The sequence below is a fragment of the Crocodylus siamensis genome, chromosome 8 (assembly GCF_052110815.1).
Source record: "Crocodylus siamensis isolate JL-2025a chromosome 8, ASM5211081v1, whole genome shotgun sequence".
Lineage (NCBI taxonomy): Eukaryota > Metazoa > Chordata > Crocodylia > Crocodylidae > Crocodylus > Crocodylus siamensis.
The window spans coordinates 17310931-17599288 of NC_143402.1; the positions used below are offsets into that span (position 1 = coordinate 17310931).

The 288358-nt window shown below is 41.9% G+C and overlaps 2 protein-coding genes and 1 long non-coding RNA gene across 9 annotated transcripts; 2 read left to right on the forward strand and 1 right to left on the reverse strand.

Annotated features, from left to right (window-relative positions):
* The first annotated feature begins 12035 nt into the window (after nt 1-12035).
* On the forward strand, nt 12036-159388 carry ATRX (ATRX chromatin remodeler). 5 transcript variants are annotated; one of them, XM_090060998.1, is made up of 36 exons: nt 12036-12200; nt 26833-26945; nt 32352-32407; nt 33484-33504; nt 35316-35368; nt 35807-35931; nt 37687-37806; nt 45298-45407; nt 47625-47692; nt 49154-52314; nt 64989-65061; nt 71873-72003; nt 72502-72681; nt 79436-79529; nt 81856-81955; nt 83292-83471; nt 83873-84014; nt 86929-87038; nt 88874-89020; nt 89692-89869; nt 110845-110982; nt 111313-111488; nt 112918-113035; nt 119347-119477; nt 119822-119910; nt 120088-120260; nt 127738-127891; nt 128214-128314; nt 131134-131242; nt 134952-135129; nt 136276-136470; nt 151292-151441; nt 153660-153785; nt 154401-154496; nt 155034-155162; nt 156396-159388. In XM_090060998.1, exons 1-36 carry the CDS (start codon nt 12181-12183, stop codon nt 156666-156668), a joined length of 7518 nt encoding a protein of 2505 aa, XP_089917124.1. In that variant the 5' UTR covers nt 12036-12180; the 3' UTR covers nt 156669-159388. The 5 variants fall into 5 exon arrangements, with proteins under 5 accessions (XP_089917124.1, XP_089917127.1, XP_089917125.1 ...); XM_090061001.1 differs by lacking the exon at nt 37687-37806; XM_090060999.1 differs by lacking the exon at nt 33484-33504.
* Nucleotides 159389-166224: 6836 nt separating this feature from the next.
* Nucleotides 166225-181871, reverse strand: FGF16 (fibroblast growth factor 16). 2 transcript variants are annotated; one of them, XM_090060251.1, is made up of 3 exons: nt 181224-181871; nt 173603-173706; nt 166225-167167 (listed from the first exon to the last, which is right to left on the reverse strand). In XM_090060251.1, the coding sequence occupies exons 1-3, from the start codon at nt 181495-181497 to the stop codon at nt 166925-166927; spliced, it is 621 nt and encodes a 206-aa protein (XP_089916377.1). In that variant the 5' UTR covers nt 181498-181871; the 3' UTR covers nt 166225-166924. The 2 variants fall into 2 exon arrangements, with proteins under 2 accessions (XP_089916377.1, XP_089916376.1); XM_090060250.1 differs by having other exon boundaries at nt 166227-167170; nt 181224-181869.
* Nucleotides 173715-238279, forward strand: LOC149858139 (uncharacterized). Of its 2 annotated transcripts, none has more exons than XR_016443844.1 (3): nt 173715-180191; nt 230765-230902; nt 232032-238279. It is a non-coding gene; the product is annotated as an uncharacterized LOC149858139 (long non-coding RNA). The 2 variants fall into 2 exon arrangements; XR_016443845.1 differs by lacking the exon at nt 173715-180191 and adding an exon at nt 183166-183372.
* The last annotated feature ends 50079 nt before the right edge of the window (nt 238280-288358 follow it).

A 288358-nucleotide genomic window follows, 5' to 3' on the forward strand; every position in this document is an offset into this window, starting at 1 on the left:
TTGTTAGAAAAAGTTTCTAGACAACAGCCTTTGTTTTGATTTACATAAGGTGTACATCTATTTTATGCCAATGAAATTAATGAATGTTGTAGTAGATGTTTGATTTTTAGAATATAATTTCTTAGTTTTAAGTGGCAGGAGAAGGGCAGTGGTGGCAGATGGGGCGATGGGGAGTGGTGGTGACCAGGAGTACAGAGCCCATGCTGGTGCCCCGGGGCCAAGTGTAGCAGAAGCACGGAGCCTGGGCTTGGAGGAGCGCTGGCAGGGGTTCTGTCTCCTGTGGGGGGGCTGTGGGCAAACCCTCCCCCTCCACACATGCCACAACCTTCCCCAGCCACCCTCCCCCCACACACTTACAGTCTCTCAAAAATCCCATACCCACCCACACCCCCATGCTATTCAACCCCATAATCCCCCCACACCACAGCCTCCCAAAAACTTATATCCACCCACCCATACCCTGCACACCCCACCACAATATACAAGAGTAGGTCTTCATTTTAAGCTATTATACTATCACCTCTCTGTGCGCTGCACAAACGCATCTAAATCAGGACAAAAATATTTTTTGAAATGAAATTAATGAATGTTGTAGTAGGTGTTTGATTTTTAAAATATAATTTGGTATTTTTCTGGTTCCCGTTGCTTAAAGAAGTACTTCTGGGGGGCAAGGGGTGGGACTTCTGGTGGCAAAAGTCAGGGCTTGCGGGCAGGACTTCTAGTTCCAAGATGGTGAGTAAGGGGCAGGGCACCTGGAAAAGGGCAGGGCTACGCTTGCAGCCCTTGACAGCTTGCCAAAACTTACTTGGCAATTGGCCTCCTACACCCAAAATAACTGCCTGCCCCGATTATAATAGTAATCATGCTGTAGAAATTTAAGGAGATTGTAATCTGGAGAGGGTGCATACACTTGCTCAGTTGCTTACTCTCTCGCTCTTGCATGGCCCAGAGTATACTGTTGCTGAGAATCTGTAGAGTAGCGTTTTATTTTTGGGTGGGTTGGATGAGGGAGACTATCTGCCCACTCCTGCCCCTACCCCTACCCCATTCTTATTTTCTTTACCCCATGCTTCTCTTGCAAGGTGTTTGGCGCACACATTGTAAGTGTAGTCTTAAATTTGAATTTTGAGGTTTTAGGACTGTTTTCTTTCTTAAAACATATCCTCAGATTCCTCTTCCTTAAGTATTGATACAGCCTTCACTCCACAATAGACTGTTTTTTATATTGTGAACTTTTTCTTTTCAGTCAGTAGAGTATTAGTCTCTAAAGAATAGTATTCCCCTGGAGAAGGGGATTGATTACAGACAAAGGAAATGTTGTGTTCCTGTTTAATCATGCTGCATACCAATGTGCATATGAGTTTCTTGCTGCTGAATCTATCCATACCTTTTACAAGCTAAACAATGAAAAGATCTGTTTGCAATTTTATTAATGATTCATAACAGAAATGGATTGACATTTGATTTATCTCTTGTGTTGTAATGGGAAAAATGGGATGATGGCATTTTAGTCTTTCAGAGCATTAACAGATGCTAATTGTCAACATTGTTGGCATGGTAAATATCCCTTCTGTTGCTGAGTAAATTTAGTGAGGGGGAAAATTGCATGGACATTCTCTGAAACACAAAACTAATCTACACACAGTTTACTTGTGAACAATTTTTCTATTATATGCAAGGTCTTGGGTGGGTGGTATGCAAATGGGATCAAGATACACAAATGCCATTCATTCCATTTTATCTTAAGTATTTATGTGAAGTAATGGTGTGTATTCTGTTTACCTAACCCTGACAAAGAGGTGCCTTCTATATTCTATACCTGTTTACTCCCCCCACAAATATCCCTATTTGGATTATGATATTCAGAGTGAGTTAATCTAGTAATAGTTAAATGCATGTAAAAGACATTTAATACTCAAAATTTCATAGAATTTTGTAGACATTCGGGCTGGAAGGAACCCTGAAGGATCATTGAGTCCAGCCCCCTACCCCAGGGGCAGGAAGTCAGCAGGGATCATAGGATCCCAGCAAGATTTCATAGATTTCATAGACATTAGGGCTGGAAGGGACCTCGGAAGATCGAGTCCAGCCCCCCACCCAAAGGGCAAAAGACAAACATCCAAATCTGTCTTGAAGGCATTCAAAGTAGGTGCTTGAACCGCCTCTGGCGGCAGTCTATTTCAAACTTTGGGGGCTTGGACAGTAAAGAAGTTCTTCCTTATGTCCAGCCTGAATCAGTGGTGGTGGAGTTTGTGACCATTTGATCTTGCATCCCTTGGGGATGAACAGAAGTTACCCCAGATCCTGGTGAACACACCTGATAAACTTATATGTGGCCACCAGATCACCCCAGAGCCTGTGTTTTTCTAAGCTGAAAAGTCCCGTGGCTCTCAGCCTCTCATCATAAGGTCTGTTTTCCTGACCTCTTATCATGTGCGTGGCTCTCCTCTGTACCCTTTCAAGCTTCTCCACATCCTGTTTGAATTGTGGGGCCCAAAACTGGACGTGATACTCCAGCTGCGGCCTCACGAAGGCTGAGTACAGTAGGAGAATGACGTCCCGGGATCTGCTTGAGAAGGATCTATGGATGCAATCCAGCATTTTGCTCACTTTACTAGCCGCAGCATCACATTGCAGGCTCATGTTCATCTTGTGGTCAATCATAACCCTCAAGTCCCTTTCATCTGTAGTGCTAACCAGCATAGCACTGCCGAGCCTATAAGCATGGTGCAGGTTTTTCTTCCCAAGGTGGAGAACTTTGCATTTTTCGGTGTTGAACACCATCAGGTTCTCATCTGCCCACTTCATGAGCCTGTCAAGAGCTGCTTGGATCACCCTTCTATCTTCAGGTGTGGATGCTTTACCCCAGAGTTTGGTGTCTTCAGCAAACTTGGCCAGTCTGCTTCTGACACCAATGTCCACATCACTGATGAAGATGTTAAACAGTATAGGCTCTAGGACAGAGCCTTGAAGGGACCCCACTGGTGACTGCGCACTAAAATGATTGGCTTTCATTAACCACCACTCTTTAGATCCTGCCGTGGAGCCAATTCCCCAGCCAGCGGACTGTGGTGAGGTTGAGGCCACAGTTAGCCAGTTTTGCCAAGAGGTGGTTATGGGATACCAGATCAAAGGCTTTTTTAAAGTCAAGATATACAACATCAATCTCTTCCCCCTTGTCCAGGTGATAGTTCACCTGGTCGTAAAAGGAAATGAGATTGGTCAAGCAAGACCTACCCACAACAAACCCATACTGGGTATCCCTCAGGATATTGCCATCAGTTAGTCTGTTAAAGATGGCCTCTTTGATAATCTCTTCCAAGACCTTCCCCAGGATAGGTCGGGCTGATGGGCCTGTAGTTTGCCAGATCTACTTTCCTCCCTTTCTTGAAGATAGGCACGACGTTGGCCTTCTTCCAATCATCAGGCACTTCACCAGAGCACCAGGTGAAGTGCCTGATGAAGATCTGTGATCTCAAAGTTCTGTGCCAGGGGCTGAGCTATGATGTTCGACGGCTCCCTGAGTACCCTTGGGTGTAACCCATCAGGGCCGGCTGACTTGAAGGTGTCCAGCCTGTCAAGGTGTTCCTTCACGAGGTCAGCTTTGATGGAGGGCAAGGAATCTCCCTCGCCCAGGCCTCCCTGACCCAAAGTGGGCAGGAGCGTCCCATGGAACTGGTGGAAAAACTGACGGGACATATCCATTAAGTAAGTTTGCTTTTTCCTGAGTGTCAGTTGTCAGTTGCCCTATCTGGTTTAGCAGGGGTCCAGTGTTGCCCTTGCTTTTCCTCCGGCTCCCCACATATCTAAAAAAGGACTTTTTATTGTCCTTGATATTTGTAGCTAGCTGGAGTTCCAGCACAGCCTTGGCTTTCCTGATTTGCTCTCTGCGAGTCCGGACTAAAGCAGAGTATTTCTCCTTGGTGGCAGTTCCAGTCCTCCATCCTTTGTAGGTCTTCCTTTTACGACACGGGAGGTCCGCCAGTTCCCTGGAGAGCCAAGGGGCCGCTGTGCCCTTTTGCTGCCTTTCCTCCAAGATCGGATGGACTTTGCTTGCGCATCCAGGATTGCTTCCTTGAGGAACAACCACTCATCCTGACCCTTTGGGTTGTGGCACTTTAGGGCCTCACTGAGCCTTCTAAGCTTGTCAAACTCAGTTTTTCTGAAGTCAAGGACTTCTGTATTACTGACTGACTTGACAGCTTTACGGCAGATGGTGAAGGTAATCAGCTTATGGTCACTGTCACCCAGCTTCCCATCGATCGTTAGGTCGCTGATTAGGTCATCCCTGGTTGCCAGTACAAGGCTGAACAGCATCTTACCTCTCATCAGCCCATAGACTTCCTGCATCAGACAGAGGTCACCCATGCATGAGAGAAAGTTTTGCAACTGCTTGGATTTTGCTGAGCATTCCTCCCACGAGATGTCTGGGTAGTTAAAATCTCCCATGAAAATCATGCATCGGAAACATGCGGCATCAGCTAATTCCCTGCCAAACTCCTGGTCAAGGTCTTGACCCTGAGCAGGGGGTCTGTAGTAGATTCCTACCTGTGCCATGTTCCCCATGGATTTTAACCCAGAGGGTCTCAAATCTCCCACTGTGGGTGCCAATGTCGGCTTGCAGGGATGCGTAGCTTTCCTTGATGTAGAGAGCTACACCTCTGCCCCTTTTGTCCACTCGATCCCTCCTGTACAGGGTATAGCTGTCTATACCCATGGTCCAGTCATGGGTGGAATCCCACCAGGTTGCCGTTATCCCTATGACATCATAGTTATTTACATTTAGCAGGAGGACAAGTTCCTCCTGTTTATTGCCCAAGCTCCTTGCATTTGTGTATAGGCACACAAGTGTCCCCTTGGGGGCCCTTGCCTTGCCTACAGATTGTTCCAGGGTTGGGCCAGGGGTGGGATCCCTTAAATGCCTTGACCTGCTGGCTTTGCAAGGGTTGCTCAGCAGGCCAGCAGTGGCGGTAGTCCCCCCATCCCCCAGCGGGATTAGTTTTAAAGCCCAGTGGAGCAGGTCAGCCAGTCTGGCTGAGAAGAGGAGAGAGGTGGAGGCCGTCCCTTTCCAGCAGCTCGCTGCCTCTCTCACCAAAGAGTGGACTGTGGTCATGGAAGCCAAAGCCTTCCCGATGACAGGAGTGCCGCAGTCTTCGGTTGACTAAAAATCAGTTATTCTTGTTACAAAAGTAAATAATTTTCTCTATGGTATCAATTTTGAACTCAGTCACATACCATGATTTTTGTCAGCCTTTCAGACTCAGCGGTGGGGAAGACTCAGGTTCATCCCTGAGCAACGGGTGGCAACCTACAGCCCATGTGCTAAATCCAGTGCATGGAGACATTGGATCTGGCCCACAGAGCCTGGGGGCCTCAGCTGTATTTGGTGGTAGGGGAGTTGTCCATGCTATGACCAGGTAGCAAGCAGTGGCCAGGTCCTAGTGCTGGACTGCATCAGATGTCAGCTGCTGCTTGAAAAGGTTGTCATTGCCAACTGCTGCCCTAGCACTCAAGGATTTGTAGCCTTGCTATTTAAGAGGAGCACTCCCTTTCTTCCTCCATTTCAAAGCCCAGTAATAATTTTCTCACCCACTCACCTCGTTCCTGTTGATATAATCATCAACTAATCAGAATATTATTTAAATGTAACAAAGTCCTGTGAAGGGGATACTAGCCTTGGTATCCATCAGCAAGGCCTTCAGCTCGAAAATACACCATTTGGGCTCCTTTTGGTATGCAGCAAGTGAGACATTCTGCCTCTGCTGCATCCATCTCTGCAGTTAAATTAGCTTCTTATGACTGGCAACTGGCATATTCTCACATGTATATAAAAGGAACCCTTGCAGGTGGAAAAGTATTTGATCCCAGCAGTAACTTTTTCTTGATGTCTAAATTGGGACAGTTTATAGAGAAACTCCCTCAAGAACATTGGGAGGGACTGAAATCTCTTGTAAGCGGTAACTCTTTCATCACTACACTACCGTGTAAATGCACTGGATATTGCAGCACATTCCATGGCCAGCTCTGTCACAACTCACAGGACTTTTTCAAGATGATCTTCAGGAACCTCAAAGAAAGTCCAGGTAATTAATTGAGAACTACATATTCAAAGGTTGTGATCTGTTTAATGCACAAATTGCTGAAGGCCTGCATTCTCAGAATAAATTGATTGTCTTTCACTTTTTCCTTAGGAGTGTATGCATGTAGCAGGTTATGAAGCTACTCTAGGCAATGACTTACAGTAATACATGGAAATTCACAATGATTGTCAGTGGTACTGAGGAAAAAGCTGAGGTTTTAACATGGGAAGTGTTTGACCTCTTCCTCCCCTACTATATACCCTACCTTCATCCCAGAAGCAAGTTTAACACCCTCAAGAAGAGCCAGACCTTTGAGCAGTTGATATCCTTTCTCTGCTTTTTTGGAAGTTGCCTTTTATCTTTAAAGTTCTCAGGATCTAATCCCCCTTTGACTGAGCTGTCCTATAATCCCATGTAACAGGCTTATCTTTCAGAGCTTGGGTTGAGTCCCAGGCTTGAGATCTTGCTGTTTTTGATTGGTGGAGCCCATCCACCAATCAGGAGGCAGCAAGGGAAATAAAGTCATGCCCCTTTCTTGAGGGGAGGGGGAGAAGAGCTCCGCCGGACCTGATTGAGGACTGTAAACTGTCAGGTCTGGAAGACTTCAGGGGCAGAGCCCCGAAGCATATAAAAGGAGCTGCGTGGGCACCAGGGAGATGCATCAGGGACAGAGAAGAGGGGGTCTTAGAACAGCTGAGGAGAGCTGCTCAGCAGGGCGAAGCAGTAGCCTAGGAAGAGCCCCTGAAGACTTCTATCAGTGGGAAGCAGCGGACGGCTCCAGCGGTCAGGCTCTCCGTGCACAGCACGGCTGTGTGAAGTGGCTTGGGTCTGCAACTTCTGGCATGTGGCCAGAGCCAGGGTGCACAGGCCAGTGCACAGAGCAGGATTTTTGTAGCCCCTTGGGCAGTTCAGGTCCACAACCCCCAGCATGAGGCTGGGAGCTCGGTGCAGGAGGTGCTGCACAGAGGGTGAGATGTCCCAGGCCACCTTGAGTGGCTTCCAGGGTAGCAGCTCAGTGCAGACGACGCTGCCCAGAAGGTCTGGGAGCAGACCAAGCCCCGGTGCTGCACAAGACTGTCCAGGCCTCCAACGCCTAGCACAAGACAAAGTGCCCACTACACACAGCGGTGCATGTGGCCCTAAGCCAGGCCGGCGGCAGCAGAGTCAGGGGGCAGGAAAGTATGGAAGGGAACAAACCTCAACCTGGAGAATGGGAGGCAACCCTCCGGGACTGTGGAGTAGTAAGGTACCCTGGAGAGAGGGTCCCAACAGGGAAAGGACCCCCACCCCAGGGTTGCAAAGGGGCACCACATGGGCTGTTCCTGGGTGATAGTGGGAGTAGCTTAGGAGTCTTTGGGGGTCTCCTTCTCTTTTTCTTTCCCCCCACCTCCTTTCCTGTAGTGGTACCTTGGGAATGGGGCCCCTGCCCTGGAGGGCACCCAGGTAGTCAAAGGATTGCTGCTTATATTTGTAGACTGTGCTGGAAGGCCCCATTTCTGCGTAGTTACTGGTCCCATGCCTGAAGGTATAGAGTGTTGAGCATACGCCTAAGCACCTAAACTTATAAAAAGCCAGTACTTATAAACATGGGACTAGGCTACCATCTCGGTAAAGAAAGGAAGGGAAAATTCTACTTTGTGAACCTTGGTATAGTAAGGTTGAGAGTACATGTTGTATGGGTAGCTGGCAAAGGGATGGTTTAGGTGGCCTGGTTTTCCTGTTTTGAGGTACAGCTGTTTGTTTCAATAACAAATATATCCCTAAAGAAAGATACTTAAATGGTGATACTGGTGGGATCTTCTCTAATTCATTTGCTGGTAAGTTGGTCTAACAGTTGCAAGAGAGGAGTAAATGGATATAGGGGCAGGCTCCACTTCTGTATTTAGGGAGAAACTCTTTCAAATTTTATATGAAGATGCTACAGAATTGGCATCAGAAAACTCTATAATCTATGGAACTTGCTGTGAAATGTAGGTCCAGTTTTGCTGTGCAATATAACTTGTTTTAAATATAGCAAAATACTAGTGCACTGCACACATGACACAAGTGGCATGAGCGGAGTCTGTGGGGCACATAGCAGAGTAGGGAGGGAGTAGGGAACACAGGGATGAGTAGGGCAAGGAGCAAAACGAACAACAAATCAGACAGGGGAAGGGGATTGGAGTGGTACTTGGGCAGGATGTGGGGTTTACCTTGTGGCACACTTGCCTAAAAAGTTTGTGCTCTGGAATGTGTCTTGCTTTTCCATTATTTCATGCCTGCTTAATATTTCTGATGGTTCTCACTGTCTTACACTGCATGTATCTCAACTTCCCTTTGGTTGGTATTGGAAAAATCATCATCTCTTCAAGATCAAGTTCTTTAGGACTCAGTCCGGGTTTGAGTTATGCAAAGGCTGATCCCAGTATGGATTCAAGGTCTGACTCTCACTTTCATTAAAGGCTGTCAAAACTCACAAATTTACCAAGCTGTAGCTGATTTTTTTGGTGTTAGCCTTGTCTAGGAGCATGGACAAATGCAACATCTAATACTTTAAACAACCTTAAAGCACTATCAAAATTGAGTGGACATATGATGTACAGTGCTACAGGACTACAACTATATAAAAATGACCTAGGGTGAAACTTTGAAGTGCTCTGTAGTGAAGCACTACAAATTAGAACCCTTTAAAAGAAAAAAGATGGAACTTCATGTCTGTCCATGCCTTTAGTGTTGCTGGCTCTCCCAAATGATAGAATTTTAGCTTGGAGCAGAAGCAGCCGGGGGGGCGGGGGGCGATGTCAGAAACTCCTCCAGGTCTCTTGGAATTTTAGACGTGCTTAGGCCAGTCACAATGATTGGCTGCTTACTTTCAGGTAGGGTATGGAGCCACATCATCCAGCCTATGAGTCTCCTTATGAGTCCAAAAATCTGGCAGTGGGGAAGCAGTGGCAGCTGCCAAATTTCCAGACCCCTAGGGAGCTCTGCAAACCAGACGGCATGGCCCAACTAGGGCTGATCTGGGTGGCTCAAGATGGGATGGAGCTCCAGTAATTGGGGTAGTATGGAGCTGACCTGGGAGCCATGGGGCAACTGCTGATTGCGGTGGTGCAGGGCCAATCCAGGCAGCTCAGCGTCAATTGGAGCAGATCAGGGCCACTTGTCCAGTCCACAGGACCCAAGGTTGAGCACCACTGATGTAGGATATTGTCAGAAGGTGTTCAAAGGTAACACTGTGTTTTTGGTTTGTTCTGACAAAAAGAAAAAACACTTTTGCTTATATTGTCTCTAGAAGTTAGTAACATTATTTTGGACAAAGATTTCTTAGGGTGATACCTTTTATTGGACTAACTGCATAGTTGGGATGGCATTTAAGCTTTTAAATGCAAGACATGGGCAAATAATATTGCAAAAATGGGTGAGCTTATATTTTAGTTGTGTTATACATTGCGTCATTGTTTCTTTAAATAAGTAAAATGCTGTTGAAGTACCAAAAGCTATATCTAGTAAGGCTTTCAAAGGAAATAGTAACTATATTTATTTAAAAGTACTTCTTTCCATTATTTTTGACATTTTCTCATTGATTTCTCAAATGACAAGAGAAAACACCAACTCTTCAGACCATGGAACACCAGATGATGATGGATATCCATAGCTTTAGTATCTATAATATAGTGGCACTGAGTTTTCTACCGTAGGATTTACAGGTGCAATGTGTTCTTATAGCCTTTTGAATCAGGCTGAGGGATTTCAGCAGTATATGTGAATCTAAATTGTGCCATTTTAATGGACCCCTTAAAACGCTGCACTCCCAAGAAATGATTTTTGTTAACCGTAAGTACCTAGTAGGGGTGTAAATACCAATGAATTAAATACCTGTTTAAACTCCCCTAATGTTATTGGTTAAACGTTTAGCCAATAAACGTGTATCTACCAGGGATTGACCCCCGCCTGTACTCACTCATTCTCCAGGTGGCAGCAGCAAGCTGGGAAAGTATTTTGCCCGCTACTGGTGCCAGTGGCTTTATGTGGCTGTGGCTGTGGCAAGGCTCGCTGCTGCTGCCTGCAGTCAGCCCCAGTCCCTGGACGGCCACACGCACAGCAGGCTGGGAAAGCCCCTTGCCTGCCGCTACTGCCAGTGCATGGCTGCCTGGGGGCTGGGGCGGCAAGCAGCTGCACTCAGGTATACTGTGCTCCGGTCTGGCTCACTGCTGGCAGAAGGTTTACGTGTACCTTGGGGCTGGTGGGGAAGGGGCCGGGTCTATGCTGCCGCAAGGACCAGGCCCGTCCCAGATCCCCTGTTGCCTACCTGCCATATTAGGTACTACTGCCCGTTCCCTCGTCCTCCTTGCTCCTCCCCTCTCCACCCTCAACTAAATAATAACCGATAAGCTATTACCAGTCATTGATATGTGAACAGTTAAACATTTAAATATTTAACTCTTCACATCCCTAGTACCTAGAGAGACGAAGAGAAATGAGGACTCTGCATTTGGTATACAAGTAAAACAAATAAAAGTCCCTGCTCTGAATAACTTCCAGTGGGAAGTTGGAGGGCCTGCTGTTAAAGTATATGCTTCATTACTATGAGTCAGAGCGAGAGGGCTGGAAGGGATCTCAGGAAGTCATTTATTCCAACTCCTTGCTTAAGGCAAGGTCAAAGCCATTGTGGACAAATGTTTGCCTAGTTCTTTTTTAATTTTGGGAACAAGCCGCACCCCTAACTACCAGCCACACTGCCCAAAACATCAAAACCACCCTTTACCCTGAGCAGATAAACCAGGGGCCATGGGCACGGTTAAAATACACTCAAGAAATCCAGAATATGCTGAAGAAGGGTCTCATTGACGGCAACTGGCTGAACCCAGACATCACATGTGTTTTGTAGGCAAGTGCTTGCCCTAAATCACTCTGCTGGATAAGCTAGGAACTAAGGACAAGACAGTGAATTTGGAGCATTGCTCCAGCACTTTTGTAGATTTGTAGATTGAAGGCTGGAAGGGACCTCAGAAGATCATTGGGTCCAGACCCCTGCACCCAGCAGGAAAGACAACTGGGGTTAGGTGACCCCAGCAAGGTGAGCATCCAGTCTCCTTTTGAAGATTTCCAGGGTAGGTGATCGCACCACCCCTGGAGGAAGCTTATTCCACAGCCTGGACACCCTGACTGCGAAGAAGTTTTTCCTAATGTTGAGCCTGAAACAGTATTCCAAGAGTTTGTGGCCATTACTCCTGGTTTTCCCCTTGGGTGCCCTGGTGAACAGTTGCTCACCGAGCCCTTGATGTACTCCCCTAGTGTAGTGGTAAGCTGCTACCAAGTCCCCTCTCAGCCTTCTTTTCCTCAGGCTGAAGAGTCCCAGATCCCTCAGCCTTTCCTCCTATGGCTTGTCCTGTAAGACTTTGATCATACGGGTGGCTCTTCTCTGGACTCTCTCAAGCTTGGCCGCACACGGTGCCCAGAACTGGATGCAGTACTCCAGCTGTGGTCTCACCAGCACTGAGTACAGCAGAAGAATCACCTCCTTGGCTTTGCTGCAGACGCAGTGGTTGATGCCCGCCCTGCTGGCTTATCCCTCGGGTTTTTAAAACCCTAACTGCTACAGTGCCCAGGGCTGGGGCAAGGGATGCTCAGCACCGCCTACTCTGAGGGCTGCCTCTCCTCTCCTGACAGGTGCCCGCCATGGAGCAGGGCGGGAGGCAGAAGCTCGCCTTTCCCATCTGCTGATATTTACTTGACCGCGGGCTCTGCTGGACCAAATGCACCACAAGCCTTCTACCCTCTGCGCCCATGAAATTACGTCATGCAAGTTCACGCCCTTTCTGGCAATGTCACCACGGCTGCAACCAATGAGAGCCGGGCCGAGCGGGAACGTGACGTCAACAGCCCTAGCAACAGAGCCGGGCGGAACGGGCCAATGAGAAAATCGCCGGGGGCGGCCGACAGCCAATGAGGACACGCGAGCGGGGGGAGGGGGCCGGCGGCAGGAGGCCGCGCTCCCTCATCCTCCCTCCAACAAGATGGCGGCGGCGCTGGCGGCGGCGGCACCAACGGCTTTGTTTCCTTTCGGCGCCTGAGCGCGGTCCCGGCGCGGCCAGCGGCGCCAAGCGGCAGCGGCGGAGACATGACCGCGGAGCTCATGAGGTGCGTCCCGCCGCGCGACCTTCGCAGGCCGCCCCCACCCGGGCGCAGCGCTGGCCTCACCTCGCCCCTCCCCTCCCCACCTCTCCCCTCCCCCTTTGCGCGGGCCCGGGCGGGCGGGCCCCGGGGGCGCCTCTCCGGGCCCGGCGTGCGTCGCTTCGCGCGGTAGGCCGTGCCGGGCCTGAGGACTCGAGTGCCCCATCCCGCGTGGGCGGGGCCCCCCCGTAGCCCGCGAGGCCCTGTCTCACGTGGGTGGGCACGTGCCCTCCCCCCCACCAGTGGAGAATCGCTGGGGGTCCCGACGTGCCCCCCCTTTCAGCAGTTCGGCGCCTGGCAATAGCCGCCTCCCCCCCCAGCTCGTGGATGTGGGCATCCCCCTCCCCTTTTCATTTTGCTGTCCCGAGATGATGCGCTGAGGCCATTTGTGGCGAGTTGGTCCCTGCTTTAGCATTCCCACCTGATGTTACCAGGGAAGCATGACACAGGTGTCCAGAGGTTGGGATGCTGTAGCTACGGACCACTGCCGATTAACCACCAGGAAGGTTTGCCAGCCACTATCCCCAAAAGGCAGAGAAAATTTGAAAGGAAAGGAGGCATTGTACAAATGTATCTAAGAATTCTTGAGCAGCCGTGTAATTGTTTATGTGGATGTCTCCTTCTTGGGCTCAAGGTTTTTAATAATAGCTTTGTGGTGGGTGGTATGTAACAGGCATGGTGTCTGCTTAATGAAGTTTGGCTGGGATGGCATTTATTTATTTATTTATTTATTTCAGTCTTAACAGAAGAAGTACTTGTACTTGGCTTCCCCTCCTCTGAGAAGTTGTTCACCTCATGTAGGGTCTCTGCCAGCGTTTGGAGGGTGGTTGTCTCCTATGCTCAGGGGTTCTGTACTCAGAAAGCATTTGCATTTTTTATGACTGTTAAGCATTAGTAACATTTTTAAAAAAAAAAATCATACAAATACTCTTAACACAGATATCCTTTAGACCAAATCCAGGAGCAGAAAGTAATGAATGAAAACAATTCCAGTACAACTTTCTGTATGTCTTTGGACCAGCTACCATCACTTGTGTTTGTGTTTTCCATCTGTAAATTCGTGATACTACTTATGAATGCTGGTGTTTATAAAATGCTTTGATACTCTAAAGTAGTGTCATCAAACTCAATATTTGAATTCAACCCAATAAGGTAGTTCCATAGACTGAAACACAACTTTTGGACTCTGTATTTGCCTCTATCCTTAGCACTCGGAGATGGAGGCCTCTTTTTGTTAAATACAGTTTTAGCTTTTATTTAATTACTCTGTTATCCCATTTAACATCAGTGGGATAACATGCCTTTCTCTACTAGAGCAATTTGTTTTGCTCCCTACTTAAGCTCTTTTTTCTTCCTTTCTTCATTTCCTTTATTTTTTCCTCTGTTTTTCCTTGAACAAAGTAACTCTTGCACCTGCTTTCCTTTTTGTCAATTCTGTTGTCACCTCTTTATATCTGCTAGAACGACCAGCAGGGCAACAGTTGATGTTCATATTAAAATACTAGTTAAGTTGATACTGTAATGTTATTGATGGATGGGATATGGAATTTCACACCTTCCTGATCTGCTGTCAGGCTGTCTGCAGATGTGAAACAACGATGAGTTTAATGTTGCCTTTCTGCATTTGAATGATTTTCTTCACAAAAAGGGCTACAAATCGACTTGAGACTGAGATTGTCATAGATATGTTGGTTGGGCTGGATCTGGCCCATGGTTCATATGCCTGACAGATATGTGCTAAAATGCAAAAAGCAAGGGAGTAGAACTTCTAGTTCCCCATCACCACTTCTCACCAACATCACCTCAGCCTGTACTTGTCTCATTAAAAATAATAATGTTTATTTTGTGGATGAGTGGTTGTGTATGAAGGGGCTTGAAGCTGTAGTGTATCATGGACAGTGTGCTGGGATATTTGTAGAGGACTTGAGCTGACAGGAATAGGCCTGGATGGAGAAGTCAAGAGGAGTTAAAGTACTGGAGGGAGCCTTTGGCAGAAAGACACTGGATTTCTTCTTTTCCCTAGGAGTCATCCCTGCTGAATACCATTGCCTCTTATAAAACACCATTTTTTTTGTCTTGTGTTTCAGCGATAGTATAGTGTTCAATTCTCTTCCTGTCACTGCTCAGCAAACTTCCCTGTGTGTTAGGGGAATGATAACAACTGGGAACTCAGTGATAGAATTACTTGGAAATTCTTGACAGTTTTGATGTGCAGGCTGCTAGTATGGAAGTACTTGAGCAGTTTTTTCTGAAGTTTCAGGGACTAAAGTTTATGACTAACAAGGAAAATAAGTTGTCTAATTTTTTTTAAATCGAGCACCATGGTCTGTGTTCAAGATTAGCAGAATATGTAAACTCTAAGGCAGGGATTTCAAATTCATCTGACCTGTGAGTTGAATGAGGTAGGGCCAGCTTGTGGGTCACATCAAACCCATGGACCTGACCCCACACTGCAGTCAATGTACAGGGCTATTCTAGTGTGGGCAGTTCATGCAGTGCATGCTCCAGACCAGCCCTGTACACTGCATGGACCACTGGACTGGGTCTTGTGTTTAGATCTTGCATGGGGAGTGTGCTGCATGAGGTTCCCACACAGGGCTAGTCTGGCAAGATCCAGCCTCATGTGCTACATGCAGCATATGGTGCACACGGCTGGTGTGGGGCATGTGTTGCATGTGGCACCTGCACTGCACTGGTCCCGTGCACTGCTTCTGGCCTACAAGAATGGTCTGTGGGGGTGATCTGGAGCCAGCACATGGGGCTGGGCTGGTGCAGGCACTATATGCAGTACGTGACAGATTGGTCAGCATGTTGATCCAAGACCTGTGGGCCAAAACTCTGACACTTCGGCTTTAAGGAACTCTATGAAGAAAATGTGGTGGGTGGGAAAATATAAAAAGTATGTTTTTGAAATACTTTTTTCTTCAAAGTTAGTAAAGGTTTTGTGTAAAGTTTGCATGTGAACTTGGTTGTCTTCTAAAGACTTAAGGAGACCTTTTCCAGTGCTCTTTGCTACCTACGAATAGCATCCCTTGTCCATGTGAAATATGCAGCATGCATGAAAAAGGAAGCCAAATTTTTCTGAGTCTTCCCTGGGGAAATGCTACCAATGAATAGTGCAGGGATCTGCTGCTTGTTTTTAAGAAAGAGATAAAATAAACGATTTGACTTGAGGTTTTAAGCTAACACCTGAAGTATTTCTTCTTTACAGTACGATATATGAGACAACTTTGCCCTAAAATCTCAGTGGTGAGTCTAACTTCTTGCTTTTCTGTGTAACCCATATTAATATATTCTGAATGAGTGATGTTATAGGACAATGTGGGGCATACTATTTAACGCAGTATATAATTTGGAAGAACTTGGCATTGGCCTCAGCAAAGTATCTTCATTATTATTTGACTTCTCCCATAAACAGTTTTGGGACAGCGCAGTCTTTTGCATAATCAACCATGTACTATAATCATAAAACAATTGCGATTAACCTTTTTTCCAAGAACATAATTTCAGGTTTGCTACACTCCCCTTTGCCAGTCTGCTTTTGAGCCAATATGTTGTCAGTTATGAGAGATCCTCTATGAAGGGATTGCGAAGAGTGTCTTCACTCTCTTTAATAGTCTCATATTGATTTGTTTGCACCAATGTTTCCCAAACTTGGAGATCCCAGAGACCCTTCTTGTGATTAAGGAGGTTTCCTCTTCCGTATTACAATAATAAATCAATTTTAAAACAATAAACTTGCATATTCAACAGAGGCACTGTAATGTTGTATCTGTTTGAAGCCACTCCTATTAAAACAAACAAACAACACCCCCCCCACCCCCCAGATCTGGAGCTCTATTGTAGACTAATTCAGGATGAAAAAACATAGCATACCATCTACTGAAATGCAGCATCTACAGATTATGTGTATGCACCTAAATCTACAGTCCATCTTGTTAAGAACGCCGTGTGTGTAAGAGTGTGCAAGTACAGAATCCCACAAAATAGGTACCAAATGTGTCTATATATTGTTCTTAAAGACCTGAGAATATTGCTTTACCTCCCGCGAGCACATCTCATATCATTGCAGTTTACTTCTGGCCAAAGGGTGCTTTGGAAATGTGCATTGTTTCATGGGGAGGTCAGAAGCAAGTTGTTCCAGTGCTGATTTAGGAAAAACAAAGCTGCAGAAATACAAATGACAAATACTATTTGAAATCATGGCATGTGATATACTTTGAAGTTTTATCTGCAGAGTAAGAAGCTTTGCAATGTTTTTGCAGCATGTAAAACCAGACAGCTGTCACTGAATTTTTTTCAGAGAAAATGTGAAAGTTTGAAAAATTAGCAATACTTAATTACTCAGACCAGCCATGTCAACATTAGCGCACTTTAGGCAGTTCACTTAGTAGGTCTGAAAATTGCAGTTGTATAAGGGAGAAAATCTACCTTTTTGGTAGTGAGGTGAGATGTTTGGATTGAAAATAGAGCAATATTTTAAGACTTGATATGTTTTATGGTGGGGACACCCTGCCTTCCCACCCACTCCTTTTGGTGGTTTTGCTGTTTCTACAGAGTTTGGGACCTGGCCCCCTGCTGCAGGCCACAACTCTCACTCCCTAATCCTACCTTCCTTTCCTCTTTCTGGCCCCCCAGCACAAGGTGCTTGGATTTATGAATTTATTGTTGCTGAAGATACCCAGCCCCTTTGCAGCAATAGTAAGTGGGTTATAAGAGGGGAGAGTATGGAGGGGGCAAGCAGCTCATTGCAGTTGCATTCTGCCCAGTCTCTGGTGCTACCCCCATGCCAGAAAGGGCATTTGCTAGCCAAATCCAGCCCACGGGCCATAGGTTGCAAACCCCTACTTTAAATTGAATGAGGACTAGCCTGGATGTCTGTGACAGACTTCATTCACTGTGGCCAGTCTGTAACAAAGAGATTGGACAACACTTTATGAATTCTTTCATTCTGAAGTAGAGGTTATGATGAATGAGAACTGGTTGTAAAGCATTCAGAGAAGGAAAAACATAAATACCTCTGGAATTAAAGCTATAAAATGCTTATCAATCACTTAATATAAAGCTCTGTTCTCCAGTACTGGAACATTTTTTCTTTTTTTCTTAGACTAATATACTGTCATAATCTGAAAGCTGTTAGCATTTTCCATTGCATAAAGGTAACTATAGGCTATCTATTCCTGTAAAATACTTTACCACTCTAAGCTCTCAGTGTCGCTGGTCTTCAGTACCTGTCTTCCTGTGCTCAAGCTTGTTCTGAGTAGTTTTCCTGGTTTCAAGTAGTTTAGTGAAATAACTTTTAGCCTTTCAGTGAGCGGCTTAATTAATGTTCAGCAACACTTTGACTGTCATCAGATAGTTTGGAGAGAATTTCAGTAAAGCTAAATGGTGTCATCTTTCTTGGACAGCATGGAGATTTTCTTAGTTAACTGTATCAGCTGTTCTTCTGTATTTTATTTCTGTTACTCTCAGGAGATTCTTTAATGTTGTTTAATTTCCTGAATCACTTATCCTTTTCTTATACTCTGAGGCATTTCATGCATATCCTCAAATGCTGTAAAGTTTATTCAGTACCTTTTGATTAAACCCCTGTGATTATAAAGTCAATTTTAGCCAAAATAAGAGAGTAATCTCTTGATGGCATAATGAAATTTAAGCATTGCACCTCAGGGCATGATGCAGCACTAGATAATAGCATCATCCTTCTTTTTTTAACATCAGTACTTTAATATCCTAGGATTTTTTGAGACTATCTCTGGTTTTAACGGACAGGTTCCTACCATGATAGCCTTCATCTGAACAACTGTTACAGGCGTAAAGCAAAGTTTGGCACCAAACACCATAGTCCGTCTGTTTCAGTCCAGTTGTTTGACCTGTTGTATAATGTTGTTATCCTAGTTGAAAACTGTTAATGCATTTTGAAACTTTAAACTAAACCCTTACTAAGGCCAGCATTTCAGTATTTTCATATGTTCAGACTATATGAAAATACGTGGTTTTTATGGTAATAGGATGATCTTGTTATTTACAAAGTGTATTTTGGACTGCAGTGGATACCTAATGATGTAAGCAGATTATTTATGGAGGTCTGTAAATTTCTTCTCTGGGGAGCAGTAAATTAATAAAATACTTTATTGTATAAACTACCACTGTAACCACTTTCTGTGTCTGTCTGACTCTTTATGTGCCTGTCATCACAGTCTTATTTTTCTGTTAGTCATTCTGTCATGAGAAATCCTAATCCTGTTTGAAATATGACATGACATAAGTTCATTATTATAGAATTGACATGCAGCTATATTGACTGTTGTTGAAGTGAACTTCTTTAAGCTGTCTAGCTACTGGGCAGATATTGGTGTTTGATATAGAGTAGTGAACTAGAGGTGAGAAAAACCATCTTGTTATGAATCGTCTTAGCCATTCCATGCCCCAGAATATGAAGTAGGAGTTTGAAGTAGAGGGTGGCAGAGTAAAGTGAATGAATACTCCTTTTTAAAACCATGTAGTCAACATCTGTCTGTAATTTTCTAAATATCTGTGTGGGATTTTCTTTTGGTAATTCTTAAAAAAAAAAAAAAATGTCTACTGAAACTGGTTTCTTAATCACTTTGCTGTATGATATCATTTTGCCTTTCAACATGGAAAGTGATTAGGATTAACTTTAGGCTACTGTAAATGGATTGAAAACTCTGTATGCTTTACAGTTTAAATTAATAATTGGTTGTTTCTCAAGCACTTCCAGTTGAAGGATCCTAAAGGACTTTACAAGCAAGCATTTAGAATATATGTAGATTAGGACACATTTAAAAAAATGAGATGATTAATTTGGGTGTCAGTATAAAATAACTATTTGTAAGGCACTTGACCTAATGTGTATTAAGACTCTGAGGAAGGGGTTGGTAACCTGCAGCTAATAACCCTAAATGGCCCATGGAGCCACTTTGATCCAGTCTGCAGACATGTGACTTTGGTGATGAGTGCTAATCTCTGTGCTGCCATGGGACAAAGCAGTAGCAGGCGTTAATGCTCACCTGCTCACCCACCTACCTCTGGCCTGAGCTGGATCATTCCCATCCACAGCCTAAAAAAGTTGCTGGCTGCTACCCTAGGGTATGTTAACTTTATTTGACTACATTGAGGTTGTACTGGTTAGCTCATATTCTACATACCACTGAGAAGACGGGGAAAGAACTAGTGTTTCTATTTAACAGATGAGGAAATGGCAGTGTAACAAATTAGGTTGCTCAAGGTCACAAATCAGGTTCATGGTGGAGCCAGGAATAGTAGAACACGTGTTTCCAGGCTCTAAACTGTTTTAATGAGGCTGTGAGGGAAAAAAAAATGTGATGGCAAAGCAGCTTGTTTTGGAACACTTAATACACAGCTGAAATCTCTAGAAATATACTGTGGGAACAATGCTACATGGCAGAGAAATAAACTGTGAACTAATGATTCTGACTTATTTGTGATTCTTCCTCTCCTCCCCCCCCCCCGATTTATATTGAAAGCAGTTTTGCTTTGTATGATTCTGTTATGAAGACTGACTTTATAGTCTTTTGTGCACAAAACTGAGTTTAAAATCATGTTTTAGAACTTGGCTTCCTTCTTAAAACTACCAGAATGCCATTTTTCTTATTAAAATTATGAATTGTATGATACAAGTGGCTGATTAAATTGATGCTTTGTCTGCAAGTCAAAGTTCCTTTGCGATAGATGCAAGACAAATACAATTCATGTACCTCTGAAATGGTATGTTCCCAATTCAGATATGTGGCTAGAATTAGTAAAAAAAAAATAAAAAAATAAAAATACTTGAAAGAAACTTAGCATCAGTCTAAGTCAAGTGTGTGTTGCCATGAAAATTTCACACTGAAAATTATATTTAAAATACAGCAAATGGTATGCTTGACTGGAAACGAATAGTAGAAGTGACTTGTGCTATGCATTTAATTGCAAAAAAACCAAGTCTGTACACACCAATTATGTTTTTGAATTTTTGTGCCTCCTTACTTTTTAAGAAGCATTTGTACTTGTCTTATTAACAATGTAACTCCTGGGAAACTTTCATTATCTTTTAGAGTTATGAACTTTAATATATTAAAGCTTTTTTTTTTTTTAATGCTAAATGACCAGAATCTTAGTTGCATATTTACAGACTTGCAATTTTGTTGCATTTCTAAGTTAACATTAGTTCATCATACCAACTGCATAGAGGGTATTTATTTCATTATGCAGTTATATCCTCAGATAGCTGCCAAATCTGGGTAATGTTTATAAAATTTTATAAACAAAGCATGCTTAATGAGAACCAAGTATTGATAGAAAACTGCTACATCATCCATTCAAAACTAAAAGTACTTTTCATTATACTTTTAAAAAGTGTGTTTGGTTCTTTTAACCATGCCTTCTATCTATGCAGGCCTGAATTTCAGGGTGGAAGAAAATGCAGCAGTGTGAGTCCAGGGAAAAGGTTTTGTGGTAGTTGGGGACTGCGTCTCAAGATACGTTGAGAGAATGGAATTCTCATCTTTGGAGTTTGGGACTGTAGGCACTGCTTCTTTGAATTGGAAGTGGGCATATGGTACCTCCCTTCACCGAGGCCCCTTGGAGACGGTACATTTATCATGCTATTAATGTGTTAATTGTGTGAGAAATTGTAACATAAAAGCAGTTTATCACGTGATAAAATGGCACACCAGTCACAAAGATGCTGCTGGTTAAATGTGGAGCATTTTTGTGTCTGGTTTGTATTATACGTTCTTTAAACCGGGGTGTCCAACTTTTTTGAATGTGGGGCCGGATCACGGACTTCTTATCACCCAGTGGGCCAGTGAGCCATATTCAGAGACCTCACAGGAAGTGGTATCACATCAGGAAGTGATGTTACGTGACCTTTGACGCCAGTGGAGTTGCAGGAAGTGACAATGAAATGGGTCTGGAAATGTAGTTTAAAATCCAAAATAAAAACAATATAAAAGCAAGACTGAAATAATACTAAACTAAACACTTTAGCTTTTACTCACTTCTCAATGAATGAAAGAAGCATAATGCAAGTTGACAGATCAAATGTGGAAAAGATATCAGCCAGAGTGGAAACTAATCAAAGCAACAAAATATGGGCATTTTTGAAAATGATCTTCAAGAAGATTTATTAGTTTATTAGAATTAATTATTTATTAGAATTAATTTATTAGATTTAATAACTTGTTACTACTTGTTAAAGATGTGTTACTAACAAGTTGAACCCCCAGTCCTGCACAAAGAGAAACAGAAGCAAACACAATCCAAACACTGGACAATATTTTTACAAAGATCTTTACCTGCTCCAAATTTACCTTGGAGCCCAGATTGTTCATGCCCTGTTCTTGAGCATATTGTTCAGTCTTAAAGGACCATACAGCACAGCTGCAGGGGGTTCAATCACAGCTTTCCCTCCCTGGTGCAGCCTGGCCAGCCCATTCCATCCCATCCCCTATCAAGCGGTAGCTTCCCCGCGTGCACTTTTCCCCTACCTGCACCAGCTGGTCCCAAAAGGCAGGAGGCTTCACCGCCACTTCTGTTGGCCAGTACCAACCCAGCCTGGCACGTTGGAAGCCAGCTTCAGCTGCATGCTGTTCTGCCTAGCCGGGTTGGCACCAGCCACGGTAAGCAGCCTGCAGCTGAAGCCGGCTTCCCATGTGCTGCTGGGGATGGGAGGAGGCCGGCCAGGTCGGCCCTAGCCAGCAGAAGCAGCGGTGGCAGAGCCGTGTGCCCGCTAGGGACTGATGGGTGCAGACAGGGGGAAAATGCAGCTGAGCCCCTGCTGCTCTGGCTGGGCTCGTCCTGTCCCAAGTGGCACACAACTGCGCTGCCGCTTCTGCTGGCTGGGCTCCTCCCATCCCCAGCAGCACATGAGAAGCCAGTTTCAGCTGCGTGCTGCTCTGGATGGGACAGACTCGTCTGGGTCTGCACCAGCCAGCGGAGGCGGCAGCAGAGCCATGTGCCACTCGGGACTGGCCAGAGCAGGTAGGGAGAAAGTGCAACGGAGCCCCCTGCTGCTCTGGCTGGGCTCATCCTGTCCTGAGCGGCACATGGCTACTCCTCTTCTCACGCACACCGTGTCGGCAACATCAAGCTGACGCGGTGTGTGTGGGAACCTTGTCCGTTCCCCAGCCCTTCAGCAGCCATTAGGAAGCTGCTGGGGGAGGGACAAGGGGTGGGAACGAAAGTAAACTGTGTTTACTTCTGTTTTCCATTGCAGCACCGCGGGCCACAGAAAATGCCTTGGCGGGCCGTATGTTGGACAAGCCTGCTTTAAACTAACATACTTTCCACACATTCAACTTAAAGTGTGTGCACCCTTTGAACATGCCAGTGTATGGGGAGCCCAAGATCAGAGAGTGGCTCTCTGAGTTTGGGCTCTCCACATGTCGGCTTATTCAAAGGGTGCATGTGTAGCTTGGCTCTCTGCATGCCCTTTAAGAAACATATGTGCTATATAGAGGTGCACTGATACATTGGTCTGATATTGGATCAGCACTGATTATAAAGAAAATTGGCTGTATCGGAAATTGGCCTCACGTGGCTCATGATTTGGCCAATAAACAGCCTGTGCACGTGTGCAGCCTCAGTGCAACACATAGGTGGCAAGGAGCACAGCCCGACAGCTAGAGGTGTTTGAAGCGGGCCGTGTTTAATTCGGATTTGGCCCGATTTGGGGAACAGTGATTCAATGTGTCGATTCAGATCACTGTCCTGATTTGATTCAGCTGAATCCAAATCTGAAAATTTGATACTGATTTGGAGAATCAGCAATTTGGCCATGGATAGAGCTTTTAAATGTTTTTTTCTTCTTCATACCTTGGAGGTACCAGGCACGGCTCGTGGATGCTGTGATGGTGAGGCATATTGGGTGTCCCACAGGAGCCGGGGGGTCCTGCGTGCTTGGTGGCAGACCCAGAAGTGGACCAGAAATGCCTCCAGTCTATTTCCGGGTCCACTGCCGAGTGCACGGGGGACCCCCCTGTGACCTGCGGCTCAGCAGCTGGCTGCAGGGGGCCTCCAGGTGCCCCCCCAGACCCAGGGGGCACCAGTTGCGGGGGGAAGGCTCCACATCTTCTGCAGGCGGACCCAAAAGTGGACCAGAAGTGTTCTGGTCCACTTCTGGGTCCGCCTGCGGAGCGTGCTCAGGAACACCCCCGCACTCCTGTGGGGATGCTCTGTCCACCCCATCCTCTCAGTGTTCATGAGCTGCCTGGTACCTTGAGGTATGTAGAAAAAGCATTTAAAGCTGTGTCTGTCTGAATCATCGATTTGGAGAGATTAAAGGGTCTCCTGACTTGATTCCAATTTAGAGATTTGGCCCAATTCAGTGGGCCTAATCCCAATTAAAAATCAGCTCTTGGTATTGGCTCCAGAAATCTGTTGGTGCACCTCTAGTGCCATATGTTCAAATTAAACTGCTCCCTGTGTGTCAGGGCCTTTAAAAGGTATGTGTACAGCCCAGCTATACATAGCTTCTTTGAACATGCCAGCATGCAGCTCCCTGAACATTCAGCTAGGAACTGTTACCTGGTTCCAAGTTCTCCAAGAGCCAGCAAGTGTGTAGTGGAATCTAAGCAATTTTTACCTTGCATCCCAAAAGTCATGCATTCTGCTATGCCAGATCTTGAAGGTCTGGGAAGGTAGGATGTATGATTTTTGGGATCCGGGATAAAATCCCATCATGCTTTAAATTAAGGATAGGGATAATGGATCAACGGATACTATGTTATTGGAAAGAGAAGTGTCTCAGGGTGAGTAATATAAATGTTCAGATAAGGAACTATCCTTTCCCACTAAATGGTTGCTTCTCTTGGACACCATACTTCAGTAAAAAAAGCAGTGGTTATGTCTGTAGAAACATTTTTCTTTTTCTGTGACATTTTATGTATTATTAGCAGGGATCCAGGTTTTCCGTTTCCCACGGAAAAACGGAGTAAGCCATGGATTTTACCTTTTACCAGAGGCAAATGCAGATTTCTCATTGTACCTGTGGATTTTGTTGTTTTGCAGTAAGCTCCCTGCAGGTTGGCACAGTTCCAGCTTGGAGGGAGCAGGAGAAGGGCAGTCAGTTGGGGGGGCTCCATGTGCAGCCCAGAGAACAACTCCTGCAGGTAAGTAGGTTGGGGGATGGTATTGAGCCCCCATAGGGAGGGAGGAGGGGGCTCCCCAGGCTGCTATTCAATTGGACAGGGCTGGGACTGGGGTTGCTGCCCAGCTGGACAGTGCATAGGGCTTAGGATCTGGGGCTGCAATGTACGGCTGCAGGGCCCAAGTGGGATGGGGCTACGGGCAGCTTGTCAAGTGGGGGCTGGCTCCCCAGTGTTGCACACAATCCCTATGGCCAGGGAGACCTGTACCCTCCAGATCTGTACGCGGGGAAGGGGTGGTGGTGGGTGCAGGCTCAAGCTCATACCCTGGGGTCTCCGCAGCCCAGTGGGTGTGACCCAGAGTGGTAGGGAACAGTGGGGCTATGCAGAGAAGCTGTTTGCCACTGCAAGCTCCATGGTGGTCTGGCAATGTGTCCATTGCATACGGGGCAGCTTTGATTAGTGCAGCCCTGCGCCACTGCCCTCACTGTGGCTGTGTGTACAGAAGGCATGTTGCTAGGGCAGCGTGGAGCTCGCAGCTGCAGGCAGCTTCTCCGCATGGTCCTGCTGTTCCGTACTGCACTGGGTTGTGCCTGGTGGGCTGCAGAGGTCCTGGGCTAGGGCAGCAGGGTGGGAGCCTGCAGCCCTTGCCCACCCCATGCATGGATCTGGGGGGCATGGGTCCTCCCTGCCCCCTGGGAAGTGCATGCAGTGCCAAGAAGCTGGCCCCAAACCACCCCCCCACACCTGAGCATACAGCCCACCCCGTGCTCTGATCTGGGGGGGCGCAGGTGCCCCCTGCTCCCTGAGAAGTGTGTGCAGCAGCAGGGAGCAAGCCTCCCCTGGCCGAGCCCAAAGCAGGCAGTGGGGAGCCAGGCTTAGCAGCCACCACCTCTTCCCAGAGGCAGGGGGCTGTGGACCTGGGGTCAGGACCTCATAGCCCTGGCAGCTGAGGGTGGCAGAGCTGGAGAGGGGAGGCGGCAGGCAGGATGGGAGGCACTGGCAGGGCCACTGGGTTGTGGGGGGTGGGGATGGGAGAGTGAGGGGCACTAGCAGGACCAGGGGCTGTAGGGTGGGGGTTAGGGATACCAGCAGGGTTGTGGATGGCCTTTTATTTTAATAATGGATTTGCAGGGTTTTAACAGAGAATTTGCAACTTTTTTTACCAGGGAATTTGTGGGTTTGTTTGTTTATTTATTTATTTTAATCAGGAAAAACTAGGATTTTTGATCATTAGTTTAGGTGGTGGTTCATTGCATTGGGATGATGATGACATCACTGAGGAGAATTTGTACCATGTTGTTTCTCGGGACCTAAAATGAGTAATTTTTCATTGGCAGCATTGGGGAAATAGGAATTAAAAAGGCACAAGTAGGTTTGATGTAAATAACTTGTGTGTGCAGAAAGAAGGGAATAGATTAGATATGGGATGGGGACTTAAGGTTCTAAACCGTACAAAGTGGAGCAGAAAACTTCTAATTAGAATGTTCCATCAAAATGTCTTGAAAGTAGTTTAAAAAAAAATCAAGTTGACTCAAGTACCAATAGCTAGAAAAAGGCATATTGGCTCAGGAGGCTCTAGAAGGCTGGAACGAGATCTGTATTCTGAGAAGAATGCATATTCTTCAGGTAGTGTAAGGTAGTGTTTGGCAAGGAACGCTGACAGTAATTGTTACTAAATTAGGGCCTGTCTTATAGGTAAGTAAATGGTGTATATGCATGAGGGATGAGATGACCCATGGCTTTTGTTCTGTAAAACTGTCTGATTACAATTCTGATGGCAGTGCTGGTTTGTTAGCTAATTTAAATAAAGACATGAAATAATCTGATCCTAAACCATTGGAGATTTTTTTTTTTTTTGACTAGATGAATGTTGCTGATTACTTTCTGTAGGTTACTCTAAATAACTGGGTGGCTGATTTGGTACGAGCATGTAGATGCGTCTTAAGATTCTGTACATCTGTGTGAAATATTTTTCTTTAGGCAGTGAGATACACTTCTAGTATTTTTTGCTGAGTTCTGTATCCCCAGGCTGCTATTCATATAATCAGATTTCCTCTTCCTATTTTTATATATGATTTAGGACAGGAAGTTTATAGTTGAGCTTAAAGCTTAACCTTTAACTTAATGTTATTTTTTTAAATGAACAGTGTTGTGTTACTCTAATAAAGTTTCTTGTAAATCATATTTTAATTAAATATTTTTGTTTGTTTTATTGTTAACCTAGTCCTAAGTGCCAACCCATTTCACTGCTAAATCTATTTATACACATTTTGGGTTAACTTGAAGCTTTTGCTTAGTTTTGATATTGGAAATCAATGTTTGATTGAAAACATACCTGCTTCAGAAACACTTCAGTTCCTCTTTTTCCCCTATGCATACAAGGTTTTTGAGAACAAACAATATTCATTTCAAACTTTCATTATATCTCACTGAATCTATTACAGCATGATGAGGGTAACTTCAAGGTAAACTTATTATTTTAACAGTGAAAGCAAGCTGGACACCCTGGTACAGAAGCTTCATGACTTCTTGGCTCATTCATCAGAAGAATCAGAGGACGCAAATTCTCCTCCAAGGTTATCTGTGAACAAAAATACAGGTAAATATTGTATTTCCTCCCTTAAACATGTATGGTTCTTGAGTCCTGCCTCTTCTAGGAAAGTGGTGCAATAATGTACCTTTTTAAGGGAGCCAATATATAATAGTGTTCTTTGCCAGCTCATTATCAGATGGCAGTATCCTGTTAAAATGCAGAGGATTATAAATGTAACTTACATTTCTCTTTTTTTAAATACTTGTATGAAAAATAGAGAAAAGATACTAAGTTGTAATAGTATAGTCCATACATATGGTTTACCATGGAATAAAAGAGAGAGTGGGGCTTTACTACGTACTAGTCTTCTCAAAGAAATCATTTAATAGGCAGCTACTGCCTATTAAAATATCTTTACTTTCTCTAGTGGTAAAATAATCTGACTTTTTCTTAGTATTGGAAACATGATACTAAGTACATTCATACTGTATAGTAGAGTATAATTTGTATTTTCTAGTGAACTTTGCAGACAGACTTTGCTAAAACATTTTCCATAGCCTTGAGTTAAGGGTTGGTAAGAAGTGGTTGTGCGTGGGAAAATTTTAGAAGCATGTTGGCTAGGGTATGTGGTTCATTTTCCATTATATTTCCTTAAAAATGATGTTATCAAGAAAAATAATGCTGTTACCATTATCTTTGCATCAGCAGCCCATAACATTGTTAATATGGGGGGGAAAAAAGTCTGGTTTGCCTCTGGTTTTACCTGGGCTTGTGCATTTCAGGTCGTGTAGTAAAACGAGTCTGCTTAGTTTCACTTAAGTTGCCTGAGTCTTATCATATAGAACAGTAGTCACCAACCCAACTGGTTGATTGCAGAGCCTTGTGACAGTTGATCTCAGTCTGGTGTAAATAAGCACACATGCATGCGTGTGCTTAGCCCCCACAGACTGAGATACAGTGCTGCAGCTACTCTGGGAGCAGCACGATGCCATGTGTGTCCCACCACTGGGCTGAGCCATGACCCCCTGCCACCAGGGTTGGGCTGGGTGAGTGGGACGATCCCCTTCCACGCCCTGCCACACCCCTTGCCACCGGGTGAGGGGGGGCCCCGACTGGGCTGGGTGGCGGATGGATCGGAGCCCGGGCAGCTCATCTAGGGGTGCGGGGGCGCTCCCGGCACTGTGCGCACTCTGACAGAGGCCCAGGGGGCATGTGCCCCCCCCCCCCATCTATGCATGGGGTGGTGCTGGGCTTTGCACTCCGAGCCTAACTGTAGCTGTTCTGGGAGCAGCGCAGTGCCACATGCATCCCACCACTGGGGTGAGCTGTGCCCCCTACTCAGCCGGTGGTGGGATGAGCTGCCCAGGCTCTGATCTTCCCACCACCTGGCCTGGCCCGGGCCCCACTCACCACTGCCTCTGCCCCACTCCTTCCCTCACCCTGTGGGGGGGGGGCCTCGATCTGCCCCACTTCCCTCCATCCCTTCCCTCCCCCACAGCCTGACTTGCCTGGGGGAGAGGGGCACGCAGTAGGTTCTGGGTTGCACTTCAGTTCAAAAGTGATCTTATACTTAAAAAGGTCAGAGGCCACTGATATTGAAGAATGACACAGCCATGTTTTGCTTTTCTGATGCTTCTTACAAAGATTGTATAAACTGCTCTGTATGAAAATAATGAAAATGTTCAATGAGTCCTCCAGCCACATATTTTCATAGCCTGTTGTCTTCAGTTTGTCTTGGCTAACAATCTTCTCCATTTATATTTTTGAGTCATCTTAAAGCCTCTGCGAACGATGCATGTTCTGTTGTAGGTGGTAATATCCATTTGAGTTTCACTTTGGTTTCTGCGTTGTATTTCATCTTAAGTATAACAAACAGTTTAAACACTGGTCCCATGTTGCACTGTGAGCATTTGGCTGCAGGGCTTCATTTGTATTTGGGGCTCCAGTCGTTTATTTCCACAGTGCTTTTGCCAAATGCTTACCTAAACTGAGGCACAGAAAAAGAAATGCCTGTTGTGTTCTTGAGAACATACTGTTGGAAGCACCTTTTCCCCTAAGCCTCTTTTTAGTTACTAGTGTGGATCTAGCCCTTTTCCATGAAACCGGGTTTGGCTGGGGAGCAGGAATACATTGTTTTGTGATGAACATATCAGAAATATCAAGGTCAAATTTGTATGATATCATATATACTCTCATTTAGAAAAAACGTGTAGAAAGCAATCTTAACAATGTTCTATCTCAAGCACTCAAAAGTTAGGAAATGCCATAATTATCTGTATAATTTTAATTTGACTTGTGTGTGCATATATGTACTATGGTACAACATTTAATGAAAGCATACTATTTATTTTTCCAAGGGCTTGTTCTGTGCTCCGAATGAGTCTGGTCTAGGGATGAAACAGGTCTATATAGCACAAGAAATTGTAGGACCATAGTTTCATTTGGTGTAATCATTGCACACCTTCCAGCTTCTAAGACTTGCAATGAGAGAGGAAGGAGCACATAATTAAGACAGTTGACTACTGTGGAGAATTGGATCTTACTGGTTTTTGCACAGAGTTCACTTAAAACGATCAGAGGTGCTCATTAATTGTGTGTTCCTTCCTCATTTTTTAGATATCCGACTTGAGCCTGTTGGGTCTGTCATGCAGAAGCATTCACAACTGAAACTGAAGTCACTGGGAGCTGTACTAGAAAATATGAAGTGCTAGATAACATTAAGTGCTGGGAAAAAAATCATGGCTCAAATTAGGGATGTGAAATGTTAAACACTTAATAAGTATATTTATACCGGAGATTCACCCAAAGAACCTTACCTGCCTAAGTCCTTAGACCAAAACTACAGCCTATACCCCTGCTTTACCCAAGAGGCTTTACCTGATGTAATGTTTTCAAAGAAGTCAGATTCTATATTGCTGTAATGTAGCTCTGTACCAAAATCAGCATTTGACTAGCAAACAGTAAGAGACACAGCGCCATACAGGAGACAACTGAAATATGAATGTTTGCTCAGTAATCTAGCACTATATCTTGTGTGCTAAATGAGATGGGGGTCTTGCAGGAAAAACGGTATCCAGTTATGTAATTAGACCAGGCGTGGGCAAAATGTGACCCACGGGCTGGGTGCAGCATGCCAGGCCATTCTATCCAGCCCATGGGGCCCCTAAAAATTTTAGAAAATTAATATTTATCTGCCCTTGGCTGCCTGTCATGCGGCCCTTGATGGCTTGCCAAAACTCAGTAAATGGCCGTCCACCCAAAATAATTGCCTGCATGTGAACCGGGAGGCATGAAGCAGTACTGCACAAGTAACCTTAATTTTGCCTCTTGCTAAATTTTGAGTGCTTGAGTTTGCAACCTCAATGATATTTTTGTTCTTTTTAAAATTTAAATTGCATGGCTTCTTTCTCTTCAGTAGTGATTCATTGCAAACACTAGAAACCAGCTCCTTTCAGTTTCACGGCCTGTCCTCAACCCCAGTAGGAAATGAGGAAAGTTGACATGCTTGATTGTTATCTGGGGATAATGCATGCATATTCTGATCACACACAGTGCCTATGAGTTGATGATGAATGCGTGCCTTGAGATCCTTTCTGGGGTCCTGTGGGGTACACACTGTTAGGTGTGCAAACAGGATTCACAGGAGAAACCCTGAGGTTTCAAATAGGAATCCACAGTATTAAAAGCATTCTGATCTGCTGTGATCTTTCTGAGCTTTTTGTAACAGAAGAATCACTCTATTTTCTGAAGTCCAAAATCAAGTAAAAACTAAAAACTGACATTTTGTGAAGGGAGCTTTGAGTCTATCGAGATTGAGAACTACTTCTCTAGTCAGGACTAGGAACTGAAAGAAAATTGTCTGTGAGCAGTTCAAATAGTCTTTTCAGAGATGTTTAGCTATCAAAGCCTCAGAAGTCTTTACTGGGCATATGCAATTGCAGGGTTTTTTTTTTCAAGAATTCCTTTAATTTGCCAAAACTGGATGGATCATAAATGTGAGGGCATAGGCCGACCTCTGCCATTTTTTGAGTTCCTGCTGAAAACATAGGCATGCTAAAATATTTGAAAGAAAAAGTTTCAAGACTTTCACACGGACAAAACAATGTATTTTTTGCTTGCGTCATTCACAAAAATGCCTGAATCATTTGTTTAAAACTTTCCCAGAGAAATTCAGCCCATGCTAAATTTCCACCATAGAATATTTGAGCTCAGTGATTAAAGTTTTGCCAAGATAAGAACAAAGGAAATGGGTTCTTATACTGGAAAAATAGCAAATTGCCAGTCAAGAATGATGGGAGGGAGGCAGGTGGGGAGGGAGGGACAGAGGCCTGCACCTGCCCCCACTTTGGGCTGGGGCTACTCCCTGCCTGCCTCCCTGCTGCCTTGGGCCAGGGCTGGGGCTGATTTCTTCTCTCTCTTCTCCCTCTTCCTCCTCCCTCCCCCCCCCTTTGGGCCAGGGCCAGAGCCTTGACAGCCCCATTTCCCCCCCAGGGTCCATTGCTGCTGTTGCCTCAAGCTGCTGCTCCATTGCCACAGTTGCTACCTGCTGTCCAAGCACTCGCACTCTGATTGGTTGTTTCAGACAACCAATTAGAGTGCGAATAAAGCATTATGGACAGATGGACTAAGGCTTTTATGATATTAAAGAATGCTGGGAAACATTAATAGACAGTGTATTCAGTCCCACTTAGTTTAAATACATGTAATAATTGTATGAAACACAACATTCCTCTCTATCTTACTACCACTTCAATCTCATATATTCCAATAATCCATTTTTATGAGACCTACTTTTAACATTCTAGACCTTTGGGCAATCTTGAACAAGAATTGGTTTGAGGAAAAAAAAAAAAAAAAAGAAGAAAACACCAAAATTGGAAATGTTTCCTTCCTCTGGCAACAGTACCATAGGATTACTCTCACAATTACACTAGCCAGTAGTTCAGAACAGGTGTTAATCAGTTTTGGAATAATAAAGCATTTAGAGTTTAAGATTCCACGGACTATGGGGACTAAACATGGGAGGCCTGTATAACTGAAAAAAGAATCCCCGATTTCAAATGAGAGAGTATTTATTTCTAGTTGCATCTAGTAAGATTTCCAGATTGCAGGGCCATAAAATCACACTTCTCTCTGTGGGAAATAACTATTTAAAATAATTTAAGAGATTTGAGAAATATAATTATTCCCACTTTTTGAGGCATATATGCATTTAATGTGGCTCCTTTTTTTATTTATTTGTGAATGAAGAAAAGGTGAAACGTATATCCAGCAACTCCTTAAAAATATGTAAAACGTGTGTGTAAAAATTGCTAGTTTACGAGTAACAAATGACAAGTATTCTGCAAAATTTTAGTTACGGAATTCATGCCCATTTTTCAGTTATGCTGATAAAAAAAAATTTCCAAACAATAATGTATAATTGTCAGCGATTTCTGCTACTGAGTGAATTCTACTCTTTCTTCTCTACAGATAAAAGTAGTGAGCCTGAAAACAGTCCAACTCCAATGGAAAATAATAGGGAAGAGGTAGGAATAAAGTGTACACATTTGAATTTTCAGTAATGCATGTAAAGCAAAGTGACTGGCATAAAAAGCACTGGATACACTCATTTGTTTCTTTAAAAATTAGGTGCTCAGAGATTATATCTAGACTAATTTATATCATATTATACTTGGCAAATTACACTACAAAAAAAGAAAAGGGAACTTTACAAATTGACATGAGTGATGAGATGCTTGAGGGGGGAACATAAGGCTTTACAAAATACTAAATGGGGAAGAGAAAGTAAATAGGGATTTATTATTTACTCTCAACACAAGAACTAGGTCTTAAACTAGTAGGTAGTAAGTTTAAAACTATCAAAAGGAAGTTTTTTCACACTGTCATTAAAATGTGGGACCCATTGTCACTAGATGTCACGTAAGGCGATAGTTTATCTAGATTCAGAAAAGGGATGAGAAAAATTATTGGAGGAAAGGGGCGTCAGTAGCTGTTGAGCATGGGAATTAGGGATATAGCCTCGAAAATAAACTTGCTAGACTAGAACTGCTTGAGGCTGCAAGTGAGAGCAGAACAATGGTGAAAAGCCCCCGTGTCAAACCAAGTTCACTCTTCCTTTCAGCATCTGCTTTCTGCCACTGTGTGACACAGGATGCTGGGCAAGATGGACCTATGGTCTCACCCAATAAATGGCTTTTCTTATGTTCTCACTGTGGCTTTTGAAGAAGGAAGGAACTGCACTTTTATAGCAAAAAATAAAAATAGTGCATCACAAAATGTATTTTTTGCACATTTTAGTTTAGGTTTTTTGTTACTCCATAATTTTTTTATGATACATTTTCTAATCTGCTTTAATTTGCAAAGTTTTATTATTAGTACTAAGCTAAAAAAAACTTTACTAAGCTTTTCCTGAGAATTAGGAAGATATATGCTGCAGATTTTTTAATGAAGAATTGCCAGTTTTGCAGTCAAACAGATGGCAAACTGAGGTTCTGCTTGTTTATACTTTTATTCTTAACCTTTCTTTGATATTTGCATGAAAACAGGATATATTTGAGTAAAAGTGAATAATAATTAAACTCTGGCTCCTATTTATGCTTAGATGCAGTTTATCCAAATAACTGTAAGTACTTAAATATACCTGTTTTTAAAAAGAATTTTGAGAGATGTAGGAAATGTTATGCATAAGCAAAATTTTAAATTTTAAAAGTATTTTTATTGAATACGTTAGTATATCTCAGTGTTTCCCAACCAGTGTGCTGTGACGGCACAATGGTGTGCCGTCAGAAATGAACAGGTGTCCTGCGGAATTTTGCCATGACAATGAGCTACAGTAGGTATGAGGATGGGGACTGCCTTAACAGCTGTGCCACGGAAAATTTTTATTAATGCAAGTGTGCCTTGGGTTGGAAAAGGATGGGAAACACTGGTATATCTTCACATGGTATTGTTTATTAGAATCTGTATTCTTTTTAGAAGCAGTTTGATTGACACTTCAACTAAACATATATATATTACTACCAAGCCTAGTGTCTTATTTGAAAAGCTAACTTGGGTTCTTACTTTCATGTGGGCTCTAACCTAATTCTTGTCTGTACCCAAAACCTGTCAGTTGAGAATTGTGGTACTTCATGCCCAAGCTATTTTGCCCAGCCTGAGAGAACTCAAGCCCAAATGCTGTTTACACTTTCTCAGGTACTTCACTGACTCTGCAGCATCAATACAGGCTAAGGGCACTTAATGTGTCGATAGTTTTCCAGAGCCTTTCACAATTCTCCAAAATTCCATATGTCTATTAGGGCAAGACTCAGATTAACTCAGCGGACCATAATGCTAGAAACCAGGAAACGTAACCTCAGAAATTCTCACTTCCCTTCTCTGAGGTACATCACAGCAGGACAAGGCCAGTCAAATAGGCATACTTGACTGTAGCTTTGCTATGTGGCCAGTCACACCTGAGAACCTTGAATGAATTGAGGAGAGGACTCCTTAAAGACTTGGGAAACCCTGAATAGCCCTTTGGTGACCCAGGAGCATTAATAAGCTTTCGCGTGAGCCATGCCAAGTTTGCATGGGCCAGATGAGGGTCCTTGTGCTGGCCTGCAGGCCAGCCTGACGGACGTGCCGCCCCCCTCCCCCCCCCCCCCCCCCCCCCCCCCCCCCCGGCTGCCTGCAGTGCCAGATCCAATACCCCAAGGGGGCAACATGGAGCCCATGCTGCATGTAGTGCTTTGCCAGACTGGCCCTTCACAGTGGTTCTGGCACAGCTAGATTTGGACCAGCCCCCGAACCAGTGCACAGGGCTGTTTTGGGGCATGAAGCACATGCCCTCACCTGACCATCTGTGCTTTGTGCGTGGTGAGTGGTGCTGGGTCGAGTGCATGGTCGACCCAGGAGCTGGATCTGGCCCGTGGACTGTATATTTGACTCCCCTAATATAGAGAATTACAGGAAAAGAAAAACTGATGTAGGGACCCTTTTTTCATGAATAAAATGCCTCAATTTCATGCAAATGCAGTACATTAGAGTGTTTTTGTAGAAGCGTTAAATCACAATAATATTCCTTAGTATATTCTGACACATTGTATGTTTATATTGAGTTTAAAATCTTGTTTTAAATGTTTTAAGTTAAAATGCTATATTAAAATGTGTTTCTCAAAATGCTGTTACACCATTAGTGTGCTAAGGTAATTAAAATTGTATATATTAAGCAAAGGTTATAAAAATTATTTTTCTATGCTTGGTAGTTAAAATGTGGTATAGAATAAGAATGAGACATGATTGGTTTAAATCTAGGCAGAAGATGATTTTAAGTTGCTCTTATTTGTAAACGATACCAACATTTTGTATTTCTATTGACATGTATGACCTGGTCACACAACTAGATATTTGTGACATTTTTTTTAATAATATTTTTTTTCTTCCTGCTTTTAGGGCAATAGTTCTTCAGAAAGATCCAAATCTTTAGGATCATCACGTTCGAAAAGGTCAGTTTGAAAATACGCACACAATACTTCCTGTGACCTTGGGGTCTTCCTAAATTGATCTACAGAAACAGTCTGCATGCTAAGCCAGGCTAGTACAGATTGGCATAGATCCATTTAAGCTAGTGGAGTTGGGTTTGTCTATGTCAGGAGCTGGCAACCTACAGCTTACAAGCCAGATTCAGTTGGTGAGCTGGGGCTTTAGTGGTATGGGGGTTTTGCCTACCTTTCACCACTGACTGGGTAGTGGAGAGCTTGATCTATTTTATTCTTCAAGATTTGTTTACGGTTCAGGGCAAAAAAATCCCAAAATGAAAACAATACAGAATTCCAAAAATCTTGTTCCACACAGCTTGGGTTTGACTGCAGAGTACCATGTACTCCTATATTACTATATATAATATAATATTAATCACAATTTGGGATATTTTTTCTGTACAGGAAGCCTACTGTGGTAACAAAATATGTTGGATCAGATGATGAGCAAACCTTAGATGAAACTGTAAATGAAGATTTTTCAAATGAAAACTCAGAAAATGATGTTGACATGAAAAGCTTGCCAAAAGGTAGTTCATGCTGTTTCGTTATTCTCTCTAAATATCTGTCTAAATTCTACAGATTAGTTCCAAGATAATTATGGACTGCGCCTAAATACTTCAGAAGAACTACTTGTTTTTCATACTTGTTTTTCTTTTTTGTTTTTTTGTTAAGTACCAACTTTAAAAAGACCTTGTACTGAGGATTTACTGTTCAAAAGGTTAAAAGACGTCTGTCATCAATTTTGGGTCCCACATACTTAAACGTATGGATTGACCAGTGTACATTAACTACTTAATATCAAACATCCACTGATACCGGTATTTTTCACAGAAATAGAGACATGACACTTTTTTCTTTTGTAAAGTTTTCAAACCCTACTAAAGTTGCTTTTAAGAACGACATGTAGGGCATGGGCATGCAACCTAGTTATTGCCAGTTATTGGAGCGTGGAGATAGACCAGGGGTGGGCAAAATGCAGCCTGAGGGCCAGATGCGGCCTGCCAGGCAATTCTATTTGTCCTGTGGGGCCCCTAAAAAATTTAGAAAATGAATACTTATCTGCCCCCAGCTGCCTGTCATGTGGCCCTCGATGGCTTCCCAAAACTCAGTAAGCGGCCCTCCGTCCAAAATAATTGCCCATCCCTGGGATAAACATCAAATCATGTCAGCTGCTCCATGGTAAGTGCTTGTGTGCACACTCTTTACTGCTGTGGGACTCTACCTTTCTTTCATGAAGGGCTAAACTGCTATGAGTTGTGTGCTGCAGGTGAAAGTGTGTACCCAAATAGTTTTTGTGGAACAGGTGACGTACTGTAAAATCCCTCTCCTTTATTTTTATTTATTTTTTTTTGCAGTAACATGTTTGTGTTCCTGTACGTTTTGGCTTTTGATTAACTTGCAGACTCTTAAATTTTTCAAATTTTACTCCTTTGTCTTTTAAAATATTTGAGAGCATTAAAAGGAAAGCCCGCTCTTGAACCGTTTAAAAAAAAATTATATTCACTTTAAATTGGCATATTGGATTTTGGTAAGGTATTGTACTTAAAAACAATTAACAAAAAAACCCAAGCAAAACACAACCCCTCCTCCCCCGGTCTTTTATTCTTAACTGTAGTTTGTTTTCTTTTGACTTTTCTTTTTACCTGTAAGATTTTTTTTTAATTGCAAAGAGACTACTACAGTTCCGTGTACAAGAAAGTTATTTTGAGGTTATAGAGTATTTTATTTTCTACAAAGTATCCTGGAGACCCAAGTATTAAAACTCTTTATTTGAAACAACACATTTCTCTTCCTGTAACATTAAGATTGTTCTCTGGTTAAATTCAAACTTTAGGCAATTATCAGAATTTTGTAAAAGGGAAAACGAGTTTTGTTTATATTTTGCTTTTCAAAAAAGTGGTAACTTCTAAAGCTTTTGATACATTCAGAATCAGCTGTCCTAAAGAAAGTCCTTTAGCTGCAACATATCTGCCTATTAGGTTCCACCATTTTGACGTTCTGATTTCATTCTGTTCTGCATGGACCAGTTCTTGGGGTAGAGGGTAGTTAACTCTCCATGGCCCATTCTGCCCTGCAATTGTAATAAGTGCCAGTTTTGAGGTATGTGGTATTGGTGTTTTTTGATATGGACACCTGTATATTAGGAACTGTATTATCAGTTAGTCATCAGACAGTAATTTTGGAAAAAGAAATATGTGCAATGTTGGCTTTTATTTAAACAGGACTCTTGCACTTCACTTGGATGTGTAATGGTTTCCAATTTTTAAATGAAATCATTCTAGGTACAGTGGTTGTACAACCAGAGCCAGTGCTGAATGAAGACAAAGATGATTTTAAAGGGCCTGAATTTAGAAGCAGAAATACCGTTAAAATGAAACCTGAGGCTCCCAAAAAGCGTGGAGGTAAATACTATTTAAAACATGTTTCAAGATGGGTTTAAATTGCTGCTTATGGCCACATTTGGTACATCTAAAAATTGTACATATTTCCTATAAAAATTATCTGAAAAATACCTCCACACTTCTGGCTTTTTGTTCATTAAAAATTCTAGCCTGCTGATATTAGCCTCCATTGCTGCCCTTCCAAAGCAGCAGTGAAAGCTAAGATTAATTCTTGTAAAATATTTTGTTTTGGGTAACTATAGAATACTTCATGAGGTGTTCTGTATAAACCAGTCTCTCTCGTAAAAAATAGAGTTTTGGTTCCACTGAGCTATAATGCAATATTCCTTTCTAGGGAATGATGTTGGAACCCCACTGAACATGTTCAAAGAATCTCCAAGAGATCCCTTCACACTTAAGTAGGGTCATGTTCTCCTCTGGCTTACAGGATGTTAGTTGACAAGGAAGAATTAAACATAAAGTCCCAGATGCATTTAATTGGTGGGCAATTCTCTGGCTATTGGGCCCATTCCTGAGGTCATCCGTGGAAAGATGTTATGCCAGTCAGTTTTCCTCTGCTTCCACTGAATTGATATGAGGGTAGGTAGCTGCTAATGGATAATACAAATATATGTCCCGTATGGATTTTTCAGCAAGAAAAGATTAAGTAAGACATGCACGACCTAAGGGATATGCTGTCATTTAACAAAACAAAAGGTGGGCAGGGAGGGGCAACCATACATTTCTCTTCCCTTATCTTTATCAATAATATTTTATTTCACGTACCAAAAACAGTAGCTAGGATAACTGGGTGAATAGCTCTCACGTCTTCCCATTCCCGTCTCCCCACTGGGTCATGCAACAGACTTGTTCCAGCCTAGTTTTCCTTATTAAATAATTCTTTTGTTCACCGTTTTTTTTTTTTCCTCCACAGTTGTGATTTGGGATTTAAAAGGATTAAAAATGATTTTGGAGAAGCATAATGGTTTTTCTTTCACATGCATATTATGAGACTTATTGCTGTACTTTTTAGTCATTGTTTGCTCTAAATTGTCCACCTGAGGGGTCACATGGTATATTTTTAATTATGCTGTTGAAATTATTATATTAGAAACTATTTAAGTATAGGTATCTCTTTGCTATATGTGATTTAGGAAAGTAGTTCTAGATTGGGTATAACAGACATATTAGTTAAAGAATAGTTTTAGCAATTAAGCATGCAGCTTCTGTCAGTTCTAGAGTCATGGGATGCAGAACATCATGAATATAATCATTATACAGTACCTTAAAAACAGTCTGATACTACATCTGGTATATGTTTTCACACGAATGCCTTCAGATTTTCACTAGGAGCTGCATGCCCTGCTTTTTCAAAAATTAAAAATGTTAGTAGTAATAAAACTATTATATTTTTACTGTTCTAGAATTAGAAGGCTTCTGGCTGCAGCTATAAAAGGCAACATACCCATAATCAGTATCTTGTTTTACACTTGCAGAATGGTCATAAACCCATAATCTTTTCTTGATCTCTTTTGTTCTTGGTTATTAATGTAGAGTTCTAAATTTCTCAATTATTATTGTTAGTATTTAATAATTGGTAACACTGAGATGTTCTGTGTTTTAGCATTAGCATTCAGATCTTTGATTCTATGTAATGGATTTTAAATGGAGGAAAAATGTGAAGACTTTTTTGTGAGGTTTTTACAGCCCAAGTCCTACTGTCTTTCTGAATGTCACTTCAGACGCTAGGAAAGGGAAGTAGTCCTGGCTCCTAACATACAAGGTTTGAAAAATTACAGAGAAAATGTGGCTGACTACTGTTTAGCTGGTTATTCCTTAGACTGATGACACCTGCATTTACATGAGATAACAGCAATTGTATGTCAGGGTTCACAAGAGCCTTCTGTAAAGTTCAATAAAATATGGTCCATCTTCAGCCAGGTGAGGTACTCCTGTGGTATGGCATTGGGAGGTGCCTTTTATTCAGAGTTTAAAATGGGATTGGATATTTCTTGAGATAATAAGATCTAGTTGTAACCAGGAATTCATTTGGGAAATTCCTATGGGTCTGTATGTTGGGGGGGGGACGACAAAATATGGCCTGTGGGTTGTATCCAGCCTACCAGGCCAATCTGTCTGGCCTGCGGGGCCCCTAAAAAATTTAGAAAATTTTCATATTTATCTGTTCCTGGCTGCCTGACAAAGATGAAAGGAAGCTGGGGCAGTAGGATGCGGTCGCCCAGCCCTGCCCCACCCCTAGCCATTTCCCTGCTTCCCTGACCGTGCCCTGCTTCAGCACCGTGCGGCTCCCAGCTGCATTGTCAGACCATGGAGCACAGGGCCCAAACCGGAACCCGGGGTGTGTGGGGACGGGGGGGATGAGGAGGAAGTGTGTGTGGTGGGGAGAGAGGGAAGGTGGGGCATGTGTATTTGTAGAGCGAGTCTCATATCCCCACACTCTGCACACCTCATATACCCCCCCATAATATACAACAGTAAGACTTTATTTTAAGCTATTATATACAATCATGTCTATGTGCACTACACAAATGTATGTAAATCAGGACAGAAATATTTTTTTAAATCAAATAATGAATGTTTTAGATGTTCACTTTTTAAAATATAATTTGCTATTTTTTCTGATTCTGAAATGGCCAAACCCCTTCCTGAAAGGAGTACTTCCGGGGGCAAGGGGATGGACTTTTGTTGGCAAAGGCCAGGGGTTAGAGGGTGGGAATTCCAGTCACAAGATGGCTACCAGGGGGCGGGGCTACACATGCAGCCCTTGACAGCTTGCCAAAACTTGGTAAGTGGCCCTCCAGCCAAAATAATTGCCTGTCCCTGGGTTATATTAAGCAGTAGCTCAGGCTTGGATAATCCTAGTGATATATTTTAAGTTTTATAATTCAAGAGACTTTCTGTTGTTTGGCCCATTTTTTCCCCTGGTCCGGACATTAATAGAATATTTCTAACCCAGCAGAGAGAACCAAATGGAATTTTTTTGTTCCAAGGCAGACAAATGCCAAGATTTAAGCGCATGCCTGACTTCTGTGGTATGGGGGAGAGGATTATTTCTTCACCCACTTCCTTCATAAACTATTCCCTAATCTATTGATAATTTGTTGCAGTTTTTAATTTCTTCAGCCTGGGTCAGCAAAGCTTTCAGATCTGTTACCTCTTCCTCTCCCTTTCTTAAAGGGAGAACAAGAAGTTATTTTTTCCCCTCTAGTGTTTTTAGTATTGCATCTTGGTCTCATAGCATACTGGTTGAACCACTTAATATCTCTCTAAAGGGGTTTCGTGCTATAATTGAGAGAACCTTTCAGAAAGAAAGTACCTCCTTTAAAATTGGAAATGTATTTGCAGATAATTTAACCAAGTTAAACTGAAGTTTTGTTCCAGTTCTCATTTCCCGCCCCCCAGTAGTGATTAATTGATATTTCAAATTTATAAGCTGGTTCTGCCTCTTCAGATTTTTAGAGGGTCTTTTAAAAATTATTTGCTTTTTATGACTGTTATGGCATGCCTGGACTAACGTTTGTAGTCCTAATTTTAATTCGGGAAGGGCTTAGTATAGGTTAATTTAAGTTTTGTCCTATACCAAAGGCACTTGCAGTGTGTCCGGATTGGTTTTGCAAGGGTGTATTTCTTAGCTGATTGCCAGTTAACTTAAGCTACAAGTTCTCCTAACTGGTTGAAGGCTTAAAACATATGCATGAATGATGTGCAGATATTTATAGCTTACATAGACTTACTAAACAATATTATCCTTGTGGATTACAGAAAATGGGGAATGCCATCAAATACCCCCCCGCAACTCTTCTGGTGCCATTCTGTTTAGGTCAGCGTTTCTCAATCTGAGGAGCACAAGAATATATGAAAGGGTCACGAACAAACTTAAAAATGGATCAACAAACTAAAAACGGGTTATTCTTTAAAGGAGAAAAACGTAGGAAACCATGGCTTTTCTCTTGCAGGCTGTTAGAGTTTCAGCCTGCAAGGAGCTGCTTGAGGTTCCCTGTGCTCGACCGTATACCTCAACCTGCCCTATACACCTACCCCCTGTCCCACACACTGGGGGCTAAGGGTTGAGGGCAGTGGGTCAGGACTGGCCATTGATGTTTACAAATCGATCTTGGTACAAAAAGGTTGAGAACCACTGCTTTAGATGGCACCCAGGACATGTCCCCCACTTGCCCATCCCACGTTACACTACTGTTTACAGGTGATGAGCAGTAGAGTTGTAATGCAGGAAATATGTGGCCTCTTACAGCATTATGTTCTAGGATGCTCAGATCCATGTAATCCATTGAACCAGCCATTGCATAGGAGGGTCCTACATTATGGTTCTGTGGGAGGAATACTTTTGAAGATGTCAGTTTTATTAGACATTGGCCTCCTCCATCATAGAGATTCATTTTGTCATTGCATGATCTATTTTGGTGGCCCAAACTTAGCAGGTTAAAAAGAATAAATATGTCTTAAAAATCCTAACACAAGTGGAGGGCTTTGTTGTTTTACAGCAGCCTTAGGCTTTTTTCTTGCGTCTTCCCCATACTTTACTGGCTCCCCTTGCTGGTCCCTCCCTTTCTATTTGGATTCTAGAAGTTACTTATTTCTTCACTTGAAATGAATTCAGATCACGTATTGTGAAGACTGTTTCAGTTAACAAAAGGTATGATACTGATGTAACATAAGTCTGATAGTTAAAACAGTAGATTTATACATGTTGATTGCATCATTATGTTGTCTTCCCTGGTACTTGTCACACTTTTTTATATTACAGCTGATAGGTGAATGTTCACTCCATATTGACAAACTCACTATTGAAAAGACCAAGTCCAAGTTCAGTATTCTGTAACTTTTTACATAATAACTTATAGTACCTTGCAGGTATGATACCATGGGACTTGTATGTGAAATGCCTGCTCAGTTAAACCACATGCAACATGGATACTTTTGGATTGGCTGACTGAGTTTTCTTAGTTTTGGTATTTAATTGGCTTTTGGATATTTTAGAATAGGAATGTAATTGGCTATGGACAGTTGCTAAACACCAACCCTCCCCGCCTAAAATAAACAATGCCCCCAACTGTATTTTTCTCTGCATATGAAGGCTGCCAAGATGGTAGCTCTGGAAATTGGAACCCTCTGACAGTGCAACACGTGTGGGGACAGCAGTGTGGATTTTCTTGCATTGAGCCATGTTTTGGCAGAACTATTTAGAAGTCTGAAGGAAGTTCAGTCAGTGTTCACTGAATCTTTGGCTAGTCTTCTAATAGTACCACTTCTTCTGATTATATTTTTTGTGATATAGATTTCTGGACACTGTGTAAAATCACACACACAGGTAGTCATCGGATGGGAATAACTTTTGGCAAGTATCATTCTGGGACATATTTGGTTTTGTGACCTAGAGATGTAGGGCTCTGTCCCATTACTGATCACCCTATCTGGCTCTTTCCTTACTTACCTACTCTTTCTTCCTCCAATAATATGTTATGGGCACGTCTACATGTGTCCGCATGGCAACCTTGCTACTGTGCCATGCTTTAGTACGTTCTTTTGGATATAGTGTTCGCTGTTCAGTAGTAGCCTGTACTGCGCCGTACACTGGGCACACGGTTATTTTTAGCTGCTACTTTGTTGTAGTGGTGCACTGTAATGAGGGGGCATGCTGCCACAGCGAAGTAGCTGCTGGTCACGTGTAGGTGCACGTAGTCGTTACGCTGCTGTAGCGTGTTGCTGTGGCAATGTAACGTAATGTGTAGATGTGCCCTGTCTTGAATAAATTTAATTGTTTCTTAGCCTCCTGTTTTCCTGCAGACAGAGAAAAATGAAGCTGTTCCTGTCTCAAAATATGGCAATACTAGAAATTCTAAGCAAGACCACTTTTCTTAGTTTTGAAAGTTGAAAATCTGTATTCGTAGATCTAATCTAGATTCCTAGATTAATCTATTGAATAAGGAAATGGTGTAAAAAAGCATAAGAGGATATGAAGCTTTTTGGTAACAAGGCATCAGTTCTGGAATTTTGCTGCCTCAGATTTGTTTCAGTTTAAGATCTGAACTGGAAGGAAAATTTGTAAGATTCCACCTTTACAAGAATCTGCTGACAACTAGCAGTTCCTTCTGTTTCCAAACTTTCTAAGAACCTGTTGAGCTGCCACAGATTGGATAAATCTTTTAAAGATGTGAGAAATTATAAAAATAGCACATTTGGCATGGGAGCAGTCAGGATTTTCCTTTGTACTTTTTATAGATACAATCCCAAGCAGTTTGCGAAGTGGAAAAAATCAGCCAAATGTTCTTCTTTCTGTTCCTGGGAACCTGAGTTGTCAGTGAAGATTTTTTGACATGTTAAAATCCAGTTGATTTGCAATCCATGTATAACCTGCAGTTGTACAGATAAAATGCATATAGTTTATGCCTCTACTAATTGAAAGTCAGAGGGATAGCTTGTTTTTGACCCTAGGACTCACTACAAGCATAGATTTGATTTCATAAAACTTTATTTGGTTGGCAAAACTGTTTCTACACAGGCAGAGATGAAAAGTCTAAATGTATATAGCAGTGGCCAGAAAACTGACTTGCTGAACCGCTGTTCCTTGATCCTCTATCTGCTCCTCTGTTTAATTCCTAACTAAAGTGGTGGTTGAGGGACTGCTTCTGCTAAATGTTATTTCTCAAGTGACTTCCTTTTTCTTGGCAACATCATTGCTCATCATAAGGCTTCTTAAATTGAATAATTAGTGTTGTAAGATTATGCTGCAGATTGCAGTTCCACCTTCCCTCCTGCCCTAACCCCAGCAACAAGACTGCCATACCAAATGGGAGGTGAGAGCAGCCAACAGGATGGTCAAAATGTGTACTTTATCAAAACTTTTCATTCCAAATAAGATAACATTTAGTAATGGTAAGAAGTGACTATTAGCTTATCAGGATGCTGTGTGGAAAAGCATGACCTATTACTTGGGGAAGGGGGGCAACAAAACATATTTTCAGTGATACATTTTGTAGGGGTTGAAACCGTGCATTTTATTTATAATTTATATATTTGTTTCCTTTGTCTCATTCATAAATTCAAGAACGTATTAAAGACATGACTTAATTAAAATATTTATTTAAAAATGAAGTAGTATTTTTATAAAAATGATAAAACACAAGGAAAGTTGGTGTATGGTTCAGGGTCACGATGAAAATTATTTGTGACAAGGCTTTAGTAAATTAAGGTATGTGTTCATGAAATAACCAGTTAATACAAGTATGCAAATTCATAAAGGAGGGAAAAATTTTCCTGTCCCAGAGGGAGTAAATAAATTGCCCCACAAATAACATTAAAGAGGTGAATGGTTATAGATAGCTTTTGCTAAAGCCAGGTGGCAAAGCAGTGAAATGGGCTTTGCGGTGTACGGGTAATTTGAACCAGAAATGTTTTAAGAAAATCCAATATGTAATTATACCTTTCTTTAAAAAATGAAAACTAATGTGTGGTTTATAATCCTCTTTATAGAGGAAGGACTGCATGGAATTGTAAGCTGTACAGCTTGTGGGCAACAGGTGAACCATTTTCAAAAGGATTCAATCTACAGACACCCTACACTGAAAGTTCTTATTTGTAAGGTATGTGATGAGTAGGTTTTTTTCCTACTTCATGTCTCTTTCTTGTTTTTGTTTTGGTGGTTTTTTTCCTTCAATAAAAACGTGTCATTGTGTTTAATTTTCGTGTGGATAGTTTTCATTTATTACAGTTATAATGTACAAACAAGGAAACTGATAGAGAAGTGAAAATAAAATAACATGAAAATGCACTGCATTCAGTTTATTGTAGCTTCTTTTGAATCTAATTTTTAGAATTTATTCTTACAAAATTACTGTTGCTTACTGTTTATGGTTCTTTGTGTTCATACTGTGGAGTTTTGTATCTCCTTAGAAGTTTCTATACAAAAGGCTCAGCACCAAAGAAGGGATGGAAAGTTGGCTTTAAAGACCTATTTTTGGTCACTTGGATGTTATTGCTAGGGCTGAAATGTTTTCACTGATAAAAGTCAGAACTATCCTGTGGGCTGTTATCTTGTACAGAATCTTTTCCAGTGGCTGCTTGTGGGCAGTATCTCAGTTCAGAGCTCTCGCAGCTTTGAGCAGTATAGGACACCACCTGCACCATCCATTCCAGCACACCTGTACATCAAGTCTTTGTGTAAGGTGGATCTTGTTGGGAAACTTCCAACAGACTACCTGAAGGTGACCACTTCAAGTTTTCAGAATGGTTTTTAGGATCTCTTGGCCACAAATGTTCCCGTGGTATTTTAGTTGGTCTAATAACTTGCTAAAAGATTGAATGTTGCATTAGATCATATAGGCCAGTATTCTGGCCTGTTTTTGTTAACCTCTTACCTTCAGTTATACTTTGTAACATTTACTTTCCTTGACTATTGTATCCTATTTTGTTTACTTTTTATCCCTATTTAGTGTGGGAAAAGGGAATGGTCATTTCTGTTCAACATTATTTTATAGGCCCACATTATTTCCATTTTTTATCCCCTAAGTGAAACAGGCCTAGACTTTTTGATTTTTTTTTTTTTCTTCATGGTAAGTTTACTTACTATTCTTGTTGAGCATCTTTTGTGTTCTTGCTATACCTTATTTGAGATTGGCTGACCAGGTATTATATGCTTTATTTTGAGTGAGACTACATAATTATTTTACAACGCACATGCATGCATGTGCATGTACATATACACATACATGCACAAACACTGCTGATGCCCTTCAGAATTCTGGAGTGAGTGGGCAGAAGAATACAGCAGGGTATCATCTACAGTTTTTATTTAATCTGTATTCAAGCAAAACTTTGATTTGGCACTTGATGCTTTGATTGAGTAAGGGCTGGATAAGGACATCAGACTTTGTCCTTTATAAATTCATGGACGTCAGTCATTAGTAGCATTTGAGTGGTACAGTCTTATTTGTTACTCCTCAATTCCTCTGGTCAGAGCTGACCCGAGCAGGATGTGGGGCCCAAGGTAAATCAGCCTGTGTAGGGCCTCGCCCCCACCCCGATTCCAAGCCCCCTGGATGCAAAGGGGTGGGGTGGGAGGGTGAGGGTTGTGAGCGGCCAGATGCAAAGCCAGTGGTGGTGGTGCAGAGCCACCACGGCCACTCCATCCAGCTTCATGGGGCCACCCAAAGCATGGGGCCCCGGGCAGTCGCCTTGATTCTCACCCCCTGGGGATTGCCCTGCCTCTGGCAAAGTGTAGTTGCTACGCACGACCAAGTAAGTGATCCATGTATTACAGTTTTTAGAGTTCATTTACTAGTAAGTTACTTTTAAGCAGCCTTTGGTGCAGACAAAAAGTTTAGAGAGATACTTTAATTGCTAACATAAAGAAAAACATAAAGTTGAAAGGAGAATCTCAGTAGGAATTTGTGTGGGTGAAAGTGTGTGGGTGGGGTTTTTTTTGTTTATTTCCTTCTTTCTTTGGTATTGATTTTTTTTCTCATAACTTGGAAAGAATTTTTCTGGATAATGAAGAACAAGTATATTTGGATGTTTTGGAAGGTCTGTGGCCCTCCAAAGAAGGTACACATACTTAGTTTTCAAATGCATGTTCTGCCATTCATATCCAAAAAGTCACAATCTAGATGTTGCTGTACCTTTTGGAGGTGATGAAGATTGCAGTTTTGTAAAGTTAGCCAGAGCTTGAAGAAAGAACACTTTGCACAGATTTCTTGTGTTCCTTTTTATGTCTGATTTTAATACACCAGACTAAATGTATAGTGTTGTTAAATTCCATCTGTCAATTTTAATGGAAATTTCCTTGTTCTATTTCCTTAAAGACTTGCTACAAATATTATATGAGTGATGATATTAGTCGTGATTCAGATGGAATGGATGAACAATGTAGGTAAGTACATAAACACCATTTATAATTCACGTGTTCAAGCAATAATGAATAATTTAAGAATAGTTGTGAAAAGTTAAAGACTAGCACTAGAGCATTTAAGCATTCACTTATAACCAAGAAATGCCTAACCCAAGGCTGGTGGCCCATGGCCATATCTGGTTCTTCTCAGCCACTCAGTGGCAGGACAGACCAGCATGATACAGCCTGTAGTGCTGGGGGAACCCATGGAGTATGGCACAGTGCAGCAGAAGAGCCCATTCCCAGGGAGCTAAAGGTGGGGCTGCAACATGCACACCTGTGCACATGATGCAGTGGGGGGAAGAAGGTGGAAGGAGAGGGTTAACATACCTGGTGCAGCAGAATGGAGGGAGCACCCACATGCCCAGTCCAGGGCATGGGTGGAGGGAAGGGAATGTGCCTGGTACAGTGTGGAGTGTCTGCCTGGTATAGGGAGGACTGGGGAACACCCAGGGGTCCCATGGCTTGCACTGGTGTGGACCCTGCTGGTGTGATCTATGAAGTTTGTAGCTTGTAGTTTTGAAGGAGTTGGATAACCCATGATTACCGTCCATAGCTTGTTTTTAATACTAACTTAGCAAACAAAATGCAAGGAAATGCATCATTTCAGATGATGCACTAAAGGTGAATGTCATGCGACTAAAATTAGTCAGTTTGAAGATATTCAGTTAAGTTTTTCCCCACTAGCTTTAAATCTATTCTCTCTTCCTGTCCTAAAAGTAGTTTTCATTATGGTACATAGGGGCTCACTATCTCTGACAGAACTTCCTGGTTTCTGTGGCTGGAAGCCTGCCATGCTCTTTCCACCTTTTGATTCAACCAAAAATGCTGCTTTTTTTTCCACCCCCACTGCTTAACTCTAGGTTGGCTGAACTTCCTTTGTTTCATTCACTTTTTCCAGTCTTTACCATAGACATCACACACTAGATGCACTTAAAAGCCGCCCCCCACAAAAGCCTGTTTTCAGCACACATTTAAATGTATGCAGTACACATACCATATCAGGTACTGTAGCCCTGTATCTGATATAGGTTAGAAAGGCCTATCCTTTTGTTCTTAGGAACAACAGGAAGGCTTGAGTGCTTTTCACATGATGACAAATTTTGTTTCCTACTTATATGGAGATTAGGCCAGAGTATTTAGAGTATAGCTGAGGTGGGTGTTTAAAAGCTCTATTTAAATATTCCTGGCTTTTCTCATTTTCTGAGCATTTTAAACTGCAACATTTTAATCTGCCTTTGAGGTTTTAATTGTAGCACTTCAGTATTTTTTAAAAAATGTCTAGATATCTGCTTGCCATATTAACTTTCTAAACAAAACTTCTTGATTTTTATTGCTGTCCATTTTTTAATATTGAAACCGTGGGAGACTATATTTATGTATAACAAGCTATAAAATTTGTTTTTTAGGTAGCATTTTAATATTTTCCTAATCTTATTTCAGATGGTGTGCTGAAGGTGGGAACTTAATTTGCTGTGACTTTTGCCATAATGCCTTCTGCAAAAAGTGCATTCTGCGCAACCTTGGTCGAAAAGAGCTATCAACTATAATGGATGAAAATAATCAATGGCACTGCTACATTTGCCAGCCAGAACCTTTGTTGGACTTGGTCACTGCATGTGACAGTGTCTTTGAAAATTTAGAACAGTTATTACAACAAAACAAAAAAAAGATAAAAGTTGAGAGTGAAAAAAGTAAAATATATGACCATGCAATCAAATTTTCTCCAAAGAGAAACAGTTCAAATTGTAATGGAGAAGAAAAAAAAATAGATGATTCATATTCTGGTTCATTAACCTATTCCTACAAAGCACTTATGGTGCCAAAAGACTTGCTTAAAAAGGCTAAAAAACTGGTTGAGACTACAACAAATATGAATGCTAGTTTTGTAAATTTTTTGAAAAAGGCAACAGAAAATTCAGAAATAAATCCCACTGTACAGGTTCGTCAACTAAAAGCTTTTAAATCTGTGCTGAGTGACATCAAAAAAGCTCATCAGGTATTAGAAGAAGGTCTGAATTTGGAGATTCAAGCTTTGGATGCTAAAATCAAAGAAAAAAATACCAAAGAGAAAAAAAATGAAACTAAACCAGAAAAAATGGAGAGTAAAAAAGAGGAAGTAAAGGAACACGCAGTCTTAAAAGAGAAGGACATTGTAAACCCTGAGGAAAAAATTGAGTCAGCACAGTCTGACAATGAGCCCATGGATCAAAGTGTTCCAACAACAGAACAAACGGAAAACAAGAATGCTAGCAGCGAAGATAAAAGGTCTGATACAAATGCAGAACCTCAGTACGAGCCTAATAGTACGGAGGCTTTAGACATGGATATTGTGTCTGTTCCTTCATCAGTCCCAGAAGATATTTTTGAGACTCTAGAATCTGCTATGGAAATTCAAACTGCCTCTGAAGAACAGGGCAGTAGAAGTGCAGCAACAGAGCAGGAAACACTAAATGCAAATATAAAATCTAATACTCCTCTGAAAGACACTAAAGGAGGTCCAAAGTTAAAAACATCAGCTAAAGTAACTAAAGAATTGTTTGTAAAATTGACTCCTGTTTCCCTTTCTGATTCCCCAGTAAAAACTGAAGATCAAGAGAATAGTCTGGAAAAGGAAGCTAAGAATGTTGATGCAATATCTAAAGCAGAAAACTGTGATTCTGGAAAAGAAAACCATGATGCTGGCAATGACTGCTTGCCACAAAATGATGCTGTTTTATTGGTAGAAGAATCTGATCTCAGGCGGTCCCCACGTGTAAAGACCACTCCTTTGAGGCGTCAAACAGATGTTAATCCCTTAACATCTAATTCAGAAGAGGACAGCAATGATACTGGCAATGAAAAGCGTAAGCAAAAGTCATCATCCCAATCAAAGAGGAAGCAAGATAAAAGAAATTCTTTCGACAAGACTATCGATAGCCCTAAACCTAATAAACTTTCTAAATCCAAAAAACCAAAAGTGCTGGACCAAAGTTCAGATTCTGATGAGATGCCAGCAGTCCTTAAAGAAGTAGCTATGATAAGTCAGAGTTCTTCAGAGATTGATAGCAATACTGAAACACCCAAAAATGTTCAGAAGATTACAAATGATCTTAAGAAACAATCAAAGAAAGATGAAAATGGAAAACGAAAAAGGAGGAGTTCCAGTTCTGGTTCAGATTTAGATTCCAAAAGAGGCAAATCAACTAAAGACTCTACTTCTGCAAAAAAGAAACGACAAAACTATTCAGATTCTTCAAATTATGACTCTGAGTTAGAAAGAGAAATAAAAAGTTTGAGTAAAATTGAATCTGCAAAAAAAGCCAAGAAGAAATACTCCAGGAAAGAAGACAGTTATGATTCCTCTGAAGAAGAGCAGAGTAAAAAAGGAACCTCTAGTAAGAAAAAGAAGAAAATACATTTGAAGAAACAGCGAGATGAATCTTCTAATGATGAATCTGAGAATTCATCCCCAGAGAAAGAGGACACTAATAACTTTTCTGAAGATAAAAAAAGTAAAAGAATAGCTATTAAGGAAAAGAAAAATAGAGACCTAAAACAGGGAACGTCAACAGAGAAGCAGGATGATTCCTCTGAAGAAGAGCAGAGTAAAAAAGGAAGTAAGAAAAAGAAGAAAATAAATGTGAAGAAACAGCAAGATGAATCTTCTAATGATGAATCTGAGAATTCATCCCCAGATAAAGAGGACACTAGTAACTTTTCTGAAGATAAAAAAAGTAAGAGAACAGCTATTAAGGAAAAGAAAAATAGAGATTTAAATCAGGGAACTTCAACAGAGAAGCAGGATGAGTTGTTGGATTTTAGGAAGTCAAACCTGGAGAAAACAAAAAGCTGCCCTTCTGAAGGTAAAAATAGAACACAAGCTAGAGAAAAGAAAAACAGAGAGCGGAAGAAAAAAAAGGCACAAGATGATTCTTCGTCAGATGGTGCTGAGAAGACTGTAAAAAAGCAGAATTGTGATTCTTCAGAGGACAAAGTCAAGAATGAAAAAGCAACAGAAGGTGAAGAGAAGAAAAGTGAAAACTTGAAAAAGAAAAGACACAAAAAAGAACAAAATGACTCTTCTTCTGATGTTGAGAAGTCATCTCCAGAGAAAGATGGCTACAATTCCTCTGAAAACAATAAAAGTAAAAATGAAATGATGGTTAAGAAAAGAAGAAATCTACGAGAGAGAACAACTAAGAGAGTGCAGATTGATTCATCTTCAGATGCTGAGCAGCCCCCGAAGAAAGGAGAGAGTTCTTCTGATGATGATAAATGCAATAAACGTATAGAAGCTAAAGAAAAGAAAAAGATAAGCCACAAAAAGACAGCATCTAAGAAAGAACAGAATGATTCTTTGTCCTCTTCTGATGAAGGATCTTATGAAGATAATAAAAAAAAGAGTAGAAGAGGATCCACTAAGGAAAGCAAGAAGGGTAACTTAAAAGAGAAAAAGAGAATTTCTAAAAAGCAGAAGGATGATCTTACATCGTCTTCATCAGATGAAGAAGAGAATGATGACCAGAAGTCAACAGGGGATGGGAGCAGTGATGAGCAGAAGATTGTGCCAGTGACAGAAGATTTAATGATGTCCTTCAACACAGGATTTTGTCAGTCCTCAGGTGTGCAAATGATTTAAGTCTTACCTTTTGATTATCATGTTGATAGAGGAAAATAGCACGAATGGGATCAGGGCTGCCCCTCTGGGTGGTGGGGGACCATCAGATCTCCAGGCCACACACTACATGGGCTGCTCACCACACGGGTGGCCCTCCTGGGTTTCCCCTTGCTGCACAGCAGCTCTCCCTACCATGTGCAGCCCAGGAAGCCCGGTTCCCTACAGAGTGCAGGCAGCACAGACCCATTCCTGACTGTCCTGCCCCTAGGAGCAGGGCAGGAACCAGGTGTTGCAAGAGAGTGGGACCATAGAGCTCATGGCCACCACAGAAGCAGAAGCAATGGGAGGAGCGGTGGTCAGGAGAGAGCCTGTGGGCTATTAAACAGCCCTTATTTGGTTGATTTATATTGATTTAATCCATGCAAATGCTTTTAAGTGAAGGTATCCAGAAGCATGTATAACTACGTATTCTAAAACTTGAGACATATTTTAAACCCTACTTTTTTTTAATATCAAATGTTCATAAATTCCATAATGTCACTTGTTATCATTTGGCTAGTGTTGGCCTACACTGTCACTTCAGCTTAATTTACAAGTGAACTGTGGTATTTCCAGAAGGGCCCTCAAAGCTGGAGCCACAGCATGTAACACCAAATGTATTCTTGTTTTTCTTATCCTTGTTGGCATTTGTTTTTTGTCAAGGCAGTGAATATTTGGTAGAAATCAGGACCCCTATTAGATCCCTTGCTGCTAGTCGTGTAATGGAGCTGAATATCAAGCCCTGTAGCTTGGGTTACAGTAAGGTTCTTTGGGTAAATCTGATATCTTTTATTAGACCAACTCAGTCAGAAAAAATCTTCTTAGTAAGCTTTTGGGCACAAATGTCCTTTGTCAGGCTGAGGAAGTGTTTGCAGATGGCCTGTGCTCTTCCTAGATGGAGCGGTAAAGCATCAAGAGGCCAGTACCAATGCAAGAAAGATAGTTAAAATGTAAATTGAGGTGGTCGCTAGGTGAGAGTCAGGTTGCGGGGGACGGGGGAATGAAAGTAGCTATAGTCAAAGAATGAGACAGGAGAGTGGGGGGAAGGGGAGTCAGATGTTAGACAGGTTATGTGTCATAAATCCAATGCCTATATTTAGTCCACGCTTTTTTGTATCTAGCAGGTTTCATAGTTAGTAGGGTCGGAAAGGACCTGAGCATATCATCAAGTCCGACACCCTGCCATGGCGGGAAAAAGTGCTGGGGTCGTAGCGCCTCCTGATGTCTAAAAAGTTGATGAAGTTAAGTTCATGGGCTCATGTGTGGAAGGTATTTTATAAAATTCCCTTTAAGAATTAAAACTGAGAGTGGAAATGTTGTCCCAGGTACCTGGGGGGGCACATTTCTCACAAGAAAACCACTCTTTCGCCAGTCTCTCAGCTTTAATCCTCAAAGGGAATTTACAAAATACCTCTCATAGATGAGCCCATGAACTTGACTTATTTTTGTATCCCGAAGTTTGGTTATCATGGACTAAATATAGACATTGGATTTATGACACATTATAATCTGCCACATTTTCTTTGGCCTTCCACAGCACTTTGTGTAGTTGGTTTCACTGCTTATGTTGATGTGACCCTTTGCCATGATTTGTGACGTTGTAACTGAAACAAAGTTGTAGGAGATGGGAATATGTATGTGTGTGAATGTATGGGTATGTATATGTTGAGAACTCATGAGTGAGAAACATTCTTGCTTTTAGGCCTTTCTAAAAGACTCTTAAAAATATCAAAACAGGAGAAAAGGCCTTACATTTTTAAAAGTGTAAAATAAAATTAAAGCAATGTTACTTTGTCAGTTTAAAAAACCTTTAATGCAGAAAACTTAAAGCTGCTGATGCTTCTTCTTATGTGTTGATTCAGGAGTTTCCAAGCTCTTTTCCAAGTTCTTCTTCAGACTCTTTGACCTTGGGGCAAGAGGGTGAGGCAGGGCATTGTGTCTGTTTCTCTATACGTAAAATGGAGATAATACTTGTTTCACAAGGATATTGCAGGACTTCCTTCAGGAATGTTTGTTAATTGCTTTTGAGCTTCTTGGATAGAAGTTACTGTGGGAGAACAAGTTTATAGTGTTATGTTGAGCCACCATTTTCAGAGTGACTAGGTACATCTTATTCATGTATTACTATTCAGATTAGTACGCAAGTTTCAAACTCCGAAAATGTTGTAAGAGAGTTGACTCTTGTGTAAATAGAATGGAAAAAGAACTTGCCTATTTGCCTAACAAGAAGTGGCATAGTAGATGTTGATACATTCTCAAGGTTTAGCCATTTCTTTTCTTTTTTTAATCATCCTTTTGCTTGGGAAAAATTAATCTACTCTATAATGAAGCATCTTATAATTCGTCTGCTATGAATGAATGGGTTGAATTCATCATTCTTATAAAATTCTTTTGAAAATGCCCTCTTATAAAGAGAGCTAGCTTAGAGTTCAGAAAACAGTGAATTGTGATGTGTTCTGTTTCTATAATCAGTCTGAACTTGCTTTGAATCAGCACTAATGCTGTTATATCGGCACCAAATGTCCAGTAAGCACAAGCTTAAACGCAAACTTTTCTATGCATGTGTTTTTGTGTTCTACCTAAAGATAAGCTTGAAGAAGATTTGGTATGGAATAGTAGCTATTAAGCATCAAACTATTGTCCAGATTAAGCAGATCATAAAGTAATGAATATTTCTCCTTTTTTTTTAGTGTTGGTATGCATTCTGCTGTAGGTACATGTACATCTCAGATATACAAGATTGAAATCTTTTGTGTAACAGTCCCTGTTGGATTTATGCATTGGCCCAAAGTCTTCTCCTGTGCTGTAGTTCAAGCATAAGAAGTGGAGTCATTCAGTTTCATCTTGCTATCTCTTGGACAGAACAGAGGCTTTTCTCCTGCTTACTAATTCTTGTACCCAACACTTTTACCAGTCATCTTTCTGTTTTGTAGGGAATCATCTTAGCAGCCAATGTTCAAAGAATGTGCAGCAGTGCTTTCAAAACATAGCAGTGTCCCCCAAACTGACAGTGTTCAAATTATGTTTGGCATAGAGTGATCTGATCCCACTTTAATCATGCAGGGACTGTAAAAATTAGCAGGTATTGGGTTCTTTCTGTGGGGTGACCTTAAGTATTTGACTGAAGAGCATACACAAGTAGTTTCTGTTCAGTTCAAAGGCAAAGTCACTGTGTGTGATCCCCAAAGAGGAGCCACAGGAGGAGGCAGGACTGGGTGAGAGCCCCAGGCCCCAGTGGAAGCTGTCATGGATTCCCAAAAGGAGCTGCAGGAGGAGGCAGGCTTAGGTGCCTGTACACAAATGCCAGAAGCATGGGGAACAAGCAGGAAGAACTGACCTTCCTGCTAGCCAACAAGCAATACGAACTTATAGGGATTACAGAGATCTGGTGGGACTCTACCTGTGATTGGACCACAGGTATAGATGGCTACACCCTGTATGGGAGGGATCGTGTTGGGAAGAAAGGTGGAGGAGTTGCGCTCTATGTGGAGGAACGTTACATCTCTCTGGAAGTGGAGCTTAGCAACGAAGAGTGAGTTGAGACCCTCTGGGTCAAGATACAGGGAGAGCATGGGGAAGGGGATTTGACTGTAGGAATTTACTATAGATCTCCAAGTCAAGAGGAAGAGCTTGGCCAGGAATTCTCTAGGAAGTGGTAGAGGCTGCGCACTCTCAGAGCATGGTTGTCTGGATAGTTCAAGTCACCCACAACGTCTCGTGGGATGAGCACACAGCAAGATTTGATCACTTGCATGGAAGAGCTTCCTTGCTTGTATGGAAGAGCTCTCTATCTGACTCGAGTCTATGGGCTGATTAGGAGTAAGGGAGTTTTAGACTTGTTTCTGGCCACAGGGGATGATACAGTGAGCAATCTGAGGATTGAAGGGAAATTGGGCGACAGTGACCATGAGATGATCACTTTCTCCATCCACTGTAAGTCTTGGAAATCAGTCACTAGGGTAGACTTCCACAAGTGTAGTAGATTGGTTGGCAAGGCCCTGCGGCACCATGGCCCAGTGAGGAACGGAGTACAAAATGAGTGGCTTAATAGGGAAGTCATGGACCTGCTGAATTTTTAAAAGAGAAGCTTACAAGGGATGGAAGTCAGAAATAACCACCAAAGAGGAGTTCTCAGCTATAGCCAGCATGTGTAGGGAGCAGATTAGGAAAGCAAAGGCACAAATCGAATACAAATTGGCAACCAGAATCAAGGACAACACAAAGTCCTTCTTTAGATATGTAGGATGTTGGAGAAAAAATAAGGGAAGCATATTGGATGTTGGAGAAAAAATAAGGGAAGCTGCCCTGATGAGCGAAATAGGGCAGCTGATAGCCTGGTCCTTTGGGCTGAACAAAACCAGATGAGGTTCAACAGGGACAAAAGTCGGGTCCTTCATCTGGGTAGGAAGAACGCGCACTATATCTATATGATGGGTGGTTGTCCACTGGCTGGATGAATACGAGACACCAGCGTGACGAAGTCGCCAACAGAGCAACTAGAACTCTGGTGTGCATCAGCAGATAAATAGACATGCTCTGTTCCCTCTATTCAGCGTTGGTGAGGCCACAGCTGGAGTACTGCATTCCAGTTTTGGGCACACCACTTCAAGAAGAATGTGGACAAGCTTGAAATGGTGCAGAGAAGAGCCACTTGCATGATCAAGGGCCTGCCAGACAGGCCCTATGAGGAGAGAGTTTGGGATCCGGAACTGTTCAGCCTAAGCAAAAGAAGGCTGAGAGGCGACTCAATAGCTGCCTACAAATATGTCAAGGGGGAATGCTGTAGGACCTAGATGAACAACTTTTCACTTCCTGGTCCACTGGGGACTGCACAGGGTCCCCCTCCACCCCCCCCCCCCCCCCCCCCGCACCCTCCCAGCTCAGTGACTGGTGTCTCCTGGGTCTGGAGGGGCACCCAGGGTCCTCCTGTGGCTGATCGCCAAGCTGGGGACACATGAGCGGGTGGGGAGCTCTTCCTGCATGCTCCCCCAGCACGCTCCCTGGCAGACTGGAAGCGGACCAAAAGTATTTCTGGTCCACTTCTGGGTTTTCTTCCCAGCACGCTGGAGAGGCTCCTGTGGGATGCTCCATCTGCCCCAGCACCACAGTGATCACGAGCTGCACTGGTACCTCAAGGCGTGTAGAAAAAAATTTTAAAGCTGTGTCTGTGTCCATATCGCTGATTCTCTGAATCGGCATCGAATCTTCAGATCTGGATTCAGCCGAATTGAACTGGGGACAGTGATCCAAATCAACGAATCAAATTGCTATTCCCGATTCAGGCCAAATCCGAATCAAACGAGGCATGCAGATGGACTGGTGGCCAAGGATGTACAGCCGTGGCGGAGCAACAGGCTAAGTGGCTGAAGGATAACAGAGACTGCTAGCTCCCTCTCATCCACTGGTTTTCAATTGCCATGTCCGCCCTGGCCCCAGGACCCCAGGTTCTGCTGTAGACCGCTCCCTGCCCAGCTGCTGCCCTCCCCTGTGGTCTATCAGTAGCTGGATTGAGTGGCTCTGCAGGCCATGTTTGACACATGTGCCCTAAAAGATTCAGTCCATGATGGGAGGCCCCACCCTTCTGAAGGAGTAGAGCATTTAAATTAAAGCTGACAGTGGTGTCCTTCTCCACTCCTTTAAATTCACAGGCTATCTGGGAAATCTGCATTTTGGCCCCAGACTGTGTTTAACTGCAGATGAGGCAGAAAATTCTATTGCACCCATGCAAGCCACTTGGCTGTTCTTCCCCCAAGGAAGAAACCATGGTTTCCTCAGAAGACACCAGTACTTTTTCATCAGTGACTATGGCTTGCTCTTTAAAAGAAATTGGATGTAACATCTTGTCACTTATGACAGGATAGCATCTTTCCAGCTGAGACATGATCAGGTGAGGCAGCAGGTAATCCAAGTGGACAGGGAGGTGTCTAGGAACAAAAAATTCTGGTAAGATGCTGCTAGGTCATGTGGAGAGTGTGCTGCCAAGAAGAGGGAAGCTCTGGGAGGAAGCTTCTGGGTTAAGTGGGGAAGCTACAGGAGCAGGGATGGTTCTTGTTGCAGGCTCTGAAACTGGGGGATGCCAGGTCTGACAAAATAGAAACCTGAAGAGAATTCTTAGGCCGAGGCAGAAGGCCTTCAGTTAGAGGAGAAGCATTGGTTCAATTTACTGAGTTTACGTTAATTTGAAGAAACCAAAGTGAAGGAAAAACTTTCCCTGAGGAAAAACGACCTGAATCAGCCCCTCACTATGGCAGTTTTCCTTTCCTTGGCTGAAGGGAAATGTCAACAGTATATACCAGGGTATCAACCAGGGTGCTGTAAAGTCACTTCAAGGGTGCTCCAGAGTGCCATGGAGTAATAGCTCTGTTAGGTGTACAAACGCCTACGTGGGATTCACAGGATAAACTCAAAGGTTTCAAAAACGTTCTCACTTGCTGTAGTCTTTCTGAGTTGTTTGTAACAGAAGAATTGCTTGTTTATATTTTTGTAGGAAAAGAACTAAGTGAAAGAGGTGGTGTTTTCTGAGAAGTCCTTTGAGCCTAACAAAGGCTTCCTTGAGCCAAAAAAGTTGAAAACCTCTGGTCCCCACTGAAACGCTCTACACCCAATGCAAGCCAACAGATTGGATAGGATTGTTGAAAGCCGGATGAGCCATTCCAAAACTGTAATCTGCTGAAGCTTCTTTGAGCCAGGCTTAGTCTGTTGTCACAGGTGACATGAGTTTCTCACCTGTATTGATCCATTCCAGTTCCAGGCCCTATCCTTTACAAATTCCTTTGTCTTCTTTATCTTCAGAGACCTTTCTTACAAGAGCATTTTGGAGATGTCATAATGGAGGTACCATATGAGTACAGAGGAGGAAGAGTTCCTATTTCCTATTTTATATTCAAGACTAAGTACATGAGCAGTCTCGTATTTGGAATAGTGGTACTAACCTCCATTATTCTATTACATCATGCTTAAGACTGATTGGTGGCTCTCATTTTACATGTAGCTGTATCTGCGTGGCTCACCAGAAATAACTTAAGTGTCATAGTACAGTCAAACCATTATACGTACAAAATATTGACATTCAGAATCCCCATTGCATAAAAAGTCTTGAGAGATATGCAGCAGTAGTCCGTAGCGCTTCTGAGGAGGTAGGTCATCCACATCTACCGTGTCAAAGGTAGGTTTCAGTGGTGACTGCTACTGAAATAAGTCATTTTATTTGTTCGGTGAGGTCCTCTGGTGAACTAAAAGAACATGAGCCTCCTGTTGTGTATTCAGGTCAGGTATGTATTTTGAATTGGAGAACATCTACTGCTCCAAGAACGTATCCTATTGCTGCACTAGATGTTGAACAGAATAAGATCAAACAGATTATAGTGGCATAGACTTGCCTCAGTCTGGTCAGTTTCATGTCAGCATACAACTGAATGAAGCCTCTTACCAGACTTTTCCGGTCTCCATCAGGGCTGGCTGAGATCAGCCTGTATGCTGAAATACCAGGTGAAACAGGTTGTAGTTCTACAGCATGCTGCCTCATAGCTGAATTGATGGGTAGATTCAAAACATATGAACGGGGATGCTGTTTTCTGGAATTGCTGTTAATTCCAAACATATGAGAGGCAGAAATGGGTCCTCTTTTGAAACGCCTGCAGGTGCAAAAGACCTGGTCCCTGGGTAATACAGAACTTGTATCCTATAATTTAGGAGACATAAATTACATTTTAAACCATAACTGTGAAACTCCATAGCATAGATTCTAACAGATGGAATTTCTGCCATATGTTTTGTAAATAAAAAAGTAAATTAATAAATGATGTGCTAGGAATTGATCAAGTTAGGAGCAGAATGTCAGTGACGTGATCCAGTGGCCTTTCACCTTCCACAAGTTGTCAGCAACCTATCAGACCTCTGAAGTAGACGGGTCTGTCACCAAACAGCTTACTGTAGAGATCTGTAACAGTGACAGTATTCAAATGATGTAGCCTATAACAGACATGTATATGCCACCAATACACAACCAGTTATTTGCCTTGTTTTTTACTCTCGAGATGTTGAATCTAGGCTTGTTATGGAATGCCTTCCTCCTGCTGAGACATCGCCCTCTCTTCTTTCCTCCTCCCAAGACCAGGTGGAACAAAACCATTCTCTTTTTTTTATAGTTCCATAACTGCAAAAGATGGTTCTAGCTGACAGACATGCTGCACCCCAGATATACCTCCCAGACTGCTCAGACCATATTGTTGCAGAGTTGCCATCAGGAACTATTTCCACTGAATTCCCTGCATCTGAGGATCTAGATGTTGGCTGATTAGTGTGCCATAAACAGAGACTACTTCCTGCTAAGCTCTACTGAATTAGTTTCTGACCAGGAAGCCATTTACTAGGCTGACCTCTTTGAATGGTTATTTCTTCACGTGAGGAGTCCAGTGCAACCTAGTACAGTCCAGAATAGCGAAGATTCTCTAGTACATGCTGAATTTAAAATATTCTGTCTTTTATTCAGCTCTCTTACAGTGGTAATTTCAGGTGGTTATCTGTTAGCAGAGTTTTCTCACACCCAACAATATCTGAATTTAGCAAAGCAAAAACTTGAGGCACACATGGGAGGACCTCAAAATCTTCCTCTCAGATCCCACTTCAGAACTGCTTTCAAACTGTTCCTTGTAGCATCAAAGTGTAGAAAGGTTATTACCTTTGTTAAGAGATCAGTGAGCTCAAAGCTCATTTGTTGAATATCTCTATACAACATTTTGCAGGCAAAAAGTACTGGGTCTTCATACTCAATTTTTCCTCAAGTGGTTTTGGAATTCTGCCTGGATTAGACAGTTTTATTTACCTTGTGTTCTTCCTGATGCTCCATTTTGCAACGTGAGGAAAGAATACGAGTACTGTGGATCTTACAATATACCCTCTTTTCTTCCTTTTCTGGAGTCCTCAGCATTCTGGCTTCTGAACTGGTGATTTTAGGATGGATGGATTTAGCTTTTTTTATGTCCTGATATTGGAACGTGGGGAGAGACATCTGACACTGCGTGGTTCCAGCTGACGGTGCTGTCTGTGAGAGACCTTGTATGTCTGAACACTAAGTACATGCAATGTCAGTTCTGCCCCAGTCCTATGAAAATCTATCTGATGGCATGGAGTAACATGAAAAAGCAGTTATGCTACATCCAACTATGGCTGTGATTTATTAATCCTTTCTTCAGTATGTCATTACATTTATGCAACTTTGTGCCATTCAGTATAAATACATAACAAGAGTGGCACTAAAATAAAAAAACCCAGCTTTTTAAAATGGCTGTAATGTTTTCAGGAAATCATCCAAAGATAACCAATGAAAACGTAAAGCTTATCTCAATGATTGTCAGCATTTAGGGCTTTAAATTAGTCTGCTCAATGAGAGGCAGATAGTACAAATCGTAATGATACCGTACAAAACAACATTTATTTTGACAGCACCAGAAAAGAACCAGAGTGTACAATTTTATGTAAAGAACAGGATATGTCTGTAGCCCAAGTATTTTTAAATATTGTAGCATCCTTTAAACACTACTGGGATATTTTATTTTTATAGTTTAGTAAGAAGAATTACTAGAATAATTTCTTAAAAAAAAAAAAAAAAAAGAAATAAACCAGCAGTAGGAATAATTAAGGTTCTGTTAAAGGTAAAACAGGTAATGAGGGGAAAATAAGGATTTGTAAATTGTGATTGTCCTCAAACAGTTGAGGTTAACTGGGTCAGATGCCTCATGGCATGATGTTAAAAAGACTGGCTACTGAAGAACTTACCATTTGGATATCAGGAGGAATCTTTTTTTACCTTGGACTTGCATGGAGATTGAATTGTGCCTTCAGCTTTCTCTTTTGCTTAAAATATATTTTGAAGTCCCACAAAGCTAAAGGAAGAACGGAAGTCTTAACTGTGAGCATATTAAAGATGTAACCTACAAGTGTAATGGAAAAGAAAGCCATTCTTATACTTGCACTATCTGCTTGGTGTCCCTACTGACTAGGTGTTAGATACAAGGATTACTCACATTTTATCCTTTTTTAGTAGGTCCCCTGATATCGGGTTCTGCTGCTGGTAGCTGGCTGGCCATCAATGTGTAATAATACACTGAGAACCTTGAAAGCTACAGGAAATAGTTATAACAAACTCTTTATGAGCAAGTTCCTTTTCTTACTGGTGTTCTGTACAATGTCTGATCTAGTTTCCAAGTGGGAACAATCCACCAGTAGCAGTGCTAAATATCACTGAACTATGAGACAAATACCGTGTCTTTTTACATACATCACAGATTTCTCTTGAAAATCTGTTCTCCAAAATTGGGGTGCATGTATCAAACAGGGAAATTAGTTTTATGCCTAGAATAGGAAACTCCCTGCTTTGATTCTTGCTTCACAGTTCAGCAGTTGTGGTACCACTCCAGTTGAGGGAGTTAGTTGACTTAATGGCTCATTCTGCACTCCACACGTGTTAATGACAGTTTCTCTTTTTCAATGGTCTGGATGTTCCACCAATCAAGCTAATTTTTCATAGGACAGTATTGCTATCTGCTAACTGTTCCTGCAGGAAAAATGGAGAGTAAGTCAGCCTCTGTCCCTGCTCTATGTAATCATACTTATAACTATGGAAAATACATTTTTCTTCATTCTGCCTATCAAGAAAGTGGTGTTTACATCCTAAGGCATTTTAAATGCAAGAAAATATGGTATATAACACTAAAATAACTTTAAAAAGATACATATTAAAATTACATTTTCAGTTTGGCTAAATGTCCACAAGCTAGTTACTAGGGTGTAATTTTAATACATTTTGTCTGATACACTGTTGGCATTTTGAAAGATTCAGTATGAAAGTTTTAAAACAGTTGGAGCGAAAAGTAAACCTATATATCAACTAAAACAGTTGGTAGTAATGTCTGAATAAGAATATCATCTCTTCTCCTGTGTAACTACAAGACATTTTGCCTCCTTCCCCTTTTAGGTTGACTTCTGGCATCAGCATATAAGGCCTGTTGACTCCTGGGTTTAAGTAGGCCATGTAAGAAAAAAATGTCAGATAGTTGGGATGGATGCAAAACAATAATCTGTAATTTCATTAATTTCAGTACTGGGGAAAAATTTTATATGCCTTCCTCGTTCTGGTTCAAATCAGGTGTTCGCTTAAAATGAGGTTGAAGTGTGATTTAAAAGGCCTTGCACCATATCATCATGTACTTTATGTGCCCCCCACCTCTTTTTATGCTATGTAAAAGGGCAGGTAGCAGTAGCTGTGATGGGGTGGCTAAGGAAACCTGTTTATAGAGACTTTGAGGGCCAGAACTTACTTCATGTGTAAGGCACTGAAGTGTGATTCAATACCAGGCTGCTGAAGTCTCTGAAAAGCTTTTAAAACAAAAGGTGAATGGATTCTCTTCCTCCTTGCTGATTTATTTATTTATTTATTTATTGTGATAGATTTAAGGCTGAGGATGACACTGTGATGCATTAGTGGATTTTCAGGAGTTTAAACAGGGTGGAATAGCATTGGACCTAAGCCTGTAATAGGTAGACTAGAATTTGGTCCTACATCTCCCTTTTGCTAAAGGTAGATGGTCTTTCAGCAAATTTCTTTTTAATACCAGTTATATCTTGGAGCTGGTCCTTTTTAGACTTTCCTGGGCTGGGTTAGCACTTTCAGCTTCATAGTACATATTACTAAAACCTTACTGTTAATTCACCTGTGCCTCCCTAAGACTGAGGAAGGTGAAGAAGCCTGCCAGGCCTTGCTGGCTTGAGCCAGCAGAAAAGGTTCTCTGATCCCAAGGAGGTGATTGGTCAAACCTGAAGAAGGACCCGCCCTGCACGCCCCCCCGCAACACGCACACCCATTGTTACCATTAAGGGGGTGGAGAGGAGGCAGTGCACCTAAACCTTTTGAGAAGACTGAGTAACTATCCCACATGCTTGCTATTCTTGTTGCCCTATTTAAGTTCCTCATCAGTGGAACAGTAATGTGAAGCAATTTATACCTGAAGTCACTGAGTGTAGTTCTCAAAATACAAGTCTCTGTGTAAGAGTGCATGTTTCAACATAAAAATATCTTTGTGGCTTTTCCCCTGCTATTTTAAAGGGGAAAGTAGAGTCAACAGGAGCCAGCTACTCTAGAAATATTTTGTGTTAAGACAGGACAGTGCTATGGCTCATCTGTTTGGAGGTGGATAGTATTGCTTTATATTTGTTTGGTCCTGTTTTCAACCCACATGAATTTGGTGAAAGAGCTTCAATTTGTGGCATGAATATTAATGTCTTACTGCTGAATTCTTAAAATTTTGGAAGAGCAGAATATTCAACTCTGGCATACTTTGAAGTAAAGACTATCAAATTACAGTTTAATTGTATATAGTACTAAAAATGTGTTACTTGGATAGAAATAATGTATGCAGGTCTGCTGCTTCAAAAGCTTGGTATTGCTAAATCTATTAATAGCTTTGTAGGGGGAGGCAGCATTTATTCTGCAACTCGAGATGGATTATTTATCAAGTTACCATTAAATCAGTGTACTTTATTGAGGAACAGGTGACCAGACACTAGAACCTTTAATTATATATTGCTGGTTTTACACTTGACATAGACTGTACCCTTTTTTTTTTCTTCCTCCCCCACTAGGAGATGAAGGAGAGACTAAATCTGGGGCTGTTCCAATGGAGGAGGAGGAAGATGATGACGATCCTGAGAATAGGTATGATTCCATCCATAAGGACTTAAAAAAGATTATAACACACCCTAGGCGTGGGCGCAAACCGGCGCAACGGAACAGCAAGCAGGTTGTAAAAACCAGGACTGCCTGCCTTGTAACGACTCGCTCACAGGCTTCCCGCAAGTTTGAACGAGAGGCCAGAAAACAGAGGCCAAAATCCAGAAATGCAAAGAAAATATTTAGAAGTGTTAACTAACACACCTTGCATAGGGTGTGTTATAAATGCACTGCAGCACTGTCCGTTTTATGTTCCCATTGAAAATGTGGGTTTTGTTACAAGTTCTTAATTTAGGCAGGTAAAAGCCTATTTTGACAAATGTGAATTTCTGCTAGTTACATGAATAGATGATAAATATTACCATCTGTGCAATATGCAGTGATAAAATCTTTACAGACTGATTGATCTTCAGTATTTTTTTTTTTTTTACTCCTATATTTTTTGTTCTCTCTCTGTCTCGCTCTGTCTCTCTGTCAAACACCTTTTCTCATGAGAAAGAGAAAACATTTTCTTGTTTTCATGGATTTCTTCAACTGCTAAGTTGAATTTTAATTTGTTAAGGAATACCTGAAATCATTGATGGGATTGTTAAGGTCCTGATGCTGCAAGTGCTTAAGCATAGGCTTAACTGATATCAAGTATCAAATGATACTTGTGTGTGTAAAATTAAGCCTGTGCATAGTGTCTTCAGTATCTGGGCCTGAATAAGTTCTGGGTTTTAAAGTTTTTTAAATTAATTTAAAAAAGACACAAACCTATATAAGAATTTTAGCTTTTTAAAGCCGTCATATTTTACTAATACCATGTAGTCAAAAAAAAAAAAAAAAAAAAAAGCTTTCATAGATAATAAAACAAAATTTAACAGTTTGGTTTTTCTAATTCATAAATACACAGCACAAACAAAGTATTATTTGAACAAGACCGGGCTAAATACTATGTTACAAGCAGGAGAAGTTATTGTAGACTTAAAGAAAAAAAAGGGTTTCACAAAATTTTATATAGTATTTCAGAAACTCGGGTTGTTGGGGTTTTTTGCCATATAATATATGTGGGACCAGCTTAATTGGCTTGCTGCACAGTTGCTGATGGCACCTGCTTTTTCTGCTTCTGAGCCTCATTAGCATCTTCGTTCCACAAGTCTGATCTTTGATACATAACTGAAGTAATTTTTAAAAACACTTTATATCCAATATGGACCTCAGTTGGGCATAGAGATATTGCTGCTAATCAAGTTCTTGCCTATTTTTCAGTTCTGTAAATAAGCAAAAAAATAAAAATGTCACTCTTCAGGGACTGACAGCACAGGGTCATAAACAGAACACTTAAACATTTGTAATTCAAGTTGTGTGTTTTTTTTGTTTGTTTTTTTTAAATGATGCTTTAATATCACTCCTATTTTCCCACATTTTCTTAGGTGTTTCCTGGTGATAATTTAACCAATTTAAAGGGCAGGCATTTGTCCAAAAGTTGTATTTTTACAGTAAAAACATTAACGGATAGATCTAAGCTTTTAGCTTGGAAGATGAGCTCTTTTCCCAGTTGATCTTAAACAAAATTAATCAGAAAATATAACATTAGCTTGTGGAAAAATCAGTTTCTATAATTTCTTTTAAGATTAACAGTTGTTTAATTTTTTTTATTTAGGAAATATTTTGAATATACTTTTCTTAGGGTGGGGAGGTATCTGTCAACAAATAATTTTGTCAACCTTCAGAAAAATGTGTAATTCATAACTGCCGTCTTACTGCATTCAACATGCATTGTATTTGGCACCGTAATCATTGAGTGATACAACATTGTAAAAAGGTGGAACACATTTCAATAGTTAAGGTTTGTTTTTCTCTATACTTAACACTAAAAGTGTTAAACATTTTACCTACTACTCTGACAAGTTGCCTATTTTCTACCAGGCCAAAGAAGGTACTTTAGTACCTATGGTATATTTATAGTGTGGGCACTCTTGTGTTTGCAAGTCTCTAGTTTAGAAATTCTGTTGTTTGCATTCATTTGGATGTGCATGACATAAATATTGAAAATCTTGAAATCATTTTTGCCAAAGTGCAATATCTGAGTGGGTCATAATATGACAGACAGTGCTGTATGCTTTCATTTCATGTTGTGTATTTGTTTATTATTGGTCCTTCCAGTCTTTTAAATGGTACTGTTTAATATGTTTGCAGTAGTCTTGTTTATTAAGAGGTAAATAGTGTATTAATGCAGAATGCCTTTAAGTATTTGATGGATGCAATAAATTTTTGTAAAACATTTTCTTGTCCAAGCATTTAATTTAATACAACATCTGAAAGTTTGAAAATCAGATTGTTTCTACAAAGACGTAATACAGCATATAGAACAAAGTACTTGACAGTTTGGGCTAATTAACGTGGAAAAAAGTGATTTATGATGTGTGGCATTTCAGCCTATATTAAACTATATTACTAAACTATATTCAACCCTATATTAAACTCTTTTCTCAGTAGAATTACTTTTTTAAATATGCCACAGGATGAAATTAATTCAGTTATTCTTTAGTAATAAAATGATGCAGCTTCTTGAAGCAATAAATTCTGTCTAATGTCTTGATTTGGACAACTTAAACATTAAGTGTTTATGGACATCTCTGATGAGTTCGAATTAGGAATGTTAACACACTAATTCTTAGTTGAATTCGGATACTTTTAGTTAATTTTACAGCAATATCAGTGTATCCTCAAGATATAACTCAAGCAGAAAGCAAGTCCGTCATTTCAGCTCTCAAATTCATGAAGAAGAATGAGACTGTGTAATGTGGGCTTAAATCCACAGAATGAGGATCCCATGTACATCCCTTTATTTCTGGAATATGAAGGATAAATTTAAGGTAGCTCTATCTTGTGCATAAGACAGCAAAATGATCACGAGTTATCTAATTTGGAAAATATTTTTTGCTAGCACAAATTAGAAGATATCTGGTACCTGTTTAGTTTACAAATGAATATTTTAAGATAACACATATAACCAAATAATTTAAATTTAAAATTACTTAACTATAGTGCTAATTTAGTTTATAATGGTGTCTGGCAGTCCTGACTTGACAATGGGGCATCACTATGGAAGGCATGGTCCAAGCATATCTGGAGAAGCTCTCCTTGACTCAAAGCTTGCAGACTATTCAGACAGGATCAAGAGGGGGAATGGAAGCCCAGAGAAGTCAAATGATTTACACGTGATCTGCAAGTCAGGGGCGAAGATGAGTGGAGGAGAGATTTCCTCACCTGTAGTGGATAATCTAGTCCTGTCCACTAGATCATATGGCTTCCCATGTTTTTAACTTGTATATTAAAACATTTGACTGATGTTGACTAAGGAACTGCTTCAGGTCTTTGATTCCAGAAAAATATGCAGTGTTTTAATTATCACAGTTCTTTGGGGTGAGAGATTTTCATAAGATCATAACTTGTGTTGTCCTGGTACTTGGACAATTTATTGATGCAGGTACTGAAAAGGATGAAGGTTAATCAGTTTAAGTAACTGTTCATCTTGAAACGTCTTATTTGAACTATTCCAAAATAGGATTCTGCCTATATTTGGAAGTAGAAATAGATGTTATAGAGACTAAATATAATTTTACTTTAATTTCAAGAGCCAAATGCTAGCTTATCCTGATTATATGATTGCTGTTATGCAAGACCTTTAACAAAAGTATTGAGAAGGCTTTATCTGTTTAGTTCTCTCCTTAATTTTGCTCGTGTACTTTGGTATATTTTTGCCATGTTGTTGTACCAAAGGTAGAAAAAATGTCATAAAATCTAAATGCACTTTTCATTGTTAGTTTACAACACCGGGACAGCAAAACATAGGGCAGGGAATAGTTTTAAATGACTAAAATTTGAATGTCATTTCTGTTAAAGAAATAGCTGTGCTGTACTCTACTGTACTATGCTGTAGTTTTTAATAAGAAGCATTTAGACCCTTTTAATCACTAGCTAAAAATTGAATGTTTAATTTAGGTCTCCTAAAATAGAAGCAGTCATTTATAAATCCAGTCATCTTAGACATGTGTATTTAGTAGCCATTACAGGTGTCCAGCCTAAGGAAGTTCAGCTATTAAGGCCAATGACCTTGAGCAGAGAAGTAGCAACGTTCTTCTGTAACTTTTTTTGTATATACAGAAATATTGGCAAATACATCTTTTAGGTCTCTATTAGCAGGATATATTCTGTTCTTATTTTAAAAGAAAATTAATATTCGTTAGTTTAAGAATCAAAACCATCTTTATAGATGTATTATAAATGTATATTATACATTAATAGAGAGATCTATATCTAGATCTATAGATGCACATGCACACACAGTAGCTTGCAATACCAGGTAAGTATCATTCATTCTAAGGGTTTAACTGTCTTCTGCTGTTATTGAGGATGACCTGAAATCAAAATCAATCAGGTGCACTGCTGCTGGATAGTGCTTGGGGACTTTGACTTTAAAATATATTTGCAGAATTAAATATACTTTCAGAAAGTTTTTTTGTGATATATTTTAGTGGACCAACTTCTAGTTGGAGGGGAAATTGAACAAGGTTTTGGGCACAAAGTGCCTTCCTTCAGATCTATAGCCATTACAGCTACAGCACTTTTAGCCCTTTCAGATTTACCATCTTTTTCCCTTTCCCACTTAACAGCTAAGCAGCCTGTTGATGTTGCTTATGATTTATTTGATCTCTGCATATGCCGTATCATATAATTTTAAGATTAATACTTATGCATGTGTTTATCAAAAAAGTAAGAAAAGAATAAGTCATTTACCGTTTTAAGTAATCCAGTTAATGTTATTTTCAAGAAAACTAGAAGTTAGTTATACAAATAAGATTTAAAACCCACAAGAAATGGTGTTCACCTAATATGAGTTACCATTTAATCCTCCTGTCGGCTGTTATATATATTTATTAATACTTTACATTGATTCTTGCAAAGCCCATTAAAGTTAATGGGACTTTGTCTACAGACTTCACTAAGCTTGAGGTCAGATCCACAAAGTGAAATCTGTTCTTATAAATAATTAAAACAGCATTCTAGGTACGGTCTTTCTTTTTAAGCATAGATTTAAATCATGTTCAAGTCCATTGTATAAATATGGGGAGCCTTTTCTCTTCAAATGGTTTTCTAATGTCTTGGCATACTTAATTCTGTAGATCTGTTTGACCATAACCATCTTCATACTTTTAAAAAAAAATTACTTTTTAAAAATTCACCAATTTCCCTTTTTACTTTTAAATTGGTCATTGCACATTTATTACTCCTTATGCTCTGATTTGAACTTATAGTTGCATATTAAAAGGTGGAAAATACTGTATAGCTAAAGTACAATTTAAAAATGGGATGATACAACGATGCAGAGATTGCAAAAGCTGGCAGTGTTTTGGGGATGCTGCCTGCTGGAAAATAAAATATTTGATTTGTATTTTTATTTAATGTTTCAGTCGAATAACTTGAACCAGTTCATTTGAATTGCACAGTATAGAGAGTAATACATTAGGGACTACTTTTTCTTTACCTGTTTTAAATGAAGCGTTGATTACTTTTCAGTTTAATGGATTTTTTATTATGTATAACTACTTTCCCCTTTGGTATTAATATATGTATTTCTACATAGAAAAAAGATACATTGGTTATAGTTCCTTCTTAGTTCTTTTTAGTATCATTTCTAAAGACTGGTTTCATTCAGGAATTTTTTGTTATTATTTAAAATGTAGGTTTCTGATCAAGTTCATGATATTTTTTGTTGTCCCTTTTGGTACATCATGTTATATTCCCCTGTATGTATTTTCATATTAGCTCTTTCTTTGTTGCAAGTACTACAGCACTTTTCCATACTTTGAATTATGTTATTTCTAACTGAAAAGATTTTTGTAGTAAGACTAGAGGAAGCTGAGCAAACATTATTTTGGGTAGGAAGTGAAATGATAGATTACCTCTTCAGAAGTTATCAAATCTATACGACTTTGTTCTGTCACTCATGAGTCACTGCCTAGGAGGTGCTGGTAAATATCTCAGGGTAATAAGTCTCCTCCAATATTATGTCCATAGTTTTACTAGCCATTGACCACCAGGAGACAGCATCCACGTACTGTAATTCAGTATCTTGCTTGCTGCACCGTTTCTTTAAGGTAGAATGGGCATAACCAAAAATAATCATATTATCTGAGTAGGACAAAATTGGCATCAATAGTATAGAAAATTGTTGAATATTTGTTGCATTTTTATAACTTGCTTCTGGCAAATCACCCAGCATTTTACAGTTGCTAAAGCTTTTGCTGTCCATAATCATTTAGGGACTGATTCTCAAAGGAGTTAAGATTCCTTAAGTATCTTTGATGATCTGTGCCTTAGGGATATGATACACAGCATCTTCATGTTCTTGAAACCAATAGAACTAATAAGATGAATGGGTTCAGCCTCATTGCAGCACAACTGACTAGAGAAAATGAGGCCTGAAAAAAGTACAAGAGGTTGGGGCGGGGAGAGAATGAAAAGGTTCAAATTACTAAAAGTTACTTAAATTTTTAAAACATCTCCAAATGTAAGGGTTTTTTTTAAAGAGCATTATAGAGACTTTCATAAAACAGATTAACACCTTAATGTAAACATGAGAAATTAGGATAACCTGTCATTACTGCCATTATTTTTCTCCATGCACATTTTTGTGCAGCTCTCAGTGATCTTTTTCTGAAGTTCTGAATTGTGTAGGCCTAGCTTTGTCATTCACCAATTTGTTTAAGCAATGGCATACTTAGGTGTGTTTTGTTTTACTTCAAAGAATTGCCAAGAAAATGCTTTTAGAAGAAATCAAAGCCAATCTTTCCTCTGATGAGGATGCATCTTCAGATGAAGAGCCAGACGAAGGAAAAAAGAAAACTGGAAAGCAAAATGAAAACACAGGAGATGACGGTGAGCACCAACAAGTGACAAAAACTGGTGCTTTAGTAGCTGTCAAAATTTCAAAAAGTTTCCAGTGGAAAATTAGAATAAAGTCAGTAAATTCTGGCCAACTTAAACCTAACAAATCAATAGTCACTTGTAATCTTACTGAGATCAGTTCAGCAGGTTTGCATGGTTCTGTGATTATTCTTTGTTTGACTTGTTCAAGATCTTTTTATTTTTTTGTGCCAGATTTTGTAACCAGTTCATAAAACCTCTGAGTATATTGAGTAACGTGCAATTCATTAAAAAAAGATGAACCATTAAAATACATGACATACGTATTACTGGTAAGCATAGCTGCTAATTCATGTGTTGTCTTATGCAAAATTAGAATATTTGTAATACCAACATACAGCTATGTGTTTGTTTATAGTTTCCTGATGATGCATAACATTTGCCCACAATTAATTTAAATGGGAAAGCCATTACCAATATGAGTTCTATGCTGAATTTTCTCTTTGACAGAGGAAAATGAAAAGGAAGAGAATTCTGAATCAGATTCAGATGATGAAGAATCAAAGAAACCTAGATATAGACACAGGCTGCTGAGACATAAGCTAACTGTGAGTGACGGAGAATCGGGGGAAGAAAAGAAGGGAAAATCTAAAGACCCTAAAGAAGGCAAACACAGAAATAGAAGGAAAGGTAAAAAAAAAATTATGTTTGTGTGACAAGTATGTGCATTTATGTTGCAATGAAACCATGTCCAAAGTAGGGTAGCATGGAGATTTTCTGTAGAGAAAAGAATTTTCTGAATTCTAGACTTGGGACTTCCACACATCTCCTTTCATCCCTTGGCACCATCAGTTACTCCTCCTTTTTTTTGTAGTCACTCAGAGACACAGGAGACCAGTGTCCTTAAATGTCTCATGTCCATATTTTCTTTTCTTATATCTACTGGAAGAGATGAGCCAACAGTATTTTATCACTAACTTTTAAAATTACTTTTAACTGCCCCATGAAAAAGGGTTTTCAGTAACTTTTTTATTGAATGTATTTGGTAAATTTTTGATCAGCTGAATAATTTTGTTTTGAAACATGTCGGGGCAGCAGAAGTTAGCAAATCTAAATGGTGATATTAACTCAAATTTCCTTTATTGAAGAACAAAAAAGTTTTAAGGTTTTCAGCATTTCTAAAAGCAGAACATTTTAAATAGAATTCAACTTTTGAACAAAAATGTTTGATTATATCCACAACCCTCCTTAAGCTTGTCCCAAGCTCAGTTTCATGTCCATTGCCCCAAAGCTCAGTTTTATGGTCACTTGTTAGTTTTATTATTTATAACACTAGCAGTGAATGTAACTGGATAGTAAAACTTCTCTCTCTACTTAATGCCTCCCCAAATTGGATTAGTGTGGTTGAGTCATGAAATCTTAATCCCAAGTAACAGAAGCCAAATCTAAAATGTATTATTCATGAAAACTTAATTTCCTCTCCTGTCTTTTCTGGAATTTCTCTTTCACACTTTATGTAGCTCTTATGTCAATAGAAATTTCCTCTGTAGTGGTGGATTAATCTTTGCAACATTGCGAGCTTTCTAATATGGTTCACACTTGGACAGCAGGTGGCGCTGTTAAATGACACCTAGGGTTTTTTTATTTTACTTGACTTAAGGAGCTAAGGAAACGGATGTTATAATTTTTTTCTTGGTACATGTGCCGGGAATTTATATTAATAGTGCATACTTGGTACTTTCTATTAAGTATGCTATTTTGGTCAGTGTGGGGATGATTTTATTGACATTGGAAGAAAAGCAATTAGAGCTGTTTATCACTAGTGCACAAATTGAATGTATGAATTACATTTTTAGTGTTGAATTAAAGCTAGCATATCATCCTCATTTGCATCCTTCCATATACCTGAAGGTGAATTGCCTTGCATTGCAGTGTGTTTATCAGTATTCCCTCATATTTTTTTAATTGAAATTTAATAGATGGTCAGTTAACAAATTCAGCTAAAATTTCTGTATTAAATCCAAAGGCCAAAAGCAGTTGTAATATTATTTCAAACAAACACTTTAAAATGCTATAACAAAATATGAACTCTGTTAGAAAACAGTTTTACAGTACATAGCTATAATGCTGCCCTCACGGTTATTAGTTGCAAGGAGCCTTTGTAAATGCTGTTTGCACCAGTGGGCTTTCCGGAAACTTTAAAAGTCCTTCTGGCTCATTTAAACTAAAACTCCTTGGACCTAGTTTAGTTTGGTTCATTGGGAACATGTCCATGGATTTGTTGTGTGCAAACACAAAGGCATTCAAAGACGTGCAATGAGCCTCTTTGTCCACCAGATAACATTGTAACTTCATTGTAGTTCACCCCTTCAGATTGCTTTCACTTTTGAATTGCTTCCACTTTTTTCTTTTCCTATGTGGTTTGCCAGCTACAGCTGCATGGTAAAGCAAAGGCATGGAGTGGGTGGGGGGCTCCAGGCTGTAGGAGGCAGCACTAGACCATTCCACTGTCCTGTGGCACTGCCAGGGACCAGACTTAAATGGTTTGAAAACCTGGTGCGTACAAACACTGATGTGACGCTCCAGAATAAACAAGTTTACGTTTTATAAACCTATTTAATTTTTAATGAGGATTAAAACCCATAGTATGTACAGGTGCCGAAGCATTTTATTGGAATACTTTCAACTGGATGAGGAAGAGTCTAGCTGTTCTATGCTTGCTGATTCCAGCACTAGTATAGAACCCCTGTCTCTTGCTCCATTTTATCCTTCTTGACTTGTTACTGCATCATTACCTTCTGTGTTCCAGGAACTGATCAGATCTAGCTGGAAGCTTCACTGCCTCCCTGTCTTGTTTTTCCCTGTGAACACTGAAAGCTCTTATTTCCCTGATCCATTCCTGTTGGATATCTTCCTAGGCCTTCTGGAGTTGACATTTGGCATACCAATCCCCCAACTTTTCTCTTCCCTTAGTATCTGTATGGCCCACTGCACTCCATCCTGCCAACATTAGCATTTTCACTGTCTGTCTGTCTCTGCCTAAACCATGGTTTGCCAGTTGTCATGCTTGTTCCTAATACAATAAAACATCCTCCTATTGCATCAGTACATTTCATAATACCTCCTATACCTATATTTATTCTCTGTCTCTGCAGTTTTATAGTTGTTTATCATATATTATATATAGTTTAAATATAGTTTATATATTTAAATATATATCTATATATTTAAGATCACAATACATATATTGTCAAACAAATGCTAAACTAAGCATGGTCAGGCCACTTACTGGGGCCCTTTGCCTTGTTAATTACCTGATTCCTGTCTTGATTCTATTTTTTATTTTTATTAAGGGTTTGAGACTATATGAGTAAATGAGGCTATGAGAGTTGATAGTCACCTAATATAGAAAGTATTTAGCTCATGTGGCTTTGAGGGAAAGCTTGTAAATGTGTAAGTCTGCCCCATATATACATAGAAAGCAAATAAAAAGAAGCCAGCATTTATTGCTTATGATTTTGAAAGGCTTGATTCATGATTTTTTTTTTTTTTTTTTTTTAATTTGGACACATTAACCAGGTTGACTAGCAGCCATGGAAGGGAGATACCAAAGAGGGGTAGTTAACCATATTAATCTAAAGGTAGGAAAAGGGCAGGGGAGACTTACACTTCTTTAGATTAGGAACAGATGTTGTAGTTGTTCCTGTGTTATTTTTGTTCCAGGACATCTCGGGATTTGTGTGAACACACAGCTACCTTCTAACTGGGGTTTAGTTGAATGGCTGAATGCAATGCTGCTTTTCTGTCATTGATTTAGTAATGCAGTCCTAGGATAACTGTGTAGACATAGTTTATAATATCTCTACATAAATTGTTTCAACCTCATCTGAAAAATGTTTCTAGGATTTATCCAGAACAATAGACGCTGACATCCTTAAAATGGCACTTTTTTTCCCCCAGGATTAAATGGTTTGTTCTAAGATAAATGTGAAACCTATTTATAGCCATGCACTAACTAAATCAGATGTTGTTTAAGCTTACGTAAGTAGCAGCTTACTTAATTAGATGCTATGGAGGAACTGTAGGAAGCAGTGATTAGAATACTAAGGGTAGGGAAAAGGAAGGATAATGGAGGAGGCACTGCTGGGAGAGACTAGGTGGGCAGAAGCTGTTTACCCCACTGAGGGACATGGAGGTTATCAAAACTAATCCAGGTAATGGGATAAGAATCCATAGTCTTGAGATAAGAATCAATAGGCCACAATTAATACAGTCCAGTCCGTAGATGATTGCTAGTTTTGTAGTTTCCATTTCAGGTTGGCTTTTAAAATTTCTTTATCTAAGAACAGCCACTCTGAGGTCAGTGACGGAATGTCTAGGGAGGTTAAAATGTTCTGCCCCCGACATGTGTGTCTTTCTGGAATTGATCTGAAAACAGTGGTCATTCATTCTCTTGTAGGAATTGCCCCATCTGTGCAACGTAAATAGCCAAGGGGCACTGTAAGCAGGTGATGGCATGTGATGTTTGTAGAGTGCAAATGACTTTCCGATGTTTGTTCACTGGGGAGGCCCCAGGACAAGCCTTGAAGTTCCTACAAGGAACTCTTGTGAGGTGGTACAGTGCAAGGGAAGATGTGATGGCGGCATGAGCAGGCTTATGAGGGGAAAAAGGATCAATGAAGATGCATGCTACTCTCCTGAAGTCTCTTGTTACCTAATACATCCCTTAAATTCGTTGGTCTTCTGGGGAAAGTAGAATCCAAATTGTTGTGAAAAGCTAAAACCATGAAGTCTGACTTTGTCAAGTCACATTATAGTGAAATTTGATTTTTTACTTTGAACATAGCTGAGAGGCAGTTTTTTAAATTACTTTTGCGTGTGTGTTGGTTGTCTGAAATGGTTGAAGATATAAAACCTTCTTTCTCTTTTTACTTTGAAAGAAATAGAATCATAGAAAGTTACGGTTGGAAGGGAACTGAGGAGGTCATCTAGTCCAACCCTCTTCTCAAACCAGAACCATCACCAGCTGGCTCATCCCAGTCAAACCTTTGTCTTGCCAAGTTTTAAAAACCTCCAAGGTTGGAACATATACCTCTCTCTGGGTAACCTGTTCCAGTGTTTTTAGTACCCTCCTAGTAAGAAAATTTATTCCTAATATCTAACCTAAACTTCCCTTACTGAAACTTGAGACCATTGCTCCTTGTTTTGTCATCTGCCACCAAGAACAACCTAGCTTCGTCTTCTTTCAATCCCTCCTTCAGGTAGTTGAAAGCTGCTACTAAAGTCCCCTCTTGGTCTCTTCTCTATACTAAATAAGCCCAGTTCCCTCAGTACTTCCTCTTAAGTCATGTTTCCCAGCCCCCCCCCCCCAATAGTCCATTCATCCGACCCATACTTCCTTAGCTTGTCTGCGAGAATGTTGTGGGAGACTGTATCAAAAGCCTCGCTAAAATCAAGGTACACCACATCCACTGGTCTCCCTGCACCCACAGAGCCGGCCATCTCATCATAGAAGGCAATCAGTATGGTCAGGAATGATTAGCCCCTGGTGAATCCATACTGACTGTTCCTAACCACCTTGTCTTCCAAATGTTTAGAAATGGATTTTTTTGAGGCTCTGCTCCATGATTTTTCTAGGGACTGAGGTGAGGCTGACCGGTCTGTAGTTCCGTGGATCCTCCTTTTTCCCTTTAGGTATGGGTATCATGTTTGCCCTTTTCCAGTCATCTGGGTCCTCTCCTGATTACCCTGAGTTTGCAAAGATGATGGTCAGTGGCTCTAATCTCATCAGCCAACTTCCTCAGCACCCTCGGGTGCATCCCATCGGCCCCATGGACTTTTACTAGAGGTGCACCATTAGAGATTTTTTGGGGGCTGGTGTTTAAGGAAGCCTGTCAGCCGCTACCAATTTGATTTCCAATACCGCTGCCTCCAGCTGGTAAGTCCGGTGTTGGGGGAGGGAAAGGGCATGTGGGGAGCAGATCAAACTACTGCCCAGTACAGTAGTTGGGGAACTGACCTTGCTTGTGAAGACTGAGGCAAAGAAGGCATTGAGCACTTTGTCCTTTTCTGCATCCTCTATCACAAGGTTGCCTCCCCCATTCAGTAAGGGGACCCACACTTTCCCGATCCTTCTCTTGCTATTGACATACTTATAGAAGCCCTTCTTGTTACCCTTCACATCCCCTGCTAGCTGCAGCTCCAATTGGTCTTTGGCCTTCCTGACTTCATCCCTGCATGCCTGAGCAATGCTCTTATATTCTTCCCTAGTTATTTGTCCAAGTTTCCACTTCTTAGAAGCTTCCTTTTTGTGATTTTAGCTTACTGAAGTTCCCTGCTAAGCCATGTTATAATTGTAGGGGCAGTGTTGGAGTAAAAAAACCTATGGACATGTTTGTGTAATGCATTCAGTTTGTGTTAATTGCCATATAGAATAGGAGTGGCGAACTTGTGGCATGACGGCCTTTGTGTGTGGCATGTGGCAGATGGGAAAGGGATGGGTAGCACAGCGGCAGGTGGAGCAGGAAATAGGAAACGGAACAGGCAGGGAGCACAGACTAGGAAACGGAAAGCCTAGCAACAGATAAGTCAGGGAGTCGCAGGTTGGGGAGCAGAAAGCAGAGCAGTAGATCAAGCAGGGGAAGAGGAATAGAGTGGCACCTGGAGAGAGTACATGGTTAATTTGTGGTATGCCTACCAAAAAGGTTAGTCCTTGCTAATATAGATTATTTAGACTTCCATCTAATTTACCTTTTAGCGTACAGAATGGGAATTTGTTTCCTCCTTGGGTTTTCATATACTAGGCCAATAGGGGAAAATTAAATCCAAGAAGAACCATTTGCAGTAAATTAAAAACAATCATGAAAATATTTGTATTAAGACAAAGGTCTTTAACAAAATCAGGCTACCTGACAAAGTTTCTTTAAAATAAGTATTTATTGCTTTTTTTGAGTGTTTTTTCCTAACTTGCATTGGATAATTACTATGTTTATGAAGTCCATCGATCTTCTGTGCCAACCGTCTACTTCAGGGTTTAATTTATGGTGTGGTAGGGGCCAATGTGTCAGGCATGCCACAAATTAGCCGTGTACCCTTCCTGTGTGTCACTCTGTTCCCCTTCCCCTGCTTTATTGTGCTGCCTGTCCCCTCCCCAGTCTGTCATGTGAGGCATGCGGAGGTTGCCTGTGTCACTTGTGCCTGCTACATTAGGTTGTCTACCCCTGCTCCACATAGTCACTTCTTTCTCATAGTCTCATATTGTTATTCCTTACATGACGCATTTTATTAGCAGCATATTGAATTCTGCTTGGTATTGGCCGAAATAAGTTTGTGCAGCTTGCAGCATATATAATAAACATATTTTTTTTAAATTAGAAAAGCTACATTGATGTTGCTTTAGTTTATAACAATGGTTGGTAGTCTATATATTTTTTTCTTTTTCAAGTGAGCAGCGATGACTCAAATGACTCAGAGTTTCATGAATCTGAAGTTAGTGAAGAAGTTAGTGAGTCTGAAGATGACCAGCGTCGTAGAACAAGGTATGAGTAAGTTTTAGTCACCTTAAATAACCTTTTCTTAAGCAATCTTGCCTTCTCAATGACTTTTTTAATCACAGCATTTCAGACAGAGGGTATGTTTTCAAAGAATATAATCCAGATACTCCTGTTGACTTATATGGCCTGTGTAGTACCTTAGAGTCCCAGCGATGGCCGTGATGCTCCCTGGTGGCTCAGTAACCCATGCCCTGCTCTGCCTCTAGGCCCTCACCTCCTTCTCTCCTGCCGTGCCTTGATGTACCTTTTTCATAGAAAGGGAAGCTGACTAGAAAGTCCTAGAGCAAGACTTATTCTAACCACTAGCCAGCAGGTCCCTCCTGCACTGCTGGCCCTGACCCAGCTCCTAAGCTGCATGGGGTGCTCTCTACCTGGGTGCCCCAGGGCACCTACAAGCCTTAAGGGCTAATTACATGGCTCCCTCTGCTCTTACACTATGTCCCATGCCTCAGGTGTTTCTGTACTGTCACTCTCTGGGGTTTGGCCTCCTCAGCCTCCACCCCCTTTCTCTGGTTGTGCCTTCTCGCCTGGGCCCGGCTTTGAGGCACCAGCTTTAGTCTTGCTCTCTCGGATGTGGGGCCCCTGTCTCTGCCCCTGTTGGGCTGCTGGGCTCCTACCCCCAGTTTGCTGCCCCTCTTGGGTGCCGGGCTCCTTGGCCCTGCCTTGGGCTTTGCAGCTCCATGCTCTGCCCTGCTCCAGGCTCAACCCTCTCTGCTCTGAGTTTGCCCCTGGCAGGGCTCAAGGCAATCATGTGCCCCTAGGGCACCCATGGGACTTCCAAATACCTCCCCTCACAGTCCTGACCCAAACAACCAGCATGAACTGGAACCAAAAGATAAGCCCGCTGGCTATAACAATCTTCCCTCTGGGCCCAGCAACTGCTCCTTCAAAACTTTCCCTCACCTCTGGTATCCGCATAACCTTTCAACTCTGGGTTATATCCCTGTGAGCTCCCAGAGCCTCACTGCTCTCCCAAGGTAGCACAGCAGTTCATTTAGCATTCCCTGGTAGCAGTAGCTTTCCTGGCCAGGAGCTCCTAACCCTGTGGCTTGCAGGGCTCAACTGACTTGAGGCCCCGGGCTTATGTTTCCCAGGACATTGCCCCCTTCCAGTCAAGAGAGTACCCTGGGCTGTCTGCAGGTCCCTGCTAATTGATCTCGTTGCCCAGTAATTATGGCAACCCAATTGTAGCTGTGCCCTGCCTAGCACACTGTGCTCCCTCTCTGGGCTGATTTCCACCTTGAGGTAACAGAGAGTCCCAGGTTCTCTGTTTACACTGTGTATATGAGCCTAAAATTAGAATTATGGTATTGGAATGATTTTCATTTCTGCAAATTGACTGACCAGCAATAGCCAGGAAGTTCAGTTGAATTAGAGTTTCAGTATGTGCTGGCAGAGAATTTTAAGCCTTGGTTAGCAAGAGGATAAGACTGTCAAAGTACTAAGTATTTTTTGTACAAAATGTGCTGCAGTCTAAGAACAGTGGATTCTTATTAACAGTTAAGTATTTTTTTTTTAATCCTGAGCTGCTTGGCAGTTATCTAAGATGGATCCTTATTATTTGTGTCTTGTGAGAGATTATTTGAAAATAATCAATTACCTTGTTTCTGTTGTCCCACAAAAGTGACATCCATTCAGACAGTTCACATTTTGTGTTCAACTACTACAAAATTTGTGTGGAATTGCTTCTTCACCACTATAGAAACTGTGGAATCACTTAGGTAAAACTGCTACAATTTACCTTGATAAGGTCTGTAACTTGGTGTTACTGCATATCTGGCAATGGCAGTCCATGCGTGGGAAAATATAATTTTTTATGTCTATTAAAGGCAGAAACAAACCAGAAAACTGATATGATGTACTTGTTGTAAAAGGATAGGAAAAAGCTAGTAGAGTAGCTTCATTCTAGGCCAGGAGTTGGCAACGTTTTTGGGTAGAGTGCCTAAAACACCTGCAGCCTCGACTTGTAAGATGCTGGGGTGGATGGTGGAGGAGCAATGAGGGACCTAATCCTTGATGTGGCTGCGCAGCCCTGGCCCCTTCCCTGAGGTGCAAGTGCCAAGCAAAATGCCTTTGCGTGCCAGGCTCTGGCATGCATACTTGGGGTTGCCTACCCTGTTCTAGGCGAATGCTTAGTTTGCTTTTATGGCATTAGTGAAGTATTTATAAATATAAGTAACTTCATTTTAGCGAGGGATGGAAATATCCTGTATTAAATGGAAGAATATTTCATAAAAAGAAAATCAACGTTTTTATCCGTTCTTGGCAAAGCATGAGTGGGGGTTTTTTGTTTTTGTTTTAATATTTTTAGATCTTCTAAGAAAGCCGAGGCAGAAGAAAACCGCAGTTACAAGCAAAAAAAGAAAAGGCGACGCATTAAAGTTCAGGAGGATTCCTCCAGTGAAAACAAGGTACTGGTCAGAATGTTTGTTCTGAATGAACTGGTGAAACAGCATAATGACCTCTGTGATTTTTGATAACAGCTGTCAGGGTAGTTTGGTCTCTAGATCATGCATTTCCAAAGGGTTGGATGGGACATTTGTCTTTTTCAGTATATTTTGCAACATTTTGAATCTATTAAAATTCAGCAAATAATTGTAGTAATGAAACTTCAAATGTGCAGATAACCTTTTGCTAACTCTTCTCAAATAATAGTGCATGCCCTTTGGCACATGTTCTGCAATACAAGACTTAAATGCAGAGCTGGATGAAATCACACTGAAATATGTTTTGATTCGTTATGAAAGAAAGAAAGAATATTCATATCAGTGCTTCAGTCTGCTCAACTATTTTCAATTTACAACATACTGTAGGTGTCTAAGTGGAAGAGTTTTCAATCAAGGATCCAAAGCTGGCCACAGTATCAACTAAACTTATTTCAGCATGATTTCATCTAGACTTGTATTGGTCGCGCACACGTGTGTAGGTTGTCTTATAATCAAGTCTTATTTGATACAGCTTGCAGTGAATTGAACATTCCAGCAAAGGCTTGAGATTTATATTTATTTTTTTTGTTAGCATATAAATTCAAGATATCCCGGTCCATTCAGAGAATTTTTTTAGTCAAAATACTTTTTTCCTCCTTGTTTAAAACAGTACACAAAATTTAAATATTTAAGCTGAACAGTAGAAGAAAAAAAAATCCCTTGCCCTTAGGTTCCCAATGGGAGATTTTTTCTGTTCCTGATGGCAGAAAATTTCCAAAATTGCTTTATAGCCAAGCCCAATTTCAAATCTAAATTTGAAATTTAAATGCTTGATGTGTCTTTATTAGCAGTAGCAGCAGGTAGTGGTAGAGAGATCAGCTATCTTTTGGTATTCAGGAGAAACAGGGAAGAAGAACTTGTAGATTTTCGTGATGCCTTTCATACCTGGAATTGCTGGCGATGTTAAATTTGGGAATATCAATGCATGTGCTGAGTTAAAGGGAAGGACATTTTCTAAAATCGTGTTACCTAACATTTATTTGAAAGTACCACTAATGTAGCAAACATTCATAATTGCATAAAAATGCAGTTAGCACACATTCATGATTACAAAATCATATAAAGAACGATAAACTGTCTTTGAGTTTGTAATAATTGTTTTAGATTGTGCTGGTTGTTAACTGGTTTAAAAATCAGACATATTCCCCAGTGCCTAAAGGAACCCTGTTTGTCAGGAATTTGACCACTAGTTCAGAAGTCAGGATTATAATATTTTGTCTTATTTTTCATATTAACAATCAATTCTTTTGAATTCTAATAGAGCAACTCTGAGGAGGAAGAGAATGATGATTCAAAATCTCCTGGAAAAGGCAGGAAGAAAATCAGAAAGATTATTAAAGATGATAAGCTTAGAACAGAGACACAAAATGCATTGAAAGAGGAGGAAGAAAGAAGAAAACGTATTGCAGAAAGAGAGCGAGAGAGAGAGAAACTGAGAGAGGTATGTTTTATATACTGTATGTGGAATATTGCTAGGTAATTGAAATGCTGGTGCTATTTTAAAGGCATAAATTTAGCTAAGGTAAAAAATATAGTGTGTTTTTAAAAAAATGTAGGTTTATATAAGCATACAAATCATTCATGAAAATGAAACTTATAACTTTGCAAATTCTCCATCCTTCAGTAAGTAGTTTTTCATGGAAACAAATCCTGTAAATCAGCATGGGAAAAGATAAAAGAACTAGGTTTTTGGTTTGTTTTTTTTTTATAATCTTTTTGAATTTAGCAAACAAGGGTTTTGCTATTCTGAATTTGTCTGTCTCTAGAAGGACTCAAATTAGTCATGGGCAGTGGATTCCTATTATGCAGTATGCTTTTTTTTTTTTTTTTTTTTGCTTTCAGGTGATAGAAATAGAAGATGCTTCACCTCTGAAGTGTCCTATTACAACCAAACTGGTTTTAGATGAAGATGAAGAAACCAAAGAACCATTGGTGCAGGTTAACAGACATATAGTTACTAAACTGAAACCACATCAAGTAGATGGTAAGAAATTATGAAGAGAACTGTTTAATTGTTTTGGGTTTTTTTCTTTTTAATACTTTTGCTGGGGACTGTGGAAGATGTTTGAAAGATCAATTCAAGATAACAAAATTTGTAGAATTTGACAGGTTTCTTAATTTTTCTTTTGTTGGGAACACATTAATCTGAAGAAAATGAATGCAGACTTAGCATTGTTGATTTTCTGTAGAAACGTAAAATCAGTGAAATGTAGGGCTGGGAAAGACCTTCCTTCTTTTTCTTTCCTTTCCTCTATCCCACCCTTTTCCTCCTGCCTGCTTTAAGGGAGAATGAATCATACCTGATATTACTTTATTTTACCACCCTAATAGATAGTATTTTGTTTTAATACTTTAGCCTCACATTTCTTGGGGTTTTTAGCCTGTCCCCAGTAGACGTAGAAAACTGATCACATTCTTCTCTGTAACATGCTTTTTATATAATAAAAAATGGTTATCATGATTTTAGCAAGGCTTTTGACAAGAGCTCCCATGACGTACTCATTAGAAAACTAAGGAAATAAAGACTAGATAAAGTACTGTAAGGTGGATATGTGATTGTTTAACTACAGTACTTATGTTCATCAAGTAATCATCAGTGGCTCAGTGTCTAGTTGGGAAGAGGTCTGTGTTGTTTAATATTTTCATTAATGCTTTGGGCCAGGAACAGACATTGCACATAAACTGGTATAAGTAATTGGAAATGGGTTGAAATCTGTAACGTAACAGAAGTTCAGTGTGTGTAAACTGCTTTCAAAGTGGCTGAAACTAGGGGTGCCCTGACAAAGTTCTCTTTGTCCCTACCCGATGATTCACCAGCCACATCGGCTGATCTGATAACCTATATTTAGTAATAGTGCAAGGCATTTTAAGCTACTGACATAAATTAACCTGCCTGGTCCAGCCTTCAAGGAGGAAGGCGGTAACTGCCTTATTCTCACGCACATTGTCCCCTCGCCCATCGCTACTGTCCGCAGCCCTGCTGCCTGTGCAACCTGTGCTGCTGTCTTAGGCAGATGGGGTTGACCCTCACATGGACAGCAGTGCCAGGTGCATTTGGAGCCCTGTAGCATGCTGGTGCTTCAGTGCTGGTGGGCTCCACACAGCCAAGCTCCCACAGACGCTGGGGAGAAGCCATTTTTGCCTGGTGCCTGGGAGAGCAAAATGTCCCTCATGTGGCACCTTACCTCACCCTTGCACAGCCCAACATATCTGCAGCAGTCCCAGTGTTTAGGCCCCTGCTGTGCTTGGAGCATTGCCATGGCAGCAGCAGGAGTTGGTAACAGTCCCTTTGTTGTTGAGTATGGTGCCCTGTGACTGCTCCCTGGTGCCTCCTCCCCCTTCCACTGGTTGCCAGGACCTGTAGTTTACCATGGTGCAGGGACCGAACTGTGCTTGCCAGGGTGCTCTGGAAACGCAGCTGTAATTATTGGCCACAATGACCAAAACCAGCCAATAGTCATTAACATCGTTTCTCCTTTTATTAGTGCCTATCTGATAGCCAGCCAATTATATCAGTGCTCTCCTACCTGGGACTAGTTTAAGATAAACCTGGATGAATGCAGTATCAGACTTAATTGATTTAGGTTAAATTGGTTTATTGAAATTCTGTCCCAAATCCCCTCCAGATTCAAGTTAACTCGCACTCCCCCAGCATCTCAGGATGCTTTGCACCTCCCTGCAAACTGTCCCTGGCAAGATGGGCATGCTAGCCTTGGCCCAAGCTGTATGCTCCAGTTGAGTAGCAAAGTGTGCTGTAGTGCCCCCCCAAGCTTCTGGCCTGAGCCACTGCAGGCATGTGGCTGTATTTCTGGAATCAAAAGTGAATGTTTGTTCACTTATGTATCAGCTCAGTCTACGTAGTTTAGACTAAACTGCAAAGATTAAATCAATTCAGCCTCTGGCTTTTTGACTGTATACTTAGGGTGGGATTAAGTGCCCACTTAACAAATTTGCAGATGGTGTCTGTTTGGATGGAGCTGCAGACACCCTGGTGGAGTGGCCTTAGGATTCAAAGTGATAAATTGCAGAAATGGTCAAAAATCAAAGTTAATTGAATGCAGTTCACTAAGGACAAGTGCAAAGATCTGCACTTTTGGACAGAAAAATCACATGTGCAAATACTGACTGGGGAATGACTGGTTATGCCACAGTACTTCAGAAAAGGGCTTGGGAGTTGCAGTGGACGATAAACTGAGTGTGCTCTTGTTACAAAAAGGTCAATGGCATTCTAGGCTGTATTAATAGGAGTGTTACTTACAAACTAGTGAAGTGATTCGCTTTCTTCTTGGCACTGCTGAGACTTCACCTGTGTCCAGTTTTGGTCACTTCATTTCAGGAAAGATGTGGGCAAATAAGGAGTCCAGTGGAGTGCATTAACAGTGATTAGAAGCCTTGTAAACTTGACTCTAGGAGGAAAGGCTAAAAGAACTGAGATTTATTTTGTTAGAGACTTATTGAGACTCTTCTGCAGTGCTGCTGCCTAGCCAGCTCTTCCCATAGAGTGAGCGTGTAATTTCTTTCTAAGTACACCATCCTTCACCACATTTTCAGCATGTCAGTTTCAGACCATTTCTCCAATCTATCAAGATTATTTTGAATTCTGGTCTCATCTACCTGGCTTGGTGCTATCTACATATTATATAAGTATATCCTTTAGTCCAGTTTTTCAGGTCATTAATGCAAATATTGACTAGAATGAGGCCCAGGACACACCTGTGCAGGACATCAAATACCTTTACAGTTTGATAGCAGAGTGTTGACAACTATTTTTAGAGTGTGATCTCAAACAGTTGTGCATCCACTTCATGGTAATTTCACCTATATCTTTTTAGAAAAGACCCTGAAGTTAATGTTTATAATACTTTTTTTTTAAAAGATGTCTTCAACATTTTCTCCAGGTGTTCAGTTCATGTGGGACTGTTGTTGTGAATCTGTGAAAAAAACAAAGACATCTCCAGGCTCTGGATGCATTCTTGCTCACTGTATGGGTCTAGGGAAAACTTTACAGGTAAGGTTCAAATACTTCTGACATAGTACATCTTTTAGTACAGACTTAATTCTCCTGATCATCCAAGTTTTAATGGGTTTTGTGGTTTTGTAGACATAGCTCATCCTGTCTTCCAGGCTGTGGCCTTCCTCAAAAAGAGGAAGTAGATTTTTGTAATGTTCTGAGAGAGTTGGTGTTTATGTATTTATGAGTTATAAAATGTGTCCACGCACTCTGAAGTTACTGGGTGTTTACATTGTGCTAATTTAAAATATCTAGAATGAGATGTTAAATGTATACTGGAATGGTAGTGTGTGATGTAAACTATAAGTAATATGTATTGTTTCCTCATGATTCAAAATTATAAAACATGGTTCCTTTCTGATTTTGTAATAATAGTATTCTTTTTCAAGTACCTTATGCTCTTTAATGCATTATTATTATTATTATTATTATTATTATGTTTGCTGTTTAAATTGCATCCTTCTTTCTGTGGCCCCTGGAATATAAATTTTGCCTGGCACGTTTGAAAGACCTGTTTGCTCATAAATTGATTATTTTTGTTGTGCTGCTTAAGCTGAAGGCAGGTTGAAAAAGAGAACTTTTCTATAGAAGTGGAATCTTCTGAGGTGCTGTGCTCATCTTAACAGTTCAGTCATTCTCAGTATTAATAGTGCACGTTTGTCCTGCCGACTACAAGTCCTAAGGAAGTGCTCTCTTTCACATATATTTGCAACTTAATCTTTTAGCATTAATACTTAATACATCCAATACTGAATTGGATATAATCTGATTCCTAGAACTTTAATGTTGTGTATTGAAATTTGTGATGTGAATTAGGTTGGATGATCTGATATTAATATCTGAATGGATTATAAATTTAAGTGAGGACATTTTTCACAGAAGAGGGTTTCACAGAAGTCAAAATTGATTTTATTTGTGTATGCAACTATTTTTCAGTGCTTATCTCTATCCTTTAAATGCCTTTGTGTTCTTTGAAACAAATAGGTCTAATACAGAGTTTAACTGGCTTTGTCAAATGAAAAGAGTAGTCATGAACTTACTGGATATCAGATGCACAAGAAAAGCCCAAATGACCTATTTCCTTGTGCAGTCTTTTTTTTCCTCTGTATTTAAACATCTTTAGCTTAAAACGTTCAACACAAAAGTAGTTCTGTTTGCAAAAGCAGTGATGCCATTCATCCTCGGTGGTGTGGCCTGATGCAGGCTAAAAAATGTTTGGTGTCTAATGAATGTTGCATATTTGAAGCTCAGAATGAAATTTAATATGGTGTACAAAATGGGTCACCATACTGATGGAATTAACAACTTTGGAAATCTGCTGCCAAGTTTCAAGGAACTTTACTCTTTCTTCATAAGAAATTTAAGGATTTGAGCATATTCTCTCTGGGGAGAAAGGGAGGGTCAAACGTGACTTAGAAACTTGGTAAATTGTTAAAATGATTTAGTAAACCTGGAGGGAAAGACAAGTTTTATTCTCAGCTACTTGGAAACAATATCCCAAATTAGAAAGCTGAGTAAATGAGGAACTTGAGCAAAGCTTCTAGCAACACAGCAATAAATCTGCCATGTTAAGCAGGGAAGGAAATTTGGCTCGGAGAGAGAATTCAAGACACAGATTTTATTTTGGAAATCTGTGAATTGAAGCATATTGTGTAAAGTGGAAAATGAGTTGTTTAAATAACACTCCCCCCAAAAGAAACTGTTTAGAGAAGATGTATGGTGTTTGTAAAATTTGGATGTACATTTAAGTGGACGAAATGAGGGTTGCTAATGTGTACTTTTTGCAATCAGGTATTCTAGTACTAATTTATTTGTTGGCTTTCTGTTTGCAGGTAGTGAGTTTTCTCCATACCGTTCTGTTATGTGACAAGCTGGATTTCAGCACTGCTCTTGTAGTATGTCCATTGAACACAGCTTTGAACTGGCTCAATGAGTTTGAAAAATGGCAAGATGGTTTAGAAGATGATGAGAAATTAGAGGTATTTCATTCTTAAACTTTTCTTTAGTCTCATACTGAACAGTTTGGTGCAATTTATTACATTTACTCACTCAAAGTACTTTATTGATTGGGTTTTAAATATATGGAAAATGTACTTTCATTAGGGTTGAGTGTTTTAATAAGTTACCTTGAAGTAGGCTAGGACCTTTTTATTTATAGTACATCAACTGCTCTGCAATAATTGCCTGTGTGCATTCCCTACCCTCATGTTTTTCTAGAGAATAGAATAAAGGAAAAGCTACCTTGCATTTACCCCAGGTTAAGGGCATGCATATAAACATTTACCACAAAGTAGCTGGTGGGCTATAAATTCACACCCTAGCTTACCTTGTGGTAATTTGTTGCAGTGTCTAAATTGTTAGTGTAGCACAGAGGTGGACAAAATGTGGCCCAGGAGCCAGATGTGGCCCGTTAGGCCATTCTATCCGACCTGGGGGGCCCCTAAAAAAATTTAAAAAATTAATATTGATCTGCCCTGGGCTGCCTGTCATACGGCTCTCAATGGCTTGCCAAAACTCAGTAAGCGGCCCTCTGCCCAAAATAATTGCCCGCCCCTGTTGTAGCAGGTGTGATCTAGAAATATAAAAGTTTTGTGATATATTGTTGAAATCTTTAAAGCAGATACCATGGTTTAGCTTTCTCCCTCTTAAGGTCTGTGAATTAGCAACTGTGAAACGCCCTCAAGAGAGAGGCTACATGCTGCAACGATGGCAGGAAGAAGGAGGTGTTATGATCATAGGCTACGAAATGTATCGTAATCTTGCACAAGGCAGGAATGTGAAGAGTAGAAAACTTAAAGAAATATTTAACAAGGCTCTGGTTGATCCAGGTAAGCAAAATTTATTTACACAAGTACTCGTAGGTATCCATCAAAGGATATGAGCTGAATTCAGAACTTTTGCAAGTGGAAAATGTTTTTCGCATCTTTTAAAAATGTTTAGGAAAATAATTTTAATGGTCATGTTTTAATGAACATTTTAAGCTGTTTTTGTTCACAGTTAACTTGAACTCTAAACAGGTGATCTCTAAAACAATCTTGCGTATTTCATATGCTATGATTTAGTGTGTTAAGACTAATAGGCTTGCAGGTTAGAATGAAGTGAACCATTTATGAACAAGATGCAGCTACAGAAATTAGATTTGTGGCCAAAAATAGCTCTCTGAAAGTAGCACCTTATCTAGGGGTCTGCTCAATCACAATTGTCTGAAAAATCAACTTAAATCAAATTGATTTAAATTGCTGGTCAGAAAGCCTCTATTTAATCATTATTTTCTACAAGAAGTGAATTTTTGTCATTTGATATCCTTTATTCCTTTAGCTTCTTGAAATTAATATAGTCCATAGCCTGTTGTGACCTACTTACAAAATTTTTTCTAAAAAGGTTACATGAATATATTTAGTCTCAGTAGTATATAATTAGATGTTATAATCCCTATTCCATAATCATATCTTTTGAGCTTTAACATATCTTAAATTAAAAATATGTGTGTGTAGATTTTTTTTAAATGCATCTTAATAAGAAAAAAGATTAAATTAAAAAAAAAAGTCTGAGTAAAACAAAAGTCACTGATTTTTTTTTTTTTGTCCACCCTGATGCTGGCTTCCCTCTGGGAGCCAGCGGTCATTGCTGCTGCTGTGGCCCAGCCTCACAGCCCATCTTGGGAGGAGAAGGTGCTGCACAAAGGGAAGCCAGTAGACAAGATGGCAGCCACCCTTTCGTTTCTCCTCTCCCACCAGGGCCTGTCCACCAATCAGCACTGCAGGGCAGGATCAGCGGCGCATATCTGGGAAATATCTGTGGAATATGCCCTTTATGCCATGACCAACCTGTGAAAATTTGTTTAGTCTCACCATGATTTAAGTAGGTCCCTACCTGTATCTTACTATAATTTAAAACATTGCAGTATTCTGGAGCATGAAGTTGAAATGAAAGTGTTGATATGAATTTACTGGCATTAAGGAGCATTTAAATTTGATCTGGCATTTTGCATTTTAGATAATGCTGAAACGTGGGGGGGCGGTTCACTCTAGAGTCTAAATGAGGTTAACAACAAATGCCAAAATGAATGGTCAAAATGTGATTCTCTCTCCCTGTTTCAGATCCTATAACCAAGAAAAATCTCTCCGTTATGCAGTACTATTTAATACAGTACAGAAGCTATTCTTAAATTGGCTGGTTAAATTCTTAATTTGTATTATGCTTTGAATATAGTCACTAAATTTAAAAATCAAAAATCTTGTGGTTAGTTTAGTGTTGACATGTTTTTTGAACTCTTAGCCAATAAATCGTTGTTGTAGTAGTTCTGTGTCTTGCTTTTTTTCTTTTTAAAGGCACCCAGTTGGTTTTGTACTGTAAATATTGCAGTTCTGAAACGATCTGTATAGGTGTTCTTAATATGCTCACTAGCAGTTGAAGGTATTTATATACAGTGTAATGTTGAGAATACAGGCTGAATACTGTAACTTAATACACTAGTGTGTTTGCTGAAAATTTGTATATCCTGCTTCAGCCATAAGCGAAAAGGACCTGGCTGGCAGTTTTCATTTGAGTTGTTTATGGGTGTTTGGTCCACAGGATGATAAAATTAACAAAACTTAAACCTATTCAATGTATTTGATAAATAGATTGTAGATTTGCTTCTGCTCCAGTGAGTTTCCAAGAGCTGATGAAAACTTTGAATGAATGGCTAAACTTAAGAGACGCAATACTCTTTCCACCCTGATTTTAGGTTTTATAAAACAATACCCCAACCCTCTGGGCAATGTTGAGTATCCCTACTGGGGAAATTAATGAGCTTTTCTACTAATTGTGAAGCTGAGATTCCTGGATGGGTTTTGTATGAATCAGGAAGCTAACAATTGAGGGAGAATTTATACTCATGGGCAGGAAAAAAATCTGTAGTGAAAAAGACCTGTCGCAAGAGGGTTGAAAAAAAATGTTTATAAAAAAAATTGCAGCTGCTTGAGTTGAGGAGCCAGGGTCATGCTGTGTGCTTGACCCATGACCTCTCTCTGCCTGTGAATATGTTGGCATTTGAAGTACAGTCGGAGCACTTTACAGTGGAACATTCTGTAATTACTTTTACAAAGTCATGGGAGACTGATGGGGGGGTACCAGAGGTCTATAAAAGGGCCAATGTAGTGCTGCTTTAAAAACAGTAGGAGGACCTGTTAGCCTTACATCAGTTCCCAGGAAGTTGCTGGACCACATTATAAGGAAGTCTACTTGCAAGCATCTGGAGATAGATGGCATGATCACAAGTAGCCAGCATGGATTTATCAACAAATCATGACAAACAACCTTGATCTCCTTTGACAAGATAACTAGTTGGGTGGGTGAAGGGAACGCAGTAGAGTATGTATGGACTTCAGCAAGGCTTTTGATGCAGTCTCAAATGCCCCTTTCTTTAACAAATTGGATAAACGTATGCTAGAAAAAAACACTATATGGTGGATAAATAACTGCTTTCTAGCTGCAAGCCAAAGGGTATTTATAAAAGCAACCATGTCAGAATGGCAGGAGGTTTTGACTGGAGTCATACAGGGGTCTGTCTTGGGCCCAGTGCAGTTGATGCCCACTACTGGGTAGTGGAATAGAGAGCTTCTAGAGCACATTTGCAGATGAGACAAAACTGGGAAAGATTGTGAACACACTGGAGGACTGGAGAACAATTTAGAATGATCTTGACAGCTCCAGCCCAGCTTTCCAATCTAATAGGATCATGATCATAGCTGAGAAATGCAGGGTGTGGCACGTTGGGGTGATTAATCAAAAATACACAAAATGGGTGACAGTTGACTGGATGGCAGCACTGTGGAGAAGGATCTAGGAGTCTTGGTGGATTGCAGAATTGCCAGCTACACAAAGGGCATGTCGCAAGTTAAGCCTCACCTCCTCCCTGAGTTCTTCTCTGAACCCTCCCTCGTCCCTCCCACCCCAGAGGTCTGCTTTATAGTTTATATCCTGAGGTTCTGGAATAGAGGCAGCAGGGCCCTTCAACCAAGCAGAACTGGGGCAGGTTACTGCTGCCGGGGGAAGGGGATGGTGTAACACTATGAAGAACCAAGTGAACCCTTCTCTGGCCCATAACTGCTGCAGTTATATAGGGTGCATAAGGATCCAAAGCCCTGAACTTGGCATGGCTGCAGGGCCAGGGAAGGGTTCACCTGGCTCTTGGCAATGATGCCAGACAGCTTCTCTTGCAGGATCCTACCCCTGCTGTGCTTCATGCAGCTGGAGGCCTCCTTCTCCCCCTCCCCATCCTAATGCCTCCAGGACTGCGCCACACACAACAGCTACCCATGCTGCTTAGCAAGCTTCCATCCAAGCTGCATGCGTGCACAGCTGCACACGCTTTAAAACCGTGCCATGCGTAACCTTATTAATGCCTGCCCGGAGAGGAGCTGGGCAATGAGCTGGGTGCAGAGCATGGCAGAGGCACCAGAGCTGGTGTGGGACACTTACCAGAGGTAAGCTCAGGCAGCAGCTCCTCCCCAAGGCCACATGCTCCCAGAGGTGAGGCGGGGATGGGGGTTGGGGCTGGTGCTGGGGAACTGCTCCGCTTCCCAGCCCTAACACCATATGTCTTCTCGCTCCCAGAGGAATGGCAAGGCGGGGCTGGGAGTCGGCGGCTGGCACAGGCTCCACTGGCTCTGGGGAACTGCTCCGTGCCCCCGTATCACCTCGCGGAGTGAGGAGGCATATGGCGTCAGGGCTGGGGAGCAGAGCAGTTCCCCAGAGCCTGCACCAGCCCCCGCCCTCGCCTCACCTCACCTCTGGGAATTGCCGCTGCCTGCCCCGCGTGAGGACTGAGGAGCTTACCTTCGGTCAGTGTTCCACACCAGCCCCGGTGCCTCCCTTCCAGTTCTCAGTCAGCTGCGTCTGGCCCATAGCTGGGCCACAGCATAAATTCTACTAACTGATTGTGTCTGGCCCATGGCTGCCCCACAGCACTCCACTGTGCTGCTCTGGGCAGCAGTTAGCATGGAGAAGGGTGGTGCGTGGGATCCACAGTGCTCCACATAGGGCCAAACCCTGCCCGCATCCACCTGGACACTTACTGCGGGACACTTACTGGCGGACTGCGTTGAAATAGGGAGGCGGGACCGAAGCAGTGCACTCATGGACCTCTACACCTTAGAGGGAACATTGCTGCTTACAGTCATAGAGTCAATGGACTGGAAGGGACCTGTAAGATCATCTAGTGCTTGAGGCACTTATGAGATAGAGTAAAGAATTCGTACGGACTTGTATGAATTCCTTACCTTTGCCTTCTGCATGCTTCTTTGATGAGTGCACTTATTGTAGCATTGTTGGACCTAATCATCAGGACATTTCATAGACCTGTTTCAAACACGTCAGCTGGCAGATCGTGTCAGATTCAGAAACTTCAGTGTACTTACCCTTGCACACTGAACAGGCTGTGAATACTTTTTTCTGAACCTGGAGAAGTTCATTTTGGCAGTCTCTATTAAGAGGCAGTGTTTGGTAAAACTCAGTTCCATAGTTCAGACTGTTCAGAATGCTAACATTTAAATAACTTGGTATTGGATTTAAGCTGAATACAAAAAAGCAGAAATGTCTTTTTCTTGTCCAGTAGTTTCTGGACATGTTTGGCTTGGCTAAATTGCTTCACGACTATCCCATTACTTGGATCTTGCTGTCTTCATGAGTCACAATGCTGTCAGTATAGCTGGCTGCCAGTAAAAGAGGCAGTTATGCAGTTATGGAGATAGTGCTTGCCTACTGCTGTGATGGTAAATGGGAAAACCTTTGCCCCTGGGAGCTGTTTTAATTTAAAAAGTGGCAAAATTAGAATTTGAACAATAATTTAATTGGATATGGATGGTTGTATTAAGTACTGCTAGGCTAAATTTGTAGTGTAGATAATGCAGTATAAGCTTCTATGTAGTTGGGGAACCAGAAGGGAGAAGTTTAGCCAAAGTTTATGGGAGGGAAATTGTGCAAGGAATGATTTCATTAATTAATTAGCTCTGCTATGTGAAGTAATAACAGACTTACAAATTAGTTCAAGGCAACAGATGACATCCCATAATGCCTTGTCTTAATAAAATACTGTTTAGCTTATTGATGGCCATTGTGCCACATGAAGTATTTCACTTGCTTTGAATTTTTTTCTCGGTAATGCTAATTAAAATTCCATTTATGATACAACTTGGAAACAGCTGTATAATTGACATTAATGTCATTCAGATCTATTTGATGTTTGTGGACTTGGAATAGAAAGAGGAGCTACAATCTACAGAATATACTGTCTGAATATACAGCTAAATGGCACTTCAAAATCTTTTTAATTTCTCAATTGCTGGTGAGACATAAAAACAAGTAACCTTTCTAGTGCTTTATTAATGAAATCATGTTGAAGATTTCAAAGTGCTATGCAAACATAGTAGCATATTTGTTTTGCAAGTGCCAAAATTCTAGTAGGTAGAAAAATACATGTATGAAATTAGCTATTTTAAGTCATGTTTTCATTAGTGGATGAATTTTATATCAGTATTTAATTAAATTAATTGTACATACTTTTATTCCCTAATATTACTGTGATTCAGCTGACCATGATATATGTTTGTAAGCTAAAATTTTAACTGATGTGTAACTATGGCTCATAGTAAACTTGTACCGATAATATCTTTGATTGATCTTCCATGCATCTTTTTCTGTATTCTAACAGTACTTAAGTCTTGATTAGGATTGTCAGTCCAGTTGTATTTTTTGCATAGCATCCAAAAAACACAGTCTTAACGAGGGGAAGCTGCATGGCATACAACAAAAGCAAAGTGGAGTGAGTAGTGGGTGGAGAAAGAGGGTCTCAGTAGTGGGAACACAAAAGTATTAGCAGATGTAGGTGGAAGAACCTAAGAGCTGTGTAATTTTTGCCATTTTTAATTAATGAGATGAAAGAACGATAGATTCGAGTTTACTAAAAGGCCACCTATGCTAAGAGCATCATAGTAACAAATGATGGCTCTCTAATATTTGTGAAATTACTGCCTGTGCTCTAACAGTCCATTTGTAAATAACAAGAGATTCTCTGAAGTAAGTGGTGATACTTGGTTATTTTTGTGTTTTCTCATAATTTGTTTATGTTGGAAGACAATTCACTGAGTGCTTTTTGAGTGGATGAATTGAGCAAATATACAAGTACAAACAAATTTTCTCTCCAGTCCTGTGTGTCATTTGAGTGTAGTTCATCTTTGCCAGTAGATGAGAAAAAGAGCACAAAATCGTTCCAGTAACATAACTAAGGTCATGCTGCTCTGGTCCACAGATTAATACTGCCCTTAAAATTTATTGCAAGGGAACTTGGGATTTCGGGCAACTGGAGAGGGTTTTTTTACTTTCTGTAAAAGACCCAGGGAAGCACAGGTGGCAGCCAGATCTGTCTCATCTAATTTGCTGAAAACTTGTCAAGGGGGGTTGTTTCATGACAAGAAAGGAGAGCTAAGAGAACAGCTTGACAAGGTTGGCTTCCTCACAGGTAGAAATCATGACTGAAGTTTTGCTAGCAATATTTAAAGCCAGCACTGGGACATTTTTTTTTTGGTAACATTATAAAATTGCTGTCCGTGGCTTGGCAAGTGCAGGTTCAAAAAGATAAGCCTGTATGCTGTTGTGGGGTGCTAATCCTACTTTGGGGTGACTGCTATACTGCTCTAAGAAGTTCCTTGTATTTGAACTAGTGTTGAGATGAAGTTCTCAACCAGTGAGGCTTGACTGAAACCTGAAGTGCCAAAGAGCATGTGCAAGCTTGTACCACACTTGCTGAGTGAGCAATAGAAATCTGTGATTTCCATCTCCTTCCCTGTTTCTTCTCTATGTGCTTCCATTTCCTCAAGCCAGTTTAACCCACAGGACTGCAACACCCTTGTTGGAGCCATATCATCCAAAGAGCACTGGGGGAAGAGGAAGAAGTAGCAAGTCCCACTTTCACCCTAGTATCACAAGCAGTCCCTTAACTCCCTAAGAACAACTGGCAACCCCCCACCAGAAGGGACAGGTTAACGAATAGCTGAAAAACAGTTCCCACTACATCTCCTGTCTACTTCTAAATGGTGGTAGAACATAGTAGATTATGAAGCAACTTCTTGTCTTTTTTATGGCTCAGACAAGGAAGACTGAGAATTGCAAGTGCAGAATGGGTGCTTAATCCCCTGTTTGGTAGTCCAAAGCCACTTGATAAGCACCCTGCCTCCTGTTGCCATCTTGGGAACGGAAGTCTCCTCTCTCCTCCCTCCCCCAAGAGTACTCCCTATGGGAAGGGGGTTTGCCATCTTGGAACTGGAAAACAAAAGTTGTATACTAAAAATCAAACATCCATAATAACATTTTCATTTTATTTAAAAAAAAAAAAAATTATCCTGAGTTGTGTGTTTGCATTGTATATACAGAAGTGATTCCATAATAGCTCAATGACATCCTACTCTTGTATATGGGGGGGGAGGTGGGTTGGATGTGAGTGGGTGGGTATGGGGTTTGTGTGTGTGTGTGTGTGTGTGTGTGTGTAGCAGTAAGCAGGGCTCCCCAGAGAGGCATGTGGGGGAGGGTGTGGGTAGTATGTGGGCTTTGTGATTGTGTGGGGTGGGTGGAGTTTGTGGGTATGATGGGGGGTGTGCACAGGAGCCCCCCTGTGTGTACCCTCCTGAGCTGATCAGCACCTGCCCCTACCCCCCAACAGCCTGGAGCCCATGTGCCCTGTGGTGCCTCCCTACCACTGCCAACAATGTGCAGCCCCAGCATGCAGCAGGAATGGGGCAGCTCCTTCCACCTGCCGCTGCTGCTGCCCCAGCTCCATGGTAGTAGCAGGGACCTGCACGCGCAGCCCCAACTGTGTACCTGCTCCCAACTTGCCTGGCTGGATTGGACAGTAGCAGTGCCAGGCAGAAATTATTGCTCAGCTCAGAGGGAAAGCAGCCCCTTCCCCTTCTTTTCCACTGGGCAGCTGCTCAGAGCCCACACCAGGCTGCCCTGCATCTCTGTCATAGTCACCTCTGGGCTGCCCTGCATCTGCTCTGCACTGCCACTGCTGTCATGTTGGGCAACTCGGAGGCAGTGGTGATGGAGACATAAGGCAGCCTGGTGCAGTGCAGGCTCTGCTGGCTGTACCAAGCACTGTCCAGCAGCAGCGAAGAGGAGGGGCTGCTTTCCCCCTGCAGCAAGCAACAGTTTCTGCCTGGTGTTGCTGCTCAACCTGGACAAGTGAGTCGGGAGCAGGCATGGGGCGTGTCAGGTCAGGGCTGTGCACACTGGTCCCCACCACTACCATGGAGCTGGGGCCAGTGGTGACAGCAGTCAGAAAGCCCAGGCGGCTGTAGCTCTGCCTAGAAAGGCAGTTTAGCCCTACTGGGCCAGCTGGACGCACCATGATAGAGTGGTACCTTGGCCAGGCAGGCTGGACAAAGCCTCCAGCCTGCAGGCCATATTTTGCCCACCTCTGATATAAAGTAATGTCATATTTGATACCTACCTGGTCATGATTAGTGCTCTTCAACTTGAAGAACTTAAAATTGGGAAAGGCATGAACACTTTCTACTCTCTAAAATAAAATAAAACAAAACAGACAAGTAACATTTCTAAAGTCACACCTGTGTGAGTTAATGGTAGCCTTGAGAGAGAAACTCATTCATTTCAAGTCATGGGGCCCTGTCTCTTGAATGGTGTTACTGCTTAATTCTGTGGATGCTGGATCCATTCTTGTTCCAGTAAACATCTGTCCATTGTGTCATTTTTAGCATAGCTATCAGTTGAACTGTCTAGTCATTTAAAGCTTAAAGAAATGTTCCCCTTGAGGCATGTATATATATGCTCTGAATATTTTTATGTTTAAAACTAATCTCAACAAGAACATCCATGTTTAGTAACCACCTCTGGTAATCCCGATTAAACAAAATCTTTGCAAGTCTGGTGACTAAGTGAGTGATTTGCATAGCCACACTCGGCTACAATTTTGTTTGCCAGAAGTCATTAAGATTTTGTTAACCTGCTTAACTTGTAGGCTAAATACAGACAGTCAGAAAGCCTGAGGCTGGATCAATTCAGTCTTTGCAGGTTAGTGTAAGCTACAGAGATTGAACTGGCAAGCAAGTGAGCCAGTCTCTTTTGATTCAGGAAATGCAGGCATATGCCTTCAGGGGCTCAAGCCAAAAGCTGGGGGACACTAAAGCACACCTCCCAGCTGCTAGTTCCAAGGCTTTTCCCCCCCTCCGTGCTCAAGTGGAGGGGGCATGGCCAAGCTGTAGCTCAGTTAGCTGGAGGGTCTGCCTGGGCAGCGGGGGGGAGGGGAAGGGGTAGCACCTGCCAGGCTGAAGAGGGGGTGGGTGGGGGAAAAAGGTAGTGGCACTGAATTCATAAAAGCTTGAACAATAAAAGTCCTTTCTCTGAAGCGAGCATGTATTGAACAGAAGGGAACAACACTGCAGAGTCCTGCTAGTTGTGATCATGGCCTACAAATCCCAGAGGCACCTGGAAGCAGGAAGAGGAAGTGATGAGCAACCCTGCAGAGTCCTGCTGATGTGGGTATGGACTGCAAATCCCAGGGACCTTGGGGGCAGCAGGAGGAAGCAACACACAGCTGATTTAGCTTGAACCCAGGAAGGGGTCTGGGACAGAAGTTTCATAAAACGGTTTGACGTAAATCACTGAAGTCTGATACTATATTCAACTAGTTTTATCTTAAACCAGTTTCAACCATTTTAAAACTGATTTGTGCCCTGAGCTTATGTTCCGTTACAGGTTTAAAGCAGTTTCTGAAGACTTAAACCAGTTTATGTGCAACTTCTGTCCCTAGCTGTAATAATCTGATCTGGTTACTGATCATTATGTTCTAGGTCAAATCAGCTACCCAGGGCAGGTATGGTTCGCCTGTCAAATCAGCTGGGAGACTTAACAAATTCTTGACACTCAGTGGAGTCGGAACAGAGAATATTACACCGTAACAAAGAGAGAATAATAGGCCTGTGTGAAGTGGCTAGTATTCACTTCAGATTCGGCTGATATGGAGGACAGCGATTTGAATTGCTGTCCCGAATCAAATTCGGCCACTGCCAAATCTCTGAATCAAACAAGCCCCATCCCTTGCCCACACTCCCAGCCTCGTCAATGGCTGCCCAGCCCAGCCCCAGTCTCCTGGCTCTTTTTTTTTAAAGCCCCCACACCGGTTGCTGCCAGGCTGGGGGCCAATCCCCACTGCACCCCACTGCCTTGTGCTGCATAGGGGGGCTTAGCCACAAGCCCCCAGAAGCCCTATAAGCAGCTGCAGCAGCCAGTGAGTGCGGGACTTTTTTTTTTTTTTTTTTTAAAAAAAGAACCCCAGGAGCTGCAGGTAGGCAGGGCAGCTATCAATCGGCCTGGGAGAGCGGGTGGGGGATGGGGGCTCATGACAGCTCAGCATGCAGTGCAGGGCAGTGGGTGGCAGTGGGGATCACCCTCCTCCTGCCTGGTAGGAGCTGGTCAGTGGGGGCTTTATTTATTTATTTTTTTAAAGAACCAGGAGCTGGAGCCAGGTGGGGCAGCCATGTGGGGGCTGGGAGAGTGGGCAGGGGTCTGAAGGTGTTATGGAGGGGCTGGTGGAGCAGGCAGGAGATGGGGCCCCCTATGGTCTCCTCCTCCAGCCCCCTGCCCCCTATTTACCGGCACGGAGTCCAGGTCCAGCTCCCTGTGGTGGTGAGCAGAGATTGCCCAAATCTCCAAAGTTCTTTGAATCTTTTTCAGAATTGATTCTGAGAGCTTTGCATCAATTCGGACCTTTTTATTGGTCTCCTGATCCAATTCTGATTCGGAGATTTGGCCACTGAATTGAATTGGCACCCGAAGCTTCGATAGGCCTGCAGAATAGCTCTTGGTGCTGAAAGGGCAGTTTGTTTGAGATACTACAGGAAACAATAACCTAGTGTGATTCAAAGGAAAAGGACTGATAAACATTGTAAAGGAATCTGGGCAGAACTAGAGACAGTTGCCTGAGACTAAAGAAAGTATTTTTACTTTTAGGCAAGAAGCAGAAAGTCCTGGAACCAAAAAAGATATTTTGATATGCTTTTGAAAATAAACTAGAAAGGTTTATTACTATTTTAGATGGCAAATTACCTTATGTCAGTTTGCCCTCCCCAGCGCCATCTTTTTTTTTGGCCTGTTACCCGTGACCTGTGAGGGGCACCCTTGAAGTCCCTTTAATGTTTCTCATGTCCTGCTTTCTACTCGCCTGCCATGCCTTGATGAAAATATTATACAGATGTTCTTGTAAGCGGGACACTGCCTATTGTATTTTGTATGTTGGGGTTCTCAGCCACACGGGCCTTGACCCTGTCTTTCTCTAGCTAGGCTTCCCCGTCTAAACCCACCAGAGAGGGTTTGACTTCAAGGCTCTAGCTCCTCGGCCTTGGGGCTCATGGCCCTCCTTCTTGCCCCTAATCTGGAGCCCGGGCGCTCTGGCCCAGAGGCCCATCCACTGGCCCCACGGCTTAGGAGCCGCAAGTTCAAGGCTGGGTAGTAGTCCCAAACCCCACTGGCCCAGCCCAAAAGCACACAACTGCACCCCCCGATGCACCTGGCCTCCCAGACCTTTTATGAATGCGCCCAAGGCGCTAATGAGGCCTCCACCACCCCTACAGCCTTGTCCACAAACCACCGGTGTTAATCGATCAAAAATTATAAACAGTATGTCCATGGGCAATAACTGCCACAAAAAAATAATTAAAGAAGGCAGCATGCAGGGGTTTGTGCTTCTGCTCCCCACCGTCCTTTTGGGGCTGCCTCTGCTTCTCTGAGTGTCCTCACTAGTTCCTCTCCCACAGCAACTGGACCACTCACCAAGCCTTGCAGCATATTTCCAAAGTGTGTTTATGCTTGTAAGTACGTAGTTTTGTGTGTGTGTGTGTGTGTGTGTGTGGACTAAATAACTAGTAGTGACTCAGATCTTTAGGAAGTAGTTATAGCTATTTTCAAGGTGCTATGTATGACATTTGTCCTTAATAAGTTTTGGCTGCATGAAAAAAGATAACTTGACCTAGGCTCGCTCACTTGATGAATGTTGGGTTGATCATTATGGATCCGAGCATGTACCAGATGTAACTTGTGTAACGCAGGTTGTGTATGACCTTACTATATGAGAACTGCCCAGCATTAGAACAGTAATTTCTGGTAAAAGTACTTGACTGACTTCTGTTGTCAGAATCATGGTTTAGAGTAGAAATTTTGAAATTTTAAAAAACTTTTTATGAAAACTTCTGAATATGGAACAGCTTTTATCAGCTCTTTTAATTGGCTCTAAGTAACAGTGTCCTCCTTTTATCCAAATACTTTCAACTTTTTATTTTGACAGAATGAGGCAGCAGTAGTGGAAAAAACTGACCCCAAGTGCTTGCTGCCATTTGGGAAGGCAGTTATAATTAGGGTAGCTAATAAATGCTGTTAGTGGTTCTCTTTGGTGGTATTCTGTTGCAGAAGACTTCTCTTGAGGCACCTACAAAACTCCGGAAGAAGGTGCACTAAAAACAATATCTGTGCACGCTTTCATTGTGAATTCTCTCCCCCTTCTTCCCCCTCCCTCCACTCCCCTCTTATCTTAAGGGACTTCACTGATTTGTGATGGGCTGAACACATTATCTCCTTAATGAATATGTTTTCATTTTTTCCTTCTTTGAGTCAAATTGTATAATGGATACTGTTGAACATCTTTATGGCTTTCATGCTTTTTAGACAGTTATTTGGGCCCATCACATTTACAGAGCTCATTAATATACTTTATTGAGATTTGTAGTAGTGTGTGAAGTGGTACAGATGATCTGAAATGCTGTCTTTAGCCTTTGGAAAATTATCTTGGTTAATCTGAGTAATTGCCTATTATTTATCAGATTTCTTATAGTGAAAACATTTAACAATTTTGTGTGTAAACATCCTGATATCCATGCGTGACAGAATATGTTGTCCTTCATTCCCTGTCATTAGTTTTTTTGAAGTCCTGTTTCATGACTATATCAGCAAAAAGTTAAGATATGACTTTGAAGCTTCTTTTTAGTGCCCTATATTTTATTGTGGTGCAAGTTGATAAGAGCCATATATTTTAAATGTATCTACTTACGGCTGCATTTTAACTTTACTTCCTTCTTAATATTTGAACTTTTAAGATGGTTTGTTTTAATTAAAATTGTTGAAGGCTATATTTACGCAGTAAATTTTCTAGGTTGAGGAAAAGCTTAAAATAATTCTGGCATTTTTAAAAGATTCACACAGCACTCCATGTCACTTTCTCTTGTCACGTTACCATTCTATTGAGAGGTCTTTTTCCCTGATTAAGTAACAAGTTGGACTTGTGTTATTGAAAAAGATCAATTAGCATTAACTCTGGTTTATAAATGGTTTCTAAGTTATTCAGTCATTTCACCTCTCACAGTTAAGCTTGCCAGTTCTTATATTTTTTTATGACAAAGGATACATTTTTATAAAAGAAAATCTTTGTTTACCGACCAAGTACACTTTAATATTTTTTTTTCCAATTGCCTTGCGAGTTTAATGTGAAATCTTTAAAGGTTTTTCTATGTTTGCCTGATGCTTCTGGAAAGCAAGATGTACAACTTAGCAGTTTTTGTAGCCAAAAATAAATTAGAAAAATTCTGACACTGCACAAGATATGAGAGAACTGTAATGATTTAAGAGAAACAAATGCTGATAAGGGTCTCTGCCTGGTGTTAACAAATATTTTACCATGTGTCCTATCAACTGGCTGGAAGTTGAAGCAGGAGAAATTCAAATTGCAATTTAGGCACACATTTTCAGTGCCAATGATGATTAAAAGAACAAACTTTGAAGGAAAGTGATGGACTCAGCAGCTTTTTCTGTCTGATCAAGATTTGGGTGCCATTCTGGCTTTCAAACTGAATTTATTGGATTCATTTCAGGGCCCTTAGAGCCAGGCCATCCAGATGCATAGAGAGCCCCACAGCTGGATAGCACACTGGATTAGTGTGCAGAGGTGGCCCAGGGCCTGATCCAGGTGCACACAGGCTGGCTGGAAGTGGTGTGGCCTAGATCCTGTAGCACAGGATTCAAGGAGTCGGTGTGGAGTCCAGTCCTGGCTCACTGGGTTCTGTCTGGCGTGTGGACTGGCCCTGAGCCACTGTTCCAGCCCACACCAGCAACAGGTTGAGTGCTTCTGCTTTAAACTGTGGTATTAGATGCTGTCAGGTGGTATATCTGGGTTGTTTTATCAGAATAAATATCCATTATAATCATAGCGTGATTAAAGTTTATAAAGAGGATACATAGAGGTTTTAGATGTGGCATGGTAGATTAACGATTGAGCACTGTTTTTGTGCCCTCTGTTAAAACAACATCTTTCCTGTGCCAATATTCAATACAGACAAGCCATTATCTTACACATTCGGCATACAGATAGCTATGCAGGATGTGACATGAATACTACTGAATGCACTAGCAATGCCTGCTATTCAGTGGCAAAATTCAGCATATGGAAGCGAGTACGCTAAGGAAGTCCTGTTTCAAGAGAATTTTCAAACTGACTGTAGTAAGCATCATGAGCAGACTGTTGCATTTCAAATTCTGTGAAAATATTTGCTCATTAATGCAATTAAGCCATAGATTCTTTTATCATTCTAAATATGAGACATTTGCACACAGATGCAAAACGAGAAAGTTGATACAGAATTTTGACTTGAAACAGTAAAATGGTTTTGTGACCAAAAGACTTGTGAAGTGAACCGTCATGCCACAAAGTTCAGAAATGATTTGTTCATATTAAATTATTTTCTCTGGAGGGAGCTCCAGAGGTCATCCAGGCCAATACCCTGCTCAAGGCAGAATCATCCCTATCCAAACCATCCTATACAATCCATATTTTAAACTCTGCATAAGACTACCATCGACCCTGACATAACACACACCTGCCGCAGGTAAAGCAGGGGAATGGTGGCAGCCTGTGTTCTGCTTCTATGAAGTATTATCAGAGAGCTTCTGGGTAGAGGGCCATGCTCCCCACTACAGAGAAAAGCAAACACCCCCCCCCCCCCGAATCTGTACCAGATCTGACCATGAGGTAAAATTCCTTCCTGGCCCCAAATATGGCAATTGATTTGACCCTGAGAGGAGGGGCAACCCTCTAGCCAGAAACCTCCAGTTTGGGTCCCAGCAGGAGCACTGGCACACCTGAGTCAACGTCTCCAGCCTTGGGTATAGCCAACACCAAGTACATCTGAGGGAGGGTTAAAAAGACTCTGACACATGCCAAAAGGTAGGGCAGAGGCAACCAGCAGAGCCCACAAGTATGGGAAATACCCATAGTAGAACATGGGCATAGCTGCATCTAGATCATCCCTGACCAGTGGCTGTCCAATCTCTTCTTGGACACCTCCAGGGATGGAGAGTATAAGGCTTGCCTAGGCAGCCTGTTACACTGCCTTACTGTTTTAACAGTGACGAAGTTTTTCCAGATATCCAATCTAAACTTACTGTCCTGCAACTTCAAGCCGTTAGTCTGCATTGTCCACTCTGTAGCAAGAGAGAAGAGGTGCTTTCCCTCTTCTTTATGGCAACCCTTCAAGTATTTGAAGACTGCTATCATATTTGCAGGAGGCTGTCATGCCCCCCTTTCAAGCCACTTTTCCACAAGCTGAACACACCTAACTCTTTCAGCCTCTCCTCATGCAACTTGCTTTCCAAGCCCTTTATTATCATTGTCACCTGCCTCTGGACGCTCTTTAACTTCTCCATATTCTTTTGAAAATGTAGAGCCCAGAACTGAACACAGTACTGCAGATGAAGCCTAATCAGTGCCAAGTAGTAGAGGCATTATCACCTCCTATGTCTCTCTCGCACTTAATACTTTATTTAAGCATTCAGAGTGGTATCACATGAGGAACTATCAGTGAAACTAGAAAGAGTAGGGATTAATAGAGGAATTGCCAGTGTGTAAGGAACTGTCAAAAGAGGACTTGATAACAGATAGTGGTGAAAGGGGACATGTCAGGCTGGAGAGAAATTACTAGCTGAGTTACTTGAGTATCAGTTTTGAGACCAAGCTTGTTGAAATTTTTCGTTAATGACCTTGGCACAAAAAGTATGAGTGTGCTGATGGAATTTAATGATAACACAAAGTTGGGAGGTATTGTCAGTACAGAGGTGGATTGAATATCCTAAAGAAAGAACTGGATGACCCAGAACAAGAGTAAATGAAAAGGAATGAAATTCAGTCATACCAAATACAGGGTCATGCACTTACAGATTAATAAAAGAAATTGCTGCTGTGATCTGGAAGCTCAAGACTTGTTAATGACTGAAGAAGGGAAAAACTTGAGCGTACGAGTTGATCACAGGGTGATTGAACTGTCAGTGTTACCTTAGGTTATATCAGGCAAGGTATTTCCAGCAGTAATAGGGAAGAAATATTAGTGCTGCAAGGTGCTGATAGGACCCCATGTGGAATACTACTGCTCTGGTCATGGGTGTTCAAGAAAGATTATTTCAATAGGTGAAATATCAGGAGATAAGAAGAGGAATGGAGGGCCTGTCATGTAAGAGGAGATTAAAAGAAAGTAATTTGTATAGCCTAGTGATAGACTGAATTGCTGTTTGTAAATACTTTGTGGCAGGTGATAGAAGAGTTCTTTCAACTAATAGACATATTAACACAACAAATGGGTACAGATTGGTCATACATAAATTGAGGCTGGGGAAATGGAAACTTTCTTACCATCAAAGATTCTTAGAAGAAAGTCTTCCAACAAGCATACTGGGAACAAAAACACCTAATTAATTTAAAAGATGGAGACTGAAGAGTTTATGAAAGCAATTATATGACAGTAGCAGGAGACTGGTCCCTTTCTGTTAGGTTTCCCTATGATTTCTCTTCCTCTCCCCCCCCCATCCCCCGCCCCAAAAAAATCAGTTAGAAAAGACTGACAAAAAGTAATCTTTCTTGAACACCCATGACCAGACCCATGTCAGTAAGACATCACCAAACATCAGACAGTGAGTAGTCATATAAAGTATTGACAAATAAATTGATTTCTGCATAGAGTTGCTGATGCTAGCATCTTTGTTGGCAGAGCAGCAGTTAGCAATATCTAATGCCCACACATCAGTATAACTGAGAATGCCTGTCAAACAGGGTTGTCTGTCGTGATTACAAATATGTTAAGACCAGATATCATGTTTGTAAATCAGATGGCTTTAAAGGTGCTATCCAACCGTGCTGTGGCCTGGGATCTTGCAGACAAGTTGGGGATATCAAGTTTTTGCCATTCATTTTCATTTACAGTGATAAATCGGAGCCACGCAAGCTATGGCTTAGACAAAGACTTAATTATGGTGTGTTGCAGACTCTTGATACGAATGTAGCAGTTGTTGGCATTGCAGCAATAATAACTAATATTGGGAACCTTTTTTCTCCATGCATTTGACACTGGAAAGAATTTTTGATTTATTAAAGTAAATTACAAGCTACTATTCATCAGTCAAGAAAAATGACAAGAGTTTCCGCAGTTCTGTGTGTCAGTGGGTTCTGATGTGATGCATTTTTTTTCAGGAAGGGATTTTTAAAATGTGCCTTACTCATAGAATATATTTGATATCATAGGTTTGCTCTTAAATCTAAGGAACACTCCATCTTTTATTCCTACTGAAGATCTTGCAAATATTGAACAATTTGTTTATTTTTTACTGCACTAGTGATGTCAGCTGTTAATGCCAGTACACCAATGCTATCTGCCCATAAAAAAAATAAAACAACACTTCACCCACTCAGGCTGAACTGGCACAACATATTCATTGAGCAGTTTTACAGATTAACAAATTAGCAGCTCTGCGGCTGTGGGTACAGGCTGGATGCCTGTCTGGAGGGATCTATCCAAAGTAGCTGACACTCAACATTCTTAGGGAATGTAGTAAAACAGGCTATAAAATGTCATGCCAGTGTCAAAAGGACAGGTCTGTGTCACAGTGGTGGAGAATACAACGATGTGTACATGAAAAGCACAGAGGGCAAACACATTATGCAGGACTTCAGAAGTCTGATCCATCGACTCATCACATCAGAATATAGCAGTCATGGGAATTAATTAACTAGTTAAAAAGTTAAAGGAATGGCTAACTCTTAACTTTAACTAGTTACATTTTTCAGCTGTCAACTTTTAACTTTAACTAGTTTAAAAAAAAAAAAGTTAACTTTAACTGTTTAAAAGTATAAGTTAAAAGGTAAAAAAAAAATCGAAATCCGACTTTCCCAGAGGTTTTCCTGACGCAGCCACTCTAGGACTTGCATGGAATGATATTTCTTCATTGAAACTCTAGGACTTCTTGTTTGAGAGACAGAGTAGTGTGCCATATCTATGAGATATGGTCTCTTAAGAACTACAAGCCCCAGAGTTCCTTACTTCATGTGGCATTTTCTGTGCATTTGCAGAAGTCAACAGGGCTGCAGGAGAGGGAACAAGCATTCCCTTATCTGCCCATGTAGAGCAATTGTTCAGTAATGGGGGCTTAGTTTTGCGAGACACATGAAGAAAATTGTCAGATGTCAATTTTGAAATGCAGCTTTTGCTGAAGTTCAGTAAGCATGTTTATACAGTTTCTGCTGTGCAGCTGAACATTCTCGTTCTCATTTAAACTGATTTTTCTCATTCAGTCTAATTTTGATTTTCAGACACTTTCATTATGTCTAATTCATAGTTTCATAGTTTCTAGGGTTGGAAGGGACCTGAGTAGATCATCTAGTGCGACCCCCCACCATGGCAGGAAATAATACTGGGGTCAAATGACCTCAGCAAGATGTTCATCCAACCTCCTTTTAAAACCCCCCAGGATAGGAGCCAGCAACCACTTCTCTTGGAAGTTGGTTCCAGACCCTAGCCGCCCTGACAAGTAGCACCTCCTGATATCTAGCCTGAACCTGCCCTCTGCCAGCTTGTGACCGTTATTCCTGGTCACTCCTGGCAGTGCACATGGGAATAGTGATTCCCCCAATGCCTGCTAATCCCCCCTGACTACTTTATAACAGGCCAGGAGATCCCCCCTCAGCCTTCTCTTTTGGAGGCTGAACAGGTTCAGGTCCCGCAGCCTTTCCTCATAGGGCCTGCCCTGCTGCCCCCTGATCATGCGAGTGGCCCTCCTCTGGACCCTCTCCATGCTGTCCACATCCCTCTTGAAGTGCGGCATTCAGATGTATTTCATACCCTTTGTTACCTTTTCAGCAATAAAAAATGTAACAGCAGAGGTTTTCTGTGGAAACAGCTTTCATTTGTCACCTGGCTGTGAATATCTGCTTTCTGTTGTTCTGGTATCTCTTTGATGCATTAACTTTTACAAAGTACTTCACAAGGAGAGGATGAGAAGGATCTAACATTACATAGGTATTGGTAAATTGTTATTCTGAAAACTGAATGACAAGTATAACATTGTTTTCAGGTAAAGCAGGGTGAGTTCTAAGTAAATTAGTGTGCTTCTGTGGGCTTATGGAAAAGAAACCCACTCATTGCATTTGAAAATGAAAAATGATGCTAAGAGGCAAGTCACTGTGTTTCACGCATTTCTTATGAATCAACTTAACTTTTAACTAGTTCCTTGCTTTTTAACTTGCCTTTTAACTAGTTGAAAGTGGATATACTTAACTTTTAACTTAACTCTAGTTAATTTTAAAGGTTGCTAACTTTAACTAGTTACATTTTCCATAAACTTTAATCCGCGACTGGAATATAGTATTAAATTTTATGCATGTTCCCTCATATATTCCTGGCATTTGCTTATTGGTTAACATACCGGGAGTATGTATGCATTGTACATGCAGGATAGAAAAAACAAACATAGCATGAGCCAGTGATAAAATTGTATAAAGATAATCTTAAGAAATAAGCATTAGTTTGCAAGGGCCATGAAAGCCCATAGAAACTTTTTCTCACTCCTAATTCAGCTAGTATGAATATGGGATTGTTTGTATTAAAGTGGTTGAGATGTTTTGACATTGCATTTAAAAAAAAAAAAAAATTAAGGGTTACATTGCCTGACATTTAAATCAATTATGTTTTAAAACAAAAGCTTTGAACCAGACCCTTGAACTTATTTGGTCTTGCCTAAAGTTTGGTCTTTACCTTTGGCCAGCTCTGAGTTATCACTGGAATAACTTAGATCAGGTTTTACATTGTACTCATCATTAAGGAGCATACTACATTCTGGTCTTCATAGGAAACATTCCTATTGTACTTTGGTTCTCTTTATGACTTATCCGTCACCAGTAGATGGCACTGTGTAACCTCACTTTAAAAATTTGCACTTCTGAACTTTGGGAAAACAAGGATCACTTATAAAGATATCTATATGCACATAACATTATTCTGCAAAACTTTGGTTAATATTACCATTAAATTCATTCTGCATAACTCTGTAATACAGAAAATAAATGATTGTGCTTTGTGTCCTGAAAACTCTTTTAAAAAATAAATAAATAAATAAATAAAAGGCGGCTTTATTATTTAATAAAAATATTTATATAGTTGCCTGTTTATTAGAACAGAGTCACTCTAGTAAACAACCAAATTGCTACAGGTAGAAGAGCAAGGTAGCACCTTAGAGACTAATAGGTACAGAAAGACATAATATGTTTTAGAGGGCTTCAGAATAAGAATACATGTATATCTCTGAACCAGTAATTTTCTCAGGTACTACCCTCTCCTGCCTTCTGCATGACTTCAGACTAATACAGCTTACTACTTCTCTCTAATCAAATTCCTCCAGGTTATAGAAAATCAAGTTATCTAATATCACTAAACTTCTTTTCTTCTAGGCCCTGACTTCGTTGTGTGTGATGAAGGGCATATATTAAAAAATGAAGCTTCTGCTGTTTCTAAAGCTATGAATGCTATACGATCCAGAAGAAGGATAATTCTTACAGGAACACCACTACAGAATAACCTTATAGAATGTGAGTAGTGGTTTCTTTGGCTTGTAGTTGAAAATGGCTTCTTCGACAAATGTTTGCATTGCAAAAAAAAAAAAAAAGTGTGGTTTGATTGTAATTGAAAGTATTCTGTACTCCTAGTGGCACCAGAGTATAGCTAATGAAATAAATTAAGTAGCAATGAAAAGCTATTACTTTCTGGGTCTATGCATTGAAGATACTTTTATCTTGTTTAACAGAAAAGGATTTTTAGAAGGGAGATAGACTCCTATTTTTGTTAAATTGAGAATAAACACTTTCATGGAAACTATTCACTTCAACTTAAAAAAACTGGAGTTGATCTTTTTCTCCCAGATCACTGCATGGTTAACTTTATCAAGGAGAACTTGCTTGGATCAATTAAGGAATTCCGAAATCGTTTTATAAATCCAATCCAGAATGGTCAGTGCGCAGATTCTACCCCTGTTGATGTAAGAGTAATGAAAAAGCGTGCACATATTTTATATGAAATGTTAGCTGGATGTGTTCAGGTATGTAAATACTTTTCTATAATGTTTAGTTTCTTTATTACGTGGCTTGAATAACATGGTTTCATTTGGACAACATTGCTTAAGGTCTGCATTGGACTGTATTATTGTTATCTGTATATTTCATTAGGCTAGCTATCACTTTTGATCCAACTAGACTTTTCACCAATTAGTTTAGTTGTGAATGATTCAGAAATAGCACATAAATAGAAAATTTTATAAACCGAAAGTTACAGTTCTTACTGAGATGCCAGTATATTTTAGACAGGATATGTAGAAGCTGGCGAATGCAGTAGTTTTCCTCATTTATGGGACAGGTGATTTATGTAATAGGGTAGAATATCTGTATGTTAGTCATAGCATCTATTTTGAAATATTCTAAACTTATTTTGTATGCATATTTAAAATGTACCTGTATGAAAAATTATAATAAACTGATGGTCCATAGAGAACTGGTCATTTGATGTAGATGACTTGGTTTTCATTTTGAAGACTCATGTGGGGTAGAGGATTGATTCAAAGAGGATAAACCGTTTGTTAATTTAAACATCATAAATATTTACTTTTCTCAGTATACTTTTTTAGGTTTAAGCAGTTGCACTTGCCTCAGATGTTAAGTGCTTATGAATGGAGTGAGATCAGTCATATGGTCATAATGAAAAATGAAGCAGAGTTTGATAGATATAAATAAAGATATTTTTAAATAAGGAAATGTTGGAAATGTTTGGGATCTTCTGGCCTGGCACATCAAAAATGGAAAGCCATAGGGATACCCTTAAGAGCAAGAAGGGGGTGTGACAGTTGTATTTAAATATACTCTATCCTGTTCCTGTCAGAAACAAAAAAGGCAACAACACTGAAAATCTTAATTATTACACCAAAATGTTATTATCAAAAGGTTAGATGTCCTAAATCTAAGCCATTTTGGAGGTCAACAAATTTCTTATAGCTTGCCACACAAGGAGTAGCATACAGCAAACTGGGGAGTTTGTCAGCCTGGAAACTCTCAGCATACTATTAAGATGAAGAGGGAAATGGAGAGAAGCAGCAATTTGCAGCAAAAAAATGAGAAGGAAGTGGTAGGAGCCTGGGCAAGCACACGCAAGCATTCTCACGCCTCAGAATTGAAAGTAGCTTCACGGAGCATCGGAACCAGTGCTCCCATAATATAAACTTTGACATTATTTGCTTCACTTACGCATATTTGCACACTAAGAGTAACCATATTGAAAAGAAGCAATGATTAGAAGCAATTATGGAAATTGTAGCTGACACTACAAATGCCAAGGAATTTGCACACTGAAGTGATACATGTAGCGTGCACTTGAGTAGCCAGCAAGATACATTAGATAATAGACAGTGTTTGTATATGTCAGAAGGTTTAAAATGTAGAGTTTATGTTTTGACCAACATCCCTTTTGTAAAATTACAGAGAAAAGATTACACTGCATTAACTAAGTTCCTGCCACCAAAACATGAGTATGTTCTTGCAGTTAGAATGACGCCTCTTCAGTGTAAACTCTATCAGTTCTACTTGGATCACTTAACAGGTAAGTAACTACGGCACAGTAGGATAACATAATTAATTTTCACCTAATTTTTTTGCTCTGTTTTCATAAACAACTCTATAGATGGTCCCTCCTGTTTGCGTGGGAATCTGTTTTTGCTCTGAAACTTGATTCTGCAAAATACTTAGCTTCATATAATGAAATATTTATTGCTTATTACTAATAGTCATATTTCTTGTGTGTGGCTTGTCATTCCTTTCTCCGAAATAAAACAACTAACTTCATTATATGGATTAATTGCTATTATCTCTTACGTAAATAATTTCAGAGGGGCTCTGAAGAGAGAGTTATTTATTTTGTTCTAGACCAGTTGTTTGTCTTCTGTGTAGTGAAATAATCAGAAAGATTGACAAGAGTAAAATGCAGAATAGAGCTGTGCTAGCAAAGGTGTTTTTCAGAAGCTTGCAGTTTGCCTTATTTGCCCTTGCTACCTAGGGACAATTCTTGTTAATTCTTTGTGTTAGCTTATTTTGTGCAGTTGTCTCATTTGACATTTCCTGGTCTGGGTAGTAGGCAGCTGGGTGGGTAGGGGTTATAGTGTTTCAGTAACATTCTCAAGTTTATCAAGAAAAGGCAGATAAGGCTTTTTGTATCCTATATCAAATTGTGATTTATCTCAGATGTTAAATTTTGGTATGAAATATGCGGTGTTGTATTAATTTACTTGGATTATAGTGTGGTGTAGTAAACTTAGATAAATTGCCAACCAAGGTTTCTTTTTAAAATACTTTCTGGGCTATTGTCTTTAATAAGATACAGATCTAAACAGTCCGGTATACATAATTAATTTATAATAAAGTTGAGTCCAAAAAGTAAAGGCATTCTCGCTGTTCTACTTTTAAAAGAAGGCTTTGGAAGTGTACTCCAAAACGCAACAGATACAACTTTGACTCTGCATCGAGCTTACCTGTAGTCAGGCCTGTAAAATATAATCTGTTATGTAGTGACTCTTATCTACATAAATGCTCTGAAGGAAAATATCTTTTATATTGTGTTCGTTTCTGCAGCATTCCAGATATACAAGGGTATTTCAGAAGCTAATAGCAAAATCACGGCCTATGGTGCATGTCTGCAGCAAAACAGCAAGGAACACTATGGAGAAGTGATGTGGTTCAGTCATTGCACACACAATGGTTTTATTTAGAAGTTGTTGTTCAGTTTCTGGACCATTAATTGTTTTGTATATCCTCCAAAAGCAGTGTGGTTAAAAACAAAAATCTTCATGGAGAGTTCTCCTTAATGTATCTTAGTATAGCCTAATATGGGTTTATCAGTGGCAGGTCTTGTCAGACCAACCTGGTGGCCTTTTACGATCAGGTCACCAAATCATTAGACGCAGGGGTTGCTGTGGATGTAGTCTTTTTGGACTTCCGGAAGGCTTTCGACACTGTCTCTCACCCTGTCCTCATCAAAAAGCTGGGAGACTGTGGTGTCGATGCCCACACGGTCAAATGGGTCGCCAACTGGTTGGAGGGCCGCACCCAGAGGGTGGTAGTGGATGGGTTCTTCTCGACCTGGAAGGATGTGGGCAGTGGGGTTCCGCAGGGCTCGGTCCTCGGGCCTGCACTGTTCAACATCTTCATCAGTGACTTGGATGAGGGGGTAGAAAGCACCCTGTTCAAGTTTGCTGATGACACTAAGATGTGGGGGGATGTGGGTGCACTAGAAGGGTGCAATAGGCTACAAGCTGACCTTGACAGGTTGCAACGGTGGGCGGATGAGAATAAGATGGGGTTTAACACTGATAAGTGCAAGGTGTTGCACATGGGGAGGAAGAACCGGCACCACACTTACAGGTTGGGGAACTCTCCTCTTGCCAGCACGGAGACGGAAAAGGATCTTGGAGTCGTCATTGACTCCACGATGAACATGGGCCGGCAGTGTGGGGAGGCAGTCAAGAAGGCCAACCGTACCCTGTCATGCATCCACAGATGCATCTCGAGCAGGTCCAGGGAGGTGATCCTCCCCCTCTATGCGGCATTGGTCAGGCCGCAGCTGGAGTACTGCGTCCAGTTCTGGGCGCCACACTTCAAGAGGGACGTGGACGATATGGAAAGAGTTCAGAGGAGGGCCACTCGTATGATCAGGGGTCAGCAGGGCAGGCCTTATGAGGATAGGCTACGGGACCTGAACCTGTTTAGCCTCCACAAGAGAAGGCTAAGGGGGGACCTTGTGGCCTGCTACAAACTGGTCAGGGGGGATCAGCAGGTATTGGGGGAGTCCCTGTTCCCCCGTGCGCTGCCAGGAGTGACCAGGAATAACGGTCACAAACTGGCGGAGGGTAAGTTTAGATTAGATATTAGGAGGCGCTACTTCACAGTCAGGGTGGCTAGGGCCTGGAACCAGCTTCCAGGGGAAGTGGTGCAGGCTCCTAGCCTGGGGATTTTTAAAAGGAAGTTAGATGAGCACCTTGCCGGGGTCATCTGACCCCGGTGCTCTTTCCTGCTAAGGCAGGGGGTCGGACTAGATGATCTACCTAGGTCCCTTCCGACTCTAGCTACTATGAAACTATGAAACTATAATAGGTCAGAACTGGAAGTTTTTGGAGAGTGTTGGGGACAACTTCCTGATCCAAGTGGTAGAGTAGCTGACTAGGGGCCTTTCTCTTGATCTGCTGCTCACAAACAGGGAAGAATTGGTGGGGAATGTAGTAGCAGATGGTAACTTGGACAGCAGTGACCACGAGATGATAGAGTTCAGGATCCTGAGGAAAGGAAGGATGGACAGCTGCAGAGTAAGGACCCTGGACTTCAGAAAAGCAGATTTTAACTCATGGGCTGTATCCCCTGGGAAGTCAGACTGAGTGGGAGAGGAGTCCAGGAGAGCTGGCTGTACTTCAAAGAAGCCTTACTGAGAGTGCAGAAATTAACCATCCTGATACACAGGAAGACTAGCAAGTATGGCAGAAAACCAGCTTCGCTTAGCAGGGAACTCTTCAGTAAACTGAGTAACAAAAAAGAAGCTTCTAAGAAGTGGAAACTTGGACAAATAAGTAGGGAGGAATATAAGAGCATTGCTCAGGCATGCAGGGATGAAGTCAGGAAGGCCAAAGCACAATTGGAGCTGCAGCTAGCAAGGGACATGAAGGGTTTCTACAAGTAAGTTGGTAGCAAGAGGAGGATGAGGGAAAGTGTGGGTCCCTTACTGAATGGGAGTGGCAGCTTTGTGACAGAGGATGCAGAAAAGGCTGAAGTGCTCAATACCTTCTTTGCCACAGTCTTCACAGGCGAGGTCACCTCCCAGACTACTGCACTGGGCAGCACAGTTTGAAGAGGAGGTAAGCAGCCAACAGTAGCAAAAGAACAGATTAGGGACTGTTTAGAAAAGCTGAACATATACAAGTCCTCGGGGCCAGATGGGATGCACCCAAGGGTACTGAGGGAGTTGACTGATGAAATTGCAGAGCCATTGGCCAACATCTTTGAAAATTCCTGGCGATCAGGAGAGGTCCCAGATGACTGGAGAAAGGCAAACCTAGTGCCCATATTTAAGAAAGGGAAAAAGGAGAATCCATGGAACTACAGACCAGTCACCTTCACCTTAGTCCCTTGGAAAAATCATGGAGCAGATCCTCAAGGAATCCACTCTTAAGCATGTGAAAGAGAAGGTGATTAGGAACAGTCAGCATGGATTCATCAGGGGCTAATCGTTTCTGACCAACCTGATTGCCTTCTATGATGAGATGACTGGCTCTGTGGGTGCAGGGAGACCAGTGGATGTGGTATACCTTGGTTTTAGCAAAGCTTTCTGTATCGTGTCCCACAGTACTCTTGCAGGCAAGCTAAGGAAGTATGGGCTGGATGAATGGACTGTAAGAAGAACAGAAAACTGGCTGGAGCATTGGGCTCAGAGGGTAGTAATCGATGGCTCGATGTCTAGTTGGCAGGCGGTATCAAGTGGGGTGCCCCAGGGGTTGGTACTGGGGCCAGTGTGAGTTAATGTCTTCATCAGTTACCTGGAAGATGGCATGGAGTGCACCCTCAGCAAGTTTGCAGGTGACACCAAGCTGGGAGGAGTAATAGATATGCTGGAGGGCTAGGATTTAGAGCGGGGGCAGGCAGTTATTTCAGGTGGAGGGCCGCTTACTGAGTTTTGGCAAGTCATCAAGGGCTGCATGACAGGCAGCCAGGGGCAGATAAATATGTATTTCCTAAATTTTGGGGGCAGAGTTGTGGGCCAGATGGTATGGCCTGGTGGGTTGCATTTTGCCCCACCCCTGATTTTAGAGTGACCTGAACAAACTGGAGGATTGTGCCAAAAGGAGTCTCATGAGGTTCAACAAGGACAAGTGCAAAGTCTTGCGCTTAGGACTGAACAGTCTTATGCACCAGTGTAGGCTGGGGACTGATGGGGTGGGCAGCAGCTCTGCAGAAAGGGACCTGGGGCTTTTATTTTATACTGCCACTGAAGACTTCACTTAATATCATGATGTGGGTATGGGTACAAGTGCAGCTGTGTGTTTTTTGTATTTATTAGGCTGCAGATTGAAGGCAAACTGCCTCTAATGGCCTCATCCAGTTCCTGCTGAAGTCAGAGAAAACATTCCCATAGACTTATATAGTCTTTGAATCAGACCTGAAGGATGTAGCTTTGCTCTTAGTTATTAGTGGGTTTTTTCCCCAGCTCACTCAAGGACTGTTAGTTGTCACAAATCTGTTTAGACTTTCAGTCTTCAAGTGTTACTTTGTCTCTAGGCCACTACCTTTTAAGCTAGGTGACTGATTTCTAAATTAAATGCTATGCTCTGCATTAAGAAATCAGGACTCGGGATGATGTTCTTCATTAGTTTTATGTTTCAGTAGTTCTGACCTAAATAAGTGTAACTTTTGATTTGTATGAAGTAAATATCTGAAAGCAAGCCCTTCTTATGAAGGCTTTTTAGCTGCAAATACAAGTAAAAGTTTAAAAAGAAAACTTCTGTTTTGGATATGCTTCAAGAGAATACTAAAATATAGTTTTAGGAAGTTTTCTCTTCTGATAGGGAAAACTGCTTCTGTTCTTCAAAAATATAGAAAAAATAACTGGATATAGGAAACAACATAGAAAATATAAGAGCTATAGGAATTGTTACCTTAATGACACTCTAAAGCATGTGACTTTTCTGCTGTGGTAAGAACAGGTCAAAGCATCTAAATAAACTGTCATAACTACTTTTCTAGCCGTATCACCAAAGTTGGTATTTTATGAACGTATATAACTACTAGCTAAGAACATGTATAACTACAATAAAAACTCTGTTAACCAGCACCTTACAAGGTGGCATGTTCTATTAACCAGCATGCTGGTTTGTAAGGTAAAGTGAAACTGGAAGTGCCCACTGTGGCACTTACGGTTTCTCCAAGTCCCCATAGCCCGGAGCATAGCAGTCTGTGCGGGGCCTGCTTCCCTGTCCCTCAGGACCCGTGGGAGGGGTGGCGATGCAGCGGGAGGAGCAGCGGCCCAAACGGGCAAAGACGCCTGTTCAGGCTTCTCAGTTAACCAGCATATTTTGTTACCTGACACCCCCATCCCTCCTGGGTGCCGGATAACAAAGCATTTACTGTATATGTAGACAACCAGCGTGTAAAATGTTTATAAAATGGCAAAAAGCAGCTTGGCTCACCTAATTTAACTTACTTTTACATTTTACTTTGATAATGTCCTTAGTACTCTTGTTAACAAAGGTTTTAAATGAGCTGCTGGGAAAATTTAGAGTTTTAAGGACTCTAAATCATTGCATTTCTTTACCAGCAGTTTAAACTATAAACAAGAAAAGTTTAAATACACAAATTCTGTTTACTTTCTGCACTCATTTCAACTTAGACAATGAAGTATATTAAGTATCTATCTATCTACCTTCTGGCTGGTCTACACTAACACAGTAATGCCTTGCGAATGTTACAAAGCATATGAAGAAACAGTTGCATCAGAATAATCAACTGAACTCATTGAAACCTAAATATAAATCTTACCATTTTTAAAACAATGCCATTTGTAAAACCTAACTATGAATAAGTGCCCTCTAACAGGATTTTAGTGAACTCATTTTGACTGGAGAGTACGCTCCTGGATATAATTGTCGTCTTAAGATGTTTCTCATTACCAAGAAGGAAGGGAAAATCTAATTTTGACCATTTTAACTGGAAAAATAATTCTTGTAACTAAGTAATATGACCACTTTTACAAGAGATGCTAAAATGTAAGGTGTACACCTGGAGAGAACACTGCAGAGATCTAATGGGTTATTCAAAGGGGGGGGAAATTGTGGCAAACTCATTCAAGCTTTTGTTCTAAAATCTGAACTTTATTGTCAGGTGTAGGTAGCAGCAGTGAAGGTGGAAGAGGCAAAGCTGGAACTAAACTATTTCAGGACTTCCAGATGTTAAGTAGAATCTGGACTCACCCTTGGTGTTTGCAGCTGGACTATATTAGCAAAGAAAATAAGGTAAATTAGGTATATCAAAATACATACTTGTGCCTCCCTTGTAAACTTTCTGAATGAGTCATTACCAAGTGTTGGGAAGAGTTTTGGCAAACGAATGGAAATTTTTGTTGCTGTGGGATGTACTGATTTTTGCCAGCTTTGTTTACCCATGGCTAGCATTTTTTTGTTTCTGAGTCTTTTGCCATTATTAAAACAGTTTGGAAGGCTGCTCTTTCACTGACCTTGCTATTATTTAAATGAAGGATAAGTAGGTGCTTAAGTGTTTAAAAAAAGGTTTCAGTCTGGATGATGTTATTTAATACCAGTGATATCGATGTTCTAAGAATGTTAATTTTGTTTTCCAGGGCTATTTTGATGAAGATAGTCTGGATGACTTTATTGCTTCAGATTCTGACGAAACTTCAATGAGTTTAAGCTCTGATGATTATGCAAAGTAAATTGTTTGTTTCATGTAAATTGTACATGATCAAAATCAGTAGGTTTCATTTCCTTTTTAAAGTGACTAAGTAAATGTTCAATGCAATTAAGCAACATTTTTATTTTTACTATTGCTTATGTTTTCTGAATGGTAACTTCTTAAATAATAAGCATACAATGTTCATGTTTTTAGGAAAAAAAAATCCAAGGGGAAAAAAGCAAAGAAAGAGAGCAGCTCAAGTGGCAGTGGCAGTGATAATGATGTTGAAGTGATTAAAGTTTGGAATTCAAGGTCTCGTGGAGGTGGAGAAGGAAATACAGAGGACCTTGCAAATGCCCCTGCTATTCCTATAAAATCAGAGGAGGGTAAGTATAATCCACAAGGAAATCAGGATATGGTGCAGCATCACTTTGAAAAGTGATATGGTTTGTTTATTCATGACAAGTCAGTGGGGAAATTATGTTCAATCAACTTGCACTTCACTCAGTTATGAAAGATGACATCTCAATTCAAGGAACTGTTTCTCTGTTCTAGCCCACCCTACCAATTTTTTTATTATATAAGAATATACTTCTAATAATATTTACCCATTGAAAAATAGAAGAAGCATCACTCTCTAAGGGTGAAAGAATACAGGTAGTCCTCAACATTCAACATTTCGCACTTACAACGTTTCTAAATTGACACCCTGTTTCAACATTGACGTTAGTTTCAACTTTTACAATGCTTGATCCAATGTGACACCATGCCAGCGAACAAGTTGGCTGTGTCACCCATCTCCCTGGAGAACATCTGTCCAAACTTCCTTAAACACTTTCATTAAGAAAGCAGACACAACTCCAGAAAAACCTGCAGCCGAGACTCCTGAGAAGAATTCAGCCAAGAATAGTTCAAAAAGTCCAGCAAAGTCACCTCAAAAAAGTCCTTCCAAATCAATAGGATTGCTATTTACAATATAAATACATTAATGTAGCTATATTACTCATCTATAATTGATCGAGTACAAAATTCTGGGGTATTTTTGGTGAAAATAAGGTATAGGGCCTTGTTCAAGAACCAATTCCCCATTTATAACATTGTTTCGTATGAGAAAATTGGTTGTTACGACATTTTGACTTAAGACGAGGTTTTCAGGAACCAATTGTGTTGCAAGTCCAGCCAATTGTGTTGCCTGTATTGTGACAGAACAGTTAACAAGTCAAAGTTTTCTTATGGAGTATAATAGAATAAATCCTCCCCCCTTTTTTTCTTGCAAAGTAAATCGTAAAGTAATTTCAGAGTAGATTTCACAGGTGAAATATGCTGTTGAATGATAGAAAACTATTGTTTTTCAATTCTTAAACCTATGGGGGTTTAAAGGATCTCAGAACAGGTGGATAGAACACAGAGACTCAGATTGGTTTTTGAGAGTAAGTTGATCAGCCTACCTACATCTGTAAACATGATTTAAGTAGTTTTACTTAAATATTTTAGCTGTCTTTTGCTGCTTCTGAGTGATGAGTCATTTTCAAGTGCATGTTAAAGATGACAGATGGCATACCGTTTTATGAATGAAATAACCTTTCCTAAATAAATATAACTTTGCTATCATCAAAAAAGCAGAATTTGTATTTATGGAAATTTTGAAAATTAAAATTGAATTTGAAAATGTAAGTAGTTATGGCAAAATACAGTTATAAATGTGTAATCATTTGTAATATATATTGGGATGTATTGCCAGCAGTTAGACGCTCTCCTTTTAAGTACTGTTGTTATGTTGTTTTTGATTAGTTAGACTACAAATGTAATTCATAACTGTAAGGGTTGTATTATTTTTTTTTTTTACTTCATCTGACTTTATATATATTAATTTCAACATGGATGCTTGGTACACTGAGAGAGGCTTACCTATTTGCTTCTCCCTCATTTTTTTAGTGAAAGGGGTCCTACTTCTAGATTGATTTATAGCATGTCTTTTGTAGGCAAGTTCAGGGTTAAGGTGGTTGTATGCAGGCTTGTCCAATTGCATGTATAAGTCCATTTGAAGTAACTGAATTGTTTGTTGTGGTATTAATTTAAAGGATAAGTGTGATCACAGGGATAAGTTACATGTTCAAATGATCTGGGAGAATTGTCCCAGGTTTGTATTCTGAATAAAGAAACTTACCCAGGATCTCCTGAACAGACAATTGAATGCTGAGCCCCTGAAGAGCAGAGAGCTTGCAGTGTTAACACTGCACAGCCAGGGGGTCCTTGCACATGCATCTCATCTCTGCAGGTTCCTTCTGTCTGCCTGGAGACAGATGGTACAGGGAAGACCTGATTGGCCAACTCAGACTGCTCAGCATCATCCTGTCTCCCTGCAACACAATGTAGGGATCATAAAGGGGGTGTGTTCTGTTTCCTGCTTGGCACACTGCAGGGAAGTGGGGAGTAAAGCACCCTGGGTTTCTGGAGGACCACAATGTGACTTCTTTCAGAAGGAGATGTATATAGACATTCACTAGGAGAAACTCTCCTGCGAGTGATTTTAACCCTGGGTTATTTTTCTCTTGAAGCAGACATTTTTGCTCTGGGACACGAATCCTGGACACCTGTACACTCGTGGCTTTTCCTAGGAGAGTGGTGACTCTGTACATGGCCAGAGTGCCCACCTCCTCCATCTACAGGAGACTGTCACCATTCACGGCGGATACGTTTGTCTTCGTTCATGAACGCAGTGCCCCTGGCAGCTGGGTGGGCATGGCTGTGCTGGTGGTACTAGTGGCGGGAGTGCGGCAGTGGCAAGCACGGAGTTTCCGAGGAGCTCCTTTTAAGTGCATTTAAGATGCGGGTTTGGCGTTTGCAAATATTTCAAACCGCAAATGTCGAACCCACGAACAGCAAGGGTTTCCTGAACTTCCCTCCCGGTACAGGATCTGGCTGATTTTTCTCCTATGGGCAAAGTAAAATATTGGCTAATAATCCATTAATCTTATACCCCATTCTTTATACCCCATTCTTTTCTCTCTCTTCCCTCCCATCACATATACAAAAGCTTCTCCTCTTCTGACTTCTCCACTTCTTATAGTGGCTTCATCCCAGCTACTGTTCTTTTGCCCACCTATTCTTCTTTTCGTCTCTGATCCATTGAAGCCATGGACAGAGACATGCATTTGGACTGATCTGAATCCTGATGCAATTGCTCAATGCAAATGTGTGGCCTCACTACCCATCCCATCTCTGGAGTGCCTCAAAATTGTCAGAGGTTCCCCAGAATAGATGAGCACACAGGAAAGTACTTGTAGGCTGTCCCACTAGGACAGTGGGACAGCTCTTGGGAATGTCAGAGAATCACTGGCCCCTACAGACGTTTTAGCAAGCTCTTCGAGGAAATGAGTAAAAAATATTCCTCTTTTTTTATTGAGGGTTATTTTTAAGTGTTTTGTCAGCCATGCATGTCCATACCCTCACTGGAACCCTTCAAAAGCATCTGGAGTTCTTCAATTAGCATAGTTATCCAGGGCCTGAGTGTGCTGTTTACAGTCCTCTTGTGGAGATCCCCACTTCATTGCATCTTTAAGCTTCTGTAATCTTGCACTGCTCTGAAATAGCTTTCACCAAAGGCTTCCTAGTGAAAACTCAAAACCAGTGTTTCTTCCTCTTCTACCATGAGTTCTTAGCTGCCTTTGACACCACCAGCTGTGCTCTTCTCAGTACCTTATCAATATCCCTCTGTTTGTTTGATCCTGCTTACTGCCCATTCCCGCTTTCTATAGGAGTTCTCTAGGGCTGCATGCAGAAATTATTCCCACCAGAAGAGACACTCCTCCAGCCCCGGGACTAGAGAACTTCACAGGCAAGCTTTTCAGCCAGGAGGCACTAGAGGGTTGTTATCATCATCATCATCATCCCTCCCCCCACATCTAGGGAAGCCTGTTAATTGACAGGCTGTCAAGTGACAGCTGTCAGCTGCTGAAAAGCAGCAGCTGTCACAGACGGCTCTGGGAGGGTCCCAGCCCCAGGAGAATGCCCCCTCCGCCACATCCCACCAATCATGTGATTGGCAAGAAGGGAAATTCTCCCATGGTGGGAAGCCTCCCAGCTCTCCCCCTCGAGAGAATAGTCACTGCTCTTTGCCCTCCTCTGGGCTGACCTGGAGAAGTACAGAAGGCAAGTGAGCACTCAGCCACCATGGCGAGCCTCTCGGGGGAAAGCCTGTGCACGTCTGGCTGCTGGTCCCTCCAGCTTTTAAATCACTTCCCGCTGCTCAGCTAAGCAGCAGGAGAGATTTGGGGGGGGAAGCTGGCATGGTTGAGAGCCAGGCTTTCAAGCCTTGTTTGCCATCCCTAGCACTCAGCTGAGTGGGGCTGAGGGCAAAGGGAAGCTGGCAGGGAGAAGTGCTCTCCTCCTATCCAGGAGCTCAGCAGAAGGAGCAGCACAGCAAAGCCCCAGCTTGCTTCTCACGCTGAGAACTGTGGTGTGAGAAGCAGGTGGGGAGCAGCTGAAGCAGTTCCTTCCCTCCCTGTCTATGACTGGCAGGGAGGGAGCAGCTGCCCCCTCCCTTCTTCCCCCCACCGCCTCCACATGTTCTCCAGATCAAAGAACCCAGTCTCAAAGACATGGGAGCCTTTCCTCTGGCTACACTTATCCTGGTCCCCAGGAGGAGTTAGGCTAGGGAGAAAGTGGGCAGGTATTCAGTCTCCCAGGAGAAACTCCCCAGGAAAGATTTAACCCTGTTTGTTCCTGGGTTATTTTTTATCCTGGAGTGACCATTTTTGATGTGCAAGAAAAAGCTTGAATGTCTGCATGCTTTTGTTTCCTACTAGGAGAACAGCAAATCTCTGAGTAGAAAATGAACATCTGTACATTGGCTAAGACTGTAGAGTTGTTCACCTCACCCCCTACACTTTTATCACCAGGTAATCTGACTTTTCAAGCACAAATTCAGGTCCCATCATATGTGTTTAACTCTTTGTTCCAGGACTCCTCCTTCCTAATCAATGCAATGACTTGAGCTGCAGTGTTGGTAATCTGCCCCAAGTCTTACTCTTCTTACTACTTCCTTTCTCAATCACTGCATAGTGCCTATATTCTACCAATATAGACACTCTTCTACCATAGTGCCTATATTCTACCAAGCCTCTCCCAATCTGCAACATTTATTTATTTATTTATTTATTTTTCTTACTTTCACATGCTTGTATCCCTTCCAAACGCAGCTAATTTTCTTTGTCTACCGCTTAATATAAGCCATTTATTTTCACTTCCAGAGTCCTTCACAGCACGTTCAGATAATCTGGGAGAATTTTTTTCTCCTGCTTCCCAGTATTTGTCATGCTCTAATAAGAGGTTAGCACCTGTCAGTAGTTGGCCCAGGATGCTAGCTTCTGTCATTCACCCTTTTAAATTTTCAAACAAGCACCATATTGTGCCTGCTGCCAGAGTGCTGCTTGTTCTTTTGAAGGGGAAGACATCTGCAAAACTATTTAACTATGTCCTCCTCCAGATGCTTCTTTAAAAACTCTTCTTTGCTGTGATGCCTGCAAGAAGTTTGACAGCATTTAGGCCACTGAGGTAGCAACACCACTGCCTATCATTGCTAATCAATAGTATCTTACTGTTCCTGGTACTCACATATGCTTATCTACATCTGCTGGCGCTCATTTTTTTTTTTACTAGGTTTGGTGCGGGATTGTCTTCCTATTCAATATGCATAGCGTCTGATACAGTGGCGTCTTGGTCTACGACTGCAGCTCTTAACCTGTTGTAATACAACTAATTAATAATTATCCCTTTTTGGGGGCAGGGGACGGCACCCTGCTAGCACCTGCAGTTTATGCTTATGGCTCATCTTTTTGCCAGTGGGCACTGAATTTGCTTCAGTGGTTCTCCTGCATAGACTGAAATTCAGTTGAGTTATAGACTTCATTTTGAAAGGAGTGTGTGTTTTATATACATTTTAGCAGACGGCTGCTTCCGGTGCCCTTTTTGATCACTTTTTTTTTCCTTGGGTCCTTAACCGTAGTATTTTAAATACCCCTTGGCTTTTTCATATACTCGGCCTGTGATCTTGGTAAAATTAGAGAGAAATTCAAATGGCTCCAGTACACTGAAATGCTATTTGATTCAAACTTTGAAAAAAGGACACTGATCATTAAAGTGTTCGCAGCTTGCATTCTTCATTCTTCTATGTTCGGTTTGGTGTCAACAAGAAATGGTTCCATTGCATTGGATCAAAGTCAGTCACAATAGGTCGCATTAAGGACCAACTTTAACATCATTTAGAACTACTCTTAAAAATGTGTACAGAGAAATTACCCTCTTGAGAGAATTCTTTCCTCTATTCTGAAGAGGATATTGACTGAGATGTTGGGGGTGATTATTCAGCCATGATGGATCTTCCTTTCAGCTAGTTTGCTGTATGTGCTCTTAAAAGTTGAATGTTTTGAATTACCAGTAGACTAGGAGAAAAGTGTTCTATGTAAGTAAACAGTGCGTTAAGATCAAAGTTTTAAAGTGAACAAATGTTTGTATTGTAATTCTAATAAATCAATATGTATCACACTAATGCAATGAAGATTAAAGCCAGGAACATGCAACATTATAAAAAGAATTTGGGTAACATAAATAAAGACAACCCCTGATTCCTGTCTGCATTTCAGGATCAAATTATGAGTTTGCAAATAAACCTTCAAATTCAGTAGTGTTTCTGAATAGAGATAAAGCTCTCTCTAGGAGGAGGGCATTCTCTATTCCAGATGCGTCAACTAGGGGAGTTATAGCAAAACAGATGTTGCCTGGTTTTTTTGGGTACAATTATTTCAGCACAGAAATAGTGAGATGCAAATTTTTATAATTCTGCTCATCTCATCTGTTTTATCATTTTTATTTTTAGGAAGGATGAAACAAGGGAAATATTGTAAAGTATCATTTTGTTAATTTCACAGAACTCAGCTGTTAAGACCTTGGAAGCACCTTAAATCAGTTCACTAGAAGTTTTATGTAAACAGTGGATTAAAGAACTGTTTATGATCTGATATTCAAAATAAGAAGTTATTTATATTCCATAAAGAAATGAAACCTCTTTCTGTGTACTTGTACTATTTCCAGCACAAAGAGTCATAACTGTGAACAGTTCTACAAGATTGCATACAATTATTATGAAAAATCTGCCCCTTCTGTGCTTATCCATTTTTAAAAACTTGGCTTTTAGAATCTCTTTCTAAGTAAATTTAGGAAGATATCATTAGTAGTTCTGACTTGGTAAAAAAAAAAAAAAAAATCCTTTTTGCTCTTGATTTGTTATTTTTAAAGAGAACAAAACAAATCCCAAACTTGGGTTGCTGAGATTTATTATTGTGTATTGTGCCTTTGTAGTGGATCATTTAATAAAGTGAAATGGCCCGAGAGATTTTAATGTACGTCAAAACAAACACAACAGCGAGATATATTTTGAGGAGCAAGCCTACATAGCCCTATGTGGATGGCTTTAGATAAGCTTTCCTGTTAAAAAATAAAAAAAATAAAAATCCTTGCTTGAAATTTAGGATCTTGATTTTAAAAGGAATTGAAACAACTGTACCGTCCAGGTAAAACATTTGGCTGAGTTTTAGGAGAGACAGTAGCTGAGGGTAAAGGATAAATACTCCCTTGGGGAAAAGACAGGTAGCAGAGCTACACTGATCATTAGTAAAGCTGAACCAGTTCCGTTGTACATTAGCCGATCCTTGACTTGGTGCCGTCAGTACAAGTAAACACAAAACCTTTGATTGCAGAGACCAGTTTGTACTTTAAGGATTTTTAAGCATCTGAATTTTAGACAGTCTGGAGCCTTCCTGTTAAGGAGGTTCTATTTAATTTAACAATATCTTTCTTTTGCAGGTAAAGCCACATCTTCTTCCAACCCAGGAAGCCCAGCTCCAGACTGGTATAAGGATTTTGTCACTGATGCAGATGCTGAAATATTGGAGCATTCTGGGAAAATGGTTCTTCTCTTGGAAATACTTCGTATGGCAGAGGAACTTGGTGACAAAGTGTAAGTCAGGATTTTTTAATGAGCAATTTGTGGGAAGTTTTGTGTTCTATTTTGATTCTTATTTAAATATATTATTTTGTCTTAGTTTACTTCATCATCTGCCCATTTTAATGTTTATGTTGAGCTCAAAGATATAGCTCAGTTTGTCTGAAATATTTATGTTTGTTTAAGTTATTTTTATCTTAAGATAAGCAAGATTCACTCAGTCTAAAAAGCTAATCTGTGTTAAAGATAATATCCAGGCTGAAGACGAGGAAAACAGTAATGAAATCTGCTGAAATTGTTAGAGGCGAATGCTGTATGCTGCTTTTTCTCTCTCCAGTCTAGTTTTTAGCCAGTCTTTAATATCACTGGATTTGATAGAAGACTTTCTTGAGCTGGCCAGCACAGAGAAAACTGACAAAGAGAAACCTATTTATAAAGGTGAGTGTGATTTCTAGATCTCCCAAGAGACTGGGAGTATCCTTTTAATTAAGTTTTCTGCTCCAGTTGTACGTGTATGGATTTTAATTGGGTTAAGGATAGATTCATTTAACTGACTTATTGCTTCCTTGCTCCTCCTTTGGAATGATCTTATGGAGAACCTGCCATTTGACATGCTGAGGCCTAAACTTTTTTTTGAGTGAAATATCAGGTCTCCCTTAAAATGGTAGTATATGCCATGGTATTTTATTGAAGGAAAAATTTAGTATAGAATTGCTTCTTCAGATGACTTAAAGGTATTGCAAGGTCATATGTAGCTATTCATCATATTTTGGACCTATATGTTTTTATTGTTTCCATCTTTCCACTTTTAAAATATGTTCTTTATAATTAATTTGGTGATGGTAACATCTGTTGGAGAAAGATAATACCTTTTACCTAGGGAAGGCATTCAGAAAATTAGTTATTAAACAATTAATTATATGTATTCTTGTGTATGTGGAAGCCAGTTCTGCAGTTGGAAAGGCATCATGGTTTGTGGTCTATATATGGACTTTTGGGGCAGGAAGTTGATTACCCTCTCTCTCTACAGTCTAGTATCCATGGAGGATTAGAAGACTCCAGCCTGATCCAGTCATTAATCAAATATGTAAAGTATTATAGAAAAAAATTAATGTTATTAGCTTCTGATATTTCTGTTCTAAACATAGTTTTCAGCTACTCAAAGCACCAAAAAGTATACTTGAGAGTAAAGTTTCTTTGGTTTGGTTTCAAATCTGTTTCTTGCTCAGAACTATCTCCCATGAGAAGGAGGGGGAGATGTGATTACCTATGTCAGGCAGAAGTCAGAGTAGGGTAGCATCAGAGACCTGACTGGTTCTGAGGCATGAATTTTCATGCCTAGCATCTGACTACATAGGTTGTTGCCTACAGAAGTTCATGGCTCTGAATTACTTCATCTGTGGTGCTCCCCTGCCCTATCTTCTGCATCATAGGGAGCATATCTGTCACCTGAAATGTTTCCAATATCTAAATCTTTTGGATTGAATCAACTAAAGTTATTTAAGTTTTCCAGTTTGACGTGTATACGTTGATGGATGAGTTTTTACCTGCTCTCTACTATGTATGTATTGTATGCACGTATTGTTCCATGTTCCTGAATATGGGACATGGTTATTGTTTTTAAGCTTTACTTAATTACTCCTCATGTATTTAATACTTCAGTTCAGTTTATTTTTTACCTGGAAGTGGCTATTTCACATAGCTGATGTTGAAGGAAACTCCTTAGTTCTACCATCGCTTTCAAAGATTCTTGTTTTTGTGTAAAAATCTTGAACAGTTTACAAGCGATTAAAAATACCTGTACTGCAGTTAGTTAGCCAGTCAGGTTAAGTTCTTCAGCTGCTTTCTTTTTGTATTTTCATTGCTCCCTGCTGGTGCTCTATTAGTCATATGGTGTACTTAATAATTTCTCCTTTGCTCAGCTTCTCACCATTTGTTGTCTTGGGATTCTGTGAGCTCTCTACATTGGTGTAGCCCGTTCATATCACTTGGGCTAATTTTACAAGGTTTTTGCTTTTTCCTGTTTGTGGTGGTTCTTTTGATGTGCAACAAGGTTATCAATTCTGCACAAGATTTACTAAATATAGACATTTCTGACATGAGTTAACATGCAGTTTCTCATAATTCATCATCATTCAGCAATGCTACTTCCTACAAGACCTGCTCTGATTTTAATCGATGACACAGTGGGGTTCATTTTGTGTAAATAAACCTTGACCTCCAGAGAAAATGAAAGGTTAGTTCTAAAAGGGAAGGAAAAAAATCTGCTTCTATCAGCTGTAATTTTTTTACATCTGGCAAGAAGTAGCCATAACTCACAGGCTAATTAAACTCAAGCAGCTGTTCTAAATTTCAGTTCCAAAATGATTAGACCTTGACTTTTTGAAATCTCCTTTCAAGCATTTACTTAAGGGTGCAATTTGTATCAGAGAGACTGAAGCCTAGAGTAATTGAAAACATGCAAGCTACAAAGATCAATTAGAAAATTAGGGTTACTGGTATAATGCCTAAAGGTTAAATGTAGTTACTTTTTAAAATTAACTTTTGCACTGAGGTTAAACAAGAAACTTGATTGATGATTTTGTTGCAAACATGTCCAGACCACTAGAAACTTGAGATGACAAGGGAGGGGGAAGGGATGGGAGGGAACAGACTGGGGAAAGAGACAGGCAAATCTTAGAAAAGCTAACTAAAGGTTTCTAAAAATATTTAATTAAAGTTTGACCTCAGTGTATAAATCCTGATTGTATCCTCGTCTTTCTAAATTTGCAAACCAAGTAAAACTGTTCTTGGAAGTATCACTTAGGTAACTTTTTAAAACAGCAAAATCTCCATGGGAAGAAGAAAATACAGCTAGACATGGGACACTATCTGGGCCAGGATCTTATTTCCAAAATTCATTTAATTTCATTCTTGAGTCATTTTAAATCTGCTTTTCTTATTATTGGTAAAGCTGCCTATGGATATGGGGAGTTTCTCAAATCACCTGTTGCTTTCAGAGCTCAGGACAATTATTGTCCCAAATCATGATCTATACTATCTTCTGTAATCCTATTTTCAGTATTTCATGGTACATCTTGCATTGTGGACTTTTCACAACTGGTACAAGACAACACCATGTCCTATCAAAACCCATCTCTTCATGGGTTCTGCATAATTTTGCGCTTGAGGAACAAATAACATAAAAACAAGACTGCTGCCTAGTATTTTTATATTGTGCCAATATCTTTGTAATCGCCTGTCCTTCAAATTTCTAGGTGAAGGAAAATGGTTCAGAAATATTGACTACTATCGTTTAGATGGTTCAACTACAGCTCAGTCTAGAAAGAAATGGGCTGAAGAGTTTAATGACGAAACTAACGTGAGGTAAGGTCTGGTTTTGTATATGTAACTTTTAACATTTGTTCCTATTTTCCATCTCTCTTTTTTTTTATTACTTGAACTAACCAACTCAATTAACTTCAGATTGGTACAAAAATATCCTCCCTATGATGGACAGAAGTCGTATTTTTAACCAGTAACGCTTCGCTGTAGAACCTGGAATGGAGCACTTTCCCACAGTCTCAGCCCTCCTTTTCCAGGCAGCAGAACAGCTCTGATGCCTTGTTGCAGAGGGCATCTTCATCCCCCTCTAGTGGCAGGTGCATATTGTACTCTTAAGTCAGATGGCAAAGTGCTGTGATATGCTGTGGATTTCAAGATTCAAATTCTGCTGCTGCTGCTGAAGATAGATGCCTGCCCTTCAGTTCTTTTGACATTTTTTATTTGTTTTATATTGCCTTAAAGCCCTCCAACTCCAAAGGGAATCTGAAAGACCCACACAAACAGGAGAAAAAGGGGTTTTGGGGGAGGGGGTTGTTTGTTTTTTTTTAGTAGAGGGGAGAAGCAAAAACTTACTTTTTGTTCCCATTTAATTTGATTAAATTGAAAAAACAAATTCATTCTGTAGAATCAAGTAAAATAATTTTACACTTAAAAATTAGAAATCACATATGCTATAAGGTGTTAGGATTGTTATGTGGAGAATTTAGGGTAGGAAATGCCAAAACTAAGGATGTATAGAGAACTTGTATACACTCGTCTTTATGCATATGCGTTATACAATCATGTATTTAAAGACAAGTTTCTTAGTGGATGGACTGTATTGTGGTAGTAAATGAGAGTAACATAGTGAAAGAGGCTGTTGTATATACCTGTTTCTTGTTGCACACATGAAAAAGTGTCAGGTGAATGTGACAGGAAACTGAGGACAAAGACTGGTCTCAGTGGTAAGGCAGTTGAACATAGTTCTGGAGAAATGGTTTTTCAGGATCCTATGCCAGGACCTCAACTAAAATTTTCATGGATGGCCACTGTGTCAATACCTGATTTGACACGTATACAATCTGATTTGCAGAACTTCTGAGCACTCCTGATTTATAGGTGGTTGTGTGAGCTATATATGCTGAACATACTCTGTAAACTGAGAGGTATTGTGAAAAATCAGGTTCTGAGTTTCTCAAATCAAGCACTTAAAATTAGTTGACAGCATTGCCTTTCATCTCTATTTTTAAATTTCCTTGCTTCAGCCTCCTTGTACTTAAAGGTAAGGGGGAAGGAATTATGCCACATCACTTCATTGGAGAGTTACTTACTTAGCCAAAGGTTACTGCAGGATATCTCTGCACGGTGGAGTTAAGATTGTGTGTCCTGATTCTGCAGTTCTGTATTTCTTTTATGTGTGTAACCTTAACTCTGAGTTACCTGATTTATAAAACTTAGCTTTGGGATGCTACAAAAACTCTCATGCACTTTTGCCCCGGATAGCTACGCGCTTTCAATCTGAATGATATCTTAACATAGTTTTTGTCTGAAACTACTTGACATATGGTCTTACCCAGGAGAGGTCTTTCTCTAGTTATGTATGCATGTATGTAAATACATAATAAAATGACTCTTGTGCAAGGCCACTGCAGCCATCTGCTAGCAATTTAAATTAGTAATGAAGTTTATATTTGGACTGTTGTTCTCTCTCTTAAGTATTTTTAACACAACTATTTACACTAAATATGGAGATTCCCAAGCAGCATAAAGTTAATGAATGAAAATAAGGGGTTGCAAAATATGCTGTCTCTTATATTCATTTAGCTCAGTTTTAAGAAAAATAATTTAAAAAAAAACAAACTTTTAGTTTTGACTTGTGAGTGTGATATGTGGTTCCGCCCTTAATGAGAAGAAATGCATTTGATGTTAGGTTTTTTAGTTGAGAAGAAAGGACTTCTGTCATTTTGTTAAAGGTTTCCTATTAAGTTAGTTGATTATAGGGCTTACTCTGTGCCACATACCTTGTTCTTTGATGTGGAAAGCTTACTATCCCTTACACATAGTTGAGTGTATTCAGCCAATTTCTGAATATAACAAATGGGAGTCATTCTGTAGCAGCAGTAGCCCATTAACCTGACAATAAGTGCATCTCACTAATATTTACTTAACTAGCTCTAAAGTGAGTAAGATGAAAAAAATGATCATGTATGTCTCTTTACATTGTAACAAGTCTAGGTTCTTCCCTTATAAACAGTTATTATTTTGGGCATGCTTCTTGAAAGCAAAATACCAACACTTCATATAGCTGCAAAATGTTCACTTAACAAAAGATATCCTAGAGCATTGTCATATGGGAATTTATCTATGTTTGAAAACTGCATTTTTCATATATTTGATAACTGGAAACATTTTGAAAATATTAATAGTTTTTGGAGAGGTGTCAAGCAACTTTGTAATTTTTACTATAAACTTGTACTACTGATGCCCACCCCTCAGTTCTTTTGACATTCAAAAAATTTGTTCTATGTTGCTTTAAAAAAAAACAACAAAAACCCTCCCCAAACAGAAGGAAAAGTTTATTTTGTTCCTGTTTAATTTGGTCTTGCTGTTTTATTTGAACAATAGTATTTTATATAAAAAATTTACCCAAATTTTAATTTGAAATTTCCACACCAAATATACAAGAAAATAACATTTCTAAACCCTGACATCACCTCAGTTTGGGGCTTTTGGGCTGGGACACTTTCTGCAAATAGGGGAAGCTGTTCACATTTTCCCTTGAAATTTGAGGCATGATTACTCCATACCATCATGCCAGAATATTGGTCTCTAGCTTTGAAATTCTTCATGAACTAGAAAAAGTTCTCCTTGTCCTTTTCCAGATACATTAGTAACAGGTGCACTGTTAGGTATATGTGAATTTCTGTTCAGCTCTTGTTTTTTCCTACATGGAACTCTAGATGCTTAGAGAGAAATGACTTTGGTATCCCACATTGCCATTCTAAACCATACTATAAACTCTGGTTTATCCATATCTGATGATATCAGATTGCTGATTATGAAAATTAAATATCAAAACCAAATACCAAAAGTGTACATTTTCTGCCACGTTTTAGCGCTTAGCTTTATAGAATCAGCCATTTATTAGAACCAGAGTTTTGAACCATAAATTGCTGTACATAATTATTTTTTTTTCTCTACTGTCCACTGGAACGAGCGAGTAAAATACAACAAAGAACTGTAGCTGTACAGAGCTGCTTGGCAGACCTCCAAACAAACTTTTGTACTTTATGCTACATATTAGAATTGCTTCTTATTAGAATCAAAGTGACCTGTCTGAGTTTCTGCCAACCAGTAGACACTGCATCTCCAACTGGTGGTATATCAAAGTAAATTTTACTGATAATGGGAAAGAGGAAATAGTTTCCATTTCTTCTCCTTACAGCACCACCTTCTAAAATTTTCTTATTTTCTTTTTCCATGAATTATCGTGCCCCAGATGTTTTGGGCTTTCGGAGCTATGATTTTGAGAATGCAGTTAGTCTTACGAGAAGTTTTGCTTTTTATTTAAAACAGTACAAATGCAAATTTTACAGTATTGCATTTTTAAAAATTAAATAATTGTAACTTATGAATAATACATAAGAGGTCCTCCAGAGGATTTAGTTTACCTGTTTTCACAAACATATTTATAACATTTAAGGATGCCAAGACAAGGGAAGTCAATTTTGCTTTGTAAAATACTAAAATTTAATCATTTTTGTTGTTCCAGAGGCCGTTTGTTTATTATTTCCACTAAAGCAGGTTCTCTTGGAATAAACCTAGTGGCTGCTAATCGTGTGATTATCTTTGATGCCTCTTGGAACCCATCCTATGATATCCAGAGTATCTTTAGGGTTTACCGCTTTGGGCAAAACAAACCTGTGTTTGTGTACAGGTTCCTAGCTCAGGTAAGTTTTGAGACTAATGTTTCATTAATGGTCTTAATGTTGTGGTGTCAAATGTCAATCTGTGCATATAGATTTTTTCATCCCTGTGGCATCAGATACCGGGATGTACTTGCACACATGCAGTAGTGTTTTTAAGCTGAAAATTGTCAAGCTGTAATAAACTGTTACAGATTTATCTCATCCCCTGCCCTACCCCACCCCAGAGGGGAGGAGTTTTTGTTAGGTAGTTTGTTTTGGTTTCTTTTTTAAGATCACATATGAAGGATTATTATAATCATGTAGCTAGGTAGGTTGAAGACCTTTCTGCTATCTTTAACCCTAACTGGATCTTGACCAAGTCAAATATTAACCTTGTATTTAAGTTAAATAATTGAGCTTCTGTAGTCTTGTACAGTAGGATGTTTCCTCTTTACCCCCAAGTTCAAATAATTCTCATAACCTTTCCTGAATCTTTTTTCAATTTACTAACATGCTTTTTAATTGTGGGTCCCAGTGTTGAACATAACTGTTCTCACTGATGCCGTATACATAACCTCCCTACCGCTCTGTATTCCTGTGCTTGTACATCCAAGGACTGTATGTGCTTTCACCACATTCTGTTGTGCTGGTAACTTATGTTCAGTTCTGCTTTCTTCTTTGACCATTGTGTCCTAAGCTTGCTTGCTTGCTTTATTTTTTTGAACTGACATTGAATTTGTACCTTCTCTTTTTCATATTTAATTTTGAGGGTAGGGTTGGGGCTTGTGGGGGATTTTTTTATGGATTTGTTGCTAATGTCAGATAAAACACACTGAATAATGTTATAGAAACACAGTTTTTAAATATCGATATTTTTAGAAGTACAGATTTGGAGAAGTGAAAAATCTGATTTCCGTGAGTTAATGAAGTTAAAATATATTTCTTTTTCTAATAAACTGCTAACAAGCTAATAAAGGATTCTCTCCAGAACTCATTTTTTTTAAATGATTTAAAAAAGGAAGGTGGTTTATGGTAAGCCACTTGATGTGATGGAACAAACATTAAAAACGGAAAATTGTTTTATAAGGGTTGTTCCTATCATTTAATGGCTGTTTTTCCAAATGAGTAATTTGATCCTATGTATGTGCGCACTGACATTTTTAAAAATTAATGTGTGGGTTTTTTTAGGGAACAATGGAGGACAAGATCTATGATCGCCAAGTAACAAAACAGTCACTGTCTTTCCGGGTGGTCGACCAGCAGCAAGTTGAGCGTCACTTCACCATGAATGAGCTCACGGAGCTCTATACTTTTGAGCCAGATTTGCTGGATGACCCTAATTCAGAAAAGAAAAAGAAGAGGGACACACCCATGCTGCCAAAGGTAACCAGATTCCAAGCATTAGCAGTAAAAAACAGTGTAGATGAATTTCAAAACAGCTGGCAACACTGAGAAGAGAAGTCGCAAAAACTTTCCTGTCCGGTGTCAGATGGAAATCAGTAGCACGGCTGGGACTTGAACAATTGAACCTTTTAGCCTTTTGAGTTCTAGTCTACTGTCTAAATGTTCTAAGACTTCTTTTTTGGAGGGGAGCACCAGAGATAGGAACCACAGAAAAGGGGAAGGAGAGTCAATATTGGAAAAAGTCCGCCCTTGATACTTAACATCCAAGGACGTTTGAAATGCTGGCTTGCTTAATCTATGTGAGATCAAGGCTAAGTACAGACGGTCAAAAAGCCTGAAGCTGAGTTGATTCAGTCTTTTCAGGTGAATCTAAAATACAGAGATTAAATTGAGAATCAACTGGACAGACATTTACCTTTTGATTCAGGGATTGCAGCCACATACCTACAGGGGCTCAGGCCAGAAGGCGGGGGTACTAGAGCACAGCTCTGGCACAGCCAGCATGGGCTGTGTTTTGCTTCCTCTTCCTGCTGCCCCCGAGGTCTCTGAAATTTGCAGTCCAGGGTTGTTGTTCATCACTTCCCCTTCCTGCTTCCAGGTGCCTCTGGGATTTGTAGTACACAGTTGCAGTCAGCAGTAAGTTTTTGGCAGGGCAGCTCTGTACTTGGGGGAAGGGAAGTTTAACCCCTCTTCCTGGCCCCAGACCTCAGCCAGAGTTTGCCTGGGGGACGACCTCCCAGAGTTTGCTGGGGCGGCTTGGGGGAACACCCCGCCACCCACCACCCCTTCTCTGCTGGAGCAGATAGCCCAGCCCAGGGCTGGAAAGCATGCTGGGATGCTGGGGGACTGTGATTTAACTTGAACCAGGAAGGGGTCTGGCACAGAAGTTTCATAAACTGGTTTAATCCAAGTCAGTTAAATCTAATATTACATTCAATCAAATTCATCTGAAACCAGTTTCAGCCATCTTGCAACTGGTTTATATGCACTGAACTTTGGTTGTGTTAGAGGTTTAAACCAGTTTCTGACCACTTAAACCAGTTTGTATGTAACTTCTGTCCCTAGTCCAGAGACTCGGGCAAAGGCTGGCCTTGTATTTGTATTTTTTTTGCCTTACTGGATAGGGGTGGAACACTGGTTTTGGTTGGTTGATTTTATATTTTGTGGCTTGCTCTGAAGGTTCTGGCCCCTTTTTTTTTTCCTTCTTAAGTGGCTTTGTGCTTCCCTTGAGCCTATCGTGATTAAGAACATAGAATGTTGCATCTAAATTCTGGGGGAAAAGGTAGCCGGGTAGAGGAATAGGTGTTAGTGTTTGGGTAGGTTACTGGTAGAGAGCAGGCAATATGGTGTTTGTTAAAATAGAGATGCTTAATCTTGAAACAACTGGTTTTCTCATACTGTTCTTTTCAGTTAGCCTTTTAGTTATTGCCTGCATTTTCAAATGTGAGTTTTGATGTAGGGTACCACAGTTTTTGGCTGCCCAGTTTGAGATACCCTGAAAGGGTCTGATTTGCAAAATAAGAAAGCTGAGGCACACATTACTGTATCAAGTAAGTACTCAATGTTGAGTTCAAAATTGCTAGTCAGTTTTGAAAATTAAGCCAACTAACTTCAGTCAAACTTTCAGGAAGGAAAATGTATTGTAGGCATAAGTACCTGGGCCACTTAATTTGCACTGCTTTAATACTTACTGTTTTGAAAACAAATAAAACAAGTTTAAGTTAGTCCTTGTTTATGCAAATGTGTTCATATAACATTGAGACCTTGCATGCTGAAGGTTAACTCAAGTCACTTACTGTGAAATTAGTCTTTTAGCTTATGTAACACAGTCATTTAATACAGTCGCATAATTGGTGAATGTGAAGTGAATTACACGTGGCCTGTGCTTAGTAAACGGATCTCATTTTTTGCTGTATTCTTTGAAATTTATATGCAGCTGACCATTGGGTAAAATAGAGAGTTTTCTTTCTTTTCTGTTTTTTAAGGTACATCAGAAACAAGGGTAAAAATATTCTTTTAGTATTGAATGGTGATTCTGATTGCATAGTCTAAAGAAATGTTAAGGGCACATTTTTCACCTTCTATTTGCTATTATAAACATACACAAGGGTATAATTCCTGGGGAGAAGGGAGGTGGGGGAGAGATGCGCGTGCACATGCACACGCACACGTAGCAGAAGTTAATCAAATCAAATAATACTGCTCTCCGAAATCCTTAGCTGAAAGGAATACAGTAGGTTAGAAGGGAATGACAAAACGTTGTATTACTGCAGGGCTGGCCAACCTGTGGCATATGTGCCACAAGTAGCACAGGCAGCCTGTGTGTAGCGCACGGCCAATCAGGAAGGGAGCACAGAAGCAGATAGGGCAGGGAGTGCGAAGCAGAACAGCAGATTGGGCAGGGGAGGGGGATCAGAATAGCACTTGGGAAGGATGGCGGGGAGCTTACCTTGGGGTGTGCTTGCCAAAAAGGTTGGTCCCCACTATTATAGTATTAGTGTAATTTGTTCTACAGCAGTAAAGAGCCCAAGTTCTTAGCATGCATGCAAGAAAAATACAACCATTTCCAAATGCACTGGTGGCTACTTCATGCACTTAGGTCATTGTGAGCTGTCTGGAGTGGGAAAATGCTTTTTCCTTTACTGTGACCATATTTTCTTTTTTCAGGAACATTGCATATTTTCCATTCTGAATATAGATTATCTTGTGAATTACCAGAATGTGATCAGTTACTGTTAAATACCAGACTGGGCTTTCTTGAACTGTTGCGCAGGGCACCATTCTCCAAGAGAGAGATTTTTACTAGACCACCTACAGTGCCTATGCAGCTGTCAGAGGGATTAAGAAAGTGTTAGCCCAATACCAAGCCATTTTAACAGTCATTTTAAAACATGTGAAAACTTTAATAATTGAATCTAAACCCTTCTTACGGATTTTTTTTCTACATAGGCAGAAAGACATGGATCAATGAAACTTGTTTATTAATACTGATTTTGTTACTTTGTAACAGAATTTTTTACCTTTTAAAAAAAACCCAACATTTTTTTCTTCAGTTAAGAATTTAATATCTTTGTAAAAAGAACACATTTGAAGATTATCTTTTATGCTTTTTGCTTAGTTTATATTGGTAGCTCTGCAAGTACAGTTGATACGCCACCATACTCGGATATCTATTTATTCTTAAGAATAGTTTAATCTTTCATAGTATACCCAAATGAGTCAAATATGTCTTTAGACTAAAATGTTCTTAACAAAATGCTGGGTATAAACTGATTACGAGTGATTTTGTAAGTTTGAGGAAATTTATCTGCCGACATCCCTGTTTCATCACTGTTTTAATACCAGAAATAAATCACAAGAAAAAGGAATGTTTGGGGGGGTGGGGGGAGCGCTGAATTGGCCTGGATGTCTCGATGTGGGCATGTGGCTGAGGAAAAAAGTCATGTGTTGCAAGTAAAAGAAACTAAAAGGGTATTTCAGAAATTAACAGATAAATGGCTGCGCACGCTGTATGTCTGACAAAGTGGGGAACACTGATGGCCTTGTTGAATGCACCCATAATTTATTACTATGTAGAGAAGTGACATGGCCCAGTAAATGATCATTGCATACACAGTGGATTTATTTCACAATTTCTGTTAGTTTTTTAAACACCCTTATATATTACACTAGTTCATCTTCAAAACAAATTTGTGAATATTAATTGCCTTTCTACTCCCATTGAACATGGGAAAGTTTTAGAGAGATGAAACAGATAGGACATCTACTTGTCACAAGAGGTAAAAATTAGCTATTTATCGTATGACAGGGGGAAGGTGAGACTACTTGCAAAGGCTTACCTCAGTGCAAGGACTTAAGTGTTCATTAAATAGTACCTTTTTTTGGGGAAAAAAACCCAACCTGTGTAACATTTGAAAATGTTGTTATATATGTGAGCAGATTGCTGACTGGGGGAAGTTTTCTTGAACACAGCTCCATTTATGACACCAGCAGTATGGAAGCCTTAAAGAAGATGAGCAACTCAGTTTCTTCCTTGTTGCAGGGAAGAAGGGTGTAATGTTCAATAACTTGTTTATACATTAAGTTTTAAATACTAAATTTCCCCTTCATCCTAAAAAGCTTCATCTGGCTGATTGGGAAAGTAGTAGTGTATGAATCTCTGCTCTCATGTCAGTCCTCAGCTTTGGGGGGAAAAAACCCTATCTTGTAATTGTTTGATTCCTCCTTATCAGCCCATCTGTTGGCTTAATGGCTTGTGTTCTGCCATATGCAAACCTTTTAACTACTGGTAATACTTGGCACTTGAAAACTAATAATTATCAGGTAATTTTCTCTGTTTTTAGCAGATTGTACATGTATTCATTTGCAGGAAATAATTTGTAGGTTGATTCCTTTTAGCTGTCTAGTACCAGCTTAGAGTTAAGTGGCTATGAACTCAGAAGTCCTTTACCTTTCTCTTGTCTCTTACTCCTCTCTCTCAATTAGATTTTTTGTCTAGAGCACTTAAGACCTAAGTATGTGAGGTGCTGAGTTCCCTGAGATCCTACTGAAGTTTGAAATCAAGGGTTCTCAGAACCTCCCAGAGACATTCACTTCCTTCAAGGTATGGGCCTGAAATCCTGAAAATATCAAAGGAGGGTTATAATTTTAATGTACCTTTTCAAATAGCATGCAGTTTCAGAGAGAAGGGTCAGAGAGATGGCAGTCAGTGACTCAAATGCATCATTAGTCAATTTGTGCCGAAATATTTTACAAACCTGTTTTAAAATGTGAAGTTCTGAAGATTATAAGCCAGTTCTTTAAAAACTCAATTGAGTAGCTATGTCGTTATTGAGCATTAAATGAGGTTTATTTTCTCATAAAAGAGCACTCTTCCTCTTAAGCATTTTTCTTTCTATAAAGAGCAACTTCTGTGTCTGCTTGCCATTCCACAATGGCACTTATTTAAAAATTAAACTGTATTTAACATACAAAAGGAAAAAAAATACTCTGAAAAGGGAGACAAGCATTTTTCTGTCAGCAAATTGGGACAGAAATAAAAGCCATCTCCGTTAGTTTCAGAAGAGTAAAATAGCATATTGTAGCTTTAAATTACTTTGGCTTCCATAATTATTTTTGTAGAGCTTTGTTTTACGTCTTAAGTATGATTTGCCCCATAGTCACTCTAACTGCCGTCTCTAAATTTAATGCACATTAAAAATGCACCCTTTGTATACCTCTTGTCTAATCTTTCCATCAAATGTTCAGTTTCTTGCCTATAAGTGTTTCTGTATATTTACAAGTTTCTTCAAGTAGTCCTTTCCCTACAACCAATCACCTGTAATCCAGTTGTCCACAACCAAGAGCTCTCAGCCTTTGCTGAATGGGATTTCAGTAAGTGGCCGTAGTTTGTGATGAGTAGGATATGGGAATAAAGGCAAAAAAATCTAATGCTGAGGAAGGAGGGAGGAATAGGCTGAGCAAGTACAACAAACAAAACCTTTTGTAGGACCTTAAGATAGCAGGAAAGTAGGGATGGAAAGGACCTCACAGGGTCATCTGGCCAGCCCCCTGCTTTCAAAGTAGGATCATCCTTGACTAAGCCATCCCAGCCAAGTGTCTGCCCAGAATTTTGTAGAATATTTCCAGAGACTGAGATTCCACAGCTTTTCTAGGTAGCCTATTCCAATGCTTGACCACCCTCAGAATGCCAACATTCCTCCTAATCTCCAAATCAGTTTCCTCTGCTGTACCTTGAGTCCATTGCTCCTACTAGGAGTTACAGTAGAGTAGACAGTAAGCTGAATATGAGCCAACAGTGTGCCTCTGTTGTTAAGAAGACTAACAGCGTACTGGGCTGCATTAGCAGGAGTGCTGCCAGCAGATTGAGGGGAGTGAGTATTCCCCTGAATTGGACACTGGGGAGGGGGCCATATCTGGAGTCCTGTGTCCAGTTTTGGGCCCTCTGCTACAGAAAGAATGCGGACAAATTGGATAGAGTCCAGTGGAAAAATTTAAAAATTGTTGGGGGGGGGGGGGGGGGGCTGGGTCACATGACTTTTAAGAGGCGAGGCTGAGGGAACTGGACTTTAGTCTGGAGAAGAGAAGACTGAGTAGCCTTCAACTACTTAAGGGGTGGTTCCAAAGAGGATGGACTGTTCTCAGTGGTGGCAGATGACAGAAGAAGGAGCAATGGTCTCAAGTTGCAGCAAGGGATGTTTAGATTAACTATGAGGAAAAACTTGCTGATGGGGAGGGTAGTAAAGCATTGGAACAGGTTGTTACCCAGAGAGGTGGTGGAATCTCCATCCTTGGAGGTTTTTAAGACCTACATAGACAAAGCCTTGACTGGGATGATATAGTTGGGGTGGACCTGCTTTGAGCAAGGGGTTGAACTAGATGACTTCCTAAGGTCCCTTTCAACCCTACCTTTCTATGCTTCTATCCTGTCCTCTGACCATGAAGCTTGGAAAGGCAAACTGTCTTCTCTTGAGAATCCTGGAGCGATCTGCCTACGAAAAAGAATATTGTTTAAAGTAAACAAAACTACCTATGAGAGAGGGAGAAGAATTAAAACCCCAACCACCCTAAAAAACCAAAACGTTTTCCTACTAAATTTAATGGAGTTGACATTTTCATATTCTAATTTAACATAAAATGTCTGCCACCGTGGATTAAGGTGAGAACCAATCAAGATTATTAGAATATTCCAATTCATAAAGTATTTTTAAGCAGGATTTTATATTGGAGGATTTTTAAATCTTAATTTTATATTGGGAGATTTTAAATTCTTTTTCACTCGTTATGAAAACTTTGAAGAAAAATCCCTGGAGCTATCCTTTTAACTCCTTTTGGTTTTTAATTCATCCTGCATATATATTTTCTTCAATAACTTAGATCTTTTCGATCCCATCCTTTCCACTGCTTGGTTTTTGGGTGACATTCTCATTGAAAAAGCAGTGTATATTTCTGTAGTTGTAAAACTTGTGATATTAACACTTTTAAACACATTTGCCTCTCCCTTGGTACTTCTGCCAAAAAATTTTTTTAAAACCAAGTATAAAAGGCATCTACTATGTATTATGCTTAGAAACATTTTTATTGGTATATTCATGAATTGCACAGCAATTAGTAGGGGTACACTGATGAAGATTGTTTTGACTGATAACTATGTCCAATGATTAACCAGCCATATCAGCTGATACCAGTCCAGTGGCCAGTATGCAACCTAGCAGGCTGGAGACCAGCATTCAGCTCATAAGCCTGTGGGAGAAATGGGTGGCAGGGGGCAGATCAAGGCCCCCATGGTGAAAGAAGGAATGAGGCTGGGGCAGGGTAGGTGCTACCTAGCCAGGGCGGAGCGCAGAGCTGAACAGCAGGCAGCTTATCTGGGAGGTTTGAGGTGGGGGGGCACAGCTCCCCACTACTGCATGCAAACATGGGGGTGGGGGGCACTTGCCCCTCTGGATTTGTGCACAGGGTGAGGGCAGGCTGCACTGTGGGCTCAGGGCCAGGAGCTGCACTGGTCTCTTCCCAGCGGGGAGGGGAGCCCAGCCCAAGGCTGCACTCTGGGCAGGCGGCAGCAGCGCTGGGAGGGGAGGCCACGGGGTAGACTACAGCCACCCCAGAATTCACCGTAGCCCCACTCCCAATGCCTCTGCCACTTGCCCTGAGTGCAGCCCTGGCCCAGCCACTCCACTGGGAGGAGGCCAGCACAGCCCCTGGCACTGAGTCTTCAGCAGGCAGCCCTCCTCCACCCCATGCACAAAACGGTGGGGGGCAGGGGGAAATGTGCGCCCTGCCTCCCCCTGGTGTGCATGCAGTGGTTGGGAGCTGCCCCCTCTCCCCACCCTCCCACACCCCACCGAGGAGCTGCCTGCAGCTCCGCTCCACGTTGCCCCAGCTGGACAGTGCCTGCCCCTGTCCCATTCTCTCTCTCACCATGGGGGCCTCGATTTGCCCCCCACACCTTCCCCTCCCCCCCAGATTTTCTGGCCAGATGCTGCTCTCCAAGCTGCTGGGCTACATTTGTAGCTGCGTGCGGCCATGTCTGCCCACGTGCATGCAGCATTTATCGCTGACAGCATTGGCTACAGTGGCCAAAAAAGCCGATTGCCGGTAATGTCAATTTTCCTTTTATCGGTGCCAATCCAATATGGACCGTTTTTCTGTTTGTTTTTTTTTATAGCGGTGCATATTTAGTAATTAGAGATGAAACTCTTGGTAAAGGTCATGTTGCATAATACTTAGGTGTTTTGTTCCTGATAAATTCAGCATACACAATCTGATCTCTGCAGCCCTTTATAGGGAAACAAAGGCCAGTTAAACCTAGCACAAACATTTACCTGTCTTTCTCCTTTCTGACACTGAACTGTCTACACCTTGCTTACAAAGACTGAACTGTTCCTTTGTAATTATCAAGAAAGCAAAGTAGGCATTTAAGCTAAAGTGAAGCTTTAGTTTTGCTTTTTTTTTTTTTTTACAGGTTTGGGTATAATTCCCCCCCCACACACACACCCTCCCTTGTTTTCAGACCTCTTCAGCTTTCATTTCTTCAAAGCATAGTTTTCTGAACAATGATGTCATTGTGCAATTTTATTACCATGCAGATGGTAAGATAAGAAACTTGCCTCTGTAATCCTTAGCATTGGCATGAGCTGCATCGCAATAAAATCATTTAAACATACTAAAAGCAATATGTGGAACAACAGATAGAATCCAGGACAATAACTCCCCAATACCCATGTACATGAACTAATGTTGAATGTAAGCATTTTGAAATTAATTGTCTAAACCATTAGAGTTTGTTTTTTGAGAGAGGGACCAGGATAGGGATTGGGTGGTATGCTTTCTGTTCATCTCCACAGCCATCTAAACACAGATTAATCATCTTTTTTTCCTCTTTAATGTTTTCCCATGAGCAGACTTTCTGCTTGATGACTGCAGACCAAGTATTCATTCTTGACCTGATGAAACCCAATGGTAGGGATCTTTTAGCTCTTCAGGAAGGAGTCTCATAATGATAAGGGATTGATGACTCAGGACTCCATTGTTAAGGTTCAACCTTTCTTGTAACTTTTAGTTTGAGCAGTTGATGATTTGTTTATATATTCCTTTTCTTTAAACATAAGGAGGAAGTATTTAGACTGCTTGGAAAGCATAGAATTAGGCTTTTGTGTAGGTTAGGTGATCAAAAATTGCATGCGTTTTCTTCATGTTTTCAGTGTTGTATAGCTTGGGCCATATTTTCTTAACATTCCACATATTCTTAGCATGCATATCTTGTTACACTCTGGCACAGGTCAGTTTTTTTAGAAAATGCAATTGGTAGGAAAAAAATTAGTAGTGTTGTTCAAATACAAGATCCTCATGGCAAAAAAACAGAATTATAAGTGTTTGGCAGCTAACTATATGCACATTAATTGTGGTTAAATATTTACTTCCTTAAGTATCATGGAACGAAAAAATATTCCTTTACAGTGTAACATACATCCGTGTTTAGAGTTTTCACCGTAAAGCCCTTTAACATATTTAACATGTTTAACTTTAACTTATCTGTATTTTACTGGGAAGGAAATGAAAAGTTGACCATAACATTTTAAGGTTTTTGGTTTTGTCTTTGGGCATTATAAATCCTTTATGACTGGTATCTCCTCTGTGAAATTTTGGTGTAGAAATATTTCATATTACTAAAATGACCATAAAAGGAGGAATTTTGGTATGATTACTAAATCAGTATATTAGTTGATAAATGTGTAATATGTCAGTGTCAGGATTGGATCCAGAACCAGCTGATGTCCATGTGAATCTTTGCTCTGACTTCAATGCCATTTGGATTAGCCCTGTAGACGGTGAACTTCTATACAAACAGCTATAAAAAAAAAAAAAAAAAGACCTTGATTTTAAAAATTGCATGGCTCATTGCAATTTAGTATTGTGATTCAAACAGAATTGTTATTTATATAAGACCAGATTTTTTTTTTAAAGGGATTTAGGTACTTAACTCATATTGCACTTGTCTTTTTTATTATAATACTACATCCATCTTTTGGAGTCATACTTAATAGGACTGAACTGATACATAACATTTTGTTGCTGTTCTAGAATAGTTAAGATGACGCAACTCCTAAGACTTTTGGAATATCTTGGTTATAAGGTAGTCAAGAGTTGCACATGGATTTTGGAAGACTCAGTCCCCTTTAATACTGTCCCCCTTCACTCCACCAGAAGTGTACCCAGAAGGGGTACACTCCTTGAAAAAGGTTGAAAACCCCTGCCCTGGAGCATTACAAAGACTAGTTCTCCAGCACTCCTATTCAGATTAAGGGTCTGGTTCCCTGAAATGCGGTTGTCACAGATCATGCCGCTTTTGATGGAAACCCTGCTACAGGACTCCCCAAGAAGAAATCTTATTTTCTTTCCTTTTCCCCAAGCACCCTTTGAGACCAGCCCTAGCATGGCTTCTCGAGAAGCAATCCTCTGGCTTCAAGACTCTGGCTGTTCTCTGTCCCTGGCTTCTCTGGTGATCTTTAGTACCCCCACTTCAGAGCTCCTTTTTTTGATCAGCTGCGAAAGGGGTTTTTTCCTGCTTCAAGAGGGAGAGGACAGGGGTTAGTGCCGATGTCCCAAGCAGTACAGCAGAAAGCTTCACTCCAAACCAACTGTCTTTATTGTGCAAGTACAGTTCCCTCTGTCCTCCCTTGCACTCCACTCTGTCCTATCTGGACTGTTCTTTCTGCGCTCTTTACTGTCTGCCCTGGGACTTTCTTTGCTCCCCAGCTCTCTGAGCCTCACTTTTTTTTCCCCCGTCCAAGGCAGCCAGCCACACTCAAAACTGTTACAGAACTATAGTATTAACCTGGGGATATCACTCACCCAATAAAGTGAAACAACGTCATTGGGAACAAATCAGGGAGCAATCTCCAGGCCTTGCTGCTAGGCTCAGACTGCTGTCTTCCTCTGGGGTGCAAGGGGCATCTGTGTGTCCTACTTATGAAACTATTTATAGCAAAGCATGTTCACACTGACCCCTTCCTCCCCCTCCCCAGTGTTCCCCACCACAAGTGCAGCCTAGAAAGAAGTCAGCCCTTGGCCTTTTTGGTCACAGTAATACTGCTATGCTGTAGTATACCTAAATTGTTAAATTTAATCTTCACTTCTGCTAATTAAAAGCAGATTTCTAGCCTTCTACTATCTCTGCAACCTTGCAAATAAAGTCCTTCAAAAATTCTGTATCAGTCTAAAAATGTGTAACAGGTGCTCTAGAGCTGATTAATCACTTGTTCAAAATGAGCTGATAGAAATATAGAAATAATTACTATACATGCAGTGGGTTTTGTGTAGACTTCTGTTACACTGATGACTTGTTATCTAATCCAGACTAAAGTTTTAGGTACTTCAAAGCGTTTTTCGTTTTGCACAGCAGCAGATTAAAAGGTTGAAAAACACATTGGAGAATGCCAAAGGGGTTGTTATCTTTCCTTGGAAGAGATAGTTTAAACAGAGTTTTCTCAGTTTAATAGATTTTTATTGTATTTTAGATGTTATGTTTTGCTTTGCCCTGAGTTTTTCAGAAATGGATGTCAAGTGCTTTTTAAATAAATCGATTTATGGACTATCATACTGTTTTAAATAGAGTCTCAAATTTTTTACACTGAACTCCCAAAGAATTATCTGCTGGGAGAGAGATTTAGCACATGTTAAAATGACTGTTAAAAGATCTTTTTTCACCAAAAGCACCAATTGTTGGCCTGGCCTTTTCATTTTGAAACAGGCATGTTTGAAGCGAAAACTTCAGTAATTGTTACTTCTACCTTTTCAGGGCCAGTGATGATAGACTCCCCAAACAGGTTGGTGTGATGTAAGGGTAGATGGAGAATAACAAGCTGCTTGAACCCAGGTTCTCAAAAGCATCAGGTCTACTTCACAGTGCCCCTTTGGAGCTGACATGAATGTGCACTTTCTAATTCCTGTTTCCCCCAGCCCAAAAAAATGGGATCATAATGACTTGAAGCCACTCTTTTGGTTTATCCTGTTAAATAAAAGCTGGAATCAGTAGAGGCCTTGTAATGGAGATCAGAAAATCAGATTGAAATGATTGTCCTTTTTCAGTTGGGTGCAGTATATCTTTAGCAGCAGGTTGTAATATATGAACACTAGTTTGGAAATTAGTAACTGCATCTTTTTTTATATAATCTAAGAGACTGTAAATTTTAAAAAAGGATGCTAATTCCAGAATAATTCCTTTGCTGCTTTACTGACTGGCTGTGGGAGATATTTATCTTATGACTTGGTGATAGGTAGTATACCACCAGGAGTGAGTTTTCTTTCAGGTATAATTATTTCCTAGTTGCATTTAGTAGTTCTGTGAAGGCCTAAAATGACAGGTAGAAGAAACATTTTTTTACATTCAGAAAATTTGTCAAAATCTTGTTTTCAAATCCTCATCCAGATTTGCCATTTGATACAATTTTAAGACCCTATAAACCATACTGATAAATGCCTTCTTAAACTCCAAGTATATTAATTACACTCAGTAAACTTTTTTCGCTAAATGTTGTTGTGTAGAATTGAATTAATCAGTTTTTCGATGTGAAAGCATTTAAGAAAACCAAATTGGAGTAACTTCCTTATCTCGGCTTTCAAGCTTCATCACTCTATTTAATACAAAATAAAGCTTGGACAAAGGAAATCAAATATACACAATTGAATGTGATTTAAACCACATTTTGATGACTGTATGGGCCAAGTGAATATGGATTATATTCCAGGATTGTTTTCAATAATAGTGTTACCATAGAAACTAATGCATATGCATGCTTAAGAACCCTCTGCACACTTGATATATGGCTGCAGTATGCTGAGAGAGCTTTTACTGTGTTAACTTAATTTTAATTTTGTAATCTCTTTTGGACTTTTTCACCCACCTCCCTTAGATGTTTTGTATGCATCCTATTACCACAACCCCTATTTCCCTCTGAATCCTATGATTTGTTTCTTTCACCCTTTAGTCAGGCAGATGTAATGCAGAACTTGCTCCTCAGGGGCTAGAGGAGAAAGGGTCGATTTAGACATGAAGAGACCAAGTGATGGCATAAGGATGAAACAAAGAGGTTGACTTCTACAAAAAACAAAAACAAACCAAACAACTGGTTTTGTGCTTCTGAGAGTTCAGATCAGTTTTGGTTTCTGTAGTGTAGCAATTGTGAGTAGGATACTGTGCTGGGACCCAGGAGATCTAGGCTGAGTTCCTGGCTCTTCCGCATTCCTTTAGGTTCATGGGTAGAAGTCACATAATCTCTCTCTTCTCCCATCTTTAATCTGCTTAGGTTGTTAGATTGTCAGGGTAGGAACTGTCCCTTGCTCAATGTTTGTGCAGTGTTTAGCACAGTTGGGCCACTGTTTTTATTGTGGTCTCTAGGAGTTAGTTTTAACCATAATAATAATAAACCTGCTGCAGAAAAACGCATTATTTTGTCTGTATCCTACTGTAGGCACTGTATGTAATTCTTGGTAGGAGTGGCCCAAGTAGTGCAGTGAAGTCAAACCCATGGTCTGGTCCTCTGACAAGTTTTGCAATTGATGTTGTTGTGTTGGAGCTTTTCTTAATTGCATGTGCAGGTGCATCCTCAAAAAATTGGCCTTGGAAACGCTGAAGAAATACTTCTCTCTGACCACGTGGATTTTTTTGTCCAATCAGCAGCTAGCTCTAGAAATAGTATTCTGTTAATCCTGAAAGGAGAATAACTTTTCTTCCAACACCAAGAGAAGTTCCTTAGGTCAGGGGTCAGCAGTGTATGGTCCTCAGAATCATTGGATTGAGCCTGTGGACCCGGGGGGGGTGGGGTACCAAGGGAGTTGAGCAGCCGGGGCACCGTGCTGTGGACAGATGGCAGGGGGCTTTGTCACGGCCAGGCAGTGCAGCAACTTGCCTGTGCCACAGCCAGGCGGTAGGGAGAAACAGTGGCAGCAGCTGGGTCCTAGTGCCAGTCCATTTCAGATCCAAGCCGGGTAATTTTAGCCCACTGCAACAGAGTTTGCGAACAGCTGACCTAGATGACTCTGGAATGCTGTTCCAATGAAAATAAGTCTAATGTATAGAGTAGGGCCTCTTGGCCATATCTTGTGCCTGGAGCCCATACATGTGGTCTATTTAACTTGAGCATTTAGAGATTATATATCCCAAAGCTCATTTTGCCATTTTGAAGAACATGGCTCTCAGTTGGCTTCTGACTTTATAATAACGAAAATATTTTTTGCAGTGTCAAGTCACAACCTACAGTTTGGGCCTAAATACTTTTTAAATTATAAAACACATCAAAGGGGCTTCAGATTCACTACAGAATATTACCAAGGTTTCCTTCTAGGGGGCAAAGAGCAAACATCTCTATAAGAATTAGTTTAGTCCAGAGGTGGGCAAAATGCAGCCCAGGGGCCGGATGTGGCCCGCCAGGCCATTCTATCAGCAACCCTCCACCCAAAATAATTGCCTGCCCTGGTTTAGTCCATTCCACGCTATTCAAAGCCTTATAAAGCCTCCATCCTCACTGGCATTTGAGTGCATGCAGTGCTTTAAGTGAGTTGACTCATTTGCTGCATTTGGTTGTTTCTCCATTTCCCTCTTTATGAGGAATATTTCATGTGTGGTTTTTGTTGTTTTTAAATTTATTTTAATTTTATTGATCTGTGAAATACTGCAAGGTCTTGTTGGTGACTATCAGTATACCTTTCATATCATCAGCAAAGACACTGTGATAACACTGCTACTGTCCAAATATTTAACAAGTGACTTAAATTTCATTATACTTTTTCATTTAAACAGGATACAATTTTGGCAGAATTGCTTCAGATCCATAAAGAACACATAGTGGGCTACCATGAACATGACTCACTCCTGGACCACAAAGAGGAAGAAGAATTGACTGAAGAAGAAAGGAAGGCAGCTTGGGCAGAGTATGAAGCTGAGAAGAAGGTAAAGTTGGATGCATTAGCTTTAATAATATCTGTGAAATGTTTTTAGCTTTTTACATTTTTTAGCTTTTAAAAATAATGTAATTTTTAAAAAGCTTTTAAAAAAGCTCTGTGGTAGGCTTGAGGTTCTGAGTAATGCTCTGTGAAACAATAAGTTTAAATACCACCTCTCTGAAAGCAAACTGTGAGGTATGAAAAAATTCCTTTGTGGTTTGCCATTTTGTTCTAGGCTTTTATGTGTGTATGCTTCAAGCTACTTCTGTTTGATTTTAGCACATTTTACCATTTTTCTTTTTTGATTTGTAGTTTTTACATTTTATGTTAAACTCTAACTGGAGCTCTTTATAATTCTGTGTTTTGAAAATATAAGGGAAGTCTCTAGCTCTATTAATAGTTGCTTAAAAAAGGAGAAAAAATGAGTTTGACATTTAAACCAAACCCTGATATCCCTTCCACCTCTGTCCCTTCCCTGCTTCCCCCCAAGAAAAAAAATTGAAAAGAAAAGAAAACAGTCTTATTGAGGGATAAGTACAGACCAGAATTAGTCTGGACATTTTGTAAGAAATATTGTTCCTGTCCCACTTCAAGACAAGTGCTCAGCAGAACAATTGTGATATGTAAGACTTGACTTCATTTAAAGATGCAGGAAAAGGATAATTCCTCTTCAGAATTAACACTGGCTAAAATTACATAGATATTCTGGCTAAAATTACATAGGGGTTTGCTTTATGACATAAGTGGTGCCTGTGAAAACTCCTATTGTATCTGACTTGTTCAGTTGTTTTCTTGCACAGTATTTCACTGTGTATCCTAAAGGAAAGTGTTTACTGTATTGGCTCACACACTTCAGATATTTTAAGGGGAAAAAACAAGTATTAATTTTTTGCTATTAGCAAGAGGTGGAATTGTTTGTTTCTGTATAGAGCCATGGTTGCTATGCCACCCCTGTTCAGGCCCTGCAGTCATCAAGGGTCCCCACAATTTGGAAGAGAAGCATGCTTGCCTATTTTGCTAGCATTTTGCAGCCAGGCATGCCTGTCTCTTGCTTTGCCATGTATTTTGTTTGAATATTTGGGGGATTTTTCTTCTGCCTCAGTGACTTCTTGATCTTATCTTTTTTATGTTTATTTCAACTATGGGATTGTATATTTGAAACCTATTCCTTGCAAGGGGTCTTTCAGTGACTAGAACTTGATGTACAGTATTTCTTTCAAGGCAGGTTGATCCTGTTCATCCAGTTTTTTCTGTGTTCCATCAATTCATTCATTTCGGAAATCCTTGCTCTGTTGCTTCCGTAGTAATGGGTGTTTTTCTAGCCAAAATACGTAATACTTTATCTATCTCATAGTACTTTGCCAAAATCAAAGACATGAAAATGCAGGTTTTAACAAGATAGATCCAGCAGTATGCATGCTGGATTGTGTTATGTTAGTCTTCTTCACTGTAGACTTGTGTAAGGCCTGAACAAGAGCACTCCATCTGGCAGTTAGTGGTGGCTGTCGTGATGGAATTCCAGCTTTACTCCTTCATTTCTTTCCTTTGTTCTTTTCCATTCTCTTGGGTCATCTTTTTCTTTTCCATGATTGTTCCCACATTAAGCCTGTATTTGGTAAGGTGTCATTCTCCCTTCTATATGTATGCCTAGCGATATTGAGCTCTACTCTTTTACATATTTAGCCATAGATCATTAAGCCAATTTTCTTTCATGCCTCTTCATTCATTACTTTTTCAGGTCTAAATATTATTATTGTTCCCCTCCAGCAGCTTTTCTGAAATATTTCTAACGTATGCATGATCTTAGAAATCCTCCTCCAATGTTCAGATGCATACAGTAGCTCAGTTTCCATATTGATGTATATTTAAAGTATGGTTTTCGGTTTTGCCTTTTCATAGTCTTTCAAAGTGATACGAAGACTTTGTTTGATTTACTAATTCTGATAAGTGTGTTTCTCTTGCTGTCTACATCTGCTGCTATCATACTGGCCAAATATTTAAATCTTTCTTCTCTTATTGTGTTTATATCAAACACATGCACATAAACTGGACCCTCAAATTTCTCTCAAGCCTTAGTAGTAAGGCCTATATGTAAAAAAAAAAAAAAAAAAAAAAAAAAAAAAAAAAAAAAGACCTTTGTTTTCTCAAAGTGTGTTATAGTTTTTACCAGAGTTAGTAATGAAGATGTGCAGTACCTTACTATACATATTCCTTTTGTTTCCAAGGGTCTGACCATGCGTTTCAACATGCCAACTGGGACCAATATGCCCCATCTCAACTACAACACTCAAACCCCATATATTCCTTTCAATCTGGGAGCTTTGTCAGCGATGTCTAACCAGCAGCTGGAGGTAGGCAGCGAATCTAAATAGCATAAGGTGTCTATATTACCTTAAGCATATTTTAATTATTTTCATCAAGTTACAAATGGATAATTAATGTAATTCTTAAATACCCTGGTATTCAAGAAAGTGTCCCCTGATTGATTAGTGTCTCATTTTTTTAAAGTAACTACTGTTTCACTGAAAATTTTACTTGTGTACACATTAGCAGCACTGAATCTTGACTGTAGATACAACCACATTAGTAACATTAAAACAAGTAATAATGTTTGACATGCACATAGTGTGTTATAATTGTGATAAGTGATGGTCAAAATAAATAATGCAATGCTACAAAAAGTATAGATGCAAGTTTAGTACTACTTTAATAATCTAGCTACCACTTAATAAGCTGTTATTTTAAAACTGAGATTTACGTTTGCTGTTAATATTTTCTCTCTCATTACTGCAATCCAAGCTCTAATCATGTATGAATTTTTCCTTCATGTTACTGTTCATTTGTGGGGTATAGTAAAAAGGTTAAAGTATGCTGGCTTAAATAGGGGGTGAAAAGGGTTTCTAAATGTGTTGGCATGTGTTGCTTTGCACCTCCCCGTTATAATTTGTTTTCTGCTCATCTCTCAGGACCTCATTAATCAAGGAAGAGAGAAAGTTGTAGAAGCCACCAACAGTGTAACTGCAGCAAGAATTCAGCCCCTTGAAGATATTATCTCAGCTATAGTAAGTAAGATTGATATAACTCACACTTGGCTAGAAGCTGGGAAAATACTGAGCAGTATGCAAGAAAAAATGATTATTTGTTGGGTGGTGAATTGTAATTTTATTTTTAAATTAAAATACAAGTCTGTCAAATAATGTTTCTCCATTAGCATAACTTGTAGTAACTTCTAATTAACGGCAGTGAGGCAATAGTATACGTGTCCATAGTAGTCTTGGAGTGTCAGCAAATTGGTCAGGCACTCTTTGTCGGTGCTACTTGTCATACAGTAAAAATACTGCATTGTCCATAGGAGAGTAATAGGTAAGCTCCACAGAAGAGTACTCCCTCTGTTCTTCCCCATCCCCTTTGTTTTAAAAGACAACATTTAGAAATGCATTGTCTGAGTTGGTAAGAGTAAAGAATGGGTAACTTTGGGTTCAAGCTCTAAAACCATGCATTTCTAGAGCCTTCACTGGACTCGCCTCTGGCGCACAGGCATTTACTTGGTTTGCTCTTACTTTTCCACCAAAATTACATTAGTCATGTTTCCTTTTCAGTGGAAGGATAATATGACCCTGACGGAGAGCCAGGTACAGGCTTTGGCCCTAAGTAGACAGGCAAGCCAAGAGCTGGACGTGAAGCGCAGAGAAGCCTTGTACAATGATGTCCTGACAAAACAGCAGATGGTAAGAAATCTGAGTGTGTTTTTGATAGCTGCATTTATGTGGGGCGGGCCATGTGGGTGTCAGCTACTCTAACCAATACAATATCGAATGCTGGCTTATTGGTCTCATAGGCCAGGTAATAACCATCAGCGTAACTTCCACCATACCAGGACATGTTGGTTTGGGCAATGTGGTAGTGTTGCATTGTTTATTTCCTATTTGAGGAGATGTCTCATGAAGTGAGAAGTAGTCTCTAAAACATGTTCCTTTCGGGTGTTTTACGTGAAATGTTAGAGGGCCAGTGGCTTAAAGAAATTTAAAAACCTGGCATTAGACAGGATGTGTGGGGTCAGACTTGTACAAAGACTAGTTATCCTAAAACAGCTTGATGCCCTGGGCAGCGGAGGTGGATCCCGCCAGCAATGCCGACTGTTTTTTTGGGGGGGTTTTGCAGCCTCTCTTCTCCCCCCAATCCTCCCATCAGTGCCCTGGGCTGCCACCACAGTCACACTCCCCCTTAGTTACACCACTGTTATCAGCCCTAGGTGTCTTGCAGTGTGCATATTTTATAGGCATACATCATAACTTGTCCCGTTTACAGCTATATAGTTCTGAAAAACAAATCCAAGTGCATAATCTCTTACATGCCTCACATCTTCCTACAAGGAGGATCCAAAGAGATCCCGTGCCAACATGAGCCTTTGGAAGACTTTCCCACTGTCCTTTGCCAGTTACTGCGAAGTTCTGAGCTTTGGCACCAGATGAAGCGTGCACGTTACTTAGGAAGCACTGACAAGTTCTGTGGGTTTAAGCTGTTCTATGAAATCGGAACCTTTCTTTGTAGGCATTACTCCTTTGGGAAGTGTTTTCTCCTTTTGGCGTTTGTCACTAAATGTTTATTTGTCAATCAAGTTGTACAATATTCAAAAGGATAATATATGGTACCTGACAAAAATGCAGTAACTAATACATAGGAGTAATTTCACAGTATAGTGCATGTCACCATGGCAACTAACAAAATGCTGCCTGCAATACAATAGGCAAGTCATTAGGAGGACTTAGCCCTAAATGGTGTTACTAACTGGTTTCTACAGTAATCAGCTTGTGAATGCCATCGCATTAGTGATGGTGATAACAATAATGCTTTTTCCTTCACCCATGGTACCCCTAGCAAATGGATTTTAACTCTGAACTTGATACTTACTGCATTGAGACAGGTCATGCACTTGTAACAGCTCTACTTTCCCTCCACAGTTAATCAGTTGTGTTCAGAGGATACTTATGAACAGAAGACTACAGCAGCAGTACAATCAGCAGCAACAGCAGCAAATGTCTTATCAACAAGCAGCAATGAGTCATCTTATGATGCCAAAGCCTCCAAATTTAATCATGAATCCTTCCAACTACCAACAAATAGATATGAGAGGAATGTATCAGTCCGTTTCGGGTGGTATGCAGCCACCGCCACTGCAACGTGCACCACCCCCAATGAGAGGCAAAAATCCAGGACCTTCCCAAGGGAAATAAATGTGATTTTGCACTTAAAGCTTAAAGGATTGTTAAAATCAGAGAAAGAACTTTTATTTTTTTAGGAATCAATGGCTTAACAGAACTCAACTGTATAAATAGTTTGGTTGGTCCCCTTAAATGCCATGTTCCATATTAGTGTTTCAGCTTTGTTTAAATAGGACATAATGTTTTCTCTGATTTGTCAGTGATGTTGCCTAGAATCTTCTTACATGTTTTGAGTACAGGAGATATCAAATTGTTTTCAGTGAAAACAAGTCCTTCCATAACAGTAGCAGCTCCACAGGTTTCCTGTCTAAACTCCTACGCTTGCTTTTAGTAGCCATAAAAATATTACCAGATTTGAGAGGCTTAGGGAAGAATACAGATCTGTATATTTCAGTATGCCATTATATAACATGTACACAGCTGAGTTCTTGATTAGAGTTGATTCCTCAAATTATGGAATACTTTTCTACTTGCCCGTTTTTTTTAAATTAGTCGGAGTGTTAAGCCAGAAGAAATAGTCTAATTTCCTTTTGACTGATGTCTGGACTCACACAATATCACTTGTGCTGAATAAAACAAAGGAATTGAAAACTATCTTGAGAGAACTGAGTGCAATATTCTTAAATACTACTGCTCTGAAATGTCTGGGTCATGCAGTTATCCTGAAACTGTGTATACAGCCTTAATCCGCGACTGGAGAAGAGAAACTTTTTTTTTTTTAACTCCGGTCTTCTGCCACCTTTTGTTTTCGGTTTTCTGTGATGGAATAACAACTGGTCAACTTAAGGTTACAGGTTTTTATCCTTCACATGCTAATTTGCTCTATGCTGACTTCAATACAAAGCACATTTCTGTTAACTCCTTGATGCTGGTGCTAGTGTCTCTTCCCGTTGCCGGCAATGGGATTTGGGCCAAGAAAATCAAATTCCTGGTATTTTGGGGGTTAAAGTAGCGATGGTGATTAGGGTCACACCCTCTTTTCTAAACATTATCAAAACAACAGAACCATTGCTGACTTTAAATGCATACAATGAACTGTGCTTCAGCCATTTCTAGGGCTGCCAGAATTGTGGAGTAGTTCTTCCTTTCCAGAGAAAGATCTCTGGCCGTCACTCTCTCCTCCCCCCTCCCTGACCTCCTGTTATTTTCCTAAGAACATAATTTAGTACAGAAGTGTGATAGTTCTACCCTTTTTTGTTACTATTAATATTTTAATCTAGACCAGAGGTAAATTTCTGGTTTATCCTTAACATCCTCCTTAGGCACATCTTAATCGGTTATTAGTACAGCCTGTGTGTTTCTGATGATCTAATTATACACACATAAATAGGGCTTTTCTTTGCGTGTAGTTTGGTTGATACTATTTTTGTTAAAAACAAAATTATAGAACGTGGGAGTAACATTAAATGACAGGAACGTTTGAGGCGATGGTGTATTGAGTATTGACAACAGCTAGAAAACTCATGGGAAAGAAGAGCTGGATGGAGGGATTTGCTCTAGATATCACTGAACTCATACAACTTGCTGACATTTAACTAAAACTGATTTAATTTCTGGAATTATTCATGCAGGATTTTCTCGAGTTTTTATGTCCTGAATGGACAAGTGGTTTAGCATCTAAATGTGTAAATCTTGAGAGACTTCAGTTTGTGATTGAATTTTGGTTTATGCTATGAGTAGAGTTTTAGATCTGATGTAAAACCAGCTAACCAAATTGTTACTTTGGATTCTTCATGACAAGACACTGCAACAAAAATCGGTATGTTCTAGCGCTCTGTCAGCTCTGTAATTAAACTTTTTTAATTCTGGGGGAGGGGAGCCAAAAAAAGAAGGTGTATTCACTTGAAAAGAAATGAAAAAATGAGACTTTGAGACAAACGTTTGAAGGCAAATGTTCTCTGGGCAACTGTCACTGATATTCCTACGTGTCATGAATAAGAAATTTGTTCTACCAGACCTGGGAATTTTCAATGGAGTTTTACAATAACTCGCTCAAAGACTTAAATGTGGAAGTTTTAGGCAACATTTAAAGGCACATTTTTTTCATCCTGGACAAAACTATGGATAACAGAAGACTAATGCATAAGAGGATATCAGAGATAAGAAGCATTGAAATAAAACTTGGACCACTTTGCATACATGTTTCTCACTTGACATTTTAGCTGCATATGTGCTTTGAGTATAACATCAAGCTTTAACAAATATTTAAAGAAAGAACATTACATCAGTAAGATATTAAAAAGCTCATTTTTATATTTGTTTTAGATGTTTTAACTAGTTGAAATGGCTTAAGATGACGAATAAAAATGTTGCTTGTAATACACTTTTGCCTGCTAAATTCTCCACATTTTGTAACCTGTTTATTCCTTTGGATGTAAAGCGTTTTTGCTTAGTATCGTGATATTGTATATGTTTTGTCCCAGTTGTATAGTAATGTTTCAGTCCATCAACCAGCTTTGGCTGCTGAAATCATACAGCTGTGAAGACTTGCCTTTGTTTCTATTAGACGGCTTTTCAGTTCTGTATTAAATATCTTAAGTACTGTAGAAAAGATGTCACCTCTTCCTATAAGGCTGTTTTGTAATATATATAAGGACTGGAAATGTGTTTTTAAAGAAAAGAAGCATTCAAGTATGACAATATACTATCTGTGTTTTCACCATTCAAAGTGCTGTTTAGTAGTTGAAACTTAAACTATTTAATATCTCATTTAATAAAGTGACCAAAATACATTCATGTGCCTTGGGATGCATTTTTTTTTAACCTTGGTGTTGGAGTCTCTAAGGGTGCACAGAGGTTCATGAAGCGCAAATTCAGGGCTACCCAGCTGGTGCCCTGGGGGCCTCCTACCTGGCTGCTGCTCCCTCTGTTGCTCTGGCTTCTGCTGCAGCTGGAGGCTCTAGGCTCCTTCTCCTCCCTAGGCTTTTACATCTTGCTCCCACCCCAGGGGCAAAGCAGCCTGCAGTGCAGTGCAGTGCAGTGCAGTGAGCGAGCTGATGTGGGGATGGCCCAAGTGCCTGTGGCTCATACTAACTAGGCCCCTGCTGGTGCGGAACACAGCCCCCAGTTATTCACAAATGGGATGGCCCTGAGCTATGAATGGAGCATGTCATTGACTTGTTCTCAAGTATAAACTACCTTTTGCATGTTTTGTTCAGGAAAAAGTAGAATCTATGCATCAGAAGGTCTCACCTGATAGAGCGCTTCACTTAAATAGTTTTTACCATGTGCCCACGCTTGTATTTTCCAGTTTTTGACCACAGATGATGAATTGTCCAAGTATGAGAAATCATAAAGGTTGGTTCAGTCTTGTTAAGAAAACCCCAAACTTTGTCCTTGGTTGTCTACTGAATCCTGTTTTATTCACCAGTTGGCTCCTGTTCTGGAACCAGCCACAAAGTAACCCCTATGCACGGCTCGTAAAGATAAGCACTTGTATTTCTGCTCTAAAATAGTGCAATCATAAATTGCCAAAGTGCACTTTTCAAGGAAGGTCTTTCCTAGTGACATGAAAACAAAAATCTTCATACACAATACAATTCATTGCAATAAATTGTGTGATAAGGATCACCGTGGAGAGCCCCTGTGTTTAATCTCCGTGTAAATAATCTCTTGGTTATACATATAGCAACTTCCATTGAACCCAGTGGAAGATCCACACGTATCGGAGGGCTTTCCAAGTTGAATGGTGAGTTCTGTATGGAAAGCAGATGTCCATGAAGATTCAGCACAGTTCTGCTAAGACTTTTAATGCTAAACTAGGTGTGGTAATGTGGGTGTGTCTGCATGTAAGAGGTGTTCAGTAAGGGAAAAATACTTCCTTTCCCTTTTTAAACCGTTCTAATCTGATCCTTGCAACCAAAACCTCTCGAATGGTACATACAAAGGTTAATAAATGAAACATGAGATTTTTGGGGAGAGTGATCCACCTAATGTTTCATCTCCTTGCAGCAGGACAACAATCCCATGCTGTGCCAGTTAAGTGTTTGGAAAAGGATGTAGCATCTGCAGCCTCATCAGTCCATGCAGGTAAGAAAATAGTTCTGTCCTCAGATTGGCCCTTTCCAGCTCTGCACCAGTGCTGATGTTGTCATTAATGTTTGCATTCAAGTCGTGAGCATTTGTTTTTGCCTTCCCATGCTACCAAGCACAAACAGCTGGAGCATACATCCCAGAGTAAATGCTAGTGGGACACTCGAGGTCAGCATGACTTCAAAAGACCTATGCTGCCTGGATCTAAGGGAGACCATGGCCTAGGAGATGGGTTCAGAGGAGGCTACTTTCTGTATAAATAGCCAGTAGTTGTGAGGCGTATGCTGATGATGACCACCCTAGGCAATTTAACAGAGTCTGTGGGAGACTAAGTTGCCAACTTCCTTGATGTTCAGTCTCAAATGCTCTGACAATGTATCGCGCGTTATTGTGGAGATCTTCCATAAGCAGGAAGATCTGAGAAGACCCGTTTCTTCTGCCTGGTGACCAAATTAACTAAATTGCGATGTAGTGAAAAGTAAAGCAGATTTGCTGTGTGGGAGTGGGGCAGACAGAAGGCATGAACCTGAGGGATGCTGACTGCCTCTAATGTATTGATTTCATAGAAAGAGGGTACTCAGCTCCCTTTTTAGGGTAAGACCTTGTGTTCTTAGTTTGCTATTTTTTAAAAACTGGCTTTGACAGCTGCACATATGTGCCATACTGCTTCATAAGACACCAAATGTGAAATGCTAAGTGATCCATGTGGCTTAAATCAAACCTAATCCAATGACAATAACCGCTTATTACTGTTAAGAATAGCACAAAATATGTTTATCAGATTTTTCTGATTCTTGCCTATACATGTTAACAACAAAACAGGTAGGAGCGTGTGCCCGCTGTACCTTGCATATTAATCTGCTGGATGTAATAAATATTTTTATTATTTATGGGAAGGAAAATGAGAACCTTAGGTCTTGTGTTTAGACAACCTTGTAAATCTACCACAGCAGGTATGACAACTACTATCCTCAACCTTTTTCATAAGGGCAGACAGAGGCAGGAGAAAGAATGAGGTATTTAACTAACATTTCCAAAACTGTTTTTTTCCCCTAATTAGGCAATGGTTTGGCATGCCATGCTCTGCTTGCCATACATAATCCTCCAGGTTGATGTGTCCTCCTCACACCTCTCCTTTGTCATGGTACCAACAAAGATGCTACCGCCTTTAGGCTGATTGTGTGCTGAGGCCATGGCATAGCAAGCTAAGCAGCAGTGCTTCCTGGTACTCCCCTGTCTACATCCATCTCTTCTTGATTGTCTTAATTCTAGACTGTGGGCAGGGACTGTTTTTTGTCTCTGTTTGTACAATAGCTGGCACCACAGGGTCCTGATCCCTGGATAAAGAACCTAGGCCTACAGGTAATAAATAAGTAGTGATAAGATCAGATCACCTGTGATTGTGGTCTCATGATATATCCTGCAATGTCAATAATCCTAAATTCTTTTGGGTGACTTTACCCAACATCAGGATCCTGTTCCAATTCTGCCACAACTGGCTGTATGGACAAATACTTTTAAATTGGTGTCTCCATTTAGTTCTCTGTCCTCCACAGTACATCCTTCCAGTGGTGGTGGTCTTTTCAAACCTGCCATTTGCCAAGGGTAGAATAGTTTAAGAGATGGGCAGTATTTGAGACTTCAGGTTCCTGGGGGAGGAATAACAGTTTTGTGGTTTATTTTTACCTATCTAGAGCAGGGGGATCTTCAGGACTTTGCTGATGTGGAACAGGGAGAAAGGAGCCTCCAGCTGATGATGTCATGCACCCAGCTGGCTCAGCCGTACCTTCAAGGGAGATTTTTAAGAAGAGAAATTTAAACTTTAAAGCATAAGGAAACAATACGAAGGCAAACCCAAACCATACGTTAGCATTTGCTTTTACTAAGTTAAGAAAAAAGTTTCAAGTTGAAGGGTTGCAAACATTTTTTCCTATGGAACATTCCTACCAGGAGCTGCACAGCACCCTGGGGACCCATCTGACTGCAACTGGTGTGTGGAATTTTCATTATAGAAATTATTTGATTGTAGGAAAAGCATTGCAGCCAACGCCTTTTATGCTTCTCTATCGTGCCAATTGCAGAAGCCAGCTGAAATCTATGCGAGGCATAGGAGCTACAGATGTATTGGAAATGTGAAATTGTAAGTCTATCTGTACTAATTTTCTTGTCAGAAGCTGCAGTTACAGGGTGCTGACACCCTTGGAAAATACATTACATTTAGTGCACAGACCTGCTTAACAGGCTGCCAAAATCTGTGGCCCCCATGAGGCCCAGATTCAGCAAAGCAGGTGCTTGATGATGTTAGCATTTAGTGGCCCTGTGGGCCACTCAACATAAGACTCACCATGTCAGATCAAAACAAAGGTTAATTAGCCCAATGTCCTGTCTCCAGCAGTGGCAGGTATTGGATGTTTAAGAGGAAATATATGAGAAACAGGACATGTGGTGGTCCATCCCCTGTGATAACATCCCAGTCACCAGCATATCGGTGCTTAAATACTTGTCAGGATCCAAACCCAGTGAGTATCCATTAGCCAGTATTGACTAATAAGTGTGACAGAATTTTCCTTGAAGACAATGCATTTCATGCAAAAGATTATGTTGTGGAAAAAAAAAATTAGGAGCCCTTTTCAAGGAGAAGCTCAAGAAATTCTTGGTAGACTTCCTGCGTGAACAGTAAGATCGCAGCACAGGCTCCTAGGATGGATTCGATCACTTCCCTTCATCCTTTTGCAGTAGGAATCTGTTGGTTCTAAGAATCTACTGGATCCTTAAGAAGAAGACTGACACAAGCAAAAGTTCATGCATGTTAGAATCAATGCATTGATTCATCTCACCTGCCTTTATTACACCCTATGGCCACTTCCTGCGCCCTGTAAAATCCATGGTAAAATTTCCCTTGGCCACAGCGAGGTCAGGACTGGCCTTTCACTTTACTTGGAGAATATTCTCAACTCCTATTAGCTGAGTGTTTGTTCAAAATTTGGGAGATGAAAAGCAGCAGGTAAGTGCTAACATCATCTGCCTGTAAAATGACTTGTGTTCAACATCCAGTGAATCAAGAAGGGGGAACAGAGGCCACAGGCAGAATCATCTGTGGCTGACTGCAAAGCAGTCCTGGCTATTCAGTTAGTCAGCCCCATTAACTTAGTGCCAAATGGAAATGCCTCCTTGGGTCTTCTGCTCTTCGGAAGGTAGCCTGCCAATGTGTGCAGACTGGGCATCGGAAGCTTTGAAGTCCTGCTTCCCTGGAATCCCCCCCAAGACCTTAGCTGCAGTTGCCTTTAAAAAGGGGTTACAAGGTCAAGCTTTGGCTTCTTTTTTTTAAACGAGGGAAAGGTAAAGGGCACACTTGGGACACTTACCATAAATGGCATTGCCTCGGATTCTGACATAGCCACTGAGGATTAGAAGTTTCAGGGGTGACTCAGAGGGAAAAGTAAATAAACATTTTTGTTCCAAACGCTGGATTAAATTCCTTCACGTTTAGATCATTCAGGTAAAGCTCGTTTAATCTTTTCATTGCAATGTGAAGTCTGCTGTCTGCGTTGGTTGTTGCATCGCCTACGTGGAGCTGCAAGTATGAAAATGTCTGAGATGGCTCAGTGCAGCTGTGAAGAACTGGCAAGGTCACCAGGAAGGGAAAGTAATAGCAGGTGAGAACAGGGAGCATCAGCTAGAGTTTGGTTAGCAGCATAACACATACAAAGAGCTGATCAATGATCACCCTCACTTAAATTAAGCTATGAGCGGTATCATGACTCAGACCTAAAGAGGTTGTGTTTTAGCTAGCTACTCTGAAAGCAGCAAAGCAAAACTAAGAAGCGAAATACTGTGATTTCATGTTGCAAGCAAAACATTTTAAAGCAAGAGCTCCACTTCGGAGCTTTGAGTGGGCTGGTATCTCACAACTCATTGGCTATTTGTTCTTCAAGTACAAGTCTATTCTGGGAAGTGACTATATAAAAAGTAGACCTTTCTATTCAACAGATTTGCTTCTCGTGTTCAGTGAGAATCACATTGGTTGACTTCAGTGGCAAAACAAATTAACCAGACAACTCTACTCTTATCAGCCCACAACTAGGGAACAAGAGGGGGCATGAGATTCTTGGGCCTCATCTGCAGAACTGCTCACCATGTTCTAATCATCCAGTGAGGACACTGACTCTGCACAGGTGGCATCAAAGACCTGACTGGGAGACACTGGGCTAATTTGGATTGCAACCCTTTTATCAGGGATGGGGGCATGTGAGAACTAGCACCTAAATCTAGTTTGATGGTCAGAAATCAGAGTTGCAGGTCGAGCAAGTAGAATCAACTTGTAGGCCCCAATTCAGTAAGACTCTGTCTGTTCAGCAGTGGTTACAGATGTGCTCGTGTTGGGCTGATTCAGGGCCTTCGCTTGAAAGCTTAGCATGTTACTCTGGCATGAAAGGACAATTCCATAATGGTCTTTTCTCTGAGCACCCTTTCAGGTAGAATAGCACTTTCCAGCTCTGACTTAAGAAAGCAAAGAAGGTAAATATGTGCTTATATAACCTATGTGCTAAGGACAACCAAACATAAACATATATCAGAAGCGAACTGGGGCCCGTTAGCCGTAGCAATGAAGCCTGCTTGGAAAGGAGCTGACAGCTTTTTAAGAAGGTAATGCCAGATAGTAGCCAACCTCCAAGCAATGCCTTTTGCCACCACTGTTGCTATTATAAGGTAATGGTTTATTTTAAAACTATTGTTCTGATTCTTGCTTTGTTTCTTCTTTGGTTCTCTCTGAGATGCCACGTTTGGCAGTTTTTACAGCATTAATACTGGTTTGATTTGACAGCCACAGTGGTTATTCAGTGTGTTTTCTCAACGTTATTTAGTTTTAGAATAGCTCTTTGGTCCTCATTCAGTTGCTTACCTGTGTTTCTGAAACAACAATGCAAGTACACATGACACATGCAATCAGAACTGTTCTGAGCTATGTTCAGCTAGTTGCTAGCAGTGCAGCATTCATCTGAAGTTCAATGCAACGTATTATATAGAGACTGCAAAGGAAAGGTGGTGAAGTTGTTCTGAACATGTTGTAATTGTCCATCTCCTTAATGTCCAGAAAGACAGTTCTTTGTGCCACTCACTGCCTGACTTCTTTGGGGACCAAATCTTGCAGGGGACTATTTTATTTTGACTACAATAATACAATTAAGTGAAGTCTGGATTTACTGCTCCTTGTGGATATTGTGGTTGCACGTAAGTTGACATGAGTTCTGCCATTCACATTAATGGAGGCCAGGATTTTGCGTTCCAGTTGCTGGCTCCAGTACAAAATGCCCCAGAAAAGCTTTCTGATGACTTAATCATGACCTGACAAGGTGTTACTCTTGTCCACTAGCCCTGGGTTTAAGAGATGTCTTTCTCTTTGGATAACTATTTCTGGCCTTCTGGTGGTCTTCACTCAACAGAAAACACTGTACCATTACTTGTCATGGTAGTCAAACAAAAGAACACATTAGCGAGAAATCTACAATATAAAGACAATTTTATTGCCAATAAGCTCTTAAAAACTCATTATGTTCCTGTTTCAGTAGGACCTTACTCTTTCTGATGAAAATCTGGTCATAACATCTCTCATTAAAAATAAAATTATTTTGAAATAAATAAATATATAAAATAAATATCATATACATTTTATAAATAGTTTTGTCCTTATGCACAGTATCCATGCTTACATCTTAGTAATGTTCCCCACCCCCATTTCCACCCCCAACAGCAGGAAAAAAACCACACATCAGGACCAGTCCATTATTATCCCCATAGCAAACCCCAAGGCCACTTGAGCAGGGTACCATTTGAAGGCCATTTTCTTAATAGGTCACCGACCGTTCCAAGCTTATCAGCAGCATCTGTATCAGTTCTGTGGTCTTTTTCTTTCCTGTGATCAAGTTTGTTTGCTGGTTTTCAATCATCCCTTATATTTGAATATTTCACCTGTTTTTGTAGCCGTCAGGTAAAGAAAGTGAATGAAAATGAAAGATTATATGCGGGATTCCCTCCCCATTCCCTACCCCCACCCCCAGAAATAACCCAGCTTTGATATACACTTTAAACTATGAGGAATGGCAGTGTTGAATTCAACGTAAGTGCTTTTCTATGTTATCTAAGTTTATAGGAATGATGGAATGACTATTAATATAGTGCTCCAGGAAAAAGCTTGGGAACCCAAGTATGTACAGACTGGGCAGCTGCAGGAAACATCACCTATAATGGAAGAGGTCTCTGTACATTGCAGGTATTTTAGTAGGGTCCACAGGTCTTGGTAAAAAATGAGTGAATTTCTGATGTCTCTTAGTCCTATATCCTTCACGGGGTGAGCCGTCCTTGTTCAAAGCTACATAATAATGTCTCTCAGAATCAGGATGCTTATACAGGGTCGAGGCGTATGTGTTGTACCAGTTCTCTTCAAACTGCTCTCGGAAAACGCACTCCCTTGTCAGTTTCTTCTGTGTTGGGGATTGGGGAATAGGTGGGAAGGGAGAGAAAATATACACGCATAAAAATACAGAAAATACATGAAAAAATACATTCATGAAAAGATACATGTATGAAAATCAAATTGGTATTTCTTCTTAAATTCCACTTCTTCCCCCTTCTTCCTTCTCAAATTCTGCGACTGTCTGGCCTCCTAACTTTGGCTCCTTCCAACGATAGTCACTGTCCACTGCCACGTGCAGCCTCATAACATGCTTCATTTCCCATTAGTTAATTCTAGAGATGGGTCCAAAGTGATAAAAGCCCATATCCAAGCACTGCTTTGAGGGCTGTTACAAAGACCTGTGAAAAGCACCATTTGCTGATTGCTAGAAGCACAGGATGTGTTCTGTGTATATAACATAAGGTATGAGTTCCTCTGTTTGACCAGATTTCAAAAAGAAAAAGGGGAATGGTTCATCTGATTGATTCAAATAGCAGTAAACTACACTTTGAAATTTCAGGGCACACAATAATATACAATATAATAATAATGGAAACAATAGATAACCTGTAATCTTCTGGAAAAAACACAGGTTGCTGTGGTCTATGACCATGGCCATAATGAAACAAGGCCTTAATGCTTGGTAGCTACGGACAGGATACCAATCCATGAAAATTTCTGCCAGAGACTGGCCCAGATCCAGATCTGTGGTGCGACTGGTGGCAGCCTGGGAAAAATCATTGCAGTGTACAGGGATTTTTGGGTGACAGAGTTGCTGGCATGAACAGGAAATACTAGATGGAACTACTGGGATCTCTCTGTCCTACTGAACCTAACCAGCCAGAGCTACTAACAACAGGCATTTAAGAACCTGCAGGCTGTGTTCAGTTCTGCTGGAGTCCAGCAATCAACAAAATAAAAACAAGAACATTGATGTGTCCCACAGATAACTGCATCCCAACTGTGGACACTTGTAATGGGTTTAGGAATTCCTGGTGATGAAAGGCATTCTGTAAATGTAAGCTATTATAGTATTACAGGCACTGTGAGGTCTGAGGTTTCCAAACAGCATCATAGTGGGCACATCTACATAAGATGTTTAGAACCGACTAATTAGCTCTGCAGTAAAGTCTCCGTGTCTATACATGCAACCCTATTAGGTTGCAGTAAACTAATAAACACCCCTGTAGGTTAGTACTTGTAAATACAAGTACTATCCTGGAATGGCATTACTTAGTGCACAGCAATGGGCTTGTAGACACTGACAGGGCTGGCCGGGGCATGAAGGTGCTTCAGCGCAGGGGCTGCCTGCCAGCTAGCCCCATACTGAAGCACTTTTGTGGCCCAGTCAGCCCCTCTGCAGCATGCTGAGCCAGGTTGGAGCAGCCGCAAGCTGGCAGTCTGGCCCCTAGGTCCCCTGCCAGCTGGGGCTGCTCCAACCTGGCCCAATGTACTACAGTCCCAGGCACACGTGTAAACATGGTGCCTGGGAGCAATAAACTCCAGTGTGATATGTGCTAGAGTTTTTTGCTTCATGTTAATTGCATATGTAAATGCACCCCATATCTCTCACATGTGGCTTAGTGACTAGAGGTGAGAGTGAGCCCTGGCAATCTAGGCTTCTGTTTCCAGATGCATAGTAAAGAATGATCACTTTAAGTCCATTTTAGACATGATTAAGTAAATGAGTAAACTGGCACAAGGTGCCTCTACTTTTCCATCTGTAAAGTGGTACAGTGTTCAATGATGTCCCCAGAAAAGTTCAGCACCAGGGTAAGATAAGAAAGACATCCTTCTTACCTGACTGCACATACTCCTTGACAAGGCTCTCTTTAGTGGTGTTTCTGTATTTTAAGGATATTATTCAGTAATATAGCCCTGTCATGGCTTCCTTCTAAAGGAAAGCTAGTATGTTTTATATGAAAGCCATCTGACCCATAAACAAAAATAAGCCAAACTGGGGCACCTGGCATGCTGAGACCCCAGGCCAAAATTCCTAATTATCCCCCATTTCTGTACTTCATCCAGTGGTGTTTTGAAACCTGACATTTGTCATGTGCTTTGAATGCCTGGCTGATTCCTGCTAGACAGTTCTTTATTTGAATTGTGATGATGCCTGAAAGCCCTAATGATAGGATAGGATTCTGTTGCCAGGTGTTGTACACACAGAACAGAAAGATGGCTCCTGCCCCAAAGAGCTTAAAGTTTTCAGCATGATCACAATGTAAGAAGTCTATTAAGAGTGGAAGGGTTAACTGTAGCTATGACTGTGCCAACATTTTTGTTAGAACCCTCATTTGTCTGAAAAGTGATACTTTGCTTCTCTATGTTGTTGGAAGCCCCCATCCAGAGTTTTTCCCTAAGTAGTATAAATTGAATCATGTAATTTGATGATTTGATAATTTGATGTAATTTTTTACTGTTTTTTTTTTCAAGTGCAGTTAATTATTTTTCTTCAGTAATTTTAAAGAGAACAAATGAACTTTTCCTTAGATTAATATTCTTTAAGAAATGGATCATGATCACGGTTCATATGACTGGCACATCATTATTGATGGGCTTGCTTTATGCAAATGTTACTCCTTTTCCATGCTATTCCTTTTACATGAAGTGAACAATGCAGAAAGCTGACAGAGTTGTGTGAATAGCAGTATGTTTTAAATGGGAAAAGGACAACTGGGTTCTGCCTGACAAAGGATGTGCCATTGACTCTGCCAGTTTAGAAATGCACAACATGGTTTAAATGGAGAGAGTGAACCTGAAATATTGAGAGAGTAAATAGTTATGTTCCTTGGGTTTCTTATATTTTCAAATTTTATGCAAAAATGGCACACACAAAAATAATAGCCTTACTAGGAGCAACAGCCTTAAGCTGTGGAAATTTAAGTTGGAGATAAGGAAGAAATTACATCGAGAGCACCCCACTAACTCCTGCTCCACCTGGCAACAGCAGTGGCATTCCTATTCCAGGCAGCTGAGAGAGTCCTTACTCCATAGGTGTTAGTGACCATCCATCCTTTTTAATGGTCTTGATATTCCACTAATCAAGCTAACCTTTCTCCTGGCAGTTTTGCTGTCTGGTAGCTATTCCTGCTTTCTCTTCTATTTCACAGCCTTGCAGCCTGTTCCTACTCTTTTCAAAATCACAGATCTACTCTTGGGGTGCCTGCATGTGAGTGCAGCTCCTGCTCTGACATGTTATAATTACAGCAGATTAATCAAGTCTGCTGAAGTGCAGCAATTACTATGCTCTAGCAGCCTCCTGTGTGTCATGTACGAGTGTCCCTGTGCTTCAAAATGGTGATGGGGCACTTGAACTAAAACTTGTTTGAATGAGCACCCCTACTGCCACTTTGAAGCATGGGGTGCTGATACACAAGACACTGCAGCTCACCCCCGGAGCATGTGTAAAAATGCCCATAGAAACCAGTCTTAAGCAGCAGCTAGGGTTTCAGATTTTGCTTAAGTGAGAAAGGGAGTGTATGTAAGCCTTGTTCCTGCTCTACACAGCCATAACTCAGCAAAAAAATCTTTTTTCTTCCTTCTGTCTTCTCAAAAACAAGGTGCTTGTCTTATTTGGGGGTTTGTAGTATATGAGCAAATATGCTATTAAAAGGTATGTTCTATCCTCCTTGATTGGAAAGAAAAGCCTGATATATGATCTAAGTATACTCAGAAGACTCAGAAAACCAAAAAAAAAAGAGAGAGAGAGAAACACCAATTCTTTTTAGCTTTTAAAAATACTTAAGTCCTGACTCCTGATTTTTGAATACATGGGGCTGGTGATATTATTTTTGCTATTGCTGTTTCATCTTTTTCAGGTATCTGACCAGTATGAGGGACAATTGCAAATGCAGTGATATGTGATGGCAGAAAATAACACAATCATTTTGTATGGAAATCAATTCCGTGTCTGACTAATATGATATTGGCATTTCTGTCGCATGACATAAAGGCAGTCCAAATGTGATTGGCTGGATTGTGAAACTGTTGCCTTACAACAGCAACGACTGGGCTCCCAGAGCAGGAAATAAGTTAAATTCCTAGTTTCAATAGTATAGCTATTAGTTCTGATTCCAAGAGCTGGTAAGCACATGACTCACACCAAATTTAATAGGCATTGTAATTGTACAACTCTTCTGGGTTAAAACCTTACTTTCTGAAATAAAATCTGATTTTTCCATTGTTCTTTACCATGTCTGTCACTTAAATGAAATGGAAATATATGTAAAAGCTGAGTGACCAGAATGCACATTTAGGTCCCCTTTAGTTGTGGTGCTTAAACTTTCTAACCAATTTTTTTTGAGTACATACATGAAAATGTACTCACTTCAATGTGGTTTCAACGAGTCTCCCTAGGCATTAAGCCTGAAGGGTTCTGCATGTGTGCTACTTGTTTTTTTCCAGCAGGTATAATGCTATGTTGGTTTTTTTTAACTGTCTTTCTAATCCACAAACACACAGTGTATAAATTCAGAGAGAAAAGTACCTTGTTTTTTGGCCTGTACTATGCACATGTAATGAAATACATTGCCACGCTATCCTTACTTATGCTGATGGGCATACAAAAATCCAGCCATCTAATGTAGGTAGGTTGTAGGACAGTTAGAGTGAGTTGATAATTATTCATGAGTAGCTTATGAAAGGAAAAACAACCCAAGTTTCCAATAATTTAGAGCCATGGAGACTGCTTGATGTGTGTTCTGATTACTGCTGCTCTTGTCTTCTCTTTTTTTATTTGCTACCTTGCTTAGTGCACCTTTCTTTCAAATTTCCATTTTGAACACTTTATAATCTAAGTGTGCCTTACTACAAGTTTGTATGGGTGCTTACCAAAGTATAGACCCAAGCCTGACTGAGCAGTACAATGATTTATTTAACAATTATTTTACAATTAATTTATGAACAATAATTAATTATGTGAAGGATTGTGACCTTGCAAAACAAAGCTAAGGCTTGAGTACCAACATTTTATAACCATATTGTCTACATTGCACCCATCTCATGTATTTAAATGTGTATTTAACAGTCTATTGGGCAGTTTATATATATGAGAATTATTTTTTTTATTATGAAACCATTATTGCCCTTTTGTGTGTGTGTGTTTAGCTAGGCCACCTTAATGTTGTGCACGTGAGGGGTCCTGCATTTAATTTTTGTTTGGGCGGGTTATTTTAAAAAGAAAGGTAAGGGAAAGGGTGAAATTGCTTATGCATGTTATCATTTAAATGAACCCACACACACACTGACACTTCACTTCCTGAAGGTCAACAGGATTGGCAGGGGGAAGGAAAAGATGAAATGTTGTTGCTGTTGTTTTTCAGACTAAAGTTCTGTCTGCATGAAAAGTACACCTGTCCAATTTGCAGTGTGATATTAAGCTAACATGGTTAACCCAAAGCCTAAAGGAATGGTAGACATCCTTATTTTGGTTTAAATCAGATGGATTTGGTTGTGGCTTCAAGTGAACATGAGCCACCCTTCAAAATGAAGTGGGTGCATTCAAAGATTTAGATTGGGGAAACTATGCCGGTGCAGATATGCATGAAGACAAAGCCTGGAGGGCTCAATTAAAGACAGTTTAGCATCTGAAGTAAGAGTGAGGGGTAGCAGCAACAGAAAGGCCTTGTCTACATAAGAAGGTGCATTGGTTTAATTGATAGTCCAAAGACTCTGTGGATGCATTTGTTTCAGTTTATCTCGAATCAATTAGGAACTGGTTTAAGTTAAACCAAAAAACCACACTTTTAAACCAAAGGAAGAAGGGGAAACTAGCCTTATTCAAGTTCATGGGAGATTTGCCATGTTTCCCCATGTACACATAGTTTAATTTTGATGGATTGGGCTGTGTGTGTTTCAGTAGATGTTTGTAGTTGCTTCAATTGCAGAGCCGTGATGGATTCTAACTTTTCTTTTGCTAAATTTCTTCCAAAAGGCAGAACCACAAGTGAACTACACAAAGCTATTTCAACAACTGTCAATAATAACAGCTGTATACCCATCACACCATCAGTGCTTTCTTTATCTCCCAGATTTGTCTTATTTTGTTTGAATGTAGTTTTTATTTATTCTGCTTTTCTTTGTCAACTCTCTTTTATTAACATGATAATGGTGGAATCATTGATGAGGCAGAACAATGTGACATCCACAGTACAGCAGAAAGTGTCTGGATGGTAGGGTTGCCAACCCTCCCAGATTGGTCATGAGTCTACATGAATCGGTATTGATCTCCCAATAACTACTGAAAGCAATCCAGGAGATTTTGACAGGATATGAACAAGTTAATGACATAACGTCATGTTGGCAAAAAAACCTCCCGGAATAGTTTCAGAGTTGGCAACCCTACCTGATGGGCAGTAATGGGCCTGAAGTTTACTACATGAATAGGGGATGGCTGGCAGCTCCCACAGTGACCCAGTTGGAGTCTCATATTTCAAGTATCAAAAAACCTTAAACTTACCGACCCATACAGCTCTCCTCTCTCATTCATTCCAAGGTAGAGTCCTGAATCCACCCCACGGATACTAACCAGTCCCACTGCCAGGCTAATGAACTCCAAAATCCCTAGAAGTTAAAAGGAATCCAGATCATTCAGAGAACAAAACTGACACCATGTTCAAGTAATAAAAAGAAACCAGCCTTCCCTCAGTGAACACTTTACAGAGCTTCATGTAGTCCCTATACACCTGATTCTTGCCCAGCTCACTCAAGTGTAACTCAGTGACTTGAACTTCAACAGCCTCAGCAAAGTTTTGTAGCCTTACAAGATTCAGGAGTAATTGTTTTTTATTTGAGAAGTATTGCTAGCTTCCAGTCCTCCTAGAACAGGAAAGTTAATGAGTAGATTTTGTATCTGATCCGCTAAATGTTCGTGAGCCTTTTGGAAGCCTCCATTATGATAACTTTAATTATGCATGGAAAGAAAAGTGATTATTGTTCTTGGTGCGCTTCCTAGTTATGGTGAGAGCAGCAGTGCCAACTCTGTCTGTCCAAACACGGTGAGTCAGATCTCCAAAAGTGGCTTGGAAATCATGTGATGCTCTAAAATAAATTTGTGAGGAGCTTTATTCAAAATTTCTTTAGTCTGGGGGTAATGAGCCCCCCCCCCCACCAAACTAAGAGTGCGGCAGCTCTCAAGAGTAAAAAATACAGGTACAAAGGTTGTCTCCTTGGCTGCTCAACAGGGAGACCCATTCCCTTCCACTGCCTTTCTACCTTTTTCTATCTCTGAATGATGTCACTGTCCTCTGAACACCCTTCCTACCACCCATAAATCTGCCCCCTGCTCTCCCCACTCTTCCTACGTGCCGCCATAGGCTCCTCGCAGTCCTCCGTCTGACAGAGCCTGCATGATAGACATTTGCACGGGCCATAGCGTTATCTCGCTGAAAACACTGGATGCATCAGTCAGCTTTATTAAGGGCCACTTCCCTGCTACAGGTAGAGAAAATGGTGGCCCTTTTAATGGCATTAGCTCTACTGACAGTAATAGCAGATGGTTGCCATTTTGAATAAGGGAAAAACAGCAGGTTGTCTGCCATTTATTATGAAACCAGTATAAACACCACGAGACGGGCACAGTGGCAGTAATATTGCAAATGTAGGCAACACTGACATTAAAACAGAGCCCATTTAATCAAAAAATGTAGTGACGTAAAAGCAGGAGAGGCTTTTGGATGCTATCCTGCTCTCCCAGTTCAGAGGTCACAAGCTCTTTTTGGTCCACAGCCCACTGCTTCACGGCGAGAGGTTTTGGCTCTCCACTTCTCCACGCTTCCCTTTAAATGAATGGGGGAGAAATGGCCAAGGCCAGGAGGTGTTTGAACATTTAACGAGGCTCAGAGTCTATTAATACAGCTCCTACATGTCCAGAGCTGGGTGAAAGCACCTTGCTATCCTGGGCATGTTACCTCACGCAGCCCCTCTCGAATGCACTCCCCGAGACGCTGCGGGAGGCATGTCTAGCCACCCGACTCCTGCTAACTTTAATGGGAGTCACAAAACCTGAAACTGCTCCCCTTCATCTTGGGATGGTATCGCCTCTTGTCGAGGTGATAGCTTTCATATGGCATGGATGTCATAACTAAATATAGGGCAGCTACACCATGACGGCCACCTCCGCCCCCTCGAGCACAGTGCGACCTGTCACTCAGCTCTGCTGTATGCCCGTGTCATGCCGGTTGTAGTGAGGTAGGCTTCGCTCCCCCATACCAGATCTTTTTGTTTTACCTCCCAAACTGTCTCAGCTCTTGCGTTATTCTATCCACATTGATAAAAAAAAGGACCTTTTTGCCCTTCTGTTATGTGCGCCAACTGTGTATGCAATTTGTATCTACTCCAATGTACACCCAACCCCCTACCCTATCTGTGGGCCCACAGAAGTTGGGGGCTGTTGTGGGGTGTTCAGGCCTTTTGGAAGCAGGTTCACTTTTTCTACGAGCTGAAATACTGACTTAGGAGCCAATATTTAGGCTCCTGGTTTTCCTCCGTTTTTGTTTCTTTGTTTTTACATCTTTGTGGACTGGCACTGGTATTTTGTACAGGTAAAGAGTACATCTGCAAATATATTCCAGATTGGGACAATAAGCTTTTTACTACTGCTCCAGGCACACCTCTGCCCCGACAGTAGGTAAGGTGAATGTATATTTGACTCAACCGTAAAATAGGGAAAATACAATTTGGGGGGTTTTTTTCCCCCTTAGGTTCTTTGCTTTCTACAAACAGATATGTGAGCAGGATCAAGAAATCTCTCTCTAGAAAACAAATGAGTTCCTGCCCTATATTTCATATACTAGCAAGTGTCCAAGGTTGGAGACCGGTGTTCCCTACAGACAATGAGAGGGCATACAGGGATGCATGAATAACTACAGGTTTCCCTCGCTTTATGGGGGTTCTGTACATGCAAATTCGCTCTTATGCGATGCCCTTTTTTATACCAAAAATTTGTTATATGCAAGGTAAATTCACTCTTATGCGATAGGTGTGGTGGAACCCTGCAGTCAGCTGCTTTGTATGGTTCACTATGAGCGTGATGCACACCAAAATATAATCTCCTGTGTGGATCTGTGCTCCTCGCTCATTGCCTGCGACACGTGTTTCTGTAGTTTCCATCCCCATTAGGATAGTGCCCTGTGCTTGTATGCACTGTCTGCAGTTGGTGAGTACCAAAATTGTCTTGTAAAAGTGGTAGAAATGGGTCTGGGGGTCAGTGCAGTCGAGGTCTTGGAACGTATCCTTATTTGTTACATTGTAAAGTGGGTTCCCTTTATGTGAATTCGAGTTATGCGTCATTTTTCAGGAATGCATGCATAGCATAAAGGGGGGGAAACCCATAGTTGGTACTCAGCAATGGGAGAGTGCTTTGAGAATGCCCGGGGGTCACAGTCTTGGCTGTTTTCTAGATTTGGCAAGGTATTCTACTTACTGTCATGTGTGTTATCGGGTAAGCAGCATGAACTTGGAGTCAGACCCAGCTTCTGTTTCTGTCTCTGCCATTCATTCATTTTGTACTTTTTGTAGATCAGAGATTATTCTAATTATGTTCCTTTGTGACATGCTTTGGGAGTTTTATGTAGGTGTTAAGTACTGCGATAGCCTACCAGTTTGACTCTCTCTAGCTTGGAGACTTTCTGGCCCCTGGTTCTCATATTACCTGAACACCTCACAATACTTAATGCATTCATCTGCCTCGTGACTTCGGGATGTTCTGTTACACCGATTTCACAGACGGAAAACTGAAGAGCCTGCATAATTTTCCTAAGGTCAGGAAAGGAGCCAATGGCAGCAGTGAGAACGGATTCCCAGGTCTTCGCAGTTCCAGGCTAGCTTCCTAAGTACTGAATTGTTTTTCCTCTTTCTGAGTGGCTGAGTAAGCAAATGCTTATTCTACTTGGGTATAGGTGGCTACTTCTATTTTTGTAAGCACTTACATTTCTTCAGGTATGCCCGTGGCAATCCCTTCTGACAATGTCACTTGTAAAGTTCCTTCCTCTTTTCTGATCTTTTGAGTGGCACTTACAGAAGTGAACTAAAGACAACTATGTTGAAATAACATTAAGAGTGTAACTTAAACCCACAGAAGTCAGGAGGCAGAGTGAAGGCTGAAAAATGTGGGCGGGCATCCATCCTGTCCTTAACTCACTCCATTTGCTAGACAAAACTGCAGCTTCATGCATGTGATCTCCACCAGCACAGGGAGTGGCCACTGGGGCTAGATCAAGAATTTTCTTTCGAACTGTTGCGGGGTGTTTTTATGGAAGAACGTGCTTTTAGTTTCCAGGACTTGTTTCTTCATTTGTGGCTTGATTATTTACTTTTTTTCCCTCTTTGAGTCTCTCTTGGTAATATTTTGAGAGATTTCACTCGGGCTCCAGTGAAATGAAGTGAACACCAAAGGACTGAATGTTTAACCTCCTCTCTGATGGCCAGAACACATTTACTGTTACATTACTAAATGAATCTTTAAAGAGCATTTCAGCTGGTTGCACCTGTCTCTTCTTACACAACTATATTCATGTGCATAGGAGTAGAAAAAATATCAGTTGTACTAATGTCTGCAAACTTAAAGCTTCAGCTAAAAACCTCAACAACTGTTTAGTAACAGGTGCACTTGAGTGTAAATGTCAAAGCCTTTAAAGGAGCTTCCTTTACAGATTTCCCTAGCCTCTCAAAGAAACTTTATTAGCAGCTCTGGCTAGGGAGGAATTCAACTTGCTCTCCTCAGCACTCGGATATAAACTCCACTAACTTCTGAAGTCAGTGGAGTAACAGTGGTGTAGAACTGGCATAAGCCAGAAAGGAATTGGTCCCTAGCGGCAAGGATATTTCCCTAGTGAGTCTAGCATGGTTACATTCACAGAAGGATTTATTTCTGGGGAGCTGATTTTAACATAAAAAACCCCAAACCCTTTCAGATTTTCATATATTATCTCTTTGTCCAGTACAGAAAACGTTCCTGGCAGACCAATGGGAACAAACACGTGGTTTCAAATACTTCCAGTTTCTCTGTTATGGTTTAGACTGCTCTGTTAGGTTCAGGATACCATCTGGGAATTTCTCTAGGAAAAAAGAGCTAGCTTTTTTCTACACATCCTGGGGAATCTGGGATCTGACACTGGGGATCTGACCTAATTCTATTCAAGGAGGAATAAGCTTCAGCCTGTGGAGTATGTGTCTGTGAGGGGTTATCTCAGCCCAAACAGAGGAGCTACAATCCTAGTCAGAGAAAAAGGAATAGTTACAATGGTTATTTAAATATTCTATATAAAAGTGACACTGTCAACTTAATTTTGAAAGGAAGGATCCCTTGAATCGCACTCTAAGTACTCTCCCGTAGCCCCCAGTGACAAGGACCTCCACATTACATTGTACATCAACAGTGCTTTGGTCCATTGTTTCGGCATAAAGAAGACTGTTAATGCCTTGTGTGGATTTAGACTGTTTAACTTTTGGGATGGTTCAGACATGGTCCGCCTTTTCCTGGCCAACATTACAAGACAGATAAATCCAGTTCCACCCCTTATCCCAGCTGCAATTGGATAAATACTGTTACTGTGGTTTCCCAAAGAGTTATCCTTGGGGGAGATCTAACTTTGCTTATGAGATCAGAGTGCATCTTCCAAGACTGTGAGCCTGATCAAGCTAGCACTGAAAACTCAGGGTTTTCTGAATCTGTCTATAGAGCTGCCAGGAAAACATAAAACAAGGACCCAAAAGAACCCCTTCTGCTACTGTCTAGGTCCTTCACTGTGCCTGTCCACTCTCCCAGAACTGTGTAGTCTGCTTATTTCTGTAATAATTCACTTCTTTCTGGCGCTGCATGCAAAATTCAGGAATGCATTGGTACATGAAATTCTAATGCAAACCATACCAGTTGCACTGGAATTTAAATATTCATGGCTACTGAATGCAGATGGTGAATACCATGTGCCAGTACATTATTACTTGGAGTCTCTGTTGCAGCAAGGCTCAGTCCAACTTGATCTGAACACGAGGATTCCAGTCTAATTATTTGGGGCCTTGCCCTGCAATTACAACAAATAACTATTTATTTTACACTGCTTTTGGGAAAACCCTGAAGCAGAAATCTATAATATTTTATATCTGAAGTCTGGAGTACTTTACGTAGCAGGATGCCGACTGCTGAAACACTTATGGAATGCTAACTTTTCAATTTTATTGAACGTACTGTATGATTGGCTCTTAATCTGAACCTTGCAAAACTAATTAAAAGTTTTAGCTCATTTTAATGTGGAGTTTTGAAAACGTATTTAGAGACAACTTTATTTTAAGTTACGAGAAATGGAAAAGGGAAAAGTTCTGTCATTAGCAGCTGGTAGCTTCTTTGTATCACGAAGTGTAAAAAAGAGGCAGTAGAAAAGAACTGGTAGGTGGCAGAGGTAGGTTAAACTAAAGAAATACACAGATACAATGGACTTGATTCCAGTGCCCTTAATATGAGAAATGATCACGTGCTGCGAGATGAAAGGGAAAAGATATGTGTCTTTCGGGATGTAATTAAAGAACACTTGCCCCATGAGCCTATTAGTACCTTACTCTGACCTGCAGGTTATGACTTTCTTGTTGATTTAGGCATGGATACACTACCTGCACCTGGTGTTTATGCAAGGTACAGTACACAGGATTGTTTTTTAATCATTTCAAAAGCCTTGCCTAAAACAAGAACAACAAAAATGTCTCTAAACTATTCCTGCTCAGAGAAAGAATAGTTAAGTCCTCCCTAAAAACAATTTTGGTTTTGTCTTTGTTAAAATACAGCACGCTACAGCAAGTCACCAGAACATCTCTTGCAACCTGTTGACTATGCAGCTGAGATCACTGGCTTGGGACCTGTTGATAGTTTACACAGGCACCTGCGCCAGATGCCAAAGAAGCAGGAGTTTGTCTTAACTCTGTTCAAACTTACTGTACTTGTGTGCCTGTGGCTTGAGATACATTTTTCAAAGATTACATACAGTCTCATTTGAGATTTTGGTAATTGTGTGACACTGATACAGACGCTGAAGACTTTTCCAGCGTTATCCTGAATGGTAGGTGAATCAGTAGTGTTCTGTCTACTGCCTTTTCTCTTTTCCTTCTCCTGAGGGTGAAGGTCACCTAATTTTTTTTCTCAACCCCCCTTCCTCCCCCCCTCCCCTCTGGCTCTGCTCCAGCAAACTGATCTGCTTCTGCTTGAGGAGGGACGCTTTTCAGGACCAGTCTAGTAAGCAAGAATGCATTTTATCCCCCAAATCTGCAGAGCCAAGAAGACGAGAGCTCCCCGCACTTGGCTGTCTCTTCTTTCTTTTGCCTTCCTCGCTCCTGTGAACTGCAGAGGTTCAAATGGAGCGAGCTGCCTTTTTATTATTATTTATTATTATTCAAGCATGTTTTTGGTGCACCTGCAGAATGACTTAGCACTGGGGAGAATAGGAAATTGAAAATAAAAATGCCCGCATTTCTGAGGAGTGAGCGCATTTGTTTAGGATTCTAATTATATCCATCCCAGGGATGATTTATATTAATAGTGTAATTAGTTCTGTATGTGGGACAGGCGGCGGGGCTCTTTGAACAAGTTCATAAAGAAAACAGGCAGCTCCAGAGCCATCGCGTGTATTCAGCAGAGAAAAGACACCTGTTTCTTGGGCTGGGGGGTATCCCCCCGCCCTGGTACTTCCCGGGGAGGAGAAAAGGGGGTTAACCCCTCACTTGCTGGGGGGGGGTGAGAAAAAATCGCGGGGAGGCATTGCCTTGGGTTCAGTGAGGGGTGATAACACTGCAAAGGCAGAGCAATAAGCACGTGGCTTGGAAGTGACCCAAGTTCAGAGGGGTCGGGCGGCGGCGGGGGTGCCCCAGGGCAGCAGCCTGCCCCCGCAGCCGCTCTTGCGCCCCGGCCGCTGCCTCTGGCGCTGGGTTTCTGCGGGGCGAAGTAACCTGCTCCCGGACCTCGCCCCGCGTCCCGGCCCCGTGATGGGAGCCGGGCAAATGCGCCCCGAGGGGTGCCCGGTGCTCCCGCCGGCTCCTCACCCTGCCTTTGTCCGAGCCGCCCCACGCCGCGGAGCCCCTCCTGGGCCCGGCCTTACCGAACCGGCTGTGGTCCTGCCGGGTGCCGTGCACCGTGCCGTTGGGGAAGATCTCCAGGTGGAAGCCCGTGCGGCAGTAGAGCTGCCGCCGCCTCAGGATGCCTTTCAGGTGGGCGAAGTCCGTGGGAGACCCCCTCTGCAGCCTTCCTTCGATCTGCCCCAGCCTCTCGTTCAGCACTCCCGGAGAATCGGCCAGAGCCACATTCCCAAGAGAGGAGGAAAATCCGTGCAAATCCAAATCCAGGGAGCCGAGGAAGCCCCCTACCTCAGCCATGGCCGTAGCAGGGCGCGTGTCACGGTGCGGGCGAGTGCGAGTGGCTGTGCAAACGGCGGGGCCACAGTTGCAGGGCTTTCTGGCAAAAGTAAGTGTGTGTGCGTGTGTATTGACTGGTCGGCTTGGGGCTTCACTGCCCTCAAGTAACTTCTCAGCCCCCTCAGCGCGTGCGGCGGGAGCGCCTGGCCTTGCCTTGGTTCAAAGCGGAGTTTCCCCTGTGCATTGATCTCCTCTTGCCTTTCATAGCTGGTTATGTCCAGCTATCAGATGCAAACTGCACTTTATATACATACACACTCCCCTTACATTGACATATTGGATATTTAAATGCAAGCCACACCTCACTGGCATCCCCTTTGGCTATTGCTTTTTTTTTTCCCCCCCCCCTTCTTCTCCTCTGATCCATTTGGCTCTTTTTTTTTTTTTTCTTTTTTTTGGGGGGGGGAAGCTTCACTCCCTCTTTTATTATGAAAAAAAAAAATGGCAGGAAAAAGCTACACATTGCACTGAGGCGTAACAGCTTTTGGCAGGTCCGTGGAAAAGCGGTGATGAAATCCTGGAGCCGGGCGTGCGCAGCCGCGGGCCGGGGCGGGAGCCAGCGCGCCGTGCCCGGCTGCGGGTGCCCGGCGGGATCGCCCCGGCCCTCGCGAGCCGAGCGCCTTTCACGCGCCCGCGCAACCAGCTCCCCCGTCCCCCTCCCCTGGTTTCTTTTCCTTCCACGAGCAGCCCTTATTTAATCGCATGAAAAGCCTCTCTGTGTTCACAAGTCGGTATTTGGGGTGAAGGTTTCGTTTCGGGAATCGGGGGGAGAGGGCTAGGGGTGCTGGAAGGGGAATGTATTCCAGACACATGTTTTTCTGCAACATTAGACCCATCTGTAAGCCCCCCCCCCCGCCCCCCCGCACAACAGACGCTGTGGAAAGAAATAGCATGGGAGGGGAGAAGACTTGAGAAGCATTTTTTCAGCGGAATATGTAAAAACTGAAAGTGATCTTTTTGAAAAATGATCCTGCAGATTTTATGACTTGATTTTTACAAGCCACTTGAGAGGAGAATATATGGAAGGAGTTGCCAAGCCTGTTGTGGGCTTTCTCCCCACCTTTTTCATGTTGGAAACAGGTGTTTCCTAGCTCTCCCTTGCCCTGTGACACTGTATCTGTAACAGCAGCTGCCGGGGGAGCTGCAGACAGACGGAGTTAGGCACGGGGAGACAGGGGGACCAGAAAATGCGTGGAAAAAAAGGGGGGTGGGGGAGAGGAGCTTGAACCCTGACTGGATGCAGTGCAATGGGCATTTTCTCCCAGCTCTCTCCCGGGCCAGCACCCCCCGTTCCCGGCAGGCGGGCAGGGGGGCGCTAGAAGGCGCTGTTGCTCGCGGTATGGTTGGGAGCGGTGCAGCCCTGCACTTGTCCCGGGTCCCCCCTTGGGGAGGCCAGGGGGGAGCCCCGGCCGGACAAGGGGGCCCGGCTACTGCCTCCCACTGGAGACCTGGACGGAGCCAGAGGAGGCAGCCGCGCATTGAAATCTGCCCCGGGAATGAAAAAGGGCCATAAGAAACACTATTAGCTGCAGGGAGCTGAAAATGTTGGGGAGTAATTTCGGGGGGGAGGGGGGGAGAATCCCCAATAATTTATGAGTCAGCTTTTTGGAGGAAAGTATTAACACTTTTGCCTTTAGAATCATCAAATCCTAGAAAGTGAGGGTTGGAAGAGACCTCAGGAGGTCACATCTAGTCCAACCCCGTGCTCAGAGCAGGATCATCCCCAACTAGAGCATCCCAGCCAAAGCGATGTCTAGCCGGGTTTTGAAAACCTCCAAGGATGGAGTTTCTGCCATCTCTCTGGGTGACCTGTTCCAGTGCTTCACCACCCTCCTGGTGAGAAAATTCTTCCTAATATCTAACCCAAACTTCCCTGGCTGCAACCATTGCTCCTTGGTTTGTCATCTGCCACCACTTAAACACCACTTACTCCTCAAAAGAGAGGCCTGAAACCTCCCTGGGCATGTCTACGTGTGTGCTTTAATGCACAGTAGCCTATTTTACTATCCTTTAATGCATCTCATAACAAACCATGCATATTCATTACTGCGTATTGAGGCAGCCTAATGATCCTTTCTTTAGTACTTCACATTGGAGGTACTAAATGTAATGTGTGTTAGAAAAAGCAGCTTAATGTACATGTAGATTCACCCCGTCACTTTCTGTGAGGTTAGGGAGATAATATTAACCCATTATGTGGATGGGTAAACTGAGGCACAGACAAGTCAACTAAGTTACTTAAAGATGCACAGCAAAGGGAAAGGAACTCAGTAGCCCTAACTCCCAATCCTTGGCTCTCTACAGCCAGGACAATGCCTCTTTTCTTACATGAAATATAATAGCAACACAGTTAAGTAAAAGAGTATTTCATATGGATGGGAGGTAGAGTGAAGTTTTTTCTGAGAGGTATTCTTTTCTCTTTCAATAGTTATAACAGGGACTCGTTGGGGGATAGCTTATTTGGTGTAGGTTAACATCTGAAGACTGAGAAGGATTTTTAAAAATCTGTTTTTTTAAAAACAGAAAGGTTTAAAAATCTGAAAGATTTTAAAAAGTCTGTTACTAAGGAAGTAAAATCTACATACATTTATTCCTTGTTTAATCATGTGTCTGTCTGTAGTCACAATGAGGAGATGAGCTGGGTGGGGGGTGCAGAGTATCTTAGCGAGGATGATGTTTTATTTTATTGGTTTATAATACACCCCTGTGAAGACTCAGATCTTGTAGTATTTCACTTTTCAAGTGAAAAGTTAGACTGACTGTACAAGACAAATGTGGCAATAGTCCAAGATGAAATCGAACTGAACCATCATTAAGGACCTAACCCTGCAAATGTTGCTGGGTGTTGTGCTTACTGGATTTATAACTGGGTGTTATGCTGACTGTGAGCAGTCCCGTTGCAACCAATGAGATAGAGTTGATAGCACTGAAGGAAATCTTGGCTCCATTAAATTTAATGGGAGATTCATCACTGACTTTACAAAGGGAGCAGGATTTCATCTTATTTTAGAAGGTAAGGTCGGTGGGGTCATGTCCCAAATGTATTGGGGAGGGGGGGAGAGAGAGGTGGGGAAGCAGAAAGAAGGGCTCCTTCATATTACTGTTGATCCAAATTCCACCAAAGGCAATGGGCATTTTTCCACTGACTTAAGTGGGCTTTGGATCAGGTCCACTATCTTTAAATCCAGTCCACAGAAGGGCTAAAGGAACATTTAAGAAATGACAAAGGGCACCAGGGTTCAGTTACATTACTGTAAAATCCAGCATAAAAATAATATATATAACCCCCGCCCAATCCCTATGCTTAACTAATGTAAAACAAAAACAGGGAAATCCCCAGTCCAGGCTGCCATTCCTCTTCTAACTCATGATTTTGGTTAGCTTTCGAAGCACCCACAATACGGTACACTAAGGAAAGTACATAAGCCTAGTACATGTTCTATTCCGGCATGATAGGCTGGAGGGAAGGTATTTTTTCTTGTTCTTCTTTTTCTCTTTAATTGTGTGTGTTTGTAAGAAAGTAGAGAGTTGTTTTCTGTACTGTTTGATATATGTGTGTATATACATATATACATATATACATATTTAAATTCACAGGGATGCAGTTGATTCCTTCAAAGGAAGAAAGACACATTTAGCCATTTTCCCATCAGCTGTATAGAACACAGTTCTGTACTCATTAATTTCTTAAAAGAAGAAAGAAAATTATATACAATTTGTGTCTCAGAATATAATTCATTACAGAATTACAGTGTTCTCCTGTATTATGTTATCGTGCAAGTAGTTCCCTCCAGGTTTGTGTTCTGATTAAAGTGTGTATTGTCTACCTGGGGAATCGGAATGATTACAGCCAAACTGCTCTGCCTTTCAATTTATAGAAGAGTTTGCATCAATATTTATACTCAGTCAACCATAATGTACCTTTCAGAGCCATTACCATCTATTGTGGGAGTGTATGTTTAGTCAGGTAGTAAAACTACTAGTGACCTTTATTTGCAAACTAATTACTGTTCATGAGCACGGCCACAGTTGCTATCTCACCGACTAGCTGTACAATTAAAACAACGTTTTGATTCTACAACTGATTCTTGCCATGACTAAGGCTCTGCCCATTGGTAACAAATTGCAGGACTGTGGTCAAATTAATGAATAAGAAATGAATAAAATACTCAAGCCTTGTACTTATACCCACTGCTCAGGGTAGGTCCTTGTGATAAAGAAATCATCAAGCCCCTGGTAAAAATGTGTTACGGTAGCTTTGCCCACGTGCAAGAAATCCGATAAATGAGCGAAACAATTTTGAGGATAAACTAGACTTCAATTTTATTATACAGCAGTAATACTTTTGATTTCCTGGCATGTCCCATCCCAGAATGTCAAAATGCTTTACAAATGTTCATGCATTAAGGCTGTCAGCCTCCTTTTGTAAGGTAACGAAAGAATAGGTTTTCTGAATGGGGGAGATTTAGGTTGACTTTTATTAGTTGACTTTTATTACCTTTTATTGCAGCAAATTGCACCATTATTATGTCCTGCTATTTGCAGCCCAGCAGTCATAGACCTGCACATGAATGTGCTAGGTGCTGTAAGCAATGATTTCTTAGGGTGAGATCTTTTAGTGGACCAACTATGTAGCTGGGATAAAGCTAAAAGCTTTCAAATGCAAGACATTCTTCATCGGGTACTGTATAAATACATAGCAATAACACAGCCTCTGCCCAAGGAATTCTGCTGAAAGGATTTCTTTTGGCATAATCAGCATGAGCTAGAAGAGCAGGATTTGACTCAATATGATTTTTGGTGAGGTTAGTATTAGTGGCTAGACTCAGATTAAAATCCAAGGCTAATGCTCTCAGCCTAAGGAGCCTACATCTATAATTAGGCTTGATTTTTTTCTACAGTGAACAAATGCTGACAGCTTTCACTTAGATACCCAAACTTGAATCTCAAGTCCAGATCCTCAAATGTTTGGGATTTAAAAAAATAAATAAATAAAGTACTGATCTATTGAAATTAATCAAGTTAGGGAAAAAGATAAGAATGGCCTGCGGCTGGCAAAGTGTGTATAGAAGGCAAGACTCCCAAAGGAGCAAGATGTTTGGTTTTCTTAAGCTTAAAACTTCTGTCTTAATTGCCTAAAGTGGGGGTGGGGGCAGTAAGTCTTGGGAAGCCTCCACTTCTCAATACTCTTGTTTAGGCATACACCACGATCCAGAATATCAATAGTTGCCTACTCTTTGATGCGTCAATTAGACATGAACCTAGCAGGGATGAAATTGTAAGATCAGCAAAGTCAGCCTGTTACTTTGCAGTTCTTTTCTTTTCAAGTCAGGTCTTCCACTTTACTTTTAGGTTTTTATGCAGGCATCTCATGTGGAAGCTGTTCAGTCTCTTGATGTGCCTAGCATATGTAGTCTGTATTTCTGAACCATAAAGCAGGGACGACAACATGCAAGTCTTGTAGTCGAGTTGCTAAATAAAGCTATTCCTATCCCTAAAGAACAGAATATGTGAGGAGTTTATTTTTTTCTTTAATAGTAAATTAGACCCCCATTCTATGTACACCAATGCCTTTTTGACAAATTTCATATGTTCACGGACTAGCCTGAATGAAATGTGCAAGAAGAAAAAGACCCTGCATAAATAGTAATATCTATGATACAATAATATGATATAATATCATATAATAGTGTGTGTATGTGTGTATGTGTGTGTGTGTGCGTGTGTATACACACACACACACACGATATAATAACATTAAATGTGTTTTAAAGGCATATACCAGTGTACATATGTATGCCTTTAAAACACATTTCAGCAGTTTTTGGTTGTAGTAATTAATAAGCATTTAAAAACTAGGATTTTTATTAACCCCATCCACGCTCCAGAAAATGAAATCCATGGATCTTATCATATTAATATTCTCCTTGAACTATTACTTCATAGATTTCTGTTGCCTTGTCTTGCTGCAAGTTGTAGGTGGTACCTTTATTTTGTCGACAGTACACTGTTGGTATTATCATCTCTCTCAGTGCAGGGGCCAATCTTTTTGACAGGCATGCCACAAATTAGCCCCACACCCTCCTTTTCCCTTACCTGATCTGCTTCTCAGCTTCCTGCTCCCTGCCTAATCTGATACTTTGCTTTCTGTTCCCTGCCCTAGCTGTCATTGTGCTGCCTGTCCTCTCCCCAGTCTGGTGCATGCCACAATTAGACGTGTACTTGTGGCACTCCTGCTTCCGGTTGGCCACCCAGATCAATTTCATGCCATACAAGATCATAAGATTTGTTTGTTGGGTTCTTGTTTCTGTGATAAGTAACATACCTCTTTAAAAAAACCCATGGAAAAAAATCCTGCGTCAGACTAAATGACTGAATGATGATGATGATGATGATTATAGTAATCAATCAGTAAGGGCAGAATCCACTGTACAATAATGACTATACTTTGTAAGTGCGCCACTCTGAAAGAGACTTTAATGAAAGGCTCTTGAAGTGTTTTATAAATATTAACTAATTCTTAAAACAACAGTGGATATTAACATTCATTAATGCATTTCCTTGAATATAAGACAAGATGACTTTGAATATAAGATGACCCTAATAATTAGATTCTATACCTGGAAAATTTATAAATTTATTATAATTTTCCAGGTATAGAATCTAATTATTAGAGGTTTGCCTTGAATTTGTTCCCCCCTCACTGCTACAGCAGGGAAAATGAATCCATGGGGTCAGGTACCCCTTTGCCCTCTGCCGCACCAACTTCTTCCCCCTGCAGTCCGTACCCTCCATTTACTGTCAGACCCTGCTCTTCCTGAGCACGTGGAAGTGAGGAACAAATTTGAAAATGCTAACCTTTAAATAAACATACCTGTAGTCATTTGCGTATAGGCACCCATAGAATTAGTTCATCCAGAATTGAAGCATTTTACCTTTTTAGAAACTGCTGCAAGTTTTAGAACAGGTACTCCATAAACACACTTTTAAACAGCACTTTTGTACTCCTCCTATACATAGTACAAACTATGCATGATATTAATCCAAAGAATTTACCATTTAATTTATTCAGCTAGGCTTCACCAGAGTCAACAGCATTTCAAACCATGGTGACCTCACAGCTCAGCACTACTCAGTATGTATATGTACTCCAGAAACCACCCCCAACAAAGAATCCATGTGCTAATTAGCCTCCCACTCAGAACAACTTTGTCCAGCTCTACCTCATGGAGGGTAGGTCCCCACAAATCATAGACAACAAGTGGAGAGAGTACGTGACAGGGATTCTGGGTGAACTGTCTGGGACCCTGCTTGGTGGTATTTACCAGACATTTAAGGCTGATGAAGAAACAGGAATTATTGGGAATGGGAAAGAAAGGCACAGCTCAGCTGTGGGATTGAAGAGGAAGTTGAAATGCATTCAATGTAGTGGCTCACCATGACTTGAAAAAGTGTCGGGGGGGGGGGGAGTGGGGACTGTGTGCAGTGGGCACTGCCATATCTCTTATTCAGATAGGCTGTGTTGAGCTATTCTTGTCATAGGTTCTTCAGTCTGTGGCATATGTGCTACTTCTCCGGTGGGGGCATGGTGCTCATAAAGCAGTGTTGCTACTGGTTTTTCCATACGCTATGCTGATCTTCTTCCCCCTTTGAAGCATGCTGACCACAGAATCCCAAGAGCCATGTGTGTCTTCTTCTGAGGATCTGGAGAGGAGAAGGTAGCAAGGAAGACCATGTACAATAAGAAATGGACTGGGGGCATGGGGATGCCAGACATCCTTCTGTTCCTGCGAGCAAGGTACACAAGCCAAATCTGCAAGCTGGTGACTGGTGGAGAGACCAAAACAGCCTGTCTTGTCAGGTATTTTGCAGGTCACCTCCTGAGACTGTGGGGGATGTACACAACAGCTAATGGGAGAGCATGAATCATAGAGTACCCCTGGTTCTACAGAGTCCTGAATGAGTTGTGGAGTAAGTGCTGGGCTACAGGATGAAGGCCCAGCATCTATGTCAAGCCACAGCAAGATACAGAAGGTAGTCAGAGCCAGAGATATGCTATTGACCGTGGAGCTGCTCCCCAGTGATGACTGCCAGGCCATGTGGGAGAAGATCTTCCACAAGGACCTATGAAAGGACCACAGAGACTTGAATTGGCTAGTAGCCCACCACGCACTCCCAGGGAGGCCATGGAGACACAGAGAGGCAAAAGGGACTCAACCCAGCTGCCCCAGGGAAATCTGCCAAGGCACAACAGAGACTATCAACCACCTCCTCTGGCTCTGCCCATACACCCAGGGGGTGTGGAAAAAGGTAAACTAGTTCTGTGAAGAGGTGACAGGGGTCAGGCTGATGACAAGGGAGGCAGCGCTGTATGGACACCTGACTAAACATTAGGTGACCTCAACAACCCACTTCAACCAGTTCGTGTCCTGTGTCAGGGGCACACTGTGGAAGTCTAGGAACCTCCTGATATACAGGCACACAAACCTTAAGGAAACAGACTGTGTTAAAATGTTTCTGAGTGAATTCCAGTCCTACTCCCAGAAACCGGTGGCAAAGGATAGAAAAGATGCAGCCAATTCCATTTGGCAAAGGGACACTTGGCACAGGCTTTTCAAAGACCCCCTAGAGGGGGAGTGGACAGTGATAGCAAAGAGGACAATAATACAACTGGACCTGGAGTGACAACAGCAGTGGAAGCAGCAGCAACAGTGATGATGACAGTGAATGAACTGAGAGTATAAACCATAAAATTGGTGCTAGGACTAAAAGACAGTGTGATTGAACTAGGGAAAGAACTACGGATGGGTGTGTGGGTTTGTGTGTGCGTGTTTATTTTAATGAGTGTGGGAGTTTTGAAGGTGGGTTAAGGTACGTGAAGAAAAATTCTTGCTAGTTGGGGAGTGTGTGTGTATAACTATAACTATCTATCTATATATACACACATCTATCTATCTATCTATTGCTATATATATAGAAGTATACATTTTTTCAAAAAAAAAATGTAGGTTCCTATCACTATGTTTGCCCAGTATGGGTCTTGTGTTTTATAATCATGCTCAGTTTTGGCTGCATTTAATCAATTTCATAGTCCCTTACTGAGCAAATGTTGCTTTTGGCAACAGTTGAATGGTGGACAATATATTTAGTGAGGTTTCCTTATATGTGAATAGAAGACAAGGGGCTATTTTCCCCATGCTGATTGGTGAGGAAAAACATCATTGCATATTCAAGTAAATATGGTACAGTCAAGAGTAGAGGCAGACAGTGACTTGCCAACAACACATAGGGCATGTCTACACATGGCTGTATGGTGCCACCCATTGTTACTCTGCCATCATTTAGTATTTTCTTTTGGAAATACTACATCGGGGTAGGCAATGTTTTTTGGCTGGAGTACCAAAAAAACCACAATGTCTACCTTGGAAAGTGCCAGAGTGCCAACATGCAGGAGCCTGGAGCAGCTGTTTGCAGCCTCCTGGCTGCAGCCGGCCCATGGAGCCCAGTCTGCTTGCAGCAGGGCTTGCAGCCTCCCAACCGCCTGCTGGGAGCAGCCTGGGCTCCATGGCTGGCAGCAGCTGCTTAGAGCCCGGGCTGGTGGTAGTGTGCTGAGCAAAATGGCCTTGCGTGCCACGCCCAGCACACGTGCCCAGGGTTGCTGACCCCTGTACTAAACGATGATGCAGTAACAGCCCATACCGGACCGTGCCAGATATGCATGGTTATTTTTAGCTGGTACATTGCCATTGCAGCGTGCTATAATGAGAGAGTGCATTGCTACGGCTATGGAGCTGCAATGTCATGGTTTTTGCTCATTGATGCTACGGTGACGTAGCCTCACGTGTACATGCAACCATAGTGTATGTTTTTCATGCAAGGTGATCAGTGCTTAGGTCTGAGTTCTCCTGTTACCTTAGTCCTGGTGGGTGCAGTCCTGGTATTGCAAAACTACACCCAAGTTCTTCCATGCTTGGGCTACATTCATTTGGGTGTGTTGCAAGGTTTTCTAGGGCCATGCCTATGGTCTTTGTGCTCAGAATAAGTTGAGCTGTTTACATTCTTCCCAGAGACTTGTGTCTCTCCTTGTGTGCATACAGAGAGAATTGTGGGAAGGCATTGGAGAGTTACCTGCACTCCAGAAATATACCCTGTAGTGACCAGCCTGTGTGAAAGACTCACTCGAGTTTTAGCCTGTTGGCCCAGGTAAGCTAGATAACCTGGTCTGAAGGCACCACACAAGGCAGAAAGGTTTTATGTGTGTGCATGGGAGAGACAATATCTGAGTAGAAACCCTAGGGATGATTGCCCAAAATGGATTCACAGAGTCAGTAGCAGAGCTAAGTCTTGACTCCAGAAGGCTTGACTTCTGCTCCTCTGTTTTAACCACACCATTTGTGATGCATTTCAGTAAGATAAGAGAAGGAGGGAGTAAAGCATCTTCTGAGACCTGTCATCTAAAAAAAAAATGATGAAAAATCCTTTTGTTGGACTTCTGTAGTTTAGAAACCTCCTATTATATCTACTTCTGAAATAAAAATACCAACTTTTGAAAGTGAAAGTAACTCCCTCCCCTTTTCCAGACACTTGGAAACATCAACGTGCTTTAGACATTATGCAGTGATTTGCTGTAATTCGTGACTGATGTTACAACAGTGGTTTATCTTAGTCTGCGCCAGTTCCTTTGGTCCTAGAAAACAAAAGCAAATGCAAAAAAAAAAAAATAGTACTGGTGAGTTGACACATTACTTTGTAAATAAATGAGAAGCCTGAAGGACAGGCCGGATAAGGGCAAAGTGATGTCGAACTGAAACGGCTAGGACTAGGTTTGGTACAAGGAAATCATAGGTCTCAAGTATACACTACCTCACAGGAAGAGTGTAATGAAACCCAGCCAGCTTCAAGAGAGAAAACAAAACCTATTGATTTTATTCCAAGGAAAGAAAGAGAAAAAGAACAGATGCACAGAGTCTTCTGTCCACTTACTGCAATCAGCAGTGCTGAGTTAGAAGCAGATAATAGCTCAGCCTTCTTTTCTTTTTGTGCTTCCTTCTGAAGAAATACCCTGGCTCAGACAGCAAAAGATTCAATTTGGGGTTGATGGGGAGGGGGAGCAAGGACCTCACACAAGAACTGACCTAAACGCTGAGGAGGTTTGAATAATCTAATTTACAATAAAATGGTATTTACAATGTTATCAGACAAAGCTTAGCAGTGTTAAGTTAAACAGCATATAATGTGATTAGTGAGGGGGTCATGCCCATGATGTCATGCAAATTCTCTGAACTCTTGGAATGGGCAGATAATGGCTCAGGCATTTATTCTCCTGTGACACACAGGACTCAGTAAACGTTTAGGGTGGATAGGGATGGGACTGAGACAAACGTGCCCAAGGGTGCTCACACACACATGCACTCTCTCAATACAGTTGATTAATCCAAATAGAAAAATTCTCTCCTCCAAACCGATCTTTACTGCAGGCCTGCAAAAAACAGGACAATTTAGTAGTTAGAACAGAGCTTAAGAAGTTATTTTGCAGATCTGGGGTTTATTCTGGACTCTGCCACTTATTTGCTTTTTGACCTTGGACTTATTGCTTAATTTCTCTGTGTCTCCATTTACACCATACGATACTTAGCGATCCTTCTGGAAGGGGTTCTTTAGATGTATAAATTATTGTGTTTCTGAGTCTAATGCAGAACAATAATGGAATATGCCATTGTGACCTTCACTGAAGACTAGGGCAAATTTGTGTAGTATTAAATATTTTAACTGAAACATTAAAACATGATGGATTTTTTTTTTTACTGGCTACATGAATCTCCAGGTTGTTGAAGGATCAAGAGGATAAAAGATAATGAGGCCAATGTCTCATTTAACACACTAATACACAGTTTTAGTGTAAAGGAGTCTTGGTAAAAACAAATAAGTGAGCAAAGATCCCCTTAAATTTAAAAACCCTTCAGGTACGCATAACAAGTTCACAGATTCTGAACTGAGTTTCTTCAGCCTAAATCTGGCAGAACTCAGTTGAAGTGAACAAAACTTTGCACCAACTCACTGGGTTCAGAGTCTGTCCCACTTTATTTCATGGATACTCTTGTTTGTGGGATACATACAGATTTGTCATTCCCACTTGGCATCATGCTGTGAAAGTGAGATGCATCGTTTCATTCCAAGTTAGATATTTGCTGCATAGTATTCCCAGCGATCCAGAGAATGAATAATAGAGAGACTCCGCAGCACCTCACAGAATCAGGCCCCACAACAGAGTATAGGGAAATCTTTAAGAAAGGAGGAGAGGGAGGGAAAGAACAGACAGGGTTAAAAACCTGTGGCCCCCAGAATGCAAATCCATTAGTGTGGCAAACTCAGCTGGGGCATTTGTGCAATACTCATCTTTTATCACAACAATGATCCTTTATATTGGCTGTGGCACAAGTTGATGTTTACGGCATGATCTCTGCTTTGATGAAGGAAACCCACATGAATTTTATCTGACAGCAGAGAGATGCCATCGGGAATAAATCACTATCCGGTAAAGGGAAGCCAAACTTTTGTCTCTGTGTGGCTGATGAATCATGAGCAGGAGCCAAGTGCAATAGGCATACAATGCAGTGGAGGACTAGCCAGTCAGATCAGGCATGTGGGACAAACTAATTACAAGGCAGAATGAAAGCGAAGCCTGCAGGTAGTCACCTTTTAAATAATCAGAACTGACAGTTTTACTATGGTAGCAGAGTTTATCACTTTGTAGGTATGTGCTACGTCATGTGTGCTGCCTGCATGAAATATTCTTTCAGCATTACATAGTATATTTAGCAGAAAATTTTATTCCAGGCATTTTTGCATTATTATTTTTTTCCATCCTTACAATTAATTACAAAAGGATTCTCTTATTGTTGCTAGAGGTGTTGGCAGTGGATTATGCAGGATGATGTGCTGTATAGACCTCTTATTGCTTTATGGTTAATTGGACAAGGATGAAGTAACGTAGAAGGGACGTCGTGGCCCATAGAGTCTAGTCCCCTGAGTTTGCAGGCAACCCCTGACCCAAGAATTCCCTCCAATCACCACTTTGAACCCTCAAGCTCAACTACAAAGTCACCAGACCAAAAAAACCAGGAGCACTCTACAACATCCCATAGGTAGAAGCTGGGGAAAGGAAGGCACTGCCAATGCCCTGCCACCGCAACGAAAGGGAAGCAACTGGTTAATGTGGTCAGAGGATCCTGGAAAGGGGACTGTGGCTTATGCTACAGAGGAAGGCACCCCCCCCCCCCCCCAGTCCTTGTCAATCTGATGCCAGGGGGAAGAATAAAAGATCCTTCCTGCCCCCAAATTTGACCCTGAGGTTCTTTTTTGGCAGAAACATTTACATTTTTCTAAGTATCCTGTGCATCAGTTGGTTCAGCTGTAAAATGGGGGATAATTTTACTTGTAAAGTACCAAACTTTATAGAGAGTTATGAAGTCTCCATTCATATTGTAAAGTTAACATGATACTAATGTAATAAAATTGTACACAGCTAACAAGATGTCTTCCTGCCAGCTCCCACAGGAAGCAAGCTAATTGGTAAGCAAATAACTGAGGTAGCAATGGGATTTTGCATGCGGATGGCTACACTATTCCCTTGGGGCCAAACTCCTGTTGCCTATTATGAAAGCCATAAAAGGTGCCCTCAAGCAGGTGCTGCATAAAGGCATGTCTCAGCTTGCCGCAGCAACACCGGGATTGTCATGGCTCAACTTCTCTTGGGGCTCAGTATTGATTTCCCAAATTAATACTGAATAGCCTTGGAAAATAATGGGTAGGAAACTAACAATGTAAAGCAAGTTAACCAAATAGAACGTAACTTAAAATAGCATCCAAAAAGACTTGCTGAGCTGCCCTTTTTGGTAAATTGGAGAAAAACAGGGCTATTGTCTAATCATAGTATATTTGGGTCCACCATGCACAATCACAGCACATCTTCAGCAACTAAACGGTATAATTTCCATAAACTATGTCAGCCCTATGACACTATTTTAGTTAATTAATAGTACAGTGTCATTCACCCAGCTCAGTCCCAGAGGGTATAAAGAATGATCTTTTCAACTGCTCCTGAAATGCAATCACATTTTGGTTAGTAATTCAGGAGCTTTTTAACAGCACCCAAATTTTAGCAGTTCAGGACAGGAAGTGAAATAGAAACTGAAACTACAGGAGTAAGCTTTAGAATGTAATTATGCCAAATGGAATGTAATTAGAACATCAGAGCTGTCTCTCTCAGGTTCGCAAGAAGTTGTAGAGGATCATAGTCTTAGTTACAACTTTGATTAAAATATTTTGAAATGCAGTTTATAAAACAAAGTGTCATACAAAATTAGCCTAATGCACTTAGAGTTCTTATTTACATTAGCCCTTACAAAGGGCATTTACAGGAGCGCTTCATTTGGAACAAGAGGACTACAGACTAAATTGACTGTACTGCTTTCTACAACAATCCTCCAGTGCTTCTTGGAGGTCTACTTTCCAAATGTCTGTGTCTGGCTTCCCTTAGTTTGTGAGGTTTTTGACAAAGCAGGTAATCATAACTACTAGACTTGAAATGTAAGACTATTAGGGAATAAAAAGGTTAAATTCAGGGAAAACAGGTGTTAAACACTACCTAATTCACTGCCAAAGGTAGATATAGCCAGCGATTTAACTTTTAGAAACCTGGCAATTGTTTTCAGATTGTCAAAATTTTTCCTTATTTTGAGGTCATAAACCTTTGCAATCTTGTATCTTTATAAGGTGCATGTGTTCACCAAAATGATCAGAAGGTAAACAGCAACATCTGTCAAAGGAGATAAATGTAAATGACTTACCAGCAAATCATCTTAGTTAAAAGGAAGGCAGAATCTATGCAGCATGGAAGTGGGTTTTAAATTAGCTGTTGCACTAAACTCAGCCCTAATGAAGGGCTAATTTACAGGCTCCTGCAAAACAAATGAGAACATCTAGATAGAGCTCAGGGAAGCTAGTAATTGAAAAGGTTTACTCTTTATGTCTAATTGGAAGCAAAATAATTCCTTTGGTAGCTGTCTTCATTTAACGATTACTCTCCCTTTTCCTGATTTATGTACAGTACAATGATGACCTTGTTAATTACAAACATATTTCTCTCTTTGCAGATGGGTGAGTATTTATGTTTAGGAGAACTGGGAAATGACGTCCACAAATCAGGTGGAAAGATTTGCAATGCAAGTTTCTCATAGAAGCTTAGCTTGGAAGACAGTGAAGCTGTTTGCACTTAAATAGTCTGTTCGGTGTACTGAGGCAGCTGTGCCGAATTATTAGCTGAGTTTAGTACAAAGTGGGCCATAATGAAAATCTGCTAAATAAACTTATTAGGGGTTTGCACTTGAACTAAAGTTTGACCTGGATCTCTTTGGGATCCTTTATCCCATAAACAACTTTGATTTCCTACTTCATTTAATTATTTCTAGAGTTTAATTTTCAGCTAAAGTGGGGAGAGGCTGCAGTTTTTTGGATATGTATGTATTTTTTCTGAATATTGCAGAAAAAATAAATTAGGTCACTGGAGGGATGTGGCACTGGAGAGATTTCCTCATTGACTTCAATGAGAGTAGCATCAGGCCTTTAAGGCAGAAGGAAGGAATGCATCAGTCATGGCCTCCCTTGAACAAGGACTTTACTTGATTATAGTATTAGTTTGGTAATGGAAGATGAGCTCAGCACTGTGAAAGATTAAATAAAGTATCATGACTTGGCTGGCCTTAAAACAAATTAATTCTCAATTGTATTTTGAAATCTTGCAGCCTACATAGGGTTGTGTAATTTGAAGAGATGACCATAAAGATGTTTGCCATAAAATGTGGCCTGAGTCTGAGTACACAGATGGTATAAAAGCATGACTCTGTCCTCTTTCTAGGCTGGAAAAAAAAAATTAAAACCAAATTAAATAAACCAGCCTGCACTCCCTAACCTCAATCAAAACGCTTATGATCTTTGGATTATTTGAAATCTATATCCAAATTTTGCCTTATGGACACTCCTCTGCTGTAATGTAGCAATCTATAAAACACAAAGTATTTCCTTGTTGCAAGATGATTACACATGTCAATAGACGTGGGTGCTTGATTCAGAGTGGGATGATGGTTGCCGTGTGTTCTGTAGCAGGAGTGAGTACTCTTACTCTCTATTGTTTTAATAGATGTGAGATATTAGAAATTGGTGAGTTAATTTTCCCCTTTTTTCTCAGAAACACAGGAGACATTATTTAAGTTGATTCTTAGTTTATTTTTTAATTTATCTCTAAAGTAGAATACGATTCTGTGCTATTGACTTTAGTGGTATGTTCATTCTGAGGTCCAAAATATTCATGTGGCCTCTCTTGCTCAAATGGACCTTGGTGGATATTACTTTTAAAATGTTTCTGGAAAGTTTGAGTGTTTTAAGTGCGTGCCCTTCCAAATATACCGTATTTCTGCATTTACAATATGGAGTGCACCAGAAAAGGAACTAAGACTTTCTTTCACTGAAGTTAAACCAGGGATGAATCTAGTGCATTATTTATACATGGAACAGCAATAGCTTCTTTTGAATGTGAGAATCATCTGCCTGGTATATGAAGTCTACCTTTATGAGCAGATGATATAACATCTGACTAAGCTGACATTTTTTCTTGCGCAAGCTCAGAAAGAAGCCTATTAATTAGCTTTTCTCCTTCAACATGTAAAATAAGAAAGAATAGCATGAGTATTCCCCCGCCAAGTCTGTTCACTCCAAGAATTCTTAAGAATTAAAAGGAGAACCGGAGGCGTTGTCTGCAAAATGTACATGCAAAGTAGGGAAATTCAACCAGACTGGCTGCACTGAGTAGTAACTTGAAGACACCCAAAGTAACTGCTAACGCTTAAATGATTTGTTATGACTCAGAGTTGCACAGCACGAGTTCCAGCCAGTGCACACAACTCCTGGGAGGTGGGATACCCCTTGAAAAAATGAAAATGATTAGTTCTGTACATTTCTTTAGAATTGCTAACTACTTCTAATCTGACAGCACTTCAAACAGCAGCTAACCACTGATCTTCAACTCCATCCTAACTTGGACATTTCTGTTATGTTTATACCAACACTGGAGAATTCTTCTAAGAATAGAAGTAAATTTTATATACATGTCTGTTTAAGAAAACTGCCTACATTAATTTGGATAAGAGTTCCTTTAGATTTTGGCTAAATTTCATACAAAAAGAGATAGCAATTCTCATTATCAGAGATACAGTATTTATTAGTAAGTATAGTTATCTGAGAACTGCTGGGTAAAAACCTAACATATGTTCTTGCTTTTGATAAGTAATGTTGCTTCTTTTAGGTATCCAGCATACAGAAGATGCATACCACAAAATGGCAATTTAATCTGGAGTCAATCATTTGTTCATACAATTCAGTAACAAAAAAATGTCTTAACACAGTTAAGGTTGCTCAACAGTGTCTTGTCTCTCTCCACATCATGAAGAACAGCAAAACCTAAAACTTTTGAAAACCAGGAAATGAACAACTAAGGTACTGGCTTACATGACCATAACTCTGCAAAGCTTGTAAAATTTAGTAGACTTGGTGTTCTTTTTCAAGAGTAAGCTTAATTTTTTGGCTGTACAGCAGGTTGTACAATAGCTTCTATTCAGTGCAATTCAAAATGAGATTGTGTGTGTACTGGAACATCACTTAAATAGGGCAGAGTTAAGGTTGCATGGGTATATAATTTAACTAATTTCCTGATTTTCAGGAGTTTGAGTTTTGCTAAACTTGATGTTCTGGAAGGTCAAGAAATAGCAACCAACAATCATACCTCTGCATTGACACAATTTTTATTATTGATTTTCCTATTTTGTTTTCTACTGAAAGAGAAATTTCCCTCCTCAAAATAAGCAATCATTTATACAATGTCATTATTGTCTAGGTTTGCAGTTGGGACATTACTCTGGCTGGATAAAGCTAAAAGATGCTACAATAGTGTAATCAGGATGGGTTGATTGGCACACCAGCCCTGGGCACCAATTTAGAGGGGGCACCAGTATGGCCCCAAACCTCAGGGGTCTTTGCCATGGCAGGCATAGCCTTTCCATAGGAGCCAGACAGGCAGAGCCCCATGCCCAACAGTGTATCTGGGAAGGCGTGGAATGATGCTTTCCTTCCCCACCATGGGAGACAGTGCCACCCCTAGCAGCTGGGGGGAGGGGATAGAGGCACCCATGCTGCTTCCTGTCCCTCAATGGCAGCAGCCTGAACCCAAGGGGTTTTCTGCCCCACTCCAGCTGAGCTGCACGAGGTCTGGGCTCAGTCAGGGATGCAATAGCGGTGGCATATTGCTCTTCCATATCCATTTTTTTCCTGCCCCTCTTCACCTCCCCAGGCATGGGGCTGGCTCATGGAGGGAGAACCTGCCACAACTGCTGTTGCCACTGTCTTCAGCTGAGCCCAGCCCCACACACAGCCTGGCTGGAGTGGAGCAGGAGCAGCTCTGCTTTGGTGACAATGGCAGGGGCAGTTGGTGGAGTGGGGGAAATGGGAGGGGATGGGGTGTGCCATTGAGCACAGAGGAGAAGGGACAGAAGGATTCTTATGTACTTCCAGGACTTAAAAAGGTCCCCAGTTGCTGCTTTCATGGCATGTTCTGCCCATCCCAGTGGCAGGGATGTGGGGTGGGAGGAGGAGGCTGGGAGTAGGTTGCAGTGCTTGTCACTATTCCACATCATCCTTCACACAATCCTGCTTTCGTCCATACTTATGTTAAATGTCAAACTTTTTTTTTAATGCTTTTTTTCTTCTCACTTTGCTTTCCTTAAGAGTTAGTGCACTAGATGAAGTGAATGTTGAGTGATTTGGGACTACATGGGCATGATTAGAACTTTTGGTGGATCATCAGGTCTGTGCAAAAAGATGTGTTGGAAGATTTTGTTTTCTAGAGAGCTGTAACTTGGGAACCCCTAGTTGAAATTTCCTTAATTTAGGACCATGAGGTAACCCTAGGTTTCACCACTGTGAGGCACATCAAATTTAAGAGAAAGAAGCCTGCAGGTTTGAGAGTGCTTAGAAGAACTGACCTTTAGTTAAGGTTGAGAACACCTTTCTGTTTATAGCCAAACTGGCTCTCTGCTTTAACACCTACTTAACCACTTGTGATTTCTTTATTGGCCTACTGGAGAGCTCACCTGAAGATCAGAATTAAATTGTCTTATGAATCACCATAGATGGAACAGAGAACACAGCCTTAGTTTTAAATGCTGAACTTGATTTCCTAAATAACCAGTTACAGATGTGAAAATTTTTTTCCATAGTTAGCTATTGATGCAGACAATTTAAAAGATGGGGCAATGTATTGTTATTTTTAGTTTTTCTTATTGTGTAAGATGCATACTGGCAAAGTTCTAATTCATATATTACAGCTAAACTTGTTAAGTTAAACTAAACTTAAGCAAAACTTGTGAGGGTACAACACAGTACTTGAATCTACTTCCATGATGAGAAGTCCTGTACAAGTGAGTAAAATATTAGCAGAGCATGATAGACCACCAAGACAAGGGAAAAGGCATGATCCAAAGCCTGCTGAGTCTTTTCACTGACAGCAGTGGGCTATGGCTTAGATTCATGCTTCATTTGATTTATCTTTTAATATTCTGAAGTCTGTCTTCCCCATTCTGGTAAAGATACTGAAGAATATTGGGAGCATAACCAGAGACTGAACAATTGCACTGGTTATTATGACACACAAGGACAGGTGTGGGATAGTGATGAAGCACTCCTCTGCAGCTTTGACAGGTTTTTGGGACGAAATATAGTTGTGAATTAAGGACCCAAAATTCCTTCCAAGGAATCTCACAGATAGTTGAGATTGAAGACATTAAGTCATATCTTGGGAGAGGATTTTGTTTTCATACCCTCAGTGTAGGGTGTTGTCATAATATTAATCATTATTACAGATAAAACCAAATACATTCAGACTGTGGTTTTGACCCACTTTGTTTCTCTGCTTTTCTGCACTGGTATTTGCTAACATGCATTGTACTTTGGGTTTATCTTTACCTCATAACAATGGTGTTTAAAATTATGGCAAATAGAAACAACAGGAAAGAACAAGTCCCAACCCCACAAACTAGCCAGATTTTGAAATTCTTGAGCTATGAAGGAGAGCTCCAGGAGAAGGAGAAGGCTAGCAGTTAATGCACAATAGCCATAGGCCTGATTTTCCTTATATGTGATTGGAACAGGGACCAGGGGCTCCTGTTACTTTAAGGAAGAAGTTGTAGCAGGGATGTCCCCAGGTGGGGGCGAGACAGCAGATTCTGAGCTAGCTTCAAGCAGCCCATTGACTGCAAGTGTCCAGTTTAAAGCAGTCGCTTGTATTTTTGTTTGTTTTAAACTGGAAAGCTGGGAGGGGTTAATGGAGGTGGAAAGGAAGCCACAGCGGCATGAGAAAGAAGCAGGCTAAGGCCTAATGTCCACAGCCTGATCCTGAGAGTGAAGCACAGGCAATCTGAGGCTGAGAGGGTCAGAGCCTGAGCCCAGACGGGGCAATGCAGGTAGCTGGAGGCCAAGTGGGTGAGAGCCTGATCTGAGAGGGGGTAACACAGAGAGCTAGAGGCTGACAAGAGGCTGAGACTGAAAGGCCAGGATGGAACCAGTAGGCCTAGGCTACCTGTCTACAGCTAGAATAACCTGAAAGTCATGGCCTATATAAGTAGATACATAGGAAGGTGACAAGGCATTGGCATGGCTATAGGGGAGGCTGAAGGCCACAATTAAGAGCCCTAGGACTTAAATAAAGGCCATTTGGGCCATAGGCAATGATTAGGAACCAGTAGGTCTGCCAGGGCACAAGAGATACCTGTGGAGAACTGCGTACCTTTGACTAGTGGGCGGAAGGCCCAGAGGCCATGAGAGATCAGCTAGGTTGGTCAGACACTGGTAAGAGCACTCCAGGGCTCAGGGACAGCCTCCCAATTAATATCAAAATAATATCAAGGCATGGCAGGAAAGATAAATATGGGAGGTTATATACAGGACTGGGAGTACAGGCAGAATTAGGGTGGCTCCTGGAGGGTGCCATAGCTGCTTCAGGGCCCATCCTTCCACAGTGGCAACAGTTCAACAGTTCTTTATAATAGTTTTTATCTTCGTTCTAAAGTTGTAATTTTTGTGATTTTCCCCTCCCCCCATAACTTCAGACTTAGTGTAAATTTACATATGTTCATGGCTTCTTTTTTTTTATAACTTCTACTTTAATTTGTTTGTTAATTTGGGTCTTCGCGGTCCTGCTGATCACTGTATGTGACTTAGTCCCATGGTCAGCATGCAGTTAAATTCTTGATTCTCCCCACACTTCATCTGCCACTTCTCAGTTACTTACTCAAGGTAAGATACTCCTAGGCATGTTCTATGCAAGAAAACATGGTATTTTTTCTGTTACATATTCAGCATCTCCATTTTATTCTTCTAGGTATCCCCAGTTAGCTCTTAACTACTGCAGGGCCAGGGAAGAGTTAGTGGCTATTGGCTATTATACCTCGCAGCAGTGTCCTGTCCCTACTCTACTCTCTGCCTCCAGTCCAGTGGCTCCCTTGACTAAGCAGGGTCAGGTGCTTCATGCAGCTGAAGCTGCCTGGAGGCCTTTTGAAGATGAGCCTGATTCAACCCCAGGCTTTCTAATTCAACCCAAACTTGCAATTGCACTGGAAGAACAGTGACAGTAGTGAAGGCTTGGAACTAGGGCTGTGTGAATTGGGCTGTATTCGATTCAGATTTGGATTCGGCCCGAATCATGGACAGTGATTTGATTTGTTGCTTTGGATTACAGTCCTGATTCGATTCAGCCCAATCTGAATCTGAAGATTTGATGCTGATTCAGAGAATCAGCGATTTGGCCATAGACACAGTTTTAAATGTTTTTTCTACATACCTCGAGGTACCAGACATGGCTTGTGAATGCTGCAGTGCTGGGGTGGATGGAGTGTCCCACAGGAGCATGGGGGAGCCCCCTGACATGCTTGGTGGTGTTCCCAGAAGTGGACCAGAAGCACTTCTGGTCCACTTCTGGATCCACCACCGAGCATGCAGGGGCACCCTCCCACAGGCTCTGGCTCAGCGATTGGCCCCAGGGGGACCCCAGGTGCTCCCCCAAACCCAGGAGGCACCAGTCACTGAGCTGGGGTGGGGGGGGTCCCCTGCATGCTCTGTAGCAGGCCCAGAAGTGGACTGGAAGTGCTTCTGGTCCACTTCCAGATCTGCCGCTGAGTGTGCTGGGTAGCCCCCCATGCTGCCGTGGGATGCTTCATCTGCCCCACCGTTTCAGCATTCATGAGCCACCTGGTACCATGAGGTATGTAGAAAAAACATTTAAAGCTGTGTCTATGTACAGATCATCAAATTTCTCTGAATTTATTTGGAGGGGTCTGATTCAATTCAGAGAGATTAAAGAGTCTCCTGATTCAATTTGGATTCAGAGGTTCAGCCACCAACTCAGGCCGAATCTCCACCAAATCGAATCAACGACTGAAGCTTCGCGCAGCCCTACTTGGAACCTTGCTGACAGTCTTAGGAATGCAGGGGTGTCAGTGGAAGCCTTTTAATAAACAGTCACCAAATAAGAGGGTCTCATATGTGGACACTTGTGGCAAGGATTTTTCCCTCTCGGCTTATTTGTTTCAGAAATACATCTAGCGATTTCATAATAGAGATAGCTAGAACTTCACTCTTGAGGTTGTGGTGGTGGTGATCACTGTTGTTGTTTATTCTATGTCATACATGGGTGTAGAGCTCAGGAAATGAAAGAAAGATATGATCCTTTTCCTAAAGGGTTTGTAGTTTTCTTAATTTTGTAATAGTTGGGCTTACCAAAATCTTCTGAGCTCCTAAACCTGTTTCTAAAAAACCCTGGGGTATTTGTTCTCCATATTTGCAGAGAAGTAATAGGAGGCTTTGCAAAAGGTAGACTAACCCATGAGAATGCAGTTTGTATACAAAGTTCAGATTGTCCACTAGGACTGTGTGAAGCTTTGGGTGCTAATTTGATTTGGAGGAAATTTGGCCCATTTTGGTAGCCCAATCTCCAAATCCGATTAGAATCAGAGGACCAATTAAAAGGTCTGAATCTATTTAAGCTCTCTGAATCTTCAGAAAAGATTTGGAGAGCTTTGACAATTCAGGCAGTCTCTGCCCACTACAGCAGGGAGCTGGAGCCAGACTCGGAGCTGGTAAGTAGGGGGCAGGGAAGGGGGGGCTGGGGGAGTGGGAGGGTGACCATGGCGGGAATCCTCCAGCTCCCATCCCTTGCCTGCTTCCCCCAACCCCCCCCCCCGACTCCCTCCCACTCCCCCAACCCCCCCATGGCTGCCCCACCCACCCCTGCTCCCAGTGCTTTAAAAAAAACCCCCACTCACTGGGTGCTGCTAGGCGGGGGTGGGCTTGGGTGATTCGGGGATTCAGCAGGAGCCGAATCCGAAGCGAATACTAGCTGCTTTACACAGGCCTATTGTCCACGTTCTTTTCTGTTCTGGGTTCTCCTTTCTGTTTTATTTTTCACTATCTCTATGAAACACAAAGTGGACTTAATAAAACACAGGTTCAATGTGGGTTCCAAATCAGGCTAAAATTTCTCATCACTTCTTATGCTTCTTAGTCTCTGAGACTAGCATGCAGGCACTTTGTAGCACAACATTATCTCCCACCCACGCAAGCAAGAAAAACAGACCTTCACATGCTTGGCTGATCCATATAGGCCACTATTCAGTGAATAGGTCCTTTGGTGTGTCATTTTTTTTCTGCTTGTTTGATAAGCTTGAGACATAGTTACTTTGAAGCTTCAGCTCAATCTACCTGGTCTGGGAATGGTTCCATGAAAACTGAGATTGGATCTCTCTGCTGCTGACAAACTAATTCTGGGTATATTGCAGTCTCAAGGACAGCAAGCCTTTCAAAAGCAGAATACGGTTTCTGATGCATGCAAATTTCTTTCCAAATAGGTATTTTTAATCTTTTACAGGCCCATTTCTTCTCAGTGGGATAGTTCAGACTTATAGGGGAGCTTAAAATGTTGTAAGAAGAAAGGTAGGAGACTAGATGGGTTGGTAATCTGATCAGCTGGTAATCTGAACCTGAAGCCTTTCACCTCTGGATCATAGGCTTGCACCTTAGCCCAAGCTGATGGTGACTAAAGCCATTATAACACAGTGGCTTTTCTGTGGAGGTGTTGTGTATCCTACAGTTATGATACTGTATTATGAAGGGAGTTGGTGGCTGTGCTCCTTTTTTATGGGACAGGGCTATTCAACTTTTGAGTACAGAAGAGCTGCGACTTCATGCACTCTCCCCTCCCCATCATATGGGTAGTGCAGACAGTATAATCCTCCCACATGAGCCACAGATTCCTTGGGCCTCTGTAGGCCACGCTGTCCTGCCCCAGGGGGAGGAATTAGAAGCTGGAGGTGGCAGGGGGAGCCTGGAAACCCCAGCAGAGCAGTAGTGGTGGGAGGAGCAGTGGCCAGGTGGAAGCCTATGGGCTGGGTATAGCTCTCCATTTTCAGGTTCTACCTGGAAATGGGAAAAATGTATAGTTAGATGAAATGTGTGTGTAAGCCATTTCTTATCTTTGTGGAGGAAGATGGGGAGGTGTTATGAAAGATTCTTTCTCTTTACCCAATCTCTGCAATGTGCTCACTTTGCACAGTGTTTCTGTGAGGCCTCTGTCACAGTGAGCTGCTATGGACAAATTACGTTCTGACGTAATTTCCTTTGTTTTATCTGATGCAACTTCCCTTAGATCCCAGAAGGCTGTTCTTATGTTGGCTACAGAGCCCACTGCAGGATCATGCAGGTATTACTTCTCCTTTGATTATATCGTGTCCATAGCACATGCAGTTCTGTCATCCTAGAAAATGGATACCACCTCTACGAACAGAGCTTTGTTCCACTGGTTGGTGGTAGAAAGTATCAATCGGGGCCAAATATTAACTAAAAAAATGTGGTAGAATCAGGTACTGATGGGAAGTCTATAATGACAGTCTGTTCAATTAGAGGTAACTGTCCTATTGCTAGCAGGTAATAGAGGTAGCCTGTTATTTAAGGTGGTAGAGGTTTGCACTGAAGTGCTCAAGATTGCAAGTTCAAACCCTGTTTGTGATCCCATAAAGAGGTTTATTTTGTGAACAGAAATACTGAGAAGGGGCATTCAAATCCATGTCAGAATGTTTAGGGGATTCAGGGCCAGGATGGGATTATTTGATAATTTTGGCTAAGGATGGTAGAAATCTCACAAGAACAGGAAATTTTTGTGACATTTGTTCCATCACAAATGCATCTGCCATCTTGGGTTGAAGCCTTGCAAGAATCTGTTGGGAGGTTTAGCCACATCCATACAGAGCCAGGTATGGACTCCTGGATTTAGACCTGGTAAACTGAAACACAGAGACAAGCTGTTTGGACCTGGCAATATAAATCTAACCTTCTCAGTCCTCAATTTTGAAGTTTGAGGGTCTGATTTCAGGAAATTTTCGTTTAGGGAGTGACTGTTTAAAGAGCCGCAAGAGCCCTAGAAACGAAGTCCTTTGTTCATAAGCCATGTACAGTGCAGACAACAGCAAAAGCAGCAATCCATTTCCCTGCACACTGCCAGCAAGCTTAACCCTGAGTTGGAAAGACCATACTCTGGAGAGGCGAAAGGAAATTCATTCTCTGAGCTAACTCAGACCTGTACTTCCTTGGAATAAACATTGCCAAGTGTACAAAGCTAGGCTGCTTATGTGATGAGGACCCATCATCTGCTGAGGATTCAGTAAACTTGTGACATTTACAGAGGACTGCAAATTAAATGGCCCCATAAGACAGGGAGTTTGGAGATAGGCAGTGGAGTCTTAATATACATATCCCTGCTGTACTCGGATCTCTTGGAGAGCTTCAAGATAAAACATTTGATGTCGCTTTTCCAATGATCTGTTTCTTTTGCATATTTTAAAACATCTGTTCCAATGGTACTAAAAGTTTGCTGTGACTGAGAACTTTTCCAATGCAAAATACTTGTTAAAATATAACACGTGTCCAGACCAGACCAGACTTAAATAAAGATTGTACTATTCTCCAAATTCTATTGAAAGTTTGGCAATTTTCTTCAAGCTACAATGTAACTTTCCATTGAAGTCTATATTTAGACTTAAAAGTAAAACGTCTTTCCTGTTTAGTAAGGAATAACAGTGACCTTTACCAATTCCAAATCCTATTTTTAAAATCTGATATTCAAGGGTTGTGTTGCTATTTGGATATTTTTTGCAATTAGCAATTCTGAGAGACAGTGTCATCTTTTCCAGCTGTTTTCTGAGCATTGGCATTTCTTAGCCAGCCCTAATCCACTTTATCACTGTTCTGTGATGCATGTTTCTTCAGTACAACCTTTGTTTCCCTTTCTTGCTACGTCTTTAATATCTGCTTAACCCAATATGCTTAATGGGCACCAATTTAGACCAGATCCTGAGCTAAGGTAAATTGTCCTAGCTCTGTTGACTTCACTAGCTGAGGACGGACCTCTCCTGTCACAGTGGTACCAGGACCATCGTAGCAGAAATCAACATGAACTTCCCTGTAGTTCCTTTCATACCCAGTTCTTGAAAAGTTTGGTGTAAGTTGCCCTTTTTCCCTGACTTCAGGTGAATTTTGTTATAATAAAAAATAGGCAGTATTTTAGAAAGGTGGGTTCAGTTCCTCAGTTGGACACCTCCTCATTTTTCAAAGTTGGATGCCCAAAGTTCAGCACTTTTGGGTCTGATGTTACTGCACTGACAAGATCATCTGTGCATCTAATACCAATTATTTTAATAGTTTAATTTAATCAACTTCTGACACAAAATATTTCATGTTAGTGAGGTCTCTGGGAGTTTGGCACCTTGGGAATTCAGATGATTTATTTAGGTGTCTCACTCCAGGCACCCATTTGAAAATGTTGATAGTTGCTTTTCAGTGCCTTGGTTTAAGCATTTTGCGAACTGGTAAAATGATGCCTGACTTCCACGTATCATAAAGCTTAAGGAACCAGTGTTATTCACACCATTTGCCAGTCCTCTACTGAAAGGCCTTGACCAGCAAATCATAGATTTGTAGATTCGTAGAAGTAGGGTCGGAGAGGACCTGAGCAGATCATCTAGTCTGACACCCTGCCCTGGGCAGGAATGAAGACAAGGCTCTTATGACCCCTACTAAGTTTAAGCTCAAATAACCGCAGCTGGGTAGTTATCAAGCCTCCTTTTAAAGACCCCTAAGGTAGGTGTGAGCACCACTTCCCTTGGAAGCTGGTTCCAGATCCTGGCCACCCTGACTGGAAGTAGCGCTTCCTGATGTCTAGCCTGAACCTACTCTCAGACAGCTTCTGGATATTGTTCCTTGTTACTCTGGGAGGTGCCTGGGGGAACAGGGTCTCACCCAATCCCCTCTGGTCCCTCCTGGTAAGTTTATAGACAGGCACTAGATCCCCCCTCAGCCTTCGCTTGTGGAGGCTGAACAGGTTCAGGTCCCATAGCCTCTCCTTGTAGGGCCTGTCCTGCTGCCCCCTGATCATGCGAGTGGCCTCCTCTGGACCCTCTCCATGTTGTCCACATCCCTCCTGAAGTGCGGCACCCAGACCTGGATGCAGTACTCCAGCTGCGGCCTGACCAGTGCCGCATAGAGGAGGAGGATCACCTCCTTGGACCTGCTCATGATGCATCTGTGGATACATGACAAGGCGCTGTTAGCCTTGCTTGCATCCAAAAACTATGGGCAGGGGAAGAGGGGAAATTATGTTGGTCTTTTTGTTTAGTAGCCTAATGAGGGCAGGGTAAGTGAGGACCAGCTGTGCCCACTGACAATGATGGGGTGCTAGAATCCCCCTCACTGGGAGCTCGGAGGCAGAAGGGGCAGCCCTCTGTTGCTCCTGCCCAGCCATAGGAGCTGGGCAGCTCTCTCACACCAAGCAACATCTCTGGGCAACTGTAATGGTGCTTCCCCACTCTGGGAGCCTTTGCCCTGTACCCAATACGTATGTATCTGGGGGGAGTGAATGGAAACCAGGATCAGATCCCAGGGAGCCCAGCCATGGAGCTGCTGCTGCCACCAGAGCTGACGCTGCTACAGTGGCAGCACTAGCCTGGCCAGGTAAGAGTCTCTTTCCCTCGGCGTACCCTTTTGCCCCCCACTTCTTCCTCCCCACCCTGAGTGCACAATTTCACTTCCTTAATCAAAATTTGATCTCTGTCTAGCACCTGACTTTATTTGTTGAAAAAACTTACATTCTGTTGGCCAGTTTGTACTTTGAAGGCAGGTTTAACTGTGAAAAAGCAGCGAATCTGTCTTCAGCTGCTGATCGACTTTAACGTCTTGCAGGGCTGGGCCCTGAGTTTATTTTGATGTACCAGATATCTTTGCTTGTGGGGCCCTAATTCAGAGGGAATAATCTAAGAGAACTGCTTTCTTTGATTCTGTGATTCATCATAAAATTCTCTCTGTTCAAGTTTATTATGTTAGGGTTTTCCACTATTAGTAAGATATATACTCTGCAAGCATGCCAAGTCAGGGCAAGAGCTCAAAGCCTTTTGTACCAAGTATTTTATACAGCTTTGTAATAAGTCAGATAAATCCAATCAAAAACAGCTTTTAAAATCTTTCTGTAGCAAATACTAGACAAGAGGGTTTGTATTTGTGGTTTAATTTTTCTTTTAAAGAGTGGATGCTAGAGATTGTAGTTTTGTTGGTACCATAGATTTTTTTTCCCTAATAGCCATTTGGAAATTAATCCAAAACAAAATGCTTAATCATTTATAATAACTAGATCACTCAAGTCATCTTCTTACTCTCTCTAATATAGTACAGCGAGATAGATGATTTTTTACTTGGTAACCTCATATTAGTTCCATTATACTGGTCAATAAACTACTCTCTTGAAAAGCCATAATGTCTTGCCATTCTTGAAAGAAAAACAAAAAAAGACCAAAGCAGGTGGGAGGAGGCAAGGGCAAGATATTTTCAGATTTCTTACAGGGTTTATAAATGTGGAGAGCAAAAGTTATACAACTTTAGCTACTTAAAATATTGGAGGTGTCATGTATATAGATCAAAGTTTGTTAGTGCTTTTATGAATAGCCTAGATTTGTTTAAAAACCTTATGTTCTAAGGGTAATTCTATCTTGGAAGAAGGCAAATTAGTCTCTGAAAGCTTCTTAAAGCCATACCTCATGATATGTCTAGCATGATTTCCAGAACAAAGGGTTTCAAATAAACACCAGAGCTTGGAATGTTTTAAGGTTACTTACCATTACTTTTTTTGTGATATTTTTATGTGTATGCACGCATGTGGGTGAGAGAGGGAAAGAGGGAGAGAGAGAGCGGGGGGAAAATGTTGTAATACTTATAAAAGGAGCGAGTCTGACACCACTGGAGACTGAAGTCTTCTCCTTTGCCGATGGTGGTTGGGTGTGTGTGGTTGTTTGTTTTATGGTAGCGTTTAGAGACCGTAACAAAGACAAGAATCCCAATTTGCTAGGCACTGCATAACCAAATAAAAGGCATTTCCTACCATGTAGTGTGTACTATTTAATTGTAAGTCTCAATTCACAGGCAGTGCTGTGCAAGTTACCTTCTGCCTGCTTCAGCCCTAACTTGAAGGAGCTAAGTCTGCATGGGGCTGTAAACCTCATGCTCTGTGACAAGTGGATGCCTGGGTATGTACTGCCGATATATAGAACTTGTTTTTCAAAGTCACGTGAACTCTGAGAACTTGAGACCGGCTAATTCACTGAATGCAACCATGGCACAACCATCAGACACAAACCACTTCATTGCTATGTGCTTGGTGAAGTAGCCTAAAGTTGTTGAAATGAACCCAAAGTTTGGGGGAAATGGAGCAGGAGTGTGTTAGACCTATAGGCATAGTGGGAGAGGCAGTAAAAAGATGTGGGGCAACATCTCCCAGTACTTGTACCTGGGAGTTAGTTTTGATAGGTGAATGACTCCAGAGCACATTAGCAATCCTCTCTAACCTATGCTGTTCCCCATTTCCCTTTCCAGACCTTGACACTCAGTATAATTTATGTAGCAATTACACTTAACTGTAACTCAATTCCTGGTTTTTTCTTTGTAGAGAAATTAGCAGTGAAGGGCGTAGCAGTGATGGAGGGCTTGCAGTAACAACTAGGCTATTTGTCTATTTAATAAACATTTTTCAAAGATATCATTTTAATGATTTGGAGTGCACAGTGAGGCTAACCGTACTTCAGAAGTTCACTCTGCTGTACAGGATCTTTGAATTTCAGCCTGCACTGTCAGGACTGAATGATGCCACTAAAAGACTGTGAAATAGAGAGCTCCCTTGTTTGCCCTTCTGCTCCCCCCCCCCCCCCCCGCCCCCCCCCCAATAAAAAGTAGAGGAGAAAAAAATGCTATTCTGAATTATTTATCTTTATCCAGTTTCTCTGTCATCAAGGGGATGAAGCGAAAAATTTAGAACAAAGTAAAAAAAAAAATCAAAGGATTAAAACCCAACGTATGTGATCCTGATGAATTGTATGATTCAGAAGATGTTAACCAGAGCTACGGCTGTAATGGAAGGAGAGCCTGTAACAAACAGGTTTTCTGATTTATCGTGGTAATTGAGCACAGAAATGGGCAGGCACTGGGTGGTACAGAATACCGACACTTTCTTTGGGCTGCCTGGGAGATGTATTTAAGCCCTTAGGGAAGATGTTGATTTTTTTCCCCCCACCTCCTTACAGGAGACTTTTAAAAAATTATTATTTATTTCCTTCAGAAATGAAAACAAATAAACAGCACTGTCCAGATTCTCATGTGAAGTTTTCTGAGGTTTAAAATGATTGATGTTTGTAAAATGCTGAGTAAAGTGGAGCCCTAATCCCAGTTGCAGACTCTAATCACTAATGTAATGCAAATGATAACAATGATCAGTAGCCAAGAACACTGATCCTGACACACAGAGTAGATGAGGAAAGAGAAGAGTTCTGTAGCAATTCTCCTGTGGCACTTTGAATGCGATGGTTTGGTAGAGGACTAAAATCTCATACTAGTCTTCTGAACTATTTTATTGCTTTATAAAAAGACTTAAATGCAGACATCACTTGCTTTGCTGCATTACCCTAGTCTTCCATTTCCTGTGTAAAATTTCAGGAATGTGGCCATGACCAAAGTCTAACATGATTTGACCTGGCCCACAATGCTAACCAGTAGCAGGCATCAGACTGGTAGTAGATGTATGGGGAATAGCCTTGGTCCTTGTAACGTAAATTATTCTTTGATGCTGTTTTACTGCATTTTGTTCCAGGCATTCATTGAGATGTCTCAGGCTAGGACATAGGAGGTTCAGAGCAGTCCTTAGAGCAGGGTTGCACATTTGGGTTCTGAGCCAAGGTCAGGAGCTGCTGATCAATGTCAGAGTCAAGGAACTGGAAGGGGTGAAGCTGATCAAGGGGAAAAAGCTACAGCAATAGTCTGGGTGTCAGAATCCAAGGCAATTAGGGATCAAGGTAGAGGATATCTAGACCAACAAGATTTTTGAAAAAAAAAAATCTTTAATTGCAAGCTTTTAGGCACAAACACCCTGCATCAGGCATTGGAGAAAAGATTGTAAAAGTTCTCCTGGGTAGAAAGGAAAGTTCACATTTCATAGGATTTCACAGAGGATGTCAATAGATGGAAAACTCCTCTGGGCAGGCAGTTCTTAGCTGGTAAAGACTGTATGAAATATGAACTTTCATTTCTACTCAGGAGAACTTTTACAATCTTTTCTCCAATGCCTGATGAGCCCAAAAGATTGCAATTAAAGATTTTTTTTTTTTGCAAAAATATTGTTGGTCTAATAAAAGATATCACCTCTACCATAAGCCCTGATTGTTTTTACCTCTTGACCAGTATGGCTACAACCTGGATACCTGACAGGATCCAAGGCAGGAACTGGAGGCAAGGTTTTGCTTAGTGAGGACACTCAAGGTCCAAAGGAGATGTGCTTGCCAGTCTTCTGCTCAACCCTTTTATGGTGATGACTTTCACAGATTTCATAGATATTAGGGCTGGAAGGGAGCTCAGAAGATCACTGAGTCCAGCCCTATGAAGAAGTTGTCACATAGGAGCAGGGTTTCATGTACTGCATGGCAGGTGCAGTTACATCATACTGAAGGTGTGGCTAGGGAGAATGCTGGCTCTCTAGCACTCGCTCATCACAGAAATGGGAGCAGGTCTACTCTGTACTAGCCTGGGTACTGGAAGCAGCTCAGCTGTGGCAGCATAGAGCTTAGCTGAGGAGTAGGGTCAGTCCGGGTTGGGCGTTGCAATGCTTTGGCTACACTACTTCTGATATGCAAGATAGTTCCTTATGGGTATCTACATGCAACACTGCCATCTGTATTGTAGATATACCCTTAGGCTCCTCAATCACTGAAATGCTTTTGAATATTTTACCCTGTAAACACATGACTGGGTATTCAAAACACAGTATAAAAAGATCTTTCTAGTAGGGTTTCTTCAGAAATCAGGACCCAAAAATCATCTAGGGTTTATCATCATCAAAAGCTGATCAGTCCTTTCTATCAGCAAAAACCAGTCTTCCGGGTATAAGATTTATTTAATAGTACTTGGAAAAGGGTTATGAGCAGCATGTAAATTGCATAAATAAGCAAAATACAAAATAAGATATCTTCCAAAGCATGATCACAAGACTTTGTATGATAGATACGTTTGAACGGTAGATTCTTTATTTTGACACTTTCTATGAAAAATATTCAAATGTTACTTAGTAAATAGAATAAAATATGGATAAGGCTTCTCCCCCACCCCCCATTGAACTTAAAACACACTGTGTTTGATGTCCAATTTGAAATGTAATTAAGCAACCCCAGACAGAAATATAAAGTTTGATTACTATTACATGTATTTCATTAACTTTAACAGAGCTATAGCTTCTCATCTCCTCTGGAAATGTCTGTCATCTTTTAGATGCCCAACTGGAGGTATTCAGGTTGGAAAACAGTAGCTTTCATGCTAAGGCTCACTGAAAAGTTCCTGTTAAGAACTGGGGCTTGGGTGGTTACGGCTGGTCACCTTATGCAGAGGTGCAGTCCAAGGGCCAGGTTTCTAGTAGCCAGGAGTTTGAAACTGGAGCCAGAGAGAACTGGCAGCGAGTGCTGAGGTCAGGGCGAGCGAGGAATCTGCCCTGGAATCGGGGGCTGCCAAGGGTCAGAGTCAGAGTCAGGGTATACCAGGAGCCAGGACTGGAATCAGAAGCCAGAGCCAAGTCAGGGTGACCCAGAGCCTGAGCCCGAGATACAAGAAGTAAAGCAAGGAAGGTCAGAAGTCTGAGTCTTTGCCTGGACACAGTACTGCTCTGGGCCAAGCTTTTAAGGGTTCGAGTAGGTGGGGCCTATTGCCTGTGGTCTCAGGGGACTGGCTGCCCTGATTGCCCCGCTGGGACCACTGGATAGAATCCTATGGGCTGTGTTATGGCTGCAGTCCTACTAGACGGCCACAGTTCTTTCTAGTGTGAAAATCCCACATCCACTGTGGTCGAATCCTTTTCCATGACTGCAGCAGGCTTTGGATCAGATCCCAAATGTCCTAATGTTTTTAGAGCAGCATGTTCCAACTTGGGTGTCTAAAGTTAGCAGCTAAACATTTAGACAAAAATGTTAAGTGTCTAGCTTAAGGTACTGCAATTGTTTGGGTGTACTGAATAGAAAGAATGTAGAGGATAAATGTGGAGTCTGTTATCTGCAGGGAGAAAGCAGAACATGTAAGCTCCTTGAGAGGCACACTTATGGGATTTCATATTCATAGTCTGTGGAGTACTACAAATACAGACAATATCCATTTTTTAATGTTCCTTAGTGGAAAAACATTGTCATAAAAATGCACTTGTTGAAAAACGGCAAGTGTCACTACTTATCGATCTATGACAAATACTTTCATTTTCACGTGCAGAGTTGTTTTCTTTCCAAGATCAAATCCAGAAACTGAAGCCCTGTTTACTGTTGATTAGCTACTGCAGCGATATTCAGCCTGCTGGCGAGGCAGGTGCTCAGATCTCTCTTATTAGGTGCTCTTTATTGCTATGGGCATTTCTCAGGGTCCCACCAACAGCATGAAATGTTTGTTTCAGGTTCCTGTGGAGTGATATAATGAACCTTCTTGATAGCCTTGTGACACACGAACTCACAAAACTGCCAGCGAATAACACCAGCCAGAACTAATGGGCCTATGTAAATTCTAACCACATGTGACATGCGAGCTAGAGAAAAAAGATGAATTACCCTGAAAGCTTTTGTTCTTATCAGAATCACTAATCTCTCCTTAGTCTTCTGATCTCTTTCAATAGCACTTTCATCTGTTACATGTTTGTTGAGAAAATCATTCTCCTTTGCTTGTCACAAATCGTGAGGACAGAAAGTTCACTGCATACAGGGGAGAATTTTGTTTGGTTCATTTTGGTCACGTTTCTAGAAGCACAAAACAAGACAATGTCTCCATGTTAAGATAATTCCTGTTGAGATAACTATCATGTAAATTTAGCCTGTTCTGTGTACTATCCATGAGCAGACTGAATTGCTTGAATTCGTTTGATGTATTTTTTGTTTTACTTCAGCTTAGGATCAAGATTTTTTTAAAGAAAGGGAGTATTATTGTCATAAGAAAGTAGGACTGGAAGGGTGCATAAAGTCATCTAGTCCAACCCATGTTGTGTCTAAGGGTTGCCAGATTGTGACCTGTTCTTTGCAAGTATTTGGTACTTGAAATTCAAGTTATTGCTACTTAGTTGTGCTTTAGCACATCAGTTATATGGTATTGTCTTTGTTCCCTGACTGAAAGAGTATGCAGATATATCTAGCCATGAATTCTCATGTATGCACACGTGACACTGAATTTTGTTTTTTGCAAACATCTGAGCCATAAACTTGCCTATTATTTTTCTTCTGGGGGGAAAGAAAACACAAAGGGGACAAGGGAAATGATTAATTTAATTATTTGCAAAATTAAAGCAAATGTTCACATAGTATTTCATTTAATATTTCCTGCCTTTGCCAATGTGCTACAATACAGCCATTTACTCTAAATTCTAGGCACTTCGAATTCTTATTTGTATTGCAATAATACTTAGGATCCTCAGGTACCAATCAAAATCTCATTCTGCTAGGCACTGTACAACTGTGACATTAGAAACCTTCATAAAAGTCACATTGGAAGAAGCAGACAAATGAAGAAAACAGACTGGGTGGCACGTGTCAAAGGTCACTAAATCCAGATTCCAATAGACCGAGTCTGTTAAGAGTAGCTCCCCGAGTTGAGAAGGTCTCACCAAAAAACCTTGTCCCTGTCATCTTCTTACCATCTAAGCTGGGAAATCTGATAGCTGGAGGGGCTCAGCTGTTCACAGCTGCTGCACTACAACATGAAGAGAGAAGCTGTTTCTATTGTAGTCAGGACCCAAACTGCTGAGCCTGGAATTTTCAAAGGCACAAAAAGCATTTATACATTCTGATCTTACTGAAAGTCAATGGGAGTTGGGCTTCTACTTCCCTTATTTCTCATGGTAGATTCCAGCCTTGGAACCGTATGGGTCAAACAAACTTCTTTAAAATATAGCAGGAAATTGAACAGGAACTTTATCATTTGTGGAGCATAAAGGAGATGTGCATAAGACAAACTGCATCAGAAATTGGCAGTAGCATTCTGCACCAGCTGAAATGTCCCTATAGTCTTAAGGTGTAGCCTTATATGGATAGCGTTACTTCCAAATCCAGGTCTCATGTACTTATTTGTGTCACACAAGTAGGCACATTCAAATCCAATCCATGTGTTCTTTGTGGAAGAAGTTATCTCTGAATGCTACGTGGCTAGTAATTTAAAATATGGCTATACAGTGGCCGCTTCTGTTGTTACTTTCTATAGCATAGTCTTAAACCATGGTATGTGATTACTCAGATCGGTAACCCAGGAGGTGCAGTTTGGTAGCTGGAACAATTCATCTTTTAAAGAATCAAAAAAAATGTCCAATTTTGTAAAAAAATAAAAAATAAAAATAAATCCTATCACAGTAATGTTAGGAATTGCATTTTCCTGTCTTCACCTGTGGGTTGTATATAAGCACTATACAAAGCATTGTACCAAGTATTGCGCACAATACTTTTATTTTTGGAAATGTCCGACGTTTGTATCTCAGTAAGAAGCAGAACATTCTTTATGTTGTTCTCATGGTTTGTAATCATTCAGCTACCTCTGCTCGCATCAGTTTGCATTCTTACCATTGGGTAAACCTTTGCCAACACTAGGTTATTATGCTTAAATGAAAAAGGGCGCTTCTTGTAAATAATATTTACATGGGCTGGGAACTCCAAGAACATGTTTTAACCTGTGTAGTTTGCAAATGGGAAATAAATGATGTCCAAAGAATCTCTGCTGCATCCTGTTGGAAATGCGCTTTTTTTTTTCAAGTGAACCCTAGAAAGCTAATAGGTCTATGAGGAACAAAAAGAGAAGTTCTAGTAGGAAAAGCATGGCTTGGAAAAAATGCAAACAGCTAAACTTTTGGTGGAGCCATAAATAGCAAAGGGTGTGTATAAGAGCAAAGATACGCCTGACTTTAATGTTGTATCTGACTAAAGAATGCAGGATTTGCTAAATGAAGTTTTTACTGAGATTTACACATGCTGCACAGTACGAGGAACAGCAATGCCCCTGGCTGGGAATGTGCATGATAGGCACAGAATGCTGCTGGCAATTAAGTGCCCGTTTCTTCCAGAATTGATCATTCTCCGGTCATCTGGTACCTGCCTAGTGTCTGATTTTCATGAAAACATAATGATTAAGAGTAACTAGAGAGATCCATTTGCTGCTTCATGTGTAATTGCAGCCTGTTGGCTTAGGCCAGAGCTGTTCAACTTCTGGACAGCTGCCCAGCTGGAGACCCCGGCAATGGCAGCAGCAGGTGCTGACTGAACAGGATCATCATTCTGACTTTTGTGGGTTTTCTGGTGAACAAAGATGCTGGGTAGCCTGACACTGACATGGCAGTAGACTTGTAAAGGAAAGGGTTTGGTGAAGCTGAGACTGTGCGGTCTTCCCTCTGAGCCATCCAGCTGAGCTGGTCCATTGCAAAGCCAAGCAGGTTGATTAGGTCAGTGTACCCAAAAGCTTTTTGCCTACATGAAATATGCTACCTTTGGTGGAGGCTGCTGATGCTAAGCCACACCTCAGCCATCCTCCCAACATGGACAGTGTCTCAGCCCCAATCTTGCCATGTTTTTGGTATGAGTTGGCACCAATGATAGTTTTTCACAGAGGCTCAAAATCAAGCACTGCCTTGTAAGGTAAAAAAAATCTTTGTTATGTTAATATAGGAAAATGTAATGTTCTGATAGATATTAAAAACATTGCTTCATCAGCTGTACATGAGGACATGGAGCATAAGTGTGAACGTGAAGTAATTGCATAATATTGTATTGCTCTAAAATACAATGCTCTGGGAATACTATTAGAAATAACATACTTTGATTATACTGGTAACTACAAATACTAGTAACTAATTTACATACACGCACACGCACGCGCACACACACACACGCACACACACACGTGCACACACGCACGCACGCACACACTCAAACGTGATTTAGTCTGTGCATGTATGAGAGCCACACTGTGTGCATAAACACATGCCCCATGTTTTAACTATAAAGATTTCCACACATAGGACTATGAGGAGAAAATTAGTATCTGGACTTTATGGAAACCACCAAAAAACAGTTCTAGCTGAGTTTTGCCTAAAGACAATCTGACTGATCTGGCATTTTCTTAAAAGCAACATTCTTTTGCGCTATCTGTTTTCTGTTAGAAAAGCTGTTTACCAGTCACATGAGTCTCAGTTCACGTCCTGAATGCAATAATATGCAGATTGGAAGAGGACATTGATCAATGGATAAGTCTTCTGTGGCCTGTTTCGCCATCTGCTAGCAGGTGCAATACTCTTTAAATGGTTTGGAAACTGACAGTTGACTAAATTTGCTTTATTGGGCAATTTTTTTTTTGTCCGCTTTGCACCATATCTGAATTTTTAGCCTGATTTAATTATAGATTAGGAAAGTTAGGAAGATACTTTGAGACAGACTTCAGATTAAACACCATAACTTTGGCTGCATAGTTTAGACAACGCTCCACTTTGCAAGAAAAACATAATGGGAACAGTGAAGAGCTGAAATCCTGGAAACCAAGCTCAGTGAGAACTCTCCAAGCTTCAGAAGCACTAGTTATACTTCATCAAGGAGATAAGAAAATAAACATATTCTCATACCTTGGCTCCAAAAATATTTCATGCAACAAAGAGATCTCTGTTTTAGAAAGACAATTAGGGCTTGACAGCCTGACAGCAGCTCATGTGCTGACACTCATCTTCTTTAGAACCTGAGCAATGATAGCAAGTGTTGTTTGTTTCACAGAACTTGAAAATGTGTTGACAGATCTTCCTATGCTATAAACACAGTTTCAGGTCAGAAATGTTGACGGCATGCCTGCTTAGGAACCACACACAGGATGTTAGGCACAGCAGTGCAAGAAGTGTATACCTTTTTTTTTTTAAAGACAAGCAGAAATTCTGATAAAGGATTGGGAAAGACTTAAGGAAAGAGTTGGACATTTTCTGTTAGGGGCGATTTAGGGAAATCCCTTTCTCACATGACTATACTCATGATAGTCTTTTTGGTTAGTTGGCTGTTCTGTGAGCACTGGCCAGTACTGTGATCTCCTGATAGTCAGATCACACGTTGTGTTCTTGTTACACTCAAATAGCTTTGTCAGAAAAATAATCTGTAAGCATATATCAGAAGTTTATTTTGTGAACAAAAAAATGAGGGGATGTTTTTTCTTTGTAGTTTAACAGTGGATTAGCCCCCAAAATTACTTACTTAGAAAGATTTAATAATGTAAATAGAAAGTAAGTTGTCATATCTCTAAAGTGATTATTTGGTACTTACAGATATAAATGTTGCAGTTGCAAGCCCAGCTTCAGCTGAAATAGGGAAAATTCTAGATTCTTACTGTCAGGATAAAAGTAAGTGAAAGGAGGTGGAACACAGGGTTGCCAACCAAAACCATTTTTTACTGACAATCTGCAAACTTTTTACTGACAATCAAACTTTTTCCTGACATATGTTTTACATAATATTAATATAACCCTTCGCCAGACCTGGACAAGGGCTGAGTTCAAACCACAGTAAAAAGGTTTGGTTGTCAGTACAAAGCTTGCAAATTATCAATTAAAAAAAAAGTCTTGGGTTGGCAACCCTTTTTGACTGCAGCAAATGTTTTAAGCCATGCTGCCCTTACTGCAGGGGTCTCCTACTCACCCCCATGCCCCACTATGCCTGACTGCATTCCACACCATGCTGCTGATATCTCATAGATTTCGTAGATTTTATAGACATTAGGGCTGGAAGGGACCTCGAAAGATCATTGAGTCCAGCAGGAAGTCAACAGGGATCATAGGATCCCACCAAGATAAACATCCAATTGTCTCTTAAAGGCGTTCAAAGTAGGTGCTTGAACCACCTCCGGTGGCAGTCTATTCCAAACCTTGGGGGCTCAGACAGTAAAGAAGTTCTTCCTTATGTCCGGCCTGAAATGGTCATGGAGGAGTTTGTGACTGTTTAACCTGCTCATCCCTTGGGGTGCTGTGGTGAACAAATGTTGCCCCAGATCCTGGTGAGCACCCCTGATAAACTTATAGGTGGCCACCAGATCACTCCTGAGCCTGCACTTTTCCAGGCTGAAGAGTCCCATGGCTCTCAGCATCTCACCATAAAGTCTGTTTTCCTGACCTCTGATCATGCGCATGGCTCTTTTCTGGACTCTCTCAAGCTTCTCCACATCCTTTTTGAATTGTGGGGCCCAAAACTGGACACAGTACTCCAGCTGCAGCCTCACCAAGGCCAAGTACAAGGGGAGAATGACGTCCTGGGATTTGCTCAAGAAGCATCTATGGATGCAAGCCAGCGTTTTGCTCGCTTTACTAGCTGCAGCATCACATGGAAAGCTTGTGTTCATCTTGTGGTCAATCATGACCCCCAGTCCCTTTTGCCCATAGTGCTAGCCAGTGTACCACTGCTGAGCCTATAAGGATGCTGCAGGTGTTTCTTCCCAGGGTAGAGAACCTTGCATTTTTCAGTGTTAAACACTATCAGGTTCTCATCTTCCCATTTCCTGAGCCTGTCCAGGTCAGCCTGAATCACCGTCCTGTCCTCAGGTGTGGATGCTTTACCCCAGAGTTTGGTGTCAGCAGTGAATTTGGCCAGTCCACTTCTGATACCAATGTTCACATCATTAATGAAGATGTTGAATGGTGTAGGCCCAAGGATAGAGCCTTGAGGGACCCCACTGGTCACAGGACACCACAACGATTGACTTCCATCAACCACCACTCTCTGGGTCCTACCATGGAGCCAATTCCCCAGCCAGTGGACCGTGGTGAGGCAGAGGCCACAGTTAGCCAGTTTTGCTAAGAGGTGATCATGGGATACCAGATCGAAGGCTTTTTTAAAGTCAAGATATATGACATCAATCTCTTCTCCCTTGTCCAGGTGATAGGTCACCTGGTCATAAAAGGAAATAAGATTGGTCAAGCAGGATCTACCCACAACAAACCCATGCTGGCTATCCCTCAGGATGTTGCCATCAGCCAGTCTGTTAAGAATGGCCTCTTTGATAATCTTTTCTAAGATCTTCCCCGGAATAGAGGTCAGGCTAATGGGTCTGTAGTTAGCCAGATCAACTTTCCGCCCTTTCTTGAAGATAGGCATCACATTGGCCTTCTTCCAGTCTTTGGGCACTTCACCAGAACACCAGGAGTTCTCAAAGATCTGTGCCAGGGGCTGAGCTATGATGCTAGCCAGCTCCTTGAATACCCCGGTGCACCCGCCGGGCCTTGATCACATGGTCCCTTGCCGCTTTGCCCAGGGGCCTGGTGGTAACCTTTCACTCCGTCTCTTAAGGGAGTGGCCCACGATCTCCCATTTCAGGCATTCTTCCCCCTCTTTATCCCGCCTGCCACGTCTTCGATGGTATTTCATAGACATCATAGACATAGACATCAGGGCTGGAAGGGACCTCGGGAGATCATCGAGTCCAGCCCCCTGCCCAAAGGTTGATGGAGGGGTCCGATTGCCTGATGCCGGCTGCCTCTCCGAGGCTGAAGCGTGATGTTCTTCGCGAGGCTCCAACCTCCCCTGTACCTTGCCCTAGACCCAGCCTCAGTTTTGTGATATCGTGGTTGCCGACAGCCGACCGTTCCCTGGATATAGGGTCCCTCTGAGTTCCAGCTAGGCTCACGCAGGGGCCCAGGAAGCCCTGGTTCTTTCTTGGCTAGTCTGGCCTTTAGGGATCTTGGCTCCCTCTAATTTTAGAGCCCCAAACAATTATAATAAAGAAAATAACCCTCACATACAAGCGGCATTAGTGGTGACAAAAATAATAAACTAATCACAAGGCTATAGGAACCCCTCCAGGTCCCTTCACAACCTTTCCTAGGCCAGCGTTTAGGTATGCCTATTGCGGTGCTATCTCCCTTAACCTAAGTGCCCTTCCTCTTGTAGGGTGCCAGGCAATACCACAGATTCCACCCCCTCGTGAGTCCTGCTAAGCCCCCCTAGCAGAGGAATATTCCTTCCATGAGTTTTGGTCAGGGTCCTTGTCCCGGATGTGGAGTCTCAGTCCATCCTCCTGTAAGGATCCCCTCTTACTTCTTATGTCCATTGCCCTCCACCTGGGATGATGAAGCCTTTAGCCTTGGTTCTCCACGCGCCCCCAGGTTTATATAGTCGGGACACCTGGGTCTTGTCAGGTCTGATGGCAGCATCTTCCCCTGGGCACAATTCAGATTCCTCCTGTGAGTCGGAGGCAATGTTCCCTAGCTCCTCCACCTTCCTAGTGCGCTCGGGAGCTCTTCTTCCCCAGCTCTCTTGCCGCCTCTCCTCCTCTTCTATCCACTTCCTCTCCCTTCTTATCCCCCTGAGCTGGTTCTCCTCCCATGCTTCCCCAGCTGTTTCCTCTTTAAACAAACCGTGGCTAATGAGCCGAACGGGTCCTGCCGCCGCTTTCCGCTCCACCGCGACTGCTGCCGCTGCTTCCAGCCCCGCCGCGATTCCTGCCACCGGTGAGTTGTTTTTGTTTATTCTTTCTTCCTCTTTCCTTTCCCCATGGTGTGTTGCCCCCCAGGATCCCCCTGGGATCCTTCGGGGTTCGTTCCTTTGCCACGCCCCAGGACACCCGGGATGTAAACTGTCAGGGCTGACTGACTTGAAGGTATCCAGCCTCTCAAGGTTCACAAGGTCAGCATTGATGGAGGGTAAGGAATCCCCCTCACCCAGACCTCCCTGTCCCATAATGGGCAGGGGTGTCCTGTGGGACTGGTGAAAGACCGACACAAAGTACCCATTTAGCAAGCTGGCTTTTTCTTGGGTATCGGTTGTCAGTTGTCCCATCTGGCTTAGCGGGGTCCAGTGTTGCCCTTGCTTTTCCTCTGGCTCCCCACATATCTAAAACAGGACTTTTTATTGTCCTTGATACGTGTAGCTAGTTGGAGTTCTGTCGCAGCCTTGCCTTTCCTAGTTCACTCCCTGCAGATCTGGACCAGTGTGGAATATTCCTCCATGGAGGTGGATCCAGTCCTCCATCCTTTGCAGGTCTGTCTTTTTAGACACAGGAGGTCCACTAGCTCCCTGGAGAGTCAAGGGGGCTGCTGTGCCCTTTTGCTACCTTTTGTCCAAGGTGGGATAGACTTTGCTTGCGCATCCAGGATCGCTCCTTTGAGGAGCAGCCACTCATCCTGAACTCCCCTACCCATTGGGCTGAGGCTCTTTAGGGCCTCACTGACAAGCCTCCTGTCAAAGTCAGCTTTCCTGAAGTCAAGGACTTCTGTATTCCTGACTGACTTGTCAGCTTTACGACAGATGGTGAAGGTGATCAGCTCGTGGTCACTGTCACCCAGCTTCCCTTCAATCATTAGGTCACTGATTAGGTTGTCCCCCATTGCCAGAACCAGGTCAAGCAGTGCTTTACCTCTCGTTAGCCCGTAGACTTCTTGCATCAGATAGAGCTCATCCATGCACGAGAGAAAGCTTTGCGACCACTTGGATTTGGCCAAGTGCTCTTCCCACAAGATGTCTGGATAGTTGAAGTCTCCCAGGACAACCATACACTGGGAGCATGAGGCCTCAGCCAATTCCCTGGTGATCTCCTGGTCAAGCTCGTGATCTTGGGTAGGAGGTCTGTAGTAGACTCCCACCATTGTGTACCCTGTGCCGTGTTCCCCATGGATTTTAACCCAGAGGGTCTCCAGTCGTCTACCCTGGATGCCAATGTCAGCTGAATGAATCCGAATGAGTCATTCTTGTAGTTCTGTTCAGCTAATGGAGATTCTCCCTTATCTGAAGGGGTAGAGGCTTCAAACTCCCCTCCCCTCCCCTCCTCTTCTTTCATCTCCTCAGTGGTCTTCAAACTTTGTTCCATGGCACCCTGGTGTTCCACAATAGGTCATCAGGGATGATTTGGGGGTAATGACAGAGTGGGCCGGGAGGCAGCATACCACTGTTGCAGGTCTGGGTCATCTGCATCTACATCAGTCTTTAGGATGGGGTAGAGCTCTGTGACAGAAGAAGTGATATGAAAGAGTGCCATGACTTTAGTAAGTTTGAAAACTGAAGCCTTAAGAGCTCTGAGGAATCAATAGGATGATACAGTGGAAACTAGAAAGTTCCTAGAGGTATGTTAGTTACAAAGTCTAGCTAGGAATACCTTATCCAGAAACTTCAGAGCTGAGTTTTCAGGAAATCTTTACAGCTTTTGTAATAATAATAGTACTGATACATGGCTTTACTTACCAGGGGGACCTATGGTGAATTGTTTGGGTTTTGTTTGTGAAACTTCTGGCCAATTGGTCACACAAAGAACAAGTGTAGGTTTGAGCCCTAGGGGACTTGAACCCTACCATAAGGAAACAATAATTTAAGGGAAATCATATTTCAAGCCTAACAATTTTGACAATGACTTGTACAGCCAGTATGTTAAATAGTATTGACTTCAGCGAGTTCTTTTCCATCAAATCCTACAATCACTTGGAACTTTCCCTTTTAAGTGAAATAAATGCTTATAAGCTTCCAGATGATTAACAGTGTTTGCTGCAATGTAGACAACTGAGGATGTCTCAAGAGAATCTGCTTTGTTTCGCTACTGTAATTTCCAGTAAAGGTTTGGTCAAGATTTGAAACATTGTCAAATGATGTATTTTGCAGCTTTAAGTTAAATTCAGACCTGCCAAAAGGTTCTTGATTGCTAGTTTTTCTGGCTGAAACCATTAAAATTTTTCCATTGCGGTTTGTACATAAAATGGTCATCCGTAACTTATCTCTCTGACTTCAGGGAAGACAGGCACTGTAGGCTAAAATAGGTTCTAAAATAGTACCAATAACTTTTATATATTAATTGGGTGCTTTGCAAACATAGACCCAAGGCACAATCCCTGGTGAAAATCTTTACAGTCTGAAATAGATTATCCATGGGTTGAAGCATTCAGTGGAGAAAGGGTGTGGAGGGAGTACTTGTGGCAGGAAGCCCTTGAAGAAATGGTTCTGAGGAGCAGTTTAAAGGATGAATGGATACTTGGCAGACAGAAAGTCGGAGACTATTCAAGTACCAGGAGCAGCAGAAGTTGCAAAGTCAAACATCAGAGAAGGTAACAACAAACCAAAAAAACCACCCCCCTTAAAAACCCAGGAGCGGGAACTGTGAGGAATCAAGAGTGAAAAGTAGAAGAAAATATAAGTTAAATGTATTCAGAGTATTCTTTGTGTTCTACGTACCCTTTAGGAGACCTGTATTTGATTTCCAACATTGCTGTTTTGGTCTACCCCATGGAGGATAAAGTTTAGTAGGTATTGGTAGACGGTTATGAGTGACTGTCAATACCACTGAGGTCAACAGTGTTTTGATTCAAGCGAAATATGTGCCCTATGGCTTTGTAATGGTTCCTTTTGGGCTGAGAGGCCCTTTTAGAGCAATGCAGCATCAGTCAACTTTATACTAGGGCAAGATGTTTAAATGGACTTGCATCTCCAGTTCTGTAAGACATGCCTATTTAACCATTCTGATTCAAACAGGCACTTGCATGGCCATTGCAGTTGTTCAGTAGACCCAATCAATGTCAGTATATGAGGCATTTCAGTTGACATCTGAGTATGCAGAGCAAATTCAGACACATTAAATGGAACTATTTTGATTTCTTCAGCTTTTGTTTATACTCTAACTAGAACATTTTGTGTAACCGGAGGCTGAATTGAAACCATGTTTTTTTCCACAAAATTGGGACCCTGCAGGGTTACTATATATGTGATTCTAATAAAGAGAGCACAAACCTCACTTAAGAACTTCTGGTGATCCACAGACAAAATGTACGGTCTTCTTCCAGATAAGAATCTACACTGTAAAAGTATGAATTTCATTAATTAACTATGTTATGTCAGTTAATCTTTCCTTCCTGACTCTTGTCTATCTTTGATCAGTGACTGTAAATTTTGCTTAATGTCATACAGTGGCAATTTAATCTTATTGATTAAACATCTCTTGATTTTAATCTTGTTTTCCTTTCACATGCATTTCAGTAGTTTTGCTTGCTGAAAAAATATAACACCCAACAGATCATTCCCAAAACTAGAAAAGACAAAGGTCAGTAGGATTTTGGTTTTAGAAGTAGCCTTCATTGTCAGGTGATAAGAAAATGAAATGCAAAACCTCTTCTATTTCTGATTCTTTGAAACCATCAGGAAAAGTGCCTCATAGGCCAATTTATAAGTAGGAAGAAACAGCTGGGAGTACCAGAGGGAAGAACGAAATGTCTCCAATATTTATTTTTTTTCAGGATTCAATGATTTATTTTTACTGTTCTAGGATGGAAAACAATCTAGTAGATTTAAACACTTTAAAAAGAAAAAGACAAAGCAAAACATCTCCATTCTGTCTGCTAGCATGGCAAGAATGTCAGATATATATATTAAAACAGCTGCTTTCTAAACTTCTACAATGGGGGCTTATGATGAAAATGGTAATTGATGCTGCCATCGTACAAAACAGCATGGCCTCTGCATATACTTTCAACTGGGTACAGTATTATTTTTCTTCATCTAAGCTGTAGGGTTGCTATGTGGTATAAAACAGTTGCTTTGTTCCCTACACAGAAGTGGATGCATTTCCATGTTGGGCAAGGGAATTCCTATGTGTAATTTAATACGAGCTGCATAAATACAAATTCACACACAAATTGTGGCCCAACATGTGGAAACATTTTAAATAGGTAGAAAACAATGCTTCAGAAGCACTGTTCATATGGGACCGAATTCTGGTCCACAACCAACTGTTGCACAGACACTCATTCCTTCAAGTTTGTGTCTGCTGCTAGCATGAATTATGTGGACAGGGCAGGAGGTTAGTACCAGAACTGCCTAAATAGATGGCTTGTGCTTCTGCACCCTGATTCCTTTGGAAGCTTTGAGGGACACTTCCTGGAGGTTGGGGAAGCCAGGATCTGATGAAGTGAATTCGAGTTCACAAAAGCTTGTTCTCTCTCCATATATATGTAGCAGGCTCACCTTTCAGAGCTTGGGTTGAGTCCCGGGCTTGAGATCCTGCTGTTTTGATTGGCGGAGCCCATCCACCAATCAGGAGGCAGCAGGAGAAATAAAGTCACGACCCTTTCCTGAGGGGAGGGGGGAGAAGAGCTCCCCTGGACTTGATTGAAGACTGTAAACTGTCAGGCCCAGAAGACTTTGGGGCAGAGCCCTGGAGCGTATAAAAGGAGCTGCGTGCCCTGCACGAGGGGCAGATGCAGCGAGGGACTCAAGAAGAGCAGAGCCCAGAAAAGCTGGGGAGCTCTCCCCCAGCGGGCAACAGGCCCAAGGCTCCTGAAGCTGCCACTGGAGGAGCAGTCTTGGGAGCGGTGCGAGACCACTCGCGCTGTTGACAGCGCACAGGGATGGTGCGCAGAGACCTGGCCCTGGGAGCGGTGTGACTGCTGGGGCCCATCATGGTGCATGGTTTGGTGCATGGAGCCCAGGCTTTAGGAGCCGCAAGTGGCAGCTTGAGCCTGCAACCCCGGCAGGGCATTGGGGGCCACAGTGAGGTGGCTCAGGCCCCATCTCCCGGCAAGCGTCCAGGTCCCACAGTGCCAAGGGCAGTGCACGGACCCAAGACTTGGGAGCCAGGGAGCAGTGGAGGCTGCTTGGGCTAACCATCCAGCATGAGGATAGCTGGCCAGAGCCTGAAGGGCCCAGCCTGTGCTAAGAGAGCCCTCAGTGCCGAGCCAGAGCATGGGGAAATGGTAGTGTTGCAGCATGAGGCCCAGGAGCCAGCATCTGAGAGGAGCTGAGCCCTCGGTGCCCAGAGCAGGGCACAGGTGGGGAGGAACCCAGCGGTGCAGGAGAGGCCTGGACAGGTGCTCCAGCAGAGGAGACCCCATCGAGCTGGCCCTGACCACCGCCACCTGAGGGGACATGAGTCATCGAGCACTTGGGTGGCATTTGGGGCGGGGTACCTCAGAGAAGGGGCTGGGTGAACAGCCCCCCGCCTAGTCAAGGCCCTAATGCGAGGGGCCCCTGGTGCTTCCTGGACACCCCCAAGGGACCCCATTGGAAGGAGGATTATCTCTTGCCATGGGTCAGGGACTATATTAAAGGATCGATATTATTAAGATTGTTCATGTTTGCGCCTTATATTTTGTAACTGAAATGTTGTGTTGTGGTGTTGTAAATAGCGTTATTTAGGGTTTGACCTTGGTTATTGGTTAGTGTTCTCTGTGTAAATATATGTATGTATATATATATATATATACATATATGTATACATGTATATATTTAGTTTTATGTTTATGTATATTATAACAATAAATTGTATATAGTTAAGAACTTTGGGTTTGGGCTAACTTTATAGAGGAAAGAAGGATCTGCTTGAAATTCTGGCATCCCTCTCACAGCACCCCCTCCTGCTTACCCATCCCATTCAGTTGTGAATAGGGCATACCCTGGGGTGTCCCTGGGTTACATATAGTTTATTTAGGTAGTCTGTAAGGTGCATATCCACCTTGCCTTCTTCTTAACACAGCTAACTACCTCCCTCTCCTCAAGGAAAGACGACCCCGTACTAAGCTGATTGCAGGATTATTGGAGGGGCCCTACGTGTAGCTCTTGCCAGAATTGCACTCAGGACCTCCTTTCTTAGGGAATCTTCTAAGGTAACCCTCTCTCCAAATGTAGTTCTTTTTTCTGTTGCACTCTTTTAGCACTCAAAGGGTTAGTCAGTCACAGCCAGAAATCTCAAAGAAAGCCACATTGGAATGACAATTATCTTTTCCTGAACCAATAATAAAGATTTGGATGAGTTAAGAAAGGATGAAAATCCTAAAATTGTGTTTAAGTGCTGCAGCGCCAGATAACCTCCTGGAAGGGTACTGGCCGCATGCCAAGAGCGTGTGAAAGTCAGATAAATCAAGAGAGCATCTTAAATGGATCCTCCATGTGAGGAGCCAATTTTAGTTCTCTGAGTCAGCAGGCTATGTAAAGCTCTCCGAAGCCTTCATTACATAACCTGAGCAAGGGGAACTGGAGTCTGCTGGGTTCGTGCCAGTTTCAAAGGGAGCTGCATGGTAATCCTGGCCTGGCAGAGGTAGCGGAGATGTGCTTAGTGACCTAATAGGTATTTTCCCCTCTCATCTCTCTGATTCTTTGAAAAATATGCACTCATAAACCCCTTCTTAACTCCCAGATTCTGCATTTGCTTTGCTGCTTTAGCATCAAATACTAATAGAAGGGGGTTGGTCATGGGCAATTTTACTGGTGGTGTATCCTCACCTGTTCAAACAACCTTCTTTGCAGTTCTAGTATTTTGCTATGGTGAGTGTTTTGTTGGTGAAAATCTCATGGGGATGCTAAAAATTGCAGAAATGGGAATGAATACAAATGTAAATTTAGGGATCTCAAGTGTTGTACCAGTGCCAAGGGTGCTAAGTGGGAGCTCGGGGGGCTGAGCCGCCCATAAGAGACAAGATCCCCCCTGTAAGATTTGAAAATCACAACCTCCAGTCAGATTGCTCCTTCACTTAGGTGGACTTCTTAATCAACAAACCGGTTAATTTTTTTTGCAGAGCTCCCCCACACCAAGAGTCAAACCCTGCCAGTGCCACTCAATGGAGAGGAACTTTACAGAAGGTTTCAGTGCCACAGAACTGAGAATTTCTTCATTTTTCGCCTTTTTTTCCTGCTCCTTGCTTTCACTGTTTCAGGTAAAGAAAAATTAAGTCACGTGTCCCTCCTGAATAGTTGTGAGAGTATGGTACTGATTAGGGCAAAACTATATGACAAGTGCCTTCTATTGTGGCATGACATGGAAAATTGTCCTGCTAAGGGGAAAGTGTCTATCTAAAGATGACACTTGCTTTTGTCTCTGACCTTATGGTCTAAGAGACTAATTCAGGACATGATAAAATATTTAGAAACAGAGCAGAATAGATTTTTTCATCTCTTTGCTAACACCGCAGGTTAGTTGATCCTACAGATTTATTGTATTTTGTGAGATTCAAGGGACACTGTCTTTGGAGATAAGGGCTAATATTGGAGGAAATATTTTGGGGTTTGGACTTTATAAACTGAAGGGAACAGAGATGGGTGTGATTAAAATGATCAGTGGCATTGTTAGATGCTGAACCTTTGGTTTTATACATTGCCCTACAGTGTTGAGGACCCAGACACTGGGGCAATGTACTTCTCTGTGAGAAAACAAAATAGCAGATAAAACTGACAATTATTATTTCACTTCCCAAGATGACTAAAGGGCTCAAGGAAGCAAACAGCACCAAGGGAAAAAGTAAACTCTTAAAACACTTTTAAGCTTCATCCTAAATGGTTAATAATGACAAAAAATAACTTATTTTGGCAGTTTCTTACATTTGTTTACAAGAAATGGCTTGGAGTGGGTTACAGTCAAGAAGGGGGCTGTCAAGGGGGCTTGGAGTGGGTTATAGTCAGTACAAGTGCATGGAGGCTGCCCAATGTGCTGTAATTGCAGCACATCAGAGCAGACTTGATTAATCGAGTCTGCTGGAGCATGCTTATTAATGCAATCCAGCAGCCTCTACATCACGTGTATTAGCATCCCTGCACTTCAAAATGATGGCAGGGACACTTTAAAGCTCATTTGATAAGCTTTAGTTAAAGCGTGTGAGTATGCTGATACATGAGACATTGCAGGCGCCTTTTTTAAAGCACCCTCCACCCCGGGCTCAGAGCACATGTAAAAATGTCCTAAATATTTCCATAAAGCAAAACAAGATCTTAGATGTTGTAAATATTTTGGTTTATTTTTTATCAGACAGTTCCAGGTAACTTTTTTCTGCTTTGTTTCCATAAATGCAGGAAATTCATGAAAACACATGGAACAAGAAACATTCCTAACTGCTTGAAAATATAGAAATAAGGTCTTCTAAAGTGATCAACACTCTTTGACTTTCTTAGGATAAGTACAGACAATCAAAAAGTTTGAGGCTGAGTTGATTCAATCTTCACAGGTTAGTCAAAGCTGCATAGATTGAACCCATAAACAAATGAACAGACATTCACTTTTGATTCTGGAAATGCACCCATATGCCTGCAGTGGCCCACTCAAACTGTAAGTGGGGTATTTCAGGGGAGGTGCAAAGCATTCTAGGATGCTGGAGGACTGTGAGTTAACTTGAATCTGGAGGGGATTTGGGACAGAAGTTCAATAAACTGGTTTAACCTAAATCAATTAAGTCTGATATTACATCCATCCAGGTTTACCTTAAACCAGTTTCAGCCATTTTGAAAGCAATTTATGTGCACTGAATTTCTTGTGTGTTACAGATTTGAACTGGTTTCTGATTACTTATACCAGTTTATTTATAATTTCTGTCCCTAACCTTACAGACCTGTGCTGCTTGTTTTGGTTAGATTTCAAGTGCCCAATATTATTCTGAATGAAGAATAGTATCTGCTGCCCTTATTTTCTTTCAAGGAAACTAAAAATGTTGTCAGGTGTAAAGTGTCATCAATGAGCTTCCTCTAGAACAATGTATTTAATGTAATTCACACTAGCAGAGTGTGTCTTTGTCTTCTGTCTGCTAGTGGTCTTGTGATAGATGTTATAGTGCTAGAGCAATTCCTTACTGATCTTAGCAGTAGTTCCCAGCAATGGGTACGATGCCATCAACTTAAGACTGCAGAAGAAGCTCTATGACTTGTTGAAGATTATGCTGCAGCAGAAGGAGAGGGCGAGGTCCCTAGGAGAGACCACTCAGGAGGTCCAACATCTGGGACCCATCAAGGAACATCTAACCAGTCACAGCGGGGAGAGAATACTCAGAATTTGGGACAAGAACTTCGAACCTGGGATTTGAGAGAAGAAACATGCTACAGATTTGGGGGAAAAGGGCACATCTTATGGTTCTGTCCATGAAAAGTCCTGACTGAAACTGCTGGCGATAATACGGTGAAAGAATGGATTGCAGTTTCAGCCGACATAAGAGGCTGAGCCATCAAAACAAACCAGTGGTTGAAGTAAGAATAGGAGACACTATCGTACCTGCAGTAATTGATACCAGTTGTTCCCAGTCAATGATTCAGGCCAGTCTTTTTCCATCTCATCTAGGGAACCTGGAGAACCCAGTGAGCATGATCTGTATTCATTCATGCACTTATGAACGCAGGAGGGTTCAGCTGACAGTACTTGGTCGCACAGAAGAAATTGCCAAAACACTACCTTGCCCCATGCTCTTAGGAGTAGATTGGCCATATCTAGAGGAAGTCCTTGCACAGGTCATCACCAAGAAAGGGGATGAGTGGGAAAGGGACGCCAGAACAGCCTGCTTTGGAGATCCAAAGAAGGATGAACAAGATGACCTAGATATAGGGTAACTGATAAGTGAGGGGTATTTTTGTGATGAGCAAAGACAAGAACCCATATTCCAAAATATTTGGCAGTCTCAACTGGCTAAAGATGAAGAAAAAATAGTACACTCAAACAACTACGATTCTTCCTGGGGTTTGCCAATTACTATTGATGTTTTATACCAGGATTCTCAGAAAAGGTGGCTCCCTTAACAGAATTTACCAAAGGTTGTCGAAACCTGGTGTAATGGAACCCAAGAGCACTCAGTGCCTTCGAGCAAGTAAAAACCGCTCTGTGCCAGCACCCAGTATTGTACACCCAGATTTTCAGAAGACGTTCTACTTACAGACAGATGCCTCAGGAGTAGCCCCGGGGGCGATTCTCTTTCAAGAAATCAAGGGTGAGGAAAGACCCATAGTGTTCACTTGTAAAATATTAAACCCTGCAGAAACTCACTACTCTACAATTGAGCGAGAACATTTAGCTATCCGGTGGGGAACAGAATTGTTCCATTATTATTTCCTCGGGAGGGAATTTGTGTTGATAACTGACCACTCACCCCTTTGCTAGTTGAGATAACGCTAGGCTAATGAGGTGATCCCTGGCCTTACAGCCCTTTTATTTTACAATAAAACATTGTGCAGGGAGACGGAGCAGGAACGTCGACTTTCTCTCTCGCCAGGCCTCAAACAAGGCAATACCTAGACTTACCTGTCAGAAGGTGAACGAAGATACCAGCTTTAGAAGAACTCTTTCATTTCTTGTCTGTTTGTTTCTTCCTTCTTCTTGTTTTTTTCCTTTTCCTCTGTTGCAATGCAGGGTTGTTTCTGGATGAAGGGGACTACTGATCTTAGGGGGGAGGTGTGTAACAGGGACTCAGGCAGGAGCCCACAAAAATGGGGGGATAAAAGATGGAGGTGGAGCATTGATTTTTGCCTTTGGGCACCAGAAGACAAAGAAAAAAACTACGGGGACTCCAGAAGGTGAAGGAGAGATCATACCTGTAATCTCAGAGGACACTGGAAGAGACAGACTTCAAGAGAGGTGGCAGGTCAGTCAGAAAAAGGAAAATACTTCTTTGCAAACCCCGCTGCACGAGTGAGCGTGGGAGCATTGCAGGATGCCAGGACACAGATACCTTAAGGTGAGGGGGAGAAAATCACCTCAGAGAAGACCCGGTGGCTCGGGCAACTGCAGGAGCACAGTGAGGCAGTGGGAGGCAGCGGGCAGGAGCTCAGAAAGGGAAAGAGAACTAGAACCCCTCAGGGGAGAGACGGGGACTGAAAGTAGCTTCTCTCAAGTTTCCTACCCTGGGAGGACAATTAATACCTGAGAGCAGAGAGACCAACTATGAAGAAACAGCAGGGAGCTGCTCTCAGCACAATCTGTCCGTAACAAAAACAGAAACGTGAGAAACACGGATAGCACATATCGCTAATGAGGCAAATAGCAGTATAATTTAGATACAAAGTTGCAAAGGTGTATCCAGCGGGGAGAGTCCTTCTCAATTATGGGTTGTTCTTGCAAATAAAGGAATTGATAAGACTGCTACAATTGTATCGCATTTATTTTGGAAATAAATTAACCCTGTGAGACTTTAGCATCTGGGTGGCATTTATCTTTCCCAGACACTACAGAACAGTGATCTCCTTGTCTTTTCTTCACACCTAAGTCATGGCAGGTGAGTACAGAGGGGAGATGAAAATAGAAGTGTAGAACCCTCTCACCATCTGTGTAACAGAATATTTCTAGAATATTTCTTTAGTAGATGTTCAGGATGTTACCACTGAAAGGTTCTGGGATCTAACTTTGACATTAAACTAGGGAATGGAAGAACATTATAATGTCACAAAATTTATAAATGCTTTGAATACTGGTAATCCCTCGCTCCCCCATTCTTTCTCCTGGGACCTTTCTCCCCTATCTCTGATAAGATTATGGCAGCAGCTGGAATCACAGTGGGGTGCATGCTGTATCTGGAAGTACATGTGGTATAAAATATTTCTGCTTTGTTTTTTCATTTGCCAATCCCCTTCTTCCTCAGGCTGAATAGCACCTCAGTGTGCAAAGGATACTTGGAGATTCCTGATGAAAATGATTTTGAAACTCCTAAGGCAGAAGAACTGCCATACCCTTGTACTTTCCCTGTGAAACTAAAAGTGAATATTGTACAGTCTTCCTTCCTTAAACTGTTTGATTGAGGACTGGTTTGGTGTCTGATGTTTCCTTTTCTGGAGGTTGGTATATTCCACTAGTATTGAAAAGCTACTGGAGTGAGGGCCAACCTTTTTGACACACATGCCACAAATTACCCCTGTACCCTCCCCAAATGTCACTCTTATCCTCTTACCCAGCCTAATTTACCCTGCAATATGCTTCCTGCCCAATCTGCTGCAGTGCTACCTGTCCTTTTCCCAGTCTGCCATTTGCCACACACTGAGGCTGCCCATGTCACTTGTGGCACGTGCACTGCAGGTTGGCCACACCTGAGTTAGCAGGATTTCTTCATCCTGAACTGTGGGGATCCTGCAGTGAAGATAGAAGAGAATGAGTCTTCATTTGTAGCACCTCATGCCCCAGCTCTGGTCCAGAAGAAACAGTGGATCTCCTAAGTAGTAATAGTCATTTTACTGTGTTCTGATTTAGTCAGAACACAGACTTAAGTGACAAGAATCTAATTTGGATGACTACAAAGATTAATTTAGCTCCCAAAGTAGACGTGTAAAAAATGGAAATTTGGCAAATGTTCTGAGAACCAAGAGAAACAAAATTAAATGGAGCTATGGAAAGATGCTGAAGGAAAAAGGGAAGTGTCCAACAGCAGGAAAAAAAAAAGATTAGATACTGGGGCCACATTTTATTTATCTATATACCGAGGGCCAAAATTTCTTCTCCCTTATGGAAAAATATGTGCAACCTCTCTGACTTAATTATGAAGAAAGAATTTCAGCAATGGAGCCTGGAAGAAAAGAGGGCAGACTTGAGTGTCGGAATAGTTCCTGCAACCCTCAGAATTGTAGGCAAGAGCTGTATTACTTTAAATAAAATCATAGGGCACCTATACACATGCGGCGAGTCTGCTCCAACACGCTGTAATTACAGCACATCAGAGCACACTTGGTTGATCAAGTCTGCTGGAGCATGTTAATTATAGTGCTCCAGCACACTCCAGTGTCTCTTGTACTGAAAAATGGTGGTGGGAGCCCTTTAATTAAAGCTCATTCAATGAGCTTTAGTTAAAGTGGTCCCTCTGCCATTTTTCAGTGTGGGGACACTGATACATGCGATGCTCCAGCACTTTAATTAGAGTAGCTCTCAGAGATGCTTTAATTAAAGCACCCCACCCCTCCTCCCCCACTCCTGGAGCATGTGTATAAACGCCCATAGTGTCTACACATGCATTAACACATTTTAGTTAATGAGCATTAAATCTAGTACCTCTGGACACCTATAAATGAGTGCAGAAGCTGCTCTGATGCACTGGAATTCCAGTGCATTGGAGAAGACTTGAATCAAGTCTGCTGGAGCGTGGCAATTGCCGCACTCCAGCAGCTGCCCGTGTCTCATGTATCAGCGTCCCTGCGCTTAAAAACAGTGGTGGGGGTGTTTTATATAAAGCTTGCTGAATGAGCTTTAGTTTAAGCACCCCATTTTTAAAGGTGGGAGGCTGATACATAAGATGTGGCACTGCTTTTACTACAGTGGCTCTCAGAGCCACTTTTAATTAAAGCGCCATCTCCCAGGTCATCCCCAAAGGACGTGTAAAAGTGCCTTCCATTGTGAGGTACTAGAAAATGCGCATTAGCCTCTCTTAATTCACATTAACTAAAGATCACAGCTTTTTCAGTGATACTTTAATGCACATTAAAATAGGCTAATGATCAAGAAAGCACATGTGTAGATGTGCCCTTATAGAAGGGATTTATTCTTTCAGTGTCAATTAGAATTCCTGCTGGATTTATATGCAGTTGATTTCTGCCCGGGATCCTTTATCGTCCTTTGGGAGATTTCTGATTAAATTATTTGTTTTATGGGATGTATTCTTACCTGTGCTGATATAAATGGCTCTTTGCTGGCCTTTCAGCATATTATAGGCTAACTTCTGTGGACTGCCACTGAAGTAGAAGTGTGTTCAAATATTTGTACCAATATTAAAAATGGCTTCAAATGCAAGGCTTGTATTACTTTTTCAGTTTTATATGGGCTCAGGAGTGACACAATTTCCGTGAAAATGTCACTTGTGTATGTGTTAAATTTCCAAACAAAATGGGTTCATTTTCTAAGTGAAAAGGATTTTATTGGGAACTTGTAAACAATCTTGTTGTTTGTGGTATAAATGGCTGCAGCTCCAACAAGCTATTGAAAAGTGAAATTTATGGGCTGAAAAATAAAACAAAAAATGGCAAATATCTAGTTCTGTGATAAGTTTTTCTTGCAGCCCAAGATCTGCAGTCACAGCTGTGTTGAGTGGACCACTGCACACAGACAAATTTACTGGATGTTGTAAGTGCACATGAGTTCACTCATGCGGGTTCACTTGCGGATTAGAACTTCTGCTTTCTGTCCTTTGGGTGCGGATTTTTTTCCCCTTGATTTGGATGAGCAATCCTATTGCAAACCTCCATGCATGTAAATGTATAATTCACTTTCTATTTGCATTTTCTCTGGGATCTTGTTGCAAGTGCCTGTGGCAAGGACACACAAGTGAAATATTCATGTAAATGTTCTGAGTTATTCACCCAGCACAGTTTTTAAAAATGAGAATAAAAGTTACCAACGCTTAACAATTCTCAAAATATTGGGCAGGTCTTTTTTTTCATCCTCTGCTTTGTGTCCCATGAGTGATTGAGTTGCCACATAATTGTGTAAATCTCTCCTCTATGGAAATGGGTAGAGGATGCATGAAGATGTTTATCATTATAGCATTAAGAATATGCACCATGCTGCATTGCCCAAGGTGGTGGCTGATGGCTTCTCAGTGGTGAATCGAGGGACTTAACCACCAGCTGGGACATAGTACACTCATTGCATTTCTAAAAAGTAGCTCCTTTTGTCAAACAACTTGCTCAGCCTGCATCCAGAGCTTGCCCCTGAGCTCCTGCAGCTTCACATCTTGCCCTGCTCCGGGCACACCCTCTGTGTACATTCCCTGCATTCCACTAGTGACTTTGCTTATATAACCTTCACTACCTTCCTCTCCAGATAGGTGAACTGTAGGCTGCCCTCACTTAAACTGCACAGCCATCCCTACCCCTCTAGCAAGGCTTATTATACACAAGTGCAGTATCTTTTCTCGCTTCATAGCTCTTGTATAATCATAACTAAGCATGAAGATCACAGTTCAGGAGAGCACTGAAATGTGTGCTTCTGCAGGTGGTGACCATTCCTCTGTGATCTGGGGTTGCAAAAATGCAGTTCACTTCTAAAAACAGTGTAAGATCTGAAATAAACAACCTTTGTGATATGTCTGGGAGCCGGTGTAAGCTTCTGGTTGGAGTCTGGAACTCGAATGCATAGTTGTCTGGCAGTGAATTACTGGGAAACTTCCAGCAAGTCCTTGCAGTGTTTTGTGCCCCTTTTCTCTGTCTAGAAGGTAAGAATAGTAATGATTATGAAGCCTTTTAAGATCTTCAAATGGAAGATGTGCCATAAAAAAAACAGTTGGAATATTTTGCTCAAAATGGTTCTTTGGGTGAATCTGATATCTTTTATTAGACCAACTTAAATAGTTGGAAAACAATTATTAAGCAAGCTTTTGGGTTCAAAAACCCTTCATCAGGCTAAGGAAGTTTCTGCAGTCGGTGTGTGCTGTTCCTGGATAGAATGAAAAGTAAAGAACCCGGAGGCTGGGCTGGTACGCATACAAGACAGGTAGTCAGTGAAAATATAGACTGAGGAGTCAATGGGTGAGAGATAGGCTGGGGGTGGAGGGGAAGAGAGAAGGGGGATGAATAGTGGAGAGATACCTGGGGAATCAGATGTCAGGCAGGTTATAATGTGTCATAAATCCAATCTCTAGATTTAGTTCATGATTTTTAGTATCCAGGAGGTTGATGAAGTGGAGTTCATAGGCTCGTCTTTGGAAAGGCTCATAGGCTCATTTCATTCCATCCAGGAAGACCACACACCAACTGCAGACACTTCCTTAGCCCAATGAAGGGTTTTTGAACCTGAAAGTTTGCTTAATAATTGTTTTCCAACTATTTTAGTTGGTCTAATAAAAGATATCAGATTCACCCAAAGAACCTTGTCTGCCTATGTGCTTAGACCAACACGGCTACAACCTACACCCTTGCTCAAAATGGTGCACTTGAAATAGACTTATGAACATTATGGATTTAGAAAAAAACAGCCTAGTGAATGCTGAGACTGGACAGTCTCAGGAATAACTGTTTGTAGGTACATGTTAGAGACATGTTGGCTTATCTTCATTTTTTAAGGCACTTAGTACTTGCAGCTCCATCTGTTGCTGTTACGGCTGCTTAATGTCTTTAAGAGTGGATTATTATTATTGTTATTTCTAGTAAGACAAGAGTGCCTTAGCCTGGAGCTCAGAGATTGAGCTGCTTTTGATAAGTTATGCCATACGGATAGGTCTCACATTTCTATTCTGAACACCGGCCCAGCTCTGCCAAGTTGAATTCCAAGTCCTGTGTGTGGCAGATCATTGTCAGTGCCTGCCACTTTAAGAGCTGAGCTGAGCAGCCAGCAGGTGCCTGATTGCAGCAGCCATTTTAGATCTCTGGCCACCTATATAAACACAGCAGTTCCCTGCTTGCAGGCCAGGTAGTGACATTGCCTGGCTGCATGCAACATCGTGGAGGTAAGGGTAGGCGCTGTAGGGGATGACTTGAAAGCTCCTGGTCCTGGGCATGACCTAAAACTGCACCCTGCCAGGAGTGGATGGCCTGGTGGGGCTCTCAGTGGCGTTGGAAGCCCCCAGGAAATGCCAAGCCAGTTACCACCCCAGTGAAAGGCGGGTAGGGGCGCCTTAACCCCAGCCCTCACCTTCGGGTGGGTCGTTTATCATCAGATGTAGTTGGGGCCAGGTATGGCTGTAGCCACCTGAGCTCTGTGTGGTGCAAGACCCTGAGGAGTGAGAGTTAACATCAGAGGTAGTTAGGCAAAGCATGGCTGCGGCCACCTGAGCCCTGTGGGGTACAGGACCCCAAGGAGTGAGAGTGGGGGGCCAGGTATAGCTGTGGCCACACGAGCCCTGTGGGGGTTACAAGACCCTGGGGAGAGGTAGTTGGGGCCAGGCATGGGTACAACCACCTGAGCCCACCAGGAAGGGAAGCCCTATGGCCCCAGTGAGGGGGTGGAGATGTGGAGTCCCAGTAGGGGAGTGGCCTCAGTGAGGGGTCGGTGTGAGATATGGAGCCCCAGTGGGGGGGCAGCTCCAGTGAGGGGGTGCTGTGGAGCCCCAGGGAGGGGGAAAACCAGAGGGCAGGGAGTCCAGTATGTCTGTCTGTATTGAGTTGTCCCAGAAGGAGCCAGGGCAAGCTTAGACCTGGTTGGGTAACTGGCTGGCCACTACCCCAGTGAGGGTCACAGGAAAGGCCCAAAAGATGGTACATCTGCCACCCAAGGTACTATCTAGCTAAACCCTATGGCCTAAGGGGCCCGCTCCAAAAGGGAGCAAGGCAGTATAAGTTGTCGATGCATGAAAGAGACCCCATGAGAAGGGGTGGAGTGTGTGAGGCCATAGTGAGAGGAGGGCGGTATAAATGTGTGTGTGACTGAGGCCTGGCAATAAGGCTGTCATGGAGTGGGGTTTTTGGGTGGCTGTGATCTCCCCTAGCACTCCCTACTATGCCAAGTTCGTCTCAAAGCATCCTCGTTCTTGCCCGACACGTTTTGATCTTGTACATATATAAATAAAAGGGAGGCTGCTTCTTGTTGTCTTGGACACGGTTCTACTCCTGTGCGTTAGCCCTGTTGCACTAAGGGGTGTTCCTGCGCCCCCAGCCTTATGGGCTATGCATGGGTCCAACCACCCCTTTACCACACCCCAAGCCTCACTGATATCCTGGACATCGTTCGGTCCATCTGGCTCTCTGTGCCCTCTCTGGTGCTCCGCAGCCCTTATCTCACAACTGCGCCCCACCGGCTCTCCAGCTTTCCACCACCTTGTCTCATAACTGCACCCCACAGGCGCCCTTCAATCGCTGCCCCCTTTGCTCTGGGGCCTCCTCACACTGCCCCCCTTGCTTTGGGTTTACCACAGCCTTGGGGCTCAGATTGCCGTAGCTGTGCCTGGCCCCAACTCTCCTCCTCAGGGTCTCAAACCCCCTTGCAGGGCTCAGGTGGCCTCGGCCTTACCTGGCCTCCAATTCTCCGCTCCCCTTCTCGGGGCTGGGGTCAGTGCACCCCCACTGCTGTGCCTTCTCTGGCACCGGGGTCCCCACACTACTGTGGGTCACCTACAAGGCCTCCTCCAACCCCTAACAGCCTCACCCAGTCCTCCGGTTGTAAACAGTAAACCATCAACACAAACTGAAGCCCCTTGGCTATAACAAACTAAGCCATCCGGCTATAACCACATTCAAGCCTGTCACAGGGTTTCTCCCTCTCTCACCCATAACAACTGCCCTTGCATCCTGGCCTCTTCCCTTTCCTCACTCCAGCAGAGTTCCCACCCCTATGGCTGCTGGCAGGGAACCGCCTGCCTGGCCTCAGCCTGGGTTTAAATGGGAGCCAGGCCCTGCCCCTTCCGGTCAGCTGACTCACCGGTTTCCCTGGCAACCTGCAGCTGTGCTTCTTTATTACTACTGTGGCTGCCCTGGCAACCAGCAGCCAGGCTCCTTACTTTCTGCTCCGTAAGTAGCAGGCACCTCGGTGCCCTGCTACACACCTCCCGTCTTAGAGAAGCAGAGCACCGAGGACAAAGGCCTAAGCTTGGTCCGGCTGTAAGCCGGGAGCATTGTCAACTGGATACCATCTGCGAGGCTTGAGTTGCGGTGCAGGGGAGGAACGGAGCCACAGATAGAGCCCCCTGGCATCGGGGCAAGACTGGGCAGTCTCCCGCCTTAATTGACAACCTAATTAATTAACAACAAAGTGTGGCAGGAGAGACAGGTGGGTGGTGTGTCCAAAGGCAGGTGGGGAAACTAGCACTGTGGCTGGTCTGGGACCCCACTTTGCCACACTGTGCTCTGTGCATCTTTAGACCTAGGATACACTGACCGCCTCTGTTTAAGGAGAGGCCCTATATTGCAACTGAATGGGTGCCAGGTCTCATACTGGACAGCTGTATAAGGAAACTTATTCATGTCCCTTTCTTGACTTAGTTATATAGCCCCCTTTTGGAGGGGGGTTAATCATGACGGGCAATGTGTCCCCATAACTGTCTGCTGTAGCTGTGGCCTCATCCGTAGGGGCCACATCTACCCAAGACACTGACTGCACAGTAGCCCATGACCACCGTTGCATGGCAGGAAGCATGACGTGATGCTACTGCGCAGTAGTCACAAGCTACTGCGCAGTCAGTGTCTCATAAATGCAGCCAGCCAGTATCTATCAGGACTGAGCGTCTTCTGTACCAACTTTCAGATCTACTACCATAGCAAAGAAAATAAATAAATAAAGATCAAATCCACTTGTGCAACTGTGTAGATTCCTCTGTGTAGATACTGGCACTAATGGATGCTTTTTGCTGGTTATAAATGTTAACTTGCTGTGTCTAAAGATATTTGCATATAGATCTAGTATAAAGCTATTTAGAGAGAGATCATCTAGCACAGGAAATATTTCTTTGGGATAAAGAGAAAAGTGGAGAAATGAACTGAAAAGGTATTGAGCTTTACACTGTTAAATGTTCTAAAAATAAACTGCAAACATAAAAGTATCTGATATTTTTCTTTTCCCCTCTTTTCTTCCTCCTCAGACATGTTTACTCATAAAATTTAATGGAGTAGAACTGCTTGAAAGAGCTGGACAATTTTTAATATACCTTTTTGCAGTACATATGTGAACAATTTTAATAAAAAAAGTTGATTCTTAGTAACTTGTAGACAGCTTGTGGTTGATAATTTGTACTGGACAGATGGATTTGGTCACTGTAAGCCAAATAAATAAATTAGCACTATCTTTGAAATGTATAGCTAAACTTGGCATCTGTGGTTACTATATACCCTCTTTTCAGTTCAGATACCTTCAGCTGAGACACTGCTGAACTAGCCTAACTTTATACTCTGTTTGGCCCTTAGAACAGAGGACCACCTGCATGAAAGAGATGTGAAATGTTATGAGTGCCTTTGTAATGGGATAGAGTACCAGAGTACCAAGTCTGCAAATATTTTACTGAGCAGGTCATGTATTAAGTAAAGCACTGAAAGGTAAAATGATAAATGATGAGGTCATCTCTTTAGAACTGGTGTCCAGGTGGTGAAAAGCCTGAGGTCTGAGAAATATAAAACGACTTCCTTGTAAATTATCCAGTTTAGTGTATTTGCCTTCATTTGCACTGTAGCTATGAATTTGCCTCAACAAGTTGTTGGTCAATTTGCATATAAAGCTGTGTATAAGGTGGGATAAAGGTAAAGGCAGGATATACCTTCATTTTGGTTATTTTGAGGCATTTTGCTGAGATTGCTGGGTAGGCTGCAAATATACATTCTATGTTTTACTACAGTTTTCTGAATGTACTTGGAGAGGGTTTTTTTTAACCTACTTTGAATGCCTTCATGAGAAATTTGGATGTTTATCTTGCTGGGATCCTATGAACCCAGCTGACTTCCTGCCCCTGGGGCAGAGGGCTGGACTTGATGATCTTTCGAGGTCCCTTCCAGCCGTAATGTCTATGAAATCTATGAAATTTTCTCATGAAATTTTTTTCCCCCTCTAAGGAGTCTCAATTTTAAATGCTACCCTCCAGTTTTGTTACCCCAGACACTGGAACAATAGCTAGTGCAGAAGAACCCCACAGGGACACTGACTAAAAATGAAAATGAACCTGAGCTTTCCAAGCTGAGCAAAATGCAATGAACAAACATCGTCAATGCTAAAGACTACCTCATCCCTTAAAGCTGTTCTGTTTTATTATAAAATTTGGTTAGAATGCAAGGGAAGGATGTTTTCTGTTTTATCCAAAATGTCATTTTTCATCTGTGACTGTTCTTGTAGTTTAGTGTGGAAGTCAAGGGTGGCAATTGATTTGCTGGAGTAACACAATGGCTGAACTGCCTCCTGAGTTTCTGATGGAAAGACAGACCACAGTTCAGCCTCTGAACTGTGTAAACCAACAACCCAAACTGAATTTTTTATTTTGCTACTGCAAATAGATAAAAGCCCTATAACAACCACGTGGCACAAAGATGTTAACAATCAGTAGTTTGGGTGCATGGTCAATGCTTTGTGAACTGCTTTATTCTTATGGTCCTGTCTTGGGCAGCTGGACACCAGTCCAGTATTTTCTGGCCATTACCTAGCTGAGTGACAGTTGTGGGCAGGTATAAACTATATTGTGTAAACTGACATTATCTAAATCAACTAGGTTCAGAATTAGAATTATGATTTGAACGTCCTGTATAATACACATAATCCTATAGTGTTAACAGCTTCTTGAAGCTCAAAACATAAGGAGAAAATCATACACATACCTTTGAGGACTACAGTTCTCCTAGTGGCTTATTGGTATTTCTCAGAGGGTTTTTTTATCTCCATAGAGTCTCAAGATGCACAGCCCCACCAGGGGAGACGGCTTGTTGGACCTAGTGCTGGCCATGGGTGATGACCTGGTGAGGGGGCTGCGGGTGCTCGACCACCTGGGCGACAGCGATCATCGCCTGCTGGAATTCACCATCCAGCGCAAGGTGGCAAAGGCATGCAGTAAGGCAGCAGCCCTAGATTTTAGGAGGGCAAACTTCAACGAGCTAAGGAGGATAGTTGGAGAAGCGCTGAGGTCCCGGAGGGGAGGCGAGCCAGGTGTCCAAGGAGAGTGGTCGCTCCTTGAGGAGACGATCCTCCAAGCCCAAAGGAAGGTAATCCCAACCAGGATCAAAGGGAGCAGGAGAGCACACAAGCCTCCGTGGCTCACCAAAAGCATCCAGGAATGTCTCCTTGCTAAAAAGGAGGCTTACACCCAATGGAAAGAAGGGGTCATCCCCAGGGAGGACTATTCTGTAGTTGCTCGGGGATGTAGCGGGGTAGTTAGGAAGGCCAAGGCAGAGATGGAACTGGGACTAGCTTCCTAGATTAAGGACAATAAGAAGTCCTTTTTTAAATACATAGGGGGTAAAAAGAAGGTCCCAGGTAATGTGGGGCCCTGCAGGATGCGTTGGGAAACTTGGTCATCACACCAGACGGCAAAGCTAACATGTTTAACGATTTCTTTGCCTCCGTCTTCCTAAGAAGGGACCAGAACAGCCACCTCCCTGCTGGGCCTCCCTCGGGCCCCGGGGGAGGCACACCTGGGCCATGGATTAGTGAGGATTTAGTTAGGGAGCTTCTGGAGGGGCTGGATGTATTTAAGTCAGCCGGTCCGGATGATCTCCACCCTAGAGTTCTAAAGGAACTGGCCGAGGTCATTGCAAGTCCCCTGGCACGGCTCTACGAGCACTTGTGGTGCTCTGGTGAAGTACTGGAGGACTGGAAGAGGGACAACGTGGTTCCCATCTTCAAAAAAGGCAGGAAGGAGGACCTGGGAAACTATAGGCCAGTTAGTCTTACCTCGATCCTAGGCAAGCTGTTTGAGAAAATTATGCTGGCACACATCCAGGAGGGGCCAGCAGGGGACTGCATGCTTAGAAGCAACCAACACGGGTTCATCAGTGGCAGGTCCTGTCAGACCAACCTGGTGGTCTTTTACGATCAGATCACCAGATCATTAGATGCAGGGGTAGCAGTGGATATAATCTTCCTGGACTTCCGGAAGGCTTTTGACACTGTCTCTCACCCTGTTCTCATTAAGAAACTGGGGGGCTGTGGTGTAGACACCAACACAGTCAAATGGGTCGCCGACTGGCTGGAGGGCCGCACCCAGAGGGTGGTAGTGGATGGGTCCTTCTCAACCTGGAAGGACGTGGGCAGTGGCTTGGTCCTCGGGCCCGCATTGTTCAACATCTTCATCAGTGATTTGGACGAGGGGGTAAAAAGCACCCTGTTCAAATTTGCTGATGACACTAAGATGTGGAGGGACGTGGGCACACTGGAAGGATGCAACAGACTACAATCAGACCTTGACAGGTTTCAAGGGTGGGCGGATGAGAACAGGATGCATTTCAACACAGACAAGTGCAAGGTGATGCACCTCGGGAGGAACAACCGGCACCATACCTACAGGTTAGGGAACTCCCCTCTTGTCAGCACGGAGGCGGAAAAGGATCTTGGGATCATCATTGACTCCAAGATGAACATGGGCCGGCAGTGTGGGGAGGCAGTTAGGAAAGCCAACTGCACCTTGTCATGCATCCACAGATGCATCTCGAGCAGGTCCAAAGAGGTGATCCTCCTCCTCTATGCGGCACTGGTCAGGCCGCAGCTGGAGTACTGCGTCCAGTTCTGGGCGCTGCACTTCAAGAGGGATGTGGACAGCATGGAGAGGGTCCAGAGGAGGGCCACTCGTATGATCAGGGGACAACAGGGCAGGCCCTATAAGGAGAGGCTACGGGACCTGAACCTTCCTTCCCTGTTGAAGAGAAGGCTGAGGGGGGATCTTGTGGCCTGTTACAAACTAGTCAGGGGGGACCAGCAGGCACTGGGGGAGTCCCTGTTCCCCTGAGCACCACCAGGAGTGACCAGGAATAACGGTCACAAGCTGGCAGAGGGTAGGTTTAGGTTAGATATCAGGAGGCGCTACTTCATGGTTAGGGCGGCTAGGGTCTGGAACCAACTTCCAAGCCAAGTGGTGCTGGCTCCTACCCTGGGGGTGTTTAAGAGGAGGTTAGATGAACATCTTGCTGGGGTCGTTTGACCCCAGTATTCTTTCCTGCCATGGCGGGGGTTTGGACTAGATGATTTGCTCAGGTCCCTTCTGACCCTAGAAACTATGAAACTATGAAAATTCACTTTTCAGTTATGAAAGATCATCATGGAACCATACTTTGCTATTCATGGAATATTTGCAATCTCAGTGGCAACACATAATAACTAAGATCAATCTGTGTATCATGGCATTTAACACTAGTCCACATTTTTTAAACATTGTTTAAAAGTTGGAAGAAAACACTCAGTATTGTTCACAATAAAGAAGTCCTTACAGAAACAAATTTTGAGCTAATTCTACACGTGCTTTAGGAGAAGGTAGGAGAATGAAACTCCTGGCTAAATGTAAAGATTAGCCTTTTATGTCGTATTTTATGCAGCCCAACTTATTATCTCTCTGTCTGTCTGTCTCCCCTATTTGTATGTATGATATAGGTTGAAAAGCATACAAGCACTAATTTATGTTTAGATTCAAACTCGTAAGTGCAATGGGAGTGTCTTAATAACCATTCAGTTTGATAAGCCTTCTGGGTGCATCCCCACATGCAGGCATGTGTGCTTGCAGCAGCAATAGGAGAGGGACAAATTTGTGCCAGGGATTTTTGCCTCAGTGCACATGCCTGGACATGCACTTTGGTGTGGGGTAATTTGTGCCACTTGGGCCAAATGACCCTGCCAAGCTCCTCCCAGATCTGCAGCCAGGGGGAGCTAGAGCCTGGCCCCAGCAGTATAAAAAGCTGCCCTGGCAAGCAACTCAAGGCTACTTGCACTCAGAATCTTCTGGGGTGACCCTCACATCACTCCTGTCCTGTTTTTTGCCTTTGTTCCAAGAATTGTGTTGTATCTTTCATCTGTTGGCCCCACACAGTAGGAGCTATTAGTTAGCTGGGTGGGCCTTATGGCCCATGATGATTGAAAGATACAAATAGACAGGAACGTCTGCGGCCCAGTCAATTGATATCTGGGGACACTAGCCCCTTGTGCCAGCTGGACTGCTGAAGCAGCCCTAATCTATAGTTCCCTGCACCCTCTACCCACTGCAGCAGTCTGGTGGTGGGGGGTGCTGCCTGGATATGACCTGCTGCCACCTGCGACAGCACATGGCCCCAAGGCTGTGTGCCTGACAGACCTGGACAGGGACCGCATGGCCACAGTAGAGGCATTTGCTCCTCTGGGCCAGCTGCCAATGGGCTGTGGCTACAGAGTTGGCCTTTGTGCAGCACTGGGCAGCTATTGCCCAGAAGATGTTCTCAGTGTGGTGGCCTGCTTTGAACTGTTAAAGCATCCTCCTGGCGCCAAATGGCCAGGAGGTCAGCCACCTTGACTTCAGAAGGGTCAACTTCAATGAGCTTAGGAGACTAGTGGGGGAGGCACTGAGGGCCCAGAAGGTAGAGGAGTTGGGAGTCCACAAGGGATGGTCATACCTTAAGGGGGTGATCCTCCAGGCCTGAAGGATAAGCCTGAGAGAAGCAAGGTGGGCAAGAGTGCTCAGAAACCCCCTCGGCTCAGCAAGGACATTCAGCAATGCTTGAGGACTAAAAGGGGGGCATACAACCAGTGGAAGGGAGGAGCTATCACCAAGAAGGAGTACTCCTCCTCAGCCTGTGAGTGTAGGAGGTCTATTAGGAAGGCCAAGGTAGAGGTGGAACTCAAGCTAGCATCCTGGATTAAGGATGACAAAAAGTCCTTTTTCAAGTAGACTGGGAGCAAGAATGTAGGGCCCCTGCAAGTTGCAAATGGTAATCTTGTGGCTATGCCAGACAAGAAAGCTGATATTTTTAATAGTTTCTTTGCCTCCATTTTCTTGAACAGGGACCAGGATATCCCACCTACCAGAGGTAGGGACAATCTCGGGGCTAGCTCTGTCAGGCCTTCAGTCAGTGCAGATGTAGTTAGGGATCTTTTGGAAGGGCTAGACATTTTTAAATCTGCAGGTCCAGATGACCTCCACCCAAGGGTGTTGAGGGAGCTGGCAGGGGTCATCGCGGAGCCCCTGGCCCAGCTGTAGGAGCATTAGTGGTCATCTGGCCAGGTGCCAGGGGATTGGAAACTGGCTAACGTGGTCCCAATTTTCAAGAAAGGGAGGACAGAGGACCCAAGTAACTACAGGTCTATAAGACTCACCTCGGTCCTCAGGAAGATCCTGGAGAGAATCATCAAGGAGCACATCTGTGGGGGGCCTGCAGGGGAGATCATGCTCGGGGCAATCAACATGGGTTCATCAAAGGCAGGTCCTACCTGACCAACCTGATTGCCTTTTATGACCAAGTAACTAAATCCTTGGATGATGGTGTCATCATGGATGTAGTCTTTCTAGACTTTAAGAAGGCCTTTGACACTCTCTCACCCCATCCTCATCAATAAATTGACTGTGGCATTGATGCCTGCACAGTCGGATGGGTAAAAAATTGGCTGAGGGGGTGCACCCAGAGAGTAGTGGTGGACGGGTTGTACTCAACCTGGCAAGATGTGAGCAGTGGGGTCCCCCAGGTCTCCATCCTCGGGCCAGCACTGTTTAACATTGTTAATGTTAAACACTGTTCATCAGTGACTTGGACGAGGGGGTGGAAAGCACACTGTCCAAGTTTGCTGATAACACTAAGATGTGGGGCGAGGTGGACACACTTGAAGGGAGAGAGAGGCTGCAAACAGATTTAGACAGACTACAAAAGTGGGCAGACAAGAATAGGATGGGGTTCAACGAAGACAAATGCAGGGTGCTGCACCTTGGGAGAAGGAATCCACAGCATACATACAGGCTGGGGAGTTTCCTTCTTGAAAGCACAGAGACTGAAAGGGATCTTGGAGTACATCTCCAGCCGGTCCAGAGAGGTGATACTCCCCCTCTATGTGACTTTGGTCAGGCCGCAGTTGGAGTACTGCGTCCAGTACTGGGCACCGCACTTCGAAAGGGATGTGGCCAGCCTGGAGAGGGTTCAGCGGAGGGCAGCAGGACAGGCCCTACGAGGAGAGACTGAGGGACCTGAACCTGTTCAGCCTCAGCAAGAGGAGGCTGAGGGGGGGACCTGGTAGCTGCCTACAAATTCATCCAGGGAGATCATCAGCAAATAGGAAGAGCCCTATTCTGCCCAGCACCACCTGGGATGAGCAACAATGGTAATAAGCTGATGGAGAATAGGTTAGAGATCAGAAGGCAATATTTTACAGTTAGGGTGGCCAAAATCTGGAACCAGCTTCCCAGGGAAGTGGTCCTCGCACCTACCTAGGGCAAACTGAAGAGGAGGTTGGATGATCATCTGTCTGGGGTCTTGTGAACCCAGCATTCATTCCTGCCTGTGGCAGGGGGTCAGGCTAGATGATCTGTTCAGGTCCCTCCTGACCCTAGCTACTATGAAACCATGAAACCCCATTTACTCTCCAGCTGGGCCCCAGGTGCCGTACCTGAGCAAGCTCCTCTGCCTGGGTCCTGCCGCTTGCCTCACTAGCAGGAATGCTGGTGTTCCCTATTTAAAAACTGCAAATTCTCTGGTAAAAAATTTCACAAATTCACTCCTCAAAATACTCCAAAATCCATGTTCTTGCACAATTAAAACAAAAGACCACTATATATCTATATAGATATACATATATATATATAGAGAGAGAGAGAGAGAGAGATCAGTTGGCCAATATATTTGCAATTTTAAAACAATTTGGAAGCCTACCAGTGTCTGTATCATTATAAGAAAATAAATTCTAAATCTCTATATGCTTTGATGTTTTATTTTGGCTTTCTTATCATAGAAAAATTAGAGCTCTACCTGACCCCTTCACTAACCCGGATATGGGGACTGCTGGCTTTGTGCAGGGATAGCACGTCTTGTCCTATCTGGCAGCTGGGCACACTGGGTGATAGGGGGGGTGTGAGGTTTGCAGGAGGGGAGTGTGAAGTTATGTGGGTGGGTATGGGAGTGGTGTGGGGTTTGCAGGAGTGGTATGGAGAGATGTGGGGTGTGTGGGGGGGATGTGGGGTTTGTGGGGAGGCCACCACATGCCCACCATCTCCCCCCCCCCCACGTGGCATGAACTGGGCCATGCTGGTGGCAGAGCTGCCAGACCCACAGTCTGTGCAGGGAGAACAGGCCTGGCTGGACCCAACCCAGCGTGGCCCACTAGCATGCCTTTGGATGAGACTGGGAAGCGTGGCTCCAGGATACACGGCTCCTGTCCAAAGGTACGTGCTAGCTGGACGGGCCAGGCTGGGTCGCATCAGGCCAGCCGAGCCCATTCTGCATAAGGGTCAGGTGGTCATGCGCCATGGCCTGTTGTAGGCACAGCCACATGGCCGTGGACACGGCCGTGGACGCACTCTCTGAGACTATTGGAGACTGGAGGCAATGTGTAAATTGCAGCTTATTATCTCAGGTGCGTGTATTGTGGAAAGCTGCTGCTTCTTTTTTTTTTAAACTAAATGTTGTGGGGTGAGATTTTCAAAAGAGCCATAGCAGTACAGGACCACAAATCCCATTGAAGCCACTGAAAGTTAATTGAATTTATGCCACTTAAGTGCTTTTGAAGAATTCCTCATTCCATCTCTAGTTTCATCAAGCAACAAAACCGCTCAGCTATTCAGACAGTATAATGGTTAAATCAGAAACCTTCTTGAGCTTTCTCAAAGTAATGGTCTGATAATGTTGAAGTCCTAAATGTCACTGGTATTAAGCACCATCATCTCCTTTCGAAGTAAACAGGACTGGAAGGTGCTTAGCAATTCATAGGAAGACAGCAGAGATCAGTAAAAAGCTATCACACAGATGTTATTATAAACATGGTCCCAGATAAGAAAAAAAAGAAACTGAATAATCAGCATGATTGGAATTCTTTACCCACCATTTGCTTTCATCACAATAAAATATACAAGTATGAAACTTTAGGGTGGTCAGAAGCCTTTTCAAGACACCAATTCTTTTTAATTAAACTGAGCAGGAGGTAACAAGAATAGGGAACCTAGCTGTAACAATTTGAAACATTTTTGTTAAATCAAAAAATAAAAAAAAACCCCATGAAAAATGTGCAGTAATAATTTTTTTCTTTCTTTTTTTTTTCCAGTCTTTCCTTACTCAGTGTTAGGGAGTCCACCCTGAACCAGATGTTGGGAGTCTATAGTTTAGTGTTTTTGGATCTGTGCCCAGACTTTTACCTATCTTTTTAGCTATTTACACGGGTTTTATTTCTCCAGCTGTGCTTTCCCTGATACTGTACAGTCACTGACCTGCTAAATTGGGAATCGCTGGTGGAAGGCGTTACTGTACTTTCCCTGAGACGAACAGTGATACAAAGCATCAAATGGAAATCATGCTGGCTTTACCTAATGAGCAAGAGAATCAGGCTTAATGAAGGGTGTGAAGAAATCTGCCAAGACAATGATAACAGAGGGAGGGAAGAGAGGGGTGTAGGAGTTTTCTTTCCAACACCGTCATGGAGAGGGAGTAGGCAGCTGCTGGAAAAGGTGCATGGGAATGTCTTTTGTTTAAGACAGACTAAACTTTCCTGTATTGTTTGGCTTTAAACATATTTTTGGTTTTGATAATTTCTATCTGTTTTGCTTTTTAATTTCCAGTCTTACCTTACGTTTCTTCTTTTTGTTTTTCCTTGGGGTAAGGGTATTGCAGACTGATTTTGCAGGCACATCTCTGAGTAAATTGTGCTCATGAGGAAATATCCCTTGAAGGCACACATTCTTCCAGCCATCACAGCATAGAGCCCACATCTAGGGAAGTCTGCAGATGGAAGGTACATGGGCTAGTTGAGCCCATTCATTCATGTCTGCCCCTTTCACCTGGAGCTAGGCCAACTTAGTTTGACAAGAGAGAACCAATGTTCTTTGATAACTTTGGTGCAAAGCACTTCAAGGTCACGTGAGACAGTATAGCCAGGGGTGCCAATAGAAATACAACATGTACATCAAGATGCAGTATCTGCTCTATGGACATGTACAGATATGAACAAACATTTCCTTCACTTTCACCTTTCTGATACACACTTGTGAATTCACTTCCCTTTTATTGTTTTATTCTGTACGCCAGTGAACCCTCACTGGATAAATTGTTTATCTTAGTGCAGAATAAAGATACTAAGCTACATAGGAGTTATGTCAGTCCCTGAATATAACACTATCCCAGGCAAGTACGCTTTACTTTCTGCCTTATGTTTTATTTTTTATCTTTAGAGAACAGCTATAGACTTGTGGTATGAAGGATTTTATTTCAGCAAAATTGGCAAGCAGGAAGGAACAAAACACTGTCTCCTTGAGAGGCAGTGTGTGTGTATATCTCTTCTGTGTGACGGTCTGCTGTGACACAGAATGACTTCTGGTCTCAGCAGCCACAATTAAATCTTTAGCCATTTAAAGGTGCATTAAACAGAGAGATAAAGTTTCCTATTTCCACAGTCCTCTCATTTTGAGTCTTGTTTTGTCCAGCATTTAGGCTTCTGTTGACTGAGAGGCACAGTGATTGGTCTTTAATGTTACAGTTTGTATCACGGTAAATGCCTGTGTCCAACCCCCTGCCTCACCACTAGAAACCATTCATGGCATTAAACACTTTTAATCTTTTATAAATTGTACTTCAGAGATAATACTATCAACCTGTAGAGCTTAAGCAGTATATAACAGAGGAAAATGAAGAGCTAGAGGCAAGGGACAGTGGGCAGATTCGGGACAGTGGGCAGATTCAGGAAAGCTGCACCTGGCTGATGGGTGGTAAAGGCTGTTTGGAGTGGCATTGATGTATCTGTGTTTGGGACAGAGGAAAAAAGCTCAAATCTGTTTCTGTTATTAAATTCATAATGTAGCCAGTGGTGCTGGTAATCTCATAAAGTACATTAAGTGAGATTCTGACCATTTGAAAACAGTCCAACTGAGAATAGATACCTCAACAAAATTGCACAAGAATCGATTCTGTTCTGCAGGATTGGTGTATTATACGAGGTCACTGTGTAGTTTTCTGAGGGCATATTTACATGTTGGCATGCTTTAGTACTTCCTTTTGGACGTATTAAAGCATGGTGCAGTATGGGCATGGCGCACGGTTAGATTTTGCTGCTATGTCGCTGTAGCAGCGTGCTATAGCTGGGGAGCACACTGGTACTGTGATGTCCCTGGAGATCACATGTAGACCTGTGTGATCACTATTGTACTGCATTGCTACGTCACCATAGGGCGACGTGTGGACACTCCCTGAGTGAACTAGCTATGGGTTGGGAAACATCACATACTATATATTGGATGCTCAAAATATTTAATTTAGTGTCATCAACATCCTTTTGGGACAGCATTATTACAAAGCAAACTAATGAAGTCATGTATTAGTTCTAGACAAAGAAGGTTTCACTGGTCTACAGTGGATGAAGATGGGCTGAGATGAACAAAACTATAAACTGAACACAAGTTTATGAGTCAGCACACTTGTTCTAATTAGATTTTGGTGGCTTTAATAATCTTTATCTTAACAATGTGTAAATGTTGCCAAACTGGTTACGGTAGCTGAGGATAGATAACCTGCTTCCTCTTTAGCTTTACCATTCCACACAGATTCATCTAAATGTGCGTTTAAGCTCCTAAAGGGTCTCTGAAAGAAACACTTGTAATATTTCTTGATACTCGCTTGCCTTCACATATTTGCACATTCAAAATATGCATAAATGTATGGGTGTGCAAATCCTGCTTCCCATAGGATGGGTTTCTGGTTGTACTCGCTGTGGGAGCATTTTTAGAGATTCTTTGAAAGCAAGACTTTTTGGGTTTACAACTTGGGGCGCTTCCATGGGATCTAGTCTTGATCCTAAAGATATTTGGTCACTTATAATATTAATATTCAGCTTCAACCCTTATTTCTACAACTCTCATAATTCACTCTTATTCTTCTTTTCATTGTTTTGCTTCCCCAGCAGCCACCTGGAACTTTCACCTTCTCGTTCCCTGTCGAGCCAAGTTTCTGCACTTTAGCTGGGCTTCGGACAATTATGCTCTCTTTCCTGGAGTCTTTTTGTGCAGTCACAGAGGATTAGATTAACATGTCACTGGAAGAGGAGCTTTTTTTCTCAGGTGGAAAAACTGTGAAATGTAATATTTTTTGACACATTTTGTATTTCTCCCTTTTATTGGACCTTCTTAAAGGAATTGCAGACAAATGTCTGGAAATGTTTCTCTGTAGAGCTAAAGGCTCAGAAAGGTCAGAGTGTGTCTTTTTCCCCCCTTTTTTTTTCCTTTTTTCTTTTATATATATATGAGTCTACAGACCTCCCAGCTGGCTTCATGTTTGGGTCTCAGCACAGCCAACATGCTCTTAGGAAGAGAAGAGTTTGGAGTCGGCTACACGTTCTCCCCTTGTGACAGGAAGGTTTTGTTCTGGTCAGTTTTGGTTCAACTGAGAGAGAGAAGTGTGTATATCCACGTATACTAACTCTCTTTCTCTCTTCCTTAAACAAGCTCAGAGCTCATGTTTGCCCTGCATTATCTTTGTCCCTCCTATAATGAAAGAGAACTGTATAAATCACTCAAGAAGCAAGCAACCTGTTCTCTGCTCTACCCAAGGTTTCTTGTAAGTGTCCAAAGAATAGAATTTGCCTGTGTATGTTTAATTATTTCAAGAACTGCAATGGCTAGGCTGGTAGTAAAAGTGTCATGAAATTACTGTAAGGTTGCATGAGTTTTGGCCATAAATTTTATTCACCTTGACTAGATCTCATACTTTAATTCACTGGGGTATAAAATACCATTTACACTAGTTCTTAGTTCACTTAATCATAATTAAATGACTTCAGAGGGCAATAATTCCTAGAGACTCCTTCTTTGATGTGACACAAATAACAAACTGTGTTTGTAATGGAAAGGTGTTCTACTTCATTTTTACATTTGCCCTTGCCTTATCCAACATATAATGTTCTCTTTAGGTAAAGGCACATGCTCTTGTTACATGCAGCATATGGGTCACAGATGTGGCTGACAGGACTACATGACATCTTTTTAAATTTCATCACGCTATATTGAGGTTGTGCTTAGACTTTTTCACAGTGGTTTGAAAGGATTCTGATCAGGGTTTTCTTTTTTTTCCCACCTGAGAAATACCTTTAGGTTTTGTTTGCCAGTTTATTCAGTCAAATTGTGCAGCATCAATAAGCCTCCTTAGAAAAGAATCAGACATTGCTGGTGGTGCCTTAAGTAGGGCTTCATTGCAGTATAGTCACAGCTCCTATTCTGAATTTGGGTAGGCCTGACACTTAATCATAGAAATGTTCCCAGCCAGATGGTGTTTTTCAGGAAGCAGAGTTGGGCCAGCATCGAAGCCTTGGCTCCAAATTCCTTCAACTTTGGGAATTTTGGAAGTGGTCTGAACCAAAACTCCGGTACTTTTACCCTTATGTACAGAACGGGCCTTAGGGTTGGGCAACATGGTCAGCCACCCAGGGTGCCATGGTCAGGGGGACACCAATACACTCCCACACATGCACACGTGGGAGTAGCCCATGCTCGCAGCACCTACCCCACCCTGGCCAATCCCACTCCCAGGTAGTAGGAGTGGTGCCCAGCTGAGCCCACTCCCCACTTCCAGCTGCTGCTCAGGAGGAGCTGGGCCAGGCACATGTGAGTGGGGTGGCACCTGCTCCAGTTTACCCGCCTTGCTCTTCAACAGCAGCAGCGGTGCCTTGCCACCTGCCTGCCTGGTACGCTATGTCAGTCTGCCTCCCCACTGGACTGTGTCCCACACTCCTGCCTTCCTACAGCAGCACTGCTGACTGTGGGTGGGGGCAAAATACAAGTTTGTCCAGGGCACCATTTTCCCTAAGGCCAGCTCTGCTTATGTAACATCTCCTGTCTATTGCTGCTGATCTCATAGAGTCATAGAATCAAGGAGTCAGGAGGGACCTGGACAGGTCATTGAGTCTGACCCCCTGCCACGGGCAGGAAGGAGCCTATCCTATCCAGTCTTCTCTTGAAGATCTCCAGGCAAGGTGAGAGCACCACCTCTCTGGGAAGCCTATTCCAGGCTCTGGCCACCCTTACAGTGAAGTAGTTCTTCCTAATATCCAACCTAAACCTATCCTCCCTCAGCTTGTGGCCATTGTTCCTGGTGACTCCAAGGGGGGCCCTGGTGAACAGACTTTCCCCGAGTCCCTGCTGGTGGCCCCTGATAAGGTTGTAGGCAGCCACAAGATCCCCCCTCAGTCTCCTCTTGTGGAAACTGAAGAGATTCAGGTCCCTCAGCCTCTCCTCGTAGGGCTGGCCACGGAGGCCCTCAACCATACGAGTGGCCTCCTCTGGACCCTCTCCAGGTTCTCCACGTCCTTCTTGAAGTGCGGCTCCCAGAACTGGACACAGTACTCCAGCTGTGGCCTGACCAGCGCCGCATAGAGGGGCAGCAAGACCTCTCTGGACCTGTTAGTGATGCCCCTGTTGATGCATGACAGGGTGCGGTTGGCTCTGCCTATTGCTTCGTCTCACTGGCGACTCATATTCATCCTGGAGTCAATCCTGACTCCAAGATCCCTCTCTGCCTCTGTGCTGCTGAGAGGGTCAGCCCCTAACCTATCACCATAATGCTGGTTCCCTCTCCCCAGGTGCAGCACCCTGCACTTGTCCTTGTTGAACCGCATCCTGTTCAGATCCGCCCACTTCTCCAATCTATCCAGGTCTGCCTGGATGTGGTCCCTGCCTGCCGGTGTATTCACTTTCCCCCACAGCTTGGTGTCATCAGCGAACTTGAACTGGGTGCTCTCCACACCCTCATCCAGGTCGCTAATGAAGATGTTGAACAGCACCGGCCCAAGGACCAAGCCCTCGGGGACTCTGCTGCCTATACCCTCCCAGGTCAACATCGACCCATACACTGCTTTGTATAGTACCAAAATACCTTAGAGGAAGAATTCCCTTAGCCAGTTGTACAACACTGTTCATGTGATGGAAGTGGGGAATCATTTGCACCTTATGTCAGGTTGCCAGAATACAACCACAGGCTGGTGAGTTTGATTCCCTGCTGGTATTGTAGGCTGCTGATCCATTACAATCTTTGTTCATTCATCAGTGAAAATCATAGTTAGCAAGATGGTAAAAACTAAGTATTCCAGTGCCTGATTTTTTTTATTTTTTTTTTGTTCCCCACTGTTACTTGGGAAGTTTCCTCCTGGTCTGTTGGTATAGGCTGGAACTTAAACTAGCACAATGGCTTTGAAGAAGGAGACGAGGTAAGGGATTCTAGGGCACCCGTCTAACTCAAAAGCTATCCTTGCTGCACTTAAGTTTTTCTGTGCTGCCTACAAAAGCATGGAAACCTTGGGAGGTTGCACTTTTTGTGAAAGAAGAATTGCAGCTAAGCCAAGAATTAGCCATTAAGCTAAAATATTTTATATGTGAGAAGGTTTCCTTTTCTTCTTCTCTAAAATGTGAAAAAATCAGCTGCTGCTTCAGGAGCCCTTGTCAGATGAACAGATATAATATTTCTTTTCCCCAAAATGACCAGGTTTGAAACCAAAGCTGAGAGGGAGGGCAAATACGAAATTCTAGCAAGAAGCTATCTTATTTTTATTCACATATTTATTTGGTAGGAGGGTACTTGTTTCCAGGCAAGATTTGCTTTATTCTTGAATTTCACATGTTTGGTTACAAGGTGACACAATTGGTGAAAAAACAGACTTTAGATAGGTCTTTCAGATTTGTCTAAAGTCTGTTCCTATCACCTGTTTTTAATTTTGCTAATACCTCTAAAATGCAAAATTTTCTCCATAATTTACTGGTCAGATGGTTCGATGAAACAAATATAACAACAGATTTTCTCAATTTTCTGACGCACAGTATCTGGAGTTACATCATGCATTTTCTTTGGATAAAATATGAACCCAGAACCAAAACTTTCTGAGTAAATAACTGGGAATCTGACATACAGATCTTCTAGCTGCCTATTTCCTAAAGGAACAGTCTTAAAGCATAAAGAGCGTCAAAGATTTTGGGCTTAGAACAGGGGTCGGCAACATTTGTGAACAGACTGCCAAAAACACTCACAACCTTGACTTGTAAGATGTTGGTGTGCCAGGGGTAGACGGTGAGGAAGCTGCAAGGGGCCTGATTCCTGTTATGGCAGTGCAGCCCCAACCCCTTCCCCGTCATCTGTCTCGATGCATGTGTGCCAAGCCAAATGCCATCATGTGCCACTCTCTGGCACCTGTGCTGGGGGTTGCCTACCGATGGCTTTGAATTTATCTAAAATAGGAAAGGTGATAACCTCTCCCACTCCCACGTCATCACCATTCTTTGAATGAATTTGTTTTGCTCATTTCCTAAGCTCAAACTAAAAACTGTAACATTAACTCTGGGAGAAAGGAGCATATTTTAGGGATAACAAGAAAATAATATAATTTTTTTTGGAAATCTGCTTGAACCAAACTCCTAGATCTAAACCTCTTCTTGGAAAGCCACATCTAAACTTTGGTTTCATGGGTTGTCTCTAATGTTCAAAATAATACATGATAGAGTTGAGATTTTGCATTAGGTTTTGGATACATTTTGTGACCGCTGATTTTGTAGCAATGCTGCAGTTACCCAAGCCAGTTGATCATGCACTAGCTTTGGAACCAAAAGTGACCAAACTAATTTCTGTCCCTCATGACACTTTAAAGTGGGCTAAATGCTTTGGCACCACTTTAACAATGTTGGCGTTTGCATGCCTTAGTGGTGTATTGTGCATTGATTCCAGCTGCTGTAATGCGCAGGAAATTCAGCAGCATAATGCGCCTTAAATGACTTGGGGCACCACAAGCTAAAAGTCCTCGAAGTACTTTTAGTTTGCTGAAGAGAAGTTTTAGTTTGCTGCCCCTACAGCTGCAAAGCAAAGCACTGGGCTCTGTGCAGCTCCACAGCCCTGCAGGCAGCCTGGCAGCAACCCGGGAAACCTGACTCTGCCCCCAAAAAAGTGGCAAGCCTGATTTCCCCACCCAGAGCCCGCCTGCCTGAGCTGCACGGGGGCCCAGTGCTTCCCTCCATGGCTGCAGTGCCCTCTGGGACCACCCGAGCTGAGTGCCTGCAGGCAGGTGGTGGGCCACCACTGCTGCGGAGAGAAGCTCTAGCTCCCCTGCAGCCCAGGGACCGCTCTGCCCACCAGCAGCTTCCCCTCCCCTCCCTGCTGGAGAGGCAGCTAAGTCAGTAGGGTGTCTGCATGAAGCAGAGGTTTAATCAGCCCTAAATTGAAACAGTGTTTTTTAAAACCCACTGCTTCAATTTAGGTTCCCATTTTGTCTACACATGGCCTCAGACTCCAGTATCTGACCTCACAGCTAGGTTGAGGGGTCCCTGCAAGCTATTGCACTGTGTCACGAAGATGCATACTGCATGTGTGCCCTGACATGAGTAGAGGGCATCTCCTTCAGGTAAAGCTCTTGTTTTATTGTTGTGAGCCATGTCCTTTCCTGAGGTTGCATCTTGCTTGGTTACTACTGGTCATGGGCAAGATGACTGTCTCAAGTGTTTTGGCTAGGACCTGGGATGCCACAGCCCAGTTGCACTTTTCCCCTGCACAGGTGGCTCAGAAGAGTCACTGTGGCCTTAGGATACATTAAGTCTCTGTTCCTTTTGGTTTAGGGGTGGAGGAGTTGCACAACTTGTGTATTCCCCCACCACTTCATGCTGTGACTCTCTTGCCTTGAATCTACACACAACCTCCACAGGTATCAGTTTGCAGCTAAATCTAGAACCCGCCGTAATGAGCAGGCTTTACATTTGGCAGAAGAAGTTATCATAGCCATACAGGAGTGAGGGGATGAAAGCAGTGAACACACTCTCTGTTGCTCCATAAAACCATGCCTGCCTGTACTAATACCATTGTAGCATGCCTATTACTAATACCCTTGTTCAATTTTTGATTATCACTTAATCAGCAAACTCCATCACCATACCAACACCTGCCCTATTTCTTTTCAGCCTGTAGACTACCCAAAGTTAGACCACACAAAAAATTGTCCGCAGTCACCTCGCTGTCTCTGGCGATCCTCTAGAAATTTTCCTTCATCTTCAGTAACCTGTTAAATTCCCTCCCATTAAACTTCAGCCATAATACTGCATCCTTACATTTTACTACTTCCTGTCTCATTTTCATTTCAGCAACATCAGAGTAGCCCTGACTACTCCCTTTGATCATTTTCCCGATGAACTACTTGGGTGTCTCCTAAGCAGCTTCTTAGATTTAGAGCCTTCCTTACGTAGCAAGCTTCAATTCTTAATATTCTCTCCAAAGAACACACCTATTCTATGAACGCTTTCCAAGGGTTAGTGCTACGGCTCATTAGAACTTTAATAGACAGAACTCCCGCTGTTCTGCAATACGTTTCCACTAGCTGGGACTATTTGTGCCTGAGTTTATTTTGTTTTTAATTGTTGACTTTGCTCAACCTCTCAAATTGAGAATTTCTGGGTTAGGACGCTCTCTCCTTCTATCCCATACAGTGTTGAACAGACTGTCCATTCTTGATTTTAAATAAATTAAGCAATACAATAATATACACAATAAATTGCTTATTTACTGAAGGGTTAGTTTGCTTCTTCCTCTGTGTTCATTTTCCCATTAACAATCTTGGGATTTACATCGGAAAATAACCGACCCTGAAGTCCTGAAATGATCTTTTTCTGGGAGATACAGCAGCTCCATCAATGGATGCAGTAACAGGGATTGATGTAGAATGTGGCTTTTTGAAACGTACATAAATGAAACATGCATAAAAATTATGGCTTCCTGGCAATGGTGATGCCACTGCCTGCTGTCTCTCAGCTCAGGGCATGCAAAGTGTTGTATAGGCAACAAAGTACTGAGTGGGAAACCAACTTGGTAGAGCAGACTGCTTTCTGTATGATATTCCTTTTGGATTTTGCAAACTTATTTCATCCTTACTACCTGAAAGCAGGTCTGGACAAACTTTTTGGATCAGAATAAGCCAGAACTTTGAACTATTTAAAAGTTAGATCCAAATGTCATTTAGCTATTCATTCACTCAGAGTTTCACTATTCTAGAATGAAAGTGCACCACTTTAATGCTTTAGGTGCCCATGACAGTCTTTTTGAAAACATACTTTTTAAAAACATAATGTCAAAACTCCTCCTGTTTCCTCAAGGCCAAATAAAAACATTATCTTCACAAGTCATTGACAGAGCCCCACACAGCCATATCCATCACCCATTTCTGCAGAGGAAATTGCAAGAATGTCCAAGTTTTCAAACTTTTTTTTCTAAAATCCATCCAGTCTTGAAGATAATTGTAAACTGAAAATCTGGGGGTAGGAATGGTATCTGGTCAGTTGAAATGTTTCATTTATAATACTGTGACATATTTCATTTTCATTTTGTATGTGTTTTTACTAGAAATTAATTTGAATGTCAGAAATCAAAAAGTAATTCTGATTTTAAGTTCAACTGAATTCTTTATTTAAAAGAATTCAGAAGGTGTTCCAACCTTTTCAGGATGTGGAAATGTCAAAAACAACTCTTTCTCATAGTTTCTAATGAGATCAAACAGCCTTTTCCAAGGGGAAAAAAAGTTTTAAAATTCCAAATTTGCAATGTCTGACAACCCCTTAAATGACTTCCAGCGCTATTGATGGCAGCTGTGTATGTGCAATTGATATGCAGTTCTATAAGAGTAATTTAGAGATGGATGAAGTGATTCAGATAAACTTAGAACTGATGTTAGCCATCACCCAAAATTACAGATGGGCTAACACTACTAATCTGGCCTCTTTTGTACTCTGTAAAGAGTAAGCATAGTGACTGGATCCGTGCCTGACTCTAATCTATAAGGTTAGTTTGTTCATCAACTCATATAACCAGGGTGCTCTTGGATTCTCCACAGTTCTTAGAGAATCGGTTTGGGTTACTGCACTGCACCTTTTGTCAGCTGTCTCATGTAAAAGGTTATGCAAAAGCAATAGAACTGTTGATGTAGAATTATCTTTATTAAAGGTCAGGGCCTTTCTATCTTCTGAAACCATAGAAGACCCTAGGCCTTGTGTCCCCTCCAGACATTAAGGGGTCCATTTCAAAGCAGTGAGTGTGGGGGGCACACACGCACAAATCTTTTTTAACAAATAATCGGATTTATTTTTGACTTGACCCTCTTGAGCACCACTTTGAAACTTACCCCCAGCCATCTATCTGAAAAGTCCTTCTGTCACCATTCTTTGGGACGCAGAATTTATTGGCAGCCTGGGAATGGACATTGCTTTCCTTATCTGTGTGGGTGGGAGGGAAAGCAAGAGGCAATTAATGTTTTCATGGCCATTTAGTTTCCTTGGGTCAGCAGCTGCTTAAGCTGATCACAGCAGGATACTCCAATACTGGAGCTTGCATCCCAAGTCATATCTGAATTAAAAAAGCATGTATGTGATCCTTTGGCAGTGAAAGAAGTTCCCAATTGTTTTCATAGCCCTTTAATAAGCACACCATAGCAACACATATTACACTGTTAAACTTGCACCCTACAGTGACTGCTTATCCAATACCAAGTCTACCTCAAGGGCATGGTCCTTATTTTCAGAGCACCAAGTGGTCCCTGGCTTGGTTAGTGAAGAGACTGTTAGTGTATAACATGGTGCAATGTAAAAACAGAAGAAGCCCAGATATAAACTTATGGGAGGAGGTAACGGGGCATACTCAGCGGAAGAATCATTTCTACCGCCAGAGGGAAGATAAAGCCTAGATGTGAATATTTAGGAGGAAATTAAATGAAGTAAAAGTAATGACTGCAGATTTGGATTGAGAGGGTATACTTTATCAGGCAACATGGAAGAAAAGACATAGATGACTGTGGGGATAGTAGATGAGAGGGCCATCCAGACTAAGCAGAGTTTGGTATATTATCAAAATAGATTTATGTTGGGTTTTTCAGGTGAAAACAAGAAGCCTGATCCTTAACACACTCTCATTCCCTGGAAGAGCAGTGCCGAAGGAATGATGAGACATCCAAAGAGATCAAGATTCCTGCCATGTAGGAGAATCCCTGAATGCCATTAGGCTGGCATAACCCTGAAGCTTTTCGAATGTACCATAGGAGCCAAAGTGGATCCTAACTTCTCCTACCATTAGTTGCAGAAAGGTGATGATGTGGCACTTTTTAAACTTTGCTTCAGTGCATCAGTGGGTATGGCAAAGAAATGGATGTGGCAGTGGATGGGTTAAGAAAGGGCAGAACGATGAAGTCAGGTTGGGGCAAAGGAGGTGATTTTAGAAAGTGCTTGGGATTATGAGTATTGGACTTCAAATTCTCAACATCATACTGCAGCCAAATAACATCAAAACAGTTCAGAAAAAGCAAATTGATTACCTCATGAGATATTAGGTTTCCTTACTTTTTAAAAAAAAAAAAAGTCTGCTTATCCTATAGAACATTAGGTTTCTTTGTTTTTTAAACTTAAGAAACAGGCACTCCTGGAAATAACTGTAGATGTGATATTTCTTTTACCTTGTGTCATTCTTGACATATGGCCCCTAGAGGGTTTATTTTATCAGGATGCAAGTCTCACTCAAATGAGCTACAAGACCAATCCCAAGATCTGTAGTTGAAAGGCAAGCAATTAACCTTTACTAATAAGAGCCAGAAGTAGGCTTTGAGAGAATAAAAATGAAGTAGGTAGCTGGTGTTTAGTTTCAAGAGCTAGTTTTAACACCAGCAGATGGTGCTAAAATGTCCACTTTTTTAAAAAACAAACATCTCAAATTTCCTTAAAATCATAAACTGTCAGGGAAAGATAAATTGAGATACATTAGCTAATTGCTGTGGAAAGTTCAAGCTGAGGTGATGTTAGTCATCATTTTATTTAGACTAGTATAACATGCATGGAGACTTGTGTAGCCTTTATTTTCTATTTTGCTTTTAAGATGGATCAGTTTTCCTTGAGTCAGGCCTTTACCTTCAATAAGGTAATGAAGTATTTCAGGAATGTTCATCCATATTCAAATTTGGAGATTAGAAACATCACTGTATATGTAACAGATGATTAAAGGAAAGATTTATGCATTTGACTTGTTTTCCCTCCATCTGAGTACAAGCCTGAGAGGAAACAACTGGTAATTCTCTATTCCCAGGACATGACTCTGCGGCTTTGAGAAATGTTGCTTTGTTAGTCACTAGTCTATCTGGAAAGGCAAAATTACTTTTAATTTTTAACCCGCAGAAGCCCCTAATATCACATGAAGAATATGAACATTTAGAGTAGAGGAACTGGCTGGGTGGCTTGGGGAGAGGGGTAAAAGGACACGGATGTCTCCAGTTCTACTTCCCCTGTTCAAATTGATCCAAGATCTGTGACAACTGAAAGCCATTACTGGCTGGTGGCTGTGCAGTGGCCAAAGGCACAAGGTGTGTCAGAAAAACTCACAGCAGATGAGTCTCTACCCCAAAACGACTGAAAATCTTGTTGGCAGTCCCAATAGAGAGAGAGAAGAAACAAACAATCAACTTAAACTGAGCTATCCTCACGTAGCTGAGGGGGGTACTTGTACGTGCTGGTGCACATACACAGGTGCGGATGGTGGAGGAGCAGAGAGAGCGTTTTTGTTACTAGGCTATAGAGTGGATAGCTGACCCTCAAACTAGCAATGGTTAAAAGTTTTCCTTTAATTCAGATAGTCCTGACCTGTTTTGAGATCTGGAGGACTAGTCCTATCCTGCCCTGGGATGAGAATATGATGTATACAGTAATTGCCTGCAGCACTTGGCTTTATTACAATGGTGCCTCTAAGTCAGAGTTCAGACACATTTATTCAGGTGGAGTGAGGAAACTGCAGTGTCGTTCTCCAGGCTGTATCTGTTGTGTGGACGAACTGTGAATGTCACCGTCAGGTTCAATCAAGTATCTCTATCATTATATTGTTGTTGTTCATTTTTTGTGTTCTAGTAGCACCTGACTGAGAGTCCCAAATTACTTTAAACACAGATTTACACTGGATGGATATTTTATAGCATCATTTTGAAAAAAGTGGGAGTTATAATAATACTCTATCCTGGGAATACAGACCACAGGGCGCATTTACACAAGACACGAACTGTGCAGTAGCTGAATAATACTGTGCGGTAGTACATAATAGCACGGACAGTGCTAATATGTTACTGTGCAGTACTATTAGGCTACTGTGCACTGGAGTCACTAAACAGGTGTTCACCAGTGCTACTGCACAGTAACTCTGGTTACTGTGCATTTATTTAGTACTTGATTATACAAGTATTAAATAAATGTGCAGTAGCATCTTGCGTAGACGTGCCCACTGTAATGTAGGCACACAGCAGTAGTCAGGCAAACAACCAATTTAGAGCTTCAAAATATGGTATATTAGTATAAACGCCACCTCTACCTCAGCTCTGTACGCTGAGAGTTTAGCCAAGAACATGGAAGCGAACTTGTCTTACATTTTCTCTGGAAGATCCAGACCTCGCATGCAATAAAATGCAAAGACCTCCATTTTCATCCTTTAGAGTTGGGTGTCATGGGCAGCTTCTGGGTGGCAGATTGGGGAAGGGACAGGCAGCACAGTGGCAAATAGGTCAGGGAGCAGAAAGAAGAGCAGCAGAGGCAGGGAGCACACGGCCAGAAGCAGAAAGCAGAGCAGCAGCTTGGTCAGACAGCACAGGGCAGGGAGCAAAAAGCTGAGCAGTAGACTGGGAAGGGAGATGAATTGGAGTGGCCCTCAGAGGCTGCAGGGGCATAATTAGTGGGCTTGCCTGCTGAAAAAGGTTGGCTCCCACTACCTGAAATACTAAAAGGCCAACTCCTAGAAGATTAAACCATGATTTAAAGACACATTTAGAAACAGTGTACTACCACTGTAAAACAACCTAATGGCATCCTGGAGTGTGTTAGTAGGGGTGTTGTATGCAAAGCATAGAACTGGTCTTCTCTCATTCCAGCTCGGGGATTGTCTTCAGTGAGATCTGGCTCTTCCATTGATTTTGATGAAAATTTTGCCTGAATAAAGACTGAGAAACAACTGCAGAATTTATCCCACTAAAAATAATTTGACATGACTTTTGAATGATTTAGTAAGGTATGCACCCACTTAATACTATGCATATGCAGGTTCTTGCTGCTGACTTTATAAATATCCCCACCACAGCAATCGTTCAGTTGATGTAACAGAATAACACAACTTAAAGGTATCCATAAAGACTTATTAAAAGATTGTATTTAACCATTTTTGGCAATGATGGTTGTATAATTATTTGCTGACCTATTGAATTGGTCATTGAAATGCTGTGAAATTCAGGTTTTAATGGGCATTGCCATCATGATAATTAAAGACTCTGCCCCATGAGAACGTGTGCTTGTTAAGCTGTAATTTTGGTTAAAAAAATAATTAGAGACAGAGGTTATTTAGGAAGGAAGGCTTAAGACCAAGACTGTATTTGAAGGAAATTAAAGACAGGAAGCCCCAGGGTATACAGCAGTCCTGCAACACAGTTCCTGTTAAAGAAAATAAAGTATTAAAGGCAGCACAAATAATGCCTGACATAAGGCTGCCTAAAAAATTCTATCGCAAGACCCTGTTTTCAGTTGCCCATAACTTTGCCAAACTTAAACTCTTGGAGTTAAAGCATTTCTGGCAGGTCTCTGCCTGAGGTACAATTTTTTTTGGAAAGGTTCATGTATTTTTCTGAATGAAGTTTAGAGAGAAAATAGATTTTTCTTATGTTTGAAAAAAAAAATCTCATTGCTGTTTGGTCAAGAAGTTCTGGTGTCCCTTTGTTTTGGAATGGAGACTCGAAATGCTGCAGGGGTGAACGCAAGTCTTGATATCAGGGTCTTGTGCCTTTTGCTGTCTCCATGAAGTGTTGCCTAAGTTTGGCCAAACCTAAAAATAAATCTGGAAAATCCATTTTTGCCTGCTCCTGGAACATTTGCTAGACAGCTGCAGTCTATCTGACCTGGGTTTGTCTGTCCCCACACAGCTCTTGTGTGGAAATAGAGGAGTCGAGCCGGTCCAGAATGACCAGGCATGGCCTGTCCTGGGAATGCAGGGGTTGAGTTGCAGGATTTCTCCCTGGTCGCTCATGGTTGCTGTGATTCTGGACACAGGAACTGTGGGCAGGAAGAGTGTTTCTCTGGTGCTCTCAATGGTCTTCCTGCTTATACTTAGGCAGCGTGAAAAGCCTGCTTGACACAAATGCGGAGGATGAGAAGCAGAAATAGGTGGAAAGAGGCGCAATATGCCAGTAAGATCTTTGCAATGCCTCTTGGGTATCAACTATGATACACTGAAAAGTTCTGCTGAATGCTTGTTTGGCAAATGTTGTACAAGAGGTTGAGTCCCTAGGGGACTGGATTAAGGTATAGGTATAGATTCATAGATTGGAAGGGGCTGGAAGGGGCCTCACAAGATTATCGGGTCCACCCCTGCCACTCTAGGCAGGAAAGACAACTGGGGACAGGTGACCCCAGCAAGGTGACTGTCTAGTCTCCTCTTGAAGATTTCCAGGGTAGGTGATTGCACCATCTCTGGAGGGAGCTTATTCCACAGTCTGGACACCCTGACTGTGAAGAAGTTTTTCCTAACGTTGAGCCAGAAACGGTCTTCCAGGGGTTTGTGACCATAACTCCTGGCTTTTCCCAAGGGTGCCCTGGTGAACAGTTGTTTTCCAAGCCCTTGATGGATTCACCCGATGTAGCGGTAAGCTGCTACCAAATCCCCTCTTAGCCTTCTCTTTTTTAGGCTGAAGAGCCCCAAGTCCCTCAGCCTTTCCTCGTATGGCTTGCCTTACAAGTCTCTGATCATACAGGTGGCTCTTCTCTGGACTCTCTCAAGCTTCTCCACGGCCTTGTTGAAGTGCGGTGCCCAGAACTAGATGCAGTACTCCAGCTGCAGTCTCACCAATGCTGAGTAAAGCAGAAGAATCACTTTCTTGGTTTTGCTTTAGATACAGTTGATGCATGCCAGGGTATTGTTTGCCCTGCTGGCTACAACATCGCACTGACAGCTTATGTTCATACTATGGTCTATTATTACCCCTAGGTCCCTTTCATTCATGGTGCTAGTCAATTTGGCACCACCGAGCCTGTAAGTATGTTAGGGGTTGTTCGTCCCCAGATGGAGCACTTTACACTTCTCAGTGTTGAACTTCATCTGGTTCCAATCCACCCAACTTCCAGCCTGTCTAGGTCCCCCTGTATCTGCAGCCTATCTTCAAGCATGACCATGCTCCCCCTTAACTTGGTGTCGTCTGTGAACTTGGTCAGTGAGCTCTTCACCCCCACATCCAAATCATTAATAAAGATGTTGAAAAGCACTGGATCAAGGACAGACCACTTCTCTCCATGAGAACACAGATCCATTCGTTGGGACTCTCTGAGTCCTACTCTGCAGCCAGCTTCCTACCCACCTAACTGTTGATCAGTTAAGCTGCAATCCTCCAATTTCCCTGTGAGGACATCATGGGATACCAAATCAAAGGCCTTATTATAGGCGTGTGAAGCACATGTCAAGGGAACCAACTCTAGGACAGGACTCTGGGAGGCCTGTGATTACTGAAGTTGAGGTGCATCACATCACCTGATTCTTTTCATCACAAAGCCCATTCCTTTGTCAGAGAAGGAAATCAGGTTGGTTTCCTTTTGTGATAGGGTGATGAGCTTTGTGGATGTGGGTAGCAGTAGATGTGATCTATCTTTATTTTAGTAAGGTTTTTGATACTGCTTTCCCAACATCTGCATAAGTAAGTTACAGACATGTAGTCTAAATGCAGTACTAGAAGGTAAATGAATAACTGGTTGGATAATTCTACTCAAAGAGTAGTCATCAGTGGCTCCATGTCAAACTGGGAGGAGGTAGTAAATGGGATTCCCCAGACGTCTGTCCTGGGGTCAGCCTGTTAAATATTTTCATTAATGACTTGGAGGATGGAATTGAGTGTACTCTTAGTAAATTTGAGGAAGACACTGAGCTGGGTGGGGTAGCAGACACTTTATAGGGCAGGATTAGCATCCAAAATGACCTTGATACATTGGGAAAATGGTCCAAAATAAATAGGATGAAATTCAATAAGGACAAGGGCCAGAAGCTACACTTAAGACAAAACAATCAAATGCATAAATACAAAATGGAGAATGGCTGGCTAGACTGCAACCATGCAGAAAAGGACTGGGGAGTTATAGTGGATTACAAGCTACAGAAACAGTATAGCACCATTGCAAAGTGACCTAGCAGCATACTGGAGTTTATTAGTAGGCATGCCATATGCAAAGTATAGGAAAAGATCCTTCCACTCTATTTAAGAGTAGTGAGGCCTCATCTAGAGTACTATGTCCAGTTTTGAACACCATACTTCCAGAAAAACATGGTCAAAATAGAAAAGTCCAGGGGAGAGCAACAAAAGTTATTAGAGGTTCAGAAAACATGACATGAAGAAAGGTTGGGAGAACTGGGGTTATTTAGTTTAGAGAAGAGAAGGCTGAGGGGGGGCTTGATAAGAGTCTTCAGATACAAAAAGAGGATGGTGATCAATTGTCCTCTGTGTCCACAGGGAACAGGACAAGAAGAATGAACTTAAATAACTACAAGGATGTTAGGAAGCAATTTCTAGCTAGTAGGGTGGTGAAGCTAGGAGGATGGCGAAGGGGTGGTGGAATATTTAGGTCACTGGAAGTTTTTAATGATCCTGCTAGGGGACTATACTAGGTGACCCACAGAGATCCCCTTCAGTCTTGTTTTTACTATGAGAATCTTAGCTTTAAAAAAAAAAAAAACCATAAAAAAGAGCTGGAGGCCCGTCTGGGGCAGAGATGCTGCTGTCAAAGGGTTCATATACTGCTCCTTCTGCTTCAAGGAGCAAGGGTGATTATAGTCAGTTAAGAATAGAGAACTATTTTATACTGAATACAGAGTCCCAGTAAGGCCTGGGTTTTGGTGCATGTAGGACCTCTAAATTCTTTAATGTGGCTCTGAATCCACATAAAACAGCTGCCTCAGGCCAGTTTTAAGTATTGGATGTCATAGATAGAACACCAGTAAGCAAGTGGTTAGCACAGATCTAGGAAAATCAATGCAGAATACAGCAGTTTCCTTCAACATTGATAGGAAGCCAGAAACAACTCAGCTTTATCATTCCCGCAGAACTTTGTAAGCCCATCGCACCATGCAATGACGGATACCTGACCGATATGTGTAAATTACATCAAGATGGCCACGTGCCTAAAAAGCCCCAGCTGTGCTGGGCATGCGCTGTGGATGACTGCACGACTGCTCATTCATTGATGTTTGTGGAAGATAATATATATGCAATAAATGTATTTCTTTATACCAATTAACACACAAGTTCAAAGAATTAATTCAGAGAAGAGCTATGGCCAGTATTGGGCAGAGGGCAGCTTAAGTGGTCACAATAGTCCTCTCTGGCTTCATAGTCTTTCCCCATTAATATCCTGCTTAAGAAATTGTTCATTTGCTGTTTCAGAGCTTAATGGTTTATGTGTCTTCCTACCATTCACTTCTGGCTCTGACCACACTGCTCCATCACGGACTGACTTCTTCTCCTGCTCTCACCATCATCTTCACTGACTTGCTTACTCTACTCATTTCCTATTATCATCCCCTTCTTCTAAAGTTCCCACCCATTTTGCATACTTTTCTTCTTGGATCCTTATCCCCCCCCAAATCCCAGTACACCTTTTCTGCAGTTTCCTTTTATGCTGTTACTGCTCTTAACTGCCTCAGCCTGTAATCTGGGCCACCTCCTTGTGACACTGTCCTCTCTTTAGACCTCCCCTTCTAGGCCACATGCAAATCCTGCTGCTGCTTCTTACATAACATAGGCAAGATCTGATCTCTCCTCTCTCCACACCAATTCAATGCTTTTTCCAGACTTCCTCAGTTCATCTTGAGTATAGCAATCTGTTTGGCTCTGGCCTGGGTTCTTGCGGCCTCACCCTTCCAATATCCATACAAAATCTGTGGCTTAGATCATCATCCTGGCCTATCAACTTGACTATGTCACACATGCCTCTGGAGCCCTTCTACTGACTTGTTCTTATCTTTTCCAATTTAGCCCTGCCCTACCAGTTGGGTATTGTTTTTCCATCAGTGGAGAAAACCTTTTAACCTCAAACCTAGCTTTGCTACCTGTTAATCTACCCTTATAAGCACCTTCATGTTTTTTTCTCATGCCTCTCTCTCATATGTGGTACAATCCATCCACAAGCCTATAAAGCTATTACTTGATACTTTTTTCAAATCTTCCCTAAAACAAACTTGTTCTTTGATGCCTACAGAATAATACTCATTGATAACAGGTAGACAGGTTGCACATTAAATCATATAAACAACTGTGCTCATATTACTGTTCCCTTACCAAACTTTCCCGTTTCACACCATCTATAATCTCATTTGTTTTCTTGAACCAGCAGTTTCTTACCACTAAGATTATAAACACTTTGGAGCACAGCCTGCCTTTTAACAACATTTGTGCAGCACCTTATACAGTGGGCTTCTTTTTGATCCCCCGTGTGGGACTCACAACACACCGTAATATCAATAAAAATAAAAGCAGTATTCCATTAACAAATGGGCATAGATATGTGAGAACATGGTCTCAGAGGCGTATTGATTTAGAAATTTGCATTCTCAATTAAGCTTTTACATTTTCTCCGTGTTCATAAGTGTCTAGGCTGTGTCATCACAATCACTCTACCAAAGCAGCAACAAACTCACCATTATGTAATAGAAGAAAAATCCTACACTATAGCAGGGCTTCTGAAATATTTTGGGGAACCTTTATGTTTTTTTCTTTAACCTTGCATTGTTTATGTTGTCCTTGCAGCAAGACTCTTTGCCATGGTAACATTTTTTTTATTTGAATCTGGAGCCTAAATATGTAATGCTGCATCAGCCATATTACTCCTAAGAGAGCTCAATATTAAAGAAGATTTTTGCCAATCTTTCTAGGAAGAATAAGGTTTAAAAATCTGCAATAATTGAGGAAAAGAAGATTTATTTTAAGGGGATATTTTGCAACAGGATATACCATTATTTTTTTAGTTACATTTTTGGATTCATGGACAGTGACCACTTTTAAATGAAAGGGTGGGGGACATTATTTAACACACACTATTTTATTCAGGTTATTTTTCAGATCAGAGACTAAGTGGTTTCTCTGAGTCAAATGAGCAACAGCTGCATCTTCCTTCCTCCTCCCATTCTTCCACTTGAGGATCAACATCAGCTGTGTCTGTGGAGAGGCTCAGTGTGGGAATGAGATTGCAATTTAGCATCTCATTCAGCTGATTCCAGTATGTAATAATCATTAGGAACTCCGGGCTCCATCAGTACAGCCATAGGCCTGGAACTCAGTGGTATCTGGACGTGCTGTAACTCAGCTCTCTCTGGAGGGTAATAAGCCTGCAAGCAAGCCAGGGAAATACAGAGGAGAGAACTTGGTCTGGAGGTACTGTAGAACCTCCCTGGATGTCCTTTAAATGGTGAATCATCAATGTTGAAATATTTGAAGCTGAATTTCAAGTTCAGTCCCAACTGGGAAGAGGCAAAGAGGGAAGCTGCATGTATGAATTGGATATTGAGAGAATCTAGTTGAGATGCCTGGTAATGGATAGATATTTTATAATAGCAATATGCTAATCATCATGACTATACCTATGTCTATTTGGGTGTAAGGCTGTTATCTGATAAGGAATTTCTGAGGGGATCTGAGCGCTCCCCTTTTTCTGGGTGGTGCTTTGCAATAGAAACAGTATAACACATATTGTTATGGTGAGTGTTTCTTTTGCTCCTGGAGGTATTGTAAATACCGCTACCTGGTGCACAGGTCCCTCTAGTATCCCAGTATGGCTTAGTAATGTGGGGGATGGAGGCCTTCAGAATCAAACCCAGTATGACTCTTATTCCCTGCAATAAACTAGCTCTTTGCCAACTTTTTATTTGCTTGTTTTCCCTATATAGTTTCAGATGTATATGCCCTTGCTCCTTGTTACTATAACTCTTCATAGGAAAAGGAAACTAAAAAACAGGCTAATCCTGCAGTTTTTAACTCAAGCAAAACTCCAGTTTGAGTTTGGTGTTCATTCCTCAAGTGCATCTATGGTTAAAAAAAGAGAAAAAAAGGGGGCATTTGTACTTGGTCAATGGGTTTTCTTGTGTGCCTTTGTATCTTGTCTGACATACAGAAGCATTTCCTGTCCTTAGTATGGTGTAGCAGTAAAGAGCCAGATTGTATTTTTGCCCACTGTGCCTTTGGTGAAAGTGCTTGCAAACCTGATTCTAGAAGCTTTGGGTTTCAGGATGTAATAGTCAGAGAATTGGTAAAGAGCTTTAATTTTTTTTTTTTTTTTTTTTTACAGGACAAAAAGTGCCATATAATTGTAATATAGTTTGAATATAAAGAGTGAGGAAAAAGTAATTCCATTATGATTAAAAATTCCTCAGTAATGTTTCCCCTTAAACATGGAACATTTTCCAGACTGATAAACTGCACGAGACCATCTGAGTCAAAGAATATTATACTGGGCTAGTCCTCAGGATGCTTCTCAATGGTTCCTCCCTGCGTCTTTAAATTAGTGGTCAAACATGTTTGCCATGTTATTCCCAAAAATATGGAATAAGATATACCTGGAAGTATGTCCTGTCCATTCTTCCAGTCTCTGAAGAAGGAATTGATGACACAGTTACGCCTAAATGGAAGAGAGATTAAGGACTATAATCTGGAATTTGGTTTTACTTCAGTCTATATTTGGGCTGGGGGGCTGTTTTACTTTCATTCTCTTGATATTGATTTTTGGGGGGTGGGGGTAGGGGGAGGGTTGTGCAGCCAAAAGAGGAAAACATCCAAGAATCAAGTAAAAGTTTCCAAATGAGCTCCAACTGGCTTAATTTGGGATCGGCTAATCTCTTTTATTTCCCTGTGGGCCACATCCTGAGGTGCTTCTTCTTGGTACTGGAGTCTGCTTTCAGCTTGAGGAAAGAGCTAGACCTCTCATTCCCTAACAGTGGGGAACTCCGCTCCCACTAAAGTGTCCTCAGTTTTATTTTAACTTTTGGTGTCTACAGGGGTTGGCAGGCTGAACTGGATCTTCCTCCTGTAGAGGTTTTCTCAGAAGGATCCCAAACTTTTTTCAAACACTATTCTTTTCAGTACATTTTCAGTCTGGTGTCCAGCCATAACCTATGGTGGCATTTGGGTTTTCAGACTCAGTTTCCAGCTAACCTCAGCTTTCCATAACATTTTCTACGGTATTTGGAACTGTCATGAAACTTGATTCATAATTCCAACTCTTGCCATACTGTGGAGAGGAATATGGTACCAGAGGAAATCTGGTAGATGTTTTCTGTTGCTCTGAGTTATCCACACGTTTTTCAACCCTATCTGGAGTTGCACTCTGGTGCCAGATGATCAACAGCTTTGATTTCATAGTAGTTAGGGGTCAGAAGGGACCTGAACAGATCATCTAGTCTAACCCCCCCACCACAGGCTGAAGCACAGGCTTGGATCACATGACCCCAGACAAGTGTTCATCTAACCTCTTCTTGAATTTACCCAAGGTAGGAGCGAGGACCACTTCACTGTTAGGGTGATTAGGATCTGGAACCAACTTTTTAGGGAAGTAGTGCCTCCTAATCTCTAACCTGAATGTATTCTCAAGCAGCATCTGGCCATTGTTCCTTGTCACCCCAGGTGGTGCTGGAGGGACTAGGGCCTTTCCTATTTGCTGCTGATCTCCCCTAATGAGTTTGTAGGCAGCCACCATATCCCCCCTCAGCTTCCGCTTGCCTCCTGGGCCCTGAGGCTGAACAGGTTCAGGTCCCTCAGCCTCTCCTCATAGGACCTGCCCTGCTACCCTCCAGTCAAGCAGGTGGCCCTCCTCTGAACCCTTTCAAGGCAGACCACATCCTTCCTGAAGTGCGGTGCCTAGAACAGGATGCAGTACTCCAGCTGAGGCTGGAACAATGTCACGTAAAGGGGGAGTATCACCTCTCTGGACCAGCACCTTTGGATGCATGACAAGATGTGGTTGGCTGCAGTCTGGCATTGGCGGCTCATGTTCATCTTGGAGTCAATAATGACTCCAAGATCCCTTTCTGCCTCTGTGCTCACAAGGGGGGGAGCTCCCCAGCTTGCATGTATGCTGTGGATTCCTTCTCCCCAGGTGCAGCACCCTGCATTTATCTACATCTAACCCCATCCTTACCATCTGCCCACTTCTGTAGTCTGTCTAAATCTAATTGCAGCCTCTCTCTCCCTTCAAGCGTGTCTATCTCTCCCCACATCTTGGTGTAACCGGCAAACTTGGACAACATGTTTTCCACCCCCTTGTCCAAGTCGCTGATGAAGATATTGAACAGTGTAGGCCCCAGGACCGAGCCCTGGGGGACCCCACTGCTCGCATCCCACCAGGTCAAGTACGACCCATCCACCGCTACTCTTTGGGTGAGTCCCATCAGCCAATTTTTGACCCATCCAACTGTGTAGGTATCAGTGCCACAGTCGCTCAATTTATTAATGAGAATGGGGTGAGAGACTGTGTCAAAGACCTTCTTAAAGTCTAGAAAGACTATGTCCATGGTGACGCCATCATCCAGGGATTTAGTTACCTGGTCATAAAAGGCCATCAGGTTGATTTGGCAGGACCTGCCTTTGATGAACCCATGTTGATTTCCCCTGCTGGCCCCTTGATAATTTTTTTCAAGGATTTTTCCCCAAAACTGATATGAGGCTTATGGGCCTATAGTTTTCTGGGTCCTCCTTTCTCCCTTTCTTATAGGGACCATATTAGCTAGTTTCCAATCTCCAGGAACCTTTAAATGAGGCCAATGGATATTTTACTAAAATTTTGAGAACAGTTTTGTACCATTTCTATGTTCAGCAACCCTGACTTCCATCCGCAGCCAGATGGGTTTAAAATTAGTACACGTGTAGCCTGGGTACACCCAGGGGTGCGCCCTGTCTGCAAGTGAAAAGGATGGGGTGGTCAGGCAAGAGTGCTGTGAGAGGGGCCTGCCACTGAGGAACAGTTCCCTCTTTTCTCTATAGAGTCGGGCCAGGACAAAGCACTTAACTATATACAAATTTATTGCTATACAAAATAAATATAAAAACTAGACATGAAATATTTACAGTAGAATCAGTATGTGACACCTTACACAATAACCTACAACCACCACATTGCACCAGTTTGAGGGACTGCAAAACATAGAACAGGTGATTCACAGCATGGGCAATAATTAACCCCTTGCGCAGATGAACATTAATACCCTGGAACAGGTAAATCAAGGCATCAACACAGTAAACACATATAAGCATCAACTTGGATAAACCCAGGTAAGTTGAGGTAACAATGCAATAGACAGGCAACAAAACAGGTAAGTTCCAATAATAGGCAGTAAACACATATAGATAATGAAGACCGATACACCCATATAAACTCCCTTAAGAAGTACCCATAACTATGAAGCAACATCAGTCGCAAAATACGGTGTGTTCCCTGGAGCCCCTCCCCTTTAGGGCCCCAGGATGTGGACACGCTCCCTCCCACAATGGAGGAGGGTGGAGGCTGCAGAACCTCCTGTCCCGTGCCTGCCTCCCCTGTGGGACTCACTTCCCCAGCAACTCCCGCTCCTACTCGGAAGCAGACAGGGCTCATCCTCTGGTAAGGCAAGGGCCTCTCTCCAGCAGCACCTCCAGCTCCTCTCAATGGCCCGGTGCCCCACACTGGGCACCCAGGCACTCCTATGGGAGCCAAGCCCTTACTGACTCTGGTTCCCCAGCCTCATGCCAGGGGTCTTTCCCCTTCCTGGGCCCTGGGGCTCTTTGCGTTTAATGCAGAGAGACACTGCGGGGCTCTGGTTACTTGGCCTAGAGTTGGGGCTATCTCGAACAGCCTCCAGCTGCTCTCGAGGTCAGCTCTCTGTGTGCTAACCTGTGCACCAGGTGGGACCCAAGCAGCCTTGAGCTGCTCCCAGGGCCGGCTCCCTGTGAGCTGATCCACGCACTGCCCACCCAGCCGCTTGCTGGGTTTACAGGCTCAAGCCGTCTCCACCAATTTGCTCCACCAATTGGAATTGAAGATTCTCAACCCCCTGGACATGCTGGAGCTCAGTGGGGTAAGTCTGTCACACTTGTATGAAGAGATAATTAATGGCATGAATGTCAAAAGGAGTCAAAAGTAGAAATATTTCAGTAAGTAGAAATTGCTCTACTGGCTGATGCAAAGCTCATAGTTTTAACTACCATGTTAAATCAGTGAAACATAGCCTTGATGGTTTTATTGAGGGTGAAAAAGCAAAAAGGTTAAGTTTCTGTAATATAGTGTTCTTTAGTATGTCTAAGAAAAGGAAGCTTTAATGAATTCCCAACATTAAATGTTTCCTTTGGATCTTGACATAATTTCAAACCTACAAGGTCAAAGACCACAACCTTGAAATATCATCCTGTTTCTTACAGAGCTATCTAGACAGAGCCCTTGCAGGAGGTGTCATTATGTTGCTGTATATTGGAATAGACCTCCCAGAGGTTACTATCTTCAGCTGGATGAGTTTCTCTCTTTATATAGAAAATATTTTGTAGAGCTATGGCCCTGTGGTAATATTACATGAGTTTCATATTATTTTGTGAAATAACTTATGAACCTTCACATCTGAGCTAACTGCAGGATAATCACAGGATGCTCTTCTCATCCATCATGGCATGCATCATATGGGATGAATACTAACCAGAGGAAGGAAGATCAATAACTCCTCCTAGTTTCCAAAAAAGTCTTTGTTTTGGAGCCTCTTTGATCTAGTGGGTGTGATGAGGGATATCTTAGCTGAATGGGACTTAGCTCCTTATGATGTAAAGGGTTATGACAGGAGTAACCTTACGTGTTCACTAGAAGGAAAGAATTTCAGAAATGCAAGAAAAATCATTAAATAAGCATGTGCTAATGGGAACTGTCATCAGGGGAAACCGGTACAGTCTATCCTCAAACAGAGGCAAGATATCCTGAATAGCTGAAACTGCTCAATCCTCAGGGAAGCATACAGCACCTGTAAGAATAGAGATGAAAATGCCTACGCATCCCCTCTTGCTGATGTTAGTGCTTAAGATTTATCAGTAATTTGGGGGACAGTGCACTTTGTATATGGTTTTTAATGGTCTCATAGTGTACTTTAACTCCATTGGAATAGCCACACTTTTAAATTTAGGGCAACTTATATAAATGCCAGTTTTACTACAAAAAACGAAATGCGGCTGGGGCTGGGGCTGGCGCGGGGAGGGTAGGTCCAGTGAGATTTACACTAGAATTTAACCTCTGAGATTTAGCTTGTTAACCATTTATTTATTTATTTGTCTATTTAATTGGTGCCTGGCCACCTGTTTTTGTTTGAATGCTTTAGATAGAGGCTGACGGTTTAACCCAGTTCAAAAGGAAATTGGACAAATTCATGGAGGAAAGGTCTATCTCTAAGTTAAGGCTGTGATGTGTTGGCAGAAATGAATAGGGGTTCAGGATTTGAATAGAAGGAGGGTTTTAAAGGCCGGGATTGAAAAACATCTATAGATGGTTCTGAGGGCTCAGGAGTATACAATATTACTTGTACCTTACAAAGGGAGGATCTGAGAGAAACATTAGTACAGATCTTTGTGCTGCAAATTAGATTGAGGTTGGCTAACAGAGCTATATCCAGGAGGAATGCATGGTATTAAGGATCTGTTCCTGGACTGTTGAAGTCAATGGGAGCTTTTCGGGTAGCTTTGATAGATGCTGAATCAAACCTTATATTAGTAGGTTTTCGCAAAGGATATATTTTCACACTTCTCAAAAAAAATAAAAAATTAAAAAGGTGACAACCTCAGTTAAACAAGGTAGGGTTTGAAACTAAAAGGTGGATACAACCTCACCATATGTAGGCACAAAGCTGTGGGTGGTCTGTCTGGTTGGATCTGTAACAAGGAAAGGATGTTCCATATTGCTAAGAAAATATTTATTTCCTGAAGATGGGCTACTGGATGTAGGTAGCTGCAACTAATTTTGTATGCCACTAATAAGGTAGTGATATGGTCTAATTTTAAAGTATCATTTGGGTGGGTGTAAGATCATCCCATTCCAGTATGTTGTGGGAGACTATAATTGTGGGCTTCATGTCCTGTAGCCACTGATGCAACAAGGCCAAGTGCTTTGGTGGCCCGAGGTCATAGGTTTCCTGGTTTCTGTATCTTTTTTTTTTTTTTTCCTCTCTTCCTCCATCTTTTTTTTTAATGTAGTCATAGATTTTGTGTGGTGGTGTGTTCTAATGATCTAATCCTGTACATTAGTTACATGTGGTGGGAGAGGGGGTGGATTTGTGAGTGTGATATTGAGACATCTATACTGGAGAATTTTCTTTTTCCCTTCCTCAGCACCACCACAAATATGTAATGAATTTTCTCAAGCCAAGGAATAGCAAGAAGGTTCCTGATTTTTTTTTTTTTTTTTTTTGAGCTACTATAATTTAGTGCTGCAGTCTGTATAGCAAAATGGAAAGCTGAAATCAAGATGGGTGGATACAATATTCAACCATTTACTTCTCTCCTCCTTTGCCTTTCTCTCAGTTTTGGCTGATTCTGTCAAACTATTTTTTTTATTCAAGCTAGTTTCTTTTAATACCTTCCCTTTTTTGTGCTTGTGTAACAAGATATTTAGCAGAATATGCAGATTTGTTGGAATATGGCAGGGCTTCACCATTGAGCCACTGAGCATTTCTGCTATGGTCTTGAACTTGCAAACTTTGGGCTGTCAAGCATATACCTTGATGCCCACACCATCCTAAACCCCTCTTTTAAAACCAAGAATATCTGAAATTTAATTTAGCTAAGGCAACATGAAAGGTTCCCATGCTTCAGATACAAGTGTATCACTAATTGGGTTGTTAAAAAATAGTATTTTCCATGATTCATAAGCAACCAGGTCTGTTTGGAGTTTTTCTGGTCTTTCAATAAAGCTTCTAAATCAGGGATCAGCAATGTTTTTGGTCACAGTGTCAAAATCACCCCAACCCTCACCCATACCTTGCTTTGGCATGCCAGAGATGGGGGAACCACATAGGGCCTGATCCTCATTGCTGGTGACGGCTGCACGCGTGCCTCGGGGTGGATGGTGGGAGAGGAGTCAGAGTTGTGTTGACAGGGCAGCTTCCCTGCCATGGGCTGTGAGCTGCATGTGCACCCACCACTGCCATGGAGCTGGTGCCAGTGCCTCAGAGCCCATCCCAGATGTTTGCAGCCTCCTGGCTGTTTTCCACAGCCAGCCCAGGCTTTGGGCAGCTGTAGCGGGCAGGTGGAAGGCTGCAAGCAGCTGTGCCAGGCTCTGCAGCCCTGGCACCAGCCCCATGGCAGTAGCAGCTGCACAGGTACCTCTGGGCAGATAGTGGGGGAGGAGCCAGGGTTGTGCTGCTCCAGGCCTTCCCAGCCATGTGCCTAGAGGTGTGTGCACAGCTGCTGCAACCCCTGAACTGATGCCGGGGCTGCAGGGCCCCATGCAGCTGTTTGCAGCCTGCCAGCTGCAGCTGGCCCAGGCTCTAGGTAGCTGCTGGCAGGAGCTGCCCAGAGTCCAGGTTGACTGTGGCATGCCAAGGAAAATGGCCTCATGTGCCATACTCTGGCATGTGTGCCAGGGGTTGTCAATCCCTGTTCTAAACTGACTGTTGACAGAGACAGGATACTGAAATACCATGGCTTGGTTTCATGATGGTGCTTTCTATCTCCATAAATATAAAATCTTCAGGAGAACATGCAAGAATCTTTTTCTTATAATAGTTCAGTTCAGGGCTTGTTCGTTCCCTCTGTGTTTGTACAATCCTAAATGTACAGTGTTCCAATCGGGTTTCACAGGTCAACTCATTTTGTATTATCTAATTCTGTGAGATCTAGTAAGGACATTGTGCAAAGGTGCTGGCTGAAAAATACAGTTACAATTATGTCTGTTAAAAATTATTACTTGAAGAATAATAGTATTAAGAAGAAATGTTGATTTTGGAGACTTCTATATTAGGATTTCTTACTAGAAACCTGGTTGCCATTAACTTGCATAATAAATTAATATAGACCAGCCAGCTGTAAACATTAATTTGCAGAAACTACTGCTCACTGTTCTGTAAATTTGGTCTATGGGATGGTCTCTATTACTGAGCTTCTCAAAACCAGTTTTCCAACCAAGAGTTGACATCTCTGAGATGCATATGACAAAAGGCACTATTGTCTGAGTGGCTGCCAAGGTCTGGCTGAAATTAAATTCCATATCAATTAACACTTAGCTGTCAGGGAAACTGATTCCATCCCACCTCCCCATATTTAACTATTAAGATCTTTTGAAATAAGAAGGGAATGAATAAAAATTTAGCAAAAAAAAATCATCTCGTCTCAGGAAAAACAAGGAAGTAGCTCATCTGAAAGAGACTTGGCAAAAATGGTACTTTGGTATTACCCTTGTTTGCTCCTTCTCTGTATTCTCACATGTATCTGCTTTGCATAATAATGACCATGTGTTATGACTATAAGCATGGCTGAACCAGTATAAGTGTGAAGACTAAGTTCCATTCTCATTCATCAGGCTATCAGATGAATCATGATTGCAGGAGTCTTATCCCATCACCTTCTCTGTCAAGGGCAATGAAGATGGCATGAGTTAAGTGGGATTTTTCTCATCAATCCACCAGGGTGCACTGTCCTAACATTGGTAAAGTTCCACTAGTGAAACTTTTTAGTAACCTCTGCTCCTTCCCAAGAGGTTTGGACTAAGAGTGCAGCTGCCTGATGAGCGTGCTTACAGTAGGGCACTCTCAGGTTAAGAAAACACTGACTTTTATGTCTGAAAATGGTTGTAGGGTCAGCTGCTACCAAGACGTGAAAAACTGGATCTGGAGGAGAAGTGACTGCATCTTAAGGAAAATCCTATGGTGTGATGCCAGGGATCTTGTGAATTATGAGAACTCTGCATATAAACAATGTCTCTGTACAGCGAGATCTATTGTTGGCATGTCTTGACCTTACAGGGACCGATTACCCTCAGCATCCATTTGGTGCAGTTGGAGTTGAGGCTGCTTAGCTTCACTTGGGATATGGCTCAAACTCTGTATTAAAAGAGTGGTAAAACATGCTGAGTTTAACCCTTCAGAAGCTAGGGAATTTACACTTAATGTTTCCTAGTATCTCTCCTAGGTCTACACATGGATTTATTTAGGAATAGCTGCTCTGTTTAAATTCAAACCCTAACTTCTTCCAGAATAATTTTAATGCATAGGTAACCCTTACTTTTGTTCCATGCCTGGGTGTGTGAGTCTGCGCTTGCTTTTATTTTTATTTTTATTATTATGCCTGGGCAGAATCCAGTTAGGTACCTCCAATTTAAGCTGTGGCATGCCTCAGAAATAGGCATATGGAGAGAGATTCAAAGGAATGTGGGTTAGTTGCCTTTGTTCTCTGCATTGTCGAAGGGAAGAGTTTAGACCTCGTTGCATGGGCTGTTTAGCACCTATTTTATCTATGATGGTAGGAAGCATTCCCATGCCAAATTGGATGTTAGCATGTGGTCTGAGCAGTGACACCAGTAATGCTTATTATGATCTCAGCCCTCTCTGCACAGGCTCGAGGTGGCTCTGCCCCGTCCGCGGCATCCCGGACATGTTAAAAGCAAGTATTAGAAGTGAGGAACGTGCAGCAGGAAGGAGAAAAGCTCCCTCGTCAGAGTGGCAGCCTGGAGACAGTGCTTCACTGAACTGCGTCATAGAAGCCATCCTAAAAGGACTGGGTCCCCCTCTTGGAGTCAGAAGAATTGCCTGCAATACCTAGGCAGACTTGCCAGCTGGGTGCACCCAGAGCAGTGACCAAGTGAAACGAGGCACAGCAGGGCAGGTGGGCACCAAGCCTGCCCACAGGAAGGCTCTGGCCTGGCTGTGCATACAGTGAGGCACCAGTGCAGCAGGATCTCCCCAGCCCATGCATCCAGGGCAGTTGGGACCACTGAGCCCTGCCCTACCAATGCCCCTACCTCCGCCCAGCCACTGACCCTAGCGCTGGGTGCTGCAGCTCGCATGTCCACCTGTGAGGATGAACACCCTCCCTACGCCTGGAGCCTGCGTCTTCCCCGCAGTGTGCCCAGCAATGGCCTGGCCAGTCCAGCCAAATCCATCCCAGGCGTGCTGAGATGAGTGTGTCTCTGCCACCGGCGGCAAGTGGAGGGAGGCAAAGAGAGCTGAGCCTAGGAAAGGGTACTGCACCTGCCACTGAATCCCATGGATCACAAATTGCTCATATGACCTCAAGGGAGCAATCCAATGATAGCTGAATGCATGCTACCTAATACAACCTGGAGAAACTCCTCCAACAAAAAGTTGTAACTTTGCTAGGATATGATCGCACTTAGCATATGTTTTACTGCTTGAGAGCACAGAGGCTTACGTTAGAAGTGCAAGTTAATACATCCTAAGCATAAGGTGTAACATGACACTGGTAACATGCTTCTGAAGGGGGATCAAAAGAGGCCGGAGGCTGTAGAGAAAGCCACCTAGACCTAGCCAATAGGAAAAGCTAAACACAAGGTCAGGTCTGAACTTCTGCTCTCTTCAGAGCTTAGATCAATTATTAGTTATCTTGGGGGCAGGAAACAGCAGTTCCTACCACACAACACACACAGTGCAATAACAGTATGGCACGAGCCACTAAAAGCCTGGAAGCATAAAGATAAAGGTGACATACCTTTGTAAAGGTGCGGGGGAGGGGGGAGGAATCTTGCTGATGTACCCTCAAAATGGTTATCTTAAAACTCCTTAATAAATTATGTCCAGGTCTGACATCCAGTGTTTGCCATCTGTCTTCCTCACTAAGCATTACCTGAGTGGTAAAAGTCAGAGGAGAATTTGGTGGTTTAGGTATTTTCCACGCAAGTGAAAGATTTGGTTGTATGGGACCAGATGTGAAGCAAATTGGGAGAGAGGAAAGAGGACACTGGTGCAGTATTTTTTGAAACTTCAGTTTCATGCTGCAGGCTGACATAGTTTTGACTGCACTAACATGCAGTGTTTAGAAACTTTCCCCCTGTTTGCAAGCCTGCCAACACTTGAGCTCTAAATTAATTAAGTACTGGAATGAACAAGCTTTTAAAGTAATTGTAGTATGTAGTGCTAAGAGAGGTTTGGAGGGTTTTTTTAAGTGTCTTAACTTTTTGAAAACAGAGAAGGGAAAATGTTTAAATATGAAGTTTGCATTTGTTATTGTCAGCTTCAGGGCGTTAATGCCCTGTTAGGTTTACAGAGTAAAGGGGGAATTATGGACCAAAACTGGAGGGCTCCTAAACACTTGCCATTCATTGGCGTAACTGCTAGCTGCAGGGACAGAACAACAATCAGTTTTTGGCCCAGGGATTAGTTTACTGACCCAAAAGAAAAGATCCATAAGAGAAACAAATTAGCAATATGGAAGAAAGGGAATATCCCTGCCTATATTCAATTGGAAGATGTATGTTGGAGAAGTGTGTGGGTTATGGGCCCTATACAGAAGAATTGGGTAAAGTTAAATGGTAAGTGCCCCATTGTTGTTGCTGGCTTGATGAAAACTTACACAAGATTATATAATGCCCCCCTCCTTTTTCTTTCTTTTTTTTTTCCCCCATCTCTTGTGTAATGAATGAATGAGCCAGATACCCACTGAGCCATGTTGAGCTCTTACCTGTAGAGAGAAATACTCACTCACTCACTCATAACAAAATGGATGAATTTTTTGTAGTGTCATTAACTTCAGTTAATCAAGCACGGATAGGTAAATTCACCCTATTATTTTTCCAGCTAAATAGCTACAGTATTTTGGCAATATGCTGCATGCATGTTGTTTATAATAATAATAATAATAATTTATTCAACAAGCAAACAAAATACTGATTTTAAAAAGTTGTGCTAGTTTAAGAAAAATGTGTTATTTGCCCAATATATACTAATTAATCTACTACAAATCATTACACTTCTAAAAATCTTTTCTGAGCCAAAAGCCCCAAATCCTCTGCAGATATTCAGATCCTCCAAAGAAGCCCATAAGCCAAGAACTAAAACACATGTCAATGCAGCGGCCTCTTATGAAGTCTACTGTATACGCTCAAGGATGAATCCTGGGGAAGAATGCACAGCCAAAATAAATGGACCGTGGGGCCAGGAAAAATCACTTAAACTTTGTTGCCCTCTGTAAGATCAGTTTCATTTTCTGGTTCTCATCCATTAGCCCAGAGCTGCAGTGTTTGGGTTTCCAGCTCCGGCTGTTCTGGGAAAAATTATAAGAAAATAATTGTATTTGTACTGTAATAATGCCTAGAGGCTCCCATAAAGGAATCAGGGCTTTACTGCACTAAGCCCTGTGCAAACAGCAAGGCAGTCTCTGTCGCAAGGAGTTTACATTCTAAGTATGCGATAAGAGATGACGGGTGGATAAAGTTAACGTACAAGGGCGCATAAGCAAATCATGAGATGATTGTGATTGCTATAATACCCAGTAACTAGAGCCCACCATACCACCTCACTGTGACAGAGCTAAAAATCCACGCTTTTGCTTCTCTCCCTACAACAGCGTATGCTTTCCTTTTTTTTTTTTTTTTTTTTATTAGGCTTGTACTATCCCTTTGCATACACGGTCACGTCAGTGACAGAGCTACAACTGGCTTCACTTGGAACCAGACTAGGCTTAAATCTGACAGTTGTACCAGCTGATTTCTGAAATAAACTGAGATTTTATTTTATTTTTTTTTTCCAGCTCTGGCATTGCCTAACTGTTAGGGTGGCCATCATAGAGGATGGTCCAGTTGTCCTCTCTCCTCTATTGATATGAAACGGGACACCTTTATTCCATAAAGGCGTAGGGTCATGTATCAATAGAGGACAGAGGACAAAGTAGCAGCAAACCTGAATGTCCTCTGTGATGGCTGCCCTACTGACAGCACTTTCACTTGGTTTCCACATTGCATCTTCTGTTCAGTACTGTATCTCCAGTTCAGTATTTGACTGCTTTTATATAGTATCTGTACCTCAAAGAGATTTGTAGTGAGAGGTAAAACATAGATGCATTGTAATAACTACAAGTGTTTGGTTTTTTGTTTTTGTTTTTTTTTAAAAAGGACCTAACTTGAAAAATTTTACACTTGGGGGTCAGTTTAGGAGCCGGATATGACATTCTTATCCAGATCAATCTCTGAGCTTTCCTAAATTCCAGGGAAGTTTGTATTCAGCATTTTGTTTGGGTCCCTTTAAATAGTTTGGGAAAAGTAGAGAGATCAGATTTGGTTTAGTGTTGGCCTAAAGTTAAAAAGTCAAAGGGTAGCTTTTGAGGTGTGATTTGAAGATAGGAAGGGAAAAAAGTGGAAGCCAAATACATACAGCATCATAAACGTAGCAAAGAGTATCAAGTCCACACTTCTGCAGAAGAGAAAGGAGAACTAAATGAATAGAAGTGAATTCAGGTGCATCGATGGAGTAAATTTGTTAATATAAAGTCATAATGGCCATTCTGGGTTACACTGCTACGTGAATAAGAAGATAAGTTAGCTGAGTGATGGCAGAGTGTTCACAGTGTATGTGATGGAGATGGACTTCTTGAAGCAAGAAAGACATGTAGGAATGTCTCAGCCCAGTATTCTGGACATGAATTTTTGAGAATGGGATTTGGGAAAACTAGATGAAGAATTTCTCTTTGTGCTAATACTTATTGTGCTAATAGTAGTGAATAAAAAGGGGAAAAAACAATAAGGGACAGGAAATCCTTTAATGCATTTTCACCTCAACACAATCCGTACTTGTTAACAATAACACCCCTCCCTTCCAACCCCCCCCCCAAAAATAAAGGAAAACTTTAATTCCAGTACTTTCATCTCCACTTTCTGGGGAGGTTTCAAATATCAAGAGGCAACAGAAAGAGGGAGTCTCTAATTAGTAAGGGAGGCAGGTAAGACATTAAT

Bases quoted from the DNA above. Each gene is read 5' to 3' on its own strand.
- ATRX (XM_090060998.1), top strand. From the start codon at position 12,181: ATGACCGCGGAGCTCATGAG. The intron at 45,408-47,624 runs GTATGTGATGAG...ATTTCCTTAAAG, and splicing joins TGAAAGTTCTTATTTGTAAG to ACTTGCTACAAATATTATAT. The intron at 155,163-156,395 runs GTAAGAAATCTG...TTCCCTCCACAG, and splicing joins TCCTGACAAAACAGCAGATG to TTAATCAGTTGTGTTCAGAG.
- FGF16 (XM_090060250.1), bottom strand. From the start codon at position 181,497: ATGGCTGAGGTAGGGGGCTTCCTCGGCTCCCTGGATTTGGATTTGCAC. The intron at 173,707-181,223 runs GTAAGGCCGGGC...TTTAACTTCTAG, and splicing joins GCAGGACCACAGCCGGTTCG to GGATTTTGGAGTTCATTAGC. The intron at 167,171-173,602 runs GTAAGTTTAAGG...TCCCCAACACAG, and splicing joins GAGGAGAGCTGTATGGGTCG to AAGAAACTGACAAGGGAGTG.